Here is a 288,358-nt window from a genome sequence, read left to right as displayed (position 1 = left end):
AAAGCATACTCACTTTTAGATTATGCTTTTCCAGTTGACGAGAGTAATTATATGTGTGTTTGACTTTAAAGGAATAAGAACATTTGAGTATTTAAATGCAGTGTGGTAGGCAAAAACCTTTTCAAAAACTTGGGATTCATAGGGGAAGAATTAATAAAAGAATCTTTATGATGAGTATGCAGTCAGTTTTGCGTCATGAGGAGGGATGCGTTTCTTCCTTGCTCTTGTAAACCTTCCTTGAGTGATGTAAATAATATCTAGCCCACATGAGAACCTTTTAAAAATTGTTACTAAGTTCTAAAAGTAATGTATGCTTGTAAAAATTAGAAATATATCTGATGAAAAAAATATATCTCCTCTCCCTTACCACCATCTCGTTCCTCATCTTAGAGTAGGCCACCATTAATGATTTGATCAAGAGATTTTTAAAGGAGACTGGAAGGGAAACACTGTAGTTATATATTATACACTAAAATCCAATCCATTGGACCTTCTTTATTGATGAGTTTACCTTCTGGTTTCAAAGCTACTCGGAATTAACCTGGAAGCACAGGCTTGTCACCAGAAGCTGTTTCAGTTGGTCTTCTAGCCCCACTGGCAGGGATGGCAGAGGCAGGAATAAAGGTGCCTGTGGTGGGGCAGGAAGACCTCATTTAGCTACCCAAAGTGTTTGGAACTTCTCGTTTAAGGGATGACTTTTAGCAAAGAAACACTGAAAATGTAAGCCAGAACTCTTCCATGCACACATAGGAGGGGCCATGCCAGACAGCCTTATATGTACTTTATAATTTCTGTAGCACCAACCAAGTGATGTCGCACTGGCTTCTTACCAGCCTGTAAAGTTCATGGATGGGTCCGGTGAACACCTGCGAAGTGATGAGTTGTTACAGGCTGCAGGTGCACTTAAGTCTTTAAGGCACCACTCAGCTCTAAGAATTTCAACTGGGAGTATTTAGACATTTAGGTATTTAGTGTATTTTACCACCATCCTAATATATCTTTCAGGGGAAGATGGATTTTGACCAAAACTTTTATTTTGCTTACTCTGCAGCAAGCGGTGTTCCTAAGCATTTATTAACTTAATCTTCACAACAGCTCTTAGTTAAATACTCATATTACACCATTTTATAGATGAGGAAACTGAGACAAAGAGAAATTAAAGTGACTGGCCCATGTCACACAGCCAGGGTGAATCCAGACAGTTTGGTTCTGCCACCATTTTCTCAGAAATGCTAAATTTGTGTTATCATGATACCTTGTTCTGAAATGCTGAGCACCTGTCTTCTCTCTTTGTAACTAGTGTAAAAGTTTGCCAAACTCTTGCCAAGAGTCCTGTGTTCTGATCCTAAGACATACATCCAGATAAAGTAATCCTCTTTCTGCCATATGCTGTTTACTTTCCAATTCAGGTTTCAAATCCACTTCATCTGTTTTTTTGTCTGAATACAGGCCTCTGAAACATTTCCCTGTTGTTAAATGCAAAGTAGTTGCCCCAGTGCTTCTGTTTCTTTCACACTGTCTCTTTCTTCCTTCCAGAGTCAATGCATGTGTGGATGTAGTGCTGTCAGGGGTGAAGCTCTTGCAGGCACTTGGCCTGAATCCTGGGAATGGGAAAGATCACACTGAGCTGCGTTCGAGGAATGATCTAAAAGAAGCCTTCATTCACTTCATGGGGAAGGGAGCAGCTGCTGAACGCTTCTTCAGTGATAAGGAAACTTTCCATAACATCGCCCAGATTGCATCAGAGTTCCCAGGAGCCCAGGTCTGTTTGCCAGTGGTGGTGGGGAAAGACACCTTGTTTGTATGGTTTCTAAAAGCAACCAAGCAGCTTTTTTCTCCAGTTTGCCCTAAGAGGGTAATTGTTAGGAATCCAATTCTACAATGTTTTTCTCTTTTTTAAAACTGTATCTGACCTTCTTTCACTCTGCTGTTTCTAGTCAGTTCAATTCAGCCAACGTTTATGAAGCATATTTCCTAAAATTTTGGTTCTGGGTTATCCATTAAATTGCTCTTTTTTCGTGTTATTCAAGTTTAAGGTAGAAAAGATATCTACTCCAAGCTTGTTAGGGTATTGCTTGGCTGATAACTTGCAGTAATCTTAATATGGCTGAGTCCTTCCTCAGCAAAACAAGGCCAAACCCACAGAGAAAGAGTTCTAGCCTTTGCCTGGGAACGAGGCAGCTGGGTCCTTACCTCTGCTCTGCTGGTCCAGAGCAAGTTTTCTCATCCTCAGTACTATTGACGTTTAGGGCTAGAGAATTTTTCCTTGTGGGGGTTGTCCTGCACATTGTAAGATGTTTAGCAGCATATCTGGCCTCCACCCAGTAGATGACAGTTTCACTCCTCTTCTTCCCCAGTTGTGACAGTTAAAAATGTCTCCTGACATGGTCATATGTTTCCAGGGTCAGGGAGAGGAGGGATGCAGAATCACCCTGGTTGAGAACCACTGGTCTAGTTCGGTGGCTCTTGGACCTGAGTGTGCATCAGAATCACTTGGAGGGATATTGAAACACAGGTTCCTGGGCCGCACTTCCAGAGTTCTGATTCAGTGCCTGTGGGGTGGACCCAAGAATTTACCCTTCCAGCTAGTTTCCTAGTTATGTTGATGCTGTTGTTCTGAACACCTTGTTCTGGGAACCATTGTTCTACAGGGTAGAGCCTCTCAGAGATAGAACTTAGAGCTCCCCAAGCCCACCTGGTGATCATAAACAAAGCCCTGGGGCCTGCATGGTCCGGACACTTCCTCAAGGCTCACACACCTGCTGCTACACCTGCCCTCACACCTCTTACCAGCCAGTTTTGGTTGTTTGTTTAAGCATCTCTCCACCCCACCACATCTAACCCCCAAATTTTCTTACCTAAAATCTTCCTTTGGCCCATCACCCCAGTCTGGGTGTACTTCTCACAGGGGGAGCTCTTAATGCCATTTTTGATTGGTACCTTTCATAGACCATTCTTTGTGACCACTTATTTTTATAACTATTAAGATTTTAAAGTTTTTTTTCCCTTTGAAGCCACCCATTTGAACATTAGAAATGGGCATGAGCATTACCCAGCTGAGTTTCTAAAGGAAACAGCAAGCTATTAAAACTTCAGTTACAGTCATTTTGACAGCTGAGTTTGGTAGTGAGAGTCTGATCTTTTTTTTTTCCTTTCTGTCTGCGCAGCGCAGCCTGGGGGATCTCAGTGTTCCCCAACCAAATCCTAACCACTGGACCACCGGGGAACTCCTGAGATTCTTATCTTTTATGAAAGAATCTTGATAGTTCTAAAAAGATGGCAAGTCTACTGCTTAAAAGTCTTTAAGATTGTAGTATTTAAACCACCAATTTGCTTTCTATTCTAGTTTCTTCTGCCTTTTGTTTCATAATGCAAACATTTTTTTCTACAGAAATTTTATCTAGCTTTTACATCATCTAAATTATTTCTTAACATTGTAAAACCTAAAGTGTGTTATTTGTCTTCCACTAGTGTGACACTTCATTTGGTGCCTTGTCAAACTCCCTTAAACTATAAGGCAGATTGACTGATAAACAGCAGTTGATGATAACTATTATATGAAAACTCTAAAATCCACTTCATGGAATCTTAATGTTTCACCCAAGATTTTTAGTAAATTCTTCTAGCCACCATAGTAAATAAAAAATAAGGTTAACATGTTAAAAGGCCAAATTTCAGCCTGTATATCACAGTTTTAAATTTATCTATAGTAAGCCATTACTGTCCCACCCGAAACCAGTGATCGGTCAACACAAACCTTGTTTGGGCTGAAAGTGAGGTCTAGCATCCAGAGATGAGTTACTTACTCTGTGCCTCTGCATGGGACCGGGAACTAGGAAGGTGAGGTGCTAGCGTTCCTCCCAGGCAAGGCTGTTGATGAGGTTTCTCAACTAGAGCATCCGCCGTATTTCCTACTTGTCAGGTTTCCAAAACACATGAATCCGTCCTTAGCACAATGGAATACTAGCCTTGAACTATTTGCTCTTCTGCTGTAGGTCCTCAGCTGAGAGATGTGGTGTTTAGGAGAAAACATTGTCCTCTATTGGAGTCTGTTACCTTTAGAATTTACTCCCAGGAAAGCTCTTATGTTTCCTGATGCATCAGTGTGTTCTTCCTTTCTCAAAATCTAGCAACAAACATTTACTGAGCACTTATTGTAAGAAGACAGTCCTTGCCCTGAAAGAGCTAGACACGTCCCCAGATGACATTAGCCCAAGTGGACAAGGGCTGTAATGGAGGTTTGTTCTGAGTATAGGGGTGGCGAGTAGCAAGGGATCTGTAATCCTGTCTGGGAGGGGGGTTGTGGAGGTGGAGGTGGCCATGGGAAAAGGGAGACAGAAGGCATTGCAGAAGAGGTGATGCTGCAGCTGATACTTGAAAAGTGATCAGGGTCTTACCAACGAATGAGAATGGGGAGGCATCCTAGTCAAAGAAAGCAGCATGTGCCAAAGGCACAGAGACAGGGAGGAAGGCAGACTTGGAGAGCTGCAGGCATGGTACGGAAGAGAGGGCAGGAGATGGAAGTAGAAAGGAAAGCAGGGGACAGATAAGGAAAGGCCTGTGTGCCTCACTTAAGAGTTGGATTTTAAAACTGATTCGGATGCACCCCAATGTTTATAGCAGCATTATTTACAATGGCCAAGATAAGGAAGCAACCTTAGTGTCCATCAGTAGATGAACAGATGAAGATGTAGTGTGTGTGTGAGTGTGAGAGAGAGAGATGGAATATTACTCAGCCATAAAAAAGAATGCAGTTTTGCCATTTGCAGAAACATGAATGGACTTGGAGGGTATTATGCTAAATGAAATAAAGTCAGACAGAGAAAGACAAATACTGTATGATATCACTTATATGTGGAATCAAAAAATACAGCAAACTAGTGAATATAACAAAAAAGAAACAGACTCACAGATAAAGACAACAAACTAGTGGTTACCAGTGGGGAGAGGGAAATGGGGAAGGGGCAGTAAAGGGGTAAGGGATTAATAGGTGCAAACTATTAGGTATAAAATAAGCTGCAAGGATATATTGCACAGCATGGGGAATATAGAAAATATTTTATAGTAACTGTAAATGGGGTATAACTTCCAAAAATTGTGAACCACTCTATTGTACACTTGTAATTTAAGTAATATTATATATCAACTATGCTTTGATAAAAAAAATTGAGTTGGATTTTAGTTCACTGTAGTATTTATTGATTGATTTTCAGAAGGAGACTGTCGTAGTCATATACTCATTTTAGAAGGGTTACAGTGCTGAAGATGAGGTCTATCCATGCTTGTCATATTTCCTTTTGTTTCCTTATCTGTTCCGGTTGCCTGGAAGCTCAAGGCCAAATTTGATCTACAGTTAAGGCAATTATACTAATTTCCAAGTGTAGCAATATGTTTTTTCCACCTTTCCTTATATCTCATTGTCTATTAACCTATGCGGTTAATGTTTTTATTAACCTCATCTGTATGTACTTATGAAGTCACCACAAATTTTTTTGGGAAAAAAATGGACTGTAACTTAATTCAATAAATCAAAACATTATTAAGCTTGAGTAACATAGTTAATGCTAAAATACTGTCTAATAACCTTGAACTGTCTTATAGCACTATGTAGGAGGAAATGCAGCTTTAATTGGACAGAAATTTGCAGCCAACTCAGATTTAAAGGTAAGTCAAATTCCCAGATTAAAACCTGTGTCCTTCACTAGTGTTTAAGTAATTTTAGGAGTAAGAATGAGTATCTTTCTGTTCCTTGATTCAACTTGTGCCAGACCCTGAGGCTCTTGTTAGGAATATATTAGTGGAAGGAGAGGAGTGGTAGCTAATGCTTTCTGAGTGCTTACTGTGTGCCTGACGTTGTTTCTAGTGTTTGATGTGGATTACCTCATTTAATCCCTGCAACAACCTGTAAGGCTAGTTGGTACTCGTGCTGGTACTGCTGTTGTCTTGCTTTCCACATGAAGCTTGAGGCATAGGGAAGTTCGTAGCTAATAAGAAATAGAACAAGGACTTCCCTGGTGGCACAGTGGTTAAGAATCTGCCTGCCAGTGCAGGGGACCTGGGTTCAATTCCTGGTCCGGGAAGATCCCACATGGCACGGAACAGCGAAGCCCGTGCGCCACAACTACTGAGCCCATGCACCACAACTAGTGAAGCCCACACTCCTAGAGCCTGTGCTCTGCAACAAGAGAAGCCACCACCGTGAGAAGCCCGCGCACCGCAAAGAAGAGTAGCCCCCGCTCGCCACAACTGGAGAAAGCCCGTGCGCAGCAACAAAGACCCAACGCAGCCAAAAATAAATTAATTAATTTATTTTTTAAAAAAAGAAAGAGAGCTTCCCTGGCGGCGCAGTGGTTGAGAGTCCGCCTGCCGATGCAGAGGACATGGGTTCGTGCCCCAGTCCGGGAGGATCCCACATTCCGCGGAGCGGCTGGGCCTGTGAGCCATGGCCGCTGGGCCTGCGCGTCCGGAGCCTGTGCTCCGCAACGGGAGAGGCCACAATAGTGAGAGACCCGTGTACCGTAAAAAAAAAAAAAAAAAAAAAAACGAAAGAAAGAAAAGAAATAGAACAGTTTTAACCTAGGACCCCAGAGTCCATGTTCTTGAGTACCTTATCATGTAATGGTTAAGAGCACGTGGGCTCTGGAGTCAGTGCCTGAGGCTGGGAATTGTACAGTGATGAGAGAAGACTTAATTGGCTGTTCTGTGAGCCTGGATCCAGAGTGTTGAAAAATGAACGCCACTAGATAGGGACATGTCTTCAAGTCTTAAGCCATTTGGTTTAAGTAGAATTAAAAATTACTGCTATGTTCAAAGTAACATCTGAGTAAGAAGCTCTTTTGCTACAAGTGGAATAGGTCTGAGGGGGAAAGACAGCAAGGAGGTTATTGCTGCTCTCTTGCTATAAAATGATTGAGGTTTGGATATGGTAGCCAGAAGAGGAGAAGCCTATCTAAAGCCTACTAAAATGGAATCACTTGGTGCTAGACCGTACATGGGGACAAAGAAGATAGGTTTAACAAAGATGATTCTAGAGTAAGTGAACTTGAGAAGTGCAGAATAGATGTGGCTACTGACGGCAGAGAAAGGAAACCATAAACAGTTCTCAGGGGCACAGAATCAGAAGCCCAGAGATGGACCCAAAAATTCAGATAAATGTTCAACAGTTTGAGGGGGAAAAATTCATATGGAGCCACACTGTACACCGAGGGATGGATGTGCTTAGATGTGGAGAGCATATTAAAGTGTGAACGTTCACATTTTAATAAGAATTAAAGTTTCATAAAATATTAGGGTGTGGGAAATTTTTTTTAAAATAGTCATTATCTTTATAGATAGTAATTAACTCCCAAACAGAGAATATTAGAAATTACAGGGCTGACCTTCAGAAGTATTACCAGCTAATGGATGGAAGAGAAGGAAAGATCAGTCATAAACTAATTAGAGAGAACCCAGGCCCTTCCCATCAGAATCCTGGGCATTTGAATGGGTCCATAAAAGGCCACTCTCTTGACCCTGAGAAGTAATTCTGGCCCTGGAAGTCCTGGGTTACATTGACCTTTCAATATTGCCCTCGTCTGGGACCAGTATTTGCTGTTGGTCTCTGGAGAAGCTGGGCCTGAGACCAGTCTGACTGGAAAGCATTCTGATTTTTAAAAAAAGAAAAAAAAATGTCTGGCCTTGGTAGAAGATTGAGGAAAGAAAAGGGATATCTGTTACTCAGTCCTCACAACAATCTGATGAAGTTAAGGTATTATCACCGTTTTAAAGACAGGAGGTCCAGAGAGGTTAAGTAATGTAAGAGATTAAGTATTGTGCATAGGGTCACCTAGCTAGTAAATGATGGAGCCAGGATTCAAACACTAGGCTCTGCCATGACCTCACCACCTTATACTGCTCTCTCAGAGAGATTCAGTTTCACTTGATGCAATGCTTCTCGACATGGACCAAGTGATCATCTGAGAACCAACGCAGATTAAGGATTAGGTATTTTCCAAAGGCAATAATAATTGTTAACACTTTCATAGTTCTTACTGTATGCCAGGCACTGTCTTAAGTGCTTTACATTATATTAACTCATTTGATCCTCACAGTGCCCCATAAGGGAAGTCTATTATTATCCCCATTTTGTAGATAGAAAAAATGAGGCATGGAGAAGTTAAAACTGTTCAAGGTCACATACCTAGGAAGGAGTAGAGCTGGGATTTGAACCCAAGTACTCTAGCTCCAGCGTCCATGCTCTTTACAACCAAGCTATGTTGTCTCAGAAATAGACCCTGGTGAATATAGTAAAGGTAAATTCAGTGGAATGGTGAAATAGAAGCCAGATTGCAGAAGAGAGCAGTGTCTTTATGGAATATATTTTGGAATTTAGCCAAGAATTAGAAGTAGATGTTGGATCTTGTCAAATGCTGCTGTGGTTTTTGTTTTTTAACTTTGGTATATGGTTATTACATTGATTTTCAAATGTTAGACCAACCATGTATCCCCAGAATAAACCTCACTTGCTTCTGATGTATTACCCTTTTTATATATCGTTGGATTCAATTTACTAAAATTTTGTTTAAAATTTTTATATCAATTTCCCTGGGGGATATTGGTCTGTATTTTTCTTTTCTTGTATATCTGTCTGGTTTTAGTATCAGAGTAATACTGACCTTATAGAATGAATCGGGAAGTATTTCAATTTTTTTAAAAAAGTGTTTGTGTAGAATTGGTATCACATCCTCCTTACATGTTTGTAGAGTTCACCAGCAAAGCCGTCTAGGCCTGAAGTTTTTGATACGGGAAGGTTTTTAACAATTTCGATTTAATAGATAAAGAGAAATTCCGATTTTTTATTTCTTGAGTGAGCTTTGGTAGTTTAATCTTTCAAGAAATTTTGTCCGTTTCATCTAAGTTGTTGACTTTATTGGCATAAAGTTAGTCATAATGCTCCCTTATTCCTTTAAGGTCTGTAGAATCTGTAGTGATGTTCTCTCTCTCTTTCCTGATACTGGTAATTTATGTCTTTTTCTTTTTTTCTTTTCCTTGATACGTTTGGCTATAGGTTTGTCAATTTTGATCTTTTCAATAAACAATGAACTTTCAATTCTACTGATTTTTTTTTTTTCTGTATTTTTCTCTTTTCTATTTCATTGGTTTCTGTTTGCTTTGAATTTAACTTTCTGGTTTATTAAGGTAGTAGCTGAGGTCACGGATTTGAGACCTTTGTTTTCTGGTACAGGGTGTTTAGTGCTATAAACTTCCCCTTAAGTACTATTTTAGCTGTATCCCACAGATTTTGATACTTTGTTTTTATTTTCATTCAGTTCAAATGCTTTCTGATTTCCCTTTGATTTCTTGAGATGAGGTATTTAATGGCCCATCTATGTACTACTTAGAAGTGTGTTATTTAGTTTCTAAATATTGGGAGGGTTTCCAGATATCTTTCTGTTATTGATTTCTATTTTAATTCCATTGTGATCAGAGAATATGCTTCTCTGATTCCTATTAAATTTATTGAGACTTTTTTATGACCCAGAATATAGTCTTATCTTGGTGAAGTTCAGTGTACACTTGAAAAGTACATATTTTTCTGTTTTGGAGTGGAGTGTTCTATATATAAATGTCAGTTAGGCCAAGTTGGTTGATAATGTTGTTCAAGTCTTCTATGTTCTTAATGATTTTCAGTCCACTTGATTTATCTAATACTATTGAGAGAGGGGTATTGACATCTTCAGCTATACTTATGGACTTGTCTATTTCCCTTGCAGTTCTATAACTTTTTGCTTCATGTATTTTTAAGCTGTTATTAGATGTATAACTCCTTAGAATTGTTACCTCCCTCCATGAATTGACCCTTTTATCATTACCAGGGATAAAGAAAATAATTTCATAATATTCTTTGCTGTGTAATGTATTTTGATTAAAATAGCCATTCCAGCTTTGAATCGTGTTATGATATATCTTTTTCCATCCTTCTGCTTTTAACCTATTTGTGTCTTTATATTTAAAATGTGTTTCTTGTAGGCAATATATAGTTGGGGCTTGCTTTTTAATACACTTTGACATTCTCTGTCTTTTATTTGGGGAGTTTAGACCATTTACATTTAATATGATTATTGCTATATCAGATAGGTTTAAATCTGACACCTTGCTACTTGTTTTCTTTAGTGGTTGCTTTAGGGTTTATAATGTACATTTTTAGCTTATCACAGTCTGCTTTCAAGTGATATTATTAAACCACCAGATAGAATGTAAGAACTTTAAAATAGTATACTTCCATTTCTCCCCTCCAGTCTTTATACTATTATTGGCATATACTTTACTTCTAGATAGGCTATAAATCTCATACTATGCTGTTAATATTTTTCTTCAAACAGTTAATTATCTTTTAAAGACATTTAAATAGTAAGAAAAAGATCTTATATACTTATCCAGAGTTACCATTCCTGGCGTTCTTCATTCCTTTGTTTAGATCAATATTTCCATCTGGTATCATTTTCCTTCTGCCTAAAGGATTTCCTATTTCCTGTAGTGCAGATCTGCTGGTGATTAATTCTTTCAGATTTTGTATATCTGGAAACTCTTTTAGGCTGAATTGCAGCAGGATCTGTAGGGCTTACTCAGTTTTTTTCTGTTTCTTAGGGATCACTGTCCTTTGTTGCCCAGTGCCCAAATGTTTTGAAAACCATTATTTCATAAATTTTATGTTTTGTTGTTGTTTCAGGCAGGAGGGTAAATCTGGCCCTTGTTATCTCATCTTGGAAGCTGAAGTTCTAGCCAAGAATTAGAGAAAAGAAATAAAATTATAGGGGCAAGACTTTTTAGAATTGGCAAATAGCGAGCATGTGTCGAGAGGGAAGTGTATTTTCACCCAGAAGCTGGGATTTCTTAGATGCATGAAAATGCCTCTGTACAAACAAGTAGTTAATTAGCAAGTAAAAATGCTTTTGGAAGCTTCTGGATGGGACATATCAAATCTGAAATGGTTACAATCATCTTTGAGGACTTTCCTTCGAATCCTGATCCAGGCCCTCATGGTTCAGGGGCTTTGAGTCTGTTAACCTGGTCATGAGTGGGGCCAGAGCCGGCATGGCAGAAACAGCAGCAGGTGTGAAATGGCTTCTAGAAGGAAAAGCCAGGAAGAGGCCCAGGTTGGAGTTGAAGAAAAGGTTTTTAAAAAGTTGCAGAGCACCTCCCCCCATACTTTCAGAATCGAGGTGCTCTTTAATTCTTCTATTTGGAAGGCTGTCTTGTTCACAAAGCAGCTAAGTATAGTAGGGAGCCTGATCCCACAAATTAGGTCCCCTGGTTGATTATTGTGGTCCTTTTCTATACTGTGTAAATTCAAACAGTTGTTTTCATCTGGCAGTTTTGAGCAGACAGCATCCTGTATCTGTTTGCCTACACAGGATGTGAGTCAGTTAAGAAAAGAGAGAAAGTGAGGTACAGTGTGTCTTAGTCTGCTCAGGCTGCCCTGATGACAAAATGCCATAGACCGGGTTGCTTAAACAACAGAAATTTATTTTCTCACAGTTCTGGAGGCTGGAAAACCCAAGATCACAGTTCCAGCAGGGTTTGGTTTCTGATGAGAGCTCTCTTTCTGGCTTGCAGACAGCCACCTACTTGTGTGTCCTCACATGGCCTTTCTTTAACAGGTGTGGTGAATAGAGATCTCTCTCTCTCTCTCTCTCCCTTTTCTTATAAGGCCACCAATCCTGTTGAATTAGGAACCCACCCATATGACCTCATTTACTTCCTGAAAACCCTATCCAGATATCATCACATTGGCCATTAGACTTCGACATGGGAATTGGGGTGGGGGTGGGGAGGCCACAAACATTCAGTCCCTAACAGGGTGCATGGGATTCAGCAGCAGCCTAGGTACCTGTGTAACGTGTGTGACGTGGGTCTTTTATCAGCCTCTCATTTCTGGGTACATTGTGTCTATACCCCCCAGGCCCTGGTAGTAGCCCCTCTAGTCTGTACCTCCAAACCAAAAGCTTTCAAAATTGGATTTGGAATCCAGCGTTTTGTTGAAATGAATAGAAGTGCTGGATGTACCTTAATGAACAGATTCCGTGGGACAAGGGGCAGATCTCCTGATAGATTTCGTATTGCTTGTCTCCAGGTTCTTCTTTGTGGTCCGGTTGGTCCAAAGCTGCATGAACTTCTTGATGACAATGTATTTGTTCCACCAGAGTCACTGCAGGAAGTGGATGAGTTCCACCTCATTTTAGAGTATCAGGCAGGTAAGAGGAAATGAGTAAGTAATGGTGTAAACCTGGCTAGAGGGCTGTGTGTTTGTCAGATGGGGGTATCACTGTGCTAGAAATTCATCTTTGTAAATTGGCAGGATCCTGTTCTTCCCTTACCAAAAGCTTCCTGGCCCCTGGTTCTGCTGAGTTGGTACTGACCATTGTCTCAAGGGAGAGTGATGTAGAGTATTACAGCACTGAAGAAAATTCCCAGGTCTGCAAATGTAATTGATCTGAACCCAAGAGACATCAGGCTGTAGGAAAGCAAGCATCTTGAATAAAAATGAAAATGTGTTAAACGCATATATATAAAGTTTTTCTTTATTACTAAGAAGAAAGAAGGGCAGGTAGAATCTGCTGAGCTCTGTGCTGGGTTCTGTCCTAGGCCTTTCTGGCCAGCTGTTCCAAGCTGCTTAGGGTAATACCAGGCCTCTGGCAAAGTTCCTTTGAAGCATTTTATTTTCCCTTGGGTGTGTAAGTGGAAGTGTTTTGTATACAACAACACCTATTATTTCCCATTACATAATGTTCCAATGTTTATAACTCCAAATCCACCCCATCCCACCCTACCTCCCCCCAGTAGATTTTATGTGTTATACAGACTACAGATCTGATTTCTGAGAGAATCCTAAATACCTGAACGTATTCTAATTTTGTTTATTTGATCCCGTGTATTTTCCCTGCTCAGAACTCAGACTCTTGAATTTCTGATTCAACACATTATTAATTCACGTTAAAGATTCAAGCATCTAAACAGACTAATTGGTACCTTAAAGCAGTACTTGCTTAATATGCATCAGTGAACTGCTTCCGAGTCAGACGATTAAGAGAACCTCACCTACTAGAGTAATTGACTTTAATATAAGATACAAAATATAGTGTATCTTAAAAATTATGCCTTCCGCCAAGTACAAAAAAAAATAATTGTTTCTGGTTCTCTTTGGGGTGCTTACTAGAATGAAGGAGTTAGGAAGGGCAGGGTCAGAAAATTAAAGACGAGATGTTGGAGTGGGCAGTTCCCATTTGCACAGTTTTTGAGTTTCTCTCAGTGGGAAATCAGAATGATGGCTCTTACTGCCTGAAGGTAGTGGTATGGAGTGAGCTGCTCAAATGAAAGGCGTGAGCAAGTCTGTTGACTGGAAGGATCTAGAAGAGCTGAAGATATGCCTTTGAGGCGCTGCTGCTGCTGCCAGTTCCAGATTCATCTCACATCCGCTCTGTTGGCACTCACGTCATGAACTTGGGACCTTTCTGGTCCCTGTGCCTGTCATTTTCCCTGGTGACTACAGAGTAGAGAGACTAGTTTCTTCACCAAGACTTTGCTGTTGTATTTGACAGCTGTGCCTTGTATGTGGTTCAGAAGACAGCACAGCTTATCTTGAAAGGAGATTGTCTCCATCCTTGGGTTTACAAGCTTCCCATTTCAGTTTTTCTTTTCTATGCCTTATTTCTTAGTACAAAGCAGTGGCCTTCCACTCAACTTTATGTAAAGTTACATTTTCATTGGCCCCTGGAGGAAACCTAGTCTAGCAGCCCTCAGGTCAGCTCTCTTAACAGAAATCCATCCCCTGCTTCTCTCTAAATGAATAAATTCCCAGAGGGGATTTGTCAACTTCTTTTTCCTTCTCTCCTACCAGACCTTTCCAGAGAAGCTTATTTTCAGGCTTTGGGCTGGGGATCCAGTGAGTCACTGCATAGGTTTTGCTGACTTACTGACTGAAGGGCAAGATCATAAGTTGAGAGGAGGGATCACTTAAGGGAATAAATTCAAAGCTTAGTGAGAAAAGAGGGGCGTTGAATATTATTACGGGCTCACCCTGTCTGCGTTTCAATCATTTTGCTTTTCGGGCCACTCCATCAGTCAGTCCTGCGTCCTGTGGAAACTGCCAGTGAACAGCTCTCCACATCCCTCCTTGTCTTTGCCTTGCGGAAGCCTGTTTGTTTTTGCCTGTCTCACTTTTTCCCTGAGCAGATTAATTTGTTTTGAATGCCATGTGGCTCTTCTCTCCTAGGTTACGTTAGATAGTGCTTATTCACAGTTTCACTCTGAGTGGCAGTTCCAGGTCTCTACTCGTGGAGAACACTCATGTTGTGTGTTTTTCCCATTGTACAGTGTCTTGTTAGTTGGGGAAGTATTCGTTTAGGATTCATACCCGCATCTTTTGTGTCATGGACATTGGAGTCATGGTTCTGTTCTCTTCCTCGTGTGTTCTTTTGCTGATTCAGTCATGTGGCTATATGCTGGGTGCAATATGAAGCAGTAGAAATATGATAGAAGAAGACACAGGCCCTACCCTCAGTCCACATTTCCCTACAGGAGGTGGAGTCTTGAATAAATGATTGCACAGTTATGTGCCAAGTCCTATAATAAGGCCCAGTGGTGGCCCAGGGAAGGAGGTACTGTAATCGAGTCTGCTTGGAGGTGGCAGAGTTCGGAAAGGCTTCCTAGGGGAGGCCGTCCCTGCGTTGGGTCTTCAGAAATGAAGCAGAGTTGGAATGCTGCTGTCAACCGTGTGGATCACCATTGGGTATTTTCTTTAGACAAATAATAAGGCATGGGCCAGGAGTTAAGAAAGGAACGTGGTGTTTTAACAAGTATAACCATTGCATCAGGTTTTAGGAAATAGGTGATGTTTTCTTTCCTGTTATACAAATGACCCACATATGAAATGTTTTCAGAGGAATGGATTCGGTAAAAGTGAACTCAGAGCAAAGGAAGGATAGGTTTTCCCCGCCTTGATACCCGCTCTAGAGTAAGCCCCTCCCCTCCCCCCATGCACACTCTGCAGGGAGGCGGGGCTGCTGCTGTTGGCAGAGGAAGCAGGAAGCAGGGCCCTGACCCTGGGGGGGCACATCAGCCGGCAGCGTGAGGAGACCCTCTGCTGGGGTGGCTGCCGTGGGGAAAAACTTTCTGAAGGAATAGCCAGTAAATGATAAAACCAATGAAAGACTAGGCTTCAGCACATGGGCTTTGATTTTGTAAATGGGACCGGTCCTTTGCGTGGAGGGAGAGCTGTGTAACCCTAGGTCATAAATCCTTGCCCCCCAGTCTCGGGCGGCGCGCCAGGCTGGGGATGACTGCTCCTCCTGGTGCTCGGGGGACATGGCCTCCAAGGCACTGCCTCAGGCTGATTTTTGAGATTTTCAGGACTTCAAGGAGAGGAATGTGGGATGCGCGTGGGATGGCACCGAGTGAACTTGGAGAGGCCTCTCTGCCCCCCACTGCCCCCCCTCCCCTAGGACTCGGGCACTGGCGCCCTCCCCTCAAGTGCTTGGCAGCTGGGGGCTCTCAGCTGGTAGTTCCCCGCCTGACTGCACATCCGGGTCTCCAGGGGTGGGGCCCTGCCCCCTGCACATTAAAAACTAGGTTCCGCTGGAGATGCTTCCTCCTGGCCGCGGTGCTGAGAGGCACCCCTGTAGCTGCACACAGATTCCCAGCTCCTACCCCGCCCAAGACCCCACCGGGGAGGGTCTGGCCTCCCTCTGCTTGAATCAGATTAGGGAACGCTGAGTGGGCACTCTGTGCAGGGGACTGTGACTGGGCTGTGGGAATCAGAGACATACAGTGTTGAGGGGGGATGGGGCACAAACCTGCGAAAAGTGAAGTAATGATACAAGTTTGAATACTAGTTAACATAGTAGAAGAGAGGACTCAAAGCAAAGTGATGAATCACCAAACCACGTAAAGGAGAATCTCTGGATCCTCAAAGCAGTGAGAGTACACCTCAGGCTGGAGCAGTTGGCAACCCTTTCAGGAGGTAGTAACACTTGAACTTAGTCTTTTATTCATTATTCATTATTCCAAAGCAGCTCGCTCATGGGAGGCTAGAGCAGCCAGATACTCTTAGCTTCTGGATCCAGTGCCCAGGAACCACCAGTGGGCGGCAGGGAGGAGGAGGTACAGTCATTCCAGCCTCCTTAGGTCCCAGCTAAATGACAGGTGCTGGGGCGTTACTGTGAGGTGGAAGGTGCTTTGGGAAAGGCAGCATGTCCTACGTTCGGAGACCCGCATGGTGCCCACTGTGCACCAGTGTTTGGAAGTTGTGCTCTGCGACTGGGAGGGACACGGGCATCCTGTGTTTGGACAGGAGAGCTTCCCTGGGACTCGAGGGGAGCTACTTGTCAGCTCCTTGACAAAGGCACACAGCACCCGTGCTGTGTTTCTGTGTTTTTGTGGGGCTGGGGTTGGGGGTTTGGGTTTGTTTCTTTCTGACCACCATCTTCCTGGCTGTGGCACCATGCTTCCCTTAGGCCATGGCAGCCGGGGTCCACTCAGCCAGAGGCCAGCCTGCCCAGAGCCAAGGCTCCAGTGAGGCCCCCGCCAGCCCCCGCACAGCTAGGAGACTTAAAGCCTCTTCCTTTTCTTCCCATTGTGTTGACTGGGCTTTTCTAGGGGAGGAGTGGGGCCAGTTAAAAGCTCCCCATGCCAACCGATTCATCTTCTCCCACGACCTCTCCAACGGGGCCATGAATATGCTGGAGGTGTTTGTGTCTAGCCTGGAGGAGTTTCAGCCAGACCTGGTGGTCCTCTCTGGATTGCACATGATGGAGGGACAAAGCAAGGAGTTCCAGAGGAAGAGACTCTTGGAGGTAATAGCACTGTTATGGGATTTCACAGATCGCAGCTAGCGTTTTCCTTCAGATCTCTGCCTCTCTCAGCCCCTGCAGCTTGCGCTGCCTTGCCCTGGGTCCTGGCCTCCCGGGACGTGTCGTGGCAGCCGAGAAGCCTGTCTGCCACTCCAGCGAGGCTCCTCATGGGGTTCTCTCAGGCGCGGGCAGCATTGAGTAGGACAGATCAGAACATCGTCTTGCCTGAGCCTCTGCTTCCTGTGCTAAGCTGAACGTGGCTGCAGACTGCAGTGTCTGTAGTTTGTGTCCTTCGTGTTTTCTGTATCATCTCATTCACATCAGCTGTGCTGCAGATTCACACAGCAGTTGAAGCTGACTGCTCAGTTTAGGTCCCCAGGAAGAGGCTGGCTGCGTGAACGTTTAGGGGCGGTTCCTTGTGCTCTCTGAGTCCTTAACCCCAGTGCCTCTCTGCAGAGCCTGGTTTTCCCTGTTGGGAAAAGCCTCCCTTGTCCACAGTGTCTGTGGCCGCCCACGTGGCCGGAAGCTTTCATGAGGATGCACTGCCTCTCGGGACCTGTTCCTTCCCTCTTGCCTGACTTCCTTCTGTTTCTGATGGCAGTGCTCTCCTCTCGTCTCTGCAGGTCATGACCGCCATTTCTGACATCCCCACGGGTATTCCAGTTCACCTGGAGCTGGCCAGCATGACCAACAGGGAGCTCATGAGCAGCATTGTGCATCAGGTAACCCACGGGCAGCACAGGGGGTCACTGAGGTGTGGGTGTTGTCTCACTCAGACCTGGGTCCGTGAGATCCAAGTCCAGGAGCCAGGACTGTGCTGGAACAGGATCTCCTACTAGATTAGGAATATGGCGGTGTTACTGATGGGCTCTTGGGGCATGTTTCTCCTTCTGGAATGGGGAAGTTAGAAGTGAATGCCTTTTGCAGCAGAACTCAAAGGAGAAAACTGAAAGCCCAACTTGGGTGCTTTCAGTTGAACTTCAAGAAGTTCAGAGAAAGGAAGTTTGGGGGGGCGCTTCACTCCCTCACCGTCAGGCCCTGAGGTGTTCAGCCTTTCAGCAGTAGCAATGATCAGATAAATCCAAGAGTGCGGTGCTTAAGAGCACAGACTTTGGAAACCGGGTTGGAATGCCAGCTTTGCCACTCGCTAGCTTTGTGAACTTAGGCAGGTTAGTTAACCTTTCATTTATTGTTATTTAACCTCTTTAATGGGTAATATATTCATGTGGTTCAAAACTCAAAAAATATTAAAATATATTCATGAAGTCTCGCTTCCTCCTGCCCCCTGTATCCACTGTTAGTAACCTCTTTACTAGTTTCACCTGCTCCCTCCAGAGTTATTGTGTACGTATATAAGTAAATATGGGAATATAGCCTTATTTTTTCATCCTTTTTACCCCCAAAGATAGCATAGCATACTGCATACACTGTTGTACACTTTGCTTTTTTTTCACTGGATGCGTTTTGGAGCTCTCCTCTTTGTCATCACTTGGTTAGAAGAAGCGTGTGGTACATCCAGTGTCTTTAACTCCAACCAAAGCTGGGCATTTGGCTGTCTGCCCTTTGCTGTCCCATACAGCGCTTCAGCAAGTAGCTTTGTACATGAATTTATTTTACCCATGAGCAGGTACATGTGTATGATAAGTTCTCAGAAGTAGAATTGCTAGATTGGGGCACAAAAAGCATTTGTAAGTTTGATATTGCAGAATTCTCGTCCATGAGCACCGTACCAGTTTACTTCCACTAGAATTCTCTACAAGTGCTTGTTTCCTCATATCCTTGCCACTGGAATGTGATTAAGAACATGCTTTCTTACCAATCTGACAGGTAAAAAGTGGTATTTCAGAATAATTTTTTTTAATAGACTACTTTTAGGGCAGTGTTAGGTTCACAGCACAGGTGAGCAGAATGTAGAGCCCATGTAGCCCCTGCCCTCCACACCCAGAGCCTCCCCCATCACCATCCCCTGCCCCAGAGTGGGGCGTTTGCAACAGTCAGTGAGCCTACATTCACATGTCAACATCACGCAAAGTCCATCGTTTACATTAGGGTTCACTCCTGGTGTTATTCAGTATCTTTTTTTTTTTTTTCTTTTTTACTTTTTGGCCACAACTTGCGGCATGTGGGGTCTTAGGTTCCCTGACCAGGGATCGAACCTGCACCCCCTGCAGTGGAAACGCGGAGTCTTAACCGCTGGACTGCCAGGGAAGTCCCATTCGGTATAATTTTTATTCTCATATTTCTCTTTTTGAGGTTATTTTTTCACTTCTTTAAAAAGCCATTTTTATTTCATTTTCTGTGTAACTGTCTACTTAACCTTTCTAAGCCTCGGTCCCCTTATCTGTAAGATGGAGGCAATCCTGCCTTCCCTCAGAGCATTACAGTAAGAAGTGAATGAAATAGAGCCAGTAGCTCAATGTGTAACAGAACATGCAGTAAACGGAAGTGGTGTTACATTAGCAAAGGGACAGGCCCTTGATTTTTTTTTTTTTTTTTTTTTTTTGCCACACCGTGCCAGCTTGCAGGATCTTAGTTCCCCAACCAGGGATTGAACCCACGCCCTCGGCAGTGAAAGTGCGGGGTCCTAAACACTGGACCGCCAGGGGATTCCCAGGCCCTTGATTTTTAAAAAAATATATGCGCGTGCAGACACACCCCTGCATACCCACAGGGCTCATCTCTCTTGCACAAACATTCACCTTATTCAGGTCCCTGGCTCTAAGGAAGGAAGTGCTAAGTAAGAAAGATAGCAAGGTGGACATGGTGGTACCCCTCAAGATAGAAAACCATGGCTCTTGTTTGGTGCCCTTTCACACACAGTGTTATTACTAAATTCAGTCTTCCTAACCCACACCTGCCTAGAAAGCTTAGATCAGACGTGAAGCCACTCTCCTTGCTTCTTGGTGTTGTGTGCGAGGAACCCTTACAACCCTGCCTGTGGGCTTCTCCACTGTACTGGTGTGACACCTGCTGACATTCAGGAACTGAGAGTCAGGCCCCGTCGGTGGTGAGAGCCTCTGCTGTGTGTGCAGAGGCAGAAACTGGGCACCGTGGAAAGCAGTACAGAGCGTACCCCTCTGCCTTTGTATTCCAGCATATAAACAGAAGACTGGCTCTAATACAGAGTTACTGCAACTTTCCAGTTGACTGCAAGTGATGATGAGCGTGGAGATAGAGGTGTAATAGCCAAAATAGGGACCTTGATCTGTCACTTCCCCCCGCAGACTTCAGGAGCAGGGAGTCTTGTGGTAAAGAAGAAAGATGCCGGCCCTACCTGCCTTCCCTGACATTAGTCGTCGGCTGTGTCCTAGGATACTTAAGAGCTAGATGTCCATCAGAAAAAGACCCGCATTTTGTTTTTGTTAGCAGGTCTTTTCTGCCGTGACTTCCCTTGGGCTGAATGAACAGGAGCTGTTATTTCTCAGCCAGTCGGCATCTGGACCTCACTCTTCCCTCTCTTCCTGGACCGGTGTTCCTGATGTGGGCATGGTCAGCGACATCCTCTTTTGGATCTTGAAGGAACATGGGAAGAGTGAAAGCAGAGCCTCAGACCTCACCAGGATCCACTTCCACACGCTGGCCTACCACATCCTGGCAACTGTGGACGGACACTGGGCCAACCAGCTGGCGGCCGTGGCTGCAGGAGCTCGCGTGGCCGGGACACAGGCCTGCGCGACAGAAACCATAGACACCCGCCGAGTGTCTCTGAAGGCGCCCCGTGAGTTCATGACCTCCCGTTCGGCGGATGGCTCCAGGGTCATGTTAAACCCAAACGAGCCAGTGGTCGAATGGCACAGGGAGGGAGTGTCCTTCCACTTCACACCAGTGTTGGTGTGTAAAGATCCTGTTCGAACTGTGGGCCTCGGAGATGCCATTTCAGCCGAAGGACTCTTCTATTCAGAAGTACACCCTCACTAGTAGGAAGATTGTTGTGGGTCATTTTTCTGAAGGAGGAAAACTAGCCAACCTAAGAATGACAGGAATTAAGTGGTTTGGGAAACAGGATTGAGAGTGTCAAAACCGTTTCTAGATCTAGTTGGAAGACAGCCAAAGAAACAACAGCAGATTAAACTGTACCAGATACATTCCAGCCAGTTGACGATTACACAGAAACATTTCAGGTTTTAATCAAAATTCAGCTATTTACTAACAAGACTGGATTTTTCTTCTTGTTTTTTGTTGTTTTTTTTTTTATGTTGTGTGTTACAGGGGTGAAAACTTGATTCCCAGATCCCCTCTTCAAGTGTTTTAGGCCTGACTTCTTTACCCTCGAGAGCATGTCGGTTTGGAGAAAGCACTCCTCCTTGCCAACCTCGGGAGTGCGTGCTCCCTCACCCGCTCCCCTGTCTCTGGTAAAGTGCAGTGTGAGTTCTCGCGTTCTCTCAGCTCAGCGCTCATGGCAGGATCATGATATCCATTCAGTGTTCTAATGAAAAAATTTAATGAGCACACCTTCTCAGTCTTCTGCTCTCAAACTTAGGACAGAGCCACAAGTAAGGACAAAACAGGCCCTCCTGTGCGTCAGAGACACAGCAGAGGCTGGGAGCCTTGTGGTTCCCTTGAGGGAGCCGGTCACTCTGCAGCTGAGGAGGCTGCCTGGCCTGCAGGGTGGGGCTGTGAGCTGAAGGGCTGTGCCTTCCTGCCCTGGCTCCTTAACTGTAGGCTGGCTGGTCAGAGGCTCCTGTGCCTGGGCCCAACCTCATCGCCCAGCTCTGGACGTGCTTTCTGCAGTAGAAGACTGATCTATGTTCTTTCTGATCCTTGAAGGCATCTTACAACTGGAATATGCTTCTGGGTGTGTAACAGATCATGTGTGTTTTACATTGACACATCACATCCATTAAAGAGTTTGACCTCATAAGGGTCCCAGGATCATGAATAAGTTTGTCATGTTATGTATTTATTTTTTATAAATCAAGGAGACTTCAGCGTGCTTTTAAATATTAAAAACAATTTACGTTTCAGGAATGTGAAGTCTGTCTGTGATTGATTTCATTTCTACCACGACTCTGGAGCCATAAATCATTTTGATCTTGACTTGTGACTTACATATTCCTCTGCTCTTGAGGTGTTTGATTATCTTGTCTTCCCCATCACTAGGTTAGGCAGCCCCTCACACTGAGTCTGAGCTGTAGGTCTGTCTTCTTGTTTAAAGTGACAGAAGAGGGACTTCCCTGGCAGGCCAGTGGTTAAGACTCCATGCTTCCAATGCAGGGGCACAGGTTTGATCCCTGGTCTGGGAACTAAGGTCCCACATGCTGTGCGGTGCAGCCAAGAAAATTAAAATTAAAAAAATAAAGTGACAGAAGATACTAGTATCAAGTACTCGAGCCAGTATGACCCAGCAGTTGGAAAGAGTGTGGTGAGCCTTCTCATTACGTTCAAAGAGCAGTATAGACACGTGTCAGCTGGTGGCAGGCCAGCTTAGGTCACAGGTAATCATTCACGCTGGGCTCACAGCAGCAGCTTCTGGAATCTCAAAGCTACCTCAAGTTCTCCATTTATGACCTTCCCCCCTGCCTTGCATGAGAAGGAAAGGCTTGATTACTCCTTCAAAGACAAGCCTAGGGAATTATGCAGCTTGAAATTCAAAGCAAGTAGCTTATTAAGAAAATCTCTGGCTGCTACCTCATCAGTCTGCCTTGAAGCTCAATTAAACATAATTAAACCACTTCCTAGTCTATTTTTAGAAAAGCTTAAGTGAGAAGAGATTTCTATTTTCCCAAGAAGAGTTAGAATAACTCATCACTTACGTTCTAAACCTAAGCAGCAGTGTTCTCCATGTGACCTTTTTCTTACAGGCAGCCCCTGTCCTTAGCATATTCTCAACATTTCTCCAGTTTTCACTGGTGATGTCGAGGAAGGCGTTCAGGAGACGTGGGCAGCATGTACCTCAGAGCAGTGTTTTTCAAAAGGTGGGTTTTGAACGATTAATCATTACTAAATCAACTTGGTGTTTATAGAAAGTATCAAAATGCATCATACATTATGGGGATAATTATTTTAAGTATTATTTTGTAAAACTTTCTGTATTCCTGAATGTGTGTGTGTAGATATGAATATACATGCATCCCTCTGTGAACACCCCACCTTGTTGAGAAGTAGGCTAAGCTTTGGAAGTAAGATTAACTGGGCTGTATCACCCAGGACAGACAGGTGGAGGCAGAAGTGAGTTGGAAAGGCAGGAGAAACAAGAGGTGGAGCTTCAGGCCCCTTTGGTTTGAATTATATTTTACAGAGAGCTCCATGTATGATTTTATATGAAGAAGAAAAGCTTGAAAATCCCCTATACTGGAAAGGGTGCCCGGTGAAAAATGATCCTTCCTAAAAATGTTCTAACACTCTTGCATTCCCTTGAAATTGATTTAACACCCAGGGAAAAGCTGCAGCACACAAAACACTGTCAGGAGATAAGAATTCAGCCAAAAATCAGTAATATTTATTGCGCAGATTTAGTTTGCATTTTATTCTCTTACTCTGTCAAGTTTGAGTGGGGCAGAGGTAATTATTTCATCAGCAGAAGAAATTCAAATTCTGTGCAGAGTTTGAGGTGGTGAGTATTGTATGACATTGGACAAGGTACCTTTCCTGAGCCTCATTTTTCCTCATCTGTAAAACTGGGCTAATAATGGTCCTTACCTTCGTAGGGTTCTTAATTAAAGAGGAATGCGGAGCAAAGTATTAGCACAGTATGTGGCAATGTATATAAAAGTTTAATAACTGTCAGTTACTAAACTGAACAGGCAATTTTCTGGGTGTCTTTAGGACTACTGAAAATCATTGAAAAGTTACCACAATGATAATTTAACATTTTGTTTTTTGCTCTTTCTTTAGGTAAAGATTTTCAAACAGTGAAACTACAAATTTTAAGTCCATTTGGTAAGTTTTGAGAAAAGTATATACCTATCTAACCCAAGTGCCTATCCAGATACAGAATGCTTCCATCATCTCAGATAGGTCCCTCAGGCTACTTCCAAGTTATACTCAGCCTCACCCTCAACCCCAGCCCCCTGAAGCACCCACTATAATCTTTTTCACCATAAATTAGTTTTGCCTGTTCTGGAACTTCATAGAAATGGAATCATACAGTATTTAGTCCTTTTGTATAAAGCTCTTTCCTTCAGTTTTTTTTTTTAATGTCTCCTCACTGATTTTTTTTTAAATTTTTGTTGAAATATAGTTATTTACAATGTTGTGTTCGTTTCAGGTATACAGCAGAGTGATACATTCTCTTCCATTATAGGTTATTACAGAATACTCAGTAGAGTTCCCTGTGCTATACAGTAGGTCCTTGTTGATTATCTATTTTATATTTAGTAGTGTGTATATTTTAATTCCAAACTCCTAATTTATCTCCCCCCCTTCCCCTTTGGTAACCGTAAGTTTGTTTTCTATGTCTGTGAGTCTTTCTGTTTTGTAAATAAGTTTATTTGTATCAGTTTTTTAGATTCCCCATATAAGCAGTATCATATATTTGTCTTTGTCTGGCTTGCTTCACTTAGTATGGTAATCTCTAGGTCCATCCATGTTGCTGCAAATGGCATTATTTCATTCTTTTTAATGGCTGAGTAATATTCCATTGTGCATATGTACCACATCTTCATTATCCATTCACCTGTCAATGGACATTTAGGTTGCTTCCATATCTTGGCTATTGTAAATCATGCTGCAATGAATGAACACTGAGGTGCATGTACCTTTTCGAATTATGGTTTTCTCTGGATATATGCCCAGGAGTGGGATTGCAGGATCATATGGTAGCTCTACTTTTAGTTTTTTAAGGAACCTCCATACTGTTCTCCATAGTGGCTGTATCAATTTACTTTCCCACCAGTAGTGCAAGAGGGTTCCCTTTTCTCCACACCCTCTTCAGCATTTGTTATTTGTAGACTTTTTGATGTTGGCCATTCTGACTGTTGTGAGGTGATACCTCATTGTAGTTTTGATTTGAATTTCTCTAATTAGCGATGTTGAGCATCTTTTCACATGCCTTTTGGCCATCTGTATGTCTTGTTTGGAAAAATGTCTTTTGATCTTCTGCCCATTTTTTGATTGGGTTGTTTGGGGGGTTTTTTTGATATTGAGCTGTTATGAGATGTTTGTGTATTTTGGAAATTAACCCCTTTTCAGTTGCATCGTTTGCAAATACTTTCTCCCATTCTGTAGTTTTGTCTTTTCGTTTTGTTTATGGTTTCCTTTGCTGTGTGGAAGCTTTTAAGTTTAATTAGGTCCCATTTGTTTATTTTTGTTTTTATTTCCATTACTCTAGGAGACAGATCCAAAAAGATATTGCTGCAATTTATGTCGAAGAGTGCTCTGCTTATGTTTTCCTCTAGGAGTTTTATAGTATCCAGTCTTACATTTAGGTCTTTAATCCATTTTGAGTTTATTTTTGTTGTGTTAGAGAATGTTCTAATTTCACTCTTTCACATGTAGCTGTCCAGTTTTCCCAGCACCACTTATCGAAGAGACTTTCTTTTCTCCATTGTATATTCTTGCCTCCTTTGTGGTAGATTAATTGATCATAAGTGCATGGGTTTATTTCTGGGCCTTCTATCCTGGTCCATTGATCTATATTTATGTTTTTGTGCCAGTACCATACTGTTTTAATTACTGTAGCTGTAAAAACCCTTTTCGTTCAGCACAATGCTTTTGAGATTATGTTGTTGCATGCAGTTTGTTGCCTTTTGTGGCTAAATAGTATTCCACTGTGAATATGGTGTTTCCGTTTGGGGCTTTTATGAATAATGTTATCGACAAGTCTGTGTGGGCATTTTCCTTCCTCTTGGGTAATACATGGGAGTAGAATTGCTGGGAAGAATGTGTATCATGAGATAAGTGACAGACCCTTCTCCAAAGCGGATGGCCCATTTTACACTCCCACCAATGATGCATGACAGTTCTGGTTGCTTCTTGTTCTTGCCAGTATTTAGAGTTGTCAGTGTTTAATTTTAGCCATTTTGATGTGTACACAGTGGTATTTCATTGTGGTTTTATTTTGCGTTTCCTTGATGATGGACAATGAGCATGTTGTCACATGCTTACTGGCCTTTCATGTATCTTTGTGAGGTGTCCAAATTTTTTGCCCATTTTTTTTTTCATTTGGTTTGTGTATGTTGTTGTTTGGGTTATTAGTTTTTATATTATTGAGTTGTAGGAGTTTTTTATATTTTCTGGATATAAGTCCTTTGTCAGATGTATCTTGTGAATATATTCTCAATCTGTAGATTGAACCTTCATTTTCTTCATGGCATAATGGGAAGTTCTTGATCCTGTTTTTTAAAAATTTTTGTAAGACTGGATTTAGTAGAATTCACTGGTGAAATCATCTGAGCCAAGAGTTTGCTTAGGGTAGCATTTGATTTATAGATTCAATTCCTTTGATCGGACCTATGAGGCCTTTACATTTCATCTTGTTTCAGTTTGGGTATGTTGCATTTTTCAAAGATTTTGTGTATTACATCCAAGTTGTTTTATTATCATAAAATTTTTCATAACATTCCTTTATCTTTTCCATGTTGTAAAGGACCTGTAATGCTATCCCCTCTTTCATTCCTGATATGGGTAATTTGTCTCCTCTTTTTTCCCTTCATCAGTTTAGCTAGGGATTTGTCCATTTTTGTGCGTGTGTTTTTTCATAGAACTTTCAGCTTCTTAGATTTTTCTTTAGTATTTTCTGTACTTTGGGTTTATTTTGCTTTTTTTTAGCTTAAGGTAGAAACCTTTATCAGTGATTTTCTACCTTTCATTTGTTCTAATAGAAGCATTTATAGCCCTAAGTTTCCTTGTAAGCACAGCTCTTAACCGAACCCTACAAATTGTTTTCATTATTCAGTTCAAAATATTTTCTAATTTCTCTTTTGATTTCTTCCTTATTACAAGTATGTGTGTTTAATTTCCAAATATGTAGGTTTTCTAGATATCATTATTAATTTCTAATACAATTTCATTGTGTATAGAGAACATATTCTGGAAATTTCAATCTGTTGACTTTTGAGACTTATTTTATGGCCCAGTATTTGGTCTGTCTTGCTAAATGTATTATGTGCACTTGCAAAGAATGTATTTTCTACAGTTACTGCTTGTAGTGTTCTATAAATGTCAACAGGAATTGACAAGCTGGCCAATATGTCCTTTTACACTTTTTGTCTAATTAATTCTATCAATTGCTGAAAGAAAAAGTGCTAACATATCCAACTATGATCGTGGATTAAATTCTATCAATTTTTACTTGATGTACTGTGAAGTAATGTTAGTTGCGTACATATTTATGGTTTTCTACTGAATTGACTTTATCATTATGAAATGCCCCCCTTTATTTCTGGTCACACCCCTTGTTTTGAAGCCTACTTTATCTAACATTAATATAGTACTAGGCTTTTTTATCCTTTCTGTGTTCTGTTTGTTTGTTTGGCGGTACGCGGGCCTCTCACTGCTGTGGCCTCTCCCGTTGCGGAGCACAGGCTCTGGACGCGCAGGCTCAGCGGCCATGGCTCACGGGCCCAGCCGCTCCACGGCATGTGGGCTCCTCCCGGACTGGGGCACGAACGCCTGTCCCCTGCATCGGCAGGTGGACTCTCAACCACCACGCCACCAGGTAAGCCCCTCTGTGCTTTTCAACTGACATGTTTAGTCCACTTACATTTTTAAGTCTAATTACATTTTAATGTAGTTATTGACATGACTGGATTTACATTTAACATTTTGCTATTTATTTTCTCCTTGTTCCATCTGTTTTTTTACCCCCCTCTCTACTGTCTTTTTATTGGGTTGGCCAAAAAGTTCCTTTGGTTTTTAAGTAAAAAGATGCATTTTTCATTTTCACCAAGAACTTTATTGAACAACGTAGTCACTGTTTTCTTCCACTACCTTCTGCCATTTTTCAGGCAACTTCATAATTCCATCTTCCCAAAACTTTTTATCTTTTTGAGTAAAGAACTGTTCCAGGTGCCTTTTACAGTCTTCCAGCTAAGGGCTACTAGAGCTGTCTTACAGAAAAAAAAAAAAAAACTTTTTGGCCAACCCAATAGCTGTGCTTCTTTGCATCTTTTTAATGGTTACTCTAGGGATTATAATATACAGCCTTAACTTTTCACAAACTATTTAGGATTAGTTTTGTACCATATCATGTGAAATATAAAAACCTTTCAACCATAAGTTTCCATATACCCCCTTGTCCTTTAGTTATAATGTTATAATTTTTACTTGGAACAGTTATGTGTATTTTTTTTTAATTAAACCAAGATAGTATTTTACATTTACCCACTGGTTTATATTTGTTGTCTGTGGGAGGATTGGTCCATTGTGAGCTACTCTCTATTATCAGACAATAGGGGTTTTTCCTTAAGAACAAAATGATCATTGTAATCATACACTCCAAAATTTTACTTCGTTTTGTACTAATATTATTCAGTAAGAAGAACACTTTTCCCGTTGCTAGTTCATACTTCCGCTTTCTTGCCTCTAATATGAGCCATCTAAAGCCATGTCTGTATCTGTAACTGTGTACTTGGTCTCATTTTTCTAATTGTCATGTAATTTTCCTGTGATGACATGAGCAACTCCCATACTAGGAATTAGAATAGCTCCTTTCTCAACAGAGTGAATGAGAGACTGCAAATCCACAAGCCCCAAAGACTGGGCAGGTACAAGGTTCTTTTAAAAAGTTTTTTTTTGTGATACCTCATTTTTATACCTGAATAACTTTCCCCAAAGGGATGATACATAATCCTTATTCTGAAAAGCATCTATAGATATAATGTATTGATAACATCTGGTCAGTGATATCATTGATTGTCAAATAAAAATTCCTCAGTTAAGCAGTGCTTCCTTTTTTTAAATCCTTGGTGCTGACACCAGACCAGCCCTTTACTTCTTTTCATCCTGACATGGTCTGGCTCTACACTCTGACCTCTCAAGAACAAGATATAGGGACTTGTTCTGGATGCTCTTGGGCAAGTGCATACTCAGTAGCCTGGGCCTCAATTTAAAGAGCTCGTTTCATCATTTTTTTTTTCTTTTAGACTATCAATCAGAGCTGGATTATTAATCAAAGATTTGTGTTTGCTTCAGTGGCTGATATACCACACAGCCCAAGGATCAACTGAGCTAAGACAAGGCTTTGTCATGACAGGACTGCTGCACGGAGGTCTGTCTCAGACTTTCCTTCCACAAAGGAAGGGGTCCGCCAGCCAAGAGAAACTCCTTTCCAACACAGATGCATCACATGCCCTGCTGGCTCTTGGAACTACATACATAGAGCCGAAGCCTTGCTCTCAATTCTTCGGGAACCTGTCTGGGCCATCTTCTCGCTCGTTTCTGGCTGACGGGGCAGCAGGGGCTGCGCAGGCCTCAGCCTCCTTGTGATCATCGTAACACGTTCTGCGTTCCAGCTCATGATGCCCAGGGAACGTGCTGGCCTCCGTGCTGCCTGTCACGGGACCTATCCTAATCTGGAACATCCTCGCCCAAGAAACGCCAACTCTCGGCTCATCCTACACCTATTTTTCTCTTATTTGTGCTGATGCTTCAGTTGGTTGCGCTTCCACAGTGGGCTCTGGCTCCAGAGGAAGAGATGGTGGCTTTGTGAGCTGGGATGTTCCTCCGACACCTAGTAACAAAACAAACAGCTTGAATTCTCAGTTCCATGGTTCCAGAAGAAATCAATATTTTCACTGTCAAGTTTCAAGAAAAAAACCCCATATTTTCTGAGACTAGTGGGACTGTGGCGTATCTGGGCAGTTGTGAAGGAAGAACATAACTGAAGAAATAAAGCAACAGTCAAGTGTGCCTTCAGTGACCTTATAAAAGAAATGTTTAATTACCTGCACCATGCTGACTTATAATAAGGCAGTGAGAATTAAAGTGAGACTACATAACGAAAGGTGCTGCAATGTATTTCTAAAGCTGAATATTGTAAAGACCCAGTGTACCGACATCCAGCTAAGCCTGCCAGTAGCTGTTAACTTTTACACAAATTGCCTTAAGGAAACAAGTGACAGTTCGGCCACCCTTGGGCTTTTTCCCCCTTCTAGGCAGCACTACGTTGGATGTGTCCTGAGTCTGAAAAGCACAAGCCTCATTCCAAGGCTGTAATCTCTTTGCAGGCACATGTGGCTTGTACCCACAGGTCTTCATATAGCTGTGTGTAGCTTCCTACCTGAGGGGAGCTTCCTATACGCGGCTGCTGAAGACATTGCCTGTCCTAGAGCTTGATTAGAACCCAGAGGCTGCTGGAAACTGGCGGCTTTACTGGTTGAAGTGGTCCGCTGCTTTGATTTGGGATCTTTAACTGGTTTAGTCCAGACCAGTGCCTCCCCGACCTGGAGAGCAGCTCCCAACTTCTGGGCCGTCTCCACCATCTTGTGCCCAAGTGGGAAGGAAAAAAAAAAAGAGTCACAGGGCTGACCGGCAGAGACAAGCCTCATCCCAGGTCTTCAGCAGGCAGGTGGGGATTAGCTGAAATAGTGTCTGCTGTACTAGCATTTGAGGGAGGAAACACTTACTGCAAAGAAATCATTCTCAAACAGCAGAGACCACATTGCCCTGAGTGGATGGCAAGGGAGTTCTTTAAAGGCTCTCAAACCCAACAATTCAAGTTTGGTGCATTGTTGGACTAAATTCCTGCCTTTCCTATGTGAGGAGAATGGGAGGAAGCTACAAAGAGACATAATACAACTCATTTGAGCTGAGGTCTATCAATAATAGATATAACTCAGTAAGCCTGAATTTCCTCTTATTATTTTCGTCCAGGAAAGTTTCTTCTCAAGCTGTTCTTAATTGAAGAATTCATGCCACTAGGAATGTCTAAGCCAAAACAGGCATGAGCCTATATAACACCTTATATTTGGGTTATTTAGCCTTGATTCAAAAGTCTCGTGACAGCTTGCTTATGACTCCTAGGAGCTAAGGCTTACCTCCGGGTCAAATTCCAGGGAGCTGCTGTCCTTGAGTAGGTTGACTTTCTTCTCCATCTCCTGGTACTGGGCCAGGGCGCCCCTCTCCTCTCCCTGGTTGTACAGCAGCACAGCATAGTTCAGGTTTACCAAAGGATTACACCTGTGCAAACAGACAGCGATTCTTATGGAGCTGGGGCTTCGCAACACATGGTCACTTAGAGATCCTTCTCACTGCACAAAAATAAAACTGGCTAAGTACAGACAGCTCCACTCCACAGCAAGGTGGGGCACACACGTGTTGTGTGGACCTTTGGAGAAGAATCAGGGAATTAACTTCCCAACCAGCAAAGCAGGTACGGGGACCAAGTCTGACATCTCAGCCCTCAAAGGAGACGAAAAACAGGTCCCTACCCTGCTGCCTAACAGAGGCCAGTGGAATAAATCCCAGGAGAGTCAAGTTTATCTTAAATTAAACTGAGCCCAGAGTCCCATGTGACATTCCAGCGAGCCCACAGCTATCAACAGCCCAAGCCCACTGGCAGCTCTCTCTTTCTCTGGCCTCCTGACTACTAAGGGCTGGAAACGTTTTCTCAGAACTGAGTCAGCGTCGGGTCCTGCCGAGCCACTCTGTGCTCAGAGCCACGTCCTGCAGCACAGAGGCCCGCTGCGCACAGAGGCCCGGGGAGCGAGCAGCTGGGCTGGCTCGGCAACGCCGGGGCCGTGGCGCCACCTCGCGGCTCTGCGGCGCCCAGCCCTCCCAGCGGCGTTCCCGACAGGGCGGCTTACTTATCCAGGCGGACTGCTTCTGTGTAGGCTCTCCTGGCATTCTCTGTGTCTTCCAGGTTGGTCAGAGCCACTGCAACGAAGAAAGTGAGTGCAGTGGCTGAAGAGCCCAGCGGAGAAAACACTGGCAATGTTTCAAGACGGCAGTTCATTCAGCCGCCAAACCTAACTAACTCCTGCTGTGCCCGCCCAGCTCCTGGCACCACCGTCTGCACAGCCACTCAGCTTGGATTCCAGGTATCATCTTGTTCAACGGTCCCCTCTCCACAGTTAGTCAGCGGCTGGGTTCCATGAATTCCATTTTTTACAGCTGCTTTGGTGACACTGCCCTGGTTTAGTCGTGTCAGGCCTTCCGTTTTGTTCCCCAAGGGCACTGTCCCGCTTGCCACAGTGCAGGCTGCCAGGTATCTCGCTGACTGAGACAAATCTGACCGCATCACTGGCCTACTCAGGAATACTCACATGCTCACTGCTCTCCAGCACCCATAACCGTACCTTTAAACTTTTGTTTAGCAACAGATCACTCTCCCTTTTTAAATCAGTACTTTCTGAAAGCCTGACCTATAACCCAAACAACAGCAGAGCTGCTCTGGAAGCCCTGCCCACTCCACCTCCCCAGCTGTTCATCTACTTCTACCAGACACAAGAGGAGATCCACGAACACAGCTGGGAAAAACAGAGCCTCTGGGATCAAGTGTACAGTCCCTGTGCTGTACTCAATGGTCCTCCATACGCTGATGCCAGACTACCTCTCCTGACTCATCTCCCACCACGTTCTACAACACTATTGCCCATAATGGCCTGGTACCTCTTGCAGTTTCATGGCTGCATGTCTTTACGCAGGGACTTCTCAGCCATCCTGTACTACTGAATTCCAGCTTATCTTTTCACAACTCAGTGTGAAGATCATCTCTACTTGCGAAGTTAGAATTGCTGCTTATGCCATACAGTACAGCTATTTGTTTACATTCCTGTATCCCATTATGACTGGGCTATCTTTGTATTCAGACAGCCCCCAAGTAACCACCACTCAATTTGTTTTTGCAACCTTTCTCTTATAAATCAGAACCTCACAGTAATGACCAAAACAAACAAACAAACAAAAAAAACCCCAAAAAGACACCTGAAGACTACTGTCAATGAGAACATGGAAACTGCTTTTAGGTATACATTTCTTAACTTTAGTATACGGAGAAGTATCCTCCGGAAAGAATATTTAGTATAAGGAGAAGTATCCCCCAGAAAGAATATTTAGTCAGTACTTTTATACTGTAGAGCAACAACAGTAATAGACTAATTATATAATGACAACAAAACCAGTAGTTAACATTCATTGTGTCTAATCATGTAATCCTTTCATCAACCCTATGAGATACAGCTAGTAAGTAGTAGAGGCAGGACCCTACCTAAAGCCCAAGATCTTAACACCTGCTGATAACTGGAGCTTGGCTGGATTCAATATATGAACTGTCATGGGAAAACCACTGTTAAAAGATGAACTAGAGACGAACCTGATTGAACCTGCTGGTCTCTGAGTGAAATTCCCCTAAGTGAGAAGCAACAAGGTGCTTTGTCATCTTTTTCTTTCATATTTCTTCAAACTCCAGGACAGTAATCCAGATTCCTATGGGATCTGCAAGGGAATGGCTTCTATGGGACATTTAACCACTGGCCTCCTGTGATTCTAATTCATTTTTCCCTGAGTACAGACTGCGAAAGGGGTTCTTCACACAAATGTCTCTTACCAGCCAAGAGCATGTAGAGCTCCCCCATCTTTGGCTGGAAGTTGATGGCTGCACTGAGAAAATGGAAGGCTGATGCATACTGCTGCATAGTCAAGTGGACGAGGCCCAGATTATACAGAATCTTCCAATCGAAGGGTGCCAAGTAGTTGGCTCGTTTCAGGCAGCTGATAGCCTGGAGGAGAGAGCAGGCACTCGGTGAGAGGCTGGGGCAAGCTGGCAGAACCAGTAATGAACACAAACCAAGAAAATGAGGAGACACTCACTGCCACGTATTTCTTCTTGCCAAAGAAACACATTCCAATGTTATTCCAGAGTGGAGGACTTTCTGGAACAGCACAAGCTACAATTCTGTATTTGGTGAGGGCAACATCAAAGTCCCCATGGGTCTGCATCATGCTGCCTGCTGCCAAGATGGCCTGAAAACATGGGATATGGAAAGTTGGTAATTCAGTCATTCCCAAAAGGCTGTTGCAGTGAAGTAGCCTTCCTGAGTGTAGATACTCAGCAGGCCCATCAGCACTGGTGGGACTGAAAAGCTTCCTCCAGGGACCTATATACTATATCCAAGCTATTGGAACAGACGCTCATGAAGAACACTCCCGCACCCCACGTTGGCTCTCTTCGGCATAATACAGAAAAGTCACTGACTTTACCCAGCTTATTTCTTTCCTACTGGTGGCCAGGGAAGTCACTATTTCAGAGTATCAGGGCCCTGTAAGTAAAAAGCACCTTTAACCTGTTCCCTACAGCCCCTACTTGGTACACCAAGTGCTCTAGACAACTCAGGTGCACCTGTCTTTGGCCACGAAGGTACAGCTCCTTCTGCCACAGGGCAGAGGGTGAGTCAGCCTTAGGCTTCACTGATGAAGCTTTTCATGTCTCTAAGGAAAAGGGTTAAGGTGGGGTGCTACGTCAGGCTACTACAACTTCCAAGATAGGACTGAGTCTGTACTGTTAACCGCCGGTTTTGCTGCATCTCCCTCAGTGATGCACATCCACATGATGATCTCCTCCTCCCCAAAGTCGTATCAGGAATCAAGTCATTTCAGCAGATTTATTTCTGACAGTAGTTATAGAGGCTCTGCCAACTTCCTAAGTAACATATAAAACTTTACCAGCACTACAGTTTTGCTTTCTGCATAAGTTAACAGGCCCAATATAACAAATGTGCTCTTTTAGAAGATAAGAAGCAGAGCACTGACACTTTACAGTATTTTCAAATGAGAGCCACATTTATTTATAACTTTTCTAAGGAAAAAGTACTTTCTCAGATATACAGAACGCTTTCTAGGGCCAGATCACCTCTAAGAGTGGTGGGACCATCTGTGTGAAGGCTCTGGGGTTTGACAGCCTGCAGTACCTTGTAGTTGGTGGGGTCGTAAGTCAGTGCATTTCCAAGATGTTCAAATGCCTTCTGGTAAATGCCAAGCTTGGGAAAAAGCAAAAGCCAGAGAATTATTACACTGGGGGGACGGTAGTTAAGGAGACTGGCCAAGCACACCCTCATCGGACACACCCTGACTTTTCCGGGTTCTTCGGACAGAAAAAGAGCTACAGATACCGGATTCTTAAAAGAGGAAATTAAGATCCCCACGTTTGTTTTCCCTCCTGTTTTGTTGATTTGTCCCCTGATAAGGTCAGAGTAGCTGTTTGCCAGGAACAGCCTCTGCCACACTAGCGCTGTTCCACCCAAGGCCTCTTGGCAGGAAATGGGCTGGTTCGCCGCATCTCCCCTGGGGCCAGCCTCCCAAGCCAGAGCCCGGGAAGGCCCAGGGTTAAGCTCCTTTGAAAGAAAACTGAAACAAACGAAAAGGCCACCACAAAGGCAGGGCTGGAGGCAGGATCAGCTAAGAGGGGAACCTGGGGCTTCGATGGGGTGTGTGGGGCAGGGAGAAGCCCTGACGGATCCCTGGGTCCCAGGGCCTCAGGCAGACACAGAACAGCGATGGGGCCAAGAGAATCCCACCCACACTCGGGAATGTGGAGGGGAGAGGAGACTTTTTATTCTAGACCATGCTTTGCCTTCTCTCTTTTCTAGAGGACGTGGCTGGGAAGAAGGAACAACAGGAATGGCCTCTGCCCCAAAGCCCTAGCGGTACCACAGCTTCTCCTCCCACCACAAAATGCCAGCCCCTCTGACCCCAGTTATTTCTCGTATGTGTTCCTGCCTTGGTTGGATAAGAACTGTAATTGCACTAGGCTCAAACAGATTTATTTGCTTCTGATTTGAATGCTGAAAATTAATTCCTTCAGCAGACAAAGAATATCAAATGCAGAGAGTAAAGTTCATGTCCTTCTTATGACCTTTAGTAAGTTGTGTTAAAGTAAAAATGCAGGAAAACCACAACACACACAAACCCAAAAACACTTCCAACGTCAATGCATGGATGAGCAAAGAATTCCTCTTACCTGGAGGTAGAGTAATCCTAAAGTTGTGAGAAGTTCTGTATTTTCTGGTGAGAACCTGCAACACAGAGATGCTCAGAGGGAAACAAGATGTGTATGAGAGACACTAAGATACACACATAGTAACTCACCCTTGTGCACTACCTGAGACACCACTGTGCCTCCCACTCCCCATAGGAACTCTCAGAGGGATTTGGGAATTTCCTTCCAAAGTAGGTCACCTCAACCCTAGCTACAGGGAGGATTGCTCAGCAAGAAAGAATGGGACTTGGGGGCTTCCTTGGTGGCGCAGTGGTTGAGAGTCCACCTGCCGATGCAGAGGACACGGGTTCGTGTCCTGGTCCGGGAAGATCCCACATGCCGCGGAGCGGCTGGGCCCGTGAGCCATGGCCGCTGAGCCTGCGCGTCCAGAGCCTGTGCTCCGCAACGGGAGAGGCCACAACAGTGAGAGGCCCGCGTACCGCAAAAAAAAGAAAAAAAAAAAAAGAATGGGACTTGGAACCCAGACTCCTTTCGCAGGAACTTTTCTTAGGGCCAAAGTCCTTAGAAAGAACCTATGGACTATTTTGTGCCACTGTCTTGATTACACTGATAGAATTCAAGAATAATGCCCTGTAAACCAAGTCAGTCTAGAACACACACAGTTTCAGCCCTTTCCCTCTTGTGAGATTTTTTTTTCCTGTTCTCACTGCGCTCAATGCCAGCCAGCATAATTTCCTGCGTAAGTTAGGACCCCAAGGCCCCTAACGCTCTGCTCTCCACATTAAACAAAAAGCCATACTAAACAGCCAAAGTAAAGAAGGAAGGACACATACCCGCTCTAGGAAAGAATTAGCTGTTGGCTTTGTGGAGTAAACACCGGCTTAAGTAAAAGATTATCTGCCTTTCCAATCCCTCAATGACATTTGTCTTTGTCACAAAACGAAAGCAACACTGAGCTCACATGATCTGACTACAGGATCACCAGACAGCTTCAACAGTGAAAATGACAGAAGGTGAAGAACAGTGTCTCCTGTTTCTAAGAATGAGGTAGGGTGCTGGTTACCTATGGGGAGACCAGAACCACAGGGGCCAAAGCCCCAGCCTGGGGAGGCCTGAGCTGGCCAGACAGAGCTTACTCAGTTCAACTGAGTATTCACCCTTCACTTTCTGCCATAAATACCCATCCTAATCACTTCCTCCCCCAAAGCAAGTAAGTAACTTCCATGATTCTGGTGGGTGTCCATCCCCCCACCAAAACATGACTACTGTCTCCAAAGCTGCGGGTCATAAACAATGGTTTCTATAATCTCAGTGAGGCTCCAAATGCTCAGCTGACCTGTTTTCTCCTTTGAGAATTTCAGTGACTTAAGTCCTTGACCAGCCACTAGAAGAATGTGTGAGCTAATGTAATTTATGTGAGCTAATAAGCTCAAAGAGCCAACTTACAGAATGCAGGGGTCAGGGATTAAAGCTTCCACCCAGCACCAAAGAGACTTTAACATACGCTACATGGCTTCCTTCCTACTTGTCCATATAAACTTAGCCTTTTGATGACAGAAGTCTCTTTTGTAGCTTAAACCAAAGGATTTTTATGTCTTTTCAGATATAAAACATGGTTGAAGAAAATTCCAAAAGCAGTGTTGTGACTAATATAACCAGAAAGTTACTATCATGGTAGAAGACAAAGGTAATTAACAAATTAACAGAAATCTACGTTTAGTTCAAAGTCTAATTATCAGGAGTAACAGACTTTGTGGCCTTAAACCACAGATGAGGCATTCTATTAACTGACCTAACAAATGAGACACTACAGCATTTTGCTACAGCTCTCCCACTTAAACACAAGACCCCAGACAGAAAAGACAAGATAGCATGTGTCCCTAGAAAAGAAACGCAGAACACCACACTGGGAAAGCCAGTCAGTTACATTTTCAAGGGGGGTTTGGCTGACCCTGATGATATTTTTCAAAAGCATGATATTGGTCTCAAGCTAATAAGGCCAGATCTTTATTACTCAATCAGGAGATTTCTCTCCCTAATATCCTGAAACACAAGATCTTTTATAAAGTTTAAAACCACAATGGCAGACTGCCAGCTGACTCCAAAATCTGCTCTCTCCTTCCTCCTAAGCACATCTGCCCACCTCCCTTGCAGCTAGATGTGGCCACCTCACTAATTTCGAACCACAGAATGTCAGCAGGAATGATGTGTGCGACTTCCTATTTATTCAGTACTTAGCTTCCTATACCACCTCCCCCAACCACAGCCTGGAGCACAGATGCTACAGTAAGTTAGCTGCAACCATGCAGGTGAAGGCAACAACCTAAGGAATGATGAGGAAGGAACATGGAAGGAACCTGGATCCCAGATTGATCTTGTGGAGCAAAGCTGCCCAGCTAGGCTAGACCAGCCACACTGATGGGTGAGAAAGAAACATGTCTGTCTTCCTTATTTAAACAATCGGGAGCTCTAAACCTTAGCTTAACAGTAACTCTGGCTCCTACAGCTCACAATGTGTAACAGTCACACGTGTTCTCTCTTAGACTTGGGAGTTCATGTCTGCTCCCATTTTTGTTTTAGTTTCTCGCTGCTCTAAAGGAACAGACACACTTACTCCACTGCTTTCTTGTAGATTTCGATGGCCTTGTCCAAGTCTCCCTCCAGCAAATGGATCTTGCCCAGCATTATGTAAGTCAGATCATGCCTGTTAAGATGTAGGGCATTGTGCAACTGGTCTTGTGCCTAACAAGATTGACAGAGTAAAGAGAACCAGATCACTACCGTGAAAGGACAATGACCTTGTATGGCTAATGTAAAGACAGAGCTCCTGCTATACTAATGTAGGAATATCGCCTTTCAGCAAATGCCCCACTACCCAAAAAACTAAAACATACCCAAACCGTGCTTGCTCATAGGACGGCTGGCAACATGGAGTGTCTGCCTCTAGAGCCACCTGGGAGGCTTGTACAGATGATTAAACTTTTTGAGTGTTTTCTGCTTTTTGATATTCACACCCATGACTCATATTTCGTAAGTCAAAAGGGATATCATGGTCTGCCCCAAACTCGACCCCAGCTGCACCGCTGACCAAATGCACACCCTTCCCCAGGGTGGACCTCATTTTCCTCACCAATATTTTGATGAATGAATGAATCCTCATTTATTCATTCAACATGTATTCATCGAGTGCCTGTTGCTCTAGGTACTAGTATACCAGAGCTAACGCAAGAGCTTATGTCCTCGTAGATGATGAAAAGGGCTTCGTTTAGTCCTTCACTGATTCAACAAGTATTTCTATAAATGCCAGGTACTGTATTTGCTTAGCCTGTAGGCTGTATAGTAAAATCTAAATATAATGCTTCTCCTCCATACAGGTCTGACCAAAAACCAATTCCACCTCTCCCTGGGCTCAGAATAATCCTGTGAATAGATATGTACTTTCTCAGTTCAACTGAGTATTCACCCTTCACTTTCTGCCATAAATACCCATCCTAATCACTTCCTTGTAGATGCTTGAAATATCTTCTGAAGAGAGAAAGCTCCTAACCAAATATGTAACAATGAAGATCTAGATCTGCCCAGAAAACCTAAGGGACCCACTAAATATGTATATTTTATTTACACAGATATAGGTATTACTTATTTTTATGTATCTCACAGGAGCAAAAGTTATTCTCATACCTCAACTGCTGAGGTACAGGTTTTTTTCATACCCCTGAGGGATTGATTAGGTTACATCAGTTTACAAATTGATATATATTAAACACTGTCAAATGGGTATCAACTAATTCAGATTCTCAGTCCTGTCAGCACTGGAGAAAGGAGAATAAAACTTCATAATCACTATGTGGGAGCTTTATGAAGGAAACTCTACCCAACCCCACTATCATTAACTTTTAGAGTTCTCTATAATTTCGTCTATCCCTCAATTAAGATATATACATTTTTTCCCTTATCTGAGTACCAGGGTAAGCGCAAATGTTTTATCTGATGTAAGAGCCTTAGGCACTGTAGCCTAATCACAATGAAATATAAAAATGAAACATAAAAATCTCACACGGAAAATAACCTTAAAAACAAACTCTCAGAAATCAAATCTATTTAAGATTAAAAATTCATTTCCGGGCTTCCCTGGTGGCACAGTGGTTGAGAGTCCGCCTGCCGATGCAGGGGACGCGGGTTTGTGCCAGTCCGGGAAGATCCCACATGCCGCGGAGCGGCTGGGCCCGTGAGCCATGGCCGCTTAGCCTGCGCATCCGGAGCCTGTGCTCCGCAACGGGAGAGGCCACAACAGTGAGAGGCCCGCGTACCGCAAAAAAAAATAAAAATAAAAATTCATTTCCAATGACCTTGAAAACTAAAATCAGTTGCCACTGGAGCATAAGATAGCTCACAAGGTCATAATTACACTTTTAAGACTTACAGGTCCACTTTTTGATATCTAAGTTTTATCGAACATTTGTGTTTCCATTCTAGAAAATTAAACTAGGGGGTGGAAAATAAGAAGAGAGGAAGAAAGCAATTAGATTGCCATTCCCTAATAATATTTCTAGAATTTGTCACTTTCTTGTTAAAAGCAGAAAGAAAGAAAAGAAACAGATGACTAGTGACAAATGAGAATAAAAATGGGGATAAATGTATACGGCAGTTTCAATTTTTACTTCTAAAAATCTCGGCAAGCAGTAGGAATAATACAAAATGAGCAATGGCACCTCTGTAACAAGTGTACCCTCAGTGAAATCCCCAGCCAACCGCTCAGCCACCACCACCATTTCTATAAATTACCTTGTCCAGCTGTTTCAGGTAAATGTAGCAAACTCCTAGGTTATGACAGATCTCCTACACACAAAAGAAAGGAAAACAACTTACTAAGTTCCACAGTAACTATTAGAGTGAAACAACAGGTGTCTAGAGATTATTACTGCTTGGCAAAATTTAAACTTTAAAACATGCACTATGGTTAATTTTTTACTTGAATCTTAAACAGATTATAAGAGATAAAAGCAGAATAAACCAGTGATCTTCCTGGGTCTATTTAGTACCTTGGAGTGCATGCCCAGCCCATTCCTACACCTTTTTTCCTCTAAGGGCTGCTCACTGAACAAACCCTTTGTCCCCTCTTCTCAGAAGAGACTACCACAGCCCCTTCTCCAACCCTAAGGAGGTGTGTGTGTGTGTCAGTCAGAGTCCTTTTCCTAGGAATCTAGGAATTCACTAGGTGGTATGGACTTGGGGACTGACCGCGCCATCTGGAGGTCACTAGGATGGAATACACAGATGTAATTGGAGCCGATCTTCAGAAGACTACAGCACAGGTCAGCAAACTCTGGCCCACTGGCCAAATCCATCCTCCGCCTTTTTCTGCAAATCAAGTTGTACTGGAACACAGCCACGACCGCTTGTTATGTATCGTCTACAGTTCTTTCACGCTAGAACTTCGGAGTCAAGTAGTTGCAACAAAGACTGTATAAATCCACAAAGCTTAAAATATTTACTACCCTGCCCTTTACAAAAAAAATTTGCCAACCTCTGATCTACAGAAAGAAAATAAATCAAGCAGAAATGCAGAGAAGCTACCTTGGTTGCTGACATCTTTCCAGTTCTAGTTCACTGCAAGACCAATCTGTATTTCCTGACCTTGTGTTCTGTAAAATCTCTCGAACTCCCTTATATTAAACCTCCCTTTATTTAAGGCAGCTTTAGAGAAAGGAAAATGCAAGGGTGAGAAAACTGCTCCTGGGAAACAGTAAGGACCATCTTGTTAGTAGTGGGGAGGTGGAGAAGCATGTTCAGACCCAGAAGTGTCCCTCTCGGAAGAAACATGAACCTTATAGGGCTCAGAGACAACAACTGGTTTAATGTTTTCCAAGTTCCCTAACATAACAACAACAAAATAGCAATCAGTGATTCTATGCCAGATGTTTTCCATATACATTACTTTAATTTTCCCAGCAAATCTGCAACATAAGTATAACAATTCTGATTTCAGAGGTAAGAAAATGGAAGCTCAGAGAAGTTAAGTAGTTTGCCTAACTTAGGACAAAAAGTATCAGCACTGGGATTTCTTTTTCTTAGTTCTAAATCTTAAAGAATTTCAACCATATATAAATGTAGACAGAATCACCCTGTACTCATCATCCTGCTCCAACAATCATCCAATCCATACCCCCCCATCTCTCCCACTACTTTTGTAAGCAAATACCAGATAGTATCACATTTTATCCACAAATATTTCAGTATGTATTTCTAAAGGATAAGATCTCTTTTTTTTTAAGCTACCCACAATACCATTATCATACTTGAAAAAAAATTAGTAACTGCTGATACTGAATCATGTTCAAATTTCTGATGAATGTGTCACATTACAAAAAAATTTTTTTTTCTTCAATCACAATCCAGGGACTTCCCTGGTGGTCCAGTGGGTAAGACTCGGCACTCCCAATGCAGGGGGCCAAGGTTCGATCGCTGGTCAGGGAACTCGATCCCACATGCATGCTGCAACTAAGAGTCCGCATGCTGCAACGAAGATCCCGTGTGCCGCAACTAAGACCCGGCTCAGCATGCATGCATACATACATAAATAAATTTATTTTTAAAAAATCATAATCCAAATAATTTCCACACATTGCAAAGCACTGGGATTTGAACTCAGGCCTGTCTCTAAAACTTGTATACCAGACTTCCCTGGTGGTCCAGTGGTTAAGAATCCGCCTGCCAATGCAGGGGACAGGGGTTCGATTCCTGGTCCGGAAAGATCCCACATGCCGCAGGGCAGCTAAGCCTGTGCACCACAACCACTGAGCCCGTGTTCTAGAGCCCACAAGCCACAACTACTGAGCCCATGTGCCACAACTACTGAAGCCCACGTGCTCTGGGGCCCGCATGCTGCAATTACTGAGCCCACATGCTGCAATTACTGAAACCTGCGCACCTAGAGCCCATGCTCCACAAAAGAAGCCACTGCAATGAGAAGCCCACACACTGCAACAAAGAGTAGCCCCCGCTTGCCAAAACTAGAGAAAGCCCACAAGCAGCAACGAAGACCCAGCTCAGCCAAAAAAAATTTTTTTTAAATAAAACTTGTATACCTTCCACTTCATCACCCTATAAGAATATACACAGGGAGCTGGAGAGGAGAAATGTAGCCCTACTTGTCCTTTAAATGTACTGGAAGGTAACTAACCCGTAACCTTTTTAAATCATTTCTCATAGATATTATTTGAGAAAGCAGTAGCAATATGCCTTAAACAAACTGACAACCAAGAAAATTTTTGAAATTTGAAAAGGAAACTAGAACAAATCAGAGTTAAATCCTGTCTTTCACGGGGTGAGAAGATGCAGCAGACATCCTGCAAGGGCAATTGGTACAGTAGAAAGAGCACAGGCTGAAAGTGAGGAATCCTACATTCTAGGCCTGAATTCTGGCTCTGGTTCTGCCACTACCTCACTGTGTGCTCTTCAGCAAGTCACTCCATCTCCCAAAGCCTCAGCTTCCTCATCTATCAATATGGGAAATTCTCCCTACTTAACAGCTGTTCCACAAGTCAAATGAGATCATGGCAGGAGGAATTATTATTCCCCTGCTGCGGCCAGACTGTGGAATACCCTCATGAGTCGAAGGAAGTAGGGCTACAAGGTTTACTACAGGCCACAGGCACTCATGAAGCATGTAGGGCAGAGAGTGGCTGTTTGGGGAATGACCACCTCTACTGGCACCAGTGGACTGGTTATCCCAGGTGAGTCAGTAATACCAAATGAGCTCTTTCAACCAACTGGACAAACTGAAAGACATTCTCCATTCCCCCTGTCCTGTCCATGAGATCTCCTGTCTCACTTCCTCTCTGTCTCCATCTATGGGCTCATTTTCTCTTCAGCTCAGCCCTTCAAACTGTTTTTTCCAGGATTCCATCCTCAGCTCACTGCAGAGTGAGCTCATTCAATTTCATTGTTTTAATTATCACCTTTAAGTTATTGACTCCAAAATGTGTATCTCTAGCTCAGAACACTTGAGTTTCAGATTTCTATATCTGCCATGTATTGGATACATCTCGATTTAGATATCCTACCAGAAGGTACAATTCATCATGTCCACAATCTTCTAAAAGACAGGACTTAACTCTGATTTGTTATCATCACCCTCTCCCAAAACTTGCTCCTCTTCCTTCCTGTATTTCCTATTCTAGTTGATTGTCCCATAAACCACCAATCCATCTTTGCATCTGCAGCCTAGTGCCTGGCACACAGACGTTCTTTTGTTGAAAGAAGGACGAAGTGAATCAAACGGCAACTCAATTTTCCTTTATCTGTAGCTTTACTTTGGCCTTTGGCTATAAAGTACTCAATGGCACAAAGACTTAAACATCTCAGTCTTTAGACCTGCAGAAGAAAAGTGACTGACAAAAATAATAGTGCTGTGAGACTTCCCTGGTGGCACAGTGGTTAAGACTCCACACTCCCAGTGCAGGGGGCTGGGGTTTGATCCCTGGTCAGGGAACTAGATCCCACGTGCATGCTGCAACTAAGAGTTCGCATGCCACAACTAAGGAGGCCACGTGCTGCAACTAAGGAGCTGGCAAGCTGCAACTAAGGAGCCCACCTGCCGCAACTAAGACCCAGTGCAACCAAATGAATATTTTTTAAAAATAATAATAATGATAGTGCCATAAGAACTGCAGGGAAAACCCATGCTAGCTCTATTAATCAATCTAATCCTTCACTCTTAGATATGTCTTTCTAAGAATCATCAGATATTTTGAAAAAACCAATAGCATGAAAGAGAAGAACCAAAACAGAGGAAGTAAAAGATAACTGTGGAAAGCAGAACAGAACTTCAAAGGGTCAGAGACACGGAGAGGCTGCTGCAAGAAAAGACAAAGTTCTTAGAAATTAAAAATGTAATTACTGAAATAAAAATTATTGAACAGGTAGGCTAAATAACAGAATGTGAATATAGCTAAAAACAGACGTGATGATCTGGAAGGTAAGACTGAGGAAATGTCTCTGAATGTACAGCAAAGACAAGGAGGTAGAAAATATGAGAAGCAAGTTAGGAGACAAGTAGAACAGGTACAGAACACGTCTGATAAGAGTAGAAAACACTGTGGCAAATGCTGCTAGTTATTTACCTAACATTCACTCTCTCTGTTTACCTTAACCAACAGAACCCTAATTTTGTTTACAGTGACAATACATTTCCCAACCTTCCTTACAAAAGGCGTAGTTGGTGTGATGTAAGTGAAAGTCTGTTGGGGATTTCTGGGAAAATTATACTTCCTTGATGAAGGTTATTCCTTTTCTCTTTGTTGCTTCCTCTTTCTCCCTACCTAGAATGATGTGATGTTAGAGCTGCAGCAGTCATCTTATAACCATGAAGAAAAAGCCTCAGCATTGATATCGTTGGACCACCAAATCAATGTTGGCAACTACTTACCTGGATTTCTTGTTTCATAAGAAAAAAATAAACTCCTAATTTATAAAACCAATGTTTAATAAAATGTTTTGTTGCAGTTACACACAATCCCTAACTAATACAAAGAGACAATAGAGAGGAAAAAATAACCAAAGAACTACTCAAAAAAAAAAAAAAAAACCTTGCTGACCCAAAGAAAGGCAAGGGTCTTCAAAGTGAAAGAGCCAACTGAATATCCACAGATCAGGGGGATAAAAGAGAAAAGAAACACATCTACACAACTATTACTGACATTTCAGAACTCCAATGATAGAAAATCCTCAAAGCTTCTACAGGAAAGTGGGGTTATCAGCAAGAATCAGACTGGTAACAGACTGCTCATCAACAACACTGACAGCCAGAAAACTAGGCAGCAGTGTCTGCTGAGTTACGAGGAAACATGATTCTTGATCTTATACCCAGCCACATCATCGATCAAGTGTGAGGATAAGATACAATTCTGGCATGTAAGAATTCAGTAATAATAACAAAAGATAGCCATATGATAAATGGAGCCATTAGCATGTCACTAATAACAAAGTTCCCTACTTACCCAATCTTTCTGGTTAAGTTTAGCTGCTTCATTATACACTTCAGTGGCAGCTTTATGTTTTCCCAGAAGAAATCTGGGGGAAAAAACACATTTTCTGTGATTATTAACGCAAAGCTTTTACGAGACTATAACCCCACCAGTCCCACATCTGACTCGTGCTCCAGCCAGCAGAGAATTCGGGACGCCTCTTCCCTGTAAGCTGGCTGTGCTGGTTTAGCCAGTGAGGCTGCCGCACACCAACAGCAGAAGCTCTCTTGGTAGGAACAGAGTTGGTTCCAAGGCCCTGGGCCCATTCTACACCAATTTTAGTGAAAGTCTTCTGTAATTTATTTTCTACAATGTACTACAAATGTAGACCAAAAAAGAAACAAGCCAAACTAATGACCATGTTAAACAAAAACTACCACAATTTTTCATCATGATCTATTAGGGACAGGCCCTTCTCTCCCAAACTAAGTCTCTTTCCTTGATACTGGATCATCATTCTGGAGACACGGGAAAATCAGCCTCTATGCAAAGACAGTGCAGGTTATGAATGACAACGTAGGTAAGAAAGTGAGAGTGGGAACTCCACAGAACACTTTACTACTCTGGAGTAGTAAAGCTATTAGTACTTAACAGCTTGTAAAGACAACTGGAGGTTGCCTGCATCCAGGAACCTTCAGGGCATTCACTCAACAAACACTTACTAAAAACCTACTGTGTATCTAGTATTATGCTAAGTGTTGGAACGGCAGATGAGAAAAATTCCATGGGCTGCCAATACATTAGGGTACTTGAGGCACAAAATGTTCCTATTTATATGAGAAACATTATCGGTGTTCCCCCATCAAACTAGAATATACAGTGTTTGAAATACTCAGTTCCTTTATACTAGTTATCTCATTTTCTCAAATTTCAAAATTAATCCACACTCTTCAAAGTGAATCTATTATACCCATTAAGCAACCCTCCCTCTATGTATCCGGCTGCCAGAAGCAGCTCCAGCCTGAGAATGCACTTTACATTGTTCTCTGTCAGTGCCCTAGGGCCTCCAGGCTGCCAATACTCACAAAGATCTGGCCACCTGCTTGAGGTTATCAGCAGACTGAGGGCTGAGAACAGCACACGTCTGAAAGAGTTCTAGGGATTCTTGGATATTTCCTTCCAGGCGAAATATCAATGCTGCCAAGAAAGAGAAAACACAGAAAATAAAATCATGTTCTAGGAAGAATGGAGCCTGACATCTGAAAAATTGGAGGAGAGGGAGGTAGGAAATCATATCAAAGAAATCCTTTGGATAATTGTGTCTAATACAATCAGATCTGACTTCAGATGGATTGAAACAAGCAGCAAAGTTGCTGATGAGCTAAAACCTTTTTTTTAAAATTAATTAATTTATTTATTTTTGGCTGTGTTGGGTCTTCGTTTCTGTGCGAGCGCTTTCTCTAGTTGTGGCAGGCGGGGGCCACTCTTCATCGCAGTGCGCAGGCCTCTCACTATCGCGGCCTCTCTTGTTGCGGAGCACAGGCTCCAGACGTGCAGGCTCAGTAGTTGCGGCTCACGGGCCTAGTTGCTCCGCGGCATGTGGGATCCTCCCAGACCAGGACTCGAACCCGTGTCCCCTGCATTGGCAGGCGGATTCTCAACCACTGCACCACCAGGGAAGCCCTAAAACCTTTTTTTTAAGGTATCTGGAATCTACCTATTCCTCCACTCCCAGCTTCCACCACGCAGATAATCGGGTGCCTTGTAAATTATCCCACAAACTCTTCACTATAAGAACATTCTTATAGCTCCTTATCAGATGCTCTATTTATCATGATAATTCCAACATCCACCTGATAGTTTTCAGAGAGTACACCCAAATGGGGCAAATGCAATCAATAACTCAAGTCCAACAAGGAGATGCTGGCAAAGAATGCAGTAATATTTCAGACTTGGTTTTCAGTATAGCAACCAATCAGAATAATCATTTTTCAGAAGAATTTACATGCTTAACTACTACCAGGCACTATAAGTCTGGAACTTGTGATATTGGGAATAAAAGAGCATTATTTGGGCTTCCCTGGTGGTGCAGTAGTTAAGAATCTACCTGCCAATGCAGGGACACGGGTTCGAGCCTTGGCCCGGGAAGATCCCACATGCCGCCGCAGAGCAATTATGCCCGTGTGCCACAACTATTGAGCCTGCACTCAAGAGCCTGCAAGCCACAACTACTGAGCCCACGCGCCACAACTACTGAAGCCCACGCGCCTTAGAGCCCGTGCTCTGCAACAAGAGAAGCCACCGCAATGAGAAGCCCGCGCACCACAACGAAGAGTAGCCCCTGCTCGCCACAACTAGAGAAAGCCCACACACAGCAACAATGACCCAACATGGTCAAAAATAAAAACAAATAAATAATTTATTTTTTAAAAAAGAGCATTATTTGCCATGATGTCCTAGATATGTCAATATCTTACCAATTATGTCAGAAAATTATATATTAATCTGAAGACTACAAATACAATGAGTGGCAAACAAAACTATTCATTTACATCAAAGAGTCAAAAAGATAGTTCCTCGGAAAACTAAGGATGCTACTTTGGGCACTACAGAGTAAAATTCCAGTCAGTGGTTCCTATATTTGATTTCTGATGAATTTCATTTATTCTCTGTTTTCTCCTGTATACCTCTAGGCTTCTTCCCTTCATCCTGACTCACCTTACAAAAAAAATCCTCAAGCTTTTCCTTATCTCTTTTAGCTTGACTACAAGGAACCCTTCCAAAAGCCTCTTCTGGACCTGAAACTGCTGCATGAGGCAGGGACCCTAACAACTGTTCTGAAAAACACTAGCCGGAAACTAGAATAGGGGTGAAGGACAGTAGCAAGTTTTTTTAAGAGAACTAGTCATTTCTGAGGTCAAATCCAGCACAATAATCATGTTCTGATTTCAAAAAACAGTAATATTGAATAAGAGATTTGTAGAACATTTACTTGAATTTAAGTATTTTGTAAGCTGTTTGCTCTTTCTCCAGAACCTAGGCAGAGTGTGCATTTCTCTGGCAAGAAGAGAAGAAATATATGTCTTACCTTGGACATAGATAGCATATTCACATAACCCCTGAGTCTCCTGAAGCTGTTCTTTGATAACATCCTGAAAAAGAAAGAAACAATACTTCTGAGTAGTGGTTAAGTGTCTTCAAGTGTTTTTAAGAAAAGGTAAACATGGACAAGGAGTACATGTAAGAAATCTACAATACTAATGATGACTAATAAAGTAGTTCATTCGGATTTTTTAAATTTATTTGACCCCTAGAACAGGCGTCAGCAAAGTACAGCCCACAGGCCAAATCCGACTCACGTAGCCTATTTCTGTACAGGTCTCAAGCTAAGAGTGTTTTTTTAATTTTTAAAGGGTTATTAAAAAATAAGAGAAGATGAAGTATATGAGACAGAGATTATCTGTGGCCTGCAAAGCCTAAAATATTTACCATCTGGCCCCTTACAGAAAAAGTTCACCAACTCCTACCTACACTCTAACTAGGCAGGCTAAGAAAACTATGAAAAGATTTCCATGCACCATTACAGATGCTAGGAGCTCTCTGATGAGCAAAGTACAGGCTCTACCTTTGTCCTATGATGGGCTAAGACCAGGGCCCTATACAGCTCAGAGGGCAATCACCTGATTCTAACCTGGAGCAATCAGGGAAGGCTTTCCAGGGTAAACAGTTTCAAATCCTGTGTTAGCAAGGGATGGAGGAAAAGCTGAGGTGGCCCAGAGAGTCAGAGAGAGAAGGGCTTCAAATGCCATGCTAAAAAAGGTCGAGAGCAATGGGAAAATCGTGATAAATTTTAAGTGGGAAGTAACCAGATTCTATTTGCTCCATTTTAGGAACATTGTGGAAATAGATGGAAAGGAGGCAAGATTAGAGGCAATGTTGGCATAAGAACTCTTGTGGTTAATTTAAATAAAAATGACAGGGATTAACTAAGGTGTGGGGTGGGGGGAAGTGGACAGTGTCTTGAGATAGTAAGAGAAGGATCTCCAGAACTTGATGATTATCTATATTAGGGAAAGTGGGTCAGAGGATTCTGACACAGACAGCTGGGTGAATGATGGTACCTATCCCCGAGACAGGGAACAGGAGAAGGAATAGGTTTGGAAAGAAGAAGATAAATTCAGCTACAGAAAAGATGAATTTGAAATGCCTGGGAAGCATTCAGTACGCATCTCTAAGATCAGGAAGAAGTGTGTGGAATGAGCAGAGAAAGGAGTCAAGGACAGAACCTAGAAATAGCCCCAACTCTTAAGAAAAAAGCAAAAGAAGAGAAGCCAAAAAAAAGGAAACAGAGAAAGTGGTCAATAAAGGAAAAGGGAAATAAGAAAAGGATAATATCACAGATGAAAAACAAATCTTTCAAGATCCATACTGGAACATTGCTAGTTCTTTACATTGTCATAGGTACAAATGTCACAGGTATAAAAACTACAACCTTAAAAGCATTACAAAGCTCCGAATGCCAAAAACCGAGAATACCAGGGATATATTTTGCACGATGATACTATTCTCTGCCAGCAAGTATGTAATGTACATAGTAAGTTACCAAAGATACAGTTTAGAGAAAATACAAATGGTTTTAAAATATATAAAGGACCAAGCTCACCATAGTAAGAGAATTATAAAACTCAATGAAATACCATTTTTTCACCTATCCAGAGATCAAACAGTTAAACACTATGCCATATTGAACATCTGCTCTCCACCATGAGACCAACAAGTCCCAGAGAGTGGCTGCTCCTTCAGCCTGATCTTGAAATGAGAAGACACATGGAGCACACTTTAACCTGACCCACAGCCTGTGGTCAAACCCAGCCAACCTACAGCCAATCTGAAGGCCCATGGGTAGTAATAAGTATCTGTTGTTAGAGACCACTGACATTTTGAGGTTGTTTCTTAAGCAGCATTATCATAGCAAAAGCTAACCAATACACAAAATGCAGAGAAATGAGATTTCATACATTTTTAGTGAGAGCTAAACTGTCACACAAACTCTGAGTGACAGACACAGTTAGTTGCCTAACCAAAGCCTGCCTCTCACGTTTTCTATCATTGGCCTCTCACCTTGCATGCTTCATAATCCTTCCGGATATAGTGGAGATGTATCAACCAGTTCTGCTTCTCCAAAATAGGAAACTCTGGAGCTGGGTAGCATATTTTGACAAAACAAACAACACAGTCATTGTTAGGTTTTCTCCTTGAGCACTGTCCTCAACTAACCACAGGCATACTGTAATATCACGTTAAATTCTTCATGCTGCTGATCATAAGAATACAGTGCATCAAAAATGTGTGGATTATTAAATTAAGAGATACTTGTCCTACTATTACACATTGAATATATACTTCTGTTCAGTTTTGGTCATTTATAATGTCAGTTTCTCAACTGATAACTTGCCTGAAGAGAAAAACAGAATCATTCTGTCCCTCTTTTCCTCTCTCTCTCCTTGGTTTTAGAACGTGAATAATATGACTTTCCAAAGGATATTTCAGGAGTGTTACTAACAAAATATACATACCATAGTTAATATCACATCTGATAGATCATAGGACCAAAAATAGCTAAACACAGTCTTAGCAATAGCTCAAATGTGAAACATTATACTGTTGCCCAGGAATGAGAAGTCAACAAGGAGAAAAATATTTGAGCCACTGAAAACAACTCATGATACAGAAACCCTGAGTTACTATCCCTTTGAATTCAATTAAAATACAGGTAAAAATTCATTAAGAAATTATTTTTCTATGGTAAAAAGGAGGCCAAGTATTCACACCAACCTCAGAACAGTGGTGACCTCAAGGAAGGAAGAGGGAAGAGTAGAATTAGGAAGCAATAAAAAGGAGATTTCAACTGTTAAATGCTTTATTTATCAAAAAAGTTAAAAGCTCTAAAGTATACATGGCCAAGTGTATTTATTTATTAAATCTGGCCTGTAAGTACACAGGTGTTTATATTTTTTATGCATTTTAATACATGCTTGAGGTAATCCCTGTTTTGTTTTGTTCTGTTTTAATGATCATTTTCTTTTTGTTGTTTTTTGTTGGCCACACCACGCAACATGCTGGATCTTAGTCCCCGACCAGAGATGGAACCCGCACCCCCTGCAGTGGCAGCGCAGAGTCTTAACCACTGGACCACCAGGGTACTTCCCTGATTTTTTAAAATGTAAAAGAAAGGGTATAGCAGGGGAAGAAAGGGAAATGATTTGTAATCATTTGTAATCGCTCTGTTCCAGAACCTTAGGCGATATATCGATGGAAAACCCAAGACTTATATGTCCATAGTATGACGGGAAGGAAAAAAAGCTTACTGTGACCCAGAATTAACACTGCAGGAACACAAAAATTAAGAATGCTGCTTACTCTTTCCCAAGAATAGGGAACAGCAACAGAATCTGTGAAGTGAAATTATGACAGAAAGTATGGATATGATTTTATATACCGGAAGAAAGGAAAAAAAGATAAAATGTTAAGCAACTAACTCTTCATCTTCTGATTACCCACATTCTCTGACTGAGACCACCCTTCTTCTAGTCAGCAAGGGCCTATGTGAGATTCTTCAATGACTTTTGTCTCCTTCCTTCTCTTCTCCCAAGCCCCAACAATCATCAGATATTAGCCGTTCATGTTTTGCCTAACTAACCACTTCCAGAATTAAATTTCCTACTAAAGACCACACAAATCACCAAGCTTAAAGATGGATGTGAGGGACTTCCCCCGGTGGTCCAGTGGGTAAGACTCCACGCTCCCAATGCAGGGGGCCCGGGTTCGATCCCTGGTCAGGGAACTAGATCCTGCATGCATGCCTCAACTAAGAGTCCACATGCCGCAACTAAAGATCGCACATACTGCAACTAAAAGATCCCGCATGCTGCAAAGATTCCACGTGTCGCAACTAAAACCCGGCACAGCCAAAATTAAATAACTATTTTTTAAAAAAACAACAACAAGACGGATGTGAGTGGGTGTGCATGTAATCTTGGATCAAGTCTCAATTGTATGGCCTACCTCAATGTTACCTACCCTCTAAAGCAGCAGTCCCCAACCTTTTTGGCACCAGGGACCAGTTTCATGGAAGACAATTTTTCCAGAGACCGGGGGGATGGGGTGGGAGATCGTTTTGGGATGATTCAAGCGCATTACATTTACTGTGCACTTTATTTCTATTATTACTACACTGTAATACATAATGAAATAATCATACAACTTGCCATAATGCAGCATCAGTGGGAGCCCTGAGCTTGTTGTTTTCACTTGCCACTCACTGATAGGGTTTTGATATGAGTCTGCAAGCAACTGATTTATTATGGTCTCTGTGCAATCAAACCTCTCTGCTCATGATAATCTGTATTTGCAGCCACTAGCGTCACCGTCTCAGCTCCACCTCAGATCATCACCAGGCATTAGATTCTCATAAGGAGCGCGCAGCCTAGATCCCTCACATGCGCAGTTCACAGTGCGGTTCCCACTTCTATGAGAATCTAATGCTGCTGCTGATCTGACAGGAGGCGGAGCTCAGGTGGTAATGCAAGTGATGGGGAGTGGCTGTAAATACAGATGAAGTTTCGCTCGCCCGCCCACGGCTAACCACAGGCTGCGAGGCCCAGTTCCTAATGGGCCACGGACCATTACCGGTCCATGGCCCAAGGGTTGGGGACCCCTGCTGTAAAGGGAAGGAGACAACTGAATCCTTTGAGTTTACAATATCACTTAGTATCATTGCTTCCACAACCTAAAAGAAAATTTATAAAATGCAAATTTGAGTCTTGTCTATTACAATCTTATAATAAAAGATGAGGCATTTTTTGTGTTCCATGGGTGAAGAATGGAGGAAAAAAATGTTCAATTTGTAAGGTATCTCAAGGGCCCAGAGGCTCCTGAAATGGAGTACTAGGGATGAGAAGAAGGGAAAGCACCACCAAATTCAAGTGCCTAACAGCCATTTCACACTCCTGACGATACAGTTTGTCTAAAAGCTAAAAGAACTTTAGGTTCATCAAAGACTATAAATCATTTCAGTGCCCCATAACTGTCCTATAAACTGTGTAGTCTTGGGAAATTTAGTTTCCTCATCTATAAAATAGAGACTCATTCATTCATTCAATAAATATTCACTGAATACCAACCACATGCCAGGCACTGGGGATACAACAACAAACAAAACTGGTTATAAGCTTTCAGGGAGCTTATAATCAGGGCAGGGGTGGGGGGTGCGGGTTCCGAGAGTGCTGGCAGAAGGAATAGATGATAATAAAATCTCCATTATTAGTGATATTCTTCTCACATTTAAATAGGAGAGTCAGGGGATAAAATACCCCACAGAGATGTGAAGATTGAATGACAATACATATAAAGAGGTTCAAGTACTGTCTGGTACACGCTAACCCCTAAAGAAGTGTTAACTGTTGTTGCTGTTATTTTTATCATCATTATTATTAGTCATTTTCCAAAATGAGGAAGTTCTGGATACCACATAAATCCCTATGAACTCTGAATTTACACTTAGAATTTTACCTGTAAATGTGTGAGTTGAATTTCTTGTATTCCAAATCATTGCTCACTCCAATTCCCCCCTACAAACAGGGATACTGGTTCTTATATGCTTTCACAAGTATGAGAATTACCTATCTGAAAGGTCCTCTAAAATAGATAGGCATGTAAGTGCAAAGTAGAGCCTTCTCTATTTTACAGCAGAGCAAGGTGGTCATCTCCCATGTTACACTTTAGTAGGAGTCCGTATTACCATGGACGTCAGGTGGCCAGCTGATGAGATGAAGACAAGGTAAAGCCTTTCAGTCATCACCAAGGCAGTGGGGGCAGAAGGCTGGCAACCTGGCAACAATATTCCCTTGCCCTTCTCTTCTCCTGCCCCCATTCCACTCTTTTGTGACACCTCTTTCTTTCCTCCTCGATAAGGATGCACAAGACCTATCTTAAACAATTCTATAACTGAACAAACATGACATCACAAGAATTCTTCTTCCTTGTAATTTGCCCTAGGTGTGAAATTCTCATAGAAATAACCAAAACTCAAAACTTTACATAAAACTGATTAATGGTAGTGAAAAGCATCCTGGATATCTTAATGTTGAGCGGAAAATTATTGTGCTTTGAATTTTTAGTTGAAAAATTTTCTAAAATGACTAAGGCTTTTTGTAAGTACATTGTAAATGAACTCTTCTTTGGTAAAGGATCTCTTCCAGGACCAGAAGACAGGCAGCACATCAAATTTTTATATGTAGAAGTCCAATCTTGATTCAGTACCAGACTTCTATGGGACTTAGAGCAAGTTATTTAAGTCTCTGGGCCTCCATTTTCACGCCTATAATTTTCACTGGAAAATCTGAAAGTGATCATTCAATAAAATGTTAATTTCCTCATGTTATAATAGGAATTATAACACTTTTCTACCTCAATATATTATTTGAGACATCAAAAGATATAACAAATCTTGAAAAGAATGTAAATGGAAGACATTTTTATTAGTATTGATTTGAGCTCTGTATCAGACAGGGTCTATCTAACAAGGAAACCCAGAAACCACTTGATGTAGAACAGAAGGACTTCAATGCAGTGAACAGTTGAGGAAAGAAATGAGAGGCCCAAAAGGGAACAGTGATGCAAATCAGAGGTTAGCATGAGAACAAGTCACTACCACCTCTAGGCTGAAGGAAAAAGGGAAGGAATGTATTGCTACCAGTTTCCAAGGCTGAAGTTACCCGGAGGAAGCTGAAAACAGAATGGCCTGACTGGCAGAAGCAACAAAAGAGACGCTTCCAGAAACCACCCCACTCCTCCAACTTTCCAAAGCAGAGAGAAAGAGGGGAAAGCCCTGGCTTCTCCTACTTCCTACCCTCCAATCTCTTGCCAGTTCCTCTCACTTGCTAACCCAGCCAGAAACTGCTGACACCAGAGCCTGGGAAGGAATGAAGCCCACAAGGGTCAGCTGCTCACAATACTCAGCGGAGAAGGGAAGGGTGAGGAATGGATCTGAGGGCAAACAGGCCCAGGATCAGCAGAAATACCAACTCTGCTCAGGAACATAGATGGTGATGGAGGAGGAGGAGGAAACTGGACTGAATCAGTAGTCATCCAAGGATTCACGTTAGAAGATAACTTTTTAAAAAAATATTAAACTGCTACCTATCCAACTTGTTTGCTTCTCATGAGCTTAAAATGGGATGAGGAAGGAAGGAAAAGGTCATATAAAAGATCAATTATGGTTTTACTACATACCCTAGATCATTTTATTTTACTTTCTCAAATCAAAACTTAATTATATTTTATCCTTCTTAGGGGTGCATGGGTGTGTGTATCCCCCATGTGTATTTATATATGATATTTTTATATATTTATATGATTTACTTATATCTACAGTTATATAATATTGATATGTAATTTATATATATATGTATTTGATATATATCTATATCAAAGTGTATTCTCCCCTATTATAACACTGAATGTTCCCATGAGGCTAGTGAGTCATGCAATTCAGGGACTATTCCAACATTACAGATGAGGAAACTAAGACTCCAGAGGTTAAGTGATTTGCCCATACTCAACAACTAATTAATGAAAGAGGCAGGACTATAGCCCAGGTCCCCAAAGTTACTCGTTAAACTATACCAAGTTTCTGCCCCAATTGTAAATGACTTTCTAATTTTAAAATATAAGTGTCTGGGCTATCAACTAGCCATAACTTAGCAACACAAAATTAATAATGATTTTAAAGTTTTTCTATTATTAAAAAAAAGCAGGGTTTCCCTGGTGGCTCAGTGGTTAAGAATCCGCTTGCCAATGCAGGGGACACGGGTTCGAGCCCTGGTCCGGGAAGATCCCACATGCCACAGAGAAACTAAGCCCGTGCACCACAACTACTGAGTCTGCGCTCTAGAGCCCACAAGCCACAACTACTGAAGCCCGTGCGCCTAGAGCCCATGCTCCGCAAAAAGAGAAGCCACCGCAATGAGAAGCCCGTGCACCACAACGAAGAGTAGTCCCTGCCCACCGCAACTAGAGAAAGTCCACGGGCAGCAACCAACACCCAATGCAGCCAAAAATAAATAAATAAAATAAATTTATGAAAAAAAAAGCAAAACAGGACTTTTAACGTATTAAGGTAGCAAGACTTTCAAATTTTTGAAAAAATTGGTTGGGTTTTTTTTTTTTTTAAATATATACTTATGGTAAGACAAAACTGAAAGGACACATAGAGTATTAAAGACTCTCTCCATTCCTCCTCCTCACTAGAGGTGAATAGTTAGTATTTTCTAAGGAATTTCTATGCCTATATAAGCATATGGGCAAATGTACACATGTACATGTACACAAAGGGGATTATATTAAACATATTTGGAAACTGTTTGCTTATATCTACTGAACCTAAGTAGATCCTTTCCAGTGACCCAGCAATCCTGCTCCTAGGTGCATGTGTACCCAAAAAACATATATTGATACTTCATGGTGGCATATATTGATACCTCATGGTGGCATTATGTATACCATCTCACAAAGTATCCCAAATGTTTATTCAGAGTAAAATGAACAAACTGGAGTATCACCCCACAATGTATTGATAATACTAGATTATAATGAAAAAAAACAGCCACTACTACATGCAACAATACAGATGAATACCACAAAGATAATTTTGAGCAAAGAAGCCAGATATTGAAAAGTACATACTGAATGATTCCATCCATTTATATTAAGTTGAAAAGCAGGCAAAACTGATCTACATGGTAGACGTTAGATACAAGTAACCACCTTTGAGAGGAGCGGTTAATGACTGGTAGGGGGCATAATGGAGGCCTCTGGGATGCTGATGATGTTCTATAACTTAATCAGGATCATTAGTACCTGAATATGTTCAGTTCGTAAAACTTTACTGAGCTGTACAATTATAATTTATGCACTTTTCCGTATGTATGGCATATGTCAATAAAAAAGTGTCAAGAATCAAACTAAACACCTCCTCAACCAAAAAAATTAATTTCTGCAGGACTTCCCCAGTGGCACAGTGGTTAAGGATCTGCCTGCCAAAGCAGGGGAGACGGGTTAGAGCCCTGGTCCGGGAAGATCCCACATGCCACGGAGAAACTAAGCCCGTGTGCCACAACTACTGAGCCTGCGCTCTAGAGCCCACGTGCCACAACTACTGAAGCCCATGTGCCTAGAGCCCATGCTCCACAACAAGAGAAGCCACAGCAATGAGAAGCCTGTGCACCGCAATGAAGAGTAGCCCAAACTCGCCGCAACGAAGACCCAACACAGCCAAAAATAAATAAATAAATTTATTTTTTAAAAAAATTTAATTTCTGCAATACCAATGCAGAAGAGATGGGGGGGACATACAACTCAGTCTGCAGGTAAGGGTCAAGACTTCCTAGGCAAGACACAAAATGCATTAACCATAAAGGAAAAAAATTAATAAATCAGGCTTCTAGGGCTTCCCGGGTGGCGCAGTGGTTGAGAGTCCGCCTGCCGATGCAGGGGACACGGGTTCGTGCCCCGGTCCGGGAGGATCCCACATGCTGCGGAGTGCCTGGGCCCGTGAGCCATGGCCGCTGGGCCTGCGCGTCCGGAGCCTGTGCTCCGCAACGGGAGAGGCCACAACAGTGAGAGGCCCGAGTACCGCAAAAAAAAAAAAAAAAAAAAAAAAAAAAAAATCAGGCTTCTACCAAAATTAAAACTTCTGGGGACTTCCCTGGTGGCACAGTGGTTGAGAGTCCGCCTGACAATGTGGGGGATGCAGGTTCAAACCCTGGTCCAGGGGGATCCCACGTGCCACGGAGCGACTGAGCCCGTGCGCCACAATTGCTGAGCCTGTGCTCTGCAGCCCGCGAGCCACAACTACTGAGCCCATGTGCCACAACTACTGAAGCCCACGCTCCTGGAGCCCGTGCTCTGCAACAGGAGAGGCCATCACCGTGAGAGGCCCACGCACCACAACGAGGAGTGGCCCCTGCTCCCGGCAACTGGAGAAAGTCCGCGTGGAGCAACAAAGACTCAACGCAGCCAATAATAAATAAATAAATAATTAAAACTTCTTATCATCAAAAGATACATTAAGGAAGTGAAAAGGTAAGACACAGGTTGAGGGGTGGAGACAAAATTCACAATACATATAATAGGCAAAGGGCTTGGACCCCAAATATATTAAAGAATTCTTACAAATCAATAATCAGAAAACAAACAATCCAATTTAAAAATAAGCGAAAGACTTAAACGTTTCCTTCACAAAAGAAATGAGTGACCAATAAGTACATGAAAAGGTGTCCAACATCACTAGTCATCAGGATAATGCAAATTAAAGTCACAATAAGATACAACATACCCACCATCACGTCGAATACGAAAAAGATGGACAGTATCAAATGCTGGTTTGAATTTACAGCAAGCAGAACTCTCATAATTGCTGGTGGGAGAGTAAAATAGTACAACCACTTTGGAAAACAGTTTGCAATCTCTTATAAAGTTAAAACATACACTTTACATATGACCCAGCAATTCCACTCCCTAGGTACTTACCTTACACAAAAATGGAAACACATGCCCCACACCCACAAAATGATGTATAAGTGTTCATAGAAGCTTTTACATAACTGTCGAAAACTGGAAACAACACAAATGTTCATCAACAGGAAAATGGATAAACAAATTGTGGTACAGTCTTACAACAGAATACTAGACAGCACTTTCAAAAAATAAAAGAACTACTGATATATATATATATATCAGCATGGATGAATCTCATAAACATTATGCTGAGTAAAAGATGCCAAAAGCTAAATAGTACATACTGTATGACTGCACGGCAGGAAGTTCAAGCACAGACAAAATTAACTTTCAGGGACAGAAATCAGAACAATGGTTCCCTCTAGGACAGAACTGAAGGAAACTTTCTGGGTGATAAAAATGGTTAACTCGACCTGAGTGATGATTACATATAAGTACATATAGTTATCAAAATTCAAAAGTTGGGCACTTAAGGTTTGTAGATCTTACTAGCATTGGGAAAAAAATAAAAGTTAAATTTAATTTTTTATTTAAATTAAAAGTTAACACTGTTCCTCAAAAAAAAAAAAAAAATCAAACAGAATTACCACATGAACCAGCAATTCCACTTCTGAGCGTATACCCAAAGGAGCTGAAAGCAGAGAGCCTCTTTCTACAGTTGCTGCTAAGATGCTTCCAAGGAAGCTGAGGCCACACTGGGGTGGGGCCCTGAATAGCCCCGAGCCCGGCAGCCGCCAGCTGGGCACTTTCACCTTCATCTACTTGGCCTCATTCTGCACTACAATAGGTGACAGTCACAGAGGATAGATCAATGTTCTCATTAAAGAGGCCAATGTAAATGCTGAAACCTTCTGGCAAGGTTTGTTTGCAAAGGCTCTGACCATCACCAACCTGGGAAGCCTCATCTGCAATGTAGGGGCTGGTGGACCTGCCCCAGCAGGAGGTCCCACCACCTCCACCACTGCTCTCCAGCTAAGAAAAAAGTGGAAGGCAAAGAAAGAAGAACATGAGGAGTCCAATGACAACATGAGCTTTTTGACTAAATCTCTTTTGTAACTTATTCAATAAAAAGCTGAAGTCCTATTAAAAAAAAAAAAGAAAGCAGGTACTCAAACAGGTATTTATACACCAACGTTCACAGCAGTGATGACAAGAGCCAAAAGGCTGAAACAACCGATATGTCCATCAACAGACGAATGGGTACACAAAATATGTACTGCATATACATACAACGGAATATTATTCAGCCTTAAAAAGGAATGAAATTCTGTCTAACATGCTATAACACAGATAAACCTTGAAATTATTATGCTAAGTGAAATAAGTCAGACACAAAAGGATAAATACTGTATGATTCTGCATATATGAAATATCCAGAAGAGGCAAATTGATAGAGACAGAAAGCAGAATAGAGGTTACCAGAAGCTAGAGGGGAGGGGAAATGGGGAGTTATTATTTAATGGGCACAGAATTTGTTTGGGGTGCAGGAAAAGTTTTGTAGATAGATAGTGGTGATGGTTGCACAACATGGTGAACGTAATTAATGCCACTGAATTGTACTTTTAAATGGTTTAAGAAGTAAATTTTATGTATATTTTGCCACAATTTAAAAAAGAATCTTCTATTAAAAAATACTCTGGGGACTTTCCTGGCGGCGCAGGTTAAGAATCTGCCTGCTAGGGCTTCCCTGGTGGCGCAGTGGTTGAGAGTCCGCCTGCCGATGCAAGGGACACGGGATCGTGCCCCGGACCGGGAAGATCCCACATGCCGCGGAGCGGCTGGGCCCGTGAGCCATGGCCGCTGAGCCTGTGCTCCGCAACGGGAGAGGCCACAACAGTGAGAGGCCCGCGTACCACAAAAAAAAAAAAAAAAAAAAAAATCTGCCTGCCAATGCAGGGGACACAGGTTCAAGCCCTGGTCCAGGAAAATCCCACATGCCGCAGAGAAACTAAGCCTGTGCACCACAACTACTGAGCCTGCGCTCTAGAGCCCATGAGCCACAACTACTGAGCCCGCGTGCCACAACTACTGAAGCCCACACGCCTAGAGCCCGTGCTCCGCAACAAGAGAAGCCACCACAATGAGAAGCCCATGCACTGCAACAAAGAGTAGTCCCCGCTCTCTGCCACTAGAGAAAGCCCGCGCACAGCAATGAAGACCCAACAGAGCCAAAAATAAATAAATTTTAAAAAATACTCTGAAAACAAACCACAAGCTGAGATTAAGTTTATCACATAGTAAATACTGTCTCAGGTTGTAGATAAAACTCATTCTGGGCTATATAGTCACCCCAAAATGGATAAGGTCTTCAATGAAGACTCCTTTAAAGAAGGAAATATGCCCATGAAGTAAATCAATTGACTCACCTCAATTATGGATAAGGTCCTCAATTGAAAGCCAGAAGAAAGTTATCTGAGGTCATATCATGAGGAAAAATGAAGAGGACTTAAGTAGCCCCATGTAAGATATTATTTTCTCAGAAGCATCAAGTAATTCTGATAAACAATTCCAAAAAAGTTGCTTGTTCTTGAAAAAGTCCTAATATATTTGGACAAAAATCCCAAATAGAAAGTTGTTTATCCCTTCCACAGCTGGCACTCACTACCCTCAAGACTAGAGTCAAGCGAGGATATGGACCTCTCAAGCTGAGGAGGGAAGGGGGCAGGATGGGCGACAACATCCAAATCTAGACTCAGAACTTCTCAGTCAAAATGCCACGACTGCTGCTTGTTCAAATAAAGTCTCTGCCTGCTAATCCAACTTCTGTGTGAATTCCTCACATTAAACTTACCAACTTCCTACCTTCTACTTTGAAGTATACTATTTAACCACAGCAGTGGTTCTCAATCAGGAACAATTTTGTACCCCCAGGGAACACCTGGCAATATCTGGAGACAGTTTTGGTTGTCACAACTGGGTGTGCTACTAACATCTACTAGGTAGAAGTGAAGGATGCCGTTAACATCCTACAATATACAGGACAGCTCCCACAACAGTTACCTTGCCCAAAATGTCAATAGTGCCAAGGTTCAGAAAATCTGAACTACAAATTAAAAAGACATCTAAGGATTTTTTTAAATTTTATTGAAGTATGGTTGATTTACAATGTTGTGTTAACTTCTGCTGTACAGCAAAGTGACTAATTTATACATATATATATTTTTTTAATATTCTTTTCCATTATGATTTATCACAGGATACTGAATACAGTTCCCTGTGTCATACAGTAAGACCTTGTTGTTTATCCATCCTATATACAATAGTTTGCATCTGCTAGTTCCAAACTCCCAATACTTCCCTCCCCCACCTCCTCCCCCTTGGCAACCACAAGTCTGTTCTCTATGTCTGTGAGTCTGTTTCATAGATTGTTCATTTGTGTCATATTTTAGATTCCACATATAAGTGATATCATATGGTATTTGTCTTTCTCTTACTTCACTTAGTATGATAATCTCTAGGTCCATCCATGTTGCTACAAATGGCTTTATTTCATTCTTTTAATGGCTGAGTAATATTCCATCGTGTATTATACATATACGACATCTTCTTTATCCAGTCATCTGTTGATGGACATTTAGGTTCTTTCCATGTCTTGGCTATTGTAAATAGTGCTGCTATGAACATAGGGGTGCATGTATCTTTTTGAATCAGAGTTTTGTCTGAGTATATGTCCAGAAGTGGGATTGCTGGATTATATGGCAACTCTATTTTTAGTTTTTTGAGGAACCTCCACACTGTTTTCCATAGTGGCTGCACCAATTTACATTCCCACCAACAGTATAAGAGGGTTCCCTTTTCTCCACACCCTCTCCAGGATTTACTATTTGTAGACTTTTTAATGATGGCAATTCTGACCAGTGTAAGGTGGTACCTCATTGTAGTTTTGATTTGCATTTCTCCAATAATTAGCAATGATGAATGTCTTTGCATGTACCTATTGGCCATCCGTGAGACATCTAAGGATTTCACAGTGAAATGGGGAAGCTTTTTGTTCAAAATACTACTTTGATTTTCACTTTGTCAAAGTTCATTAACCCTTAAGGCTGATTTTTTTCCTGTTTACTTTACATTTCCCTATATTTTCCAAATTTCTATAAGCTTATATTGATTTTCTCATCAGAAAATCATAAACTTATATTTAAAAATAAAGACCATTATCCTTTCCTTTACTGTCATCTTTTTCCCTAAAGACAATTTTCCTTCAGGCTGGCTGTATCTTGGGTTTTTTCTGTTCACATTTTATTCATTATTGTTCTGTAACTGGAGCAGGAATGACCAGTTTACTGCACCATGAGTTTACTGCACCATCTTAATTGGAAGCCCGATTTAACATCAGAATTCAAGAGACATTACTGAGTAATATTAAACAAAGTTTTATACAAAACAAACTCTTTTCTGTTACCCTATTCTTCAGAGTCAACCAATTCACATACCTGTACAATATAAGAGGCAAAGGGAAGTAAAAGAGAAGTAATCAGTAGCAGTACTACAAGCAGAGTCAGAATAACCACAAAGAAATAAAACAGAGATGGAGCATATGATGATGGAAACAAGCGAGCTAGAATGGCTGCTGATTCCTGAAACAACACTGTGGGGGAGGGAGGACTGTCTGACAGTTTCCTGTGCATTCTCATTTGCACCTGTATCCTTACAATATTTACATCACTTACTTATCTGACTGCCTGTGCTCTGCAAACAGTAATGATTATCCTTGACTCCTCAAAATCCACTCCTTATCAGCTGATTAAATCAAACTGATTACTGGTAATCCTATATCCCTTGTCCAATGACTGGCAGCCCCTATCAATTTAGCCCAATAAAAAAGTATTCTTAGGAGGTTCTGGGAAAAGTCTTTCTTATTTTCAAAAGAGAACCATGAGAAGCCAGACCATACAGCTGGCACTGGAAAAATGGAGCCTGAATGCCACTGGCAGCTATAATTCAGGAAAAGGCAGGCACCGGGCAACAGAGTGGAAAGGCAAAAAGAACTTAGGCCCTCATATATATCACTGAATTGCTTGACCAGCCCCGGAGCCCACTCTAATTCTGGACTTCATCTTACATAAACCAATACATTTCCTTATTGTTTAAGGCACTTTGAGTTGGACTTTCTGTTATTTAGTGTTGAAAGCAACTCAGCTAAAACAAAGTCTGAAAAAGATGAACACATCCTTCATACAATACTGTACTCCATATTTCTTACTTTTATTGTAAACATAATAAAAAATAATATAGAGAGAAATGCTGTGGGTACTACATATTAAGGATAAGAACATAAATAGCCAGTTTGGAGAGTAACTTGGTAGAATTATTAAAGTTTAAAATGTGCATTTTCCCCCCCACAATTCACAATGACTCACGTACAAGAATGTCCATTACAGCAAATAGTGGTGAAAAATTAGAAACAACTTACGTGCTACCAAAAAGAGAAGAAACTGCAATGTATCCATACTATGGAATATTATATTTAAAAATAATGAAGTGATCTTTACCTAGACATGGAAAGTCCTCCAAGATACACCAATCTAGCAAAATATATGTTACTGTAACAGGAAAAAACAAATCTGACTCCATATTGGATCTGTTTCTTTCACTTTAACCTTTGTATTCTATTGCTTTTGCTTCAAGTTAAGAATGTTCCCTATAGCCTGAAATATAGAGGACAGCCCATTCTCAAGGCTCTGACCTTTAAGGGTATGACACTTTTCCATTCATATAGAAGATAAAAAGTTGCAGAACAGAGCATAACATTTGTCTTGTTTATAGGAACATCTGACCTATGAGGACAGCTGCAAGAACAAAGGATTCCTACACCAAGAAGTCTGCAACAACCAAGCACAGCCCCTTCCCTTTTAGTATAAATGAAGCCTGAATTCTGACTTGGGTAAGACAGTTCTCTATGACATTAGTCCACCATCTTCCTTGCCCCAACACCTTATCTCCTGATTTACTAGCCTGACATGCAGCCAGCAGAATGACTTTGGACTTGGTAACATTACCATTTATATGAAACACTCATGCAACAGTAAGCTATATATTTCTATTGCTATATACATACACACATACACACATAATAAAAATCTGAAAGACGCACACTGAATGGTAATAGTGATTACCTATAGACTGGATGGCGATTTAAGGAGTATTTTAGCTTTCTTTCTTTCTTTTTTTTGTGAATATTCATTTATTTATTTAGTTGCCCCAGGTCTTAGTTGCAGCAGATGGGCTCCTTAGTTGCAGCATGCATGTGGGATCTAGTTCCCTGGCCAGGGATTGAACCTTGGCCCCTGCATTGGGAGCTCAGAGTCTTAACCACTGCGCCACAGGGAAGGATACTTTTATTAGAATAGATTCTTAGGACAAGAAGTACTAGGTTAAACTATGAACTTTTAAAGTTCTTGAAACTTATGGACAAGCACTTACTTAGAAGTATTGTGTCAATTCATACCTACATATTTCTATGCCTACAAGGGTGCGTAACATGATAATTTAAAAATAATAAATAACTTATCACTCCAGTTCCACATGCTACTTACAACAGTGAGGGAAAAAGAGGATGATGCTTAGTTAAAACTTTCATTCCGAAATTAAATCAAGGACTTCTCTGGCGGTCCAGTGGTTAAGACTCCGTGCTTCCAATGCAGGGGGCACGGGTTCTATCCCTGGTCAGGAACTAAGATCTTGCACGCCACATGGAGCGGCCAAAAAATAAAATTAAATCAAGACTAGACTCTCAATTCCTTTATATCTGCCTTCTTTTTCAGACTGAGAGAGAAAAAAATGTTGAAAAAGTGTTGGCTTTTTTTTCACCAAATGGTACTGAATAAGGTTCTTTGAGTCAATTTTTTAAAGGAAATACTGAAATAATTGAAGTATGTATTTCTTAAAGAAAAAGAAAGACATAACTCAATCACTATTAAAACAGGCCTAGCCTCAACATAAAGACAAACAACCCCATTTAAAATGGGTAAAGGATTTCAATAGACATTTCTCCGAAGATATACAAATGGTCAATACGCACATGAAAAGAAATGCCAACATCCTTAGTCAGGAAAATGGAAATCACATGCACAAGGAGAGACCACTTCACACCTACTAGATTAGCTATTTTATTAAAAAAAAAAAAAAAAAAGCAGCAGCCGCAGAAAATAACAGTGTTGGCAAAGATGTGGAGAAATTAGAGCCCTCAAACATTGCTAGTGGAAATGTAAAATAGTTTGGATGCTATAGAGAACAGTTTGGTATTTAACCCAGCAATTCCATTCTCAGGTATATACCCAAGAGAAATGGGATTCAAAAAGAAATTTGTACACCAATATTCACTGCAGCATTATTCACAATAGCAAAAAGTTGGAAACAACCCAAGTGTCCACTAACAGATGAATGGATAAACAAAATGTGGCATATACATCCAATGGAATACTATGCAGCCTTAAAAAGGAATGAAGTTCTGACACATGCTACAACCTGGATGAACCTTTAGAACATTATGCTAAGTGTACTAAGCCAAACACAAAATGACAAATATTGTATGATTCTGCTTATATGAAATATCTAGAATAGGCAATTCATAGAGAAAGTAGAATAGGTGTAGGGGATTAAAAGGTACAAACTATTAGGTATAAAATAAGCTACAAGGATATATTGTACAACACAGGGAATACAGCCAATATTTTACAGTAACTATAAATGGAGTATAACCTTTAAAAATTGTGAATCACTATACTGTACACCTGTGACTTACATAATATTATACATCAACTATATACGTCAATTTAAAAAATAAAAGTAGAAGTTACAGGGATGGGTTGGGGGGAGAGGGAAAATGGAGCTACTGCTTAATGGGTAGTTTCTGTTTGGAGTGATGAAAGAGTTTTGGAAATGGATAGTGGTGCTGGTTGCAAAACACTGTAAATGTACTTAATGCCACTGGATTGTGCACTTAAAAACGGTTAAAATAATTAACACATTATAAATCAACAATATTTCAATTAAAACATGGTTAAAATAGCAAATTGTATACTATATATATTTTCCTACATTTTAAAAAAACAATAATGAGGGAATTCCCTGACGGTCCAGTGGGTAGAACTCAGTGCGTTCACTGTGGTGGCCCGGGTTCAATCCCCGGTCGGGGAACTAAGAACCCACAACCCACATGGCGCAGCAAGAAAAAAGTAAATTTAATTAAATTAAAAAAGAAAAACAATAATGTAACATACAAAAACCCACTGAAGTGTACACTTTAAATGGGTGAAAAGTATGGTTTTAAAAAAGAGGCCTATGTGAGTGAAAATAAACAATTTGTTATATGCTTGTAGATTTTATTGGAAAGTCGATCTCCCATAGGAGTTCCTTTTAAAAAAAATTTTTTTTTATTTTAAATGATTTCAGATTCAGAAAAAAGCTGAAAAAACAGTACAAAGAATTCCTGCAAACAGTCATTAGGGATCATTTTAGGTGATGAAAATGTTCTAAAAGTGGGTTGTGATGGTCACCACACAACTACATAACTCTACTAAAAACTCATCGAACTGTTCACTTAAAATTGGAGAATGCTATATTGTATAAATTAAACCTCAATAAAACTGCCTAAGAAAACAAACAAATAACCACTTTACCCCAAAAAACTTTATTTCTTTTTTTTTCTTTTTTTTTTTTTTTTTTGCAGTACGGGGGCCTCTCACTGTTGTGGTCTCTCCCCTTGCGGACGGAGCACAGGCTCCGAATGCACAGGCTCAGCAGCCATGCATGGCTCATGGGCCTAGCCGCTCTGCAACATGCGGGGTCCTCCCGGACCGGGGCACGAACCCGTGTCCCATGCATCGGCAGGCGGACTCTGAACCACTGCGCCACCAGGGAAGCCCAAAAAACTTTCTTTCTTAAAAAAAGAATATCCTTCTTATATAACCGTAGTAAAATTATCAAAATTAACATTGATACGATACTATTATCTACCATACCAACCTTATTCATATTTTAACAAACATCCTAATAATTTCCTTTGTAGCAAAACTCTTTAATTTTTAAATATTTTAAAAGATGTTTCTCTGCTCTAGTTAGGACCAGGTGCCACATTCAGCTATCGGCTCTCTTTAGTCTTCTTTACTCTCTTTCATGACCTCGACAGCTTTTTTTTTTTTTGAATTTTATTTTTTTATACAGAGGGTTCTTATTAGTCACCCATTTTATACACATCAGTGTATACATGTCAATCCCAACCTCCCAATTCATGACACCACCACCACCACCACCCCGCCGCTTTTCCGGCTTGGTGTCCATACATTTGTTCTCTACATCTGTGTCTCAATTTCTGCCCTGCAAACCGGTTCATCTGTACCATCTGTCTAAGTTCCACATATACGCATTAATATACGATATTTGTTTTTCTCTTTCTGACTTACGTCACTCTGTATGACAGTCTCTAGATCCATCCACGTCTCAACAAATAACCCAATTTCGTTCCTTTATATGGCTGAGAAATATTCCACTGCATATATGTACCACATCTTCTTTATCCATTTGTCTGTCCATGGGCATTTAGCTTGCTTCCATGACCTGGCTATTGTAAATAGTGCTGCAATGAACATTGGGGTGCATGTGTCTTTTTGAATTATGGTTTTCTCTGGGTATATGCCCAGTAGTGGGATTGCTGGATCATATGGTAATTTTATTTTTAGTTTTTTAAGGAACCTCCATACTGTTCTCCATAGTGGCTGTATCAATTTACATTCTCACCAACAGTGCAAGAGGGTTCCCTTTTCATCACACCCTCTCCAGCATTTGTTGTTTGTAGATTTTCTGATGATGCCCATTCTAACTCGTGTGAGGTGATACCTCATTATAGTTTTGATTTGCATTTCTCTAATAATTAGTAATGTTGAGCAGCTTCTCACGTGTTTCTCGGCCATATGTATGTCTTCTTTGGAGAAATGTCTATTTAGGTCTTCGGCCCATTTTTAGATTGGGTTGTTTTTTTAATATTGAGCTGCATGAACTGTTTATATATTTTGGAGATTAATCCTTTGTCCGTTGCTTCATTTGCAAATATTTTCTTCCATTCTGAGGGTTGTCTTTTCATCTTGTTTGTAGTTTCCTTTGCTTTGCAAAAGCTTTAAGTTTCAATAGGTACCATTTGTTTATTTTTGTTTTTATTTCCATTACTCTAGGAGGTGGATCAAAAAAGATCTTGCTGTGAATTATGTCAAAGAGTGTCCTTCCTATGTTTTCTTCTAAGAGTTTTAGAGTGTCCAGTCGTACATTTAGGTCTCTAATCCATTTTGAGTTTATTCTGTGTATGCTATTAGGGAGTGTTCTAATTTCATTCTTTTACATGTAGCTGTCCAGTTTTCCCAGCACCATTTATTGAAGAGACTCTCTTTCCTCCATTGTATATCCTTGCCTCCTTTGTCATAGATTAGTTGACCATAGGTGCGTGGGTTTACCTCTGGGTTTTCTATCTTGTTCCAATAATCCTATGTTTCTGTTTTTGTGCCAGTACCGTATCATCTTGATTACTGTAGCTTTCTAGTATAGTCTGAAGTCAGGGACTCTGATACCTCCAGCTCCGTTTTTTTCCCTCAAGACTGTTTTGGCTATTCGGGGTCTTTTGTGCCTCCATACAAATTTTAAGTTTTTTGTTCTAGTTCCATAAAAAATGCCATTAGTAATCTGATAGGGATTGCATTGAACCTGTAGATTGCTTTGGGTAGTATACTCATTTTCACAATATTGATTCTCCCAATCCAAGAACATGGTATATCTCTCCATCTGTTGGCATCATCTTTAATTTCTTTCATCAGTGTCTTACAGTTTTCTGCATACAGGTCTTTTGTCTCCCTAGGTAGGTGTTTTTCTTTTTTTTTTTTTTTTTGCTGTTGTTGTTGTTGTTGTTTTGCGGTACGCGGGCCTATCACTGTTGTGGCCTCTCCCGTTGCAGAGCACAGACTCTGGATGCGCAGGCTCAGCGGCCATGGCTCACGGGCCCAGCCACTCCGTGGCATGTGGGATTTTCCCGGACCAGAGCATGAACCCGTGTCCCCTGCATTGGCAGGCAGACTCTCAACCACTGCGCCACCAGGGAAGCCCCCTAGGTAGGTTTATTCCTAGGTATTTTATTCTTTTTGTTGCAATGGTAAATTGCAGTGTTTCCTTAATTTCTCTTTCAGATTTTTCATCATTAGCGTATAGGAATGCAAGAGATTTCTGTGCATTAATTTTGTATCCTGCAACTTTACCAGATTCACTGATGAGCTCTACTAGTTTTCTGGTGGCATCTTTAGGATTCTCTATGTATAGTATCATGTCATCTGCAAACAGTAACAGTTTTACTTCTTCTTTTCCAATTTGTATTCCTTTTATTTCTTTTTCTTCTCTGACTGCTGTGGCTAAAACTTCCAAAACTATGTGGAATAATAGTGGTGAGAGTGGACATCCTTGTCTTGTTCCTGATCTTAGAGGAAATGCTTTCAGTTTTTCACCATTGAGAATGATGTTTGCTGTGGGTGTGTCATATATGGCCTTTATTATGTTGAGGTAGGTTGCCTCTCTGCCCACTTTCTGAAAAGTTTTCATCATAAATGGGTGTTGAATTTTGTCAAAACTTTTTCTGCATCTATTGAGATGATCATATGGTTTTTATTCTTCAATCTGTTAATATGGTGTATCACATTGATTGAATTGCCTATACTGAAGAAACCTTGCATCCCTGGGATAAATCCCACTTGACCATGGTGTATGATCCTTTTAATGTGTTGTTGGATTCTGTTTGCTAGTATTTTGTTGAGGATTTCTACATCTATATTCATCAGTGATATTGGTCTGTAATTTTCTGTTTTTGTAGTATCTTTGTCTGGTTTTGGTATCAGGGTGATGGTAGCCTCACAGAATGAGTTTGGGAGTGTTCCTTCCTCCAGAATTTTTTGGAAGAGTTTGAGAAGGATGGGTGTCAGCGCTTCTCTAAATGTTTGATAGAATTCACCTGTGACGCCATCTGGTCCTGGACTTTTCTTTGTTGGAAGATTTTTAATCAGTTTCAATTTCAGTACTTGTGATTTGTCTGTTCGTATTTTCTATTTCTTCCGGGTTCAGTCTTGGAAGGTTACACCTTTCTAAGAATTTGTCCATTTCTTCCAGGTTGTCCATTTTATTGGCATAGAGTTGCTTGTAGTAGTCTCTTGGGATGCTTTGTATTTCTGTGGTGTCTGTTGTAACTTCTCCCTTTTCATTTCTAATTTTATTGATTTGAGTCCTCTCCCTCTTTTTCTTGATGAGTCTGGCTAGTGGTTTATCAATTTTGTTTATCTTCTCCAAGAACCAGCTTTTAGTTTTATTGATCCTTGCTCTTGTTTTCTTTGTTTGTATTTCATTTATCTCTACTCTGATCTTTATGATTTCTTTCCTTCTGCTAAGTTTGAGTTTTGTTTGTTCTCCTTTCTCTACTTCCTTTAGGTGTAAGGTTAGATTGTTTATTTGAGATTTTTCTTGTTTTTTGAGGTAGGCGTGTATAGCAATAAACTTCCCTGTTAGAACTACTTTTGCTGCATCCCATAGGTTTTGGATTATCGTGTTTTCATTGTAACTTGTCTCTAGGTATTTTCTGATTTCCTCTTTGATTTCTTCAGTGAACTCTTGGTTATTTAGTAACATATTGTTTAGCCTCCATGTGTTTGTGTTTTTAATGTTTTTTTCCCTGTAATTCATTTCTAATTTCATAGCGTTATGGTCAGAAAAGATGCTTAATGTGATTTCAATTTTCTTAAATTTACTGAGGCTTGATTTGTGACCCAAGATGTGATCTACCGTGGAGAATGTTCCATGCTCACTTGAGAAGAAAGAGTAATCTGCTGTTTTTGGATGGAATGTCCTATAAATATCAATTAAATCTATCTGGTCTATTGTGTCATTTAAAGCTTCTGTTTCCTTATTTATTTTCATTTTGGATGATCTGTCCATTGGTGTAAGTGAGGTGTTAAAGTCCCCCACTATTATTGTGTTACTGTCAATTTCCTCTTTTAGAGCTGTTAGCAGTTGCCTTATGTATTGAGGTGCTCCTGTGTTGGTTGCATACATATTTATAATTGTTATATCTTCTTCTTGGATTGATCCCTTGATCATTATATAGTGTCCTTCCTTGTGTCTTGCAACATTCTTTATTTTAAAGTCTATTTTATCTGATATGAGTATTGCTACTCCAGCTTTCTTTTGATTTCCATTTGCGTGGATTATCTTTTTCCATCCCCTCACTTTCAGTCTGTATGTGTCCCTAGGTCTGAAGTGGGTCTCTTGTAGACAGCATATATGTGGGTCTTGTTTTTGTATCCATTCAGCCAGCCTGTGTCTTTTGGTTGGAGCATTTAATCCATTCACGTTTAAGGTAATTATCGATATGTGTGTTTCTATGACCATTTTCTTAATCGTTTTGGGTTTGTTTTTGTAGGTCCTTTTCTTCTCTTGTGCTTCCCACTAAGAGAAGTCCCTTTAGCATTTGTTGTAGAGCTGCTCTGGTGGTGCTGAATTCTCTTAGCTTTTGCTTGTCTGTAAAGCTTTTGATTTCTCCATCGAATCTGAATGAGAACCTTGCAGGGTAGAGTAATCTTGGTTATAGGTTCTTCCCTTTCATCACTTTAAATATATCATGCCACTCCCTTCTGGCTTGTAGAGTTTCTGATGAGAAATCAGCTGTTAACCTTATGGGAGTTCCCTTGTATGTTATTTGTCGTTTTTCCCTTGCTGCTTTCAATAATTTTTCTTTGTCTTTAATTTTTGCCAATTTGATTACTACATGTCTCGGCGTGTTTCTCCTTGGGTTTATCCTGTATGGGACTCCGCGCTTCCTGGACTTGGGTTACTATTTCCTTTCCCATGTGAGGGAAGTTTTCTACTATAATCTCTTCAAATATTTTCTCGGGTCCTTTCTCAATCTCTTCTCCTTCTGGGACCCCTATAATGCGAATGTTGTTGCGTTTAATGTTGTCCCAGAGGTCTCTTAGGCTGTTTTCATTTCTTTTCATTCTTTCTTCTTTATTCTGTTCCGCAGCAGTGAATTCCACCATTCTGTCTTCCAGGTCACTTATCCGTTCTTCTGCCTCAGTTATTCTCCTATTGATTCCTTCTAGTGTAGCTTTCATTTCAGTTATTGTATTGTTCATCTCTGTTTGTCTGTTCTTTAATTCTTCTAGGTCTTTGTTAAACATTTCTTGCATCTTCTCAATCTTTGTCTGAATTCTTTTTCCAAGGTCCTGGATCTTCTTCACTATCATTATTCTGAAATCTTTATCTGGAAGGTTGCCTATCTCCACTTCATTTAGTTGTTTTTCTGGGGTTTTATCTTGTTCCTTCATCTGGTACACAGACCTCTGCCTTTCATCTTGTCTTTCTGTGAATGTGGTTTTTGTTCCACAGGCTGCAGGATTGTGGTTCTTCTTGCTTCTGCTGTCTGCCCTCTCTCAACAGCTTTTTTGAAGATGCAGGCTAATTATTTTGTAGACTGTCCCTCAGTTTGGGTTTGTCTATTATTTCCTAATGATTAGATTGAAGGTATTATTTTTGGCAGGAATACCACACAAGTTATTTAGGAGGCACAATATATCAATTTGTCCTATTATTGTGACCTTTTACGTTTTATCACTTGGTTAGGGTGGTATTTGGTAGGTTTTTCCATTATAAAGTTACTAGACTATAATCAAAATGTATCTTATGGAAAGATACTTAGAGACTCATGTAAATAGCATGTTTGAGGGGTTTTTTTAAAATATTTATTTAGTTATTTGGCTGCACCAGGTCTTAGTTGCAGCACTTAGGATCTTCATTGTGGCGTGTGGGATCTTCAGTTGCAGCATGTGGGACCTTCAGTTGCAGTATGCAGGCTCTTTTACTTGCAGTATATGGGCTCTTAGTTATGGCATGCAGAACCTTGTTCCGTGACCAAGGATCGAACCCAGGCCCCCTGCATTGGGAGCGCGGCATCTTAACCACTGGACCACCAGGGAAGTCCTGTAAATATCCTGTTTTTCATCAAACTTTTACCCACTAGTTTTAGCATCCACTGAGGAGTCTTGCATGAATCAGTTATTACTATGATGGTTGCCAAATGGTAATTTTCTAACTCTATCATTCCTTCTACATTTATTACTTATCACTCTATTTTATAAGGGAGAGTTTTTCCTTTTGCTTCATTTATTATTTACTAGTATATTTATATCAGTATGGACTGGTGTATTCTTATTTTATTCAGTGTGTTATAATCCATTGCTATGATTATTTGAGGTTTCAGTCACTTCAGAACTGGCCACTGGCCAGTGAAAGCCCTTCAAACCCACTCCTGCATCTTTCCAACAAATACCCATCACTAGGTAAACTATTGCTCACTTTCTGGCACAAGATGTCCCAGGTTCATTCCCAGCCTTAGCCATGGAATTAGGCATTTCTCCAAGGAACCCATCCGTGTTCCTTTTACTGCAGAATAACGTCTAGAAAATAAGGTCTGGGCACTAACTGTACTCACTGCTACTACTAGGGTGTCATTGCTGCTACCCCTTGTCAATGGACAGAATTAAGAAAAATATATATTTTATATCTACATATCTATATTAAAAACCATGTATTCAAACACTGATAACTGCCATTTCCAATCCAGTATATCAGGGTTTGATCTCATCTCACTCCTTTCTGTATTATGTAATTCCCTTCTCCAACGTAAGAAAATTTGACTCCAATAAACTACCCTATATGTGCTTCTTCTTATATTTTATTTTTAAGGTTTTTGTTTGCCCAATCTTTGTTGATATGAATATATGATTTCAAAAGTCAGAACTACACAGAAAGACATACTCGAAGAAGTGTTACATCCTCCAACCTTTCCACTGCATTTCCATGCAAGGCTTTGTAAACAGCCAATCCCATTTGTTTCTGAGATAGCCTTCTGGTGCTTCTTTTTATAAAAATAAGCTCATACATATTTTTAATTTCATTTTCTTTTTTACAAGAATGTAGCATATGGCAAATACTCTTTTGTATTTTGCTTTTTTTTTGTATTTTGCTTTTTTATAACATACAATTTATCTTGAAAACCACTTGGAAATATCTTGTATCAAATCATAAAAATCTTCCTTAAGTTGTATAGTATTCTATTATGTGGATATACTACAGTTTATTCAAGAACTCTGTTATGTATGGACGTTTAAGATGTTTCCAACATTTTACAATCACATATAATACTGCAGTGAATAATACTGTGAATAAATATTTGTTTATTGTCAGAGATGTATCTTCAAGGTGAAGTCCTAGAAATGTAATTATGGAGTTTTATTGGATATTGCCAAATTCTCTTCCACAACAGCTGTAACAATTTATATTCCCACCAAAAATATAAGACAGTGCTTGTTTCCTGCAGCCTCACAAATTGAATATGTACTCATATTTCTTAATTTTAGCCATCCTGATAGGCTATAAATGGTATGTTACTATAGATTTATATCCTGTGTGTATGTGTAAATATTTTATGTTACCATAGATTTATATAATGTGTATGTGTAAATTCTGATTATGCTTTATCCATTTTTCTATTGCATGTTTTTTTCTGTTTTGTGGTACGTGCGCCTCTCACTGTTGTGGCCTCTCCCGTTGCAGAGCACAGGCTCCAGACGCGCAGGCTCAGCGGTCATGGCTCACGGGCCCAGCCACTCCATGGCATGCGGGATCCTCCCAGACCGGGGCACGAACCCTTGTCCCCTGCATCAGCAGGTGGACTCTCAACCACTGCGCCACCAGGGCAGCCCCTACTGCATGTTGTGGTCTCCTTCCCACCCACCCTATCCCTAAGTTACAAGAGTTCTTTATATGTTAGTGATTTTAGCCATTTACCTGTGATATATGTTGCAAATATGTTCACCTAGAATGTTATTTCTCTTTTGTCTTTCCTTATTGTGCCTTTTGCCATACATAAAAAATTCACTGTGAAGTCATATTTATCAACTTTTACTGCCTCTGGTAATTTTACCTCTGGTAAAATACTCTGGTAAAAGTATTTCTTTTAATACTTGCATGGTTATGAATTTTCCTTTTAGATTAGATCTCTGATCCATTTGGAGTTTATTCTAGTGTATGTCTAATTTTTTATTTATCAAAATGGCTATCGAGTTGTCCCAGCACCATTTATTAAAAAGTACATCTTTAACTCCAGTAATTTGAGAAGCCATATACTTTATCATATATTAAACTGCCAAATGTATTTGAGTCTCTTTCTGGACTTTTCCTGTTCTATCACACTGGTTTCTCTTCTATTCATGTACCAGTACTATACTGTTTTAATTATAGAGGCTTTACAGTATCTTTAATATCAGTTAGGTAAAACTGTGAACTTTATGCCAATAAATTTGACAACTTAGATAGAACAGAAAAACTCCTTGAAGAACATAAACTACCAAAGCATAATCAAGAAGAAATAGGTAACCTATTCAGCCCTATATCTATTAAGAGACTTAATACAAAGAAAACTCCAGGACCAGCTGGCTTCATGAGGGCATTGCAATAAATATTTAAGGAGAAAATTAGTCAATTCTCCACAGACTTTTCCATGAAATTAAAGAGCAGAGACTATGTCCCAAATCATTTATAAGGTGGTCAGCATTACCCTACACCAAAATCAAACAAAAATATTATATGAAAAGAAAACTATATGCCAATATACTTCAGGAACATTGACGTAAAAGTTCCTAACAAAATTTTAGAAAATCAAATCCAAAAATAAATAATAAGAAAACTATATCATATCTGAATTGGCTTTATCACAAGAATGCAAGGCTGGTTCAGTATTAAAAAACTGATCAAGGGACTTCCCTGGCGGTCCAGTGGTTAGGACTCCACTCTTCCAATGCAGTGGGTGCGGGTTCGATCCCTGGTTGGGGAATTAAGATCCCACATGTTGCACTGCGTGGCCAAAAAATAAAATAAAAAATAATTTTTTTTTTAAATTAAAAAGAACTGATCAAAGGGGAATTCCCTAGCAGCCCTGTGGTTAGGGCTCCACACTTCCACTGCAGGGGGAACAAGTTTGATCCCGGTTGGAGAACTAAGATCCCTGCTGCATGCTGCGCAGCATGGACAAAACAAAATAAAACAAAACAAAACAAACTGATCAAAGCAATTCACTATATCAATGACAAGAGAAACTACATGATGATTAATGGATAAATAAGATGTGGCATATATATACAATGGAATACTACTTAGCCATAGAAAAGACAAAATCTTGCCATTTAAGACAACATGGGGACTTCCCTGGTGGTCCAGTGGTAAAGACTCCGCCTTATAACACGGGGGACTCGGGTTCAATCCCTGGTCAGGGAACTGGGGTGCCACATGCCACAAGGCAGCTGGGCCCACGCGCCACAAATACTGAGCTCGCACACCTCAACAAGAGCCTGCATGCTGCAGAATACAGAGCCCACGCGCTCTGGAACCCGCATGCCACAACTACAGAGCCCATGCACCCTGGAGCCTGCATGCCACAACTAGAGAAGAGAAAAACCTGCATGGCACAACTAGAGGGAAGCCCGCGCACCACAAGGAAGAGCCCACATTCCTCAGCGAAAGATCCCACACGCCTCAATGAAAATCCCATGTGCCACAACTAAGACCCAATGCAGCCAAAAATAAATTAAATAAATAATAAATTAATCTTAAATAAAAGAAGACAACATGGATGGATATACTAAGTGAAATCAGTCAGACGAAGAAAGACAAATCCTGCATGATTTCACTCATATGTGTAATATAAAAAACAAAACAAAAACAAAATAAATGAACAAACTAAGCCAAACAAAAACAAACACATAGATACAGAGAACAAAGTCATGGCTACCAGAAAGGAAGGAAGGGGGGCATCAGAGGAAGAAATGGGTAAACAGGATCAACTGTATGATGAGGGATAAAAAATAAATTTTTGGTGGTAAGCACGCTGTAGTGTATACAGAAGTAGAAATATAATGTTGCACACATGAAACGTATATAATGTTATAAACCAATGTTACCTTGATAAAAAATAAACTAAAAATATAAAGTGAAAAGTTGGAAAAATAGAGGAGGGGTTAAATATAAGTTATCATACAATGGAATTCAACTGTTAAAAAGTGAGGTAGAGATGATACACTTGCAATGGGTGATTTTTCAATTAAGCTGTTTAAAAAGTGAAAAATTAATTAATCAGGTAGTGTTACAAAAAATAAAGAAAAACCATATGATCATCTCAGTTTATGAAGAAAAAGCATTTGATAAAATTTCACAACCATTCATGGTAAAAAGCTCTCAACAAAGTATGAACAGAGGAAATTTCTCAAGAAACTGAAAAAAGAAGAGCAAATTAAATGCAAGAGATATTAGATAAGAGCCAAAATCAATGAAATTGAAACAAAAAAAAGCAATAGAGGGGGCTTCCCTGGTGGCGCAGTGGTTGAGAGTTCGCCTGCCGATGCAGGGGACGTGGGGTTCGTGCCCCAGTCCGGGAAGATCCCACATGCCGTGGAGCGGCTGGGCCCGTGAGCCATGGCCGCTGAGCCTGCACGTCCGAAGCCTGTGCTCTGCAACAGGAGAGGCCACAACAGTGATAGGTCCGCGTACCACAAAAAAAAAAAAAAAAAAAAAAAAAAAGCAATAGAGAAAAAACAATAAAATCAAAGGCTGGTTCTCGGAAAAGATCAATAAAATGTATAAACCTCTAACCAGACTGATCAAGAAAAAAGAGAATTACTAAATTCAGGAACAACAGAGGGAACATCACTATACATCCTAGACATTAAAAGGAAAATAAAGGAGTATTATGAATTTTATGCCAATAAATTTAATAACTGAGATGAAATGGACAAATGTCTTTGAAAGAGAAACATTATCAAAGCAGTCTCTAAAGAAATATATAACCTGAATAGTCCCACATCTATTAAAGAAATTTAGTTTATACTTAAAAACCTTCCAACAACAGCAAAAAAATCCAGACCCAGACAAGCTTCACTGTCACATTCTAACAAACATTTAAGAAAAGAAATAACACCAATTCTATACAAAATTTTCCAGAAACTAGACAAGGGAATAGTTCCCAACTCGTTTTAAGGCCAGCATAGCCCTGATACCAAAAACATACAAAAGCATCACAAAAAAAGAAAACTATAGACCAACATCCCTCATAAACACAGATGCAAAAATCCTTAACAAAACATTAGCAAACCGAATCCAGAAATATATAAAAAGTTTAATACACCATGACCATGTGGAGCTTATCCCAGAAATGCAAGGCTGGCACAACATTCCAAAACTCAATCAATGTGATTCGATAGATAAAATCTTGGGTCATGGAAGACTGAAATCTAGGGCAGGATAAGAACGGGTTATACCCTTGACATTTTACATGCCTGTGTCACCACCTTGCACAATTCCAAAGGCATCATTTATATTGAAGTCTTTGTGTTCTACACAAATCATACCCCTGGCACTGTGCAATATAGTGGTATTGCAAATGTGTAAAATGGTTGCCCGAAAGGCAATGCAACCTTGAGTTGGACTAACAGAAATGAAAGATCCAGATGAACAGATTTTATCTTCCAGACATTACACTTGGCCCTGTTCACACAATACCTGGAATATTCTACCTAGTCCTGAACTCCAATACTTCCAAGAGGGCCAACGACTTTCACTACAGAACCAAAGTAATAATGGCAAAAGAGTTCTAAACATTTTATATGAAAGGAGTTGAAGAAACTGGAAATGTTTAACCTTCAGAAGGAAGGACCTATGGAGTATACAATATAATTATATGCCTTTATTTTCTATGCCCTGAAGACTGTCAATTCCCTGAGGGCAGAATCCATGCCCTATTTATCTGTGTATTGCAAATACCTATCACTGGTCCTGGAACCCACTAAGTACTCACATGTATGAGGAGTTCAAAAACAGGAAAAACTAAACTTTAATACTAGAAGTCAGTAGTTGCTCTGCAGTGGGGAAGGGAGAAAGAAATGATTGTAAAGGGCATTACGGCACTGTTACATTTTATAGCATCTTGTCAAATGTGCCCCTTCTCCCCAGAGCTGTAAAGTTTTTATCTCATTAGTCTGAATTGGGCATGGGCCAGTTTTTGATTGGTGTATACTAATTACAACTCTCCTGGACTGGGAGTCAACTGAACCACAGGGTTTGACCCTGGAGGAATTATGGAAAGAACACTGGAGAGATGATTACAATACCCACAAGCCCCACCACCGGACTAGCCAAATCACTCTGGTGATGAAATGAAATGACAGATACCACAGCAAGATGAATCTCATGTTCAGAAATGGTGTTTAAATTATTAATGATGATGTTAGACATCGGCAGAATTCATCCAAATTTCACAAATAATCTAAATTGTACATGTACTGCTCTTTACAGTGTTTTCCTAAAAAACTCTTTGAAAGTATATTCCTGAAAGTTAATATTTTCCAACAACTTGTATTATAATTTCAAAGTGTAACTGAAATGCCCCAAATAAACACTTTATTGACAAAATCAACTTTAAAACTCTTAGCATACAACAGGAAAACACATGCTGCCAAAGGGCATATAGCCTGGTGCTCAGGTATGCAAACAAAAGCAACACACAGGACCCTGGGCAAGTCACTCCCCTTCCATGGTTTCCTCATCTAGCAAATAATAAACAAATGAATAAATAATAAAACAGATGGTCTCTCCTGCTAAACAAAAAGTTCAGGTATTTTCCAATGCCTGGCAAGTAGCTAGGACATCCAGTCCTTTAGACATGGAAGAACATCCAGTATAGTCACTGACAACTTGATGCAAACCCTCCTAAGACTTCATAGGTTAACAAACGAAGAAATCCTATTCCTCGATATAAAATATATATATCTCTATTGGATTTTATTTTATTTAAAAAAAGTTTTTTTGGCTGCACCGCACAGCATCAGTTCCCTGATCAGGAATCGAACCCGGGCCCCCGGCAGTGAAAACACTGAGTCCTAACCACTGGACTGCCAGGGAATTATCGCTGTATCATATTTTTAAAGGCAGTTCTTTACAATATAGGTCCTCACCTAGTTAGGCTTCCCAGACTCAGTTTTTATAAAACCTCACACTTATTTAACATATGTATATATGAGATTGAGGCCCGATATGTACTATAGGAACTTTAGAGTGGTTTTTCCACAAGTAGAAAATTAGTACACATTTATGTAATAATAAAACCCCATTTAAACATATTTACAGGTAGGGACTTCCCTGGTGGCACAGTGGATAAGACTTCACGCTCCCAATGCAGGGGCCCTGGTTCCATCCCCGGTCATGGAACTAGATCCCACATACATGCCGCGACTAAGAGTTCACATGCCACAACTAAGGAGCCCGCCTGCCGCAACTAAGACTCAGCATAATGAAATAAATAAACATATTTATAGGTAAAATCAATCCCATAATATCTAACAACTTCACAAAATAAAAATAGATATGGGAGAACATTCAGACTACTGCTTTTCCCAACAATCATATTTGTAAAAGCTCTAGTGGATACAGGATAGAAGAATCAATAAGACAGAGAAATTGTGCAAATATACACACAAAATGAAATTATATACAGACCTTTTTTCAGCCGGGGTTTTAGAGATTCAGCAGATGCAGGAAACTGAGTTCTCTGAAATGAAAGAAGTCTGTTAAAACACCACCATAAATCTTGCTAGCTTAAAGAAGCATTAAAATAACAATCATCAATAGCTCTCCAATCATGCAAATAATCCCTGCATACATGTACAAAGAATTATTTTGAATATGGTTTAAAAAACAAATGTCAGATCATACTTGTGCTGTCCAAACTATTAATAATGTATAATTCATATTTATAATATATAATTACTTACAGTATATACTTACTTTAATTATAATGCATGATATAATATATACAAATTAATGTCCAACATATTAGTATTATACTTAATGCTATACTTCTTAGCAGCCAACCAAAAAAGTGATAATTTTGATAAGAGGAAGCTTATGAGGTCATCTACACAGAGATGCTCTAGCACTCAGTTCTAGGAGGGAGGATTTTAAAAGGGTCATTATTTAATATTATAGATACTATACTGTACTATAACTTCACAGAAAATCTTCAAATGAATTTGTCTTTTATTTACCTCCCATGTTATATATGATAAGGTATGATATAAGCAAAAATAATGGCTGAACATTTCCAGAAGTATACGAGACACACTAATCTTTAGATTCTGGATGCTCAACCAATTCTAAGCAAGTTAACTGAAAATAAATCCACACTTTAGATACATCATAGGGACATTCACAGGGACAATAATAAGTTCTTAAAAATAACCAAAGAAAAATAATATCACCAGATTACCTGCAACGAAAGGACAGTTAGATTGACAGCTGACTTCTCAACAATTAAAAATGGAAGATAATATCATATGACATTATAAGAATAACTATCCCCAAGAGTAAAGTACTAAGTAAAACGAATATTAACCTAGACATGAGATCACCAAACTATGGCTCACAGGTCAGATACAGCCTATGTTTATGTGGTCCACAAGCTAAGAATAATTTTTATATTTTTCATGGTTAAGAAAAATTTTAACAATATTTTATAACACATGAAAATTATATAAAATTCAAACTTCAGTGTCTACAACCAAAATTTTATCACAACAGTCACACTCACGTGTTTACATGTTGCCTATAGTTGCTTCCGCTCTACAACTGCAGAGTTGATTTACTTGTGACAGACAATATATGGCCCATGAAGCTCAAACTATTTACTATTGGCCCCTTAAAAAACAGTTTGTCAACCCCCATTCTGAACTCTTACACGAATCAAAACTAACGTTCACGAACAATAGCAAATTTTAAGAGGCTTTCAGACAAATAAAATTTGACTTTTTAGAATCCCTAAATAAACTTTTAATGGACATATTTACATTAGGAGAAAGGAAAACAACCCCAGAAGGAAGGAGTGGAACAAGCAAAGGAATTGGTAAAATATGGACATATATTATAAGCATCTACTTACTGAATAAAACAAAGTATAATTTGTGGTGCTGAACTGAGAAACACAAAAACTAAAAAACTGAATGGCATGAATTGGCAGAAAGCAAAGGGTAACAAAACATTCGATGATCCCTGTATTATTCAGGTTTACGTTTGAACTTTAAGTTAAATATCTATTATTTTTAAGAATCTGGATACTCACTTAAGGAAGATTAAAGTAAGAAAAGAAGAAAAAAATGAAATTCTCTAGTTAAAAGGCAGATTATCAGAATGGATTTTTTTAAAATCTAGATATATGCTATCTGTATGCAGATATCAGAATGCAGAGAAAGCTCTGACCCTCTGAAGATGCTGGGCTGGCAGGTTCATGCTGCTGATTAGCAGGTGTGTTAACAAGCTTTCTAGAACCTATCTGGGGTGAGAAAGAGGGATGTGGGGAAAAAAAGACTTCTAATGTTAAGAATAGCTAAGGAACTTCCCTGGTGGCACAGTGGTTAAGAATCCACCTGTCAATGCAGGGGACACAGGTTCGATCCCTGGTCCGGGAAAAGCCCACATGCCACGGAGGAACTAAGCCTGTGAGCCACAACTACTGAGCCTGCACTCTAGAACCCTCGAGTCACAACTACTGAAGCCCGCATGCCTAGAGCCCGTACTCTGCAACAAGAGAAGCCACCGCAATAAGAAGCCCACACACCACAACGAAGAGTAGCCCCCGCTCTCCATGGCTAGAAAAAGCCTGTGTGCAGCAACACAGACCCAATGCAGCCAAAAATAAATAAATAAATGAATAAATGTATTAACAAGAAAAATCTGGGTACTCATTTAAGGAAGATTAAAGTAAGAAACGAAGGAGAAAAAAATGAAATTCTCTGGTTAAAAGATTATAAAAATGGATTTTTTTAAATCTAGATATATGCTATCTGTATAAACACCTAAAACATAAGGTCAAAGGAAAACAAAGTAAAAGGATGAGAACAGATACAGCAGGAAAACAGAAGCAAAAAGAAAAAGTAGCAGTATTAGCACTGAGACAAAATAGACTTCAAGAAAAAAACCTTCATCAGGAAAATGAAAACAAATTAAAATAGACTGAATATTAAAATGGAAAGAGCAAATTTTAAAAACTAAAAAATACACTATACACAGAGAATCCTAAAGATGCTACCAGAAAACTACTAGAGCTAATCAATGAATTTGGTAAAGTAGCAAGATACAAAATTAATGCACAGAAATCTCTTGCACTCCCACACACTAATGATGAAAAATCTGAAAGAGAAATTAAGGAAACACTCCCATTTACCACTGCAACAAAAAGAATAAAATACCTAGGAATAAACCTACCTAAGGAGACAAAAGACCTGTATGCAGATAACTATAAGACACTGATGAAAGAAATTAAAGATAATACCAACAGATAGAGATATACCATGTTCTTGGATTGGAAGAATCAACATTGTGAAAATGACTAAACTACCCAAAGCAATCTACAGATTCAATGCAATCCTTAACAAACTACCAATGGCATTTTTCACAGAACTAGAACAAAAAATTTCACAATTTGGGGCTTCCCTGGTGGCGCAGTGGTTGAGAGTCCACCTGCTGATGCAGGGGACATGGGTTCGTGCCCCAGTCTGGGAAGATCCCACATGCCGCGGAGCGCCTGGGCCTGTGAGCCATGGCCGCTGAGCCTGCGCATCTGGAGCCGGGAGAGGCCACAACAGTGAGAGGCCCACGTACCGCATAAAAAAAAAATTCACAATTTGTATAGAAACACAAAAGACCCCGAATAGCCAAAGCAATCTTGAGAAAGAAAAACGGAGCTGGAGGAATCAGACTCCTGGGCTTCAGACTATACTACAAAGCTACAGTAATCAAGACTGTATGGTACTAGCACAAAAACAGAAATATAGATCAATGGAACAGGACAGAAAGCCCAGAGATAAACCCACGTACGTATGGTCACCTTATTTTTGATAAAGGAGGCAAGAATATAAAATGGAGAAAAGACAGTCTCTTCAATAAGTGGTGCTGAGAAACTGGACAACTACATGTAAAAGAATGAAATTAGAACACTCCCTAACACCATACACAAAAATAAACTCAAAATGGATTAAAGACCTAAATATAAGGCCAGACACTATAAAACTCTTAAAGGAAAACATAGGCAGAACACTCTATGACATAAATCACACAAAGATACTTTTTGACTCACCTCCTAGAGAAATGGAAATAAAAACAAACATAAACAAATGGGACCTAATGAAACTTAAAAGCTTTTGCACAGCAAAGGAAACCTTAAGCAAGACGAAAAAACAACCCTCAGAATGGGAGAAAATATTTGCAAACGAAGCAACTGACAAAGGATTAATCTCTAAAATATACAAGCAGCTCATGCACATCAATATCAAAAAAACAAACAACCCAATCCAAAAATGCACAGAAGACCTAAACAGACATTTCTCCAAAGAAGATATACAGATTGCCACATGAAAGGATGCTCAACACATGAAAGGATGCTCAACATCACTAATCATTAGAGAAATGCAAATCAAAACCACAATGAGGAATCACTTCACACCAGTCAGAATGGCCATCATCAAAAAATCTACAAACAATAAATGCTGGAGAGGGTGTGGAGAAAAGGGAACACTCTTGCACTGTTGGTGGGAATGTAAACTGATACAGCCACTATGGAGAACAGTATGAAGGTTCCTTAAAAAACTAAAAACAGAACTACCATACGACCCAGCAATCCCACTACTGGGCATATACCCTAAGAAAACCATAATTCAAAAAGAGACACGTACCACAATGTTCATTGCAGCACTATTTACAATCGCCAGGACATGGAAGCAACCTAAGTGTGCATCGACAGATGAATGGATAAAGAAGATGTGGCACATATATACAATGGAATATTACTCAGCCATAAAAAGAAACGAAATTGAGTTATTTGTAGTAAGGTGGATGGACTTAGAGTCTGTCATACAGAGTGAAGTAAGTCAGAAAGAGAAAAACAAATACCATATACTAACACATATATATGGAATCTAAAAAAGAAAAAAAAATGTTTCTGAAGAACGTAGGGTCAGGACAGGAATAAAGACACAGATGTATAGAATGGACCTGAGAACACAGGGAGGGGGAAGGGTAAGCTGGGACGAAGCGAGAGAGTGGCATGGACATATATACACTACCAAATGTAAAATAGCTAATGGGAAGCAGCCACATAGCACAGGGAGATCAGCTCGGTGCTTTGTGACCACCTAGAGGGGTGGGGTAGGGAGGGTGGGAGGGAGACGCAACAGGGAGGAGATATGGGGATATATGTATATGTATAGCTGATTCACTTTGTTGTAAAGCAGAAACTAACACACCATTGTAAAGCAATTATACTTCAATAAAGATGTTAAAAAAATACATAAGGTAGGGAAGGATTACTTCCAACAAGATATAAAAGCACAAACCAATTAAGAAAAGATCTAAACATTCAACTACATTAAAATTAATAACTTCTGGGGACTTCCCTGGCAGTCCAGTGGTTAGGACTTGGTGCTTTCACTGCCAGTGTCCCTGGGTTCAACCCCTGGTTGGGGAACTAAGACCCCATAAGCTGCGCAGCTCAGCCAAAAAATAATAATAATAATAATAATAATAATAATAACTTCTGTTCCAAAGAAGAAATAAAGACAGAAGACTAAGAGAAGATATTTGCAATACAAAGCAAAACCAAAAAATGACAAAGAATTAACAGCCCACAACTATAAATAACTATAAATCAATAAGAAAAACAAATAATGAGGTAGAAAAATAAGCAAAACATAAGAACCAGGCATTGCACAGAAAAGGAAATGGAAACAACCAGTGATGCTCTGCCTAATTACTAATCAGGGAAAGGTAAATTACTATCACATTAAGACCTCATTTCATATCCACCATGTTGACAAAATTTAAAGCTATATCAAGGAGCAACAGGAGCTGGTGGTAGAAGCATAAATCGTTACAATCACCGCAGAACCTCCCGTAAGTTATAAAGTTGAAGATGTACGTAGCCCAGAAACCAGCAATCCACTTCGAGGAATACCCTGGGGAAATTCTTAGATCAGGAGACATATATGAGTGTTCATAGCCAGGTCTGAGATACTCTTACTCCTTAAATTTTGCACCCTAAGCGCTTCAGTTGCCTTACCCTAGTCCTGGCCCTGTTCTTAGCAGCATTCTTTTTTTTAAATTAAAAACCAGAAGGAAAAAAAAAGTTGAACTTACAGAAACAGAGAGTAGAAAAGTGCTTGCCACGGTTAAGGATGAATGTGGTCTAAGGATCTAATGTATAACATGGTGACTACAGTTGATAACATTGTACTGTATAATTGAAATTTAAGAATATAGAATTTAACTGTTCTCACACACAAAATAGTTATACATGAGAGGTGATGAGTGTATTTAATTAACTCAGTGGTGGGAATCCTTTCACTGTGTGTGTGTTTATAAAATCCTCATGTTGTACACTAACTTTATTTGTCAATTATACCTCACTAAAGCTGGAAAAAAATCAGAAATAACCCAAATCTCTATCTAATAGAATGGACATATTGTAGCATTTCCCTATAATGAGATACTTCACAGCATTAAAAAATGAAAAAACTAAACATTAATTTTTTTTAAATCAATATATTGTTTAAGGATATTAAGTATGATAAAAGCTATAAAGAAAACCAAAAGAGGGACTTCCCTGGTGGCCCAGTGGGTAAGACTCTGCACTTACAATGCAGGGTGCCCAGGTTCGATCCCTGGTTGGGGAACTAGATCCCACATACATGCTGCAACTAAGAAGTACGCATGCCACAATGAAGATCCCGCATGCCACAACTAAGACCCGGTGCAGCCAAAAAATAATAATAAATAAATAAATGAATAAAATTTTTTTTTGCGGTATGCGGGCCTCTCACTGCTGTGGCCTCTCCCGTTGCGGAGCACAGGCTCCGGATGCGCAGGCTCAGCAGCCATGGCTCACGGGCCCAGCCGCTCCGCGGCATGTGGGATCCTCCCAGACCGGGGCAAGAACCCGCGTCCCCTGCATCGGCAGGCAGACTCTCAACCACTGTACCACCAGGGAAGCCCTGAATAAAAAATTTTTTAAAAAGAAAACCAAAAGAATAATTAACATAAAATTGAGGAAAGAGATCATTTTTGACGGAGGAGGAAAATGAGGTAGGGGAGACATTTAGGTTTCAAAGGTTTTTTTGTTTTGTGTTTTTTATGTATTTATTTATTTTTGGCTGCATTGGGTCTTCATTGCTGTGTGCGGGCTTTCTCTAGTTGCGGTGAGTGGGGACTACTCTTTGTTGCGGTGCCCGGGCTTCTCACTGCAGTGGCTTCTCTGGTTGTGAAGCACGTGCTCTAGGCACGCGGGCTTCAGTAGTTGTGGCTTGTGGGCTCTAGAGTGCAGGCTCAGTAGTTGTGGCGCACGGGCTTAGTTGCTCTGCGGCATGTGGGATCTTCCTGGACCAGGGCTCAAACCCATGTCCCCTGCATTGGCAGGTGGATTCTTAACCACTGTGCCACCAGGTAAGCCCCAAAGTTATTTTTAATGACTCATTTCTTAACATGTGAGGTAGGAACACAAGTTTTCATTATAGAGTTGATGCTTGAACAACAGGGGTTTGAACCTTGAAGGTCCACTTATATACGGATTTTATTCAATAGTAAATACTACAGTGCTACATATTCCAAGGTTGGTTGAATCCACAGATGCAAGGGAACTGGGGATAGGGAGGGCCACTGTAAGTTTTACTTAGATTTTCAACTGTGCAGAGGATCAGTGCCCTTAATCCCCATGTTGTTCCTAGGTCAACAGCATTGTTCTTTAAAACTTACAAATAACCTTTTATTCATTCTTTTAGAAGTATGATATATTTCATAACAACCAAAAAATCCTCAAAATAAAAGAGAATACATAATTTGTTCTTTTAGCTATTTTATTACCTTGATTTAACATATACAGAAATCTTAATAATAAAAGAAATAACCCATTTTTAAATGGGCAAAAGATCTGTAGAGACACTTCAAAGAGATATAGATGCATAAGCACATTAAAAAATATTGAATATCATTATTCATTAGGGAGATACAAATTAAAATCACAATAACCACTACTACACATCCACTAGAATGGCTAAAATCAAAAAGACTGACAATACCAAGTGATGACAAGGGTGTGGAAAAACTGAATCCCTCATACACTGCTCATGGGAATGTAAAACGGTAGAGTACAGCCACTTTAGAAAACAGTTTAGCAGGGTTTTTTTTAAAACATAAATTTACCATACAACCCAGCAATTACTCTCCTAGAGAAATGAAAACATATGCATGCAAAGATTTGCATGCCAGTAACAATAGTGACATTATTCAAATAACCAAAAACAGGAAACAATTCAAATGTCCATCAATTTGTGGATAAACAAAATGTGTATGTTCATATAGTGGAATTCCATATAGTGGAATTCTGCTTAGAAATAAAAAGTTACAAACTACTGCTAAATACAACAATATGAATGAACCTTAAAACACATACTAAGTGATTCCATTACATGAAACTGTAGAAAAGGCAAAACTATGCAGACAGAAAGCAGATCAGCCATGGGCTGGGGTTAGGATTAGAGATTGGCTGCAAGTGGTTACAAGGGAACTTTCTGGACTGACAGATGTAACTGGATCATGGTGACAATTGTTCAACTATATAAATTTACTAAAGCTGACCAAACTGCATACTTAAAATAGGTAAATTTTATGGTATGTGTATTATACCTCAACAAAGCTGTTTTTTTCTAATATTTATTTATTTATTTGGCTGCACCAGGTCTTAGTTGTGGCATGTGGGATTTTCGTTGCTGCATGCGGGATCTTCAGTTGCAGCAAGTAGAATCTTTTAGCCACGGCATGCGGGATCTAGTTCCCTTATCAGGGATCCAACCTGGGCCCCCTGCATTGCAAGCGCAGAGTCTTAGCCACTGGACCACCAAGGAAGTCCCTCAGCTATTTTTATAATGCAAAAGAACGCTTTTTTTTTTTTTAATCTAACTGGGATTTTTTTTTTTTTACTTTGGGGAAAAGTAAGAATCTTAAAGGGTCAAAAAGCATTTTCATGAGTCAGCAATGCTTTCTTCTGCACAAAAGTAGAATTAAAATAAATTATAATTTTTTGATGAGTCTCTTTCTCAAAAGATCTTCCAGGACATTCTGAGATACAAAGGATTCTATTAGCCCACTCAATCTCATTCATAACTGGATATATATAGAATAAGTTCTTTACTTTTTTTGGTTCTTTCATTTTTAAGTATTCTGTGATGATTTCTTCATCTAACAAATATCCATGTAGCACTTGATATGTGCTAGGCACTATATCTGAGCCAAATCAACTAGTGCAGTAGTAATTTTTGCTTTCTGTTCTGAAAGGTTTAATCTTTTAATTTACAGGAAGATTGATGGGTATTTATACAAACACACCAAAAACTAGTAATTAGGGAGTTATAAAAATGTTTATAAGTATAAAGCATAGAAACCAGAGTTATTTGCTTGTTTTTTTTAATATCTCTAAACTATTTATTATATATTCTTAAATAAAACATAAATATCAGTCCCTAGTTTTCCTAAGGAATAGGTAATAATCCTCAGTAGTTTGGTAGCATATTAGAATTTCTGTGTGTCCCACCTTGAACTAGTTTTACTCCATTTTGTTGGGATGTCTCCGTCTCAAGGTCTTTGCTGCAGAATTCTTAGATTTTTACTTATGAATTTGTTCAAAATTCTCTGAGTTTTAAGTCTTTTAGTCTTCTCTCATCCACATCTATGTATATCCATATATATAGATCTACATGTTTTTCCTTTGTGTCACAAACAGATAACAAAATATACCCTTGTTAAAAACAAGACAACAGGCCCAACATGGAATCATATTTGCTAAGCCTCATGTCACCAAACGGAGACTTAATTACAGTTTCAGCTATCCCAGAAATGGAATTTTAAACCAGTCAATCAGGAGTCATCTGATCAGCCCTAGTTACATAAAATGACTGATAAACCTCTGCTAACCCCTAAAGGAAAGTGACCTTGCAATAACCAAGGCACTTTTTGTCTGTAACTTCCTTGTTCCTGCTCCTTGTTGCCTATAAAAGTATTCTATTTTGTACAGCTCCTCAGAGCTCCTTTCTATCTGCTAGACTGGATGCTGACTGATTCGTGAATCACTGAATAAAGCCAAGTTGAACTTTCTTTTTTTAACACCCCACTCCACAACTAGCTTTTATTTAAATGTAAACCATGGAAATCTCTCCACATCAACGTATATAGTTCTAACATTCTTTTTAATGGCTGCATACTATTCCTCAGTGTGGGCATATCAGAAGTCATCCATTACCCTACTAATGGGCATTCACTTTGTTTCCAGCTTTTTGCCATTATAAACAGTACTGCAATGAGTACCTTGGACTGGGTGCTATGTTTTGCTTTTATTTCAATGGGATACAAGTCTAGGAGTGGCACTGCGAAGTCCTTTTAATTCTATTACAAGATGCCATATCACTTCCAAAAAGAATAAAATTCAAATTTCCATGCAGTGGTAACCTGAAAGATGAGTTACTATAAATATAACACTGCTAGCATTAAACTTGATAATAATGGAAATGATTTGTTAACTTGCAGCTAAAGTGCTAAAGTCATATCAAAAAAAAAGCCGGACTTCGCTGGTGGCACGGTTATTAAGAACCCGCCTGTTAGGCTTCCCTGGTGGCACAGTGGTTAAGAATCCGCCTGCCAATGCAGGGTATACGGGTTCGAGCCCTGGTCCGGAAAGATCCGACATGCCGCAGAGCAACTAAGCCCTTGCGCCACAACTACTGAGCCTGCGCTCTAGAGCTCGCGAGCCACAACTATTGAGCCTGCGTGCCACAACTACTGAAGCCCGCACGCCTAGAGCCCATGCTCCGCAACAAGAAGCCACTGCAATGACAAGCCCGTGCAACAAAACGAAGAGTAGCCCCGCTCACCGCAACCAGAGAAAGCCTGCGTGCGGCAACAAAGACCCAACACAGCCAAAAATAAATAAAGAAATTTATTAAAAAAAAAAAAAAGAATCCACCTGCCAATGCAGGGGACACGGGTTCGATCCCTGGTCCAGGAAGATCCCACATGCCGCGGAGCAACTAAGACCGTGCGCCACAACTACTGAGCCTGTGCTCTAGAGCCCATGAGCCACAACTACCGAAGCCCACGGGCTCAGAGCACGAGCTCCGCAACAAGAGAAGCCACCGCAATGAGAAGCCCAAACACCGCAAGGATGTGTAGACCCTGCTCACCGCAACTAGAGAAAGCCTGCATGCAGCAACGAAGACCCAACGCAGCCAAAAATAAATTTAAAAAAAGAACAAAAACGTCATCCTCTTTAATACACTACCAGGAATTCAAAAGTATAGAACAATTCTGCCATCACGTTCCTATTCCGTTCATGAACACCTACCTATACCTGCAGTGAGGACTAGAGGATAAGCTATATTTGCAACAATGTCATGTTACCCTTATACCTTACATTTAAGACTATGTAGCTGAAGTATTTTCTTTAGTATGTTTTCAATGTCTAAACTCTAGAAACATTAATCATGCTTTTAATTTTTTTTTAATTCGTAGCTTAACAAAAATCTTTGCTTTGGGCCTCCTCCTAGTCTGTATTCAGAGTTTTCTAATTACACTATAATAATTTGATTTCGCTGCAAATGAAGAGAGACTAGAAAAAACAAACAGGCCCCCTGACAAGGTAATACTGGCCTTGCTCCCTAGCAGCCAAAACTAAGTTATAAAACAGTCTGTTAAAGGCTATTTTGTCTCCTAAGTTTTCCAGGGGGGTTTTCAAAGGGCAATAAATCCCGAATAAATAACTAAAGTCATTCTAATAAACGCGCAGAACATGCTCCGAAATTCAATATTAAAACAAAGTAGACAAGGTTTCACACTTGGAAATTTATAGAAATTAGATCCAATTATGAATTTACGCCTCAAAAATAACTACTACTGGGTCATCCCGAATTCACCTGAGTTACTCTGTATTAGCAGTTCTGTGGAGTTTAAATCAACAACTAACTCAGGCCAGGTGAATTCCTAAACTTGCGAAAACATGCTCTCGCCCCATCCGCCGAAGGTACTGACGCTGAAAGCTTCCAGGATTTGTCTCATTCAATGCCTAATCCAGGGGATTAACAGAAACTGACTCTGCACGGGTGGTAGTGCTTTCTTTCCAAACCTCATGAGACAGAAAACATGGAGCTAGGAAAAGAGCCATTTCCGATGAAAATCTCTTAGAGCACCCCAAGAGATACCCCAGTCCTAGCACAGGCCCAGAGCTGCAAAGAACTCAGCAGGGCCCCAGACGGAGCAGTTCCCGGGAGTCGAACCGTGTTGCCCCGGCCACCCCGAGGCGCTCCAACCCCGGCCACGCATTTCCCCAGCGGCAGCTGCGTGGGACACAGGCCGACCGCCAGCCCCCCTCTCCGCTCCGCCCGGCCCTGCCCAACCCCGCTTGGCAGCCGGGACACCAAGCAGAACCCCAACGTTCACCATCGCGAGTCTCTGCTCAGCCATCTTTGCTCCGCCCGCCGCTGCGAGGCCGGAAGTCGGCGGTTTCCCAAAAAACCAGGCAAACGGAAGTCGTAGGATTGGGGAAGTGGGGAGGGGCCTGAGTAGGGAAAGAAGTAGATCGCCGAGCGGAAAGCTTTGCCTGGGAGGCGGAGGGTCTTCTGGAAGCGGGGAAAGGGTTGGGTGCTTTCCTGCGGTCCACTTGGCTCTAAAGGAGCCGGTGAGGGAATGCGCAGCCAGTCGTCCCCTTTATCCCGGCCAGCCCCTACCGCCCTACACCACTGTGTGGACGCTGCTTGAGAAACCCCTAACAGCGCTGGGTGGAGTGGCCAGCCACAACTGGGACGGCGGCGCGCCCTCCCGTCGCCTGGCCCTGCTCTGCTTTGATGCCACCCAGCATTTATTTCCAGCGTCTTCCCGGGAGTCCCGGCCCCCAAACCCAAACCCTACGGCGGAGAACCTCATTCTCGCCTTACATAAAAATTCCTTGTTTCTCGGCTGTCTTTATCCAACTAAGGTATTACCCGCCTCATCGGCCTCCCACTTATGTTTACGCTAGAGTTTGCAAATCCGCTGCTGGTGGGCTGCATTTGAAGGCAGTCTTGTTTTGACTGGAAATACTTAAAAACCAGGAGATCTCGCAAGAAAGCCAGAAATCCGGCCTCGGAATAAATAAAGATCCGACAATGGGCCTGCATTCCTGCCTGGCGGTAAAATAGATCTGAAAACAGCTGCTACTGTAGTTAGGCATTTGTTGGCCTTTTTGCCACAGTCCTCTCTTCCCAGCACACTTCAGCCGTTTTTACGTTACCTTTCTAGCCCCTGCTGTGGTGAATTAAATGCTCAGTTTTTCCACTGGGTGATCGTGGAAATACGTGGGCTTTCAAGTCAAACATGAGTTCCGTATGTGACTACTGCATGACGTAAGCCAGTCATTTCTTTGAGCTTCATTCATTCCAGTACCAGGAGCTATGCGGCGAGCGAAATACGCGGGATCCCTGACCTTCGAGTGTAGCGAGGAAGTCACACATTAAATAACGTAAGCAAAGTTTATGAAGAAACAGTTCACTAAAGAAGAAATACAAATGCCTCTTGAACATACGAAAATATAACTTTGCAAGGAAGAGAAAACATGCAAATTAAAGTTTCCAAGAGGTATTTTCCACCTCTTACATTGTCAGAGAACAAAAATTTTCATTGAGTTGTGAGTAAACATGCATTATTCATCTGTGGCTAGAGGGAATGTGAACTGGTACAACCTCCATTGACAGCAGTTTGGAAATTACTACCCAAATTTAAAATGCACATAACCTTTAACTTCTTTATTTTAATTCTAGGAATATATTCTATAGGTATAAATGTGGAAAATGACTTTAAATACAAAGTTATTCAATGCAGCATTGTTCGTAATAACCAAAGCCTGAAAACAACCTAAATGCCCAATAATTAAGGTTAAAGAAATAATAAGCCCATACTGTATGGTACATGAAAAAGAAACCATTTACATAGCGATATAGAAGAATTGCCAAGATATATTAACAAGTAAAAACAAAGTGCAGAAAAATGTACATAGGATCTGTGTTAATAAGAGAAGGCAAAAATAAAGATGAAAATTATGTACATAATTGCTTATATACTCAAAATCTCTGAAAGGATATTCAAAATGCTAAAAGTAGTTACTTGTAAGGAAGAAAACTGGGTAGCAGAGGGACGGGGAAGGGAAGAAACTCTATACCCTGTTACAATTTGAATTTTGTATGAAATGGATGTATTACCTATTCCAATAACAGAGAAAATTAAAAGAACAACATAACTATATAATTAGAATTGTGATAAATGCTGAGGAAAAATACAGACTAGTAAAAGCAAATAATAACAGGGAGATCCAATCTAGACTTGTTTGGACAGGGAAGTTTCCCTGGGTAAGATATGTTTAAAATGAGACCTAAAGGATAAGGCATTAGCTTGGGGAAGCGGGATGAGGAAGTGGGCAGGCTGGGGAAAAATTCTAAGGCAAAGGAAAAGCTTGTGCAAAGGCCCTGAGGATGGAAGAAGCTTGGCCAGTTTGCAGCACAGAAAGACCAGCATGGCTGGAAAGAGGAAGGGGAAAAGAGTTGGTTGCAATAGGTGGAGAGGTAGGAGAGACTAGTGGTGCAGATCCACAGAGGCCATGCGAGGGATTTTATTCTAAGGACATTGGAAAGGCACTAGAGAGTTTTGGGCAAGGAGTGACATAGTCAAAATTAACATTTAATTCATGTTAAATGGATTAATGTGTTCATGTTAGCTAATGAGTGGAGAATGAATTGAGTGGGGGACAAGAATTGATAACCTAGGAGTGACTAAAAGGATACTGCAGATGAAATGATAAAACAGTTCACTTGGACTAGTGATGGGAAAAGGAGAAAAAGTGAATGGATTCTCACGAATTTTAGGAGGTAAAACAAATTTCCTAAGGTGTAGAATTGGATATGGGAGAATGAAGGAAAGGGATATAGATGTCACAGAAAGATTACTACGTTTCTAACTTTAAAAGCAACTGAGTGAATAGTATAGTCAGTTACTGAGATGGGGAGCCTTAGGGAAGATGATGTCGGTAGAAAGCTCATGATCATACTTCCTAATATATAAAATCTCCCTGAAAGGGGTCCTGTGAGAACTAAATGACATTTTTTGTGCCTATGTAATTAAATAAGTAGAAGCCATTATTATATGCTTAAAAATCTCTCCTTTGACCCCAGATCTTAGAAAAAAGAGCACTTTCTGTGCAAGGGTCTTTTTCATGAGAAAGCACGTTGGTTTCTCAGATGTCAACAACCGAACTTAATGTGCTAATTAGGTAGGTAATTAGAAAAAAATCTCAAAAAACATAACATCTTCACCGGAAGATCCCAGAATCACACAGATAATATTTCTTGTATAAGTTTCTTGTATAAGACTTCTTGTATAAGTCTTCATTCCCCTTAGAAAACCTCCTTGGATGTAATCTTGTTTATCAGGATCATTCAAGTCATATAGCTGGGTAAGACATTCCAAAGAAAATGGTATTTATCTTTTTTACCCCATGGTGGGGGCTGAGGAGGCAAGAGAGCAATCTGACATCCGTAACTTTTTAACATCCCCAATATATGTATAAAGAAGGAATTACAGTTGAGTTTCTACATCTTAAATATTTTAATATGTCACTCCTACTCTGGTAGGGTCTATAGCCAGCTTTGTTCTGACGCCACCTGCCAGGCAACTCTCCAGCACCTCATGAGTCTTTTGCAGTATCCAGTCTTCCCCAAACCCATACCACCAACTGCTGAGAGCCCAGCCAACACCTTGAGAAACACTGTGAATTAATATGAAGCTCCAGGGGCCTTCGTGAAGCATTTTAAATATGCCCATTCCTGATACTACAGATACTCAACCACAAATGTGGGCAAAGGCATATATACTGCAATGTTTGTGAGAAAAAAAAAAAAAAAAACTGGTAACAACCCAAATGTCCATCACCAGGGACTGTTCAAATAAACCACAGTACATCCATACGGAGACATATTATGCAGTCTGTAAAGGACTTCAAGATGGTGAAATAGTTAAATGAGAAAAACAAAGTATAGAAGATATAGTATGGTTCTATTTGTATTAAAAAAATAAGGGGGGAAGATATGCACACTTTTTGTATACAGAATTTTGAGAAACAGTCAAGAAACTGGTAATGATGTTTGTCTCTGTAGAGGGAGTAGAGAGGACTTGGGAACCTATAATGGGAAGGTAATTCGCTTTTCATTGTTCACCACTCTAAAATTTAACATTTTATTATCCATGTATATATAATTTTAAAAATTATTTTTAAAATATGTAAATGAAACTTTTTTTAAACTCCCATTCCTAGAATTCACTTCTCATTTGGATGTAGAAAACCACAGGAGAATACATCTCCCACCCTAGCAAACAAAGGCTAGATTAGCTAGAAAATCAAAAATATTTTTAACTCATTAGAAAGCTAAGGACATAAAGAAACCCTAAGTGAACTAACCTCCAGAAAATGCTAAGTCCTTCATAGGAGAGAAGAGATACATGGCTGCTCCACCATAGGGGAATAAAGAGAAGCCAGTGGAAAATTAACAAAAATGTCGGTCTCATTGAGGCTGGCATGACATTAGAATCTAGAGGACCCAAATCCACAGAGAAAACCTGCACCCACCCACCAATCTTACCTCTTGGATCTTAAAAAGTACAGGAAGGTAGTAACCAAAAGTGGGAAGAGGGTGAGTATAATAGAAAAGTTGAGACAGATTACTCCTTCCCTTGAGGTAAGTGGAGACTTTCCACTAACTAACATTTTAAGGTTATCTTTGCAAGATAACCTTAAAATGAGGAGGCAAAGCAGGAATGCTGAGAAATCCACCACATATACTCTTGAAGGCTGAGAGTGAGGCAGCTGACACCTTAGCTACGAAGCAAAGTCAGGGTGAACTGAATCAAACTAAGGCTGTAATAGTGCCCAGATCTAGGTCAAATATACATCAGATTGACTGAGCCATTACTCAAATGGCTGAAAGAAAAATGGGCATGCCCCAATTTGAAGTTAATACTTACTTCTCCTGTTTTTTATACAAAACGTCCAGCATACAATCAAATATACAAGACATGTGCAAAAGCAAGAAAATAAGATCCATGGTAACAGAGGAAAGGTTCAAGAGAAGCAGAATGAGAAATGACCCAGATGTTGAATTAACAGTGGGATCTTTAAAATAACTCTGGCTGAAAGTAAAATGCTTAAAAATCTAGTGGAGGCTAAAATATTACAATCAATAGATAGGGTTTTTGAAATAACTATGATGAAAATGCTTTAAAAACTCTAGTGGAAAATGTGGACAACATACATAAAAAAATGGAAAATTTAAGCAGAAACATGATAACTATACAAACATAATGAAATGCTAGAAATAAAAAATACAGTATCAGAATGATTTCATCAAATAGGTTTAAGAGAAAAGCATCAGGGTACTTGACAGCTAAATGGAAAGTATTCAAACTAAAAACAAAAAGAGAAAAGAATGGGGGGAAATCATCTGAGATCCGTAGGATAATATCAAATCATCTAATATAGGTGTAATTGGAGTCTCAGAAGGAGAGGCAAGGTGGGAGAGTATGGAACAGAAGAAATATTTGAAGACATAAAAGCCAAGAAATACCCAATATTAATGAAAGACAGCAACACAGATACAGGAGGTTCAGTAAACTCCATACAAAGAAAAACATACCTAGACATATCATAGTCGATCTGCTGAAAACCAAAGATAAAGAGCAGATGTAACCATGGGGGAGAATCACATTATGGACAGGGAGACACATAAAAATGATGATTTCTTACCAGAAACAAATGAGACCTAAGGACAAATAAATGACTTTAAAATACTAAAAGAAGAGATAAAAGGTCAACATAGAATTTAATATTCAACTAAAATACCCCTGAAAAATAAAGATATTCTCTGACAGAGAAAAGCTAAGAGAACTCATCTTCAGAAAAACTGCAATAGAACAAATGTTAAAAAGAAAGTTCTTTAGATTAAAGGGAATTTATAACACATGGAACCCTAGACTTGCTGGAAAACATGCACAGAAATAATAATGAAGTATTGTGGAAAATGAAGTATTCTGTGGGAAACAGAATAGAGAATCTAGAAATAACTACAGACACATATGGTCAGTTGATTTTCAACCAAGATGCCAAGTCGATCTAATGGGTGAAGGAAAATCTTTTTAAACAAATGTTGCTGGAACAACTGGGTATCTATGTTGAAATAAACCTCGTCTGTACAAATAATTAACTGGAGATGGATCATAAACTTAAATGTAAAACTCCAAACCATAGATTTAAAACCTAAAACCAGTGAGATGGATCACAGATAGCCATAAAACCCCAAACCATAAAACTTCTAGAAGAAAATACATTCTTTGTGAGCTTGGGGGTCATAAAATCATAAAAGAAAAACTTGATATGGTGGACTTTATCAAAATAAAAATTTCTGTTCATCAAAAGATCCCAGTAAGTGAACAAACCATAGTCTACAAAAAAAAAAAAAAATCACAGCACATATACCCATCAAAGGACTGTATCCAGAATTCACAGAAAAACCAAAATAAAAAGACAATTCAATTTTAAAATGGGAAAAGACATGAAAGACATTTCATGAAAGATATAAAAATGTAAAACAAGCATATGAAAAGTGCTCAACATCACTAATCATCAGGGAAATGCAATGTAAATGAAAATCATAGTTATTTCATACCCACTAAAATGGCTAATATAAAAAACACTGATAATATGAAGCAACTGAAACTCCCATACATCACTGATAAGAGTAAAAGATGATAAATCACTTCAGAAAACAGGAAGGCAGTTTCTTAAAAAGTTATCATATGACTCAGCAATTTTCTACTCTTAGGTATTTATCCAAGAGAAAAAACATGTACCCACAAAACAAAAAAATATAACAAGAATATATATATATAATATCCTTATTCATAATTGCCCCAAATGAAACAACCTAAAAGTCCATCAGTAGGAGAATGGATAAACAAATTGTAGTGCATTTATAGAATGAAATACTACTTAGCAATAAAGAATAATTTATCAATACATACAACAATATGGATGAGTCTTTAAAGCATTATAAATGAAAGAAGCCAGATGTAAGAGTACATATTATATGATTCAGTTATATAAAGTCCAAAAGCAGGCAAAATAAATCTTCAGTGAGAAAAATCGGCAAATGATCATTGGAGTAGGGAGGGGGGCAGGGATGATTTGAAAGATGCACAAGGGAACTTTCTGGGTTAATGGTAACTATATCTTCCTTTGGGTGGTTATCTCACAGAGGTATACAATCGCTGAAACATCAATCTGAACACAACATGTGTGCATTTTATAATAACACTGATTTCTATATATCAACTTAAAATAAAGGTGAGTTGAGGATACCTACTCCAGGAGCATCTGTCCCCGACCCTTTACTGACCTATCTGATTTGTTCTCCTCAGTACGATCTTTGGGCTCTAATCTGTTCAGGGCTAGGCCTTGATTATAGAATTTATCTTAAAAGGCACACAACCCAGTGCCCCTAAGAAGTAGCATTTAGAATCTGTGAAGCAATTCTGTAGAACCAAAAGTTCATTTCCATTGATTAGTGAGCAACCATTTGACCATTTTAAGGCACTGACTTATACTAATGTGATTTTAACATGAATTGATGGTATTAATACTTAACTTACCCTATTGCAAGGTAGTCAAAACAATGGAGTAAAAATTAATTCTTCAAAGGCATGTAGAAAACTATTATTCTTCATAAAAACCATTCTCTGGTATTTGCTGCCATGACATTTACAATGCTCTAAACCAGTCACAGGATTTTGGATACAAATTTATTTCCTATCCAAAGCAGGTGGACACTCAGATCATGCTTCCTCCTTTGTTAGAAAACATTATAGTATTTGCCCAGGTTATGTAGAAATGAACCACAAGTCAGGGTCATACGGTAGGAATTTATTAACAAACCAACAACTTTGTTCATACCAGGAAGACCAGCAATTAGGTTATAAATGACTTGAGAGCAGGTGCAAGAACTTACAATTCTAGAGCATTCTATCAGAATGTCTACTGCCTAAGTAGACCCGTAAGAGATGCTCCATGAATTCCGGTTATCATTTTACACGGCACTCCCTTTGAGAAAATGATGTGACCTGCAGAGGTGGGAGTACACACAGGGAGTCCCCCTGTGAGAGGAAGGTGGGAAATTCAATAAGTAGTGATGTTTTTGGATAGGGTCCCTCAGAAAACTCAGGACAGTGTGTTTGCTCACTCCTTAGGAATCCCAACTTGGCCAACTGATTCCAGAGAACCAGATCCTCACTGCAAAAGCCCTGATTCACAATTCTAAGAAATCATCATTTAACATACACTGAAGTGGTTCCTAGGGCACTGCTTTGTTGTTAGCCACATAGAAACCAGTTTTAACCATCAGAAGGAAATCTAAAATCTAGAGAAGCAAGTTTTCATCCTAGACAGCTTTCTGGAGAATTACCTATGTACAATAGAGAATTCATTTCTATCATCACCTTCCAAATTCTCACTCTGAAAGAAACCTGAATACTCCGTGGCAAAAAACAGGCAGCTTGAAAATTAAAAACCAAACTTTTATACAGGTGGAGTAGTGAGGAGGGATATACAGGTGCTAAATAAAACACCGAATCAGGAAATGTTATTTTGTGCACAGGAAGCCACATCATCAGCTCAATATCAGCAAGATTGCCTTCTGGAAAGGGTTTGGAAATATGAGACTTGCTTTTTTAAGCTCTCATTAAAATGCCAGGGTGGTTCTGAAATGTGAGGGAGAAGAAAAAGGCATACTTTGGGTCCTTCTTAGTAGAGTATCTGAGGTTAACAACAAAAAGACATGTTTTGAACAGAGAGGAGCCAAAAATAAGAATTAGTCATTGAGTCTCCTGAGGTTGGAAGTCCCCTAACTAGTCTATGTAATTTTAGCAGATACTTTTGGCAAGGTTGTTTGAGAAGCAGCTACAGTAGTGAAAAGAATTTAGTGTAGTGGTCCAAATGTGCCTGCAGATCTGCCATTAACTGGCTGGGTGACCCTGGGCAACCTACTGAATCTCTATGTAGAATCAGGATTAAATGCTTCAGACAAACAGACCCCTTTGTTCACTGCTGTACCTCCAGTGCCTAGAACAGTGCCCAACACCATGGGTGCTGACAGAAGGAACTTAGGCTTGAATCTTCATTTTGCCACTTACAAAAGGATGACCTCAAAGAAATAACCCACCTTCTTTGCGCTTTTATTTTCTTATTTATAAAATGGAGATGGCAACTATCTCATATGATTTGCAATTTTAAAAAGATGGCCATGAAGCATTTAGTAAACACTAAATAAGTTAGCCATAATTATGTATTATATACAAACTCTTTACATTTACTTAAAAAAGAACACTTTCGGTGCTTCCCTGGTGGCGCAGTCGTTGAGAGTCCGCCTGCCGATGCAGGGGACACGGGTTCGTGCCCCGATCCGGGAAGATCCCACATGCCGCGAAGCGGCTGGGCCCGTGAGCCATTGCTGCTGAGCCTGCGCGTCTGGAGCCTGTGCTCCGCAGCGGGAGAGGCCACAACAGTGAGAGGCCCGCGTACCGCAAAAAAAGAAAACTTTCAGGGCATTTTGGTATTGTCAAGGACACCTGTGATGTACAGCCAGTGAGCCATGATCTCCAAAATTTGCCTCCCAATCCACAGGGGTAACCCCCCAAAGCCACATTTGTACCAATGATCTTGTTCCATGGCTCTGTCTGGTTGTCTACATGTGTCTGGGACAGTTAACATGTAACACCTAGAGCTATGGGTGTGGCTGATAGGAAAAGCAGAAGACTTTAGAATGATGTGGATGTACAGACTGCAGACAATGCCAGTTTAGGAGTCCAAAATGGCTTTCTAGTTCCTGGATCTGATCTCATTCTGCCTTTGGGAGTCTATGAGACAGCTCTGTATCCTTATTTTTTGCCTAAGTTAGTACTAGTAAGCTTATTATTTATAACTAGGATTTGTCTTCCCATTAATTTTCTTTGACCCTCACAATATTCCTATAAAAGACAATATAACATGATAGAATGAACACATGAAATTAGACAAGCACAATGCTGCCATAAACTGTTAAGTTCGAGTTAATAGTCTATACACCTTTCTTCTCATTTATAAAATAGGATAGCAATGCCTACTTTGTTTTAGGGCTGCTTAGAAGATACAAATAACATAAGTAAGGCATCTGGCAAGAAGCACTCAATAAATTATAGCTCCTATTAGTATCCCCATTTTACAAAGGGAAAATTATGGCTGAGAAATACTGATATTCTTTCTACTACGCCAACTACACTGGGAATAAAAATAGGAAAATCCACTGTCTTTTAACATACAAGTTCATCAAAAGAATGAAAGTGACAGCAAGAAACTTGTGACTTTCAAGTGCTCTGAATTTAAGTGATTAAATGGAATTGTGCATTGACTTGAAACAGATAGCTTAACCACTCAACAACTTGCTCAGACTCTACACTAATTTACTTCCAGATAGGGCTCTCTCCCTTGATAAGAAAATATACTGCCAGTTGACGTGAATATTCTACTGAGCTTATCGGTTCTACAGTTCTTTTAGTTTTGTGAATTTTATTTTCTCCAAGGTGGACCACTTAGCAAAACACCAACAAAAAAACAAATTGGGCGCTTTACACTATATCCGAGGAGGCACCATTCCACAAAACCCATTCAGCTAGGGCCTACAGTGTGGCCCTTTCCTGAGCTTGTAAATTCACCCCACGTCCTATTGTCCCTTATGACTAGAGTGCTCAACTACATTCCTCTTTGAAACTATGTAGGTATCTAGATCAATGGTCTCAACCTTGCCTACAGGTCTCAGACTGCAACTGCACAATCATCAGGGTTGGGGATGGGGATAGGACTTTAAAAATTATTGTTCAGTACACAACCCAAAGCAATTAAATCACAATTTCTATGGGGTGGGACTCAAGCATAGTGTTTTTTGGTTTGTACTTTTGAAGTTTCTCAGTGATTTCAATGTGTAAAATGGACATTAAATTGGAACACAAGTTGGAAAATGACAAGGCCCATGTGCAGTTCTTTGAGCCACATTTAAGAATATTTTAATGACCATTTCAAAATTGAGAGAATCCACGTAAAGTGTATTTCACAGGCTCCTCTGAGAGTCCACTTGGCCCAGGGTAGTCTATTAAAATATTTACCTAGTTCTTGTAGACATCTGAGTTTGAGACTCTTGGTATTACTTGAAACCCCTGGATTACTGTGGTAGTAAAGTTGTGCTTTTGGCATTGTTAGAGCTGCTAGCTATCAATGTGTGACTGACTTATATACCAATTGGCTCCTACTCTGAAAATGGCCCTAAACAAGCATATCTATAGTTTAATCGTAGTCTGAAAACTGCTTTTCAAAAGAATCTCGTATTATTTTCCCCAGCCTAAATGCTATTGCTTAGAGAAACATCAACCACAGTTGCCTCCGCTCCTGCAGCAGGCACTATTTGATTACTTCCAGTTGAGCATTTGACTCAGCTATTTCATCTTGGGTAATTAAGTGGAGAAACAAATTCCTTAAAATAAACCAGAAATACACCAACTTTATCCCCAAAGAAATCTGAAAAAAATATGAGGGGTTCACACTTTTTCCTGTTTCTGAAGGAGCCAAGATTTCCCCCTAACGCTCACTACTTATCTTCTGAAAGTCCCATAGATCATCCAGTTCCAAGAAGAAATGCTGAGAAACAAATGGAAATGAGCTATTCTGGGCATTTTCAGTTACAAAACAACTTCTGTAACAAGTTCCAATAGACTATCCAAACTTCTTCACATTGGAAATTCATTTGAAATAACTAGACCTACAACTGCAAATTTCTTGGCCCGTTTATCAAATCAAATGACGCTGAACTGTTTACTGTCAACTATCACACAGTCTTCTCATGATGCCTGTCCTAATCACCAAGATGGGAAGAGCTATTCTTCTATCCATGGCTGATCTGATGAGGCAAAACAAAGAGCCACATTAGTTGCAAAGTCTGCAATAGCAAATTGAAGATCAGAGCTAGCACACAGCATTCCTCTAACAGTAGCAGTGACAGGCATTTATAGTCTTTGATGTGGTTTAAAAGTACAACACCATAGATAAGAACCACCTTTCTTGGTATCGAATGCTAGGTCATTCTGAGACCAGATTAAGAAAATATGATACAAAGAGGCAGTATGATGTTCATCAGATAGAAGAAAGCTTGAGTCCCAGACAGGAGAAATTGTGAAATCTTGGGCAAGTTACTTAACCTTGTTGAGCCTTACCTTCTTTTATAAAACAGAGTAATTTCTACCCCACTTGCTTTAGACAACGATACAAGTTAAAGTGCTTTGAAGATACAAGTGATAAATGAACTCTCATAATTACAGATCCAAATAAGACCAAATTAAATTGTCCTAAAATCTGGACTTGGCTAGAATATCAATAACAAAGATCTCAACTTTGGGACCTTCTTTAAGACAACTCTCCCTCCATTCCTATGGGAGATATCAGCTTCTAAAAGTGAGCTAAGTGGAAGTAATGTGAAGCAGTTTTAAGCATGAGAATGACTTTTTAAATATTTTATCTTTATAAATTGACAAACATCTACTGAGCATTTAATATCACTGTTACAACATGAATAGCAATCTAAATTCAATGTTCAAGACACAGAAATTGGAAGTCTTCCAGAAAATGCTCTGAAGGCTTCATTAACCAAGATAATTGTTGGGGATAGTCTCATTCACAGTTCCCTGAAAAGAAACTGAACCAAACCTTGACATTTCATGTTAAGTAGGAACAGTGAATAAGGCACATAATACAGGTGACTGTTAGGCCACCGTCTTTTTTTTTTAACTATAAAAATAAACATAAGTAACTAATGGAATAACAAAATAAAAGTTTATTTTATTAGAATTAGGAATGTTCTTTCCCTCTGGGCAACCTGAACAGTCCAGTTACAATGAAAATCTAAGAACAGTTATTTCCACAGCACAGGGTGCTCTATGCACAAAATTACAGGGTTAGGAGCATTTAATCAATTTACCGATCTGATTGTCTCACCAACCCGCCCCCTCCCATCCCCCAAGTGCTCTATACTGGGATTTGTAGCTAAAAGATTTTGTTACATCAAGTCCTTTTCTCTCTTATACTAAATTTCAGTTCCTAATCATGGTTGATCCACATTGTACACTGCAGATTCAACCATTTCAAATCAAGTCAGTCAGTCTTGGATCTGTTATATTTGTGTGTATGTATACACCTGTGTATTTAATGTATTTATTTAAACACACATAAAACATATACAATCTGGGTCGCAGCAGATTACACAGAATTTAGAGTCTGATGATATTATATACTACTCAATTTTACCACTGTGGTTTGTATCCTGCGCTTTGGATCGACATTTTATTGTAAATAATTTAAAGTCCATCTACTGCTCAATGAATTGTTCAGATGAAGCATGCACTTTTCAGAAAACCTCAAGAAGACAGGGAGACCCTGGTGCTGACCATGAATAGAGCCCTCTGACAGAAAGACTTAGGTAGGTGAAACAGGGAAGCTGTCATACAATATGGCTTGCCTATCCCAGCTGGGGTCACTGAAGTTACTAACAATGAAAGCAATTAACTCAGGGAATTCTGTCAAATATGGAGACAGCTGTTAAAAGCTTGGAAGTGGAAAATGCCAATTCATCTTGATCCATACAAATTAGGGAATGCACCCACAATTGCTATACCCTCAGGTAATATGCCAACACTGAAACTAGAAAGCAGCTCTAAAAAGCGCTGTTCCTCCATGGGTGGGGGCTGATATTATGAAGTGCACACATTGTTTTTGGATACCTGTTGTAAGGGAAGCATGTAAAAAGGATTTATGACACTCAAACTTACATACTGCAGTTAACTGGTAAGGTTTTTTAAAAACACCACACATACACAAAACATTTTAATGGAACCACATATATCTAGATAGCAACTCTGGCTGCTTTTCAAAGTTACCAGGGAAAGGAACTTATTCAAGCTTTCTTTAAAAAAAAAATCCTTAGTTTTGATAAATGTCTTTTAAGATTGATGCAGTCATTGAAAATAAAGTCAAATGGTTGACAGGGAAAGGGGAGGAGAAGAGAATACGGAAGAAGCAGACACTGAGTTCAGATTTGCACCTAAAGTGGCAAGAGAAGGGAGGATAAAAGGTACAGGTAAAGTTGATCCTAAAGCAACAAGTGGTTTAAGGAAGCAGCATAATATATTCAGCAAACATTCACTGATTTTTGATGGGAAAAGAATAGTTGCAAGTACATCTCATGTAACAACCTTTTCTAAAAGGAAAAGTAGGGTTGATTTAGCAAAGCCTAACTTAGGCAAAAGGCCAGAGGAAAGTGAACCTACTTCCCAATGATGTAATAAGATGTACAATGCAAGAGCAGACAAAGCTGCCTCACAAACGGTAAACACTCCCTAGGCGCAAGACATTTAGAGGAAGACAAAGAGGTCCTTCAGCCACAAGTGGTATTTAGTATTAAGACCTCAATCTAGTTGCCTAGTTCACTCTGTACTCCTGTATAAAACTGACAGATTTAGGGATGCTAATCTGTTGAAAAATACCACAGCAAGAATGGCCTAAACAGATACATAGTTAATAAAACCACCACCACCCTTTACTTTTAACATAGCTCTTAGTAGAAATTTCATAAAAATGGACATCACAGCTAAAACACGTTATTAATTCTCCTATTTGCTGACAATAGAAAAGAAGCAAACAGTGGTTTCTATTTAAATGCACTAGATGGGAATATCAAGTTCTAGGGTGTTTGCCTTCAAACTGAACCCACAGCAACACACATAAGCAATTTCAGTATCTGCCATTTTTAATTCACAATCTGAAACTAAGTGAATGGCTATTTATTTATATTTAAAGGAAAAACATTCTATCTGACACCCTAACGTAAAGAAGGGGTGAGAGAAGAGCCATAACTAAAATCTTAAAAGGCTCAAAGCAGCAATTAAGGGGAAAATTTTTTGAAATGTTTCCTCTGGATGTGACAGGAAGCCTTCAGCTATATGACACGGGCACACAAAGGCTTACGTAGATGCATGAGGCCGTGGAGAGGGATGAGGTTAGGGACTGGGTGATTCTTGAATTGCAGCAGCAAAGCTCCCTGTTGCAGCCCTTATCAGGCCATGGCATTTAGTCAGAACTTGACTTCTCTATACCCAACCAGGAGCTGGGAATTCAGGGCATGAGGCCCATGGCTAGCAACAAACATATCAAACCAGAGAGGGCAAAGTAATCTCAGGAAAGGGAAATCAAAGAGCTCTAGATAGGTCTTCCAGAGGTGCTAAACCAACACACCTTTTAGTCCAACCCTCAACCCTGGAAAGATAAAGCAAACTGAAAGAAAATGCACAGCAAAAGACATAATCTTGAAGATTTTTAAAGAATAAATATTTTTTGTAATTAAACATTATGCAAACACGTGCCACGCTTGCTTTGTCCATGCATATGCGCTATATACAATTTTGAAAAATACTGTGTTGTCCTCTTGTTTTAAAAGTCATATACAAAGTTTTTTTGTTTTTTTTTGTTTGTTTGTTTAACCCCTCTTTCTGCCTACCCTCTTCCCTGCCCCAAGAATTTTCTTTACAAGGAACTAATCATTCACTCATGACCTTGGGGTATGAGAAAGAGACAGTCTGCGTGTTTGGGTGTATCTGTATGTGCAGGGGAGGAAGGGGAAGAGGTCCTTTACCAAAGTACAACAAAATGGCTGGTTTGGACATGAAAAGCAGTGTCAAAGAGCTATTTTAAATTTTAACTGTACTACACTCAGGAAAAAGAAAATGAAAAAAAGGAGTCAGCTTTGAGAACGAAGCTACGTTACAAGTTAAAGTTGGAGGGCTTTTAGTGTGTCTGTCACACTTTTGTTGGCGGCCTAGAATACTGTTGTACAATGGTTTATCTACCTTTTTTTATTACAATATAATTTACTTAAACTTTCCATTAACAAAACAGAATTCTGGTACTATAGACCAGCGGTGTCAGAATAGGCTTAGTGCCTCCTTGTTTGTATTTGTTTTGTTTTGTTTGTTTTAATTGCATGAGCACTCTAGACGATAAAGTTTTCAGAGTTCATTTTATGCAGGGCCATTCTCAGTCCTCAATGTACTCCCACAGATCTTTTTCATAGCCTTCATGCACATGCTGTAACAAAACCCTTCGTCGACTCTCACAGTATCTGTAATCAAAGAGAAAAAAAAAAAAAAAACCCATTGTCAGCCTCCAATAATAAAAAAAAAGAGAGGCATTTACTTATTTTTTAAGGTCCCCTACAGTTTATTCAGACTTAGAACCAAGCACCTGCTTTTTGTTGTTGTTGTGCTGTTTTTTTTTTTTTTTTTTTTTTTTGGCTGTTCTGCATGTCTTGTGGGATTTAGTTCCTTGACCAGGGATTGAACCCGGGCCCTCAGCAGTGAGAGCTGGGAGTCCTAACTACTGGACCGCCAGGGAATTCCCCCAAGCACCTGTTTTTGTTTTTAAGAGGCACATTTTCAGGTCTAGATGTAAAGACATGACTATTTCTCATTTTAAAAAGGTATTTTTTGAAGTTCCCAGTTTTGGGAAATTAATTCTAGAGCAATAAAATAAAGGCCTTAGAAATCATCTGACTCAATCTTGTCATTCTACAGGTAAGTAAACAGTTTTAGGAAGAAGTAGTTTCAGGGGTTATTTATTCACATCTGCAAAACCTTAAAGAACTAGTGGCAGCTATTGCTGGCTAAGGGAAGTGAAAATGTTACTTAGGACTAAATCTGCAAGTCCTCCAAATTCCCAGAGATTTCTACTACTATTAAAAAGATATTAGTATTTGCCAGAAAACAACTGTGGGAGAAAGAGCTCCATGTTGAGAAAGCAAACATTCTGCATCTTTTACTTAAGTGGTAACATATCTTAAAGTATCACCTATCTCTAGGACAAAGTAAATTTCTCCTTAGAAAAACTCTTTAAAAAGTCTGGGTAGCTCACTTGTCAAAAGCCATGATCCACAAGATCCCTAGGCTAGGGCCAGCATCCTAATCTCACCCCTCATCCTAATAGCCACTTGCCCTTTTGGGGCTCCTTCTTCCTGTCAGGGCAGCAACTACATAGATAAAACTGCATGGAAGAAGCAGAATCAGCCAGTGGGATAAACGGCTGATTTCCTCCCTACGCCTGACTAGCACTATCTGGAATCTGTTGCCCAAAGGACAGAAGCAATCTGTGAGAAACATGGCAGCTGCTCAGTTATTGAATATGCTAAACCCAAGTTTCACCATCATCTAACTTCTCCACTAAGGCATACCAGACCACCGGTGGCCGACATTTTTGTTCAACAACTACTGGAGAAAACCTTACCTGTACTTATCTTGTACTTTCTGCTTTATATCCTGTAGAGAGTCTTGGGAAATATCTCGTTCAAGGTAGCCCGAGAGCACCTCTGTGGCATTCTCTAGATCTGCTTGGTTATTCTGTAAGAGGAAGAAGAATATATAGTAAATTTTGCCTTCAAAAGAAAGCTAAAAGATAAACCATCTTAGCTGCTTCCTTGATAGACTGTGGCTCAACACCAATTTTGTAATTTTCACAGGTGGTTTAACTGCACCTGTAAAGCCCTTCATCACTTTCACCCCTAACAACCTGTTTTTTCTTGTCCAAGACAATTTTTTAAACATTAAAAAACTAAAGATTTATCCATTACCTCTGGAAGAATATTAAGGACAATCTGAAAGGACATAAGAAAAAGTTTTTGGAATCTTCCAGTTCTGAAAACTGCTATTGGCTAAAGCTTGAGGAAAAATAAGAAACCCATTATTCTTTATATCTAGCTAGATATCTACTTCTTATAAGAGAACACTGTATGGAAGATTAAAATTTTGTTATCCTTTACTACTATGGCTAGTTCTATATATTTACCCATATAAATTCCCATCTACTAGTCACTGTTATTACCCAGCCATCTATCAACATCAATGTTGCATGCATCAATTTTAAATGAGAATCTCTACTTGAAAAACCTCTACTGCTAAAAGTCCCCCTTTTAGTCATTACTTCTCCACAAAAGGCAAGCACCATATTAACTTCTAATACCATGTATTAGTTTTGCCTGAATAAAGACTTTTGAAAGAATTTATGACGTGCCAGGTGTTACATAAGCATTAAACATGGATTGTCTCACTTAAACCTCTTAACATTTATAGAAAAATTATCCCCATGCTAAAATAGAGATATAGACGAGGTTAAGTAATTTGCTTCTAGTCAACAGAGCTAAAAAGTGATGAAGTCAAGATTCAAATTCAGGGTTAATTCCAGAGCCTGCACACGAAATCACTAGCTGGCTAAACCACATCACTTTGAACGTAGTTTACAGCAAGAAATCTAAATTTCTTGTATCTTCCTAATAAACACGAAACTTCTCTTTTTTAATTTTTTAAATTTTTATTTATCTTTGGCTGCGTTGGGTCTTCGTTGCTGAGCGCAGGCCTCTCTCCAGTTGCGGCGAGCAGGGGCCACTCCTCGCCACGGTGCGCAGGCTCCTCATTGCAGTGGCCTCCCTGGTTGCGAAGCATGGGCTCTAGGCACGCGGGCTTCAGTAGTTGTGGCACGCGGCCTCTAGAGCGCAGGCTCAGTAGTTGTGGCGCACTGGCCCAGTTGCTCTGCGGCATGTGTGATCCTCCCAGACCAGGGATCAAACCCGTGTCCCCTGCACTGTCAGGCAGATTCCTATCCACTGCGCCACCAGGGAAGCCCTTAACACTAAAGTTTTAATCCACATTTTTGGGCAGAGAGTAAGCTTTAAAACTCTATATATCTTATCTATGAAAGGCAAGTAGTCCTATGACACACAGGTGGTTTTTTCCCCCACTCAGTAACTATTCCTACCTCAAAGATAATGGACTGGTTATTCTTTTTGAGGTAGAAAGCGAAGACATAAGTGTACATGAGTGTGGCACGACACTGGCAGAGGACATCAACTGCTTTCTTCAGGAACTGCACCTCAATCCAGGACATGTTGTGCTGTTGCATCTCTTCCATTTTCTGCTTCACCTGAGCATATAGTTTGTGCTCAAAGCGTAGACTCTGCATGTGGTTCATATAGCGATTACAGTAGAACAGGTACCTCTGAAGGGCTGCCCTAGATCGCTGTCCCATTAAGAAAAATTAAGGTCACATAATTATAACAAATGTATTATACATACACAAAAGCTGATATCATATTTACTGATGAAACGGTATAGGAATTTAGGCTAAAATCGGGAACAAAGAGACATCTACTGCTACCTTTGTTATTTAATATTTTTTGAATGTCCTATAGCTGTACTTTCCAATACAGCAGCCACTAGTCACAGGTGGCTATTAAAGTAAAAAATTCAGTTCCTCAGTGTTCAACAGCCATATCGCAGTCAGTGCCTACCACGTTAGATAGTGGTAATAAAGAACATTTCCATCATTACAGAATGTTCTACTGGATAGCTCTGTTCTGTGGTATGTAATAAGGTACATCAATATTTTAAAGTAGAAAACAAAAGAGAGGCAACCAGACATCATATAAGACCTAATATAATGCAACAGAAGCTATACAGTACCACCAGTTAAGTGTTCTGTGTTCTTTCCACACCCCTCCCCAAATAGAGTCTGAATTAAATTATCTAGAATTAACCACCAGTTTCAGGAAATTCAGGGATAGAAGAACCTATTAAATAAAACCAGGAAGTTGCAATCAGCAAATCCAGAATGTGTTAAATTCTACAAGAAAAATAACTTAGTTTCCTCAACAAACAAATGGCAAGGGAAGAAAAACAAACCCCAAAAAACCCAAAAAACTGAAAGGACCTATAGATTAGAGGATCACATCCAACTTGTGCACCTGTATGGATCCTGATTTAAACCAACTATAAAAGAAAGTTTATGAGATAAATGGGGACCATTTGAACACTGGATAGTTGATGATATTAACAAAGTACTGCTTTAAGTATATAATATAGTATAATTATAAAATAATACAATAAATATATATACAAACATAATTATGGTACTACAGTTTTATGAAGAGTCTTTTAAAGTACATGAAGTATTACAAAAATATAAATATATATATATATAAAATATCAGGTCTAAATTTGTTTTATATTATTTATCATACTGCAAAAAGAATTCACATAGGTCTCTCCCATTATACTGTAAATCTCTAGAGGAGATACAGTTTTAAAAAAGTAATCTTGGGGGAATTCCCTGGCCGTCCAGTGGTTAGGACTCTGCTCTCACTGCCAAGGGCCCAGTTTCAATCCCTGGTGGAACTAAGATCCCACAAGCCTCGAGGCCCAGCTGGCCAAAAAAAAAAAAAAAAAAAAAGGAGTCTTGTTATCTCTAGCACCTAATATGCAGAAAATGATAAATGCTTGTTAAATGCAACCACCATGGAAGGGTTTCTTACCACACATACATATTTCTTTTCTTTTACTATCACCTCCTCTTCCTCTCCTCATGCCTTAAAGCCTACTAACAGCACAGATACTACTAGGCCCTATGCTTGGTCTCTTGCTTAGAAATACTATCTCTGAACCACATAACTAGCCAATCACATGATCCAGTATCATGCAACATTGAAACATCTCAAAAAACCTACACAAGCCATATTATTTCAGCAGTCAGGTAGGTATTTAAATCAATGCTTACACGATGGAAAATTATTCCAATTATATCTAAAATTATAATATGTAGAAAATAAACTGCTTGGCATTTTATCTCCCCCCAAAGCACTAATATTTTTAAGCCTGTCAAATTCCCAAGATGAAATGGAAAACCTAAATCACATATTAAAATGTATGTTACAGGACTTAACGTGATCAGCATTTGATTTAATGTGACCAACAATTCTCAAACAGCTTGCATCACTAAAATACCTTTAAAATCAACATGAAAAAAAAAAAGAAATAAAATCAACATGAAAGAAAACCCACACCAACACTGCAAATAAGACCCATTTTTAATCAAATGCCAGAATCTGGATTGAGAAATGTAATCAGTATCCTGAAAACACTTTGGAAAAACAAACAAAACAACAACCTGACTGCTTAGAACAGGGGTAGGCAAACTCTGGCCTGTGAGTGAAATCCAGCTGCTGCCTATTTTTTGTAAACTAAGTTAACTTGGAATACTGCCATGCCCACTCTTTTAAGTCTATGGTTGAGTCAGCATTTCAAGAGCAGGGACAGAATTGAGTAATTGTAACAGACTATATAGTCTGCAAAGCTGAAAATATTTACTATCTGGCAACTCACAGGTCTAGTAGATAAGAAAATTCAGGGAATTCCCTGGTCAGGGAACTAAGATCCCACAAGCCTTGAGGCCCAGCTGGCCAAAAAAAAAAAAAAAGAAAGTAATCTTGTTATCTCTAGCACCTAATATGAAAAGAAAGAAAGTCTAGTAGATAAGAAAATTCAGGGAACTCCCTGGTGGTCCAGTGATAAGGACTCTCACTGCCAGGGGCCTGGGTTCGATCCCTGGTTAGGAAACTAAGATCCTGCAAGCTGCACAGTGCAGCCAAAAAAATAAATAAAAATTAAAAAAAGAAAGAGAAGAAAATTCAAATGTCCACCCCTGTCATAACTGTGGCATAGTATATTAAGTCAACAACTTTCTACAACACAGGTAACATCCTTCCAAGGCACTCAAAGTACCATCTATGTTCTTTCTGTATTGTGTGCCAACCTTCTAGTACTTTTTAAGAACTACAACTCCCAGAAAACACTAGGCCTGAGTATGGAAGTAGGGGAAGTGAGGAAAGAATATGCTAGATGTGTGCAATGGTGTGCTCCATTCTGGGAGGTATGGTTCCCACTTAAATAAACAAACAAATACAGGCACTCATATGAAATTTTTCCCTGTACACCCAAAGGATCAGAAGATTCTAGTTTAGTCCAAAAGAAATGAGCTAGAAAAATAATGCATTCTAGCATCTACATCTACACATTAGCAGGGCTTAGAAGCTATGCTCAATAATCCACCCTCCCTGTGGACCTCAGAAAGGGATTCTACCAGTACCCAAATGCAGACCAGGTAAGGCCAAGGATAACCCATATACTTTTTGTTGTCAGCAAATATCATATTCTGGCTAGATCTAACTAGACTACTCTTCATTCAGGATAAGTAAAAGCTAAAAGTCTAACATGGTTATTAGGAAAAATGTAATGCAGCATAACAGAAAAAGAACAGTTCTCTATGGACTCAAAAAATATTATCAAAATTAGAAGAAAATTTTAGGAAAATTTATGGTCTCTTCAGCATTTAAAACAACTGTGACTGCTTAAAACAGAAGCAGAAAGCCATGAGGGCTAAGATTTAAAAACAAACAAACAAACCCAAAACAGAAGGAGATGCAATGACAAACTGAGCTAGATAAAAATGCAGCAGTAGAATTGATTCCAAATGGGAGGTAGGAAAAGCATGACTGTCATTGTAGAGTTTTGTATATAAAGATTACATGGGGTGATGTTTCTCCAACTGGAGTCTAAGGATGCTAGACAAAACTGGAGTAGGGGTGCCAAATGATCTGGTTTAAACAGACCATGGAATGTTTAAGTATTAAAAATCTGATAATAACCTAAAGAAAACACAAACACTCCGGGCCATATGAATGAACTTATGAGAATCAACATTTTCAGGTCTTACATTTGTGAAATGGCTAAAACTGGCATCAAACAGGATTACTTAAACTGCACCAGAGTTGAGAATAATAAGTGATAAAAGAATATATTAATGATAAATTCTGATCAAATCAAATTTTGATGCACTGTAGGGGTAAATGTGCAATAGGTGAGATATAGAAAACTGGTGGGAGAACAAATTATCACATGGCACTTAGTAGTATGGGTAACCCTAAATTTTAAAAACCTGGTCTGACAACAGTAATTTAATTTCAGCAAATAACTTATCTGTCAAATTAGTTTTAACTTGAGTTCCACTGGTTTTGTGGTCTTCTTGATTTGGTTGTATAGTTGCTTAAGAGTTTAAAGCTAGTTTTATGTTTAAACATATTTAAGTCGTATTATAATAAATAAAATTTAAATCAACATTGGAATTTGTGGGGTTTTTTTTTCCTCCTTTAAAAGGATCACAAATATTTTGAATGTCTGTAATATGACTGCCTAGGTTATATAAATATATTCCTTTGTATTTATGGTAATTTAAATTATAATAAATTTAAAAGAAGCATTTAAAAAGTGAAACAATAACAAACAGGTTTTGTTTTGGATTGCATCCTGGCAAGACGAGCCATTTAAAAAGATTTTTGGGGGACAACTGGGGAATTCCAACACAGAATCGATGAATGTAAGGAATGATTAAATTCCAGGATTCTACAATTATGACAGAATTATCAGGCTGAAAGGAACTAAAAGTGTTACCGAATCTAATCCACACCTAGGGTTTGAATCCCTTCTACTACAATAGTGGGTTATTTCCCTATCCAGTAAGAGGGAAATCCCTACCTCCTGAGACAGTTCATTCCAGATCAGCTCACCTAAAATCATTAGAGCTTCTTGATGAACAATGAGATAATTAATTAATTAAAAGAAGTAAGACTGCATATAAATTGCAGCAGTGCCATTTAACAAATATTGTTCTTTAGTCTCCTTGCTGGGAAGGGAAAGTCTTGATACTGAAGACTACTGAAACCTGAAAGTGTGCTAGATTAATTTTAAAAGTGCAAACAAACTTATAAATAGGAATACTCCTGATAGGTATTTTGCATAAGATCCCCTCTCTACAGGTACACAGATACCCAGTATTTACTGGAGTGTCATTTCAACAAATCTTTCAGAACTGAACACTCCAGCTAAATCATTCCCTCATCAACATAAAATGCATATTCCTGTTCAACTGTTTGAAAATAAATGTACTTACCTCCTGAGCATCTCTTGCTGCCTTTGCATCATCCTCATTATAGCGGTTACAGTTGTACCTTAAAGTAAGTGAAGAGGATTCCATAAAGCCATAAATCAATGAAAAGGGAACAAATCACAGAATTTTAGCCTAGATTTAGAGATTACTTAGAACCAATACTCTCCTTTACACAGATAAACTGAGGCGCAAAAAAACAAACACACACCCCTAGTGTTTGAATCCTTTCCATAACAGTGTGTCAGTTCTCTACTAGTAACAGGCAGTTCTCCACCTCCTGAGGCAGTCCATTCAAATCAGCTTACCGACAATCATTAGAAAACACTGTTATTCTAGAACTTCCACTTACCAACTGTAGTTTGAACTTCTAATTCAATTTTTGAAGAAAGAGATCACCTCATCTCCTAGGCTGTCTGTTATTTAGCCAAATATTCCCAGTTTTTCCAGAATTACTCACCTTATTTTCACTTGTATACACCAAAGAAAACCAACTGCTGACAGACTGCTATGTAACAGGTACTGTGTGCTATGTGCTTTATATGCTATTACAGTTTACAAGAATCACTGAATCTTCCTAGAGAGGTCAGCTCAGAGTGGAGATGTATAAAACTGGCACTTCCCTTGTTCCTCTGTTTTCTTTTATGGGAACCTACATTACAGGAGCAGCTGATGTTTACTGAGTGTTAACTACATACCATCCAACTTACTAAGGACTTCAACTGTACTATCACGTTTAATCCCCTCAAGCACCTTATGAAATATTATCCTCACTGAGCAGATGAAGAGAAGATAAGCAACATATTTAAGGTCACAAAAATAGAGCTTCAGAGATGGAAACTAAACTTATGCCCATCTGGCAACTGAGGCCCATGCTCTTAACTAGTGAGTTCATGTCTTCAGAGTCTTTTAACAGTGATCGTCTTAGAAGAATTTTGAATTTAATGTAAATCTTGTTAAACTGGATTCATTATTCCAGCTTGCCAAGTCCTTCAGGATTATAATGGTTTATATAGTCAATATCCCTCTTTGATGTTACCCCAAAATGTATACAAGATTCTTATACTAGTTTAAGAAAATCATTAGTACAACTGACCAGAAAAGCAGTATATAAAAGCAGTTGATGTGAATAAAAAAATGAGGACAAAGCCTTTCAGCAAACCTTTAAAGCATTCCACTAGAAGGCACAAACCTATTATCTGTACTCCAAGAAATGGTCATTCAATTAATCCCAAACCTCCCTGTCTGTATTCACAGCCTAGGCCACAAACCTCTCAGTCCACAATGAAATACCTTGCTGAAATCTACCAAACATTCCCTAATCCATCAACCTAATAATACCATTTGATTCTGGAATTTCACATAAGAGAAAAACTAAGTTATACGGTTCATATGCAGCTTGTGGAATCAGAAATTTTGGAAATTTGGGATTACATTCTGTCTGCTCTCAATCTCTGGTACCTTTCCATTTTCCGTAAGTACTCAGAAATAACCAACAATGGCTCACTGATCTCATCTTGAAGTTTTTAAAGTAACCCAGATCACAAATCATCTGAGTCAGGAGACTTATTAATTTTCCCCCAGCCTGGGTTATAATCCTCTTTTACCAATAATTACTCTACTCAAGTTAGCCCAAAGACTGCCTCTTCTTGCCCTCTACTGGTCAACTATTAACACCTCTTCTTTCTATCTGTTACATCCTTTTATACTTTCCTTTTGATATTTTTAGATACTTTTAAGCCTCAAGTCATTCTGGGCTTTAATCTGCCAACATTAAGAATTTTAAGGCCAAGAAAGCAAGCAGGGCCCATCTATACTTCTAACTCAGATGACTGATAGTGCTACTTGGAATGCTTTTTTGAAGATTTCTGAGGCACTTTCAGATTTAAACAAGAAAGCACAGCATGATATACCTGCAATGTTAAAGACACAGGCAACATTTCTGACACCCCTGGTCCAGGCCATTCTTCATTCTTCTGTATCCATCATTTGTTTTGTACCCTTTCCATTTTTCAATACAGCTCATTGAAAATTTGAGTTGTGATCAGAGATTTCCTTACACACACACAGAGTCTCTTTAATATCTCTTTCCTATTCCCTCTCCCCTTCACTAGGCTTGTTTAAACAAATTTGAGTGAATTTAGTTTCCAGGAACACTCTAATCCTCCAGTTTGACCTCCTAAAACCTAGAATACCTATACCCCAAATACCTTTCCTTGGCTCTGACAGTGGTAAAATCACTTTCTTTACTTCTATCTAAGCAATTAGTTTTTACCTGGTTCAGAATTAATTTCAGACAAATAATCCCTCTTACTATTCCTCTAATTAATGAATCTAAAAGGGAAGACTTGCCACTGTCTTAAGTTCAGATCCTCCTCATCTTGTCTTGAACTTGCAATTTCTTCCCCTCCCACCCGCGCTCTACAAAGCAGTCACAATGTCCAGATAACGTATGTAAGTAAAACACATAATACAGAACCTTCTCATCTGAACTACGATCTAATCTTGTCACTCCCAGTTAAAATCCTTCTGATAATGTCCAAACTACTTTAGGTCCCAGCCTACTTTCTCTTTTCCTGTTCCCCACAATTTGAGCGGCCACACACTCAACAACAATAGGAGACAGGCAAGTAATACAAATGAATGAAACAGGCAATTTGCATACTATAACACCCAAAAATATTTCCACTTTTACCAGGGGGATGTGCTAGCTCCCATTTTTCTCATTTTGAGAAAAATGCATCAAGGCATCCTCAATCTAACTTGCATTTTTCCCAAATTGATAAGAAACGTACTTGGAACAAAGGTATATATTGCTACCAAATGTGACTAGTGCCATCATGATATATGAAAATGCCAATAAGCTCCGGTCTTGGGAAAACAAACTGCAAAGTAAAGGCTCCATCTAAAGGGCTACTAATCGATTCCAGGTGATTTCTGCCAAACAGAAATGCAGGCCTGTTCCTATGTTTCAAAGAGAGGCTAACAATCTGGATTGCATTGGGCAATTTTTCCAAGTTTTAAAGTTGGAACAAATTTTTTGTCTAATGGCGGTGCAAGGTAACTAAAACACAACTGTGGAAGGGGTTTTGCCAAGTCTCTTAGTTTTCAACTATTATCTAGAAAGACATATTAGACAATGCAACTCTTTTCTGGATAAGTCATGTACTTTCACATCATTCTACCATTGTTCATGCGGCTCTTTTTGCCCTGTTATTCCTACCACTTTTTAAACAAATGAATCCTTAGTCCTCCTTGAAGTTCAACTCAACTGTTATATGATCTGTGAGATAAGCCTTATTAATCTCTCTCTCTGGATATCTTGCATATACTTTTAACACTGATCACACACTGTATTCATTTATCTAAATGGTGATTTTCATGAGGTAGAAACCTTATTCATAATATGTGGCAGATATATCACATACTTATGTGAACATGTTCTTCCCTTCATTTCCCCAACCTACCAGGCAGATCCATGTGGTTCCCAAGGGCCAAGACACACCCAGCAAAACTCTGCTTTACAGTTCTGGTTACGACAGACCATGTGATTACAACCGCCATCCTTCTCAATTGTGACATGGCATTTGGGACATTCCTATGAAGAGAAACTATAAAGTTGGTGTCAATGCTACACTGAGGAGAAGCCAGTTTTAGATTTGGTTTATTTTAAATACCACATTTATTGTGATTAATACATGTAAAGCACTCAGTGTCAAACACTTAATAAGTACCATTGAAAATGAGTTATTATTACTGGCTATTAACAACTTAAGGATTTGTTTTAGTGGGTTTGGGAGACAAAAACATTTTAAGTACTTTTAACCAAACACATACTAATAATAGTTTTATGGGAGGTTAAACATTTTCTCCATGTGAATATAATATATCCTTCCAGTGTCATCTAGAAATAATCATTGAGTACTTCCTGTATCCCACACACTGTACTCAGTGTTTTATATGCATTAACTCACAATCTTTATAGTGGCCCTACTCCTATTTCCATCTGTCAGATGAATAAACTAAGAAAATTTTAAAGAAACTAGTCCAAGGTCACACAGGTAGCAAATGGTAGAGTCAGGATACAAACCCAAGCAATTTGGCCTCAGGAATCAGGCAAGCAAGACTGGTAAATTCTTTTTGTGGCTACTGAATTTCCCAACTTTCTTGTGGTCCATTTACAATTGTGCTACAGAGATCACTTTTCTTTTTTCCAAGACTGTATCATTTTCTCGGTTGGTAATGAGCCAAAGTTATTACCCTGCAGGCACTTTTTTTTTCTCTTGAAAAATCTAGAAAATTAAACTTACTCATTATTTTTAATAAAACTATAAGATGTAAAGCTTGGATTTTGTTGTACATTTTTGTATCTGACATCTGTTACTCCCATAACGGGGCGAGAGTATCACCCATTATATTGCTTGCAATTCAGCTACTGTGAACAGACTATACTACCCATAAACTATAGTAATTCAATAGGTCAGTACAGCAATATTTAATTATACATTTTCAATCAAATTTTTGAAGTCACTCACATAAAAACATACTACATTTTCCCAAAGGAGCAAATTCCAGGCCTAATATATCTGTTTCATTCTATATTTCTTAGCTATAATTAACTAATAAGTATTAATTTCTTAATATAACAACAATTTGCAAATCCTTTAAAAAAGCTAATAAAAAAAATAAGCTTCTGAAATGCCTCAGGAGAAAAACTCCTCAGTTTCATCTCAAAACTGCCAAGTAGATAAATCTGTTATTACAAATTGCCATTCTTGCTTAATATTCTACCTTCTAAACAAACTCAAAACATATTCAAGCCTATACTCCCTATTTTAAACATCTTGGGGATTTAGAGTATTTGGGGATTTTTCTAGATGCCGAAAGAGGGCTACAGTTTAATCAATCTACTTAGGGAAAATATAACTGCCCTATTCTAAATACTAGTTTGAAAGCAGATTCTGGGATTTTAATGAACATTTCTGGTGGGGAAATCTTCAATTTTTGAAAAAGAATGCTTGGCTACCAGGAAAGTTTTTAAAAAACAACAAAAGCAACCACTTCCTGACATTATAGTTAGGTTTTTTTGAGTGCCATAAGGTATGTTTATCATGATGGTTTTAGAGAGTACAGAAATATCAACTTCAAAACTACATTCCTCAAAAATGTGGGCATTTGTTTTATGCCACAGGACTCACTGTTTTACTGCTAATGCTTTCTGGGAGATAGAAATGTATACATATATTTTAATCTTTTGGGGTAGAGCAGGGTACTAATGGTATAAAATCATGTGCTGGCCTTCATCATTTAAGCACTCATTCTTATCAGTATCCTGAGATTGAGTGATGGAAGAGCGCAAAGCTGTAACTAACTCTGGTCAAGCAACTCAATTGTCTTTAAAACATCATCTTCATATATGAAAGACAATAATAAAAATGAATAGCCCATGAATAGCCCTATTATCCATGACCCAAGTCACTTCCTATACGAATAGGATGTAAGATTGAACGTTTACACAATTTTCTACTAAGAAATTAGCTGGGGGGCTTCCCTGGTGGCGCAGTGGTTGAGAGTCCGCCTGCCGATGCAGGGGACACGGGTTCGTGCCCCGGTCCGGGAAGATCCCACATGCCGCGGAGCGGCTGGGCCCGAGAGCCATGGCCGCTGAGCCTGCGCGTCCGGAGCCTGTGCTCCGCAACGGGAGAGGCCACAACAGTGAGAGGCCCGAGTACCACAAAAAAAAAAAAAAAGAAATTAGCTGGGTACACAGTTCGGATTCAAATGCTTACTTAATACTTAGTGATAGAAAAGAAGGGTGCTCAAGATTATCTGCATTTGTAAGACATTAATCTAGGGTTAAAGAAGTGGTTCATGGCATAAAGATACTGAATTCTGAAACTAGTATCATGACCAATGTTATTCAAAAAATAAAAACCAAAAAATCAAGGATACTCATATTACCCCAAAGCTTCTACTTCTCAGGATTCAAGTCTCTTAATAAATCATATTTTGGAAGTTTAACATGTTAAACTTGTTAAGCCCAATTCAGTTACATAATAAGAAGTTACTCGGTTATTCTGACTGAACACTGCCCTAAAGAATGACTCCTTAGAAGTTAAACCCTGGGGATTTTAAAAGGCAGAAATATAGCCTAGTTAAAAAAAAAAAAAAAAGCTGGGTGGAAAAAAACTCTATAATACATTTGTATACTAAAAGGCAGCCAAGAACAGTATGAAAAGATATTATCAAACCCCAGGGTAGAAAAATTATCAACTACTGCTTTTCTGATAGAAGAAAACTTCTACAGCAGAGTACCGTGCATATTGCACTATAGTAATCAATAAAATAAACTCAAACAGTAAAACAAAGGCAAATTATTAATAGGCAATAATTCTGAAAATAAAAAGTAAACCTTAATCAAGAAAAAGGTAAAACAAGGCCCTTTATTAGGTAAACTTACTACTTTTGCTAATGCTGATACACCTATCCTTATCCGTTTCAATACCAAGAGTTTACTGAAGGAAAATACCAACCTTTGTGTTGGCTGCAATCCAATTAGAGGTTTCACTGTCATCATCACACTTTTTAATCCACTTCTTCAACCACTGTTTGAAAACAGGAACCGTTTTCAGTACAACAGAAGACTCAAGGATAGCAAATTACATCAACGCTTAAATACAGTCAAGCTTAAATGTAAAAACCAAAGGATAAGACTATCACTGGGTTTACTACCTTTTAAACCAAGAAATCCTGTGATTCTCATATCCAGTCCAGGTACATAAAAAATCAACCAAAGGAGAACTTTCTCTGGCTGAAGCTAAGTGGGGAACCTAGAACTCAAGGAGAGGCACAGCTGCAAGGTGTGTCATTCCCCTTAGCTAATTACAAAGCCTTCCAAGGGAGGTGCCTTAACCCTCATTATCTTGATAATAATCAGGAGATGACTTTATTCCTAAGGAATGTTCCCTGAATACTTGCAAACATCACCTGAAATAAAAAGGGCAAAATACTATCTTCCATTTACTAATGAATAAATAACAAACTTGTGGGCTGTGGCTTTCAGTCATTAAGTCTTAGAAGTACTCTACTACCTTATTTAAAAATGAAAATGCCAGGCAAACTCACCTTACATTTAACAGGGTCATGCCAATTTTCTCCACAGTTAAAGCTGTTAAGTGACACAAGAGTTAAAAGAATTAAGTCCTACCTACTGTAAGTAAAGTAAACAAACAAACAACTTCATGCTTTACAGTTCCTCAATACTTTCACCAGTTTCTAGTGACCGCAAAATACAAGGACAGGAACCATGCCTATTTTGTTCTACAGTAAATTATTTAGCATTTAGTACTGGGACCAACACATATTTGGGTGTCTGTGTGTGAAATGAGCAATGACTTGTAAGCATGAAGATATTCTATGATGACAATTTCACAACAGATGACTATTTAAATAGCTACCAAACTGTAAAGACAAAAAAATCAGTATAGTTAGATTTGTATTTTTCTGATAGTTTTTAATATGTATAATTCCTTGCTGCAACCACTATCTAACTGAAACCAAAATGAAATCATGTTCAATAATTTGAACTTAAATTTCAACCAACGCTTACCATAGGTATATATTAAATATTTTATTTAACACTCCAAATGAAGAGTTAAAGAATGACTTTGTAGGGTAATTCTATACTTCAGTACTAATGCACAGTAAGCAATATGTGGGAAGCAAACAAGTCATATCTCTGTATGATCCAAAAAAATGAATCTCAGCCAGTAGAGATAAATTGTACCAAACAAGGTATAAAGCAAAAGACTATGTCTACATATTCTCTAAGACTATATTAACTGCTAATCCCTTTCTGTTTTCTAGGCACAAGGTATATACATTTGTTTAAAAAGTATAAATTAAGAATAAACACAAATGCTTGTGAAAAAGTAACCATGGTATGGCTGATTAATTAGCTAATCAAGTAATTTGGGAATACTAAAAATCCCTTGCAAATAAGAAGAATAAAGTGCTACATCAGTTTAAATGAAGTCAGGATAATGGTTACTTCTGGAGATGAACGTGGGGAATGGAATGGAGAAGGGAACATCAAAAAGCTTCAAATGGGGCTTCCCTGGTGGCGCAGTGGTTGAGAGTCTGCCTGCCAATGCAGGGGACACGGGTTCGTGCCCGGTCCAGGAAGATCCCACATGCCACAGAGCGGCTGGGCCCGTGAGCCATGGCCGCTGAGCCTGCGCGTCCGGAGCCTGTGCTCCGCAACGGGAGAGGCCACAACAGTGAGAGGCCCGCGTAACGCAAAAAAAAAAAGAAGCTTCAAATGTACCTGTCAGGCTTTATTTCTAGACAAAAACAAACAAAATACTGATTCTGATTAAGCTGGGTTGTAACTATGTAAGTACTCGTTATTCTCTATACTTAAGTCTGTATTTGAAATATTTCATACTAAAAGTATATTTGAAACTAGGTAAGGAATCAGACTCTACCCTCTGTCTACAGGGTAAACTCTGAAACAATAATGCATATTTAATCTTTACCAAAATAGCATGTATTTTACATAAATTTAATCTCTATGAGTTTACCTACTCTTTTTGGAAATATTTAGTATTAATGATGTATATGTCTAATTCTATAGATGTTTGGAGAAAAAAGAATAATGATACGGAATATCAATAAAATGTTTATTTGTTAGTTACAGAGCCCCCTGGCTTGACTGGCTTCTCATTCCTAAAAGATCCATAAGGGAATGGAAGATCATCTTCACTCTCTAATACGTGATATTGGAAATTCCCTGCTAAACTGAACCTAAAATTCAAAGGCTAAAGAGTATGCTATAGCACTCCCAGGAATCCAGGTTACCAAGAAAGCTGTGGCCAGGGGCCCCATAGAAGAACTCTTAGTTAAAGAAAGCACATCTATCAACTAAGTTTTATCTTTCCAAATTTTCTGCATATTTTTAGGAATAAGATTAAACTTGTCAGAATAAAGGAAATTAAAAACAAAATAAGGGCTTCCCTGGTGGCGCAGTGGTTGAGAGTCCGCCTGCCGATGCAGGGGACACGGGTTCGTGACCCGGTCTGGGAAGATCCCACATGCCGCGGAGTGGCTGGGCCCGTGAGCCATGGCCGCTAAGCCTGCACGTCTGGAGCCTGTGCTCCGCAACGGGGGAGGCCACAACAGTGAGAGGCCCGCGTACAGCAAAAATAAATAAAAAATAAAAACAAAACAAAACACCTAACTGTGTATTTTATTTCCTAAGAGAGAACCTGAAAACAGATCACGAGCTATAAGGGAACCAAACATAATTTGACAAAATAAGCAATCAGAAATGAGAACTTTTAAAATTTACAATAAATAATGTAATAATATAATATATAAAATATAAATATAATATATATAAATATAAAACAGATAAAGTTGAAAAAAAAAGAAATGAGAAGAACTGAGTTTTTGTCCCAGATCTTTAAATTTGCTGCCATATACGTTCCACTGGAGCACACAAGAGAATGTGATTACAGCCGCATTTTTTTTTTCCCATAAGAAAATAAATACAAAAGTTAGAGCAACAAAGAGGAAAAACTATCTTAAGATGTGACTTTTTAATCGAATTTTTATTTAAAAGAAATACAAACTATTTAAAGTCAACATCACCCACCTACCTCAGATAAAGAATATTTTCTACTATTTTTTTTCTTTTTCTTTTTTTAAAATTGGGGTACAGTTGCTTTTTTTCTACTATTTTACTAACAAAAATAAATAGAAAAGCTATGTGCAGTACTCCAATTTAAGAAATCACTTGCTTACCAAAACTGGCGCCCACATTTGCAGCGAACAGGTTTAGCATCAGGATATTGGACTTTAACAACATGGTGGCAATCTGGGGCAGGACACCACTTTAACAGTCGATTGCACTGAAATACAAGTTGGAACATAAAAAATGACAGCAAATTAAATCATGATGCAAGATTTTCCAGTACGCCATGCAATTATTTATACTACTTCCTCACTATCACAAAGTGGGGATGGTGTCACCGACACAAAAATACCAGCCACCAATACTTAGTCTCCTACAGCAATGCTTTTGGACGTACTGTTCTTCTAAGATTATACATCCCTTGAAGACCTGGTATTATAAAATATATAACCTATCTCTTATTCTATCTTCAAAATCCCACTGAGAACTTTAAAATAAATGATCACCATTATGTGATCATTAACAAGCATCAATTTGTCTATGGTTCTATTTCAGGGCAATTTTAAAAGATACAAGATACGCTTCTACTTAGGGAAGGCGTTTACATGCTATAGAATAGTATGAAACAAGCTGAGGAATACACGTGGAGTTTCTCTCTTTGACCATAGAAAGCTCTTCTAAGAACAAAAGCCAGTGCCTAAACCCCAGCAAAGATTCCATTTTAATTCATCAAAAGAAATATAACTTTTGAAGTATTTTTATTATGAGACAAAACATGGCTCAAGGAACAGTCCATCAGAACTCAAGTTTATTGACCATTTCAAAAAATATACTATTCCTAAAAAATGCTATTTTCTAGAAGATATGACCTTCAGTTTAATCTCTAATAAAAATTAAAATTACATTCTAGAATTTGAAATACCAAGTTACACTGGTGCTCTTGTACAGGGGCTGGCAAACTTCTTTCACACAGAGCCAGAAAGTAGAGATATTTGGCTCCGTGGGCCATATGGCCTCTTTAGCAACGACTCAACTCTGCCACTGCAGCTCAAAAGCAGTCACAGAATAAAACTCCATGTTCAAATAAATCTTTATTTACAAAAACAGGCAGGCCATAGTTTGCCAACTTCTGTTAAGACATATTTGATAAAAACAAACAAAAAAACACTACATAATTCTTTTTAAACGAAGTTTACTGGTAATGGAAGGTAAAACAAGCAGAGATATATAGCAGGGTTAGAGGGCCCAACATGATTAAACATGACATCACTAATAATCAGCTAAAATTCTCTGCTAGGGAAAAAGGAAGACTATAAAATAATTTTATTTTCAAAGCTCAAGATCGATGAAAAGACATCTACTTATTGGTTTATCACATTCCTTTGAGAATAAAGGTATTTTGGTATGCTTCATAAATGAAGACAAAAACTGAAGTTACTGTAAAGGTGTTTCTTACATAAGACAAACTGATATTTCTATTAATAAACAGAATTCCTTTTACTTAAAGAAGGAAAACTTATGCGATCACTTACCTCTACAAAGCTATTTGTTATTAAATGCTGATACTTTAATTTAACTTTTGAATCTGTGATCAGGCGCCTGAAAGCGAGAATAAAAGTTTATTAGGAAGTTTTCAGCTAAGAATATTTTCCACATTTATAAAATAAAATTTCAATGCTCTGTGCTATAAAAACTGCCTTAAATTGAAAATACTAAAATACATAAACTGTCAACAAATGGAACTGTAGGAATCAAAACAATAATTTCAAAGTTTCTATAGTTTTATTTTGGTAGACATTTCCCCATTTCTTATACTCTAAATATTCTGTTTTTACCCAGTTTGTATTGTAGTCTAATGACTTACCAATATTGTCAAATTTAGGCCCCTTTCAGAGTTTTCTGACTCTGATATCTTGCCTTAAGACAGTAATTCTCAGCCACCTTTTCTAAGATCCCCTCCCAAAAATCTGTGTATGAAATAAGGGATGTTGGTAGGAATGTTCAGAAATTGATCCAGGTTTGCTAGATACAATTTTGATAGCCTCCTTCTTCTGAAATCTTTTGGTAATTTATCAGAAATGCTTATTGACTGCAACCTGGCTTCCTTTATCCACCTAGAACACCTTAATTCACAAGAATTTCTTGAACTCACAGGAACCCATGAAAGTGAAGAACCCTGAAGCTTAAGTTTCATTAATTTTAATGGTAAATACTCCTGTGAGTATTATAAGAAAATGGTGTTAAAGCAGAAAAAGAGTAACTCACAAACCCAGCAAGAACGATATCAAAAATGCACAGTCCAGAGAGAGACCTTCAGGATGGTGGAGGAGTAAGACATAGACATCACCTTCCTCCCCACAAATACATCAGTAATACATCTACATGTGGAACAACTCCTAGAGAACACCTACTGAATGCTGGCAGAAGACCTCAGACTTCCCAAAAGGCAAGAAACTCCCCACATACCTGGGTAGGGGAAAAGAAAAAGAAAAAACAGAGACAAAAGAATTGGGACATGACCTGCACCTCTGGGAGGGAGGTGTGAAGGAGGAAAAGTTTCCACACACTAGGAAGCCCCTTCACTGGCAGAGACGGGGGAGTGCGGGGGGGGTGGCAGGGGGGAAGCCTCAAAGCCACAGAGGAGAGCACAGCAACAGAGGTGCAGAGGGCAAGGCGGAGAGATTCCCGCACAGAGGATCAGTGCCAACCAGCACTCACCAGTCCAAGAGGCTTGTCTGCTCACCCACCAGGGCGGGTGGGGGCTGGGAGCTGAGGCTCGGGCTTCGGAGGTCAGACCCCAAGGAGAGGAATGGGGTTGGCTGCGTGATCACAGCCTGAAGGGGGCTAGTGCGCCAGAGGGCCGGGAGGGAGTCCGGGAAAAACTCTGGAACTGCCTAAGAGGCAAGAGACCATTGTTTCGGGGTGCGTAAGGAGAGGGGATTCAGAGCACCGCCTAGACGAGCTCAGAGACGGGTGCGAGCCTAGGCTCACAGAGCGGACACGAGAGACGGGCATAAAACGCTAAGGCTGCTGCTACAGCTACCAAGAAGCCACAGGTCACTATCCACACCTCCCCTCCCACGAGCACGCCGCCACGGCCAGGGTCGCGTGATCCAGGAACAACTTCCCCGGCAGAACAGCAGAACGGCAAAACGCACGGCACGCCTCAGGCTGGTGCAACATCACGCTGGCCTCTGCCGCGCATCCCTACCCCTCCCTGCCTCTGGCCTGAGTGAGCCAGAGCCTCCTCATCAGCTGCTACTTTAACCCCATCCTGTCTGGGCCAAGAACAGACACCCTCAGGCGACCTACGCGCAGAGGCGGAGCCAAACCCAAAGCTGAACCCCAGGAGCTGTGCAAACAAAGAAGAGAACGGGAAATCTCTCCCAGCAGCCTCAGGAGCAGAGGATTAAATCCCCGCAATCAACTTGATGTACCCTGCATCTCTGGAATACCTGAATAGACAACGAATCATCCCAAATTGAGGTGGTAGAATTTGGGAGCAACTGTAGACTTGGGGTTTGCTTTCTACATCTAATTTGTTTTTGGTTTTATAATTATCTTAGTTTAGTGTTTAGAGTTTATTATCATTGCTAGATTTGTTTACTCATTTGGTTGCTCTCTTCCTTTTTTTAAAATAAATAAATATATATATATTTACTTTTTCTCTTTTTGTGAGTGTGTATGTGTATGCTTCTTTGTGTGATTTTGTCTGTATGGCTTTGCTTTTACCATTTGTCCTAGGGCTCTGTCTGTCCGTTTTCATGTTGTTGTTTTTTTAAGTATACTTTTTAGCGCTGCTTATCACTGGTGGATTTGTTTTTTGGTTTGGTTGCTGTCTTTTTTTATTATTATTCTTTCTTTAAACTACTTTTTAATTTTTAATAATTTATCTTTTATTTTAATAACTTTAATTTATTCTATTTTTTTCTTTCTTAATTTTCTTCTCCCTTTTCTTCTGAGCCGGGTGCCTAACAGGGTCTTGGTGCTCCGGCAGGTGTCAGGCCTCTACCTCTGAGGTGGGAGAGCCAAGTTCAGGACATTGGTCCACCAGAGGCCTCCCGGCTCCACATAATATCAAACGGCGAAAGCTCTCCCAGAGATCTCCATCTCAACGCTAAGACCCAGCTGCACTCAACAACCGGCAAGCTACAGTGCTGGACACCCTATGCCAAACAACTAGCAAGACAGGAACACAACCCCACGCATTAGCACAGGGACTGTCTAAAATCATAATAAGGTCATAGACACCCCAAAACACGCCACTGGACGCGGTCATGCCCACCAGAAAGGTAAAATCCAGCCTCATCCACCAGAACACAGGCACCAGTCCTCTCCACCAGAAAGCCTGCACAACCCACTGAATCAACCTTAGCCACTGGGGGAAGACACCAAAAAAAAAAACGGGAACTACGAACATGCAGCCTGCGAAACGGAGATCCCAAACACAGTAAGTTAAGCAAAATGAGAAGACAGAGAAACACACAGCAGATGAAGGAGCAAGGTAAAAACCCACCAGACCAAACAAATGAACAGGAAACAGGCAGTCTAGCTGAAAAAGAATTCAGAGTAATGACAATAAAGATCATACAAAATCTTGGAAAGAGAATGGGGAAAATACAAGAAATGTTTAACAAGGACCTAGGAGAACTAAAGAGCAAACAAACAATGATGAACAACACAATACATTAAATTAAAAATTCTCTAGAAGGAATCAACAGCAGAATAACTGAGGCAGAAGAACAGGTAAGTGACCTGGAAGATAAAATGGTGGAAATAACTACTGCAGAGCAGAATAAAGAAGAACGAAAAGAACTGATGACAGTCTCAGAGACCTCTGGGACAACATTAAACGCACCAACATTCGATTTATAGGGTTCCCAGAAGAAGAAGAGAAAAAGAAAGGGACTGAGAAAATATTTGAAGAGGTGATACTTCAAATACTTCCCTAATATGGGAAAAGAAATAGTCAATCAAGTCCAGGAAGCGCAGAGTCCCGTACAGGATAAATCCAAAGAGAAACACGCCAAGACACATATGAATCAAACTATCAAAAATTAAATACAAAGAAAAAATATTAAAAGCAGCAAGGGAAAAACAATTAATAACATACAAGGGAATCCCCATAAGATTAACAGCTAATCTTCCAGCAGAAACTCTGCAAGCCAGAAGAGAGTGGTAGGACATATTTAAAGTGATGAAAGGGAAAAACCTACAACCAAGATTACTCTACCCAGCAAATATCTCATTCAGATTCGACGGAAAAATTAAAAGCTTTACAGACAAGCTAAAGATAAGAGAATTCAGCACCACTAAAGCAGCTTTACAACAAATGCTAAAGGAACTTCCCTAGGCAGGAAACACAAGAGAAGGAAAAGACCTATAATAACAAACCCAAAACAATTAAGAAACTGGTAATAGGAACATACATATCGATAACTACCTTGAATGTAAATGGATTAAATGCTCCAACCAAAAGACATAGACTGGCTGAATGGATACAAAAACAAGACCCGTATATATGCTGTTTACAAGAGACCCACTTCAGACCTAGGGATATATACAGACTGAAAGGGAGGGGATGGAAAAGGATATTCCATGCAAATGGAAATCAAAAGAAAGCTGGAGTAGCAATTCTCATATCAGACAAAACAGACCTTAAAATAAAGACTATTACAAGAGACAAAGAAGGACACTACATAATGATCAAGGGATGGATCCAAGAAGAAGATATAACAATTGTAAATATTTATGCACCCAACATAGGAGCACCTCAATACATAAGGCAAATACTAACAGCCATAAAAGGGGAAACTGACAGTAACACAATCATAGTAGGGGACTTTAACATCCCACTTTCACCAATGACAGATAATCTAAAATGAAAACAAATAGGGAGACACAAGCTTTAAATGATACATTATACAAGATGGACTTAATTGACATTTATAGGACATTCCAACCAAAAACAACAGAATACACTTTCTTCTCAAGTGCTCATGGAACATTCTCCAGGACAGATTATATCTTGGGTCACAAATCATGCCTTGGTAAATTTAAGAAAATTGAAATCGTATCAAGTATCTTTTCCAACCACAACGCTATAAGACTAGATATCAATTACAGGAAAAAATTTGTAAAAAAAATACAAACACATGGCAGCTAAACAATACACTACTAAATAACCAAGAGATCACTGAAGAAATCAAAGAGGAAATCAAAAAATACCTACAAACAAATGACAATGAAAACACAATGACCCAAAACCTATGGGATGCAGCAAAAGCAGTTCTAAGAGGGAAGTTTATAGCAATACAATCCTACCTCAAGAAACAAGAAAAATCTCAAATAAACAACCTACCCTTACCCCTAAAGCAATTAGAGAAAGAAGAACAGAAACACTCCAAAGTTAGCAGAAGGAAAGAAATAATAAAGAAGGAAAGAAATCATATTCACCAGAAATAAATGAAAAAGCAATTAAGGAAACAATAGCAAAGATCAATAAAAATAAAGCTGGTTCCTTGGGAAGATAAAATTGATAAACCATTAGCCAGACCCATCAAGAAAAAAAAGGGAGAACACTCAAAGCAATAGAATTAGAAATGAAAAAGGAGAGGTAACAACTGACACTGCAGAAATATGAGAGATTACTACAAGCAACTATATTCCAACAACCTGGAAGAAATGGACAAATTCTTAGAAAACCACAACCTTCTGAGACTGAAACAGGAAGGAATAGAAAATATAAGCAGACCAATCACAAGCACTGAAATTGAGACTGTGATTAAAAATCTTCCAACAAACAAAAGCCCAGGACCAGATGGCTCCACAGGCGAATTATATCAAACATTTAGAAAAGAGCTAACAACTATCCTTCTCAAACTCTTCCAAAATATAGCAGAGGGAGGAACACTCCCAAACTCATTCTACGAGGCCACCATCACCCCGATACCAAAACCAAAGATGTCACAAAGAAAGAAAACTATAGACCAATATGACTGACGAAGATACATGCAAAAATTCTCAACAAAATACTAGCAAACAGAATCCAACAGCACATTAAAGGGATCATACACCATGATCAAGTGAGGTTTATCCCAAGAATGCAAGGATTCTTCAGTATACACATATCACTCAACACGATAAACCATATTAACAAGCTGAAGGAGAAAAACCATATGATCTCAATAGATGCAGAAAAAGCTTTCAACAAAATGCAACACCCATTTATGATAAAAACTCTCCAGAAAGTAGGCACAGAGGGAACTTACCTCAACATAATAAAGGCCATATATGACAAACCCACAGCCAACATCATTCTCAATGGTGAAAAACTGAAAGCATTTCCTCTAAGATCAGAAACAAGACAAGGCTGCCCACTCTCACCACTATTATTCAACACAGTTTTGGAAGTTTTAGCCACAGCAATGAGAGAAGAAAAAGAAATAAAAGGAATCCAAATCGGAAAAGAAGTAAAGCTGTCACTGTCTGCAGATGACACGATACTACAGAGAATCCTAAAGATGCTACCAGAAAACTACTAGAGCTAATCAATGAATTTGGCAAAGTAGCAGGATACAAAATTAATGCACAGAAATCTCTTGCATTCCTATACATCATTTTTCCTAATGATGAAAAAACTCAATGAGAAATTAAGGAAACCCTCCCATTTACCACTGCAACAAAAAGAATAAAATACCTAGGAATAAACCTACCTAAGGAGACAAAAGACCTGTACGCAGAAAACTGTAGACACTGATGAAAGAAATTAAAGATGATACAAACAGATGGAGAGATATACCATGCTCTTGGATTGGAACAATCAACATTGTGAAAATGACTATACTACCCAAAGCAAGCTACAGATTCAATGCAATCCCTATCAAACTACCACTGGCATTTTTCACAGAACTAGAACAAAAAATTTCACAATTTGTATGGAAACACAAAAGACCCCGAATAGCCAAAGCAATCTTGACAGAGAAAAGCAGAGCTGGAGGAATCAGGCTCCCAGACTTCAAACTATACTACAAAGCTACAGTAATCAAGACAGTATGGTATCGGCAGAAAAAGAGAAATATAGATCAATGGAACAGAACAGTAAGCCCAGAGATAAACCCATGCACATATGGTCACCTTATTTTTGCTACAGGAGGCAAGAATATACAATGGAGAAAAGACAGCCTCTTCAGTAAGTGGTGCTGGAAAAACTGGACAGCTACATGTAAAAGAATGAAATTAGAACACTCTCGAACACTATACACAAAAATAAACTCAAAATGGATTAAAGTCCTAAGTGTAAGGCCAGAGACTATAAAACTCTTAGAGGAAAACATAGGCAGAACACTCTATGACATAAATCACAGCAAGATCCTTTTTGACCCATCTCCTAGAGAAATGGAAATAAAAACAAAAATAAACAAATGGGACCTAATGAAACTTAAAAGCTTTTGCACAGCAAAGGAAACCATAAACAAGATGAAAAGACATCCCTCAGAGTGGGAGAAAATATTTGCAAACAAAGCAACTAACGAAGGATTTACCTCCAAAATATACAAGCAGCTCAGGCAGCTCAATACCAAAAAAACAAACAACACAATCCAAAAATGGGTGGAAGACCTAAATTGACATGTCTCCAAAGAAGATATACACATTGCCAACAAACACATGAAAGGATGCTCAACATCACTAATCATTAGAGAAATGCAAATCAAAACCACAATGAGGTATCACCTCACACCAGTCAGAATGGCCATCATCAAAAAATCTACAAACAATAAATGCTGGAGAGGGTGTGGAGAAAAGGGAACCCTCTTGCACTGCTGGTGGGAATGTAAATTGATGCAGCCACTATGGAAAACAGTATGGAGGTTCCTTAAAAAACTAAAAATAGAACTACCATTCGATCCAGCAATCCCACTACTGGGCATATACCCTGAGAAAACCATAATTCAAAAAGAGTCATGTACCACAATGTTCACTGCAGCTCTATTTACAATAGCCATGACATGGAAGCAACCTATGTGTCCATCAACAGATGAATGGATAAAGAAGATGTGGCACATATATACAATGGAATATTACTCAGCCATAAAAGGAAACAAAATTCAGTTATTTGTAGTGAGGTGATGGACCTAGAGTCTGTCATACAGAGTGAAGTAAGTCAGAAAGAGAAAAACAAATACTGTATGTTAACACATATATATGGAATCTAAGAAAGAAAAGGTTCTGAAAAACCTAGGGGCAGAACAGGACTAAAGATGCAGATGTAGAGAATGGACTTGAGGACACGGGGAAGGGGAAGGGTAAGCTGGGACAAAGTGAGAGAGTGGCATGGATATATATACACTACCAAACGTAAAATAGATAGCTAGTGGGAAGCAGCCACATAGTACAAAGAGATCAGCTTGGTGCTTTGTGACCATCTAGACGGGTGGGATAGAGACGCAAGAGGGAGGAGATATGGGGATATATGCACATGTATAGCTGATTCACTTTGTTGTAAGGCAGAAACCAACACACCATTGTAAAGCAATTATACTCCAATAAAGATGTGAAAAAAAATGCATAGTCCAATCTCATTAAAATCTCTTAAATGAACAGGAAAGTTCTGTACAATTTGGCTTCATCTATTTCTTGAGTTTCTTATCCCACTCACTTCTCTTCTTCCATAAGACCCCACCCTGGGACTTCCCTGGTGGTCCAGTGGTTAAGATTCTGAGCTTCCACTGCAGGGACCACAGATTCTACCCCTGGTTGGTAAACTAAGATCCTGCATGTGGCGCAGTGTGGCCAAAAAGAAAGAAAAAAAAGACCCCACCTGTCCTGAGCTACTTTCAGTGTACTCCCCTCATATCTGTATTCTTTCAAAAGAGTATACACCACACTTCCTCAGAGGCTTTTGCTTGGGGCCACCTCCCTTGGAAAGGAAACAAAAGAGTATCATAGTGGGGCTCTGAGGTGGGACAACCTAGGTTAGAATACTGGCTTCACAACGTACTTACTATGAACTGAGGGTAAGTTCTTTGACTTTTCCATTTTTCAGTTTACTAATCTGTAAGATGGAGAGAAGAAATAGAGCTGGCCGACTAGAATAGTGCCTGGCAAATAGTAAGCACTCAATAAATGTAAGATGAAGTTGCTATTATTATTATATTTTATTTCACTCAGCTAAGATATATTGTTACTCATGGAGGCCTTTTCTGACAATTCACCATATCAGTCTAGACACAGACCACCTTTACCTTAGTTCCTATGGCACATGATACACCTCTCCTTTATAGGATGTGTCATAATTTTCATTAGACAGCTATCTGTATAATCATTTGTTTAATATCTGCCTTCTTGTTTCCCTATCCCCAACCAAACAATAACCTCCATGAAAAGATCTCTTATGTTCAGTACAGTGCCTGGTCTGTGGTAAGTGTTTAATAAGGATTTTTAAAATGAGTAAACCTCCACATCTTGCAGATGTTGAAAATGAGGTATAAAAATGATTAGTGCACTTGGCAGTTCCTCAAAAACTTAAACACAGAATTACCATATGACCCAGCAATTTCACTCCAAGGAATCGAAAACATGTGTTCAATAAAAGTCTTGCGTACAAATGTTCAAATAACACAAACGTTTCCACAAAAAGTATAAATAACTCAAATGTCCAAGAACTGAGGAATGGAGAAATATGGAATATCTATATAATGGAATATTATTTAGCCATAAAAAGGAACGGCATCCTTATACATGCTACCACATGGATGAACCTTGAAAACATTATGTTAAGTGACAGAAGCCAAACACAAAAGATCACATACTGTATGACTCCATTTTAATGAAATGTCCAGAATAAGCAAATCCATACAGACAGAAAACTGATGAGTGGTTGTCAGGGTCTAGGGGGAGGAGGGAGTGAGGAATGACTGTTTAGTGGTTATGGGATTTCTTTTGGTACACTGAATTGTGTACTTTAAACTAGTCAAAATGGTGACTATTGCTATATGAAATTCACATCAATTAAAAAATAATTAAGAAACAGACTCAAAGTCAGAATCCCTGATTTCCAAATACATCTTACTCCTTCTATTACCCATAATGCTTCTCTGATGTGACAAACCCTAATGATTTCTTATAGATGATTCTAGCCTAAGCATAACTGGTGAGAATAAAGGTCAGCCATAGCTATTAGGCCAAAATGACTAAGCCTTAAGTTGGTGATAGGGAAGAAAAAGAAAGTGATCTCCCATCTTTGAGAATAAGCATTCTCAAGAAGGCAAGTGTCAACCTGGCCATTAATAAGCTAATTATCTTCACAAGGTCCTGCTGCCATCACTTATGTTGAAAATAGCTATTATGACAATTCTCACCGTAGAAGGCAGCTCTTTATCAAGGTAAAAAAAAAAAGACTTTTACTGAATGCCATCTATATATACATTCTGAGCACAGGGTCAAAAGCATTTAAACGCCCTTGAGTTTTGGGATAATTCTATGCTTTTACAAATGAGATAACTAGAGAGCTGTGCTTTGAAACCAGGTAACTTTAAACACAGGATTTTTTTTTTTTTTAGTATGCCCAGTACTTTAGTATACTTACACTAAACATATAATACTTAGATGTCTTATACTTATATAGCACCCTGAATAAGTCAACAATATTATGCTTCAATTTAGGACTAATGATGAAATATTTTTCTTTAAAAAGGGTTTTTTCTCCCCCTGACAAACCAATTATAGGTAAGTATAAAGAATGAAATAAAAATCACCTTTAACCCTACTGCTCAGGAGGAATAACCACTCAAGATTTTTATGAATCTAGACTCTTTCCTCTTCTTTTCTGTAAATGTATGATATATAATTTTAAATAGAAAATTTACTACATATTATTTTATATCTTAGTTTTTTAAAACTAACATTATAGGCATTTTCCAATGTATTAAAATAATTCATAAATCTTTTTAAAAGCTGCTATTACGTTCCATCTTCCCCTACTGGTGGGCTTTTTGGGTTGTAGGATTATGACAATGTGATGATTAACAACTTTATAAAAAAACTCTGCTCAAATTTCTGGTCATTAAAAAGAAATGTAACATATACTATGAGCTGAATTCATGTAATCACAATCAAAGGTCAAAATGATCTTAAAATCATCTCTGGCTCATCTCCTTCTTTTATCAGAGTTTGACTCTAACTCTACCTTGAAAACACATCCAAAATCCAACCATTTCTCACTACCTCCTCGGCTACAGTCTTGGATCAAACCAACATCATTTCTCTTCTGGACTGTTTTAATAGTCTCGCCATCTCCTTGCTCCCACTTAGTCTCTTTTTAATATGAGCAGTCAGAGCAATTCTCTATGACCAAGTCATTCCTCTGCTCAAAATCCTCTCATGACTCTATCTTAGAATAAAAGCCAAAAACCTTAATGGTCTATTAGGCCTGACACAATCAGCTTCACGCAGCCCTCCAACACCCTTCTCTGCTTCCCTTCAATCTGGAACTTCACATTTATAGTTCAAAAACATTATTAAAAGTTTAATAATTATCAGTAATTTAATCCCTATCTATATACACTTTACCTTATTAATTACCAAAGCTTGACAAATTATTTCATTTTGCATTTCAATGAGACGAGGAAATTATTTTCAGTGTGAACTTGAGTTCTGATCCCTTAAGCATATATTTTAAAACGGACAGTATTCTATACATTTGTGATTAATTTCCTACTTAGAATACTGAAGTAGTGCTTTTCTGTTTCATCGTAGAGAAATGATGGGGGGGGGAGCATTAATTTACTCCACCATGAGACATACAACTTTAAAGTCACATGTTTTCAAAGCATTCTCCATAAACTCTCTGTAGACTGCCTTAAAAATAAATACAACCTTGGGGGTAAGCAAAGATTTTGTAAGTAGCAATAATCATAAATGAGGGAAAATAAGGAATTAGATGCCATTAAAATAAAAACTTCTGTTCACCAAACATCATTCAGAGAGAATAAAGGTAAGCCACACATTGGGGAAAATAGTTGTAATACATATATCTAACAAAAGACTCATATGAGAATATTTTAAGAATTCTTAGAAAGTAATTAACAAATAGACAAAATAACAAAATTTTAATAATGAGAAAGTGACTTGAATGGGCGCTTCGTAAAAAGGGATATCCAAGGAAAGGTGTCTGACATCATTACCCATCAAGGAAATACAAATTAAAACCACCATGAGATATCCCTATATACCCACCAAAATGGCTAAAATTAGAAAAGACCAGTGATACAAGTGTGAACAAGGACTAGAGCAGTCACACATAACTAGGAGAAGTGGAGGTACAACTACTCTGGAAAAGTAGATACTCTGGCAGTACCTATTGTAAGGCTAAAAATCTCACTCTTCAGTATATACCCAAAAGAAATCAGTGCATATCTACCCAGACACTTCTGGAATATTCTTTGTAGTTTTTTCACAGTAGTCAAAACCAAACAAACAAACCAAAAAAACTCCAAGTATCTATTATCAGGAGAATGAAATACTACATAGCAAAAACAAAACAAACCTAAAAACATACATATATACTTAACAACATGCACATACCTCAAAGAAACACATTACATTAACTGAAGCCGATACACACTCAGAAAAAGAACATGCTACATAATTCTATTTAAATGAGGTTCAAAAACAGGTAAAATTAACTGGTGGTGACAGAAGTCAGAATAGGTAGTGGGGGTGAGATGGATACTGTCTGGGAAGGGTCACAAGGATGAATATTCTGGGTACTGGAAAAATTCTGTACCTTGATCTGGGTGGTTAATAAAACATATTTCTAAAGTAAATGTACTTTACACACTTTATTGAATTTATTTTAGAACTTAATTCAAAAAGTAAAAACAAAAACCAATGCACAGCAAATTGAACTGATTATAATTAAATAAAAATGATGTATTTCCACTGTAAAAGACGAGATGCTCTACTATACTGTGATTAATACACATATCAAAGTTTAGTTTGTCTCTTGCCTCAGATGGTACAAATCATCTAAGGGTCTACACAGCTTCACAAGCCTATGTGATAGAATGTAAAAAATAATCGTCTGACTTGGATGCTTGGAATATTCATTCTTCTTGGAGCAGCACAGACTTACAGGACTACATTTACTTTGCTCTGGATCCATTCAATTACTTGGTTTTATGTAATATTTACAATTATAATATTATAAAAGCACTGGCTTACCATTTCGTGACTAAACCTACTGACAAAACATAAAAGAAACTGTTCCAGAATAGATTTAAGTATAAAGTTGACAATATAAAGTAATTATGTATCTAACAGAAATTAGGGGGTAGAAGAGATTAAAGGTGAATGACAGCACAGAGGCAGCAATTTCCTCACCTTACATAGTAAGTAGTTAAGATTTACTGCTTAAAGTTGATGGAACAGGAAATAACTATCGAAGAATAGCTTTTAAGTTATATTATCTAATTTAAGACAATCTATTTTTAAAAGAACATTTCTGCCCTTTTCAGACAAGTGAGGAATTAGCCAATAGAGGTATGGCTCATCAATACCAAGATCCTAAGATACATTTTTAAAAAATCTTTTTTTATAATTGAAGTATACTTGACTTACAATGTTGTGTTAATTTCTGCTGTAGAGCAAAGTGATTCAGTTATATATATATATATATATATATATATACACACACACACACACACACACATTATTTTTTATATTCTTTCCATTACAGTTTATCACAGGATATTGAATATAGTTCCCTGCGTTATATAGTAGGACCTTGTTGTTTATCCATTCTATACGTAATAGTTTGCATCTGTTAACCCCAGACTCCCAAGCCATCCCTCCCCCATGCCCCCTCCCCTTGGCAACCACAAGTCTGTTCTCTAAGTCTGTTTCTCTTTGGTAGATAAATTAATTTGTGTCATATTTTAGATTCCACATATAAGTCATATCATATGGTATTTGTCTTTCTCTTTCTGACTTACTTCACTTAGTATGATAATCTCTAGGTCCATCCATGTTGCTTGAAATGGCATTATTTCATTCTTTTTTATGGCTGAGTAGTATTCCACTGTATATATGTACAACATCTTCTTTATCCATTCATCTGTTGACGGACATTGAGGTTGTTTCCATGTCTTGGCTATTGTAAATAGTGCGCTATGAACACAGGGGTTCATGTATCTTTTTGAATTACAGTTCTGTCTGGACATATGCCCAGGAGTGGGGTTGTTGAATCATATGGTAACTCTATTTTTAGTTCATTTTTTAAAATCTTATGTATCACTTAAAGCTTTAAAAAAAAATCATCTGGAATAATTTTGCTAGAACTGAGTGGCAATGAGTGTCTGTCATCATCTCTGCTTATCTGTTTCTAAAAACCCCCATATATGAAAATAAACCATTCCATTTTTTAGACACACCCTGCAGGATGTTGAATCAGAACATCACAATTCCAGATATGTGTTAATGATAACAATGATTAGTCAAGGTGTGACTAAATACATTACTTGCAGGTCTTTAAAGATTAAACAGATACAAGTTTACCTTTATCATCCCTAAGATTACTAGAGAAGCTATACACAGAAAAAGAAATTTAGGCCCCAAACAACTACATAAAAAAACTAACCTACTGTGAGTTCACTGGTGGCTTAGTGGTTAGGATTATAGGCTGTCCCTACCGTGGCATGGGTCCAATCCCTGGTCAGGGAACTAAGATCCCACAAGCTGCACGGTGCAGCCAAAAAAAAAAAAAAAAAAAAAAACCACAAACCACTAACCAACTACTAGTATGAACAGAAAGAGACAAAGATTTATTCAGTCTCAAGTGATAAATAATTTAGATAAATAGTTTAAATTAATCTCATGAAAGCATCAAAGAAGGGGAGCCCCACTTAGCCAAATAGCCCTAATGGTATCATAGCACAAATCAATCACTGGAGTTAGCAATGATAACATACGCTTATGAAAGCAGGGAGAATAATATATTTCCAGTTACTTATTCAAGGACACGGGCCTATTACACACCCATTGCGAAGGAGTAAAAAGGTGAATCCAATGAATCACTAATCTTAAGAAGTGAGTCTAAGAAGCACTGAAAGATCAGTGAATAATTTCTGTGTAGTATTTTACCAAGGTTAAAGTCACACATCCTGAATGGAAATAAGAAAAGAATTCAGTCAACATAAATAGGGTACCTGGGGTCAACTTACAGCCTAAGAAAGAATACAGACAAGGATACAGGCAATTACAAAAGTGCAGGGTAAGGGAAATATGGAGGAGCTAAGGAACACATAGGATGTCTATCCAAACCAAAATTAAAATGAGTTATACTGAGGTGTTAAGAATGACTAAGATGATGAGTAGATTAAGAGAACTGAAGAGTAAAACAGAAAGCGAGTACTGCTTGTAAGAAACAAAGTCAAGAGACAGTAGGAAAAAAAAGTAAAAAAAATCCTACCAAACCAAATGCAAATAAAATGCACAGTACTTTCAAGAAACCAAGCTCTACGTGGCTAGAATAATGTGAGAAAAGGTGAGGTAAAAGATGAAGTTGCATAGGTAAGCAATATAGGACAACGAAAGCCATTTGTGAAGAAGAACTGGAAGGTGGTAACACTGGGTATAAGGGAACCACTTAGGAGCCAGTTGCAGATTCCCAGCTAAGACAAGATGATGGCGTGAATCAGGTTAATGGCAGTAGAAACAGAGAGAAATGGATGGATTTAAAGGTAATTAGGATGTGGAATTTACAGAATTTCGTGCAAGGATGACTGAAAAATGCAGGAGAAAAGTGAATCAGAGATATCACCAAGGTTTCTCATTCAGGCAAATCTTTAACACCAAGTGATGCCATTATATGATACTGAGAAGCAAAAAGAATGATTCTGGTGGTGGTAAAAGTAGTAGGAGGGCTGGACAAGATAAAGCCAGAGTAATGTACAAATGAAGATGCCTGATAGGCACTAGGATATATGGGTCCCAAGATCAAAAAAGTGTTAATCTGGAGATATAAATTTGAGAATTTCCAGGGCTTCCCTGGTGGCACAGTGGTTAAGAATCTGCCTGCCAATGCAGGGGACACAGGTTCGAGCCCTGGTCCGGGAAGATTCCACATGCGATGGAGCAACTGAGCCCATGTGCCACAACTACGGAGCCTGTGCTCTACAGCCTGCGAGTCACAACTACAGAGTCTGTGTGCCACAACTACTGAAGCCCACGCCCAGAGCCTGTGCTCTGCACGCAAGAGAAGCCACTGCAATGAGAAGCCTGCACGCCACAACAAAAAGTAGCCCCTGCTCCCGCAACTAGAGAAAGCCCGTGCACAGCAACGAAGACCCAATGCAGCCAAAAGAAATAAAATTTTTTTTTTAAAATTGGGAATTTCCAATGTATGCCTAGGGAGAGTGTATAAAGTGCATAGAGTGAGAATAGTGGGACAGACAGACCCCAAGGAGCACTCTTTTAGGAAAAGGCAAATAAACGTGATTTTGTAAAGTAAGAGTAGAACTAGAGTAGGCCTAGGGTGGTGGCCTTAGGAGTACATGGCTAAGGTGAAGGGGATTTTCCTGGAAACGAGTAGATCACAGAAATGAAAGGCTATGGCAAGAGTTTTCAAACATAAGTATGCATCAGAACCATACTAAGACAGCTTGTCATTCATAATGCTGGGCCCTGTCCCCAGAGTTTCTGATTCAGTAAGTCTGGAGCTGGGCCTGAAAATATGCATTCTCTTAACAAGCTCCTAGGTGATGTTGATGCTGCTGGTCGGGGGACCACACTTGTAGAACTACAGGGCTAGGGTGTAGAATGAACTACACGTATGGGCACTGAAATCACACTGGATGACAGCAAGCCTTGGGAGAAAGAAAAGATTGTGCTTGAGGTGACAGCACTACAAATAATTAAATGGGACAGACCAAGATGTCAAGCAGAGAAAAGCACAAAGGACCATGATACAGCTGGACAACAAGACTCAAAGGATTTATGGATTTTAAACTGAAGAAGCGAAATGGTCTGAAAACAGCATTTGGGACCAAGGGGAACAATGACTTTACCTCTTGACCATAAAATACACAGGGGAAAACACGCTAGCTTCAAATTGAGAGGGCTAAAGGGTAATATGTCTTCAGGAAGAATCAGGTTTCAGTTTCAAGTTCCAAATGAGTTTAATTCAAATTAAAACAAGAAACCATTTTTAAAATCTCTCAAGTTGGAAATTTTTAAAAAACTGATAATCCATCACTGGGAAGGATTCAGTTCCTTTCATACTAAGAAAAAAAAGCATATTTCAGTTATGGATCTTAAGATTTTTTTTTAAAATAAATTTATTTATTTATTTATTTTGGTTATGTTGGGTCTTCATTGCTGCACACAGGCTTTCTCTAGATGCAGCAAGTGGGGGCTACTCTTCATTGCGGTGTGCAAGCTTCTCATTGCGGTGGCTTCTCTTGTTCTGGAGCACAGGCTCTAGGCGCGAGGGCTTCAGTAGCTCTGGCACACAAGCTCCGTAGTTGTGGCTCACAGGCTCTAGAGGGCAGGCTCAGTAGCTGTGGCACAAGAGCTTAGCTGCTCTGCGGCATGTGGTATCTTGCAGGACAAGGGCTCGAACCCACGTCCCCTGCATTGGCAGGCAGAGTCTTAACCAGTGCGCCACCAGAGAAGTCCAGATCTTAAGATTAAACATGAAAAACTGCACTTTCTCTCATTTAATTAACCTTTTAAATTCTAAAAGAAAGAAATTATTTATTTAAAAGAAAGAATATGGAAGATATAGCATACAACTATTTAAGGTAAAATGTGGACATGCACCAGCATGCACATCCAAAGAGCTCAAGAAACCCCAAAGAGGATAAGCACAAGGAGAACCACATCTAGATATATCATAGTCAAAACTGTTTTAAGCCAAAGACACAGCAAATCTTGAAAGTAGCAAACAGGGGACAAAAATATAATTAATAGCTAACTTATCAGAAACAATGGAGGCAAGAAGGCAGTACAATGACATATTCAAAGTGATGAAACTATTAAACAAAAAGCCAAAGAGCATATACATTTGTAGAAATCACCAAACTGCGTTACAAAAAGGTTCCAACAGTATACTCCCCATTGTACTATATGCTCACTCATATTAGATATTACCAAATTCTTTCTTATCAGTCCTAATAACCTTCTATGATGAAACTCATCATAAACTGTCAAACTCTTTCCATCCTCATCTCTAGTAATCTGCTACTCTGTGCTCTAGCTACTACAGAATACATAACAGAGAAGTTCATGGACTATTTAAAAAATATTGTCATCCCTTCTTTAATATTACCCTCCACTCCCTCAACCCAAAATTTTACTCTTTGATATTACTCCCTAAGTAAAGCTTCCCTAAATTCTTCAGGTAGAGTAATTTGCTTCTTTGTAAATGTACTTTATATATACATTTATACATAAAACTTAAACTATGCATTTTATTTATTTATTATTATGAACCTCTTAGAGAAAGGAAATGTATCGTAATTTTTTTGTTGTTCTCCTGTGTATATGTGCTAATGAGTAGGTTCCCAGTAAATGCTTGTGGAATGAATGAAAAGATACAGTGACCTATGCTGATGAAATGTACTGATGAAAGAATACAAAGAATTAAAGTATCAGGGGACAAGATAAAGAAGGCTGCAAGAATGGTGGTACTTTAAGATGATACATGTTTATGTTTGTTAGCTTAAAACAATAATGGAAATAAGATTTACTGAAAGATAGAAACAGTATTAACACAAGCTGACAACAACAGTAAATATATTTTAGTAAACCAAAGTAGGTTGGGATTAACAAAGTGGAATCAGTGGCTTTATAAACTGTACTGGTTAAACCAATTTATGGCTTCATTAGATTAAGAAATTTGCTCACTAAAGCACATGGCTGCCTTTACTTTTATTACCTTCAAATCCCAGTGCTTAAACACAGACATACCTTTATATAGGCAATTATCCAGGACTAACTATACAATTTGACTGTGGATCATTTAGGCCCTCATATGTTTATCTTCCTAGACTGAAATCAATTAGGTAGCCTGAGGTCATGAAAACAGCACTGACTCAGGAATTAAACAACCTGGGATTTTACCCCATGTATAGGAGCTAACTATGCTTGTTTCTTCAAGTTTCTTTCTCTACTTCAAAAGGGAACATTTCACAAGGCCAGTAGATAGCCAACAGCCTCCAGCTGCAGGGTCTTCGAGATCTGTAGCAGTGTTCCAGCTGAGGCCACATTCCCCCTGGTTAGCTCCCAGTGACAGACTGAGCATGACAATGGTACCAGGGCCTGGCCATTTCTGCTTACGGAGGTATTCCTCTGTGGGAAACCTATGCACTGGAGTTCCCCACAGGGTTAACAGAGACTCTCACAGCTGCAACATAGTCTGAGTCTCTTCCTATTGAATCCTCCTTCCTTCTTTCTCTCATTTAACAAGTGTCAGAACTGTATCATGGTCTGTCTAGTGCTCCTCCTCCTCTTTATCCTACATAGATGCTATCCCACAATAAATCGCCTTCCCTTTTAACTTTGTCTTGGCATCTGCTTCCCAGAAGACATCAACTGACACACTGACATATCCTATTCTCCAACCACAAGGTTTACTGAAATCTAGCTATCATGTACTGCCAACTTTACCAGAATACTGCCTGGGCATTTAACCAGGTTACAAACAGGCTTGTGTACTACAAAGGAATATAGATTAGAAAGTCTCTTCAAACACTAAAAATTTTACCTCCTCTATGGTGTTGAGCGAAAATTAATTTGGTTTAACCAACTAATCAATATTCAACATGCAGAATCTATCAAAAGTACTTACATAACTGTGTTGTCATCCACTAAGATATCACAACCATGAGCAGGACACGAAATAGTCTGAAAAAGATCAAAATTTAAACTATGTCTTCATTCAACAAATATTTACTGAATGTTTACCATTGCCAGGAACTTTGCTAGGTTCTGAGGATACCTTAACATTTATAGGACCTTAATCACTCCCTTTCTATTAAAGAAAACGTGTGTGTGTATGTGTATCACCATAAAGTAAGTAAAACTGCTAACCCAAACAACTGGTTTTTCAATATAAAATTTGACTGGCAAAAGCAAGAGATATGACAAAAATTCTCAACAAGTTTAGCCTGATAAATACAAATGTTAATGCCTGCTGAGAAAATACTACCTGGACTGGATCTTTAACTGGAATGCCTCATTGTAAATAGAAAAAAGTCTCAATTATCTTTTAGTTGTTTTAATCTAGAAAAAAAGTCCACATGCAATTCACAACCCAGAATGCTTCACCTGTTTATATTTGTGTAAGGGTCTAAACACTATAAGAAATTCAAGAAAAACTCAGAAACAAATTAGCATTTTTACCTGTCCCATGCCTTCTTCCATTATTTTGGTAGTTAAATATTCGCTCCAGCACTGCATACAAAACTTATGTCCACATTCAAGGCCAGTGAAATACTGCAACAAAAATAATACATGGACTTTGAAAATACATTATCAGGAGAATCACTATATATAGTGACTCAATAAGGCTCTACTAGGTCACATTTCTCGCAGTGGCCAAAACGTCCAATTTGACATGACTAGATGGGTTCCTAAAATGAACTTCTAGGTGGTGAAATCTATACATGCAAATTCATTGAACACAAAACACCTAATTAATGAGAAATGCATCTGCAGTAGATATTTATAATTTTTAGGAAAGGCACAAAACAAGTTTGTACCAATAAGCATATGAAAAGATGCTCAATATCCTTAGTCATCAGGGAAATGTAAATCAAAGCCACAGTGAGACATCACTTCACACCCACTAGGACAGCTATAATCAAAAAGACATAATAAAAGCATTGACAAGCATGTAGAGAAATCAGAACTTTCATACACTGCTGGTGGGAATGTAAAATGCTACAGGAACTTTGGAAAACACTGGCATTTTCTCAAAAAATTAAACAGAGGGCTTCCCTGGTGGCGCAGTGGTTGAGGGTCCGCCTGCCGATGAAGGGGACACGGGTTCGTGCCCCGGTCCGGGAAGATCCCACATGCCACGGAGCAGCTAGGCCCGTGAGCCACGGCCGCTGAGCCTGCGCGTCCGGAGCCTGTGCTCCGCAACAGGAGAGGCCACAACAGTGAGGCCCACGTACCGCAAAAAAAAATTAAAAATTAAATATACCATATGATCCAGTAACTCCACTCCTAGGTATATACCCAACAGAAATGAAAACATACATCCCACATAAAAACTTGTACACAAATGTTCACAGCAGCATTATCAACAATAACCCAAAAGTGGAAACAACTCGAATGTCCATCAACTGACAAAATGTGAAATATCAATAATAACAGAACATAATTCAGCCATAAAAGGGAGCAAAGTATTGATACATACTATAATGTGGACGAACCTTGAAAACATGCTAAGTGAAATAAGCCAATCACAAAAGAGCACATACTGTTTGATTCCACTTATATGAAATGTCCATAACATGTAAATTCATAGAGAAAGAAAGTAGATTTGTGGTTGCTCAGGGCTGGGAAGCTTAGGAAGGAATGAGAAGTGACTGTAAAAGGAACAGGTCTTTGGGGGGTTACTAAAATGTTCCAAAATTAATTGTGGTAATGGCTGAACAACTCTGTGACTGAAGACCACTTTAAATAGGCAAGTTGTATGGTATGTGAATTCATCTTAATAAAGCTGTTATTTTATTTTTTATTTTTATTTTTTGGCCATGCCACGTGGCTTGTGGGATTCTTAGTTCCCCAACCAGGGACTGAACCCGGCCCACGGCAGTGAAAGCACCAAGTCCTAACCACTGGACCGCCAGAGAGCTCCCAAAGCTGTTATTTTTCAAATGTGACACAAATACAGCACTTAATGGAGCTGCATGGAACATGGCTAACCTAGAAAATAAAATGCTATGGAAACCAAAATGTTTGCTCAGAATAATAGTAACATTTGAATAATAGTAACATTTTGGTCTAATCTTATACTACTTATATGATTTGAAATACTATCTGTTTGACGGCTGGTTAAATGAAGGCTACTACTATCTTCTATAATGGGATATTAAAAGCAGGTACTTTAAATAATATTAAGAGAGTCTAGAGGACTGTATTTTCAAAAGACAAATAATGGTTATCATACTTTATTTTTTTTTAATTTTTTTAATTCTTTTTTTTTTTTTTTTAAGATTTTCTTTCTTTTTTTTTTGGCTGCATTGGGTCTTCGCTGCTGTGCGCGGGCTTTCTCTAGTTGCAGTGAGCAGGGGCTACTCTTCACTGCAGTATGCGGGCTTCTCCTTGTGGTGCCTTCTCTTGTTGCAGAGCACAGGCTTCAGTAGTTAAAGAACACAGGCTCAGTAGTTGTGGCTCATGGGCTCTAGAGCGCAGGCTCAGTACCTGTGGTACACGCTTAGTTGCTCCGCAGCATGTGGGATCTTCCCGGACCAGGGCTTAAACCTGTGTCCCCTGCATTGGCAGGCGTATTCTTAACCACTGCACCACCAGAGAAGTCCAATGGTTATCATATTTTAGTTAAGAATATTTTACAATATTTACTACCAATTTTTTTTTTTTTTTTTTTTTTTTGCAGTATACGGGCTTCTTACTGTTGTGGCCTCTCCCATTGCGGAGCACAGGCTCCAGACGCACAGGCTCAGCGGCCATGGCTCACAGGCCCAGCCGCTCCGCGGCATGTGGGATCCTCCCAGACCAGGACACGAACCCGCATCCCCTGCATCGGCAGGCAGACTCTCAACCACTGCGCCACCAGGGAAGCCCTACCAAATTATTTTTAAATGAGTAAGTAATACAGGCTGATGTTAAAGACAATTATTTAACAATATGAGTTTATGTTGGAAAAATAAGTCTCCCTCATCCCCATCCTTCTCTACCTTGTCCTCTACCTCTCTACCCAGAAGTAATCACTATTTCCAATATCTTACATATTATATTCTTCCAGAGATGTTCTAATGTACACAGGTACACACACAGTAAAAGTACCACAAATTTTCTTCTGCATCTTGGTTTTCTTCATTATTATTATTACCTTTGTGATTGTGAATGTGTATCAGAAAAAATTTGTACAAGTGAAATAGTAACAGTATAAATTTAGAATTTGATTATTACAAAGCTTTGTTCATAGGGGCTGTTGCAATTTATACTATAGAAGAGAACCTTGGTGGGAATATGACCTTGGTGACCCTTGCTGACCCACGTCAAAACTTTGGTGACCCATGTCAAAACCTTGGTGACCCATGTCAAAACAGTGTATTATCCAACTCCTTGATCTCTGCCAATCTAACAGGTGAAAATGAAGTAACTACCATTAGTTTTCATTTTAATTTCTTTTTATGAGTGAAGTTTAAACATATGAAAAAAGATTTAAGGCTATATATTTCTTTTTCTGTGAAATTTCTTCTCCTATTTTGCCCATTTTTCCTCTGAGCTTTTTCTCTAAATCATTTACTGGGGTATTTTACTTATGTAGAAAATTGGCTGTTTATAAGTGTGGAAAATATTTTCTCCCGGTTTCAATGTTTACATTTTGCTGCTATGCAGAAGCTCTGTATCCATATGAGGCAAAATGTATTAGTTTTAGAATCTATGGCTTCTAAATTAATTTAGATATAAGCAGTTAGGTAAGAATCGAAGTTTCCAGATGGCTACCAAGTTGTTCCATCAACCATTTATTAAATAATCCACCTTATCTGAAATGCCTCCTCTATTGTATACTAAATTCTCATGTATACTTGACTCTCCTGTTCCACCGCACTGCCTATTCCTTTTTTTTCGGTTGCCCCGGGTCCTAGTTGCGGCTCGCAAGCTCCTTAGCTGTGGCATGCAAACTCTTAGCTGGGACATGCATATGGAATCTAGTTCCGTGACCAGGGATCGAACCCAGGCCCCCTGCACTGGGAGTGCAAAGCCCTATCAACTGTGCCACCAGGGAAATCACTGCACTGCCTATTCCTGAATTTGGTAGGACTAGTTCCCTCCCTACCGCCATCAATCTATTCTTTTTCTTTATTTCATTATTATTCCTCTTTCCAAATACTTGGCATTCATTTATCTCCCCTTTTCTTCATACAGATCTTCCATATTTCTTGCCAAGTTTATTCCCAGCTCTTTTATTCATTCTGTGGCTCTTATAGTGGCATTTTAAATTCTATAACATTTTCTAATTAGCTGTTATTTGAAATATGCTTACAAAATTTCTGATGTTGCTTATGATATAGATGAAAATAGTCAGGATACAATATTACAGCATATCAACTATATAAAAAATACCTGGAAAGTAGCCAGGGAAGAAAATGTTTCAGAGCCCTGAGACTGGCTTTACAGAACAAATCACATAAAATATCAAGGTTAAAATATGGTTCTAGGGCTTCCCTGGTGGCGCAGTGGTTGAGAGTCTGCCTGCCGATGCAGGGGACACGGGTTTGTGCCCCGGTCCAGGAAGATCCCACATGCCGTGGAACGGCTGGGCCCGTGAGCCATGGCCACTGAGCCTGCATGTCCGGAACCTGTGCTCCGCAACGGGAGAGGCCACAGCAGTGAGAGGCCCGCGTACTGAAAAAAAAATAAATAAATAAAAATAAAAATATATGGTTCTATTCAGGAACTTCCCCGGTGGTCCAGTGGTAAAGAATTCGCCTTACAATGCAGGGGACGCGGGTTCAATCCCTTGTCGGGGAACTAAGCACACGTGCCACAACTACTGAGCTTGCGAGCCTCAACTAGAGAGCCTGCGTACCGCAAACTACAGAGCCCATGTGCTCTGGAACCCGCGCGCCACAACTACATAGTCCACACACCCTGGAGCCTGCACACCACAACTAGAGAAGAGAAAACCTGCACACCAAAACTAGAGAGAAGTCCGCGCTCTGCAACGAAAGATCCCGCATGCCGCAACTAAGACCCAACACAGCTAAAAATAAATTTAAAATAAACAATAAATAAATCTTAAAAAAATATATATGGGGACTTCCCTGGTAGCACAGTGGTTAAGAATCCACCTGCCAATGCAAGGGACATGGGTTCGATCCCTGGTCCAGGAAGATCCCACATGCCACGGAGCAACTAAGCCCATGTGCCACAACTACTGAGCCCGCATGCTGCAACTACTGAAGCCCGCATGCCTAGAGCCCACGCCGCACAAAAAGAGAAGCCACTGCAATGAGAAGCCCACACACCACAATGAAGCACAGCCCCCACTCACTGCAACTAGAGAAAGCCTGCATGCAACGAAGACCCAAAGGAGCCAAAAAAATAATAAATTAATTTTTAAAAATATGGTGCTATTCAGAGATTGACAGTGATTCTAACTCATTCACAAAATGAGTGAAGATAAATATTTGGGAAATCAATATTCTCATCCATTAAAAAAAAGATCTGGGGGCTTCCCTGGTGGCGCAGTGGTTGAGAGTCCGCCTGCCGATGCAGGGGACACAGGTTTGTGCCCCGGTCTGGGAAGATCCCACACGCCGCGGAGCGGCTAGGCCTGTGAGCCATGGCCGCTGAGCCTGTGCGTCTGGAGCCTGTGCTCCGCAACGGGAGAGGCCACAACAGTGAGAGGCCCACGTACCGCAAAAAAAAAAAGAAAAAAAAAAGATCCGGGAAATCAATAAAAAGAATCTATTCTCATTACTCCCCAGTAGTGAAGGAGACCTTGCACTAACCTGTTGCCAGATTACTAAAGGAGAGTGATTTTTGAAACTATAATGAGAAGGGGCATTCTGTGAAGGACAAATACAGTAGAGTCATGTATCAGCAATTCTAAAATGTTTTACTGGTGACTTAAAAACACACACACAGGGCTTCCCTGGTAGCGCAGTGGTTAAGAATCCACCTGCCAAAGCAGGACATGGGTTCAAGCCCTGGTAGTGGAAGACCCCACATGCCGCAGAGCAACTAAGCCCGTGCACCATAACCACTGAGCCTGCACTCTAGAGCCTGTGAGCCACAACTACTGAAGCCCATGCACCTAGAGCCCGTGCTCCACAACAGGAGAAGCCACCAAAATGAGAAGCTGCGCACCGCAACAAAGAGTAGCCCCCACTCGCCACAACCAGAGAAAAGTCCGTGTGCAGCAACGAAGACCCAACGCAGCCAAAAATAAATAAAAAAAAAAGAAAATGGCCTTAAAAAAAAGAACACATACACATCCTCATGTGCTTTATTCGTTTTTCAAAGACTGAGAGATTAAAGGTCACAATGGTTAGTAAGTGATCACTTTAAGTAACACCTTTACTTCTGGGACTTCTACACCAGGGCTCATTATAAGATAAGATAAAAAGACAAAAAGAAAGCTTTTTTTCCCCTCCCTTTCCAATAACTTTTCTTTGTTTTTTTTGATGTGGACCATTTTTTAAAGTCTTTACTGAATTTGTTACAATATTGCTTCTGTTTTATGTTTTGGCTTTTTCTTGCTGGGAGGCATGTGGGATCTTAGCTCCCCGACCAGGGCTCGAACCGGCACCCCCTGCATTGGAAGGCAAAGTCTTAACCACTAGACCACCAGGAAGTCCCCCAATAAGTTTTCTAATTAAATAGATAACAAGACTAAATAAGATAAATTACAAAAATAAATCACACACGCATGCCCAAAGATAAAGCAAAAACTAACCTGTAGTATAAAGACATATTCATTGTGCTCAAGAGTTTTGTCATCAGGCTTCCCTGGTGGCACAGTGGTTAAGAATCCGCCTGCCAATGCAGGGGACATGGGTTCGAACCCTGGTCCGGGAAGATCCCACATGCCCCGGAGCAACTAAGCCCATGCGCCACAACTACTGAGCCTGCGCTCTAGAGCCTGCAAGCCACAACTATTGAGCCCGTGAGCCACAACTACTGAAGCTCACACACTTAGAGCCTGTACTCTGAAACAAGAAAAGCCACCACAATGAGAAGCCCGCACAGTAGCCCCTGCTCGCTACAACTAGAGAAAGCCCGTGTGCAGCAACGAAGACCCAACACAGCCAAAAATAAAATAAATTAACTTTTTTAAAAAAAAGAGTTTTATCATCATGGATATATCAGGGTATCATCCTGTGTTAGTTCCCTTTCCTTCCTCCTCCTCTGATATATTTGTTCCCTTACTACCTTGTGTTTACCTACTTGGCTCCCTGGGTCTTTCCCTGATTCAGGGGATCAGATTATCTATTCGTTAAACTTACCCCTGTTTATATCATAAATATATCTGACCACAAATACACTAAAAATATATAAAATATTATCTACAACAGAAATTAATGGTGCTGAAGAAAAAGAACTGAAAAAATACATACTCTTAAAAGTTTCATTTATCTCCACCATTTACAGATAGCAACTAATGTCGAAGAAAAGAACATTAAGAATTATCTTTCTTCTATCAGAAGTTGCCCATATAATCTCTAAACTTAAAGTCATTTTGTTCATAAAAACTGAGCAAATAATCAGGGCACCAGTTCCCTCATCTGTAAAATGGAATGAGTTAAAAAGGAAGATAGAGCACAAAGATTCAGAAGTGCCCCAGGAATGAGGAAGCTGAGGGTGGACAATCATCACAATCTTCAACTTTGCTTTTATCTATTTAACATACCTTATTCTTAGAAAATACAAATTATTTATCTCATAAAAATAATATGGTAGCCCAAGCTATATTTCCTAGTAGAGCTAAATCTTACGCTTTGATTCAAAAGAACATTATTATAAAGTGAGTAACTGTTGCCAGGACCAGGAACCCCCTGAACTGGCCACAACACAAGGGGGCAGAGGGATGGGGGAGGAATCTCTGAACTTAAAGAGTGTTCCAAAATCTCAGGAAATTGTTTTTAAAGAAGAGACCACCCAAAATAGTTAACTCCAAAGTACTATAAACTAAGCTATCAGAAGCATTTACTTAAAATCTGTTTTCATGTGGTACTGTAATAAAGCAAAGTTGCTTTCTAGGGGAAAGGTATCAAAGATACACAATAATAAAAGGCTAGTATCAGTGTTTGAAGAGAGTAGTGGAAACTGAAACATGGGAGTTATTTAAGTAATGTAAGTAAAGAAATCATCCATCCAATTAATAAAGCATGAATGAAGAATCTCAGGTGACATTTACTTGCAAAACTGAAGAGGTTAAAATTATCCTTCTTCATTAGCCTAAAAACTGTGAGAAGAAAAGTCCTAGTTTCACCATGATTACTTTTTCCTAACACGGTTTCCTTAACACTTTAACTTACTTTCCAACCCATGCTGCTGTTTGCTTTTCCTGTCATTTACATAGCCAAACTTCCTTTAAAAAAGTAATCTGTTTATATTTATTGCTTCCCCTTCCTTTACTACTTTCAAGTCAATAATTCTTCGGCCCATGCAGTTTGGTTTCCCATCTTACCACAATACTTAAAATACTGATAACTTTCCAGGATCATCAGTCAACTTCTTGTTGTTAATTCCAAACTCACCTTTCAATTCTTTTCTCTGAAGCTAGCACTGTTTACCATTCTTGGAACTGCATTCTCTTCCTTTGGCTTCTGTATTTCCTAGTTTACCTAACTACCACACCTTCAGAGGTTAGTTCAAATGTCAGTGTCTGTGGGAAGTTCTCCCTGATCCAAAACTGGGTTAGGTGTCTCTTCAACATGTTCCCACAGTATCATGCACTATCAAAGCACTTACCATTTTTTCTGACTATGTCATTTTACTTATCTGCCCAGCTAACCTGTAAATTATCTAAGGCAGGCATTATGCCTTTATTCTCCGTTGTTTCTAACGCTTAGAATTGTGCCTGGTGTGTTGAATGATTGAATGAATAAATAGTGGTTTCTCCATTATCAGTTCAAGTGCAAGCACAATTTACACTGCGAATATCTACTCATGATTTTCAATTCTAATTTGTTCAGACTGCCAATACCAAGGGCACTGAGGAAGTTACAGGGGTTATTTGCAAGCAGCTAGCTTCAGTACTCGAATTACATTTAAGATTTAAACTAAGGAGGAGCTGCTATAATAGAGTGCCAAGGGAAATGCCAAGGAATAACGAAACCTTGTATAAGCTGGGACAAATTATTTGGGTCTCAGTATTACCTCACAGAAACATTTATAAACTGTAAACACTACACAAATGTCAACTATTAAAGAAAGATGATAAAATGGTCAAAACATGAAATTAATGTATTTTTAATAGGAGTGCTGATTGTTCTTTTTAAATACTTAAGTTAGGATTGTGATTTAAGGAGAGGGAAATGAATAAATAGTAGTTTCAGGCTGATAGAGGTTTGAAAGAATATCTTATTAAATTTATTTGAAAGATTAAAAACACTGAGACCCAGCAAGATTAGATGATTTACTACCCAAAGCCAAAAAGCTAGTGTCAGAGCTGTGATCAAAACTTGAGAATTTGGAAATTCAATTAAGCATTTTACCTACTAAATTATTTTAACTCTGATTTTCCATTGCTCTAAGAGGATATAATTAACTTTCTTTTAAAACTTCTTTTCTAAGCACTTGTATGTGTAAACAAATTAATTTCCTTCAAATGGGAACCTTTAGAGCTACACATGTTAAACTCTAAGATTAACAATGAAAAACCTTCAATATGTAAAAATATATAACATAGGTGACAATGACCTGGTATACACTAATTACTAGAAAAAGCTGCTTTACTATTAGAGAATATGAACAAGGTAGTTATAATTGTTGTATAATTAAATTATTCTTAGATATCCTGAAACATCTTAAGAGGTGAATTCCAAGTAACTAAACCCCTTTTTTTGGCCACAAATGTAATTTTCCTATGGTTACTAATAACGTGCCTTCATAGGAAGACTATGTTTATCTAAGCCTAAAATTTCTTCACTAGATACCCCAAAGTTAATCATCTAAATTCAATAGGTTTTTAAGAGCGATACTTGTACTAAAGAATCTCCATTAGAATGGATCTGTGTGAAAATCCTGAAAACCCTGAAAGCTCCCTAGTGAAATAGCATTAAAGACATTTTATAAGTGTTTTGGATATTTATTCTAAAAACTTAGTTTTAAATCTATTTTAATTTGGATGGAAAATAATTCTGTTTGCTGCCTACCTATTACACAATTCTCTCACTGTGGTAATATAAAATGGAAAAGATTTTAAGTGTGTAATGACAACTTGGACAAGTTGCTGCTTTAAAAAGTAAATGGGGGCCTCCCCTGGTGGCGCAGTGGTTAAGAATCCTGTCAATGCAGGGGACATGGGTTCGAGTTCTGGTTCGGGAAGATCCCACATGCCGCGGAGCAACTAAGCCCGTGCGCCACAACTACTGAACCCAAGTGCCTAGAGCCCGTGCTCCGCAACAAGAGAAGCCACCACAATGAGAAGCCCGTGCACTGCAACAAAGAGTAGCCCCGCTCACTGCAACTAGAGAAGGCCCACAAGCAGCGGCAACGAAGACCCAACGCAGACACACACACACACACACACACACACACACACACACACACACACACAGCAAATGGGGAAGGACTGAGAGAGAACAAGCTCTTACTCTTTCTTTTCCTTTCTTTATCCTTAATATATTGATAGGTTACTGCTTTGCTACAATCCCAGACTCCCAGATCTTCCTTTATTTAAATAATGAAAAGTTGATTTACCCTCTGAAATACAGAGTCAGTGCTAGCCTTAAACTACCAGATACTCACCGAGTTAGGGTAGTTCAAGTAGCAGATCTGACAAGGCATATCCTGTGCTGATGACCTTGTATTCATCTGGCGTGTTCGAGACTTTTTACTTGGATTAATTACATGACACTCAGCAAAGAGCTTCTCCAGGTTTCCATCAAAGTACCTGCATTATTTAAACAGAAAGGATGAGAGCCCAGCAATAGCACACTGTTAGAGCTCTCCAAAAACCTGATTTTCTATAGGGAAAGTCAATGAAGTAAATTAAACCAAGACCATAACCTTTCTTGCTCAGAAGAAATAAGCTGTATGGCTACAAACTGTAGCATACAGAAGCATATGTGTATGAAAGCAGATTGAACTTTTGTTGCTATTTTGACACTGTTTAGTTTGTTTCTATCATGAGAGGTTAAGCTATTAGTAATATTAACAACACGACAATTAAAACCTAAGGATGAAAGTTGTACTATCTCTTAAGTGGGACCTTATGAAGAGTAATGGTATTTCAGAAGGCTAGGCTATATTTTATACCAATGAATTCATTTTATTAATAATTTTAGTTATACCAGTTTAAATATATTAGCAAGTAAACCACCTATAAAGCATACCTGATCCCACAAATCATTTAAAAAATGAAACTATTACATGTGTCTCATTCTACAAAAGACTTGCTTTCTAAATATTCTTTTAAAAGTTTTTAATAGGAAAAGGGAAGAAGGAGGAAACAAAAAATGTATCTTTAAAAGTTTTTGTATCAAATAATCTATACATTAGCTTTTTCATAAAATATGTATCTAAATATATAGAAGTAGTTCACCATCTAATATGTCAACAGCATGGTATGGCAAGTACTAGCTACAGAGTTTCAACTGAACTGTAAATTTCTTGACAGAAGACAGTGGTAAATAGCACAATATCTACCATTAATCCAGTTAAGACATGGTCTTTGGCCTCCTGAAATATCTTAATATTCTAAATGGAAAAGCAATAGATAGAAAAACTTTCAATTTGTGAATCAATATAACCAGCAAAAATATTAACATGGAATCTGATCAATTTACTTTTTAGCTTGTTAATCTAGGTTTAAATAACTACAATGTTCTTTATATATAAACAGGAGGTTCTCAAGTTAAAAATAATCGATACTCAAGAGATTCTCAATATTTTTAGTGGAAGTCTTGTTCAGGCTTTGTTCAAACCATTTGCTACATCTCTGGAAAATCACTCATGAGAACAAACCACATCACTCTCCTAAGACTGATAAATATCTTTTTATAAATACTTTGACTACAGTTATGTGTCAATGAACTGGTCAAGCTATCAATCAAAATGTCAACATATTATAGAAGGGGAACTCATATGAAGTTGTCCCTGATCAAAATATAAAGAGCAGATAAATCAAATGCTCTCCTACAAAGGTTATCTCTGAAAAAAACCTAAGATGTAAGTTTTATCTGAAAAACAGAAAATGTATGAAGCTAACACTTAGTATGAATAGCTAAACCAACTAAACCCCTTGCTTTTATAAAAAATATATTCATGCTCACAAAAAAAGACAAACTCTTGGCATCTAAAACTTAACTACACAAAATTAGCAACTCCTAATACTTTGGTGAACAGACTAGACAGCATTCTATGCAAATACAGACAAACAGACATGTGCATATTTCATGTAATCTCATATTCCAGGCTCATTACCTGCTTTCTTCACTGAACAATATGTAACATCTTTGTCATGATCATGGGTGTGTCTACAATATTTTTCATTGTTGCATAATATTTCCCAGCAGGTATATACTATAATTTACTTAACCAACCTTATACTGAAAGACATTTAGAGATGTTCCACATATAACAATCCTAGATTAAAATCTTGTCCCATTTGATGGGGGGAAAATAATTAGACATAACTTGCATTTCTTTATTAGTGAAGCTGAACTTCACTAATTTTTCTGTGAAGATTTTGCTATTATTTTATGAGTTCAGTATGTAAACAGGAAGAGTAACCCTTTGTTTTATGGATTGCTTTCTTCCCACAGCTTCTAACTTGCCTTTGAATCCTGCTTAATGGTGTTTAATTCCCACTTTTAATTTTTATGTAGGCAAATTTACGATGCGACACTGTTGTGATTTATGGATTTCATATGAAGTTTTTAAAAAGATCTCTATACCCAAAGACTATAAAAATTCATTCATGATTTAGGTCATTCCTTTAAACTGTTTCCATTAAAACTGTTGATCCACATGGAAATTATTTTTGTGTAGTAAGAGCGAAAGCAGGGATTCCATTTTATTTTAAGCCAAATGTCTAACCATTTACTTAGGTCTCAGCTTAAACTGCACTTCCTCAAACAAATCTTCTTCGACAGCTCCTCCCCCTCCAATTAGGTAAGGTTCCCTTGTATTACATCCTCACAGTACTTTGTACTCCAGTGCAACATATCACATTACTAACTCTGTAATCGCCATTTTATGTTTTTCCTGCTAGAATGTAAACCCCATGAGGACTATTTTATTACTGAGGTAGTCCTAGTACCTAGAAGAATCTTACTATAAGCGTTCAATTTCTTTTTAAAGAAAAGAGTGACTTCTTAATGATACCTGATAATAAATCTGAATTCCTTTATTTAGGAATATTTCTTAAAGATAGCAATATATTAGAGTTTATAGTTTTTGGTCCATTATAGAAGGCAAATAGCTTTCAAATACAGCCCAGGTAAACAGAATGGGGAGTTGAAGAATCCACTCATATTGCTGATCACAGCAGGCAGGCCTAGAAATTTTTTTCATTTAAGTTCCATTTTACAGAAATGTAACATTTTAAAATTTGTTCTTTATTTTTATTTATTACTTGCTTTGTCCACCAATGACTCTGCTATGGTTTTCTGAAAGATACTGAAGTCTAATTTATTTTTACTAAACATAACTTAAAATGGGTACTTAAACCTATTTCGCCAACTTTCAATAACACATTGATTGTCCTTGTATTATATGACCCTACACTTAACCCTATAGTTTTGTTTGGAACTTCCTGAAGCTTTTCCCAGTTGATTATCATTTTACATAATTTTTTCACTTATTACACTGTTTTGACATTATATAGCTTTTCTTTCAAGAATAGTAAAAACTGCTTTTTGTTTCCTAAGCTTGATAGCCCTAACTAATTACTTAGACATAATTAAAATGTTTAATTGTATTCAAATGCTCACTTTGGCCAAAATCCTACCCACCCTACCCCCAATATTCTCTATACTGACAGCCTCCATTTTCTTCTGGTACCCGTTGTTATTGAAGTCTGTGATCAAAATAATTCTCATTTTATAATTCAAATCATTTTTCAACTGACAGGTAGACAAGGTTTCTTCATTCTTTAAGTTTAGTTCTGTACGGTTTATCTTAGCATTTAACTTTCTCTTTTGAAATGCCATTCAGGTAGTAATTACTTCAAGAGCTTTTAGTTATTAAGACCTGCTTGATATGTACCCAGCCTTTGCTAATTTTCCTCCTTGTCTACCATCTACTTATTCCTTCTTTGTCCTTTTCTTCTCTTGCGTATCTCCATTTTCCATAGTATCTGCTCTATTTCTTGCTGTTGCCAATGTGGTTTTATCTTCTGCAAGATTACTGCTTGTCCCTTTATCTTTTTTCTTAGTTCTGTCCGCTTCCTTTTCGTCTTGTTCTGTTGTTTCATCAATTTATCTTTGATCCCTTATCTCATAGAGTCTATGTTTACTTTAATCTTCTTAAAAGAACAAAGAAGGTTTTTTCAGCCTGCTAATTATGATAGTTTTCTTAAGGACTACTACTATGCTCAAGAATACAGGTGGATTCTTAACTCCCCACAGTTTGTATACCTGGTCACTATATATTTGAAAGTTCCTTCAGTTTGCTGGCTCTTACATATACCCTTGCCTGTGAAAAACAGACCAAAATGAAGAGAGACTAATTCAATGTGAAGCACTGAAGTTCAGGTACCTTGTTTAATGAGTTAACACACATATTTCTCTCTGCTTCACTGACTTTGGTCAACAGCTGCAAAGATTATGCTAGGACACTGCTGCCCTCCTTCCCTGCAAAATTTGCCCATCCTTTTGAGAAAATCATACTGATGAAAAGAAAAACAGAATAGCAGTGTGGTTTTTCCTTCAGTCCAGTCTTTCCTTGGTGGGGCAAGGGCATGATTAGAGTATCCCCACCCCATCTCTCACATGGCTTAGATTAAAGATTTTTAGAATGGCTGGGAATTCCCTGGAGGTCCAGTGGTTAGGACTCTGTGCTCTCACTGCCAGGCCCCTGGGTTCGATCCCTGATCGGGGGAACTAAGATCCTGCAAGACCCACCACCAAAAAGATTGTTAGAAGGGCGATTTGAGAGGTTCTTCAGTAGAGATTATAAATCCTCTTCTCTAAGGTTCTTTCTGTTCATTCAGTATGTTTATATAAATATAGTTAAGCAAACTGGCACTTAATCAGCCAACCTTCCAGAAAATCTAGATCTTAATTTTTCATTTTCCTTGACTATTAGACAGAAATATACCACATAACAAGAATTAAATTTCAAGGCAGGAGGAGTTACAGCTTAAAAACTATGTCTGGTTATGGAAAGGAGAGACATGGCAGGTGGGGTATATCACTGGCTAAAGTTTCTTCTTGAATTCTGAATGACTAGCATCACTGTTTGCCATGTCAATATTTAATTTTGTCATTATGAGTTTATTTTAAAAGCCACTAGGGCTTCATACTTCATAAAAAGATCACTGTTGATGTTGTACTTATTTTCACAACAAAATCGGAAAAGCAAAACTGTTAAGCTAATTTAAAGTTATATACTGGGCTTTTCTACTGCTTATTTTTGGGTTACCAGAGTTCAATTCTCCTTATAGGTCTTTAATGCTCCCATATATTTTTATACATCACTTATCTACTACTATAAGCCTGAGAGAGAGCTAAAACACACAAACATATATATGAAAATTTATAAAAATAATTCCATATATATATATCTCCACAAATAAACATGTATAGAAGTAAATGAACTTTTATTTCTAAATAACCAAATAATTTTTGTTTCACGTTCTCATATGGCATTTTATGGGTACCAGACTTCAATTTTAAAAGGCAACAAAACAGTTACAATTATTCTATACTTTATGTTCTGACAAAGCACTAAAAAAGATCTGTGACATCAACATCTCTTCTAGGAACTGCCATTTCAACCATCCTTTGCCCCATTAACCTGCTTCTAAACGGTGTAATTCTTTCCACTTTTAGAAAAGGTATATTTAAGGAAAAATATCAAAGGCGCAAAGGAAAAGATTTTCATTTATATCTTAAGGATGAATAAAAACTGCCATATTTATAAAAAGCAAAAATAATAATGAATGAAAACGTGTCTTAAACCAGCAAAACGGAAAAAGAGAGGAGACACACCAGGAGATAAGGCTTTCTCCAGTCTTTACATATAAACATTATTTTCAGAGCTTATTCCTCATCTTCCATAGAAAGAAGCCAGTAGATCTAATACTGTATGGTAGTATATGCAAGTCATTAAGAATTACTGAAGAGTTCTTTTTCTTTTGGGGAATGAGATTAGAACTGATGATTTGAGCACTATTTTTCATTTACAACCCCCTTAAACCTTAAAATAAAACTTAAAGCCTTTCGGCAAATAGAAAAAAAAAAAAAAAAAAAAACTTAAAGCCTTTCAATAACTTTAATCATGTTACTTAGATAAAAATTTAAATTTAAAAAGGGCTCCTGAAGTAGAAGGTAAACGTTAAGCATATTAAAAGATTTACCACATTCTTTGTGGTTTTTAAAGGTATTCTTTCAAAAGGACTAAAATTAGAATGTAAGGTTAACTAGCAAATACATGAACCTCTACTAAGTAAAGTTCAGAATCCCAGAGAACTAGTTAACTAAGGATTTAGGGATAGAAAATCTTTTTTTCTAAGGAAGACTTTTGGTCCTCATAAGAAAAAAGATCTAATGAGGACATACACAAGTCGATAAAAACTTGCTTTCAAAGTTTTGGGTTTTTTTATGCTAGTCTAAAAGATAAATTTAGCTCATATTTTAATATTATTATACATGGTTTATAGCTAAGTAAATGCACTGATTATGTATTTTTAAGAAAGAAATACTTTTTGAGATTCTGATAGATTTTTTTCCCCTATAGGGGAAAATGCAACCTAAAACAAAACAAAACCAAAAACCCAGCAGGACACTAAAAAAAATCTCCTGAGCTTGCTTACTACTAAACAAAAGACCACTTGACAAAAAAGTTACTAAATACTGATAATATTACTTTCAAGTTGCAGTACAAAAATCTTATTGTATAATTTTTAAGAACCTTTCTGCGTTCTTCCATACTTTATCCTTTTGGTTCTAAGCCTTGATGAAGGCAAGTGTATTAAGAAAACTAACCACAGCGAAACAGATCTAAGATAACTCCATCCAGGCTTGAATTAGCAAAATCATAACAGAAACACAATAACTATGCCATCTTCCAAAAAGGCTCCCATTCCCATTTATTACAGAAAAATTTAAATACACAAAAGCCAAAAGAAAAATAACTTGAACTCCCACATACCCACCATCCAGCTTTATTTATTATTAATATTTTGCTAATTAAAAGACTTTTGGGAAGAATAAGACTTCATTCTCATATGAACTTTCAAGGCAGATCTGATACTACGCCGGACATTGTAAGAAGAAGCTAATAACTAACTATTCCCTTCATAACAGAGAAGAGAGAACTCTACACTAGAGGCCTCAGAAGACACAGATGCTCATTTCACTGGGTATTCCAGCCACACTTAAATACGCTCGTGTCATCTTCACTGGTAGTTGTCCATGTTCTTTGGCTTGATTATGATTATTCCAATTTACCAAGTTCTTCTAACCTGAAACCCCTGGCACTTCAACAACTGTACAGTACCCAAAACATTCTAACTTATTTACACATGCTCATTCTCCTCCCCTGAGGATCCAAAGCTTTTATTAATTTCTCAAAAGAGACCATGGCCCCCAAAACGACAAGAACCAATACTATTTTTTAAAACTATGTTCTACTCTGGGCTTCCCTGGTGGTGCAGTGGTTGATGAGAGTCCGCCTGCCAATGCAGGAGACACGGGTTCATGCCCCGGTCCAGGAGGATCCCACAGGCCGCAGAGCGGCTGGGCCCGTGAGCCATGGCTGCTGAGCCTGCGCATCCGGAACCTGTGCTCCGCAACGGGAGAGGCCGCGGCAGTGATAGGCCCGCGTACCGCAAAAAAAACACAAAAAACTATATTTTCCTTCAAAGAAAACAAAGACAGTGGTTTCTGTGCCCTCTGTCCAGATATGTGCATGCAAGGGAAGTCTAAACCCTCTGCTCTGCTCAGCTCAATGGTCTTTTCCTCCTGTTACACATGAACAGCACAACTCAGTAAATAAAATGAAATAAACTACTTGTGATTTATGCAATAATGGGTCTGATTCCAATTAAAGACAAAAATGATTTCTTTGAGTACAAAAAGAAATACCCTTTTATTATTCTGATAATGGTGTTTCAATATATTTAACGGAAGCCCACAGGTTGTCAATGTTAAGAGCCTATAAACCAAAGTATGTTTAAAAACCTCGCTAGGCTAAAACCAAGAATAAGCTATCAAAATATGAGACAGTATATAATTAAGATCATTTTTACATAGTTCCCTCGCAGATTAACCAAACTATATGTGGGAACTGTGCTAGTTAGCGGCAACGTTAATTGCTTTGACTAACGGAAAGAGACCTACAGCTATTTGCAGTATGTCATTCTAAGTATGCAAGAGGTAGGAGGAGAATGCTTAGGGACGTATAGAAAATAGTACCTAACTTCAGGAAGTCAAAATGACTTAACAGTAAATGTGATAAGAATTCAGGGAATAAGGAGATCCAGGGGGCATCATACAACCCAGGACAAGAACTAGAAAACTGCTAGTACTTCAGAAACCCTCCAAACATCCCTTTCTCAGTAACAAGCTCCTTTTTCCCCCAGAGATAATCATTACCCCATTTTTCTTTATAGTTTTACCACCTAAATATGCACCCTTAAAGAATATAACTTATTTTTGCCTGTTTTTGAATTTCATATAAACAGAACCATATAGGGGATAAGTATTCTGTCAAATTTGTTTTCCTTTCACTCAATATAACAGTTTTTAAGATTCATCTATGTAGTCACTCGTAGCTCTAGTTCATTTATATTTAATTGCTGAAGTTATATAAATATACCACAATTGTGTATCTATCTATAGACATTTGGGTTGTTTGTAGTTTGGAGCTGGTATGGATAACGCTGCTATGAACATCCTTATATACAACTTTCAGTTTAGACATGCATATTTCTTTCTGTTAGGTACATATATCTGTGAGTGGAATTACTGGGTCAAAGATATGCATGTAAATGCTAAGAGAAAAAAATAAAAATTTTACATTTCTTTCTAAAATCATTTATTTTAACAACTTATCTGTAGACTCCTTTGGATTTTCAATGTAAACAATTCATATCATCTGTGAATATTAACTATTTAGCATCTGCCTTACAACCATTATACTTTATTATTATTATTTTCGGTATACTACTGGCTAGGATCTCCTTCAGTATGAATTGAATGTTGAACATAAGTGAAGATAACAGACACCCATGTCTTGAACTCCATCTAAAAGAAATATTTTCAACATCTCAGCATGAACTATGATATCTCCTACAGATGTTTTTACAGATTTATTAGATTAAGAAAGTTCCCTTTAATGCCCAGTTTGCTAATGGTTTCTTTTTAAAATCATGAATGATTACTAATTTTTAGCAACTGCTCCTCTGCATCTACTGAAATATTATTCTCATTAATTTGTTAACTGACCAACCATATTTAATTGTTTCAGGTTAAACCAACCTAGCATTCCCGGGATAAATCTCAGCTGGCCATGCTGGAATATTATCTTTTTTATGTATTGCTGAATTCAATTTGCAAATACTTTGGGTTTTTGTTTCCTTTTGTTTGCACTATTTACATGATAAAACCTGTAATTTTTCTTTGGGTTTTTGTATCAAGATTGTGATAGACTTAAGAAGGTAAAGGATCCTCTTTTTCTGTTTTCTAATATAAAGTTATAAGGTTAGAGCTACTGTCTCATTAAATGTTGGTAGAAATTTCTAGTATATCCATCTGGACTTGGACTTTATAGAAAATTTCACTTTATAGTTATAGCCCCATATGGGGTTTTTATTTCTTATGTAAATTTTTATGAATTGCAAATTTCTAAGAACTTATCCATTTCATGTAAAATTTCAAATTTCAACACAGTTATTCACAATATCTTATGAGGCTGGGGTTTTGTGGGTTTTTTAAAATATCTGCAGGATCCAAAGTGACATTCCTTTTCATTACTGATATTATTTGTGTTTTCTTTTCTTGGCTAATCTCATCTTTTGGCTTCTTAGTCCCCTTTACTGTATGTTTCTTTTCCATTTTATTAAAGTCTGCTCTGTTATTTCTTCTTCTATTTTCTCTTAATTTATTTTGTTGCTCTTTTTCTATCTTGACACATCTAGCTCATTAACTTGAGGCTTAAGATGAATGCTTAGCTCATTACTATCCTGATACATGCAATTAACACTCATTTATACACTTTTTAGCAGAAATTAGGCTGCATTCCACAATTTTTCCCCTTAACATTCAAATAGTTGCTTAAATAGCAATTATGAATATTTGAGACTTTAATCAACACTGATAGAATTTTAAATATTGGCTTAAAAAAATATAAAGGCTAGGTACAACATAAAGCCATCTATATTAATTAAAAGGTAGCACTGTTTCTAAATACATTTTCCATGATTACACTATTCTAGCTTAGCACTTATTTTCTTTCACCTACTGAGGTATCATCCTACCATCACTTCCACTTTTGCTATTGAGAAGTCAGCTGTTCTCTAGAAGAATGTAAGTATAATATACACTTTCTATATCTATTTTTCCCTCTATATACATTACATATACACACACTTTCACACTTTTTAAAAGTAATCTTTCTTGCATCTTTATTGCTTTTATGGTTTTCTCTTTATTTTTATAGTTTCACTATGATGTTTTAAAATGTGGATTTTTTACCATATTTCATAAAATCTAAAATACTTTGGGGGGCTTCCCTGGTGGTGCAGTGGTTGGGAATCTGCCTGCCAATGCAGGGGACACGGGTTCGAGCTCTGGGCCAGGAGGATCCCACATGCCGTGCAGCAACTAAGCCCGTGTGCCGCAGCTACTGAGCCTGCGCTCTAGAGCCCACGAGCCACAACAACTGAAGCCCGCGTGTCTGGAGCCCGTGCTCCACAACGAGAGAGGCCACCGCAATTAGAGGCCCGCATGCCGCCATGAGGAGTAGACCCCGCTCAGGGCAACTAGAGAAAGCCCACGAGCAGCAACAAAGACCCCGTGCAGCCAAAATTAACTAATTAATTTTAAAAAATAAAATAATATGCTTTGGTACCAAAATTTCATGATCTTATCAGAAAGTGAAATGGGAAAATTTTCACGTAAGTCACATTTTCAATCTTGCTGGACTGTAAGGTGCCGTCAATTGAAAGATGCATTCAGATTTCAGACAGATTTCTAAGATGTGAAAAACTACATCTTAGAATCAATGAAACAGTATTTTATTATGCACAGGAACTGTCAAGCTTCTTAGGGCAATTTTGTCTCTTACCAATCTGGAAAATTAGCCATTTTACCTTCGAATATCATCTCTGCCCCATTTTCTCCTCTTTTTCTAAACTCAATGGAGACCTTCTTGTTCTATCTTCTATTTTCTTAACTTCTCTTGTGTATTTTCCATCTTTTAGTGTGTGTGCTTAATTCTGAAGTGTTCTGATCTTCTAGTACACTAAACCTCTCTTTAGCTTTGTCCAACCTGCTGTTAAACTAATCCACTGAGTTAATTTTGCTTATTTTGTCTAATAAGTTGTTTTTTCAAATCTGTACAACAGCTCATACTTTCTAGTTCCCTTATGATAGCATACCCATTTTAGTCTATGTCTGACTAATTCTAACATCTGGAGTCCCAAATTAGTATGTTTTCATTACAAAAATAATTTGAGGAAGTAGTCTGAGGCCTTACTATTCTTTCCCTCGAAAAGATTTACACTTGCTTCTGTGCCTGGGTACATTAACAGCCTGGGACCATCTTAATCTAAGTTCAAGGCTTAAGGTTTTCTGGGCCACCCAGATGACCTGAATATATCTTCAGTCTTCAGAGGAGCTGGTTTACCTAATCCCCACTCTTGGTGGGCCGAGAACTCCAACTTTTTTCCCACTAACCAAAGGCCAACAAAAATCACAGCTCAGTCTCTTGGCCACCTCTTCTGGATCAGCACATACTTCTAGGACAAAGCGGACTGCGGTGCTTGGCTCATTTGTCTAGATTTCCACATTTTCTTGGACCTTAACACTGTAATTCCTATTTTTCTAATTCTTTGATGTTCTTTTTTTTAATTTATGTATTCATTTATTTATTTTCGGCTGCTTTGGGTCTTTGTTGCTGTGCGTGGGCTTTCTACTAGTTGTGGTGAGTGGGGGCTACTCTTCGTTGCGGTGCACGGGCTTCTCACTGCGGTGGCTTCTCTTGTTGCGGAGCACAGGCTCTAGGCATGCGGGCTTCAGTAGTTGTGGCACATGGGCTCAGTAGTTGTGGCTCGTGGGCTCTAGAGCACTGGTTCAGTAGTTGTAGTGCAAGGGCTGAGTTGCTCCGCGGCATGTGGGATCTTCCCAGACCAGGGCTCGAACCCATGTCCCCTGCACTGGCAGGCAGATTCTTAACCACTGCGCCACCAGGGAAGTCCATTCTTTGATGTTCTTGATTTTTTAAAAGATGTTTCAATATTTCATCTAGCTTGTATTATTGTATTTAGTGGATGGAATAGTCCAAATTACCAGAAGTTTCTCAGTCTCCTGTATTTTCTGTCTCAGTTAAAACCCCTTCACATCTCTTACATCAACACCCTGCTTTCAATTAACTGTCACCAACCTAAGTCAAGCCAACATTTTCCTTTTATCTGTATTATTGAAATAGTCTTCCAATTTGCCTTCCTGCCTCCAATCAGCTCATACTGCTACTGTAAGATTTTTTTCTACAATAATGCTCTTGTATTACATTTCTGCATAAAACAACTCACTCAATAGGAAAGAAGTCCAAATTTATTTGCTAAGCATTCAAGGTCCTTCCTACTAAACACATCCAATCATTTCCCCTCTATTCTTCATGTACTCTAACCACTCTAAATCTCATTACCATTCAATATATGTTCCTTGAACTCCCTCCACATCAACTTATTTTCTGAACCTGAAATGCCCAGATTTCCACATTGCCCTTCCACCCACCGCCCTTCCAGGTCCAATCAAATGCCATCTCATCAATAAATTCTTTCTCACCTAAGTCAGAAATAGCCTTTTATGGAGCCAAAAGGGAAAAGCTCCACGTGCCTCTTTGTCTGCGTGGGCCAGAGAGTTCTGCATGCAGACTAGCAGGCCAAGATCTGAGCCACAGCAGCATTTTTATTTCAGATTTTAATAACCTTTTGTATGTGTTGAAAACCAAACCTTTTTAACAAGTTTTTTAAGCTTGTCATAAAAAACAGGCGTCTTTTACAGTGAAAAACACACAGGGGAAAAAATCATCTATTTTGATGCACCCTTTGATAATGATAAAACGCCTCACACATCACTCTCTATAGTGCACAAAATGAATGAGTTCTGGGCTAAGTAGAAAAAAAGGTCATGTTGTTTTTGTTTTCTTTTAGAATCATTACCTTCTACCATCTTTTAACCATCTGATCTCTATAGTAGAAACACTATCATAATTAACAGTTAAGTGTGAAACTTGTCTTATTTTAATGTAAAGATATGCTTCCTGGGCTTCCCTGGTGGCGCAGTGGTTGAGAGTCCGCCTGCCGATGCAGGGGACGCGGGTTCGTGCCCCGGTCCAGGAGGACCTCACGTGCCGCAGAGCGGCTGGGCCCGTGGGCCATGGCCGCTGGGCCTGCGCATCCGGAACCTGTGCTCCGCTGCGGGAGAGGCCACAGCAGTGAGGGGCCCGCACACCGGGAAAAAAAAAAAAAAAAAAAGATATGTTTCCTTTTTCCTACAGGCAGTCTCTCTCCTTCCTCACAATCCTACTGTGCAGGTACTATTGTTGCTCTTGTCAATATTTTCAGAAATGTTATTTTTTTTTAAGTGAAATTCTAGCCCACACTTTGATGTCATGTGTTCCCTCTTATCTTTCAAATTTCAAGGTTCCCCTTGACCCTCTCCCTTACCCCAGGAAGCCTTGGAGACCTTACCCTGGCTCTCTGGACTTTGCATACTTTAAATAATATAACTACCCTTAATTACCTGAAAAAAAAAAAGCTTCATAATTTTCATACCTTATTACTTATTTTAATGGGTTGTTAATTTCAGTCCTGTAGTTTCATTTTGTTTAGATAGGGCTAGGCAAGAAAAAAAATAAAGACAACCATATTCAGCAGTGGGAAAAAAAAGAGAAACAAATAACCTTTTATGTATTCTCATAAAACTTTGTATCTAAGTACCTTGGGGATAGAAACTACGTATGATACATTGTTGCGTGTACCTCTTCATCACTAAACTTCTGCTCAATGTCTTACACATAACTAATAGGCAAAAACATTCTTGAAATTTATAAAGCAGCAAGATGGCAGGGAGACTAGGGACAACAGAATGGATTTAAAAAATAAAAGGAAATAAGTTCACATCAGGTAACTAAAGGAAAAAACTGCTCCAAGTTCATACAGCTAGTAGGTGGTAGAGCAAAGATCCATGTTCTTAACCACTATAGTATAATAAGACAGTACATTTGCTGCTTTCCACACACTGCTCCCCAATAATACCTGAGTTGTTTAAAGAGGAAAGACCTCACTATACAGTAGAATAGTAATGAATGCTATCACAAAAGCCAGGCATCTGACAAACCAAATTTACTTTCACATTCCAGCAGTTAACTGTGAAATGGTATACTATTATTAATGTGCTTAAGGAAAGCTCCATACTATCATAATAACATACAAGGGCTAACTCTAGTACCTAATCACTAAATGGGTGTTAATGCTTCAGAATGAAAAGTGAAAAGCTATTTGTAACATAGTCTGGAAAAGACTGATATCAGTTTTTAAGATTCTTTGATCATACCAGTCCATTTAAAGTAGTGAGTCATCAGACACCTGTATTTCCCCTCACCTCAGACAGGCCAGTTAACTCATTAACACTCACCTTATATACTGTCAACTAAAATGAGTCTTAAAATACCTGTAAGAGAAGAAATCTCAGCTGCAGGAAAGAAGATAACTGACTTTTTACTTGTTACCAACTTTAAAGGAGCTTAATTTGGCAAAGGGTGGCTGTGGTGGGGGTGTTTTGGCTCTAACTCCTGCCAAACGAAAATCTGATTTACATGCACGTAATAAGTTAAATAAAAGTTCTATTGTAGAAAACAAAACCTAGAACGGGCTGAATTTAATTAAAATATTTACTAAACACTAACTATATATATTAGGAGTTGTGTTAGGTGCTAGGAATGAAAGACTAGTGAGGTATTTTCTACACAAGGAACTCTTAACAGAAGTGGTGAAATATTAAACCAAATACATATTAAAGCACAAAGAAAAGAGTAATTAACTGTCTTCAGAAATAAGAAAAGTCATCTTAGATGTAAACCTTAAGCAGGGCTTTGAAGAACAATCAGGACACAGGACAATAAGAAAGGCATGCTAGGAAAGGGCCCATGACAGTATAATTCCAAAGGTGCTCCCTAGAGCTGTGGAGCTAACAGCCTACATTGACACACACAGAAACCCTGTGGTCAGATAAAGGAAACATTTCCAAAGTTGAGGCAACACAAAAATGAATTTGGTGACCACTTTAAAAGTTCTGTACTACTAATGTGTAGTATAAGAAATAAAGAGGGGACTTCCCTGGTGCCGCAGTGGTTAGGAATCCGCCTGCCAATGCAGGGGACCCGGGTTCGAGCCCTGGTCCAGGAAGATCCCACATGCCGTGGAGCAACTAAGCCTGCATGCCTCAACTACTGAAGCCCACATGCCTAGAGCCCGTGCTCCACAACAAGAGAAGCTACCGCAATGAGAAGCCCGCGCACCGCAACGAAGAGTAGCCCTCGCTCTCCACAACTAGAGAAAAGCCCATGCGCAGCAACGAAGACGTAGCCAAAAATAAATTAATTTAAATAAATAAAGAGGAAAGGCAGACAGAAGCTGGAATTGTCATAAAAAGAAAGAGAAGGACAACTCACTTTCTCAGTCTCTCCTGCTGGGAGGATAAACACCTGGCAGGAGCATGGTGATCTTTAGTTTATGTATAGTACTGAAGAAGGGTCAATGAGAAATTCATTCTACCGAAGAGGTAAGGAGATATCCAGCTTTCAAAGGCTGCAATAGCAGAAGTACTAGTCATGGTGTCACATGCCCAATATTTGATGCTACAAGCTGTGATGCCTGTGCCCAATGGCAACAGCAACAGCTCTTCCATTAGAATAGTTTGACTCTGATTTCTGGCATTGTCTTGGACTCACATACTTCGTGGCTGATTCTCAATAGGTAATGTCTTTTCCACTTAGCCTCTTAAAGTTTGTTTACAACTAAAAATCCTGACTGATAACACCAGGAGACGGTTCAAGATATGACAAATGAAATAATGGAAGGAACATCCCACAAAAATTATGATAGAATCAAAGCCCAGATGGAAAGGTTGGCCTTAAAGAAGGAGGACAGATTTGTTATTGCTGCATTTCTGATTCTCCGATTTTCTCTGTTTTGCTTCACCTGTAGAAGCATGGGAAGAAACCCAGTGAATAGAGAAAATTCTATTTAATTTGTAAAACAGAAATGAAATAAACCTATAGAGTTGAAAAGCAGAAGGCTGGATAAGAAAGAAAACAGCAAAGATCTGGAAAACGGCTACTAGAGGCAAGAGACCAAAAAGTTAAAATGGCCCCTCCCCACCTGCACCAAAACATATTTTTAAAAAGAATAAATCACTCGGTTTTAGGATCAGGACAGATCTGTTTAAACTGTAGACTAGAAGGCTGGGGGGCAAGTAAGAAGAATTATTGGCAAGAATCTATTTATACTTTTATTGCCCTCACTGGACCATGAATTCCTCCCTCCAGGGCTGGGACTATGGCTCACTAATGAATAAAATAAAAGAAACATTTGTATGCCTAGTATATGGAAATAAGAAAGAAGAGCAGAGCGGACTAAATTTACAATTACACTTCACAATTTTGACTAAGAATCATCTTTAAGTATGTCAAATGAATCGAAATAACACTTGAATACATTCTGTGTTACCCACTGGGAAGCAAGATCTTTTTTTAATGTTATGTAACAAAATTTATTGGACATATTGTCTAACTTTGTAATTCCTGGGATCCTAAATAATTACAAGATCATCATACCTTCATTTTTATACTCACGAATTGGGAGGCGCACAGTGTCACCGAGGCTAAACCTCCTTACATTCCATGCTTCTTTTCATTTTCCAAGGGTATTAATGGGGTGAGGGGAGAGGGAGGAATGGAAAGGGGCCTAGGCATTGGCACTTAAAAAAATTCTCAGGTGATTCTAATGTACAGCCACTTTAATAGTTTATCAATTGATTCTCTTGTGTCTCCTAGGTATTGATTATATTGTCTACATAGAATTTCTCTTCCTTTTTTAAAAAGAAAGTGTTTTCATTAAAAATGAGTGCTTGCTTTCTTAAACAGTTATTTTATTATAAAGTTCTTCTGCGATTATTGAGGAAAATTCACAGAATACAAAAAAGCATAATCTTTTAAAAACTCCATAATCCTCCTATCCCCAAAACAATCTTCATGCCACTTATTTAATTTTCCATGTTTTACTTTATTTATCAGAACTTCCAATACATTTATTTAAACGGTGGTGACAGCCAGTAACTAACGTTTCAAAATTAAATATAATTTTGCTGTAGATTATTAGTTGATACCCTTTATTAAGCTAAGAAATTACCTTTTTAGTTTGCAAAAAATTTTTTCTAACACAGGGGTAAATGCACAATATTATTAAATACATTGCTGGCATTCATTATAATTACCTTTTGGTTTCTCTTCATTACCCTGTTAAAAGTAGTAAATGTTATAGACAAGTCTTTTCTCCAATGGTGACCCATTCTTGCATTCCTAGGAGAAATCCTACTAGACCATTAATTTTTTCAATTCAATTATTTTATCCATGAATTCAAAAGGTATGTTCATAATGAAGATGGTTTTCTTATGCTGTCTTTGTCAAATTTTGTAACCAGGGTTATTCTGATTTGGCTAACATGAATTAATGATGTCCTATCTTTTTCTATGTTCTGAAATAGTTTTTCAGAACATAGAAAAACTAGCAGTTCCTTAAAGGTTTATTAAGACAGAACTTGCCCATAAAATCATCTAGTGCTTTTGGGGGAAGGAGAGGGATCTTTTAGTATATTTATTACATTTTTCCACAGTTGTTTTCGTATTTTTTTGCGGGGGGGAGCGGTAATTTCCATTTCTAAGCTTTCAAACTTAATGGTAAAAGTGGTATACACAGTATTAATTTAAAATTTTGAAATATTTTTCCTAACCATAATTATGCATTATTGCCAATATTGTTTATTTGTGACTTTTCCTCCTACCGAATCACATTTGCCAATGGTTTATTTACCTCCCTTTTTTCAAAATAGACTTTACATTTATTTATTCATTCATTCATCCATTCGTTCATTTATTTATGGCTGCGTTGGGTCTTCGTTGCTACACATGGGCTTTCTCTAGTTGCAGCGAGCGGGGGCTACTCTTCGTTGCGGTGCGCAGACTTCTCATTGTGGTGGCTTCTCTTGTTGTGGAGAACGGGCTCTAGGTGTGTGGGCTTCAGTAGTTGTGGCACACGGGATCTAGAGTGCAGGCTCAGTAGTTGCGGCGCACGGGCTTAGCTGCTCCTAGGCATGTGAGATCTTCCTGGACTAGGGCTCAAACCCGTGTCCCCTGCATTGGCAGGCGGATTCTTAACCACTGCGCCACCAGGGAAGTCCTACTTTTTTAATGGCAGTTTCAAGCTCAAACCAAAACTAAGCAGAAATTACAGAGGTTTCCCATATACCCCACCGCCACACACACACACAACACAACCTCCTCCACCATCAACACCTCACATAAGAGTGGTACATTTGATGCAATCAATGAACCTACACTGACACATCATTATCACCCAAGTCCATAGTTTATTTACATTAGGGGTCAGTTTTGGGGGTGTACATTCTATGGGTTTAGACAAATGTATAGTGACATATACCCATCATAACAGTTTCATACAGAACACTTTCACCGCCCTAAAAATCCCTTTTGATCCACATACTCATCCTTCCCTCCCTCTAACCATGATCTTTTCATTATTTCCATAATTTTGCCTTTTCCAGAATGCCATATAGTTGGAATCATACAGTATGCAACCTTTTTAGATTGGCTGCTTCCACTTAGTAATATGCATTTAAGGTTCTTCCATGTCTTTTCATGGTTTGATAGCTCATTTGTTTTTAGCAATGAATTACATTCCATTGTCTGGATGTGCCACAGTTTATTCACCCATTCACCTACTGAAGGACATCTTGACTGTTTCCAAGTTTTAGCAATTATGACTAAAGATGCTATGAATATCCATGTGCAGGTCTTGGTGGGCTTAAGCTTTCAACTCATTTGGGTAAATACTAAAATGCGTGACTGGACTGTATGGTAAGAAACTGCCAAATTGGAAGCAAAGTGGCTGCACCATTTTGCAGTCCCACCAGCAATGAGTGAGAGTTCCTGTTGCTCCACATCCTCATCAGTATTTGGTGGTGTGTTTTGAAATTTTTTTTTCTCCCTTGGCCACACTGCGCAGCATGTAGGATCTTAGTTCCCCAACCGGGGATCACACCCATGGCCCCTGCAGTGGAAGCTCGGAGTCTTAACCACTGGACTGCCAATGAAGTCCCTGTGTTTTGGATTTTGGCTATTCTAATAGGTGTGAAGTGGTAATTTTAACTAGCAGTTTCATTTTAATTAGCAGTGCCCTAATGATGATGTATGATGTTAAATATATCTTCATACGCTTATTTGACATCTGTGTATCTTCTTTTTTGGTGTGTGTGTTTTTTTGTTTTTTTTTTTTTTTGCGGTACGCGGGCCTCTCACTGCTGTGGCCTCTCCCATAGCGGAGCACAGGCTCCGGACGCGCAGGCTCAGCGGCCATGGCTCACGGGCCCAGCCGCTCCGCGACATGTGGGATCTTCCCAGACCGGGGCACGAACCCGCGTCCCCTGCATCGGCAGGCAGACTCTCAACCACTGCGCCACCAGGGAAGCCCTGCTGTGTATCTTCTTTAGTGAGGTATCTATTAAGATTTTTGCTCATTTTAAAATTGGTTCTTTTTCTTACTGTTGAGTTCCAAGAATTCTTTGTATATATTGGCTAACAGATATCTTTTGCAAATATTTTCTCCCTGTCTGTGGCTTGTTTTCTCATTCTCTTGATATTTCCCTTTTTAAAAATCCATTTCAAAGAGCCATCTTTCTGCTTTATTTATTTTTGTTCTCTAATTCATTAATGTTGCTTTCATTTTAAATACCTATTCTACTCTCTTTGGGTTTATTTTTCTAACTTCCTGTTTCAAAGCCTCACTTTGTTTTCTACCTATTTATCTTTTTTCTTATATATACTAAGACTGTAAATCTCCCTGTATCTCTTCAGCTACATCCCACATTTGTCCTCTCATTATTTAGTTCTAATTATTTTAACAATTTCATTTTGGGATTCTAAGAGTTTTTTGCAAGAGTGAAAATAGAACACATATTAATTTTTCTTAGAATTTATTATAGCCCAGAATGTGATCAATTTGAAAATAATATACTCTGAACGGTACACCAAATACCAATTCATATTTTAAATCCTCTCTATGTTTATTTATTGATAAACAGTCTAGAAGAAAACTCTAGTGTAACAGTTATATGTCGAGACAGCATCCACAAAACGAATAAAATGAATATGTTGGATATGGTTGAAATAAACAATTCAAGATGGCTAAATAGCAGAATGGAGGCAGAAAGAAAAGCAAGTTAGTGAATTAAAGGTAAACCTGAGGAACTTTCACAGACCAAAGTAGAAAGACAAGTACAGAAGAAGCATTTTGAAAAAAGGTGAAAAAAATCCAGAAGTTTCAACATGTAACCAACAGGAATTCTAGAAAGCACCAAGAGAATGGAGAAAAGATAATATTAAAGAAATAACAGATAAGAATTTCCCAAACCAAAAACATGAGTCCTCATACTTAAAGTGCCCAACTAGCTATGTTTTCAAAACCTACTCCAAAATTTCAGAATATTAAGGATTTCTCTTACAGCACTCAAAAACTGATCACATATGAAACCTGACTTAAATGACTAAAGGATGTATTATTCTAGAAGGAAAAAAAGTACATCTGGAGAAAACAGTAGGGTGCAAGAAACAAATTAGCCAAAAAAAAACAGAAGTTAAATACATTGATAGTAAAAATGCTTAACATGAAATGAAAAATTCAAATATTATCAACTTATCCAACTGAGAGGTAAAGAACGGAGGATAGAGAAGAAAAGTATGCTACAGTTTTTGTCTTATGCAGGGCATGGATATAAACAGTGTGACTAAATATTGTTATAAACTTTGCATATACATATACATATAACTATGCATATACAAATTGTAAGGGTGACCCCTAGAAAAGCTAAAATAAAATATATAACTTTGAAATTATAACGGGGGGAAAAAGGGAAAGAAAACTTGATCAAACCAAGAAAGTAGCCAAGAAACTAACCAAACAGAAAACACGGTAAATATAAAGCACAAATTAAGGTAAATCAGTAGTGAAATATAAACATATTAGTAATTATGAAATAAAGTGTAGCAGTGCTACTATCAGACAACATAGGATATAGTAATGTGAAACTCATTAAATGACACAAAAAGATATTGCATAATGATTTAAAAACACTATTTAAAAATTTACAAGTACCCAATAACATATCTCCAGAAGATTTTAAAACAGAAACTGAAATTACAAGGAGAAACTGAAAAGTTCATACACATTAGAAGTTCCCAGAAGCTGCCTAATTTTCAATTCATACTCATCACACTTAAGTTCTACAATATTTAATTGAAAAATGCTTTCAGCAGTGTCAACAGTGTTGTAGGACAAACTTGAGAATGTCTTTGGAGAGATATATTAATAAGAAACAAACTGTAAATAAGTCTAGTTCAGTAGAAGAGTATCAGATGTAAACAATGAAAACTACTTTTTTCCTAAACTTTCTTGTGTCACAAAGTAAGTGTGAAAATAAATATGAGCAAAATTAAGAAATACCACTGACTTCAAAAAAGGCGGTCAGCTCCACGGGAAAAAGAAAAAAAAGAAAAATCACACTAGTCAAGGATTTTATTCTTCATGAACCTTGGGAAAGCTGTATAGTATGTGTTTAAGAACATAAGCTTTGGAGTCCAACAAACCTGAGTTTGAGTGCTAACTCCTTGCGTTACAAAACTGAGATAAACACATCAAGCTCTTAATTTCCATATCAATTAAGTGGGGATAATTTGTAGCTCCATAAAGCTACCACCTGGATAAAATTAAATAATGCCTGGCACAGAGGACTCAATAATTAAGAATTATTGTTGTTACTATTAAATTGTAGCTGGGGTGCAAGATGTGAGAAACTGGGTAATATTCTTGGTATTATTTAATATCTGTTTTGCAGAGTGTTTTTGATTTTAAAAATCAAATGGGAAATATTTTCCATTTACTTCTCATAATATTTGGGTTCTCAGTTCATAACAAAAACTAGTTGTAATTTTAAAATTAAAATTGCTAATTTTAGACTGAGAGAATAAGGCTGATAGAATAAAGGCTCTCACCCTACCACAAAGTGCCCCAAATTTCCAATTTAAGGAAGAGAAAAAGATAAAGAATGGCACTATTATTATCATTCTCCAGTCCCAGTAATTTCTTCCCTTTTGGAACCAGAAACATTTCCAGAGAGAAAATACCCAATGGAATTTAATCCTGCACAGAAACCAGAGAACAAACCAGTCAGTCCAAACAGCTGTTTTGGTGGCAAGGATACCCTGAGCAACTTCTTTGTTTTTACTGAAGAAATGTCATTATTACACCTAAGGTAGATTTAAAGGTTTATGGGCATGAAGGTTTTAAGTAATTAAAGGAAGATCTTATTCGTGTGCTCCACGAATATATCAAGCCCTTTACGTATTTTTAGTTCTCAGTACTCAAGAGGATACATTTTAGAAGACACAGAAGCAGAGCCCCCACACCTCACCTCCAAAATAAAAGGAGAAATATTAAGCCTGAGCTCCCTTAACACTAAGTTTATTGCAAAACTTACAGATGGGGAATACATTAAAGCAAATACCACTTGTACACTGGTTTGTTCACATACTTACTTGTGTCTCATAAATTCAGTTCAACAGGCTCTCTGTGTTACTTCTAAGTATAAAGCTGACAATATAGTTCCTTACCTTTCCATTAGCTTCTCTTTATCCCAATTGAAGTGGCTAAGGAGTATTCTTGTGATAGTTGCTGGATTCTAAAGAAGGGGGAAAAAAAGTCATTTTAAGGTAATAGCACTTCACTGACATTTAGTGAATTTTTAGGTTGAATTTAAAGTTCTACAACATCCCACCCAAATTTCCTTTCCTAAGATATTTCTTTATTCCCCTAAGAAAATACAAACTGTTTATGGAGGACACCAAGGGGGGAAAGGTGTGTGTGGGGGGATGAATTGGGAGATTGGGATTGACACATATACACTAATATGTATAAAACAGATAACTAATAAGACCTGCTGTACAAAAAATAAATAAAATTAAATTTTAAAAAAAGGAAAATACAAAGTTTTAATTATAAGATCAAGACTATTTAAAAATAGTTTGTCACACTAATATGTCAGGTTTCTATGGGATTCTAAAGTAGAATTCAAAATAAGCCAAGAAAAAATGAAATGAAAAACTACTGTATAATTAAGCGCTAATTAAAGTGAACCTTTTTGCAATTAGATTTAACAGACTGCCGCATCGGCACACTGTAAATCAATAAAATTTCTAAAATTTTACGTAATGAATAGTTCAAATGAATCCAAACCATTTTTAATTCAGAAGGTCCTTCAGACATATTTAATGAAAACAACAAAATATCTGTACTATGAAATAATTTATAGAATATAATCTTCAGCTGCTATTTCGTTTCTAGAAGGAAAGGCTACCACCATGAAATAAGCCCAAAGTTGACTGCCTTATCATTCAATGATGTCACAAATACTTCCATTTCCCTTGAAACTAGTGAGCAGAGTTTTAACTCAAAAGGCAATGGGCCAATAAAGATGTTAAAAAAAATAAAAATAAAAGATCCAAGAAAAAAAAAAAAAGGCAATGGGATGGGGAGGCCCTCGGCTGGGGACTTCCCTGGTGGCGCAGTGGTTAAGAATCCGCCTGCCAATGCAGGGAACATGGGTTCGAGCCCTGGTCCTGGAAGATCCCACGTACCAAGGAGCAACTAAACCCGTGCGCCACAACTACTGAGCCTACACTCTAGAGCCCGCGAGCCACAACTACTGAGCCCACGTGCCACAACTACAGAAGTTTGCGCACCTAGAGCCTGTGCTCCGCAACAAGAGAAGCCACCGCAATGAGAAGCCTGCGTACCACAACGAAGAGTAGCCCCCGCTCGCCGCAAGTAGAGAAAACCCACGCACAGCAACGAAGACCCAATGCAGCCAAAAATAAATAATTAAAAAAAAAAAAAAAGGCAACAGGGACTAAGAGATGGATGAAATCCAACTCATTCAAAGATACTAGAGCTAGTTACAATGTCAGAAGTGAAAGTCAAACCTGAGTCTGCTTATTTGTACTTCATGTATGACTTTATTACATCAAATAACATTATAAAAAAGGCCTCCGTATATAAACTACTTTTATTTCACCATAGTTAGACAACAGTATTAGTTAACTACTGATTTAGTTAAAAAGTAATCCTGTATAAAAATGTCATGAAAGAAATCCCTATCAATTATTCTCAATAATACCATTTTTCACAGAAAAAGTCACATACATCCACTTCCCCTTTGGCAAAAAAGTCGAAGATGCAGACACTGTAAGTCCCAACCCTCCACTCCAGGCACATTTTGCTAATCCATCCAGGTATTCCTTACTTCTTGAACCCAGACTCCCTTAAGAATCCTCCTTTAACACTTGAGAAAGACACTCCCAATCTAGAAGAATTAATATGTGAAAAGGAACCTATTAGCTGATCCTAAGTTGTAATATTTGTACAGAATATAGACATTGTCAAGTGTCCAGAAATATGATACAACAGGTTTTTACAATAGGATTTGCCTACAATTGAAATAGTTATTCATTTAGTCATATGTAAAATAAGGGCAATAATCCTATTAATTGGGAAAATTAAGTCTAGTCGTATCCACTGGGATTTTGCAAATATAACTTTGCGGCATCCAATGCATGATATAATCTCTGCCACTAGACAGCACACTTGGGGGAAAATGTTTCAGGAATTGTTAATTCTCAACTTGCAAAGAGAAAAAAGGGAGAGGAGGGGAAATGCCCTCTTTGACTTAATATTGCTAAATACCTTTTCTGTGTCTGAGTTCAAAAATCGGTCTCGGGACTTCCCTGGTGGTGCAGTGATTAAGACTCTGTGCTGCCAATGCAGGAGGCGTGGGTTCAATCCCTGTTTGGGGAACTAAGATCCCACATGCCGAATGGCAGCAGCCAAAAGATTAAAAATTAATTAATTAAAACTGGTCTGATCCAGAGGTTTCCAAACCTGTTATTCGTCCTTCAAAAATTACTATGGAATCTTCTGTTTAAAACAGATTCCTAAAAAAAAAAAAAAAAAAAAAAAAAAACCAGATTCCTAGGTTCCACCCCCAAAAGTGCTCATCACCAAAGGGATTCAGAACATTAGACTACTCATCCCTCAGGATGAAGAAAACATGACAATTTTTCTGATTTTAGCTGTTTAAAATTTTCGCTGTAGGTGTAATGTGTTTAATAATGTATTGGAGGTACAGGCTCAAAAGTTTTTCCCAATAGGACATTACTGGAAAATCTGGCTAAACCACATGATGATGCCGGAATATCTACATTCTGCCAGGGCTCTACACTATAGGTCAGAGGCTGTTTCACAATACTAAATAAATATATTTGGGTCACTATCTTAATGCAGCTGGCTCAAGTCATTTACGTGCATTGCACATAAATGGAAAGGTGATGGGGGAATGACATTTATTGTGCATCTACTGTATTCCAGACCCTGTACAAGGTATTTTAAACATCTCTTTTAACTCTCAAAGCATTCTGTAAGGTAAATATACTTACCTCCCATTTTAAATATGAGAAAACTATGACTAGGCTCCAAAAGGTTACAAAAACTACCCAATATCATGCAGCTAATTTAGTGGAACAGTTGTGGGGACTTCCCTGGTGGTCCAGTGGGTAAGACTCCGCTCTCCCAATGCAGGGGGCCTGGGTTTGAGTCCCTGGTCAGGGAACTAGATCCCACATGCATGCTGCAACTACGAGTTCACATGCCGCAACTAAATATCACACATGAGGCCAACGAAGATCCCGCATGCCACAACTAAAACCCACTGCAGCCAAAATAAATTAAATAAATAAATATTTTAAAGCTGATATTTTAAGTGGAATAGTTGTGAATTCTCACCTAGGACAATCTGGATCTAATATTCCTTCGTTTATTCTATATAGGACAATCCAAAGGAATATTAAAGAGTTCATTTAACTACTAGTCATATGTCTAAATATCCTTTATATCCTCCACCAAAGGATAATTCAGGGCAGGATGAAGAGAGGATGACAGAAAGCTAAGAGGCACAAGTGAGCTTTCTGAGAGACTGAAAAATGTTCTACTTCTTGAATGTGATGGCTGGTTATATGAGGGAATACATTTATCAAAACTCAAACTATACACTTAAAAATGGGTACCTTTAGTCATACCAATAATGTTTATTTTTATTTAAAAACAGAACAATCTGTCTTCTGGTCCTGACCAAGATGGAGTAATAAACACAACTCTCTCCCACAATTACAACTAAAAACTCTGGACAAAATACAAAATACAACTAACAGAGTACTCTGAACATTAAATAACAGCAGGCAGATTGGGGAGAGCAGTGAAAAACAACAAATAAGATGATGGTGAGTATCGGTTTGTTTTTTCTCCTTTATTTCCTGGCTTTGACACAAGGGTAGGCCAAATAGGCATACTGTATAGTAGGCACAATCAGCAAAAGCTGAAACAAGTGCGTCTTCTTGGCCAGAGGACTAAGGCAAAAGGCTCCTGGAGGTGGAGAGAATACTTTTTTCCTTTTTCCCTTGTTTCTTTCTCCCAGCCCTGCCCTGAGGCCAGTCCCAGCCATGAAACTACACTACTGCAGACCACAGAAAACCACAAGAGAAAACAGACTGCTCTGAACACAGGAACCAGGAAGACGAACCCCGGTGTGAAAAAAAAAAAAGTGTGGGAGAATCCCTATTATTTTCTTTTCTTTTTTCTCTTGCCACTTCACCTCAAGGTATGACAGGCAGGAAACTAAAACTGAGAGAACTCCGTGCATCTGGCTAGAGGAATGAAGGAAAGGGCCACTGGGAGATAAGAGTGTAGAGGAAATCACTGAAAGGAGAGATGGAGAAGTAGATTCCTAATTCTGTGTATGAACCAAGTCCTGGGCTCACATGTAAGCTATACATGTGTGGAACACAGCCAAAGAATAGGAGAGGCTTCCAGAACCAAAACCAGAACTATGATATAAACCACTGCCCAAATCCTAGATCAACCTAAGTGGGAATGGGAGGGGCAAACTCAATAGAGCAAAGACTTTGAAAACTGAACAGATAATGGAACCAAATCTGTACATAAAGTGAGAAAGAACTTTCAGGTAGAACCTAACTGGGTTGACTTATTTACGAAAACAAAAGATCCTCACCACTCTCTAAAGGATTTTAAGAGGACGCAGAATCTCACACAACATTCCAAACATCCAGGACAGAATCCGAAATTACCAAAGCAAGAACAACAAAAATCTGATCAATTATCAACAGAGAAGACAATTATTTGATTCTGACCCCAAGATGACCCAGATATTAGAATTATCAGACAAAGACTTTTAAAGCAGCTGTTAAAAACATGATACATTGGGTAAGGGTGAACACCTTAAAATGAATGAAAGAAATTCTTAGGAAAGAAGCTCAAATTATAAAAAAGAACCAAATGGAAAATTTTAGAACTAAAAAACCCTAAGATCACTCGATGGGCTCAACAGCAGAAAGGAGATGACAGTAGTCAGTGAACTTAAAGATATGTCAATAACAACTCTGTGTGTGTGTGTGTGTGTGTGTGTGTGTGTGTGTAAAAGAAGTCTCAGGGCCCTGTGGGATAATATCAAAAGCTATCAGCCTAGACTTCTATACTCAAAGTATAGTTCAGGAATAAAGACAAGGATACTCTCAGACAAAAGAAAACCAAGAGAACTCATTGCCAGCAGACCTGCTCTAAAGGAAATGCTAAAAGAAGTTCTTCAGACAGAAAGCAAATGGTACCAGAGGGTAACCTGGAATTTCAAGAAACAAGGAAGAGCAACAGAAATGGTAAATGAGTAAATATCATAGACTATTCTTCTCTTCTTATGTTTCTGAAATATATACAAAACTGTTGAAACCAAAAATTATAACATGTCATGGTAAGGTGAAGGGTTAGATGTAACACATATGACAACGACAGTATAAAGGGACTGATAGAAAGGTCATCTATATAGCTATAAGGTTTCTATGTTTCACTTGGAGTGGTAAAGTATCAACTTTAAGTAGACTGTGAAGAGTGAAATATTTATATTATAATCCTTAGAGCAACCACTGAAAAAAAAAGAGAGATGGCTAAAAACACCAATAGAGATTGATCATTTTGTGTGATACTAGCTTTTGGTTTAAAGTATATGTATGTATTAAAAGTCCAATGAAATATCCACCTATTTTCATTTAATTAAGACCTTAAAAATCAGAAATAGATGTTGACCTTTATCAAATGCTGTTACAATATCAAAGGAAATGATCACATTGTTGATCTTTTTTAAACCTATTAATGAGATAAATTATGTTAACATAATTTCTAATAATAAGCCATTCTTGGAGGGAAAAAAAAACACCAATAGATACATGAAGTGGAATATTTTCAAAATCCAATCCAAAAGAAAGCAGAAAAGGAGGACCAAAGAGAAAAATAATTTAAAAGACCAAAATTCAACCACATCAATAATTACATTAAATGTAAAAAGTGAAGGGAAAAAACCCACTTAAAAGACAGATAACTATACAAAATTATTACGCTGTATACCTGAAACTGATGTCATATGTCAATTATACCTTAATTTTTAAAAAAGAAATCTTTATGCTGCTAAATAAGAGACAGAGAGCTTAGTTTTTTTTTTAAGGCAAAACTATATGTTGTTTATAACAACCCATTTTCCAATATAATGACACATAGAGACTAAAAGTAAAAGGATGAAAAAAGACGTATCATGCAAAACACTAATCAAACAAAAGCTGCAGTGGCTATATTTCTCAAAGTAAACTTCAAAACAAGAAAATTTACCAGTGATAAAAAAAAAACCCTCACAATGGAAAGGTCAAGTTACTAAGAAAACATGCACTTAACAACAAAGCCTCATAATAAATAAAGCAAAAACTGTTTAAAATGAAAGAAAAACAGACAAATCCACAATTATACTTGGAGATTTCAATGCTCCTCTCTCAGTAATCCATTTAACAAGTAGACAGACTATTCGGAAAATAAACCATCTTCTATCAAATAACCTAAGGGCCAACAAGGAAGTCTTGAAGAAAATTAGAAAACCACCTGAACTGAAGAAAATGAAAATACAACACATCAAAATTTGTGAAATGTAACTAACACTGTTTAGGAGGAAATTTATTGTACTAAATGCTTACATAAGAAATGCAGAAAGATAAATGCTTTTTTTAAAAAAAAAAGCAAACTATATCTAAAGCAAGCAGAAGAAATAATACAAAGAGAAGTCAATAAAACTGAAGATAGAAAACCAAGAGAAAATAAATGAAACCAAAGCTAGTACTAAAGATCAACAGAACTCTAGCAAAGACTAACCAAGAGAAAAGAGACCCAAATGACCAGGAATTCACAACGCAGATAAAACAGACCAATTTTCTTAAAAGTCACTAACTACTAAAATTCACTGAAGAAGAAATGGATAATATGAACATTCCTATATCTATTAAACAAACTGAATGAGTATTTAAAATCTCTGCACAAAGAAAACTCAAGACCCAAATAGTTTCACTGGTAAATTCTACTAACCGTTTAATACAGCGGTCCCCAACTTTTTGGGCACTAGGGACCAGTTTTGTGGAAGACAATTTATGGATGGTTCAGGTGGTAATGCTTACCTGCCACTCACCTCCTGCTGTGAGACCTGGTTCCTAACAGGCCGCGGACCCGTATCGGACCTGGGGGTTGGGGACCCCTGGTTTAAGGAACCCAAAAATATCAATTCTACACAATCTCTTACAGAAAACAGGAGGAAACACTTCCCAATTCCTATTATAAGACCAGCATCACCCTGGTATCAAAATCAGACAAAAAACATTATAAGAAACTACTACATGAGCAAAGATGTAAAACTCCCCAACAAAATATTAGGAAATCAAATCTAGCAATATATCAAAAGAAGGATAATTACACCACAACAAAGTGGGGTTTATCCCAGTATTGCAAAGCTACTTAAACATTCAAAAAAAATCAGTAAATATAATCATATTAACAGCCTAAATAAAAACTACAAGATCATAACAGTAGGATGCAAAAAAAGCATCTGACAAAATTTGACATCTGGTACTCATAAAAACTCTCAGCAAATTAGGAACAGAAGGGAATTTCCTTAATTTGGTAATCTATTAGAAAAATTACAGCTAAATTACAGAAAATCTATTAGAAAAACTACAGCTAATAGAAAATCTATTAGAAAAATTATAGAAAAATTACAACTGTCGTGTTAAAAATGACATGATCTATGCAGAAAATTCCATGGACCTACAAAAAAGTTCCTAGAATAAATGAGTTCAGCAAGTTCCAGAATATAAGACCAATATATTTTATTTTATTGGAATATAGTTGATTTACCATGTTGTGTTAGTTGCAGGTGTACAGCAAAGTGAAGCAGTTATACATATAAATATATCCACTCTTTTTTAGATTCTTATCCCATATAGGTCATTACAGAGTACCGAGTAGAGTTCCCTGTGCTATACAGTAGGTCCTTATCAGTTATCTACAGACCAATATTTTTTTAAAAAACAGGTGTATTACAAAAATAAACAAATGGGACCTAATGAAACTTAAAAGCTTTTGCACAGCAAAGGAAACCATAAACAAGACCAAAAGACAACCCTCAGAATGGGAGAAAATATTTGCAAATGAAGCAACTGACAAAGGATTAATCTCCAAAATTTACAAGCAGCTCATGCAGCTCAATAACAAAAAAACAAACAACCCAATCCAAAAATGGGCAGAAGACCTAAACAGACATTTCTCCAAAGATGATATACAGACTGCCAACAAACACATGAAAGAATGCTCAACATCATTAATCATTAGAGAAATGCAAATCAAAACTACAATGAGATATCATCTCACACCAGTCAGAATGGCCATCATCAAAAAATATAGAAACAATAAATGCTGGAGAGGGTGTGGACAAAAGGGAACACTCTTGCACTGCTGGTGGGAATGTGAATTGGTTCAGCCACTATGGAGAACAGTATGGAGGTTCTTTAAAAAACTGCAAATAGAATTACCATATGACCCAGCAATCCCACTACTGGGCATATACCCTGAGAAAACCAAAATTCAAAAAGAGTCATGTACCAAAATGTTCATTACAGCTCTATTTACAATAGCCCGGAGATGGAAACAACCTAAGTGCCCATCATTGGATGAATGGATAATGAAGATGTGGCACATATATACAATGGAATATTACTCAGCCTTAAAAAGAAATGAAATTGAGCTATTTGTAATGAGATGGATAGACCTAGAGTCTGTCATACAGAGTGAAGTAAGTCAGAAAGAAAAAGACAAATACCGTATGCTAACACATATATATGGAATTTAAGAAAAAAAAATGTCATGAAGAACCTAGGGGTAAGACAGGAATAAAGACGCAGACCTACTGGAGAACGGACTTGAGGATATGGGGAGGGGAAAGGGTGAGCTGTGACAAAGCGAGAGAGAGTCATGGACATATACACACTAACAAACGTAGTAAGGTAGATAGCTAGTGGGAAGCAGCCGCATGGCACAGGGATATTGGCTCGGTGCTTTGTGACAGCCTGGAGGGGTGGGATAGGGAGGGTGGCAGGGAGGGAGGGAGACGCAAGAGGGAAGACACATGGGAACATATGTATATGTATAACTGATTCACTTTGTTATAAAGCAGAAACTAACACATCATTGTAAAGCAATTATACCCCAATAAAGATGTTAAAAAAAAAAAGCTGTATTTTTTTTTACATACTAGCAACAAATAAATGGAAATCGAAAAAAATTTTAAGTTCCATTTACAACAGCACCAAAATGTGAAGTATTTAGGTATAAATTTAACAAACTATGTGAAAGTACACATATGCTGAAAACTGCAAAACACTAGTGAAGGAAATTTTAAAAGACCTAAATAACTGGAGATACGCCATCTTCATGGGTTGGGAGACTCAATGTAGTTAAAATATTAATTCTTCCCAAACTGATCTATAAGATTCAACTCAATACCAATCAAAACCCCAGTGGGATTTTGGGGTAGATACCAACAAGCTATTTCCAAAACTTACGGGTTAGCAAGAAAACTAAAATAGCCAAAATAATTTTGAAAGGAACACCACCTGACTTCAAAACATACTACAAAGGTATAGTACTGGCAAAAGAATAAATACACAGGTCAAAGGAATAGCAGAGAAGCCAGAAATAGATTCATACTAGTATGGCAAAATGATTTTTACAACAGTGCTAATACAATTCAATGGGGGGAAAAATCTTTTCAGCAAACAATACTAGAAGAATTAAGACATCTATCCATCTACATCCATACAGATATATTTTAAATCAACTCTGACCTATACCTCAAACTTCATACAAAGTTCATAATGGATCAGACGTAAATGTAAAACATATGAGTATAAAACTTCTGGGAGAAAAATCTTTGTGACCTTGAGTTAGGCAAATAGTTCTTAGATACCAGAAGTACAATCTATAAGAAAAACAGATAAACTGGAATTCATCAAAATTAAAAAGACATTTAAGAGAAGGGAAAGACATGCCACAGATGAGAGAAAACATTTGCAAATCACACATCTGACAATGAATTTGTACCTAGAATACATATTTCAAAAATCACTTGAAGCCTAACAACAAAACAAAAACCCAATTCTAAAAATAAGCAAAGCTCTCTTCTAGTTATCGCGGCGCAAGACACCCTCTACGAGACGGTGCGGGAAGTCCTGCACGGGAACCAGCGCAAGCACCAGAAGTTTTTGGAGACGGTGGAGCTTCAGATCAGCCTGAAGAACTATGACCCTCAGAAGAACAAGTGCTTCTCAGGCACCCTCAGGCTCAAGTCCACTCCCCGCCCCAAGTTTTCTGTATGTGTTCTGGGGGACCAGTGGCATCGTGATGAGGCCAAGGCTGTGGATATCCCCCACATGGACATCGAGGCCCTGAAGAAACTTAAGAATAAGAAACTGGTCAAGAAGCTGGCCAAGAAGTATGATGCCTTTTTGGCTTCAGAGTCTCTGATCAAGCACATCTCACAAATCCTGGGCCCAGGCCTGAATAAGGCTGGCAAGTTCCCTTCCTTGCTAACCCACAATGAGAACATGGTGGCCAAAGTTGATGAAGTGAAGTCCACGATCAAGTTCCAGATGAAGAAGGTGCTGTGTCTGGCAGTGGCTGTTGGCCACGTGAAAAATGACAGATGATGAGCTTGTGTACAAAATCCACTTAGCCGTCAACTTCCTGGTGTTGTTGCTCAAGAAAAACCGGCAGATCGTCCGGGCTCTGTACATTAAGAGCACCATGGGCAAGCCCCAGCGCCTGCACTAAGGCACAGCTTAATAAACCATACTCCCATATTTATTTTTATTATTAAAAAAAAAATAGGGGCTTCCCTGGTGGCGCAGTGGTTGAGAGTCCGCCTGCCGATACGGGGGTGACGGGTTCGTGCCCCGGTCCAGGAGGATCCCACATGCCGTGGAGCGGCTGGGCCTGTGGGCCGTGGCCGCTGAGCCTGCACGTCTGGAGCCTGTGCTCCGCAGCGGGAGAGGCCACAGCGGTGAGAGGCCCGCGTGCCGCAAAAATAAATAAATAAATTAATTAATTTAATTAAATAAATAAAATAAAAACAGGCAAAAAATCCGAACAGACATTTCACCAAAGAAAATCCATACAGAGACATGAAGAAGCACATGAAAGGACGCTCAACATCATTAGTCATTTGGGACACACAAACTGAAGCCACAATGTTATCACCACATGCCAATTAGAATGTTGGGGTGGGGGGAGAAATCTGACAATCCCAAGTGCTGCAGTGTGTGTGGTGCATCTGGAACTCTCATACACTGCTGGTGGGAATGCAAAATAATACAGCCAACAAAAAAATTTCTTACAAAGATAAACATATACTTAGCACAACCCCAAAATCTCACTATTAGGAACTTACCCAAGTGAAACAAAAACTTATGGTCACCCAAAAACCTGTATGAGGATATTTATAACAGCTTTATTTGCACCTGGCAAAAACTGGGAACAATCTAAATGTTCTGCAACTAGGGAATGGATAAACAAATCGTGGTACATCCACTGGATGGAATACTACTCAGTAATAAAGAACTACTGATATACACAACAACATGTATGAATCTCAAATGCAAATTCTAAGTGAAAGAAGCTAGACTCAAAAGGCTATATATTGCGTGATTCCATTCATATGACAAGGTAGAAAAGGCAAAACTATAGGGATGGTGTACAAATCCCCTGGTTGCCAGGGATTAATGGGGGAGGGGTTGACCAAATGGGGTAGAAGACAGGAGTTTTTTTAGAGGGTGATGATGGAACTGTTCTGTAAGTTCACTGTGGTGGCAGTTACATTCTCTAGGCATTTGTCAAAACTCATGAAATTGTACACCCAAAAGTATAAATTCAGTGTATGCAAACTGAAATATAAAGGTAAAATGTAAATTATAAAAGTAATCTAACCTGCACTGGATCCTCTATAATGGAATTCTGACTGTTAAAAGTACAATGATACCTTATAGCCCATCAATTACTGGGTATTTATCTGGAAAAACAAACCAAAAAAACCCCACAAAAATGCTAATTCAAAAAGATACATGCACCTCAATATTAACTGCAGCATTATCTGCAATTGCCAAGATATGGAAGCAACCTAAGTGTCCATCAACAGATGAACGGATAAAGAAGACGTGGTAATATATATGCAATGGAAATTTTGCCATTAGCACCACATGGATGTACTTGGAGGGCATTATGCTAAGTGAAATAAGTCAAAGACAAATACTGTGTGATATCACTTATATGTGGAACCTAAAAAAATACAACAAACTAGTGAATATAACAAAACAGCAGCAGACTCACAGATACAGAGAACAAAATAGTGGTTACCGGTGGGGTCGGGGCAACATAGGGCCAGGAGGTACAAACTACTGGGACAGGCTACAAGGATGTATTGTACAACATAGGGAATATAGCCAATCTTTTGTAATAACTGTAAATGGGGTGTAACCTTTAAAAACTGTATAAAAGGGCTTCCCTGGTAGCACAGTGGTTAAGAATCCACCTGCCAATGCAGGGGACACGGGTTTGAGCCCTGGTTCGGGAAGATCCCACATGCCACGGAGCAACTAAGCCCACGCACTGCAACTACTGAGCCTGCGCTCTAGAGCCCGTGAGCCACAACTACTGAAGTCCGCATGCCTAGAGCCCGTGCTCTGCAACAAGAGAAACCAATGCAATGAGAAGCCTGGGCACAACAACAAAGAGTAGCCCCCACTCACCGCAACTAGAGAAACACCCGCGCACAGCAACAAAGACCCAACGCAGCCAAAAATAAATAAATAAAATAAATAAATTTTAAAAATAAATAAATAATAAACATTGTATTTTTAAAAAGTGCGGCGTCAAAAGGGCAATCCTAAACAGAAGAACACAGATGTGAAATTAGTGCCAGGCACTTTATATACATTATTATTTCATTTAATCCTCACATTAATACTTTATGTAAGGTAAGCTTATATACATTTTACAGATGAGGGTAGAGAGGTTAAGTGACCTGACCCAAGATAAAACAAGTTTTAACAGGATCTGAATATTAGATGACATTTATAAAAATTTATACTTATGGCACCCTTAAAGATTCTTATTTAATTGCTTTAGGTTGGGGACTGGTCAAAGGAGAGAAACCCACCCACGTATGCTACCAAAATTCATAATTAAAATTCACTAATCCATTATTCTAGTGGAAAGTCAACTCAAGCTCTTGGATGAAATAAACAACTCTTCATCGTATCCTTACTGGTCTTCCTCTTTTTTTTTAAGGATATAAACAAACCAAACAAAATCAGTTAATGAGAGAAATCACTATAATTAGAAAATTAATACTACTGGCAGTGATACAATTAACTTTCAGGACAATAAGGCAATCTAAAATGTCACATCATCTCTAGTTATAAACTCTGAAACAATGGTTTCCCCATTCTGGCTACATATTAGAATCTCCTGTGGAACTTTAAAATACCAATACATGGGGCTTCCCTGGTGGCTCAGTGGTTGAGTCTGCCTGCCAATGCAGTGGACACGGGTTCGAGCCCTGGTCTGGGAAGATCCCACATGCCACGGAGCAACTAGGCCCGTGAGCCACAACTACTGAGCCTGCGCATCTGGAGCCTGTGCTCCGCAACAAGAGAGGCCGCAATAGTGAGAGGCCCGCACACCACGATGAAGAGTGGCCCCCGCCTGCCAAAACTAGAAAAAGCCCTCGCACAGAAACGAAGACCCAACACAGCAAAAAATAAAATATATATATATATTGGGCTTCCCTGGTGGGGCAGTGGTTGAGAGTCCGCCTGCCGATGCAGGGGACACGGGTTCGTGCCCCGATCCTGGAAGATCCCACATGCCGCGGAGTGGCTGGGCCCGTGAGCCATGGCCGCTGAGCCTGCGCGTCCGGAGCCTGTGCTCCGCCGCGGGAGGGGCCACAGCAGTGAGAGGTCTGCGTACCGCAAAAACAAACAAACAAACAACAACAACAAATATATATATATATAAAAATTAATTTAAAAAGAAAAAAATACCAATACATGGACTTCATCTCCAGCAATTCTGATTGAATTGTCTGGAATGGGGCATGGATACATGTATTTTTCACCCGAACTTTTAACCTCAAGTTCCCCAGATGATAGTAATATGCAGCCAGAATTAGGAACTAATGCTCTAAACAGTTTCCCACTATGGGGGCTCTAAAAAAGTAAAGTGTATATGTAGAACTCTCATATGAATATAGTAGTGTAATATTTTAGTAATTTGAAGAAAATTACATTTTAGGGTTATAGCAGCAGCGTTTCCTTTGAAAATATCTCCAAAGTTCCATTTTTGCATTTTTAAAAAGTGGCTCTGAATATGCCAACTGTCCCAGCTGAAACTTTATGCACTGTCATCCTCTATCGTTTGATCAAATGATTCTCAACTTTGGTAGCACATTAGAATCACCTGAGCTTTTAAAAAACTGATGTGTGGGCCTCCCTGGTGGCGCACTGGTTGCGAGTCCGCCTGCCGATGCTAGCGGACACGGGTTCCTGACCCGGTCCGGGAAGATCCCACATGCCACGGAGCGGCTAGGTCCGTGAGCCTGTGCTCCGCAACGGGAGATGCCACGACAGTGAGAGGCCCACGTACCGCAAAAAAAAAAAAAAAAAATGATGTGCAGGTCACATCCCAGGCCAAATACATCAGAAGTGAGATGGGGGAGGAGAGGTGGAGGAGGGGACTGGGTACGAAAGGGAAGAACCTGGGCATTACCATATGCATTCCAATATGCAACTGAGGTGGAGAACCACAGTTCTAGACGTATGTATGTACGCAGACAGGCCCAAATTCAAAAGAGTATGACAGTCTCTCCTGGTAGATCAACCAAGCTGCTGAATGACATTCCTAGGATTAGTACTGTGGGGAGGCAACTATTTTTTGAAAAATCTCAGCAGACAAGCTTCTTATTTTAAGGGAAAGCTAAATATTAGATGAATGGATTTTATAATATTAAAGAGTAGCCTAAGATGAACCAGCAAAAAAAAAAACATTTTTAACCCAATTAACATACACAGACTTCCAAAGCCTAGATTTTATTTATCTCAGAATTTGATCTGAAATAGAATTAAATAGATTCCATCTCAAAACTCAGTTTGACAATTTTCCTACACAAGAATGGGCTCATTCCAATGCAGGGGATGCAGGTTTGATCTCTGGTCGAGGAACTAAGATCCCACATACTGCAGGGCAACTAAGCCTGCATGCCACAACTACTGAGCCCATGCGCCTCAACTAGAAAGCCCGCATGCTGCAACTAGAGAGAGAACCCTCACGCCACAACTAAAGAGGAGCCCACGCGCCGCAACTAAGACCCGACGTGGCCAAAAAAATAATAATAATAAATTTTTTAATAAATTATAAAAACATAAAATAAAATTTTTTTAAAAAAGTTTTTAAAAGAATGGGCTCATGCTTCTACATTATGTTTCTATCTAGCTTAATCTGAGCTTCTTAAGAGAGCTGCTGGTGATCCAAATTTTATAGACTATTAATGTGCCTTTTTAAAGCAATATTAGAAACCCAAAAGCCATAAAGTACAAAAACTTCTGTATAGAATTGTTTGCAACACCTACAATAAAAGGTAAATAAGCAAACATACACGTCCACAAAAGACAAATAATCCAACAAAAATGGGCAGTTTATGAGTTCAGCCAAAGAATACAATTGGCTGAAAAACAAGAAAATATCCAACCTCCATAATACAACGACTGTTTTTAATGTACCACAATGGCTAAGATCTTAAAAACGGATAATATCCGGAAACAAAGGTGTGGGGAACTAGCCCACAACATGTTAGTGAGATGGCAACTCTCTTAAAACCTTTGTGAGAATAGTTTAGCAGAACTGATCAAAACTTAAAATGCACTTGACCTAGGACCTAGAAATTCCACTTTTAGGAACACAGCCAAAAGAAATCTACAAGTGTAAAAGGGTAAGAATAAGAAATTTCACATGCACATTATTTGGAAAAGCAAAGACAACCTACATTTTCCCAAGAGGAAACTGCCTATAAATTATGCTGTAACCATACTTAAAATATTATGCAGCAATTTAAAAAACAAAAAGAAAATAGATCTGTGTGCACTGGAATGGAAGTGAAAAGAGCAAGTTACTGAACGATGTACAATAATCCATTTTTGTGTTTAAAAAAAGAAAAGTAAATTTGTATGACATATTGAATGTGCACTTTAAAAGGTTTAGAAAGCTGTCCTTGAGAATTATATCCCCAGGGACTGGTTTGGGAATAGGGTAAAACTTTTTTTCTATTTTATAATCATATGAATAGACATTTAAAATGTTACTTTTACAATAATTAACAGTAGTATAGGCCTTGCTACTTCAAAATGTGTATCTCAATCTCAATCACCCTAATTTCAAAGGGTTAGTTAGGAATGCAGAATCCTAGATCCCAATCCACATCTACTGAATGTTCATTTCAACCAGCCCCTCAAAAGTTCCTGAGGTGACATGTACGCACATTAAAGTCTGAGAAGCACTGGTACGGACTATAGGAAGCAACATCTGAGCTGGTCACACTAACTGTAAAAAGTTTCATTTCCAAACTCTCAGATTTAATTAAATCTTGATTTCCTTCTAAGAAATGATCATGTATAATTCAGGTATAATTCGCCTTCCCTTTAAAGGTATATAAGAATGCTGAGAGCTTTATACTAAGAATCACTAAAAGGCTGCAATATAATTAACAATGACATACAATAAATCCTTTAGGTATCCAAAGTTCATACAGTACTACATACAAAATGGAAGAGTAGTATCTTGTCACCAAAAGATGCTCTTGACTTTGATCAATCAGGATTAGGTGCCAGGAATAGAAACCACTAGATATTCTGAGCAAAGGGGGAGTTAGTAAGAGAGCAATTGGGTGCTTAATAGTTTTAACGACTGGAGGAATGGGGCTGTAAGGCTACATCTGTCTATAAGAATGACACCAGAACACTACACAACTGAATCACAAGGGACTCTCTCCACTAAGCCACCAATGGAACCACTAAATTCAAGAACAGCAGATAACTGTGATCCAAAGGAATCAGAAAGTCACGACTGCCACTGCCACAACTGCCACTATATAACCATGAAGAAAGGTGATGTACACAAAAGTCTAGCTTCTGCCTTTTCTACAAATGCCTCTTGATAACACAGAAAGTGAAGAATGAACAATGCAATGATGCATTTCCGCTACTGCAGGAAAATCTCACACTTTCACAACCCAGAAAAAGGGGGGGGGGGGAATGGGGACAGAAAAGGGAAGAAAGAGCTTCCCTGGTGGTGCAGTGGTTGAGAGTCCGCCTGCTGATGCAGGGAACACGGGTTCGTGCCCGGGTCCGGGAAGATCCCACATGCCGCGGAGCAGCTGGGCCCGTGAGCCATGGCCGTTGAGCCTGCGTGTCCAGAGCCTGTGCTCCGCAACGGGAGAGGCCACAACAGTGAGAGGCCCGCGTACCGGGGGGGGGGGGGGGGGGGGGGGGGGGGGAGAAAAAAAAGGGAGGGGGGGAAGAAAGACGAACCCCCTTCACACCTCACATACGTATCTAATTGCCAGCAACTATTTCACATCTAAAACCCTAAACGCAAAATAGTCTGAGAAATAAAGTTTTTGGCTTTCTAGCCCAACAATACAGAGAGGTAATTAGGAGGATTGAGGAAGACCATCTCACAGAATTCTCAGATGGCTTAAAAGCTATATTCACAAAAAGAATTTACAACTAAACAACACTAATCCTCAGAGTTTCCAGTTTTGAATATTTACTTCTAAGCTACCATCAGCAGAAGGAAGGTAAAAGAAAAAAAGGGGGAAATGTTGAGTGTAATGAAGATGCTTCCTGGATATTATTTAGCAAGAAGTTCACACTTTACTCACTAACCTCGGGGATTATTTAAAATAAAATTTAATACCAACAAGTTTTGACCAACTATTTGTAATTCTGTAGATCCATGATACTTAACTTGAAATTTTGCTGATATATGCATTTGAACTACAAATTTAATCCTGATGTACCAAAAGTTGTTAATGAATGCACCTAGCCAACTACCCATCAATAACATTTCAAATTTGGCTTTGTTCTTCTTCACCTTGCCCTTCAAATGCCTTGTAGGTGTTATATGAAGGAAATCACTTCCTTCTATATCATCTCAAATTTGAAAGGTCCAAGATCTCACCTCTACAGAATGTCAAGAGTTTAATCAGAATAAGAGAAATAAAATGTTTCTGTAAATGGAAGAAAGGTTACTAAACTGTGTATAATTATTTAATTTTCTGCAAAAATTCAACTGCAAACCAAAGGAGTTGGGCGATGGAACAGATATATTTACATAAACAGTAGAAGCAGTATGTAAAACTTCTATTTTACAACAGAAAAACAAACTCATGTAAATAGCAGTATATACTTTAGCATTTAGTTGAACAAGAGCCAAGTCACCTCCAACAATCATAACTCTAGTTTTAAACCTTCACCATTACGTGAGGCCTCATTCAGGCAAAATCTGGGGGGAGTCTCAGTCTCCTAACTGGCTATTCCTTGAGTGGAAGGAAAAAATCCTATAGATAAAAAGGGTAAGAACTAAAAGGTAGGGCAAAGAATCAGGTAACTCCAATTCCAAACTATCTTGGCATAACGGAGCTAATCTAAACCACAAATAAAGATTCTATATAAACCACCTTATGTTATTTTACTATTTTTGTGATAGTTCAGAATTGTGAGAAATAATTAAGGTTATTTAGCAACCTTGAGTTATCTACTCACATTCTCACCTCTGGATTCCAATGGTCAAGCCCAAAGTATTAGCAATCCACATGGCTATTGTGGCACATACTGAAAATGTTCCACCACACAACCAAAACATCTGAGTGGCTTTCATGTACTGTCACTTCACCTTAACACTACCACCAGCCATCTCCAAACTATCTAAAGATGGCATACAAAAATTAGTTCTGTAAAGTGAACTGAATATTGTTAAGAAGTCTTGTATGTAGTTACTTCTTCTTCTGGAGGCACTTAGAAAAAGAGATACCTATACATTCCCAACTGCTACTTTTTTTTTTTTTAAACAGTATTTGACCTAGTACTTTTAACTGTATCTTTTAACTAATATCCTTCCTTTCCCAACATGGCAACTCAAAATACCTATTGATAACTGGTAGGATTCTGATTAGCAACTGACTGACTACTTTTTACTTATTCATACTCTATACATGTATATGTGGTACACAAAATTTTGTACGATATAAACATAAGTGAGATTATTTGAAAATCATAGTGCTTTAGAGAACAAATGTATGGACTCCAAGGGGGGAAGCGGGGGTGGGATGAATTGGGAGATTGGGATTGACATATATACACTATTGATACTATGTATAAAATAGATAACTAATGAGAACCTACTGTATAGCTCAGGGAACTCTACTTAGTGCTCTGTGGTGACCTAAATGGGAAGGAAATCGAAAAAAGAGGGGATAAATGTATACGTATAGCTGATTCACTCTGCTGCACAGTAGAAACTAGAACAACATTGTAAGGTAACTATACTCCAATAAAAATTATTTTAAAATAATAAAAATTAAAAAAAGAAAATCAGGGACTTCCCTGGTGGCGCAGTGGTTAAGAGTCCGCCTGCCAATGCAGGGGACATTGAACACAGGTTCGAGCCCTGGTCTGGGAAGATCCCACATGCCGCGGAGCAACTAAGCCCGTGCACCACAGCTACTGAGCCTGCGCTCTAGAGTCCATGAGCCACAACTACTGAGCCCACGAGCCACAACTCCTGAAGCCCACGTGCCCGTGCTCCAGAACGGGAGAAGCCATCGCAAAGAGAAGCCCGTGCACAGCAGCGAAGAGTAGCCCCCGCTCACCGCAACTGGAGGGGGCCCACGCGCAGCAACAAAGACCCAACGCAGCCAAAAATAAATAAATAAATTTATTTTTTAAAAAAAAAAGGAAAATCATAGTGCTTATATTTTAAAAGTGTGAAAGTTTTACTTAATTTATATCTTACAAATGCTTTTCTAAGAAAAACTACTTGAAAATAAAGTGATTGTAATGTCTTTAAAGATCAAAAAGTAGTCATAAATCCAAATGATCTTGAAATAGACAAAAATATACTCCTGTATCATTTAAAGAAAGTTTTATAACCAAGCTGTAACAGGCCACATACGTCCCCAGTACATTCTCTTGCCAATTATTCTCAAAATTCACAGCTCAATGGTTAAGAATAATGAACAAGGCACATGTGGCACATACAACTGGAATCTTTCTTCATGAAGGCTTGGACTAAGAACACTTTTACATATATTTGCAGAAGGGATTTTAAAGAATGAAGGTATCACTAAATGTGGACCTTTAAGGATGGGATTGCACCGAATCACTGTTAAATTGTTAAAAATTTAGTGGATGTACAGTTTTAGAAGCTAATGGTAACCTCAAGGTTTAACAACCATCTTTGCCACATCCCAGTTGCTAATCATTTCCAATCCTTTGAGGAAACCATTTTAAATTCTTTTAGCTGTTTCTTCTGGTATTTATTTTTATTCTAAATAATATCCTTATGCTCAGATAGTTACTATCTTTCCATTTTAGATATTATCTATCATCTTCCTTGTGAAAGTTGAAGATTTAGCACTCCTACATACACCCACTCCCAAATCATCCTTACATTATTTTATCATAGTTTTTATTCAAGCCACTATCCATTGTTTTTAACAATCAACTAATAGGAACTCCAAGAGGGGAGGGAAGGGAATTACCAAAGCAGTATTAAAAGTTTATTTCCCAAAGCTTTAAAAGGACACAAGTCTTCCAGTTGAAAGGGTCCAATACGATCAGAAGATTCACATTTATACATCTCTTCAGAACACAAAGGATAAAGAGAAAAGGCTGAAACTTTTTTAAAAAGTTATCAAGAAATGGGAAGCAGACTGGTCATTTATTAGCAACAGTGAATGCAGAAGGCAGTATCTATCATATGCATTCCAGTCCAGAAGTTTCCTGGCTAGTCAATCTAGCAACCAAGATTAAAGGCAAACTGAAGACATTATCAGAGTCACAATGAGCAATATCCTACAAAAAGTTATGTGGGAGTTAAATTAAGAATGTAGTCCAGCAAAATGAGACTAAATCAAGAAAAAAGACATAAATCTAAGAAACAGGGGCAGAAGTGTAATGTAAAAGTTCGTGATTGATGGCTATACAAGAGGCCTAGTGGGAAGGGCATCCTGATTAGAAGAACAAAATGGAGGACTCCAGGAGAAATGTAAATACAATCCAAGCGTAAATTGGACTACTTGGACTGTCACCAAATGATATCACCATAAAAACAAACATTACTCAATGGTGTCACTTTAAAAATCAAGCTATGAGCGAACTAAGACTTCGTTATGATCACAAGGCAAAGGAACTTTGATAACATAAAAGTATAGGTAGCATAAACTGCGATCCTCAAAGATGCGAAAAGGAGGAGGAAAGAGATAATGCCAAAGGGTGATGGAAAGAAAAAGGTGCATTAATTAAAATTATAAATGTAATCATTTGAAGACATAATAGGTCTTTACTTTTTTATCTGCTACCATATGCAAGTATTACTCTCTTTTTTTAAAATCACAAATTACAGATTGGAGAAAAGAGCTACAACAACTATCATATATTAAGAACTAACTAAGTGGCTTCCCTGGTGGCGCAGTGCATAAGAATCCGCCTGCCAATGCAGGGGACATGGATTCGAGCCCTGGTCTGGGAAGATCCCACGTGCCACAGAGCAACTAAGCCCATGCGCGGCAACTACTGAGCCTGTGCTCTAGAGCCCGTGAGCCACAACTACTGAGCCCATGCGCCTAGAGCCTATGGTCTGCAACAAGAGAAGCCACCACAATGAGAAGCCCATGCACCACAACGAAGAGTAGCCCCCACTCGCCGCAACTAGAGAAAGCCCGTGTGCAGCAACGAAGACCCAATGCAACCAAAAATTAAAAATAAATAAATAAAATTTTAAAAAAAGTTTAAGAGCTAAGAATAGGCACAAAGGATATGAAAAGGCAATTCAGAGAAATGTTCAATTAAAACAACCAAGTAATATTTTCCTTATCAGACTAATGAAAATTTTAGGATTCTTAATAGTGTCAGAAAGAGTATAGAGAAAATGATAGTTCACACACTGTTGGTATAAACTCCGTAACCATTTTTGAAAACATTCAGTCGTATTTATAAAAACCGTAAAGGTCTATACCCAAAGGCCAGCAAGCTCACATCCAAGGTTAGGTTGGGTCAAGAAAGGAAAAGGAAAAGAAAGGAAAGGAAGGAGGCACACAATAGAGGATGAACAAAACGTCCAATAAAGTCATATTAGAAAATACTGTACAATCGTTAATTCCATAGTATAACATTGAAGGAAAAAATAGCAACTTTCAGAATAAAGTGAGATTGGAAAAGAAGTGGGAAAGAGTACAAATACAGCTATTTTTCTTCTAAAATAAAACATTTCAATTGTAAAGTTTATTGACATAAGCATAAGAAAGCACCACTTTTTAAAAAAATCAAATCTTAGCATGATTTAAATAGTTTCCATCTTTACCCTCTTACTAAGAATTCCTTTTCATAAAGACAGAGATTAACCAGATTTTTGTAAAGATATCACCAACATGCATTTTAAGAAGGTGAAAACTAAAAAGCAGAAGTTACTTTTGAAACGTCAACAGTGGCAGTCAGGATTAGAACATACCTAGGTCTCTAAAATTCAGAACTATTTTGCTTTATACTGAGTTGGACTGCTAGATCTGACCATTTTGAAGAAACTATAGATTCATGACTAATATTCATTTTAATATGCCATGCGATAAGATAAAAAATAATTTGTGATTTATTTAGACCATGAAATTTACCTAAAATACTTTTGAAAGAAGGTGCTAAATATGAAAGTTTAAAAAAGTTAACCAAAAAGGTTTCTAAGACCAAAATAACAGCGGGGGGCCGGGAGGAGGGCATCTTAAAATACACCAAAACATCTTGTCTTAAACACTATTGAGCCAGGGCTTCCCTGGTGGCGCAGTGGTTGAGAGTCCGCCTGCCAATGCAGGGGACACGGGTTCGTGGCCCGGTCCGGTAAGATCCCACATGCCGCAGAGCAGCTGGGCCCGTGAGCCATGGCCGCTGGGCCTGTGCGGCCGGAGCCTGTGCTCCGCAACGGGAGAGGCCACAACAGTGAGAGGCCCGCGTACCGCAAAAAATAAAAACAGAACAAAACACTATTGAGCCAAAATATCGGTACTATGGTTTACCATGGAACTTCACTTCAAAATACATTTCCACATTCAAGCAACAGTAGACTAGATCTCTTCAATATAGTATATAGAGTTTATTAAAGTAACTATTATCATCAGTTTTTTTGGGCCAGAATTTAGGCTATAAGTATCTAAGATTTTAGGTTTTACAGTCATTTTGAAAACCCAGCATTTTGAAACCAAATACCAACTTTTATCTGCCTTTTCATTTGGGAAGCCTTGAGAAGCACTGTTTTAACCTATTAGAAAAACAAAACCTCTTTCATTTAGAAGCACAACAGCAAAGAAAATGATGCAAATATCTGTATCATTCAGCTATCCCTATAAAATCTCACTTTACAGCCAATACTAGAGTAATAAATAAGCAATCCAACATTTTACCATACTATATATAAAGCTTTCATTTCTTTTTCTTCATATGTTTGCATTGTACTGCCTAAGTTCTTAAAACCTGCCTGTGATTTAGGTCTTAGGATTCAGTTCTCTCATTCTAACCCAGTATTTACCAAAAAAAAAAAAAAAAAAGCCAGGAATTGCTATTACAACTTCTATCATTTGGCAAGTAAATGGATCCAAATATCTAAGTAAATGCTACGAATATTTAAATAAAAATCCTTAAGTTTCCTTATATAAGTTAAAGAACGACCTGGAAGATTTAGATTATTTCCATCAAAACAGAATCAGATATATAACATTAATATATAAATATACACACATGGCCAGATCAATCTATCTTTCCTGCTTCTTCTCCCAGTTTTATAAATGTGATCCTTATGCAGCCAAAAATAAATAAAATAAATAATAAATCTTTTTTAAAAATAATAAATGTGATCCTCTGTCATCATAGTTTCTGAAATCAACCAGGTCCATGAATCAAGCAAATATCATAAATATCCTCCATTTAATCACTTCTTCTATTATTCAGCATTTTTTTAAAAGATAGTGGCAAATACCAATTTACTTTGTTGCCTGAGTGCCAAGTAAGCTTCTGGTTTAAACAATAAAACTGTGCCCTTTATAAATAGATATGTCAAATTTGTCATGTCAGAAGAAGCTTTCCATAAAGATTCACAGGATAAACAGTATGCCCTTAAATAATTAGGTATTCGCTGCCAATACGTGCTCACACATATGTGTTTAATGATCCTTTAATAACTTGTCTTTGGAATGATTCTGTCCTACCTTTGCTGCTGCAGCCCTCCTGTCCTTTGCATCACTGAATTCATACTTCTGGAAGTACCCAATATGCACTGTAACAGACAGATGGACAGATCAATGGGCCACAGCGACAAAGGCCAGAGAGACAGACTTGACAAAAATTAAAATCAAGGTATATAAAGGGGAGGGAGGAACCAGAAAACATATCTACCTATATTCTATAGTAAAATACCTGAACTTCGGATCTGCAACCCTCTCATCCACATACCAAATAAATTATTCTTGATTTCCATTTTATTCTTCTCTCAACTAGAAATAGTACCACTGCCATAGGCAAAATAATCAGTATTTTTAATACCATCAGCAGTTAAAAGATACAGCAGGCATTTCTGTAACCATGCCACACGATTTCTTCAAATAGAGGTTGCTCTTTAATACACAAGAAACTATCACATCCAAAGACGACTTTCTATGACAAAATTAAAATGGCAACTATTACACACAGAAAATTTCTATTGCAGTGTCAAGGCCTATGTGATTATAGTATACTACTGGGAATCACTGAATGAAAGTCACATTTCAGCATTTTATCATTCTGTATTTTCCTGTTTTTCTATGTAAAAATGTTTGCTCACACCACATCTAGATTAATCTGGGGGCTTAAAAGAATGTATTAGTGCCATTAGTGCTTAAAAGAATGTATTAGTGTCATTTAGGCCAATTTCCAAGATAGAGTAAAACATCTATACACAAAACTACCAACAGTATCTTTAAAAGCCATGTAGAGTCCTCCTGCTAGCTCAAATCCATTCAAATGAGTATTCACACTTCAAGAGGCTTCCAAAAGTTATTTTTTGAAAAGTACCTTTATATCTCAAAATGCTGGCTTGGCTTAAGCTTCATCAAAAACTTACATCTATGTACGTCATTTTAATTTAATCAAATATTTTATTTTGCATGCATCTAAAATAATACAGAGCCAAGCTACATGTTTAAGAAACACTGAGGGAAAATGTTTCCCCTTCTACTTCCAGGGGATCTAACCATTTACATATTTCTTATTGTAACCCCTCAAAAACATGAGTGGGTAATGTGTAATGATAATCAAATGTAATGCATAATCTCTGACTAAATTCTAGACTAGAAGAAGAAAAGCTATGAAAGACAACTGGGAAAATGTGAATGTGATATGTATATTAGATTTTTTTTCTATGACAACTTTATTCAGATACAATTCATATACCATAAAACTCACTTTCAAAATGTGTGATTCAGTGGTTTTGATTATATTCAGAGTGGTGACACATAGTTGTGTTAACCATTAATTTTAGAACATTTCATCACCCCAGAAAGAAACCCCATACCCATTTGCAGTCCCTCCCCATTCTCCCCTTTCCCCACCCAGTCTCTATTTTTTGTCTCTATGGATTTGCCTATTCTGGACATGTCCTATAAATAGCATCATACAGTATGAGGTCTATTGTGACTGGTTAATTCTGTCATTTAGTTTTACTTATCTAGGAAGGCCAACAAGCTGATAGCTTGCCATGGACATCAAATAGGTCTGTTTTACTGGGGGAATGGAGAGGAACTATTAATTCAGAAGGTTAGTTAAAGGAAGGCTGCTTAAAGCTTCAGCTACATTATAACATGAGGAAAGACAATTTATTAAAGTTAAATAACTGATACAAAGTCACAGAGCGGATAAAAGGCAAAGTTGGAACTAAACTTAGTTCTATATGATGCCAAAGACTTAACCACTGAACTATTTTATCTCCTAATAAAATAATCCACCAATTCTCACTGATGCTACCCTCCTAATACCTTGAATACCTCTCCCACCTCTCCATTCCTGCCTTGCTAACCTCATCATATATTTCTTGCTCAGATTATTGTAATACATTTCTCACTACTCTCCCTGCTTCCTAATATCATCCTGTTCTCATTTACTCCCTATACTGCCAACAAAGTGGTTCTTCTCAACACTAATCCTATATTAAAAGTTTACAGTTGTTTCAACTGGCCCCATCTCATTTGGCACTATGCTAAAATAAAGCCTTTCACAAACTGCCTACCTGTCTAGCCCCAGCTCCTACCACACTACTTTCCAATAATTTTAGCAATCTTTTCAATTCCTTATTGTTCATTCAACAACCTAGACCGTTAATAGCTTCTGGCTTTGTACATTCCATTAATCTTCCTCCTCTGTCTGGAATGCCATCTCCAACCCCATCTGCCTAGTGAGTTACTATTCATTTTTCAAAACCTAGCTTCAGACCACTTCCACCAAGATCTGTCAGTCCTTCCCAGAAAACAGCACTAACATTCCTTCTCTGACCTTGTAAATTTACTGTTGTACATATCACTGTATTATAATTTACTTAGACAAGCCTCCTTAAAGAGTTGTCCAGTATCTGTATGCCCACAGCACAGTGTAGCCACTAAAAAAATACTAGGTAAAAAAATCAAACAAATACTCAACTTATATACTGTTCTCTAATTAAACTGAAGCATTATTTTTAGGATCCCATTAACCTCAGAAATTCGTAAAATAATCACGATATTTAGGGTCTTAAATGGAGGATAAAAATCAGGTTAGGGGAACTGTGGAGGTTCTACTTCTAAGAGAAAAGTATTAAGAATAAAGATAGTAATAGTAGTGATAACCTCTGAGGGAGGGAAGCAGGTAGTTAAGATATTAAGGTGGGAGATTTTCTACTTTTTTATCTTTTGTACTTTTTGAATTTTGAGCCAAGAAAATATATGCATAGTCAAACAAAAGTTTTTTAATCCTAAAAAAAAAAAGTATCAAGTCTTAGAATACTAAAGCTGTTTCAATTTTTTTTTAATCAGAGGTTATGGAGGAGAGTTCAGTCATTTTGGCCCCAGCATGCAACGTATTTCTGTATTTTGTTTTGGTTACACAGAATGAAAACCCTGATTCACAAAGATATGAAATTTGCATGGCCATTTCAGAATATTCTTCACTTAAACTGATCCAGAAGCTTAAAAAAAGGCAGTAGAAAACAGTTTATTCAGAGTTGACTTGTTAACACTGTCTAGCAACTGCCTTTATTTTTATAAATGCTGAGTCAGAGGAAATACGCAGAACTCAAAACCCCAAAACTATTAATAGTAGAAACACATCAGGATGAGTTATCTATCCACTTGTTACTGCAAAACCTGCCAATGTCTGCAATGAGGGTATGAACAAACATCTGCATCTGCCTGAATCCAAAATACCAGTTCATAATAATCTTCACTCAACAATCCATAAGAAGTGAAGCAGAAGCTTTATTCTGGATTCTGCACACACAAAAAATGTTAGCCTGGATATAGTTTTAACACATTGGTAATCTCCAATATGATAAATAGTTCTTTAAAACTTATAGAAAGGCTATCATGAGGAAGGGTTAGAAGCAGGTAGGTTCAAGTAAAAAGCTACAGAGAGGCAGATATTAACACCTGGAAAAACTCAAAATCAGAGCTGTTCAAACATGAAATGCGCTCCCTTCTAGAGTGGCTGTGGGAGTTTAAGTCACTGCGGAGGTTCAAGAATAGGCTTAAGCTACTCTTAACCCTAAAAGGGATCACTTAACAGGGAGGTGGTATACTTGGTAAGTTGTTGGCCAGCATAACCTTTAAAGATCCTTTTCATCCTTGTTAGTCTTACTCTATGTGAATCAAAAATTGTGTTGACTTCGACATGAAACAAATATCAGGCAAGTTTACTGTCATCCTTCATTCTTTAGCTATTGTTTACGTATTATGCTTGCATTCCTAAGGGTGCCTAGAGGATTTTTGTGAATTTTAAAGTCCTATTTTCACCCTTTTGGCTTTACAGTTGCATGGAATGCAACATTATAAATCAAGCTTCAGGTACTCATATATTTCAAGGACCCAGTGTTAACTACATTGATGCAATGTGAATTGAGATGATTATAGAAAACAGACAAAATGTTTAGGGCCAATGAAACGGAATTATTAGATTTAAAAAGTCAGTTAGACTGGTAAGTAATATATATACTCTCTTTTCAAAGGAATATTACTTCCATATTAAATGAGTTTAAATAGTAAGTTATCAGTAATACACTCCTCTAAGAACGTCACAAAAGAAATATTTTCTCATTATGGAACAAAATAAGTCAAGTCAGCTTATCTCCCTTTAAATATATAAAGCATTTGTTATCCAGCGCATCCATAACAATTTCACAATGCTATTCTCCCAGAATCTCTTGGTGCTTCTGTCAGGAGAATGCTGACTTTGTGGACCACTAGTCTCAGTTCGTAATTTCATACATAAATCACAAATAAATTTTACATTATATATACATTCTATAACATCCATCAAATATGTAGAATTAACGTTAAAACTTTGTTTTTAAGTGCTTAATTTGGAATAGAAAACAGTAAATGTTATAAACAGCAATTTTGGCTTGAAATTTTCTTGAAGGTGGTATATATGTAGGCTGGAAAGTTTAAATGGGGCTTGTAAATAGTAGGCTTCTGCCTCTATATCACTCTGGTTTATTATTTATTTGGATTCATAAGCAACAGCACTGAAGTCACAAAACAGAGCCCATTGACTCACTCTGTACAAGTCAGTCTCCTGGCGCATCCAAAGCTGGAGACAGAAAGGTAGAACAGGTCTAGAGAGACAAACAGAAAATACGCAGCACACAAGACAATAACATTCATATATGTTTTATTTATATTTAATGATATAAAATACTGAGTTCTGACCCTAGCCATGAAAGCCTAGGCAAGTTACTCAATTCCTCTAAGTCTCCATTTCCTTATCTATAAAATAGTAAAAATACCATCTACTTCAGAGAAGAGTTGTGATGACTAACATCCCCTTAAATAACTGGTTAAGAACAAAAAATGGAAAATGTATCAGAGAAAGAGAGAAGAGTTAATTCAGTGAAGTCAACAGAAGAGGAATGTGAACAATTCACAAATTAAAAACATAGGGATAGTAACAACTTATTTTTATCAATAATAAAATCAATAAGAAAACTCATTCATATTCAATTTTGACTCTTCAAATCAATGTTTATCAGCTATGGTCCAAGACCTGTGCTGGCCAATGAGAATACCGAAATTAATACACTGATCCTACCTTCAAGGATTTTCAGAGTCTATTTAGCAAGAGAATAATAGAGATTATTTTTTAAATAGGAGTCTATACAAAATCCTGAGACCCACTCAAAGGGAAAGATTCAAAGAAGAAATGATGCTTAAGGTGAGTCATAAAGTATTAATGAGTTTATCGGGGGAAAGCATTTGAAACAAAGGAAAAAGCCTTACAAAGGCACAAAAAAAAATTTCACAGGGACTATCACTATTTTGCTATGTCAAGATGAGTGTGAAGAAATGACAGATAAGGTAGCCAAAGGTCAAATTATGAAAAGTCTGATCTATCATGCTTAGAATCTTTTCTCCTAATCTGCATCCTCTGGTAAACTAGTTACTGGAACCTCCTAGGCTCAGAATCCCTAGGCTTAGTAGGTTCCTCATAAACACCATTTCCTGTCCCATTCCTACTGCTTATCATGATTGGTAAAGATTTGGTATACTTTCTCAGGCCATAAACTTAGACCAAGTATGAACATTTCTGACACTGTCATAAACTAAACAGGATGACCACTCAGGAAAAAAAAGGAGACATTCAGCATTTCCTGAAAAATCTGTGGCGACCACACTACACTCACAAGGCCCCATTTTCCATCAATATCACCCTTTTCACATTCTTTCAATTTTTCTGATTTTGCTAATGAGACCCTTCCAATAACTTCTAATAGCTTCTAACAAGACTCTACTTATCCACACAAAGGACTACTTTCCTTCTTTCCTAAACACCAACTAGTCTCTTCTTTGCAAGGCAGGGCTTTCCTTAACCAAGCAGCAAAGAGGGGTCAAACCACAACAAACGTGAAACATGTCAGGGTTGACCTGATGTAAAAATAACACCTCAAAGACAAACTGGTAGGTGTGGGATTTCTGGGTAATGGCAGTACACTAAGATACTCAACTATGAAAACCAGGCATGGGCAAGTCAAGAAACAGGATATAATTGAGATCAGGCTACATGTGGATAAAAGTGGGCATGATAGGTCCTGAGTTATTGACTTTACAATCAAGGATTTATTTACATGTCTGCCCTTCCTAGACTAGGAACCCTAGACAGGAAGGAATGTTCTCCACTCATCTTTGTACATCTTGAAAGCAGTTCTTCAGCACAAACCAAGCCTTCAGATAAATGCATCCTCTGCTGACAGGATGACTACAACCTCATCAGAGACCCTGACCCAGAATTACCCAGCTAAACCACTCAAGACTATAATACAGTAAATGTTTGCTGTTTTAAACCACTAAGTGTTAGGGTAATTTTTTATGTAGCAATAGATAACTAATACAAGAGACTCATTTAAAATCAGTCAATTAGCTAAAATGAAAGATTCTTTTAGGACTGTAAAGCTTTCAGTATACAAATACAAAGAAAACCTAAGTACGAGAATTTGGCTCAGTCAAAAGGTCCAACTAAAATCTGAAAAAGTTTGGTACAGCAGAAAAAACTTCTATTTTAAAAGTCAAAAAGCCCCAGTTTCAGGACTTTCCTAGTGGCGCAGTGGTTAAGAATCCGCCTGCCGATGCAGGGGACAAGGGTTTGATCCCTGGCCTGGGAAGATGCCACATGCCACAGAGCAACTAAGCCCGTGCGCCACAACTACTGAGCCTGCAAGCCACAACTACTGAGCCCACGTGCCTAGAGCCTGTGCTCTGCAACAAGAGAAGCCACCGCAATGAGAAGCCCGCGCACCGCAGTGAAGAGTAGCCCGCCGCAACGAGAAAGCCCCTGCACAGCAACGAAGACACAATGCAGCCAAAAATAAATAAATTAAAAAAAAAAAAGACCCAGTTCCAATGACCTCCACCAGTCTCTAACAGAGAAACTCCTGAGCTTCCCTGATAAACCCATTTCTCAGCTTCCCTAACTTCAATTTACTTACCGATATAATGGAGATAATGCTATTTTCTTGGGATTTTGTAACGAATACACATGAAGACACCCTAGCATGTTTTATAAATATCAGCTATCATTACCACTTTTGTCTATGGTTTGTGAGTCTCCCCTTACATAAAAATGAGTAAATTTGATCTTTTTTTCCCCCATTCTGTTATTTTCCCAAATCTAAGATATTCCTTACTGCAATCTTTAAAATGTCATACTTTCTAGCTGGAATTCTAGTTCAAGGAATGCAGGCAGCCTGTAGAAGAGAAAAAGGCAAGGGAACAGATTCTCCTCTAGAGCCTCGAGAAGGAACACAGCCTGCCAACTCCTTGATTTTAGCCCAGTGAGACTCACTTTGAACTTGACTTTCTCAACTGTAAAATAATGAATTTCTGTTGTTTTAAGTCACTAACTTTGTGTTAATTTATTACAACAACAAAAGGAAACCTAACACTGAGACTTGAAGGGATGTCTCAATGAATGGAGGAACACTTGGTCTTCCACCCAGGGCATTTACTGAATCCTGGGATTGCACAGGGCCGAGACTAAAAATCTAAAACCTCTGAAAGGCAGAGGGGCAATGATTAAAGTTTGGGACCCACTAGGGGAGGGACTGCTGAGGAAAACACCAGGTTCTTAGTTGAAGACTCTAAAAGGCCAATGGCAGATAAGAGATAAACTGAAACTGAACAGGGCTAGAACTCAGCCTTATTGAATTAAGGCAACCATTCATCACTCTCACTGTCAAGCAGAAGGAAAAATAAAAATCCTCTCTGGACGAATCCATCATCATTCAGAATCTCTAAATAGTTTATATACAGTGTTCAGCATGCAATCAAAATGTCAACTGACAGGAACACCTGACTGAAAACTGGGAGGAAAATAAAGATAATATGAAAAGACTAACATAATTCAGATATTGGAGTTAGCTGACAAAACTTTTAGGAATAAATTCTTAATATGCTGGAGAAAATAGAACAAAAGATGGAAAAGAGATGAAAAAGAAGAAATCACCAGAAAATTAGCATCTATAAAAAAAGAATCAAATGGAAACTCTAGAATATAGTATCTGAAATTAATAATTAATTGAGGGGTGTTTAATAGTAAATCAGACAAAGGAGAAGACAGATTTAGAGACCCAGATGATAAATCAATGGAAATCATCCAAACTGAAACACAGAGAAAAAAGGATGTAAGATGCACAAAAGAGCATTGGACACATACAGAAAATAACAAAACCTCTAATGTATGTGTAACTGGACTCTCAGAAGGAAAGGGGATAAAGGCAGAACTGAGAATTTCCAAAACTCTTAAGACATCACAGATTCAAAAGGATCTGAAAACACAAAGCAAGATAAACACAAAGAAAACCACAACTAGACACAAAGTAAAAAATATTACAAACATCCAGATTCAAGATTCCTTTAGCTTCCTCCTACTGCAAACAATGGAAGCCAGGAAACAATAGAATCTTTAAAGTGCTGAAAGAAAACTACTACCAACCTAAAATTACAAACATAGCAAAATATTCTTCAAGGACGGGGGTGAGATAAAAATATTTACACAAAAAATGTTTACTAAGAGCCTACTATGTGTCAGGTACTGTTCTGGGCACTGCGACTACAGCAATGAATAAAACAAAGTCACTGCTCTCATACAGCTTTCATTGAAATATAAGAAGTCAGAATATAAACAGATTAACAAATGGAATATGTCAGGTGGTATCTCTGAGAGCTCCTCCTTGAAATATTAAGCATCTCATTCTATTTCCAAACATCTTTCCCAAACTAGTAATACCTCATGATTCACATTTCTAATATTTCTGTTAATATCCCCCACAGCATCTAACATAGCTTATATATAAATGTTTCTGAATTATCAGTAGTAATTCCTAATCAGCAGTAATTCCTAACTTGTCATATATAACCCATTGCTAATTTACAGTAAACTCATATAACGTGGTTAGTCATATCTCCTGTTTGCACGCCAATACTATGCTTCCTTAGTGATTCAGAAATATTTCAGAATATCAGAGCAGTGATTCTCAACCTGTTTGGTCTCAGAACCCCTCTTCATCTTAAAAATTACTGAAGGTGCCAAAGAGTTTTGCTTATGCGAATTATAACTATCAATATTTATGATGTTAGATCTCAAAACAGAATTTTTATAATATGTATTAATTCATCAAAAAGTAACAGTAATAAACCCCATTATATGTTAATACAAAAATCATTTTTATGAAAATATGTTCTAAAACAAAAAAGTGGAAAAAATGCACTATTTTAAAGTCTCTTTAATATCTGGCTAAACAGAAAACAGATTCTCATATCTGCTTCTGTATTCAATCCTTAAGTATGTTGTTTTGTTTAAAGAATAAAGAAAATGTAGCCTCTCAAAGATATGTAGTTGGAAAAAGCAGAACTTTTATAGCCTTTTCAGATAAGTACGGATATTCCTTTTGATATTACACCAAAACTCAAAAAGTGGTCATTTCTTAAATGCTAGTTGTAAAATAGAATCTGAAACCATATCAGAGAACTTTTCTTATTCTTGCTATATTAAAATCCAATCTTGAACTCTGAATGGATCATTTACCAATGCATGATTGTGAAATATCACAATTGGTATCACTGGAAAATTGGTCATTTGGAAAATACTGGTTCATTATGTTAAGCAGATCTTCTAAATGCTGACATATTATACAGTATTTCATCAGGAAGCTCTCAGCCTCACAATGGCAGATGTAAGTTTTCCAAAATTCTAATTTTCACTTAAAAACTAAATATTTTATCATTGGCAACAAATACTGTAAGCAGTTTTTCTTAAAATAACAGGTGTATTTCATTCATTTTGAAGAAACATTTACAAACATTTGTCTGAATAACCAGTTTGCCAGCCATTTTTTCAAGTAAAAACAGGCAGCTTGTTCAGCTCACAAATCAAATGCACAAATGTTTTTCAAGACAACCTCTGTACTTTAGTATGCAGAAGTGCTTTAGGCATACCACCAATTTTGCCATATAAGCTATTAAGAAAATGTGTGTACTTAAGGGATAAGATATAACACTAATAATTTTTACTGCTTCACCCAGGACAATAAGTGAAACCGACAATTTTACTGAGTGTATGGCAGTGAAAAAGAAAATGACTACTGGTATAGTTGGTGCCACTGATTTGACCTGTGCTAAGGTTCCCGTGGTTTTACCCACCCACTGCTTCTGCACCATCAGTACAAATCCCAGCACATTATAAAAGGCAAGTAATGTCTTAAAAAGTTTTCCTCTTATGGGCCATACTTTGAGAACTACTGTATTAGAAGGACTCAGGTGTTTTAACATAACTCTCAGTCCAAATAAAGTGCCAGGGAACTACATGCAAATAATAAAGTTTAATCTGAAACAGGTGCTATATATTCAGAGGCCTTAAAAAGCTTGCCCTCCCGGAATTTAAACACTTTTTTCTTGCCATCTTCTTACACTATTACTGTGGTGTTATCTAGAAATCATAAAATAATTTATTAGTGCCAGAAGAAAATCGTGTCTGGCTCCCTTTGGTTTACAGATAAGGAAACCAAAGAAGCAAGCATTTGCTAAAAGGACAAACTGCAGTATGTATTCACTGAGTTTCTACTATGTCACAGACTGTTAGTGTGACATATGCTATGGATGAAAACTCAGCTCTCACCCTCAAAACCCTCATAGCTAGCTAGTGACTTAGGTATTGGGATAGCTATATTACAGCCTCATGTAGGCCACACCAAACATCCTTACAAGGTGCTATGCAAACACAGGTAAGAAAGCAGTGATGGTAGAGAAGAGGGACCTGGTAAGAGATACGTCATATCTGAGCAGAGTATGAGTAGGACTATATCAGGCAGTTAAAAAGAGAAAGAGCATCACAAGAAGAGGGACCAGCATGAGCAAAAACAGTAAAACATAAATGTGTATTACATATTAAGAAATTATAAGTAGTGCAGTTGGGGTTGTGGGAGAATCGGGAACAACAGAAGAGTGAAAAAATTAGCTGAAATCAAGATGGGGAAGCCATGAACACCGTATTAAAGAATCTAGACCAGATGTATAATAGGAAATGTGTGTGGCAGCAGGGAGGACAATGAAGTCTCTCTTTTTTTTAAGCAGGAAAGTGACTAGTATATTTGTATTTGGTAGTAATGACAGACAGACTGGAAGCCCAGGGACAAAAAGGCAAAATAAAAAGAGGCCCTAGGGAGTTTCCTGGTAGTCCAGTAGTTAGGACTCCTGGATTTCAATGCCTTGGCCCAGGGGGTTCAATCCCTGGTTGGGGAACTAAGATCCCACAAGCCGCATGGGGAGACAGAAAAAAAAAAGGCCTTAGATTAGGCTTAGTTAGTAAAAAGGAGAGGAATAACATAAATTTCAGAGATAACTTGATCAGGGCTAATTAGATATGGGAAATGCAGGGCAAAAGAAGAATCAATGATGACTTTCAAATTCCAAGAATGGTTAACTAGCAAGTCAATCAAAGGAAGAACAGCCTTAAGGAGAGAAGGCAATAAATTTGGGTTTCAAATGGGTTTCAGAGAAATATCTGTCCAAAATGTCACAAGTTTCAATGTGTCCATATTAGAGGTTTTTACTTATAAACACTTGCTAAGAGAATCAGAAAATACTTCAGTCTCTAGCTTATACTTAACCCCTAAAAAATGTACAACCGTGATTGAGAAAGGATATATATTACCAAGTAATTGAAATCATTTAATATTTGAATTAGAAGTATGACAGTTTCAAAGGAGATAGCAAAGCAAGCCTGGGGAGAAGTGTCTGAGATTATACCTATTCTTAGCATTGTCTAAACAAATGTCTTAGTAATAAGGAAATGTTACCTAATACTTCATTATCTGCTGTAGTTTTTGCCAAAATGTATTAAGTGTCAGGTCACTGTGACACTTCTTCTAAATGGAACATAGGAAAAAGGAAAAATGCTATTCAGCAAGTTTACATTACAGGAAAAAAAACTACACGAAAAAACTCCCAATGCAGTATTTGGCCTTAATACTAGCATTCTCATTTTTAAAAATGAAAAAAAGTAGGGCTCTGAAAGTTAATCTGCCAGAGCAGCTGCTAGCTCAATAAGACCTTTTAAAACTGCCTCTAAGATACCAAACTACCCATTAATTTAATTCAAATACCAACTGGGTATCTACTATGCACCAAGATACATCAAGAAATATTATTCAAGATCAAGCCAGATGACTACCTATCACTGGGTGAATAAAAATTTAGGAAGAAGCTAAAATTTAGGAAGAAACTTAAATTACACGATTGTAGAAATCTACTGATTCTATAAAATGTGCCATTCTTTTGGAATTGAAGATCTAACACTGGCCCGCATTTTAATTAGCTTGGGCAGTTTCGATTTGCTTTGTTTTAAATACAGTAGGCTTTTTTAAACACTGAAAATAAAATAAGGCAAGGACTGCCACTACTATCTCCATGGACTCCAAAGGATCCAGTCATCCCAGGTTAGAAGCAGCCTCGGATTACAGATTATTCTCTCACCTAGTAAGTGATCATCAAATGTCAGCCTAACTACTCATTCTTCCATTTATCCCATCATTTAATGGGAATAATTAAGCTATTTGTAAAGGTACATAGTAACACAGTGTGTCAAGATAGTCAAGATCTTAGCAAAGGGGACTTCCCGGGTGGTGCAGTGGTTAAGAATCCACCTGCCAATGCAGGGGACACGGGTTCAAGCCCTAGTCCGGGAAGATCCCACATGTCGCAGAGCAACTAAGCCCGTGCGCCACAATTACTGAGCCGGCGCGCTCCAGAACCTGCGGGCCACAACAACTGAATCTGCGTGCCACAACTACTGAATACCTCACACCTAGAGCCCATGCTTCGCAACAAGAGAAGCCACCACAATGAGAAGCCCGCACACCGCAAGGAAGAGTAGCCCCCGCTCGCCGCCAACTAGAGAAAGCCCAAGCGCAGCAACAAAGACCCAACGCAGCCTAAATAAATAAATAAATTTATTTATTTATTTAGAAAGAAAGATCTTAACAAAGTTATGGGCCTGTGATTCTATACCTATGAAAAGTGTCTAATGGAAAAACAGAGAAGTAGGCAACCTACATATTCAAAGATATTGGTTCACTGTCATAAAAGGAACAAAGAAAAGGGGATTGACTAACTTCAAGAAGAAAAGTTTTTCCTTCATGCTTCCAAACAATAATTGTTAAGAAAACAACAATAAAAACCTTCATCCAAAGGGCCACCCTAGGAACAACAGGTCCAAGTTAAAATGGAAACAGATTCTAATTCCATTTTTTTTCCCTAAATCAAGAGTTAAACTTAGAATGAGCTACATCACAAAATATCTGTCATTTACTCATAGTTAAGCAGACCGGAATGTTAAAGAGAGAGGATTATTAGAGACACTGGAAAACAACAGGGGCTTTCAACCCTAGTTGTACATTAAAATAAACCAGGGAAAACTTCTGTTTAATGACAATGCCTGGTGCAAACTCCCAGAGGCCCATTTGCTTAGTCTTGGGTTATGAGTGCCAGCATTTTTTTAAATCCTCAAGTAAAGAAATCTGAATAAAATGAGTAGACTGCATCGATGTCAATATACTGATTATATTATACTACAGATCTGCAAGATGTTACCACTGTAGAAAAATCAGTAAAATGGGTATACGGCATCTCTCTGCATTATTTCTTGCACCTGCATGTGACTCTACAATTATCTCAAAATTTAAAATGTGATGAAAATTCCCAGGTGATTCCACTATGTAGCTAAAGTTAAAAACAAACAAACAAACGACTGGAGAATCTCAGATTCCTGCCAAATCTAAGAAGCTGCAAATTATTCTTTCAATCTCAGCCATTGAAAGGTAATTAGGAATGTTTATCATTTAAAGATATAATATTTTGCAAAGCCAAACACAAATAATTTATGGTTATTCAAAACTAAAAAATCCAAATTAATGTAATACCCTCCCATTTGTATATAAATTGATTGGATAAACATTATACAGTAGTTCTCATTCACCTCTTGACTGAGCCAGATTATATATATCATGGTAGGTAGCCTGTAAAATGGCCCCCAGGATCCACCTCCTCGTCTTCCTACTTCCGTGTAATCCCTTCCTCTTGAGTGTGAGCTGGACTTACTCACTCAAAACAAGTAGAATATGGCGAAGGGATGGGATGTCACTTCTGAGATGAAGTTATAAAAGACTGTGGCTTCCATCTTGGGGGCTCTCTATCACACACACCCCTCCCGGCACCCGCCCCACGGGAAAGAAGCTACTGTGTTGTAGGCCACTTTCTGAAGAAGCCCACATGTCAGGAACTGGCCAAAAAACAGCCAGTGAAAAATCTGAGGCCTGCCCAACAGCCACACGAGTGAACCTCGAAGGGGATCTTCCCCTAGTCAAATCTTGATAACTGCAATCTGGCTGATATGTTGGTTGCAGCCTTATAAGGGACCCTGAGACGAGGCACCCAACTAAGGTGAAGCCAGAATCGTGGTCCACAGAAAATGTGAGATAATAAATGTTTGTTGTTTTTAAGCCACTAAGTTTTGGTAGAAATATAGGGCTAAAGATAACTAATACATACAGCTGCCACAGGTCAAATCCAGAAGAAAGTAATCTAACCTGGTGACTTCTGCCTACCTTTGTTCATAGTATCAAACCTCCCAGCTTCTACAACAGTATCACCCATAACTAACAAACTCTGTTTTACCTGAGCTGACTTCACCATCACCGGGACACACTTTCCTCATTCTTACTTCAATTTCTTAGAAGGGCTTCCTATCCGTCTGTTCTATCCATCCAAATCCTAGACATCTTCCAGATAACACCCATAGATCTCTCTTCCATGAACACCTATTACTATCCATTTAGCACTGACCTAATAGCTTTGAGTGTCTAAATTCAAAGACCATGAACTCCTTGAGAATAAGTCTCATATTTTCTTCAACATGTTATACAGTATTGAGCAGTTGCATTTACAGTATCCAAGACCTTACATCTCTTCCAATGTATCAACTAAAGAAGCTCTCTCAACTATTTTTGTTTAAAAAACAAAAACAAAAACCCAGGGGGTGAGGAAGGGTGGAAGAAAACCCAAGTGTTCCGACCTAGAATGTGAAATGTCACTAGTTTGGCTTGCATGTTTGCAATAACTGAGTAAAGACTACCCTAATCTGAAGGATTACAGTAATGATAACAAATCCCCTCCATGATTAGCCTAGTAAGTGTTGTGCAGGCTCTTGAAATTTTCCTTTTATTAGTTTCTTAAACAATCTGCCTTCCCTCATTAACCCACTCTTTAGTAATTTATCACTAGTCATTACAATGGAGAAACACTGCTGTTAAATTTCAACTAGACCAGTGGTTCTCAAACTTTAGCTTGCATCAGCATCACCTGGAATGCTTGTTAAAAGAGACTGCCAGGGTTTCCCTGGTGGCGCAGTGGTTGAGAGTCCGCCTGCCGATGCAGGGGACACGGGTTCGTGCCCCAGTCCGGGAAGATCCCACATGCCGCGGAGCGCATGGGCCCGTGAGCCATGGCCACTGAGCCTGCGCGTCTGGAGCCTGTGCTCCGCAGTGGGAGAGGCCACAACAGCGAGAGGCCTGCCTACTGCGAGGGAAATAAAAAAAAAAAGAGAGACTCTGCCAGAGCCCACCCCCTCAGTTTCTGATTCATAGGACTAATGCCGTAAGAGATTCAAAAAGAATTAATGTAATTTAAAGCCTATAGCTCAAGGAGATCAGCTGGGAAAAGATAGAAGTTCAAGAGGAATAAACCACACCAAACACCTTAATAGCTTCAAAATACACAAACACACACACACACACACACACACACACACACACTACTTCCCCTCTCCCCCACCCTAAAAGTTAACCAATTTAAATTCATCTTGATACAACCACTTGAATTCAATTTCTTGGAAACAATGAGCACCTCCAACTCACTGAGGTTTTTAAAGGATGTTAGAAAAACAAAGCATTAATGTAAAAAAGACCAATCCATTATTAGTTCATCATTCCTGTTTTAACTTCCCAGATCCAAAAATCAGGCAAAGGAAAACAAAAACTGAAGGTTCTGAGATGTAAATTAACTTGCCAGTCAGGAAAAGCAGTGGCTAGAACTGACTCCTGTACCACTACACAATACACTGGACTATACTGTCTCTAATTTATGCATGAAACCTCACCTTAGAAGCTCTTTAATTAAATATTTTAATTAAATAAATGGGTGAAATAATAAAGATTTCAAATCAACAGCCAACAGAAAATTTCCCTCATAAAGATTACATATTTCTGTTGTCTTTAAAACAGGTTATTTAGAATAATAAATAATAGGAAGATGCCCACCCACTTCTCTTTATGCCTCCTCTCTGACCACTCACATCCAACAGTCCCACGCGCCTCTTCCTCAGCACACCCTTTAAACGTGGTATTCCTAAGGGTTACTTGACCTTCTCACTCTACTCATTCTCCCTGAGTGAGTCAAAATCATGACACTGGATGAACTATGACTATTCCAGTGGTTCGGAACTATCACTAGAGTGGCTAAAAATATAGAGATGCTTAGGCTCCAATTCAGACCTGACTAATGGATAACAATCTTTGGGAATGGAGCCCAAGGACCTCTATGTTCCCCCACCTCCATATGCTTCTGAGGCAAGAACCACGTCCTCTAGAGTGACCAGCACAGACACAAGGTACAACCAACATCTTCTAAAGATTGCTGTGGAAACACAAAACAGCAAGTTTAAACATCCCTCAACTGCAGAGTTCTGTAGTGTTAGTTTAATAAATTACTTAGACATTTAGGCAATTACGTTAGATAACCACTGTATTATTATTAACCACTTTAATATGAACAATACTAGTTAAGTAAATGTAGCTAGGTAAATTAGGGGCTTTAAGCACTTCTCTATCATTACTATACGTTAAAGAACATCCCTGATCTTTTCTTAAAAGTTCAAAAGGTAAGCTAAGTACCCACAAAGAGTTTTAATAAAACAAGAACAAATTAGACAACTATAACAAGAGTTACAGAAAGCCAGAAAACCAAGAGCTTTCTAAAAGAAAAAGTGTTAACTTACTTGATTGAAGACTATAACTAACCCACAGGTATCTACATATAACAGTATTAATCTGTTGTTGCCCAAAAAAGGAATCAAATTCCCCCAGGAAAGATTAAATTAACTTGGCATCCTTTTTTACATTCAATCTTTTTCTCCTGCACATTTATTTTCAAATCCACTAACATAACTGATTCAAAAGTAGCACTGGGAAGAAGGGGATTTAAATTTTCTAGAATTAACAGTAAGCTCCCTGATGTGAACTAAATAAAACAATGGTTTTTAAACTTACTTAAAACTTACTGTCATATTAAACCAACGTTAGTTTTAATTGAAAAACTTAAAGGCTCTATGAATATAAAAAGGACTTATAAATCAATAAAAGATAAACATCCCAAAAGGGGGTAAAGTGAGCAAAAGCAAAGGGCAATTTGTGAAAGAAATACCAGTGCCCAGTAAACACATTAAAAGTTCAACCTCATCAGTTTAAAAATAATAAAAAAGCAAATTTAAAAAATGATAACCTTTCTGAAAGCAATGTGGTAATATGTATCAAATGGTTGAAAATAAGCAAATTCTTTGACTCAGCAATTCAATTTATCCTAAGAAAATAAAACATTCAAAGATATATCTATAAGCATAGTCCCATGGGGTTTATAAAAAATGGAAACTGGACAATAAAAAGGAAGACCAATAATAACAGATTGATTAAATAAATCAGTTTAGATATGTAATTGTGTAAGCGCTTGAAAAATAATTACTTATTGACAGGAGAAAATTGACACTCCTGTTTTTGTAACCTGCTTTTTTCTACTGAAAACATGAAGAGAACACAAAGTTTGACTGTGTTATTATTTTTTAAAAAATATGTACAATGTATCCACAGGTCTGGAACAATTACTACAGTTCAAATTCTGATGTATCTCTCCCAGTGGCAAGCAAAATAATTCTTTTGTCTTTTTTTGCTCCTTACAGCATCAGTTTTTTCTTACAAGGTAATGTGTTACCTGTGTAACTTTTTAAGTTTAAATCTATTAACATAAATAACCTATAACATAACCAAAGCCTAGTTTAGTGTACCATTTGCCTAGTATATACCATTTGGAGAAAAAACGGTCTGGGATAAATCCTATCCTTTGATTTACTGATGTTTCTAAATATGAACTTTTAACAAAGGAAAGATACTTATTTCAGCAATCCTACTTAAGAGCATGCTTAACATGAAGTAAACTAGGAAAAAAAGTTGTATCAAAAATCCAGCATGAAAACATGATTAAAGTAGGACACCTAAAAAAATCCCTAGTATTTTGTAGGTCTCCTTGGTTCAGTTCATCCACTTTCATTCCTTTTCCCCTAAACTAACAAAGAAAAAATGATGTCACATGCATTAGCTACATCTCTGTTCCAGAAGCAACATAAAGAACTTGTAAGGTTTGGCCTCAGTGATTAAGGACACACCTAAGAGCTGAAAAAGCTGGATGAGATTTACCTACATGAAACAGACTATAAGTTAAAAAGTTAAATAATAAATATCCATTAATTTTTAAAGCTAATTAAAATGCCAATAAGCTAGGTACAAAGTTTGAAAACATCAGATTTTATACAGGTTTACTATATACTTTATATCATAAATAAATGAAAAGAGAATTCAGGGTTTCACTGTAAATTCAGTTTCCTCAAAAAAAGAAAATTTCTCAATTTAGCGACCTAAGAACTCAACTGTCATATTTTTAGGATCAGAAAGAGCAGTAAAACTTATCTTTCTTCTACAACCCTTCAATTTCCTCCTCAAACTACATCGTCTATAGAAAATTTGAGATTTCCACTCTTTAGTAATAGCACTAGATTTTCAGATTTTTTTTTTACTATTATTCAAACCACTCTCTTCAAATAGGCCTAAATAGATGGTTCCACTTCCAAAAGAAAGTGTCGCTTACTAAACAGTACTGTAAAAATCTATTAATCATTTAAACTCAACAAGTAGGCAGTGACATACTGCTAATTTGCCAGTGAATATTGGCCAACCAATTTTAAGGGGGAAAAAAATGACATACCAGAAGGCAACAGTAACCTGCTGCTCACATATACAGTTTCATTCCATGTAACTAGTGTTTTCTAAGAGTTGCACTGAATCAAGACTCCATTTTTATTCTTCAGTCATACCCCTGACCCCTCATAATTGTTTTCTCCAAATAAATGTAAACTTTTGATTTCCTAAAGCTCAAAAACGCAAAATCTGACCCACGAGAAGATTAAATGAGATGTGGTTATCAACTTAAACCGAGCCCAACTTACTGACCACGAAATACAAATTATCAGAGAAAAGGAGCCCAGAAGCAAAAAGTCTCCACTTGCTAACTCACAGCAGAGTCCTGTCCAATATTACACAATAACACTGAGTTTTGCTGTGGTTTTAGCTGCAAGGCTGGGTGTGCAAGCTGCAGCAACTATTCCAACAGCTTCAAGTATGCTACAACTGAAAAAAGTAGTAGTCAGGACCCAAAAGAACAGCAACGACTTAAAAAGAGGCAAGCAGAAGCCTCACCATCAGAAAAGAAGGCCCATCAGCACCTCTTCCGAGAAATAGTTCCCTTCCCCCACCTTTAAGTAGGCACTTAAGACTGCCAAGCAGATCCATTTCTTTATTAACTGGTGCCCACTTGGGGCAACCGTACACCAAGCAGCTCTCAGGCCTACTCTAACCCCTTCCAAAAGTTCTCAAGTGAGGCTGAAGGCCGGGGAAACCGTCTTAAGGGCCCAGTTCTTCCAGCTCTCCTCCACCCCACCTACGCCCCGCCCCTATAGGCGCTCCTAGGGCCAGAGGAAGGACACCCGGCCCAGGGACGGGCAGGAATTGCCCGTAAGAGAAGTCTTAGGCGGCCGGAGGCCTCCGCCATAGCAGGACCTGGAAAGCACCGCCCCCAGCGCACCTCCCCACACCCGGCGAATGTCTGCTCTATCCCCAGCAGAGACAGCGGAGAAGACAGGGCCGGGAGGCACCGGGCTGGGCTGCGCACCAGGCCCAGGCCTGCCCCTCGGGGCCGCGCGGACCACCCGAATCTGCTCCCGGGTCCGTCCCGGTCCAGCCCACGCCGGGGCCACCCTCACCTGGATGACCTCGTTGACCTCCCGGATACATTCCACCATGTGTTGCAGAATCTGCTCGGCCGTGAGCACCTCGTAGCGATAATCCTCCTCCTGCTCGTGCCCCGGCCCGCCGCCGCCGCCGCCACCACCGCCACCACCGCCCGGCCCCAGAGCGCTGCCGCCGCCGCCGCCCGTCTCCCCGCACAGCAGTCCGTCCCGCTCCCCGCCGACGCCCAGCCCGGGCTCCACCAGCTCCACCTCGCCCAGATCCAGGTTATCATCGTCCGGCTCGTCGTCGTCCTCGTCCTCCTCCTCCTCGGCGCCGCTGTCCTCCTCACTGCACTCTTCGTCCTCGTCGAACTCGTAGTTGTAGCCCTCGTCCGAGTCCATGGCGCGACGCGCGGGGGCCCGGCGGACGCTGGCCCCTGAGGCGGGGAGAGGGCGGGGACGCCGAGGCCCCGGCTCTCGCTCCGGCTCCGGCTGATGTCCGGACGCAGGCCTGGCTCCGGCCCCGCGGGCCGCGGCTCCTCCCCGGGCGCGGCGGTAGGCGGCTGGCGGCGGCGGGGAGGGCGCGGAGGAGGGAGGGAGGGAGCGAGGGGGCCGCTTGCCGCCCGCCTCAGTCAGACGCGGCTCCGCTCTGGCCTCCGAAGGAAAACAGTCCCCAGCGCTACCTCCACGGCCGCTGCTACTGCTACTGAGCCAACAAAGGGGCGTGCGTCACCGCGCCGCGCTGCGTCGTCGCGTCACGGCTCTTGACGTAATCGCGCCCCGCCCCGCCGCCCCTGCGTAGAGTGCGGGGAGACCCCACGGCCTGGGCTGGCCCAGGGAGCGCGGCGCGCTGCGGCGCGGCGGGAATTGCCGGCTGGGTCCCAGCTGCGGTCGCTCTTTGGGCCGACGCCAGCGGACGGTGTACTGGAGGAGTCAGTGGCCTCCTGGTCACCGAGGGGGACGGCTTGGGGGGAGCACCTGGACCACCCAGGTGGTGGTTTTTGACGCAGGCCATGGGGATCCAGCCCCTCGCGCAATCCGTGGGGGAAGGTTGCCTTCCCACCGGGCCGGGGAGACCCTTCCCGCCCGCCCTGGAGTAATTTCAGGAAAACCTCGGCTGTTCAGCTGATATTCCTGTTGCCTGGGCTACTCAGTGAATTCTGTTTTATGCAGATCGTCTAAACTGTGTAGCAGGTGAACCTCGTTTTGAGTAATTCATTTGATTCTGTACAGACGTGCTGTGATTTTTAAGTCGCCTATAGTGACGTCATTTTAAAGAAGCGTTTCCTGAACTCAGCTTATCAAGCACCTATTCAAGGCCCTAAACAATGTTACAGTCATGGCTTGCCTTAAATGAGCACCGTGTAAGGGGTTTACATATATATTTCTCATCTTCACGGAGCCACAGTACCCATTTTATACCTGAGACTCAAAGGGAAAGAGACTTGACCAAGACCACAGAACACTTGCTCTATTTTAGCGCTTAGGTGACCTTAAATATCAATCATAAAAATACTTTATTATATGTATGTATAATATGTATTATATACTGCATTGTATATAAAATGCATTGTAAGACAACACAATACCGACAATAGTAGAAATATCTACAGACACCAAATAAAGCAGAGATAGTGCTTGTCTCTTATCTGGAAATGTGCTGTGTGAGCTGAGTGTTGATGGATGGCTAGGAGTTTTAACAGAGAAGGTAGGGAAGATGGTCTAGCCTGAGAAAAGAACAAAAGCAATGGCACAGTAGGTGTAAAGTAGTTTAGTTTGGGGAGCTTAAAGTGTAAGCAGGGTAAATGGCAAAATATTAAGCAAGTTAGTGACCAGGACAGTAAGAGTATTTTATGACATTCTAACAGTAGGCTTAAATCTTTGTAAGTGGGACGGGAGAACCAGAGAAATGTTCTGAAGGAAGAAGTGGCATGAGAAAACTCCCTCTTGGGATAACCTGAAGGACTGGCCAGACTGGAAATTTGTTAAAGTCTGAATACCTAACTTACTTATAAACCTTACCGTTCAACCTACAGGTTCCTTTTGGAAACTGATTCTGAAAAGTGAAAAATTCCTTTATAATGTGCATAAGCCTCTACTAATTTGTCCGTTTTGTAAATTTTTTAATAATCAGATCTCCTGAAACAATCTTAGGATTTGCAAATTAAAACTTTTAACATCAATGCTGGTAGGTCTTGGTCCTTTGATTCTATTTAGCGATTCTAGGTTGTTGCCACACCTGGGGCAAGTTAAGGACACTAGTAACCCTTCTCATCCCCACTATCATATACCTACAGAAAAAATCAGCAATGCTTGTCAACACCCTAAACTCCTTTGCCCCATCTTTCTTTTCATCTACCCCTATCTTGAGTGAACCTTACCATTCACATCCTGCCCTTTGGTACTGGAGCAGCTGACCACTATTGCAGAAATTTTCATAATCACATGCATTCTGTTATTAAATTCCAATCACCTACCACACCTGAACCCTCAACACCACCCAACAATCCTGTTAAATTTTTCTAAATTGTTCTCCCACTCTAGGCAACTTTCAAACCTTTGCCAGTTTTGTCAAATCCCCAATCCTGCCCTTCCAAATCCTCTCAAAGTACGTGACTTTACATCACAGAGACATTTGACATCATAAGGACCAATGTGACTGAAGCATACTGAGCAAAAAGAGAGTGTTAGGGGATAAAGTCGGAGAGGGCAGATCAAGGCAGAGAGCCAGCAGGACCTTGTAGGGCATCTTAAGAAGTTTACATTATTACAATGGGAAGCATTAAAGGATTTTAAGCAGAAGAATGCAACCATATGATCTGTGAGTTGTTTCATTTTTTTAATAACTATGGGTGCTTTGTGGAGAATGGACTATGAAAGCAGAGACCAATTATGAGGCTGTCTCAGTAGTCCAGGTGAATTATGATAATGGCTTGGGCCAGGGTTGTGACAGTGGGGATGATGAGAACTGGTCAGTTTCATGTATAATTTGAAAGTAGAGCCAACAGATTTGCTGATGGCTTGCCTGTGGGGTTGATGGAGGAATCAAGGATACCTCTTAAATTGGGGGCTTGAGCAACTGGGTGAATGGTGGTGCTGTTTACTGAAATATGTTAAATTTGATATGCTTGTTAGACATCGAGGTAGAGATGTTGAGAGGGCAGTTCCATAGGCTAATATACAAGACTGAAGGTCAAGAGAAGTTAGGGCTAGATATAGAATTTCACCAGTGTTTATGTCAACAATGTTGAGAAGCAGCATAGGCTAAAATTTAAGAGCTTAGGCTCTGGAGGAAACAGAGCAGAATTTACCTCTGCCCCTCCAGTTGTTATCTATAACTTAGAACAAATTACTGAACTTCACTTTGGAGGATTATAATTCCTATTCTCATAGGATTATTTGTGAGGAGCAAATGGAATAATATATTTAAAGCACTTGACACAGTGCCTGGCACATAGTTATATGTTCACAAAATTAAAACTTTTAAAAAGTGTCATAAGTCACCTTACATCTTGCAGGAAAAGAACAATAACCAATTGGATTTATAACCTTTTAATTGATTTTATTTTGATTATACATGTATGTACATGGCCTATGTCATCCTGTTTTCCAGGGAAGAAAATTGTCCTGCTTTTTTCTTAGAAAGCTCTTCCATAATCTGATGACTCCTTTTTTGGTCATTATCATAGTGCTTCTGAGTTTTGGGGTCTCCTATTCATGGGTAAACAATCATAATGAAATTTTCAGCAACACTTATTCCATTGATATTTTTTTAAACTATCTTAGAATCAGGTTAGTTTATAGTGCTATTAAAGAAAACCAGTATAACAAGTCCTCTCTGGTCCCAAATTGGCTAAGGGATGACCCACATACAATGTTTTTTTAAGTGACTTGATCTTAAAGGTACTACCTGTGTTACTGCCTTCTCAGCTATGGTGATTACTGGGTTGAAGTACAATAGTCTGTAAACAACAACAGGACAAGTTCCTTGAAAAAGAACAGGCAAGTTAATATTTCCTTGGTGCCAAAAGAATAATTGTTTTGTAATTAGGTACTCCCATTTTCCCCATGTCCTAATAAGGTCAAAAATATTAGTACATATTTATTAGCTATCTACTCATGGAGCAAAACTCCATAAATATTTATATGCTCACCAAATAGTTATGAACTAAATTCCAACAGGGAAAATGTGCAAGTGCTTTTCAGATAAATAGAAATTAAAATAGCACTGGAATTTTTCTAAGGGCAGATAATAGTGCTGTAAGCTATGAAAAAACCTCTAGTAACGGCAGGGCACTAGGGTGACCAACTGTCCCAGTCGGCATAAAATGGGGATTTCCTGGGATGTGGAATTTTCAGTGCTAAAACTGGGAAATCTCAGACAAACTGGGATGTGGTCACCTCCCCAAAAGTTCGTGTATGATTTAATTAAAACACCATTTCCAAACCTAAATGGAAATTGCTTTTTGTCATTTTGCTTACAAAGTTTTTTTAATGCAGCATTTTTGGGGTTTTTTTTTTTTTAATGCTTTAGTTGTTCCTGTGTTTTACCAGGTAAGAGGTAAGAAAATGAAATTTTAATTTTAATATAAATTTAATTTAAAATTTTAGCAAATGTGCAGAGAGATTCTAATAAGCTAATTGAATACTTTGCATTTCTTTAAAAACATCTGTGTACTTCATATTTTGTTACAAATAACAATTAAGTCTTATACCATTGTTGAGAGGTAGATCTTATACCAGTTCTATGTGGTAAATAATAATAAGGCTTAGAGAAACTGAGGTTATATGTCTCATTAGAAGTCTGGTAGAAATAGTAATACAGTAACCAAAAATAGAACCTGAGAATCCTGACTGCAGCCCCCTGTCTAAAGTACACTTTCTACCTTATCTTTCTTCTAGAATACAGAATTATAGACTTTATTATTGAACCGGAGATTTTAAACAAGTAATTATCTACAATGTGTGGTAAGATAATGCTGGATCTAGAAGTACAGTACATACACGCCCTCATACAATTAGACAAATGTACAAAACCATAGTGTCTGTGTTCCCCATAATTGCAAGGCACATTTATTTGGCCTAATAGTGTGCTTATATTACAGAAAAAAAATAGCAAATGATCACCCACCCCCAAGAAGTGAGCATATGTTTGTCCTAATGACAATCATGAGGCATGCTGCACTTCCACGAGCAGGGATGGAACTCATGCCCCCTGCAGTGGAAGCGCAGAGTCTTAACCATTGGACCACCAGGGAAGTCCAAAAAAGTACTTTTATAACAAAGTTTGCAAGAGAAATGCTTCTCTGGTTTACCGTATCTCTATTGTGTTGCCCTGTGGATGTATTTGAATGAATGGATGAATGAACGGGCAAAAAGTGAGCAAATATATTATTGAGTGTCTACTATATGCTAGAGTAGGTGCATACACTTTTTAAATTTACTCCCTATGATCTCATGAAGTTGGGATTCTTTTTTTTTTAACTGTAGTATAGTTGATTTACAATGTTATGCCAGTCTCTGCTGTGCAGGAAAGTGACTCAATTTTACACATATATACATTATTTTTTAAATATTCTTTTCCATCATGGTTTATCCCAAGAGATTGCATATAGTTCCCTGTACTATACAGTAGGACCTTGTTGTTTACCCATTCTAAATGTAATAGTTTGAATCTAGAAGTTGGGATTCTTTTTTTTGAATTTTATTTTATTTTTTTATATACAGCAGGTTCTTATTAGTTATCAATTTGATACATATTAGTGTATATATGTCAATCTCAATCGCCCAATTCATCACACCACCACCTCAATCCCCTGCTGTTTTCCCCCTTGGTGTCCATATGTTTGTTCTCTACGTCTGTGTCTCAATTTCTGCCCTGCAAACCGGTTCATCTGTACCATTTTTCTAGGTTCCATATATATACATTAATATATGATATTTGTTTTTCTCTTTCTGACTTACTTCACTCTGTATGACAGTCTCTAAATCCATCCACGTGTCTACAAATGACCGAATTTCATTCCTTTTTATTGCTGAGTAATATTCCACTGTATATATGTACCACATCTTCTTTATCCATTCGTCTGTCAATGGACACTTAGGTTGCTCCCATGACCTGGCTATTGTAAATAGTGCTGCAATGAATATTGGGGTGCATGTGTCTTTTTGAATTAAGGTTTTCTCTGGGTATATGCTCAGTAGTGGGATTGCTGGGTCATATGGTAATTCTATTTTTAGTTTTTTAAGGAACCTCCATACTGTTCTCCATAGTGGCTGTATCAATTTACATTCCCACCAACAGTGCAAGACGGTTCCCTTTTCTCTACACCCTCTCCAGCATTTGTTGTTTGTAGATATTCTGATGATGCCCATTCTAACTGGTGTGAGGTGATAGATACCTCATTGTAGTTTTGATTTGCATTTCTCTAATAATTAGTGATGTTCAGCAGCTTTTCATGTGCTTTTTGGCCATCTGTATGTCTTCTTTGGAGAAATGTCTATTTAGGTCTTCTGCCCACTTTTGGATTGGGTTGTTTGGTTTTTTAATATTGAGCTGCATGAGCTGTTTATATATTTTGGAGATTAATCCTTTGTCCATTGATTTGTTTGCAAATATTTTCTCCCATTCTGAGGGTTGTCTTTTCGTCTTGTTTATAGTTTCCTTTGCTTTGCAAAAGCTTTTAAGTTTCATTAGGTCCCACTTGTTTATTTTTGTTTTTATTTCCATTACTCTAGGAGGTGGATCAAAAGAGATCTTGCTGTGATTTATGTCAAAGAGTGTTCTTCCTGTGTTTTCATTTAAGAGTTTTATAGTGTCTGGTCTTACATTTAGGTCTCTAATTCATTTTGAGTTTATTTTTGTGCATGGTGTTAGGGAGTGTTCTAATTTCATTCTTTTACATGTAGCTGTCCAGTTTTCCCAGCACCACTTATTGAAGAGACTGTCTTTTCTCCATTGTATATCCTTGCCTCCTTTGTCACAGAGTAGTCAACCATAGGTGCGTGGGTTTATCTCTGGGCTTCCTATTCTGTTCCATTGATCTATGTTTCTGTTTTCATGCCAGTACCATATTGTCTTGATTACTGTAGCTTTGTAGTATAGTCTGAAGTCTGGGAGTCTGATTGCTCCAGCTCCGTTTTCTTCCCTCAAGACTGCTTTGGCTATTCGGGGTCTTTTGTGTCTCCATACAAATTTTAAGATTTTTTTTGTTCTAGTTCTGTAAAAAATGCCATTGGTAATTTGATAGGGATTGCATTGAATCTGTAGATTGCTTTGGGTAGAATAGTCATTTTCATAATATGGATTCTTCCAATCCAAGAACATGGTATATCTCTCCATTTGTTTGTGTCATCTTTGATTTCTTTCATCAGTGTCTTATAGTTTTCTGAGTACAGGTCTTTTACCTCCTTAGGTAGGTTTATTCCTAGGTATTTTATTCTTTTTGTTGCAATGGGATTGTTGAATGGGATTGTTTCCTTAATTCTGATCTTTCATTGTTAGTGTATAGGAATGCAAGAGATTTCTGTGCATTAATTTTGTATCCTACAACTTTACCAGATTCATTGATGAGCTCTACTAGTTTTCTGGTGGCATCTTTAGGATTCTCTATGTATAGTATCATGTCATCTGCAAACAGTGACAGTTTTACTTCTTCTTTTCCAATTAGTATTCCCTTTATTTCTTTTTCTTCTCTGATTACCGTGGCTAGGACTTCCAAAACTATGTTGAATAATAGTGGCAAGAGTGGACATCCTTGTCTTGTTCCTGATCTTAGAGGAAATGCTTTCAGTTTTTCACCATTGAGAATGATGTTCGCTGTGGGTTTGTCGTATATGGCCTTCATTATGTTGAGGTAGGTTCCCTCTATGCCCACTTTCTGGAGAGTTTTTATCATAAATGGGTGTTGAATTTTGTCAAAAGCTTTCTCTGCATCTATTGAGATGATCAGATGGTTTTTATTCTTCAATTAGTTAATATGGTGTATCACATTGATTGATTTGCATATACTGAAGAATCTTTGCATCCCTGGGATAAATCCCACTTGATCATGGTGTATGGTCCTTTTAATTTGTTGTTGGATTCTGTCTGCTAGTATTTTGTTGAGGATTTTTACATCTATATTCATCAGTGATATGGTCTGTAATTTTCTTTTTTTGTGGTATCTTTGCCTGGTTTTGGTATCAGGGTGATGGTGGCCCCATCGAATGAGTTTCGGAGAGTTCCTTCCTCTGCAGTTTTTTGGAAGACTTTGAGAAGGATGGGTGTTAGCTCTTCTCTAAATGTTTGATAGAATTCACCTGTGAGGCCATCTGGCCCTGGACTTTTGTTGGAAAATTTTTAATCACAGTTTCAATTTCATTACTTGTGATTCGTCTGTTCATATTTTCTATTTCTTCCTGGTTCAGTCTTGGAAGGTTATAACCTTTCTAAGAATTTGTCTGTTTCTTCCAGGTTGTCCATTTTATTGGCATAGAGTTGCTTGTAGTAGTCTCTTATGATGCTTTGTATTTCTGCAGTGTCCATTGTTTAGAAGTTGGGATGCTTAATTTTATGGGTGAGGAAAAATACGAAAAGTAATTTGCCAAAATTCACCACAGGTGACAGAGCTTTGATTCAAGTCCAAGTTTTCAGAGTCCAAGCCCACTGTTTTTTCCATACAATTCTCAGTAATTGTAATAAGAGCTTATTCCTTTTCTAAAATGTGTTTTTGTATTTGTTATAATGGAATAATTGCTATCAAGCCTACTGTTGTCCAGATTGGCAGCATAAACATTGACTGTATGCAATGTTTGTTCCTCCTGGAAACAAGTAATAAAAATAGAATAGTGAATAAACAAGTGTGTTATCTTCAATCCAAGTAGTCCCGCTTTAATCTTGCAGATACAACCTTATTGTTTTTAATGAAAACTTAAAATACATGTCACAATTTTTTTTTTGTCAACCCATGAATAGTTACTTATTAGTGACTACCCAGTGCAAAGCACCTTTCTACACATTCTGGAGAGATTTAAATAAGAAGAACCCTGCCATCTAAGAAATAATTATTTAAGGGAAAGAGATTTAAATTTAAAGGAAAGGTTATAAAAATGGTAACTGTGACAAACCAAGAAGAATGACACAGATGGTACGTGCTAAGGAGTTTACAAGAGACACAAGTCACTAAACTGAGGTGTTCTAAGAAAGCATTATATGCTGGAGTTTCTCATACCTCCGTGCTTTTGCATCTGCTATTCCCTCTGCCTGACATCCTTCCCAATCATTCTTTACCCCCAGTTAATACATACACTTCAAGACTACTGTTTTCCAAGCCATTGCACACTCATCACTTGATGCCTAGAACATGAGTTGTCTATGTATCTCCCATTACCAACACACTTCCAAGCTTTTGATAATGTTGGAATGAATTAATATAAACCTAAAGCTATAAACCAATAGACACTGTCTTCTTACCTCAGTGTTGATTGAATCTTGCTGACATTATATCAACATTAGTGTTCTTACCTGTTAATTCTTCTAGGTCACCATGAAAACTTGAAGGTTGTGTGGAAGAGGAGGAGGGGACCTTATGTGCATGTTCCCCACCACACCCCTTATCTAGGGTTTCTCTAGTGCAAATGCCCAGCTCACCTCTCACATCCTCAGTGGTCCCCCAGCTTTGAATAGTTCATGGCCAGAGAGGATTGATGTTGGAATTCAACACATTGGACACAACTGATACAATGCAGCCTGTTTATGAATTAGTGAAAGACTGTAGCAAGGAACAAAATGGAAAAGCCTTAAGGGCCTGAAGATTGCAGTAACCAAGGGAACACAGAAACAGCAGCATCTGACAGGTCCACCTAGCCCCAAAGCATTCAGAAATGAAAAGGTTTTTCTTTTTTCTTCTGTTTTTGTTTCTCTCTTATTTTTTTCCATTTGTTTTGTTTGAGACAATACCATGATTTAAAAAGCATAGTCACCTCTTCCAGTTCCAGGAACCAGATGCCACTCTTTATAGTTATTTTGTAATGTGGCAAGAACCGGTTTTTCAATTCTGTCTTCTAACTATACCCTCATAGTTAGAAGTAATAATGTAATAGTAATAATGGAGGGCTTGTGATATATGACTTCTTGTACAGTCCAGAATTCTTTATAAGCTGCTTCACATTTTGCTTTCATGAAAAGATAATTTAGCCTGTTGGATGAATGTTTTGACGTACTCAAATTCCAAAGCACTGAACAGAGATCCCATTTTAAAGAGTTTGAAAGGTCAATAAAAATAACTATAATCATTACATTGTCTCTAAATATTATTAAAATGGTATAGTTATAAGTTATTGATTAGTATATTTTTACATAAAGCAAAGCGAGGTATATGCAGACACATTTTCTGTGAATGATAACAAACTGCATATATGAGCTATGAGTCTTTTTTTTCTTCTAGTGATTAGATGTGGGAGGTTGCAGGTAGAGAGGGTCAAACAGAGGGATGTTTTGAAAAAGTGAATATTACTAAGCTAACTGTGAGAGGCACTATTGTGTGGCACTCAGCCCCATAGGCTCCAGAGCTAGAAGCCCCACTAATTAAGTATACGACCTAAGGCAAGTTACTTAACCTCTTAAGAGAGTCTGTCTTCCCATCTTAAAAAAAAAAAAAAGAAAAAAAGAAAAATAGCATTTTCCTCAGTGGATTGTAAGGATTACCTGACTTAATGGAACGGACTCGTTACATTAACATTATTGGACACAGGATATGTACAATGTTTTGTTTTAGACCTGAGAATATACACAGATAATTAGTCAATTTTAAAGCAGTTGCCCTTTGAAGGTACAAAGCATTATTCATTTGTCAAATTGTTGAAAAATGTTGCTGTGCTCTTCTTATATGCCTGTATTTTTTTTAATTTTTAAAAAAAAATTATTTATTTTTGGCTGCGTTGGGCCTTCGTTGCTGCCCACAGGCTTTCTCTAGTTGTGGTGAGCGGGGGCTACTCTTTGTTGTGGTGCGCAGGCTTCTCATTGCAGTGGCTTCTCTTGCTGTGGAGCATAGGCTCTAGGCACGCAGGTTCAGTAGTTGTGGCACACAGGCTCAGTAGTTGTGGTTCGCGGGCTCTAGAATACAGGCTCAGTAGTTGTGGCACACAGGCTTAGTTGCTCCGCGGCAGTGGGATCTTCCTGGACCAGGGATTGAACCCGTGTCCCCTGCATTGGCAGGCAGATTCTTAACCACCGTGCCACCAGGGAAGTCCCATAAAGAGTACTTTTTTTTTCACACACACACCCCCAAGAACCAGTTTTTGCCCCCTTGGAGGCAATATTGCCCATGTTGAGAACATATGCACTTAGCTAAGGCTATTGCTTTCAAAGTCTAAGATTGACAGTCAAATTCTAGTTTCAGAATTTTGATAAATATCTACCAAAGAATAAATATAATATAAAAATTAAATTTCCTGAGTTAAAAATAAAACCCACAGAATTAGATTAAAAAATAAAATAATTGTGTATATTCTTGTGTGTGTACTGTGTGGCTCAGCTCAGGGTTGCCACGTTACGTAACTCCAGGGGAGTGTATTCACAATACAGTCTGTGTGATGGGAAGGGAAGGAGAAAATGGAAAACAACTTGAAACTACAACCATAATGGGGTTGAAAGAGAAACTCAAGTTTATAAATTATTTCAACTTCATCCCACTCTAATCATCGTCAATGTTTCCTGACATTCCTATCCTGTACAGAATTAAGTTTGTTATTTGAAAAATGTAATTAATACTCTAAGAATGCTTAAATCACTCGTATTAATTTATATAAAGGCCAGAAATGTATACCAACCACAAAATTCATAGGGTATACACATTCATTTTAGTCCTCAGTCTAGAACTAAGAACATGAATGCTATGCTGATTTTTACTTCACATAGACATTCTTTACAAATCAGTGTATCAAAGCTAAATTACCCATTCCAGGGTAAGACTGAATTCTCCTGGCCTATATGCCAACGAACTGAGGGAAGTCTCCAACCCACAGCCTGTAGGGAATTGAATCCTTAATTAAGAACTGAAAGCTTTGGTTCAAAAGCTGAGGAGGAGTTAAATCCTGCCAACAATCACCAGAGCAAAGCTTGGAGGTGAATCTTTCTGCAGTGAAGCATTCAGGTGAGACTGCAGCCCTGTTTCAAGGCCAACACCTTGTTTAATCCTTGTAAGAGATCCTGAGACCAAGGACCCAGCTAAGCCCCGCCCAGATTTTGACCCACAGATACTCTGAGATAATAAATGTTTGTTGTTGTTGTTTTAAATTGAACTTTCCTTCATTCCAGCGAAAATATCTACCTTTCCATGATCAGCTGTTCAATAGGTGCCAGAATAATTGGTTAGCCTACCTACTATACACTACCTTAGAATTTAGCACTTTTTCATAGCATTCATCAAACTCGTATAATATCTTTCTTCTCTCTGAGTTTGTAAATTACATAGTTGGTCAGAGACTATTCTTGTCATGTTTATTACTACAAACTACATATATAACAAAGTTTTCAATACTTAGAAGGCATACAACAAATAAAGTAAAGATCTAACTTGTTTCCTCATTCATTCTTTCTAATCTTTCAAATTAGATCTTTACCCTATGTCATATATCAAAATTAAATCCAGATAAATATTTAAGTATAAGGAAAGAACATTATTAGTAGAAGAAATATTGGTGACTATTTAATCATCTGAGAGTGAGAAAAGCCTTAGAAGGGTAGTACCAACAACAATATCTATAACACAAAAGATTAATAGTTTTGACTACATAATTTGAAGCTTCCTTCTGTAAAAGCAACATCATAAATAAAAAACAAAGATATACTGGGAAAAATATTTGACATACATAACAGAGAATTATTTATCTTTTTAAAAATTTATTTATTTATTATTATATTTTTTTAGGCTGCACTGGGTCTTAGTTGCGGCACGTGGGATCTTTAGTTGCGGCATGTAGACTCTGAGTTGCGGCATGCATGCGGGATCTAGTTTCCCAACCAGGGATTGAACCCAGGCCCCCTGCATTGGGAGCATGGAGTCTTACCCACTGGACCAGAGGTCCACAACCTTTTTGGCACCAGGGACCGGTTTTGTGGAAGACAATTTTTCCACGAATGGGGGCGGGGGGTGAGGGGGACGGTTCAGGTGGTAATGCAAGCTATGGGGAGTGATGGGGAGCGATGGGGAGCAGTAGATGAAGCTTTGCTCACTCTCCCGCTGCTCACCTCCTGCTGTGCAGCCTGGTTCCCAACAGGCCACAGACCAGTAGGTCCACGGCCCCGGGGTTGGGGACCCCTGCACTGTACCAACAGGGAAGTCCCAGTGTTACTTATCTTTAATGTATACAAATCTCACATGAATTAATAAGAAACATTCATATATACACATACTAGTGTGTTTGAGGGATGGACTAAGACATAAGCTGAAATACAAATGTCCAATAAATGACCCCAAAAGGTTAACTTTATTAGTAATTGAAATGGAAATTAATACAAATATTTCATTTTCACCTGTCAGAATGGTAGAGATTTTATAAAATGCTAATACTGATTTGATGGGAGAGAAAGAGGAATAGAATGACACTTTGTAGGAGTACAGCTTTTCAAGAGGGCAATTTATAAGTATGAAAAATCTTAAAATGAGCATATAATTCTTCTAGCAACTTAACCTAAGGAAATTTGTACCCGAATCTGGCTGCAAAATGTTCAAGGAATGATTGGTTAAACAAATTATAATATAATATAATACAAAAATTGAAAACTATGCTATCATTTAAAACTATATGATAGGGACTTCCCTGGTGGCACAGTGGTTAAGAATCCGCCTGCCAATGCAGGGCACACGGGTTCGAGCCCTGGTCCGGGAAGATCCCACATGCCACGGAGCAACTAAGCCCGTGTGCCACAACTACTGAGCCTGCGCTCTAGAGCCCACAAGCCACAACTACTGAAGCCCACATGCCTACAGCCCATACTCCACAACAAGAGAAGCTACTGCAACTAAGCCCGTGCAGCAAAACGACACTCGCTGCAACTAGAGAAAAGCCCACACGCAGCAATGAAGACCCAACACAGCCAAATAAATAAATAAATTTATTTTTTAAAAAAACAAAAACAAAACAAAACTATATGATAGAAAACTATGAATTGATCTGGAAAGATGGTCATACTGTGCGGTTAAACAGGGAAGAAAAGGCAGCTGCAAAGCAGTGTTAAAGGATGGTCCTAGGTTGTGTATGTGCATTTGTATGAGCGAGTTAAGGGAATTTCTAAAACTTTATTAAGTTTCATTTATTAATCATAAGATCCACCCATTTTAAATGTACAATCAAATGATTTTAAATACATTTACAGAGTTGTGCAACCATCTCATTTCAGTTAAAGAGATTTTTCTTTTCTTATTTACCTATATTTTCTTATACTTCTACAATAGGTATGCTTAACTGGTAATTTTTTAAATTTAATTTCCCCTTTACTACTGACTTCTCCAAAACAAGAAGATGCAAAATGCCAAAATAACTATAATGGTAATTAAAAGGTTTTCCAAAGAACGAAAAAAAGTAGCAAGCAAATACACTTTAATTCTTATAGGATTGAAGACTCACAGAGATTGAAGAACCTGCTCTCAGTTTGTGTAAGTATGCCTATTTGCAAAAGGGCTTTACTCTTTTATCCCTGCCTGCTCTCTCTCTCTCTCTCTCCCCCACCCTACCCCGACCTTGGTGATCCTCAACATATTTCAGCTTAAAGGAATAAGAAGTTTTAGTTTTGGCTTCATTAAAATTCCTAATTCAACCTAAAAGTAAATGGAGTTAGGGTGATAAGTATAAGGATAAACGAATTCAAGAAATAAATAGGAACATGGAATCAGAAAAAAATGATAATGGAATAGATTGCTCTTTCAGAGATCACCATGTAATAAACAATTGTTACAGCTGTGGAAACTATATGGTATCTACCAAATAAACACTGATTTCCTGGGCAAAACTGCAATAATTTTCCGTGTTTAAATATCTTATGCCATCACTGAGAAATCAGATCTAAAAATGCCAGATAAATAGGGATGAGATGTGAAATTTTCTAAAGTTTTATTCATTTTGCTTTACAGAAATAGAACATATACCTGTATTTCATTGTTATTATGTAAGCCAGTGCTGGAATAAATATGAAAATATGGGAGAGGAGGGTGAAATTCCAAAGCCCATCATGTCAGAAAAAGAATCTTAAAATATGTTTTTCACACCATAGGACCACAGAATACTATGAAATGAGATACTAGTTATCTCTACTTCAATCTCTTTACTTTATGAATAAGAAAATTAGAAAGATTGTGATTTGCCCATGGTAATACTACTAACTAGTTAGTGGCAAAAAAAAGAAAAACTTAAGACTCTCACCTCTTTCTTCTTAATCTACTGCTTTTTACCTTTAATCTTTGCTCTTATGGGAGGCAATATAGTAGAAGCTCTGGAGTCAAAGTGTTTGTTTCAAATTCTGGGTTGCCACCTAACTAGCTCCGCTTTTTTTTTTTTTTTTACTATTTATTTATTTAGGCTGTGCCAGGTCTTAGTTGCGGCAGGTGGGATCTCTAGTTGCGGCATGGGGGCTTCTTTGCTGAGGTATGCGTGCGAGATCTAGCTCCCCGACCAGGGATCGATCCCGGGCCCCCTGCATTGGGAGCGCTGAGTCTTACCTACTGGACCACCGGGGAAGTCCCATAGCTATGTGATTTTACGTAAGTCAATTAATCTTTCTGGGTCTCATCTGTAAAATGGAGGCACTGGTAGAATTTACTTCTTGAAGTGTGGAAAGATTGAGATATTACATGTAAACTGCTTATTACATTGCCTGACACATAGTAAGTATTTAATAAACATTAGCTATTTATTATTCAGTGTAAATAGAGTTTTAAAATGAAAACATGCTAGTCAGGAGTGTGACTGAAGAATTGTAGAAGGAGGGGTCAAAGAAGCTGAATTTATCTGTGGAGGCTGGGAAGAGAGAAGAGGGCATGGGCTGGAGAGGGAAACAAACTAGGTATGAGTGAGTTAGAGCAAGATAACCAGAAGGAAATGGGATCATAGGAGAATTTTAAATAAATGATGGACCCAAATCTCTGTAGAGATCTGGGCTACGGTGGAATTGTGAGCCTTACAGACTTAGGAGGAATAGGCTTCAAAGACCATGTTCCCTGAGCCAAGGCAAGAGAGCCACCTTTACATACTTATCTGCCCAGGGCAACTGAGGAAAAGAGCTGAAATCAGAAGTGTGCATAGAAATAGCAAGGGATTAAGAAGATGTATCAGGCTTCTTTGGGGAAAACTAGGCAAAAGAGAGACTGACAGGTGCTGGGAAGGAATGGAGCCAGGACATCGGGCAGTAAGTGTATGGAACTGCGAAACACTCTAAGACAAATCTTCCTATAACAATTAGTTTTTTTGTTTGTTTTTTTTTTTTTTTCGGTACGCGGGCCCCTCACTCCTTTGGCCTCTCCCGCTGCGGAGCACAGGCTCCGGACGCGCAGGCCCAGCGGCCATGGCCCACGGGCCCAGCCGCTCCGCGGCACGTGGGATCTTCCCGGACCAGGGCACATACCCGCGTCCCGTGCATCAACAGGTGGACTCTCAACCACTGCGCCACCAGGGAAGCCCACAATTAGTTATTTTTAAAACCTCATTTTATACTCTTAAAAAGCTGGCCTAGCAGTGGTTGAGAGTCCGCCTGCCAATGCAGGGGACGCGGGTTTGTGCCCCGGTCTGGGAAGATCCCACATGCCGCGGAGTGGCTGGGCCCGTGGGCCATGGTCGCTGAGCTTGCGCGTCCGGAGCCTGTGCTCCGCAACCGGAGAGGCCACGACGGTGAGAGGCCCGCGTACCGGAAAAAAAAAAAAAAAAAAAAAAAATCTGGCCTAAGTATGGTGTGATCTGTAACATCCTACCAAACAGTTAAAGGCCAGAAGGTTTGGTCCTGGAGTCAGAGCCAAAACAATTTCAGGTGGTAGTTGCAGGCATCCTTGTTTACCATTGGTAAACAAAGAGGCTTTTCTCCAAGTATTTATGGCATTTTGTCACCACTTTTTCCAGAGAGATTTGTTCAACGTTACCATAACAATAATAGCACTCCTAAGAGTTCTATGGACCTCATCTAGATAGAACCTTTCTTCTACGATGGGGTCATGCATAATCTTCATATGCATAATTTCTCTTAAACAGCAGAGAGTATTGGGAATCAGAATATTTACAATATGCTCTTGGTTCCTCAGAATGTCCAGACAAGTAGCATTGACTGGGTGTAGAGCTGATAGGGACTTTAGAAGTCCCTCATTCTTCAGAAAGAGAAACGGAGGTTCAACAGAGTAAACTGACTTGCCCGTTACCAAAACGACCAATAGCAGAGCTGGCACTAGAACTGCAATTGCCTAATTTCTAGTGCAATGGCCTTTCCACTGTGATAGATTATTAACTTGTAAATTTAAGCCAGTCTTTAAAAAAAAATCTGACCCAGGGGTTCCTAAATACTTGCCCGGGAACTCGTGATAGATTGGCTATAAAAAATTATAAGTAGGGCTTCCCCAGTGGCGCAGTGGTTGGGAGTCCGCCTGCCTATGCAGGGGACGCGGGTTCGTGCCCAGGTCCGGGAAGATCCCACATGCCGCGGAGCGGCTGGGCGCGTGAGCCATGGCTGCTGATCCTGTGCGTCCGGAGCCTGTGCTCTGCGGCGGGAGGGGACACAGCAGTGAGAGAGGTCCGCGTACCGACAAAAAAAAAAAAAAAAAAAGAAAAAAAAGAAAAAAAAATATATATGTAGTGCTTCTTAGAGATGCATATCTTGGGCTCCATTTCCAGAGATTCTGATTCAGTATGGTCAGGTTATGGAATTTGTACTGGTTAAAAACTACACAGTTAATTCTCTTGATCATCCATGCCTAACAAGTATTCTCTGGTCCAGCCTTTGATCAGATGCACCAATCCCATCAATAACATTCATACAGCTTCTGCTTGAATACCTCCAGTATAAAGTCTATTGTATAAACAAGTCCTTGATAGCATGATACCTAAGCAGAGGAGAATGAAGACGGGTTTTAACTTCTGTTTTAAACTTCAGAAAACTCAACTCAGGTTTATGCAGAGAAACGGGAATTCTCCATATATGAACAATCAATTGGGCATAGATATCAGTTCACATAATTTGGGGCTATATTAATATAAATAGGGAAAGAGGCAGAAGATCTGCTGAGCTCAACAGTAGAACCCAGGATCCTGGGCTTAATGATACTTTTCCCTAAATTAACTCCGTGTCCAGAATCAGTTGAGCTCTTACCTCTTGACACTTATAATTAAGGTTTTACTATCAAATAAATGAGTGTATACACTATTTATTTTACACAGGCTAGCTGTGTAAAGAACAAGTAAAAACTTTATTATAAAAGCTATGATACTATTACAATTAATATAAAAATATAATTATATTATATAAACATAATTTATAATTTCAGAATTCCCCCCTTCTCCTTCCTAAGTAACCTTGATTTTTATTCAACTATCCCCTTCTCCCCCATGAATTCTATATGTATCTTTGGAGTTGACCTAATCCCTAGTCCTAGGAGCTTTATTTTGACTAGGGCAAATTTAGTAATCCCACCCCCACGTCTGTGTTAGCTATTTGCTCCAGAGCCAGGCTTAAGGCAGTGAGCACACAGTATTCTCATGGTGACTCTTATTGGTCTGGGGGTGAATCAAAACTGATCCCCACAAACTGAAGGGAAAGACTTAGGTTCCATAGTAAGTGAGTAGGTCCTTTCTCTCTCCACGTGTGAGTAAAGATTCGTATCACCACTACCGCTGCTGGCAGCCACCATGTGACCAAGAGGGAAGCCACTGGAGGGAAGCGATTTGAGTCACCCAACAGACCGAGGAGGGCAGAGCTGAAAGGGTAGCATAGACATCGGGCCGGCAGGTGGTTGCACCCTACCTGGAGACATTCTAACCAGTGGATTTTCTGTTTTGTGAGATCATAAAATTCCATATTGTTTGAGCCTGAGTGAGTTAGGCCTTATTACATGCGACTGAAAATACCCTAACTATCCATGCATAAAAAACGTTGTGAGGTTCAGCCTAACAAATACTTTGTTTTAAAATGTGACCAACTCCCAAGTGGGGAAAGTGGCAGGGTGGGGGGTGGGGGTGGTGTGATGAATTGGGAGATTGGGATGGACATATATACACTAATATGTATAAAATGGATAACTAATAAGAACCTGCTGTATAAAAAAATAAATAAAATTCACAAAATAAATAATTAATAAATAAATAAAATGTGACCAGCTCTAAACCCTCAAACTAAAGCAAAATTATATTTGATAATCTAATCAGTTAGTATATGATCTGGAGTCGCTGGGTCCCTGGCTTTATCACCAAGCCTTCACTCACATGGCTGTTGTCCTAACTACACAATCTGTGAACTCTTGTGTGGGTGGGCAAGTCTGAGAAAGGCTCTCTAACCCCATTCAGGAGCTAGGGCATGGTGTTTACATTAATACGCAAGAGTAAGTAATGGATCTGCATAGAAGATTTATTTATTTATTAAGCACATACTATGCAAAGACTGAAAGGTGAGGCCATTGAGATACAAGCGAAACTTGAGAACTGTAATGACAAGCAGGAGGGAAAAATGTTTTGAGAAGGAAAAAATAAACAGCCGTGCAAGTGTTGCTGAAAGCTCTCTTGGAATGTAAAGTGCATTTGAGTAGGCAAGATATTCACACACTATAAAACAAAGTTTCAAATGGCAAATGTCGTGTGAAGTCGAAGTCTGTGGGTCCTAGCGCCTTGCTTCTCAAATGGTGGTCCATGAACCAGTAACAAAAGTATCACCTAGCAGCTGTTAGAATTGCAGAACCTCAGATCACCCAGAATCTACTGAATCGGAGTTTTATATTTTAATAAACTGATGAAGCCTGGAATTTTAGGAATTTAACCTAGTGGTATGCAGTATGAATTGGAGAGAACAGAGTCTGAGATAAGGGGATAGGCTTGATTTTTTTTACCACTTCTATTTTTCAACCGAAGATTTTACTGTATATATAATTTGTTTTACATATACAATTTATTCTTCATCTTTAAAATGTATATATATAATTTATTATATATGGATAATTCTTTTTTACCTTAAAAACTCATTTATATATTTATATCTAATTGCTTTATAGATGTGTGTATATAAATGTTATATATATACTCATATAATTCTACATGTATAATAATTTACCATACAATTTTTCTCCACCTTAAAAAAATTTTTATCCTGGACAATATTCCCTCAATTCATAAACAGCTTCCTCATTCTCTTTAACAGCTCAATGGTATTCTACTGACTGAATAAACAGTTATTTATTCAGTCTCTCTGATAGATATTTGTTTACTGATTTATTTTTACCAATAAAAATATAGTGAATGACTGACTGCATATGAAATCACTGTCCTTATGTGTGAGTATATCTGCAGAATTAAATTCCTAGAAATTGAATTGCTGGGTCAAAAAAAAAAAAAAAGAAGTATATTTTAAACATTTTGATTCTTACTGCAAAATTGCCCTCCACAGAGGTAGTACCAGTTTACATGTGCTATCAAAATTTTTAGCATTTGCCTGACGGATGAAAAATGGTAGTGCAGTGTTAATGAGGTTGAACATATTTTAACATGTTCAGGAGCTATTTGGGTTTCATTTTCAGTGACCCATTTGTAATTATGTGGATTGTCTTTTTACTTTCTTTTCTTCAAATAATTTTTTTAAAATATTTATTTATTTATTTAGGCTGTGCCGGGTCTTAGTTGCGGCATGCAGGATCTTTAGTGGCAGCACGCGGTCTTCTTAGTTGCGGCATGCATGTGGGATCTAGTTCCCCGACCAGGGATCAAACCCGGGCCCCCTGCGGTGGGAGCACGGAGTCTTACCCACTGGACCACCAGGGAAGTCCCTCTTTTTACTTTCTTGATGGTACTGTTTGCAACATAAAAGTTGTTAATTTAGATGTAGTCCAATTTCTTTTTTCTTATGTCACTGTGCTTTTGGTGTCATATCTAAGAAACCATTGCCTAACTCAAAGTCTCAAAGATCTATTCTTATGTGTTCTGAGAGTTTTACTTCTTATATTTAGGTCTATGATACACTTTGAGGTTTTTTTTCATGATATAATATATATGGATTTACTTCTGGACTCTGGGTCCTATTCTATTGATCTATATGTCTTTTCTTCTGCCAGTACCGTCTTGATTACTGTAACTTCTTAGCAAGATTTGAAATTAGAAACAGTGAGTCCTCCTATCTTATTTGTCTTTTTCAAGTTGATTTTGGCTGTTCTAGGTACCGTATATTTCCATATGAATTTTAGAATCAACTTTACATTTCTGCAGAAAAAGCAAGCCAGTTTTTTGATAGGGATTACAAATCTGTAGATCAATTTGGCAAAGACTGCCATCTAAACAATATTAAGTCTTTCGATCCACAAACATGGGATGTCCTTGCATTTATTTAGATGTTCTTTAATTTCTTTAATGATGTTTTGTAGTTTTCAGCATACAAGTATTGCACTTCTTTTGTTAAATTTATATCTAAATATTTATTTTCTTTTTGATGCTATTGTAAATAGAAATTTTTTAAAATTTCACTTTCATAATGTTCATTGCTAGTGTATAGAAATACACTTGATTTTTGTATATTGATCTTGCATTCTGTAACCTTGATGAACTCAATTATTAGTCTGATGAATTATACATATGAATGCATACATATAATCACCAGCAAGATAACAATATAGTACATTTCCAGTGGCCCCATTATTACTGTACCTTTGCAAAATGTAACCAGCCATCTTACTTCTATCACCACTGACTCATTTGATTGTTTTTCAACTTCATATAATGGAATCATACCTAAGTAATCTTTTGTGTCTGTCTTCTATTGCTCAACATAGTGTCTGTGAGATTTATCCATTTTGTTGCATGTATCAGTGGTCCTTACTTTTTAACTGCTTTATAATGTTCCATCTGTATGAATATACTACAATATATTTATCCACTCTTCTCTTGGACACTTGGGTTGGACACTTGGGTTGTGTCTGGTTTTCGGCTATTATGAGCAGAACTGCTATAAACATTCTTGTACATGAATTTTAGTGAAAAGACACAGGCATTTCTGTTGAGAATAAATCGTAGGAATAGGATTACTCAGTCAGAGGACAGCACATACAGAAAAAATTACAAACCAATCTCCTTCATTATAGTTCAAGTTCTTTCTCAGGTATCTTCTTCTAGTCATGACTTGGCTTTTCACCTTCCTAATGGTATCTTTTGATGAACAGACATTCTTAATTTTATTTTATTTTTTTAATAAAGTTATTTTATTTATTTTATTTTTGGCTGCGTTGGGTCTTCGTTGCTGTGCGTGTGCTTTCTCTAGTTGTGATGAGCAGGGGCTACTCTTCATTGCAATGCACATGCTTCTCATTGCAGCTTCTCTTGTTGCAGAGCATGGGCTCTAGGCACACAGGCTTCAGTAGTTGTGACACGTGGGCTCAGTAGTTGTGGCTCGCAGGTTCTAGAGCACAGGCTCAGTAGTTGCAGTGCATGGGCTTAGTTGCTCCATGGCATGTGGGATCTTCCTGGACGAGGGCTTGAACCCATGTCCCCTGCATTGACAGGCAGATTCTATTTTTTTTTCCTACATCTTTATTGGAATATAATTGCTTTACAATGGTGTGTTAGTTTCTGCTTTATAACAAAGTGAATCAGTTATACATATACATATACATATGTTCCCATAGCTCTTCCCTCTTGCGTCTCCTTCCCTCCTACCCTCCCTATCCCACCCCTCTAGGTGGTCACAAAGCACTGAGCTGATCTCTCTGTGCTATGCGGCTGCTTCCCACTAGCTATCTATTTTACGTTTGGTAGTGTATATACGTCCATGCCGCTCTCTCGCTTTGTCACAGCTTACCCTTCCCCCTCCCCATATCCTCAAGTCCATTCTCTAGTAGGTCTGTGTCTTTATTCCTGTCTTACCCCTAGGTTCTTCATGACATTTTTTTTCTTAAATTCCATATATATGTGTTAGCATACGGTATTTGTCTTTCTCTTTCTGACTTACTTCACTCGGTATGACAGACTCTAGGTCCATCCACCTCATTACAAATAGCTCAATTTCATTTCTTTTTATGGCTGAGTAGTATTCCATTGTATATATGTGCCACATCTTCTTTATCCATTCCTCCGATGATGGATACTTAGGTTGTTTCCATCTCCAGGCTATTGTAAATAGAGCTGCAATGAACATTTTGGTACATGATTCTTTTTGAATTATGGTTTTCTCAGGGTATATCCCTAGTAGTGGGATTGCTGGGTCATATGGTAGTTCTATTTTTAGTTTTTTAAGGAACCTCCATACTGTTCTCCATAGTGGCTGTACCAATTCACATTCCCACCAGCAGTGCAAGAGTGTTCCCTTTTCTCCACACCCTCTCCAGCATTTATTGTTTCTATATTTTTTGATGATGGCCATTCTGACTGGTGTGAGATGATATCTCATTGTAGTTTTGATTTACATTTCTCTAATGATTAATGATGTTGAGCATACTTTCATGTGTTTGTTGGCAGTCTGTATACCTTCTTTGGAGAAATGTCTATTTAGGTCTTCTGGACAGGGAGATTCTTAATCACTGCACCAGCAGGGAAGCCCCGTTCTTTAATGAAATACAATGTATTTCTTTTTTTCTTTTGTGATTAGTGTTATTTTTATGTACATGTGTGCTCTGTTTAAGAAATCTTTGCTTATCCTGATCTCATGGAGTTATTCTCTTATAATTTCTTCTAGAAGCTTTACTGCATTTACTTCTATTCAGTTTTACCACATGTTTAGTTAGGTTCATGTATCCTCTACCACAGGCAATATACAGAACAGCTTAATCCACACAAGGATCCCATTTCTTGTCACTTAACAACCACAATCCCATTTCATCTTGCTCCTTTCCTCCATCCCTAATCCTTGGCAACCATTCATTTTTCCTCCATCTCTAAAATTTGGCACTTCAAAGATGGTATATAAACGGAATCACTGAGTAAATTTTCTTTGGGTTTTTTTTTCCATACTTCCCTTGAGACCCATCCAAATTGTTGTGTGTATCAATAGTTTATTCCTTTTCATTGCTGAGTAATATTCCATGGTATTTATATAGCAGATCTTAACCATTCACCCACTAAAAGACATTTAGATTGTTTCCAGGTTGGGGTTATTATGAATAAAGCTGCTAACATCATACTCAATGGTCAAAAGCTGAAAGCATTTCCTCTAAGATCAGGAACAAGACAAGGATGCCCATTCTCACCACTTTTATTCAACATAGGAAGTCCTAGTCCTAGCAATAAGATAAGAAAAAGGAAATTAAAAAAAAAAAGAAAACGAATCCAAATTGGAAAGGAAGAAGTAAAACTGTCATTGTTTGCAGATGACATGAAACTACCAAAAAACTATTAGAACTCATAAATGAATTCAGTAAAGTTTCAGGATACAAAACTAATATACGGAAATTTTGTTGAGTTTCTAAACACCAACAACAAACTATCAGAAAGAGAAATTAAGAAAACAATCCCATTTACAATTGCATCAAAAAGAATAAAATTCCTAGGAGTAAATCTAACCAAGGAAGTAAAAGACCTGTACTTGGAAATCTCTAAGACATTGATGAATGAAAACTATAAAACAAATGGAAAGACATTCTTTTTTGGAGCAATATCCATTTATGACAAGAAGCTAGAGTCCAAGGAGAAAAATGGCTGAGGAAGTTTTGTTTTTATTTGCTTTTTACTTTTTAAGAACAAGTTTATTTAAAGCTGCTGTGTTGCCAAAGTATTATTCCTTTTCCCAAAACCTTTAGAACAGTCAGGTTCACACAAATGACTTGTTGAGTGATTTTTTTTCTCCCAGATAAAGTCTATATCATCATTTTTGTCTTTTTCAGGAATGAGCTCATTCATGTTTTAGCAACTCTGAGCACCTTTCCTTCAAGCCCCTGGACTGAACTGGGTGTGCAGTGCCTCTTGTGTGCTATTAGAGCTTCAGAAACTTGTATTTTACCCTTTACTCTTATTGCCTTTTCCCCCCACTGCATAGTGAACTACCTGTTAATGTTTAATAAATCTTTGTTAAAATTTTTGCTGGTTGGATGATGCATGGGAAGATGGTTATGAATAGGAGAAAATGGAGGTTACAGGTTTCCAAACCAGTCAAATATCTAATGCTGCCATGATTTTAAGCAAAATTATAAGGAGATAAAGTTTGTGTTTATCAATCTTCCACATTTGTTTCCTTTTTTAAAATTATTTATTTATTTGGCTGAGTCAGGTCTTAGTTGTGGCATACAGGATCTTTACTGTGGCATGTGGGCTTCTCTTTAGTGTGGTTCATGGGTTCCAGAGCGCGCGGGCTCAGTAGTTGTGGCACGCAGGCTTAGTTGTCCTGCGGCATGTGGGATCTCAGTTCCCCAACCAGGAATCGAACCTGCATCCCCTGCATTGGAAGGTGGATTCTTAACCACTGGACCACCAGGGAAGTCCCCCACATTTGTTTCTACTATTTCAGTGTCCCTGCTCTCCAGGAGAAAATGCAGGTTACAGGTTTCATCTTGCCTGCAAGCTCTCAAAATTCTCCCTCCCATCTAGACCTTCCCTTGGCAGGTTTCCTTTTTTTTCCCTTGTCCCTCAACTATCAAATCATCTGCTTAGTAGTATTTGGCTATATAATCATCTAATCAATTTAAGTAACCTAAATTAAGGTACGACTAAAATATTAACTATCCCCATACAGAATCTGTACTTAAATACGGATATCTGTTAATTCATATTTACTGGGAGTAATATCTTTTAATGTGCCCTGCATTGTCTATCCTTTATTCCCAATCCTGGTCCCTTATCTAATGTTCCAGAAAGTAAAATATGTGGAATGGGGATGATATTATTTGTTGAGGCCACTTTTAAAGATGATAAAATTAAGGGCCATAGAATTTAGCTAGTAAGAGGTACAGGCAGGCAGAAATAGTAAAATATCGAACATTTAAGGAGTTAAGAGTGGGTTTTCATGGTGAACTACCAATATTACCAACCAAAAAACTAGCTTCTGGTTTTAAAGGCCACAACCCCTTGTGCAAAACCGTTTAAACCCTCACTGAAATTCCCTGAGTCTAGACGGCACACACTTTCAGAGAGTCTGTTCCTTTTGCCTTTACCTTTTTCCTTCCTTTCTAGTTCCTGCAAATAGTCGAAAACCATGGGAATCACCTACATGTTTTAAATGAGCTATCTGAATAAAAAATAAATGACTTGCCAAAAGTAGCCTTGGAGGTAGAGAACTGAATTTAATTACTCTGACTAGACTAAGTTACCTACTAAGGTAACCTGGGGTTGTATGGGCCAACAGGAATAATTTCTCTATTTTTCACCATATATGGCCAAAACAGTCAGCACTAGAAATTTCAGAGCCTTGCTGGTCAATGAAGGAGCTTAGGCCCAAGAAAGTTAAATGTTTGCCAAAAGTCAGCCTAGCTCATTAGGGGAGTAAGGCCACAAAATGAGAGTCTGAATTTCCAAACCCAGTGCTCTTTCCATTCTGCTGAAATGTTCCATTGTGTGGTCATGGGAATCTGGAAAGGCTTAGTGGATTGGGCACCCCACCTTTTGCAGCCTTTCCCAGTCACAGCACACAACACTACATGGAAACTTTTTTTTTTTTTTTTTTTTGCGGTATGCGGGCCTCTCACTGCTGTGGCCTCTCCCACCGTGGAGCACAGGCTCCGGACGCGCAGGCCCAGTGGCCATGGCCCACGGGCCCAGCCGCTCCGCGGCATGTGGGATCTTCCCGGACCGGGGCACGAACCCGTGTCCCCTGCATCGGCAGGCGGACTCTCAACCACTGCACCACCAGGGAAGCCCTGGAAACTTCTTTTAATTAGCTTTTCATCACTTTATTTGTGATTCATAGGTTATTGGTGTCTTTGACCTAAACCATACAAATGACTCTCTTTCATCTGTAATATCAACCTATTCAGCGAATGAGGCATAATTTAGGGGAGTGTTCAACAGTCATTATACTGTCATCTCAGAATTACCTCTGATACTCCTACTCCTCTTCATACAGACTCAACAAATGTCTTCAGCCCTGAAGGGAAATCTCTCTCATAGGCTTTTCTTTTTTTTTTCCTGCCCTCTACTACCTTGTATCTAAGACTAATCTTTTTGTCTTGTTATCGTCATTTATCTCAGCTGAATCTGTCTTTATCACCCCTGTCTTCAGTCATTTTCCTTTCATTAACGTCAGGTCTACCGCTTGACATATTCACAATACCTACTGTTTTCTCTGCTTCAGGCCTTGGCTCTGCTGTGTCTACTGGTTCTACCTCAGTAGCTGACCTTGCCTGAGTTATTAACTCATCCCGTATTACTGACTCACTTCCTATCTCTGACCCTGTCTCTCTCTCTCTGGCTCTGTCTCAGTCCCTGCCTCTGTCTGGGTCCTTGATTGTGCCGCTGAACTTAACTGTTTTTCTGTTACGTGTTTCTCACCCATGGAGAAACACCTACATTTGCCTCAGATAGACTCAATTCTACTGTGGCTATGTTTCCTATCCTTGTCCTTGTTATAGGGATCACAAGGAGATTTTGATCTGGAAGAGAAACCTGAGAACTTAAGTGACTGAGTCCAGAGAGGAGCCCTAGAGAAAAAGAAAAAGTCAGGGTCAGCACTGTGGATGAGTAATAGATAAAATCTTAAGTCACCAAACACTCCTGAAGAGTAACACTGGCTTAATTATAATGTAATTTGATTAATAATACATTTCTGAATATCCTGTTCATTATCTTTAGGGGCTTGGAATTCAAAACACTGGTCCCATCTTTTCTGTAGTCTAGTGTTTTCTTGGGGGTATGCAAGCCAATTTATTGAGGCACAGGAAGAAAATAATAATTTCTTTTTATATTTTTAGCAAATAATGTTTTAAATTCTATTTTTGAGTATATTTTACAATGTAATGACTATATTAGTAATGTAATACATGTACATATTTTATAAATAAATTTTATAAAGTGTCTTACTAATAGAGTGTGTGATGCAATGGTTTAGAGACCACTGTTGTAGTTAACAAAAATAAATATGTGGTTTAGAAAGATTATCGGAGAAGTATTACACAGGCAAAACTCCAATGTTATTGCTTTATTCTGGAGATCCATAAAGGTGGAAAGCTTATTTGATGTGATAAAAGGAGAGGAGAATTAAGGAACTGTCTTCTGGAAGAACAGAAGAACCATGAATAGCTCAGTTATACCTTTGCCTTCTTCTATTTCCTGAAACTTTCTCCTGTTTGTTCAGGGTCAGGTATCATTATAGAAAAAATGTTTTAGATAAATTGGAAGCACTTGCTTTAGAGTGCTCATTGACATGACAATGACACTTGCAGGACACTTCCAAATTATGAGATTCTAATATACTAAACAAACAACCAAAAGAAAGGGGAAAAGAGAGAGAAGGGCCAATCATCTAAAATTGCTTTTTCTGTGCCTTCACTACCTAACAGGAGCTTTAACTCACCAACTATCATGTAGAAGATACTGCCTCACCAATTGATGCGGTAGACTAGTAGGAAACGGGGCTCTGAGACTTTCCTACTGTACAGTTTCACTTGCATCAGGAATAAGATGAGGCAGAAGCATAGGCAGGTGCCTGGGATCAGAATGAAAGCAATTACTACCCACGATAGCCCTCATTCTGCCTCCACCCTCTTCCCAGTCTTTGCACTTCCTGTCACCCTCAGCTATCTCATGCCATGGAGCCCTATTACATGGCAGTGGTCGTGGGAAGACCATTTGGCAGAGGCCTTCTGCTTTGACTGGAATGAATTTGTCAAGGTGGAGCCTATGGATACGATGGACAGAACAGGTAGCTAGTAGCTACGTGGTAATTTTCTGGGTGCCAGAAGGGCCTCCAACCTATAATATCTCCCCATTAGTCCCTCAGATAACAACTCTTAGAGATGTTTCCATTGGATTAAGCATAATCTCTTCAAGGTCCCCTCTTTAAGAGGCAAGCCCTGTCAGGAGTGAAAGTTTATTGAACGCTTTCCTCCCTTTGGGAAGAGACAAGGGTCCTGTGACAGCAGTATTCATGTGAGGCCGGGAATGACTTGATAAAAGAAGGGGAAATGGCACCAGCAGGGGAAGAAATACAAGGACTCCAGGGACAAACATTTCCAACCTCATTATGTTGTACCTGAGATGAAACAGAAGATGGATATACCCAGATCTGTGTAGGTTTTGTCTCCTGGCCCTTTGGTGAGAGAGATGCTGAGCCACGTAATAATAATGAGGATGCTGAAGGCGACATGAGGAAGAAGGACCCGGAGTACTGGAGGTAGTCTGCCAGAGAAGCTTGGCTGCAGCAGAGGTGACCTGCCCTGAAAGAAGGCTGGACAGGGTCTTGGGAAGGGATGAAGGACAAAAGAAGATGGAATCAGGGCTTGTATCACATGCAATGCAATCAGAGCAAGGAGCCACCAAGTGGGTGGCTTCACAGGCACCAGTAAGGACCCTCTTTCCATCTCCTCATTGACATGGGGAATTCCTTTAACGAGGAAAGAAATAATTTACTCCACAACGAGGGAAAAGTTGAAATTGTAACCATGACCTTTAGATGTATGTTATGAAGTAACTTTCACATAACGGTGTAAAATGACTAATATTTCTTTTTCTGAGGGAAGTCGTGAGTGCGAAGGTCACTAGGCATTAGCTTCCAATCACAAAGGGGCTTTGGCTTCCAAGTCCCTGGGGGAGCCTAGATGAGACAAACTTGGGCACATGTACCCTGTTTGGAGGAGCTGTCCTTACACGCTTGCGAATCAGTGGGGGAAGGAAGGGGCAGGGTGGTGGGAAGGAGAAAGGAGAGCGCGGAGCTGTGGAGGATCTGAGTGGGTCCACCAAAGGAGGGGCCTGGGATCTGGAAAGCACTCACAGGGTGCCTTCGGTGTGTGGTTCCAGCAGAGATCATGGTGGCACACGGTCCAGAGCCCCGCCAAGAGCCTCTGCCTGTCCTTCAGCACCGTGAACCGCACCCAGTGTAAAGGGGACAAGCAGAGCAGCAGGACACAGCTGAAGCCCGAGAAGCAAGCACAGAGAAGGCGAATGGAGCTGCGGCTTTTCTGCAGGAGCCGGCGCTGGTAGGGTGGCGCGGAAGACAAGCGGTGCATGCGGGGGAGAATTGGCTGTGGTGGGGAAAGGAGGGGGACATCATGAAAGGACTCTCACCCCACGCGTCTCCATCTCCATTCACAGAAAAGTCAAGCCCCGAATCCTGTGCTCGGGGGAATTCCTCCTCCCTCCACACTTCAGGGTCTTTTTCTCCTCTGACTCCAGAGCCTCCCACGAAATAAAACATATTCCCTTTCACCTGTCCCCAGTTAAAAACAATGGAGTGATCTATGCCTCTGCCACCTCGACACTTTCCCCATGACACACAGACGCTGCTGTCTCCAAAAGGACCCCTACGACTACCTGGCCTACAAAAGGCTTCCTCGCCCTGTAGGTTGGGTAGCTCATTCTGCTGATATTGTAAACATTCGGGAAGGTCCTTTCATTTCCTTCTCTTCTCTCCATCCTAGCTTCTGGCTCGCTGCTTCTCAACTGCCATAGAACTAACCTCCTCTGCCCTAACACCCTTTCGTACCCCTCCCCCACCCCAGGGGACACAAACAACAGGAGTCAGAACACAAAGCATGGGTACAATGTCTCTGCCAGATCTGATCCAATTCCTTTCTCCCGCCCAGGTCTGTCGAACTTCAGACGCCTACAGCAACGTGCCTACTGAGCTCAGATTTCTCACAGACACACCAACACCCAAGAGGTCTTTAAAAAATATAGTCAAGCAGCTCATGCAGCTCAATATCAAAAAAAAAACCCAAACAACCCAATCCAAAAATGGTCGGAACACCAAAATAGACATTTCTCCAAAGAAAATATACAGATTGCCAACAAACACATGAAAAGATGCTCAACATCACTAATTATTAGAGAAATGCAAATCAAAACTACAATGAGGTATCACCTCACACCGGTCAGAATGGCCAGCATCAAAAAATCTACAAACAATAAATGTTGGAGAGGGTGTGGAGAAAAGGGAACCCTTTTGCCCAGTTGGTGGGAATGAAAATTGATACAGCCACTATGGAGAACAGTATGGAGTTTCCTTAAAAAACTAAAAATAGAACTACCATACAACCCGGATATCACACTACTGGGCATATACCCTGAGAAAAGCATAATTCAAAAAGAGAGTCATGTACCACAATTTTCATTGCAGCACTATTTACAATAGCCAGGACATGGAAGCAACCTAAATGCCCATCGACAGATGAATGGATAAAGAAGATGTGGCACATATATACAATGGAATATTAGCCATAAAAAGAAACGAAATTGAGTTATTTGTTGTGAGGTGGATGGACCTAGAGTCTGTCATACCGAGTGAAGTAAGTCAGAAAGAGAAAAACAAATACTGTATGCTAACACATATATGTGGAATCCAAAAAAAAAAGGTTCTGAAGAACCTAGGGGCAGGACAGGAATAAAGACACAGACATAGAGAATGGACTTGAGGTCATGGGGAGGGGGAAGGGTAAGCTGGGATGAAGTGAGAGAGTAGCATTGACGTATACACACTACCAAATGTAAAATAGATAGCTAGTGGGAAGCAGCTGCATAGCACAGGGAGATCATCCCGGTGCTTTGTGACCACCTAGAGGGGTGGGATAGGGAGGGTGGGAGGGAGGCTCAAGAGGGAGGGGATATATGTATACATATAGCTGATTCACTTTGTTACACAGCAAAAACTAATACAACACTGTAAAGCAATTATACTCCAATAAATATTTAAAAAGTAGAAACACTGTGAATAAAATTAAAACTGTGTTAGATTGGGAAAAAAAAAAAGAAAAAAGAAATGTAGTCATCCTCTTTCCATCCTGCACCCCCATCCCATACTATTTTCTTATCTCCTACCAGTCAATCACAATGTGTTCTTGCCAGTTCCACCCTTTAATGTTCTTAAGCCCACCTTGTATTTTCGTTTCCAATTCTTTAGAGCATCTGTCATCTCTGTCCTGGATTGCTGCAACAGCCTTGTACCTGGTCTCTCTGCTACCAGGTTTGCTCTCCTTCAGTTTATTCTCCACAGTTACCAAGATTGATGTCTCTAAAATGCAAATCTAATTGTCTCTCCTTTGCTTAAAATACTCTGATTGTTCCCCACTACTATGAAGTAAAATCATGTCAGCATGAGTCAGTAAAAACCAGCAAGATGGGGTTTCCACTCCCTATCCAGCGTCATTCAGTCATTCAATCTCTCCTCTGTGCCAGGTATTGCGTTAGGTACTGAGGGTGCAGTGACTTGTTGGAGATCTTCCATGTGCTCCTCCAGATCCACTTTCCATCCTTGCTCAAGGAGGCTGACAGATTTGGATGATTCAGTGGGTTTTCTTGCTATCCAAACCCCGATTAGGTTTGACCAATGGCGGGCATGGGCAGAAGATCAGAGGTGTAGAGATCAGTGTGTTTATTCCCTGGTTCTCTCCTTACCAGAGTACTGAGGGTGAGTACTTTACCCTCATCCATGTCCCTTTACCTAAGATAGAGCTCCTGATAGGCAGCCCTCTCCATAGAGCCACGCTTTTCTATTCTGGTCACTGTTCCTTTCATTTAAGTCATCAGGCTTAGGAGTGATAATGACTCTTCCCACTGATGGTTTCCCCAAACATTTTTCGATTCTAAGGGGACCTTGTAAATAGTCCCATAAATCTTCCACACTCACCAGTTTGAGCCAAGCCATCTGTTTCCCGCTGGACATGGTCCTTAATGTCATAGAGCAAAAGGCTAGTGACATCTAGGCTCATTCTCTCCCTCCTTCTCACCTTGTGCTCCAAACAATTTTATTCTTCATGCAGTTTCCTAACCCAACATGGTCCTTTTTTGCACATGGCACAAATGTTATCTACCTTGCATAGGGTACCTATCACACTTCCCACCCCATCTTTGTTAACTTTAGTCAAGAGTCATTCTAGTCTTACCTTTTGGGAGGAGCTTTCTCTGAAACCAACCCTCGATCCCAGAATTTGTGCTCCTACAGCACTACAGTACTTGCCCTTTCATGACCTTTATCACATAGTTTTGCAGTTTGTCTGTCTATATCTCCTTCTGGTCTGCAACTTCCTTCAGCAGCAAGAACACAGCCTCAACATCTACTACAGTGCTTGGAACATCATAACGATTAGGTGATGTTTCTTTTTTTAAAATTTTTATTATTTTTTGGCCGCACTGCAGGGCATGCAGGGTCTTCGTTCCCCTACCAGGGACTGAACCCATGGCCCCTGCAGTGGAAGCGTGGAGTCTTAACCACTGGACCACCAGGGAAGTCCCTAGGTGATGTTTCTTGATTGATTGAAAATTAAAAATATAAAAAGAGGAAGACAGGACTTCTGGTTTCCAGTCTGGCATGCAAGGAGCTTGGAAGTTGTCACTCCATTGTAACAACAAGGAAAAAAGCTAAACAAACTGAAAATCAACAGCTCTTCTAGATCACAAGGCAAACTGTGACCCCATAGAACTGGAGAGGCAGAAAGGCGAATACAGAGAATCAAAACTTTCTAGAGGATTTCCCTGGTGGCGCAGTGGTTAAGAATCCACCTGCCATTGGCAGGGGACACGGGTTCAAGCCCTGGTCCAGGAAGATCCCACATGCCGGGGAGCAACTAAGCCCGTGCACCACAACTACTGAGCCTGCACTCTAGAGCCCACGAGCCACAACTACAGAAGCCTCTGTGCCTAGAGCCCATGGTCCACAAAAAAGAGAAGCCACGGCAATGAGAAGCCCGAGCACTGCAACGAAGAGTAGCCCCCGCTCACCACAACTAGAGAAAGCCCACGTGCAGCAACGAAGACCCAACGCAGCCAAAAAAAAAAAAAAAACAACAACACCACTTACTAGAGCAGAAACCTCTACAGGAATTAGTACCAGCATAGGAAAATCTGCACCGTAAGGTTCAGTGTGAACAAGACTGAGAGATTAAAAACTATAGGTCCCTTACAAACTATTATGTATTGATATAAAATAAATAAGCTACAAGAATATATTTTACAGCACAAGGAATACAGTCAATATTTTATAATAACTATAACCTTTAAAAATTGTGAATCACCATGTTGTACATCAGAAATTTATATAATATTTTAAGTCAGCTATATGTCAATTTAAGAAAAAGAATATTTCCACATACTGGGAGGGTGGTGCACCCTGAACTCCCCAGGACAGAAACTCCTGTGCTCGCGACCGCGTCTTAGGGTATCTTTCCATCTAGCTGTTCATTCCTACCCTTTAATGTCCTTTGTAATAAATCGTTAACCGTAAGTAAAGAAAGAAAAAAAGTACAGTGGGACCCAGTCATAGAGAGGTACCCACACTTTAGTGAATTTTACCTCCAGCAGCTTGACCAGGTTCTTGCAATGAATATTAGAGAAAAGTCCCATACTTCTGGCCCGGGGGAGGGGAAAAGGAACCATTTAGAAATATACCAGAGCATTCTGTTCTTAACAAGGCCTTCTCTGAGGAGAAACTATTTGACCAGAGCCTAAACTGTTGGGGTTTTAACAGAGCTTAACCAACCTGGAGGAAAGGAAGTATCAAACTTCCAGCCTGCTCTAACCTGTGAGGGAAGGGAAATTCCCAACTCCAGCCCATTCAAGCCGTCCTATAGCACCTAAGAGAGAACTGAGAAGCACTTATGAAGCTCATAGTCCAGAGGCAGAGGTTCACTCAAAGCCTGAGACCTGGGACTTCCCTGGTGGCCCAGCAGTCAGGACTCTGCTTTCACTACTGAAGGTACGGGTTCAATCCCTGTTTGGGGAACTATTTCTGCCCCAGCCAAAAAAAGGGCTGAGACCTAATCACAGGACTGTAGAATGCTTCCCCTCCCCCAACACGTTATCACTACATTTCTAAAGGCTATTTACCACAGTTCCTTTTATCTAGTACATCCTGACCAGCTATCAAGAAAATATCACAAGTTGTACTAAAAGGTTGAAGAGACAGAGCAAGCACCAGAACTAGACTCAGATACGACAGGGATGTTAGAATTATCACACGATGATATTAAAACAATGATGATTAATATGCTAAGGGCTCCAATGAGTAAAGTAGACAGCACGCAAGAATAGATGGGCAATATAAGCAGAGAGATGGAAATTCTAAGAAAAAATTTAAAAAGAAATGCTAGAGATTAAAAATACAGTAATAGAAATAGAGAATGTCTTTGATGGGCTTATTAGTAGACAGGACATGGCTGAGGAAATAATCTCTGAACATGAGAATATATCAATAGACACCTCCGAAAAGAAATTCAAAGAGAAAAAAAGACTGAAAATATGGAACAGAATATCCAAGAACTATGGGACACCTACAAAGCTGTACCATACATGAAGTCAGAATGCCAGAAGGAGAAGAACGAGAAAGGAACAGAAGAAATATTTGAAGTAATACGACTGAGAATTTCCCCCAAATTGATGTCAGACACCAAACCACAGATCCAGGAATCTCAGAGAATATCAAAAGCAGGATAAATGCCAAAAAACAAAACAAACAAGCAACAAACAAACAAAAAACACTACACCTAGGCGTATCATATTTGTTTATTTATTTATTTATTTTTGGCTTCGTCGGGTCTTAATTGCAGCACTCGGGATCTTTTCCTTGTGGCGCGTGGGCTTACTTGCCCTGGGGCATGTGGGATTTTAGTTCCTCGACCAGGGATTGAACCAGCATTCCCTGCATTGGAAGGCAGATTCTTAACCACTGGACCACCAGGGAAGTCCCTAGGCATATGATATTTTGGGGTTTTTTTTCTTTCTTTTTAAAATTTATTTTTTATTGGAGTAAAATTTCTTCACAATGTTGTGTTAGTTTCTTTTGTACAATGAAGTGAATCAGCTATATGTATACCTATATCTCCTCCCTCTTGGACCTCCCTCCCACCTCCACCCACCCCCCATCACACCCATCTAGGTTGTCATAGAGCACTGAGCTGAGCTTCCTGTGTTTATAGCATGTTCCTGATAGCTATCTATTTTACACACGGTAGTGTATATATGTCAATCCTAATCTCCCAATTTGTCCCACTCTCCCCTCCCCGCCCTCCATCCACATGTCTGTTCTCTATGTCTACATCTCTATTCCTGCCCTGAAAATAGGTTCATCTGTACCATTTTTCTAGATTCCACTTATATGTGTTAATATACGATATTTGTTTTTCTCTTTCTGGCTTACTTCACTCTGCATGACAGACTCTAGGTCCATCCACATCTCTACAGGCATATGATATTTAAACAGAAAAAAATCAAAGATAAAGAATCTTGGACTTCACTGCTGGTCAAGTGGTTAAGACTCCACGCTTCCAATGCAAGGGGCATGGGTTTGATTCCTGGTCGGGGAACTAAGATACCACACGCGGCGCAGCATGGCCAAAAAATAAAATAAATTAAATTAAATATTTGTTTTAAAAAGATAAAGAGGGCTTCCCTGGTGGCGCAGTGGTTGAGAGTCTGCCTGCCGATGCAGGGGACACGGGTTCGTGCCCCGGTCCGGGAAAATCCTGCATGCCGCGGAGCGGCTGGGCCCGTGAGCCATGGCCACTGAGCCTGCGCTCCGCAATGGGAGAGGCCACAGCAGTGAGAGGCCCGCGTACCGCAAAAAAAAAAAAAAAAAAAAAAAAAAAAAGAAAAGATAAAGAATCCTGAAAGAAGCTGGGATGGGGGAAGACACCTTACCAATAAAGGAGCAAAGAAAAGAATTACATCTGACTTCTCAAAAACCATACAAGCAAGAAGACAGTGGAGTGAAATATTTAAAGTGTTGAGAGAGAAAAGACCCTAAGCTAGAATTCTGTAGCCTATGAAATTACCTTCAAAAGTGAAGGAGAGGGACTTCCCCGGTGGTACAGTGGTTAAGAATCCGCCTGCCAATGCAGGGGACACGAGCTCAAACCCTGGTCCGGGAAGATCCCACATGCCATGAAGCAAATAAGCCCATGCGCCACAACTACTGAGCCTGTGTTCTAGAGCCCACAAGCCACAACTACTGAGCCTGAGTGCCGCATCTACTGAAGCCCACGTGCCTAGAGCCCGTGCTCCACAACAAAGACAAGCCACCGCAATAAGAAGCCCACGCACCGCAACAAAGAAGAGCCCCCACTCGTCACAACTAGAGGAAGCCCTCGTGCAGCAACGAAGACCCAACGCAGCCAAAAATAAATTAAAAAAAACAAAAGTGAAGGAGAAATAAGGGCTTTCCCAAACTAAAATTGACAGAATTTGTTGTCAATAAACCTGCCTTGCAAGAAATTTTAAATGAAGTTCTTCAGAGAGAAGGAAAATGATACAGGTCAGAAACTTTAATCTATATAAAGAAAGGAAGAGCATAAGAAAAGGAATAAGTGAAGGTAAAATAAACACTTTCATTTTTCTTATTCTTAATTGACATAGCAGGTAACAGTTTGTTCAAAATAACATCAACAATGTATCACTTATATATGCTTATGTGTATATACACACATATGCTTATGTTTGAGTGAAATTAATGACAGCAATGATATAAGTAACAGTAGAGAGGAGTTAGGATTATTTTGTTATTATTAGGTACCTGCACTACCTGTGAGCAGTAGAGTGTTATTTGAAAGTGGAAGTTGGATTAGTTGTAAATGGATTTTGCAAACTCAAGGATAGCCACTATGGGCTTCCCTGGTGGCGCAGTGGTTGAGAGTCCGCCCGCTGATGCAGGGGACATGGGTTCGTGCCCTGGTCCGGGAAGATCCCACATGCCGCGGAGCGGCTAGGCCCGTGAGCCATGGCCACTGAGCCTGCACGTCCGGAGCCTGTGCTCCGCAGCGGGAGAGGCCGCAACAGTGAGAGGCCCACGTACTGCAAAAAAAAAAAAAAGGATAGCCACTAAAAAAAGTAATAAAAACAAGAAGTATAACTAATATGTTATGAAAAGACAGAAAATGGAATCATATAATATGCTCAATTAGGACCAAAAAAGACAAAAATAGAGTGGAAGACAAAGATAGGAACAATAAACAAGGGCGACAAATAGAAAATAGTAACAAACATTGTAGATATTAATCCAATCATATCAAAAATCAATTTAAACATCAATGGTCTAAATATACCAATTAGAAAACAGAGATTTTCAGAGTGAATAAAAAAGCAGCACCCAACTCTATGCTATCTAAAAGAAGCCCACTTTAAATAAAAAGACACACATAGATAAAAGGTAAAGGGATGAAGAAATATACCATGCTAACACTAATCAAATGAAAGCAGGAGTAGTTTTATTAAGTTCAGAAAGAGCAGGCTTTAGAGAAAGTAAAGTTATAAGGGATAAAGAAGGGTGTTACATAATGATGAAAGGGTCAATATTTTAAGACACAGCAATCTTAATGTGTATGCGCCTAACAAAAGAACATGAGGCAGATACTGATAAAACTGCAAGAAGAAATAGATTAATCCATTATCATAGTTGGAGACTACAACACTCTTCAGAAATGGACAGATCTAGCAGGCAGAACATGAGTGAGGACACCATCAATCAACTGGATATAACTGCCAACTCTAAACTACTTCATCCAACAGCAGGAGAATTTTTCTTAAGTTCATGTGGAACAATCACTAAGATGGACCACACTCTGGGCCATAAAACACACCTTAAAATTTTTTAAATATTAAAATTATACTATGTATGCTCCCAGATCATGATGGAATTAAACTAAAATTCAACATTAGAAAGATAGCTGGAAAATCCCCAAACACTTGGAGATTAAATAACACACTTCTAAACAACACATGGATCAAAGAAGGAACTTCAAGAGAAATTTTTTTAAGAGAAATTTTAAAATAGTGTGAACTAAATGAAAATACAACTGGCCAAAATTTGTGGGGTGCAGTGAAAGCAGTGCTTAGAGGGAAATTTATAGTATTGAATGCATGTATTAGTAAAGAAAAAAGATCTAAAATCAATAACCTATGCTTCCACCTTAGGAAACTAGAAAAAGAAGGGCAAATTAAATGCAAAGGAAGCAGAAGGAAAAAATTAATAAAAATTAGAGTAGATATAAATGAAAAAAATTTATAAAAATTAGAGCAGATAATCAGTGAAATGAAATGAACATTTCTTTTTTTTTTTTTTTTTTGCGGTACGCGGGCCTCTCACTGTTGTGGCCTCTTCCGTTGCGGAGCACAGGCTCCAGACGCTCAGGCTCAGCGGCCATGGCTCACGAGCCCAGCCGCTCCGCGGCACGTGGGATCTTCCCGGACCAGGGCATGAACCCATGTCCCCTGCATTGGCAGGCAGACTCTCAACCACTGCGCCACCAGGGAAGCCCAAAATGAACATTTCTTTACATGTGGAATTCCTATTCGCAGGTACCAAAATAATTTTGCTGGCTTTTCTGTTTCTTTCGTTCCTTCTATGCTCATTCCATCTGGTAGTTTTGGGGTTTCCTTACTTTGGCCAAAGGACCCACTCCAGAGTCAGGTCTCATAAGATGGTATTTCAGATTTCCTGTTCTGTTCTGACCCAGTTAATGAACCAATGCACAGCTTGGTTGAGCAAGGTTGTACTTGTATCCTTTTACCTCTTTCAGTCTGTGGTTCCAAATAAGCTACAGCCCCAGTCTGTGCTTGGCAGTAGCTTTTGTTCAGCTTCTTTTCTTTGATTTTTTTAAAATTTTATTTGTTTTTTGGCTGTGTTGGGTCTTCATTGCTGCACGCGGGCTTTCTCTAGTTGCAGCGAGTGGGGGCTACTCTTTGTTGCAGTGCATGGCCTTCTCATTGCGGTGGCTTCTCTTGTTGTGGAGCACGGGCTCTAGGCAGGTGGACTTCAGTAGTTGTGGTGCGTGGGCTCAATAGTGTGGCTCGTGAGCTCTAGAGCGCAGGCTCAGTAGTTGTGGTGCATGGGCTTGGTTGCTCCACGGTATGTGGGATCTTCCTGGACCAGGGCTCAAAACCATGTCCCCTGCATTGGCAGGCAGATTCTTAACCACTGTGCCACCAGGGAAGCCCTCAGCTTCTTTTCTTAAGTCCCTAGTTTGAGCTAGAGCTGTGAATCTGGCTCTAGTCCATATCTTGAGAAGCATTTCTGATCCTTTTCACTCCACAGGACCTGTCTTCCTGTCTTCCTGTTCACCTCTGCTTACTTTTGGACTTAGAGCCCATTAAGTCTATGGCTTAACTCAATCATAGCTTTGTGGGTTTTGTTATTTTTCCAGTCTGTGAAAATGCTTGTCTTGATTTGACCTGGCTATACATATATATCCCCCCTCACCCCCGTATCCCTCTCCACTTCATCTATCATGTAATGTATCTGGAGCAGAAGGGATGTATCAAAGGGTCATTTAATGAGCTATCTTATTGGAAGTCTACTTAAGTTTTTTAAAGGAATTTTCTACAAGCAAAGAAAGAGAGAAGAAGAAAATAGAGCATTCAGTTTCTAAAGGAGCAGCAAAAGACTATGCTTAAAGATCATTCTCTGATAGTAAAGTAGAAACTTAGTTATAATTATTGCCTATTCTCCTGTAATAGCCAGGGTCTTGATCGTTACTCTCTGAATACCTAGCATCCTCCCTTCTCATTCACACCTGCTTCCTTCTTCTCACCCCACTTAAAACTTCCATTCCCTGAAGAGTCATCAGTACTCAGCTCCCTGTCAAGTTAGTCATATAATTATAGTATTCAAACTGAATTATAAATAATTCTTGTGAACTCAGTAAGTTCTTAATTTGTCAATATGTGGGGTATACTTAGCAGGTGAGTGGTGATGGGAGGAGGGGGAGTTGGACTTGACTACATGTCTATTCTTACAACAAACAAAGGCCCAGGAACAGCCTGAAGAGCCTCGGAAATGAGGTCCCTTGAAGTAACGAGACACCAGTCACTCTGCAATAACTAAGATCGCCAACATGGAGAGAAGGAGCCAACATGGAGAAAAGGGTTTTCTAAGGCAGGGTCAAAATGGGGTGTGTATATATACGTGCTTTTGTGTGTGTCTCTATGGGTGGGTGCACACATGCATGTGCTGCTAAACTCCTACCTTTAGGAATAAAAGCAGAAGTATTAACCTAACAGTCTTCTGGTCATCATCTGGAAATGTTTGGGAATGACTGACCAGGGACCAGGATTATAAGAACTGTTAAGTTTGTTTTCTACAGAGGTTACCAGTGACTCTCTAAATTAAAACAAAAGGATCCCAGGGCTTATCTTTTTTTAAAATTAATTAATTTAGCTTTAAAATTTTTGGCTGCGTTGGATCTTCTTTGCTGCACGCAGACTTTAGTTATGGTGAGCCAGGGCTACTCTTTGTTGCAGTGCGTGGGCTTCTCATTGCAGTGGCTTCTCTTGTTGCAGAGCACGGGCTCTAGGCGTGCGGGCTTCAGTAGTTGTGGCTCACAGGCTCAGCAGCTGTGGCTCGTGGGCTCTAGAGGGCAGGCTCAGTAGTTGTGGCGCACGGGCTTAGTTGCTCCGTGGCTTGTGGGATCTTCCTGGACCAGGGATCGGACCCGTGTGCCCTGCATTGGCAGGTGGATTCTTAACCACTGCGCCACCAGGGAAGTCCTGGGCTTATCTTTAAGGGCAGCAAGGGGTGAAACTGGACACTATAGTCCATTCCATTGCCAGGCTTGAGAAGAAGAAGAATGGACCTCAACAAAATAGTAGTGGCAGCTACTAAAGGAATAAAGGACAAGATGAAGGTCAGGGACCTTCTGCATGGAATCTGGTCTAAGTTTAAAAGGGATCTTTAGCCATCAAAAGATCCATGTGATTGCCTGAATTCCCCCACCCTTACTCAGTCTTAAACAGTATACAAAACATGGAAAAAATTTTAACTTTGTCCACGTATATACTTAGGCTGAAGAAAGTCCTTTAGCCTCATTTCGCTCAGTAAAACATAATCTAAGGAATCAAAAGAGTCATAGGCCTATCAAGAATCTGATTGAATGTATGGCCCTCTTCACAGAAAAGAGCATACACAAGTTTTGTATAGAATTTCAGAGAGTTTATGGATGCTTGGTTAACATAACCTCTAGCTTAGGGAGAAGCAGTTGGTTTACCTAATAGACTGTAAGGTTTTCAAATTACCAATCTTCATAAGAAGTGGGATGTCATGGATTCCCCAGAATCTACCCAGCACCTCTCACCTCCTTTGGGTGGTAGGTATTATCTCCATTGTTGTTCATTCCATTTCTGGTAATGATCGCCAATTAGATTCAACAATATTATTCAGATGCCTTCCATCCTGGGTATTCCCAAAGCCACACACGATAAAGAAAACTTCAAACAAAATTTGGTGACATTTTTCTACATTGACCATTCTGGTCTATGAAATCCCTGATGCCCAAAGAGAGCTCTGATCCACGCACTGCATCTATTGCTAGTTTCTTTCATTCATGACCCTAAACACTGATGTTTTCTTTTAGAAACTTTTTCTCTGGTGAGTTTTCATTATCTTCTTTATGACTACCATACATATTTTAGATGCAACATACACAAAGGACATTTCATCAGCTTTAATGCTCTCTCCTTCAGCAATATGGCCATGGTATTAGGAGAGTTTCCTCGAATCTGCACAATCATTCCCTACTCAGTTAGCTTCTCCTCCCCTGTTTTAAGACAGGAAGTAGTTGGGTTATCCTATCACCATCACAGTTCTGTACTTGATAGTTTTTTCTCTTTCTCACTTGTAGATTCTGTCTGAAACCCTGACTCAGCATCTTCAGCAGGCGGTACTGTAGTCACTGGACCAATCCCCAGCCTTGACTTGTCTATGGGAACTGCAGTGACATTTTGATCAAGGGGAGGAGATCTGGAAGTTATGTGGTTGAGGAAGGAGATAATCCCTAGGGGGAGAGAAGAATTCGAGGTGAGTTTCAAGAGACAGATGGCCTTTTGGCTTTTAAAATTCTAACTCATTCTTTAAATACTCAGCTCAAAATGCCTCTTTTCAGTGAAGCCAACCCTCCTTCCCCCAGCAGGCTTCCATTATCCTTCTGTGCTTCCATTTCATTATTGTACTTCTTACATGGTTGGAACAAAGCTAGAACCTCCTGGATGCAAATCATAGTTTCACTACTTTCTGTATTGTCTTAAGCAAGTTACTCAACCTGTCTGTGCCTCGGTTAGTGGTAGAACAGTTTACTAATTCTAACTTTTCAGACTCCAAAATCCATGCTTTTTGGCCACGTCACGCGGCATGCGGGATCTTAGTTCCCCAACCTGTGATCCAACCCGCACCCCCTTCAGTGGAAGCACAGAGTCTTAACCACTGGACCGCCAGGGAATTCCCAATCTGTGCTTTCTTTACCATACCACTCTGCTTCTAGATGTATAAGTGTTCTTAACAGGAACAGTTAGTGTTTCTATTTCTCTTAGATTCCACCTCCCTTCCAAGAAGCGATTTCCCCTTCTATCCTTCTAGCATAAAGCAGGGAGGGGACTGACTCACCAGCAAACATGTATAAGAAGTCACTCCCCCAATTAATATGATAGGTCCATAGGAGATCTGATTCCATGGCATCTCTAGAATGCCAGTGAACCTGTGCCAGAAATAGGATGAGGCAGAGGAGCAAGCAGGAGGCTAGGAGCAGAAGAAAATACGTCACATCCCTTAGTGTCTTCAATCTGCCTCGACAGCCACCCCCAACTCTTCGTCTACTTCCAGACACCATATTGTATAGAAAGGATCAAGAAGATAAGAATTCAAGGACTGACCAAGGTGGGAGAGAGAAGGAGCCTGGCATAAGTTAACTAATGGATGTTTTTTTGTTTTGTTTTGTTTTGTTTTGTTTTTTTGCAGTACGCGGGCCTCTCACTGTTGTGGCCTCTCCTGTTGCGGAGCACAGGCTCCGGACGCGCAGGCTCAGCGGCCATGGCTCACAGGCCCAGCTGCTCCGCGGCATGTGGGATCTTCGCGGCCCGGGGTACGAACCCGTGTCCCCTGCATCGGCAGGTGGACTCTCAACCACTGCACCACCAGGGAAGCCCACTAATGGATGTTTTATACAGTAAGACAAGGCAGGTGGCTGGCAACTTGATGTAATAATGAAGAAGAGAAAAGGGACAAGAAAAAGAGGATGAAAGCCCACACAGATCCCTCAACAATTTTACCATAGTATTACCCTGCCATCTAGGTCTGTACCTGAGATGAAGCTGAGCATGGATACCTTCAGATCCAAGTTAGGAGTCATTCTTCCTCTTCTAGGGAGGCAAGCTCTGAAGAGCCAGCCAAGGGCAACAAGTATGGTGAGGACAGAGATGAGGAAGAAGGCCCTGGAATATTGGAGGTAATCTGCCAAGGAGATGGAGAAAGGAAAGGCCTGGTTAGTCCAGTGGGGGACCTCTCCTTAAGAAAGCTAGACAGAGTCTTAGAGAAGGGAGTGAAGACGAAAGAGGATGAAGCTGAGCTTGCTATGTGGCATCCGGGGCACAAATAAGGATCTTCTTTCCCAGCTCTTCATTGATACTTGGAATTTTTCACTATGAAGGCAAAACCTTCACTGTAGAACTAAAGGTACTATACAAATAGTTCTGGGTACATTAACACATTAACTTAGATGTAAACTAGCTTATAAGAGGTGTGACTCTAACATCACAACACAAATTTAACCTTTTTCTTGCTCCTAATTCTAATTCTAAAAGTAATACATGTTCAATATAAGCATTGGAGAGACTAGAAAAGTACCAAGAAGCAGCAGGAATATCAGCCACAATCCCACTATCCAAAGACAACCGTTGTTAGCATTTTATTTGGCTTCTTTCTGGTATTTTTCTATCCTCTGTACACAGTGGATATGATACTGAATTTCGTGATTTTTAAGAGGACTATATGGTAAGATTTTCCCCAGATCACCTGCTGTAAACATCATATTTAATAGCTACAAGATAGTCTATCATATCAACACACTTTGCTTAATGATTTTATCGTTGTTGGAGTTTGTTTCTATTTGTTTTTTCTCTTTCAAATGTATCTGGCGTGTACAGTCCCTGTCAGCCTGTGACTATGAAATGAAGTCACAGTTACCTGAACTCCCATACTGTAATGATTTCAAGACCCAATTTACTGGACTGCAGGAATTTAACACCCCACAAATATCTCCTTTTTTTTCCTGAGAGTCTCTCAAGGTCCCGTCTCACATGTGTTTGAGGACAGGTCTGCTAAAGTTATTTTGCTCCAATGCCCTTAGCCTAGTGCCACAACACTCCTTCTCTCTCTTATCTCTTGGCTCCAGAGCTCTGCTCTCTTTGGCAGAAGAGGGAGCATGCCAGCCCATACTCATACTTTGATCCTTCCCTTGACTTCCCCAGCAATGTTTTACAGATTTAAGAACTAGAGTAACTTACAATTACACAGAGATGTATGTTTCTGAGATACCACGGATCCGCCACTATCTTCAATAGCCTTTACAGCAGGGGTCCCCAACCCCCGGGCACCTGTTAGGAACCGGGCCTCACAGCAGGTGGTGAGCAGCAGCCGAGCAAGCGAAGCTTCATCTGCCGCTGCCCATCGCTCACGTTACCGCCTGGACCATTCCCCGCCTCGAAAAATTGTCTTCCACGAAACCGGTCTCTGGTGTCAAAAAGGTTGGGGACCGCTGCTTTATAGGGTGCCTCCTGGTCTAGCTTATTTTCTGTGTCAGTGTAACAAGGGCCAGGTCATCCCTACCACTGAAAGTTCTCTACGCACTTCAATGTCTAAGAATCCAAGTCCATCTTCCAAGTAACCCAGAGAGAAGAGTACCAAGCTTATCCCAGTTGACAAACTGCCTCTTAAGTTTTATTTTGTTCTCTAGAACACATCACTGGCTAACACAATCGATAACAGTAATTTCCATTAAGGGAAACCACACTCCTACCCACAGAGGTCAGGTGCTATGTGGCCCCAACAAGTTAGCCACATTAAAACACGATAACCCAAGGGTAGCACGTTTTCTGAAAACTGGGTCATTCAGAATTAGCCAGTCAGAACCATCAGCCTAGACTGAGCTGCGTGAAGCCCAGTGTGATAGGCATCTTTTGCAGTATTGAGCCCCCAGTCCCCCATGGGCCTTAGCAGTCCCTGTCTAGAGCCCTGGATCCTTGCCTATAGATCCCTTGACTATAGCTAGTAGGGCCAGGGAAGGGTACCAATTTAACTCTGATCCTTGGATATCTGGATTTGGGACTGACTGATGCTAATTTCCTCTTTTGCTTGCTTGAACCAAGAAGATATAAAGCTAGCCTGGTATATCCCCTTTTTCAGGCACTTACATACTAATAAACAGGAAAAGCTGAGCTGTAGAGATAAAATAAAGCATAAACAAAGTTCAGTGACAAAGGAGCTCTGGAGAGACTGAGTGACTGTCTGGCTTGATTTTCTTTGCCTGAGATCACAGCCTTTTCTGAAATTCCCTGAGGTCCAGAAAACTTCCTGCCTTTGGGAGTCTATGAGATGCTTCTGAGTCATTATAAAGAAGTTCGCTCTTTAGCTTATGCTATTTCAAATGGGTTCTGATATTTAGAAAACAAAAGAGTACTAAGATATCCAGTCCAACTCCTGTCTAAGATATGTTACAGTCCAGTCTTTCTTCTCTCATGAGGGGAAGAATGGACCTTCACGTTCTTCTTACAATCTTCTCAGTCTTAGCTGCTCACCTCCTGAAAACCCCATAAACAAGATCACTCACAAGTCCACAGGAACAACTAAATATCTGCAGCATAGTACAGTCTAACGCCTCAAAGGAACCAAGTCTACCAGTCATAATGATATGCAAAAAATTATCTAACCAAACTAACTAAACATTTACCTTCAGAGTCTAAAACAGCTGCATTTGGCTAACTTCATAGTCTTTAAAAATTCATGTAACAAAACAATACAAAGGTCTGAAAGGTGAATTCAAGCCTCTACCTCCTGTAAGAGCAAATCCTATTTCAGCTTTTAAACAGCAATCTTTATAGCAGCTTACCCATTAATAAAAGGCCTTACTTGTATGTCTCAGTAAGAATAGAAAAGATCCTGGATGGAGACCCAGAACCCTGGAGAGGAAGCTTTGAAATCTTCTTAGTATTTAGATTCCCTTGTAACCAGCTGGTACATCAGAATAAATCATCCCTACACAGCCTGTGGGTGTTTATTGTGTGATGGTTCCTGGGGTCCTGGCTCTGGACCAAAGACCTATGCTTTCTTCCCCACCCTCTGCAAAAAACACAGTTCAAGTTACTCTCTGTGGCAACACATTCTTTTGCATTATGGTCTGATCTCACCTATGCTATGGGGGAAATTAGCAGAAAGGTCTGTTCCATGCTGTGACCTAGTAGTAAAAGTGAAGGATGGTGTCCTTTACTCCCATCCTTTCTTCGTCCCATTACCAATAGCTACGGCACAGAGGTTATCAGTTATCTAGAATCAGGGGAAGACAGAGGCAGAGGAACAATGGCCTGAAGTAAGTCCAGGACAGAGGAACATGAGCACACATGTACTTGAGCCCACTTGAGATAGCCCCAGTGAAAGTCTCAGAAATGACTGGGGGGGCTTCCCTGGTGGCACAGTGGTTAAGGATCCACCTGCCAATGCAGGGGACAGGGACACAGGTTCAAGCCCTGGTCCGGGAAGATCCCACATGCCACAGAGCAACTAAGCCCTTGTGCCACAGCTACTGAGCCTGCGTGCTCCAACTACTGAAGCCCGTGCGCCTAGAGGCCATGCTCTGCAACAAGACAAGCCACCACAGTGAGAAGCCTGCGCACCACAACAAACAGTAGGCCCCGCTCTCTGAAAATAGAGAAAGCCCCCGCGCAGGAATGAAGACCCAATGCCGCCAATAAATAAATTTATAAAAAAAAAAAAAGAAAAGAAATGACTGGGGACTCCAAGGGAGAGGGGGCTAAATTCTTGCAATCCAGTAGGTAAAAGTTTGAAGTTCTTGAACTTGGGCAATAATCTATTTGGGCAATAATAACATATTATTGTTACAGGCTGATGAGGCCTGGACATACTATTATATTTGGGGAGTTCCTTATGAGATCTGTATTGCAGACTGATAACTGACCCTAGAGTTAGGACTAGTTAACACTGGAAACAGGGTGGATACTTGACTTACAATTGTGTACTTAAGGACTCACTTAGTTGACATTCTCCAAATGATTAACAGTTGGCCTCATAGGTGAATTTAAGGCTCCAAGAAATAAACTGCTTTAAGTGACAACATTTCAAGATTCTGACTCATTAAAGACTTAAATAATAATCTCAACGCCTGAGGTTTAGCCTGGGTTACATAAATATAATTGCAGCTTAATTTTTAGGCCTATATCTCTCACTCCATTTCTCTAGAAATGGAATTAGTGAGTGTAAATCTCTGAATGCACATAATCATATTGCTTTGGTTGTTCCTATTTATGTGTCCTCAGTGTGTATGGGAGTGTGCAGCATTGTGTATTACCATTTACAAATCTCTTTTTTTTTTTTTTTTTGCGGTACGCGGGCCTCTCACTTGCCATGGCCCCTCCCGCCGCGGAGCACAGGCTCCGAACGCGCGGGCCCAGCGGCCACGGCCCACGGGCACAGCCGCTCCGCGGCACGCGGGATCCTCCCGGACCAGGGCACGAACCCGTGTCCCCTGCATCGGCAGGCGGACCCCCAACCACTGCGCCACCAGGGAAGGCCCCAAATCTCTTTTAATGTCATGGCTGAAAAATCCTATCTCATCGTTCATTTGATTTGCCATTCTTTAATGGCTGACTGAGGTTAAAGTCATTTTTCCCATGTTTATTAGATATCTGTAGTTTCTGTTTTGTGAATTGTTTATAAAAAATTTATTTATTGGGGTATTTGTCTTTTTTGTAATAATAATTTGTATATAATATATATATATATTAAGGCCATTAACCTTTTATCTTTCATATTTGTTGCAATCATTTTCTCTAGTTTTTATTTTCAGTTGAATATGCAGTTGAATTCTCTGCCTGCCTTTGAGTTTAGTTTCTTCCGAAGATCTCGCTTTACGATCCCGCTCCTTAGTTCCAAATACAAAGCGTGAGCCCAGGCCAAATAAGTGATGCTCCACTTCAGGGTTGGGCCTAGGTCCCCCCTCCCTCCAAATCTGGGACTCCTGTTTATCTAAGAAGTGAAATAAACACTTTACTCATGTATGTTTTCTTTCGCAATACCTGTTCTTTGTGTAAATGTTTCTCTTGCAGATGTTGGGGAAACTCTTTAGTGTAGTTTTAGCTTCCTGTAAGTCTTAGTTCTGGTTGAAAAACCTCATGCATATGGTATCTTCTAGCCCCAGACATTTATTTTTAAATATTATGTGTTGCAACTTCAGATTTACTTAAATTCACATAAAATTTGACAATTTATTCTCTAAATAGCTGGCATTTGTTATACTACATATCTGACATGCATTTAACTTCTCTTCTGTTGCTAGCATAAGAACAAACTGACCTTGAAAGTTAAATCTGATGGAGGTTGAGACACTTTGCTCTATCTCCCAGCTATGATCAATCACTTCTGTTTCTGCGAACCACATTAGAATAACAATCTCTTTGCATCACAGGAACAGATCATAAATGACAAACGAGTTCTTCCCAGAGGGTAAAGAGACTATCAACTCATAATTTGGGAGAGGAAACAACCTGGGGTAGGAGAGAGAAAGGGTACACCAAGGACACCAAAGAGAAGAACGGCCATGTTCACAGTCTGGCCGAGATCCCTCCTAGACTTGGAGAGGTGAGGGGCAAAAGATCTTGGAGGAAGAAAGATGAAGGGCCATTGTGGCAGAAAACTCTGGAACTGTGGGGCCTGTGGCATTCAATTTAGTGGCACTCACAGGGTGGCTTGGGTGTGTGGCTCCAGCACAGCTCATGGTTGCATGAGATCCAGAGTCCTGCGTAGAGCTCAAGGCCATCGTTGATCACCAGGAACTGCACCCAGTTCAGTGGGGACATGCAGATCAGCGTTAGGAGGCTAAAACCACAGAGGCTGCCACAGAACATTCGGATGTAGGTGTGTGTCTGATCCACGTGCTGCTGCAGCCTCTGGGGTGGCATCGAGGCACCCGGATGTTGGTTGGTGGGGAGGGTAGGCTACAAGGATGAGGGATGAGGGAGATATTGCCTACCCAAAAAGATAACCCTTGACCCCCAGGGTCTCCTGCTCTTTTCTGCCTCAAGTACCCCCACGTGGGTTCGATTGGTGGATAGCTTTCCCTACCCCTTCTATAAAAAACAAACATTTCTGGGTAATCTTTTCCCTATCTTTAGGACACTCTGTCTAGACCCGCCTTTAAACAAGTCCTCTTCTTCCCATCTGAACTACAATTGGGTACCTCCTCACCCTTTGGTATTTCCGGTACCCCTTGACTTTGGGAACCTTGGGACAGTAGAAGGTAAAGGTTAATTGCTCCTTCGTCTCCATCTTGGCAGCCAGTTCACGTTCTAACTGCCACGGAACTTGTCTCAGCATGTCCTCATACACACGGACAGAATCCAAAGGGGTTGGAAAGTGGGATCTATGGATCCCATTTCTGCTTCATACTCTGGGTCTGGTCAGACCAGGAAGAAATCATCACGTTCTAAGCATGTGCATGTATGTGTGATGCTCTTCACCCTCCTTCTCGGACTCCTCCTGACTCCTTTATTAAATAAATCCACAAATATTTTGTCACCAGTTGCTGTGTGTCAGTCAGGCTTTGTGATAGGTCCTGGGACATAAAGATAAATAAGACATAGTTCCCTAAAAGCAAATAAAAAAGGATAACTCTGATGTCTCCAGGACTCAATAGTTTGTGGTTATAATTTAAGATTATATGATCTTAATCTACTAAGATATATAAATACAAATATGTTTATGTATCTAGATATATCTCAGCAGCCCAGAATTCATGTTCTTGCCCCAGTTTTAAGTGGAAGACCCCAGGTGTGTCTCATAGTTGGAAGAACCAGTCTGTCAGCCATAGGCCTTCATTCGGCATCCACCTTTGTTTTCCTTTTTTGCTCTGGTTCCCCCTCTTCAATACCCTCTACCCATGAAGCCATTCAAGGGTACAGCCTCTGCCAAGGCCACTGCTGACACAGGGTCTGTAAAAATGCCAGTATTCCTACCCCAGGGGGCTACCAGCCAACGTGCGGAAAGCTACCCCTCAAGATAATGCAGCAGAGTTGGGTTCTGTGTGGAAGTGAAGAGGTTGATACAGAGAACAGAACGTTTAGCACTGTCAGAGGGAAATTAGGGAAGGTTTACTGGAAAAGACAATGTCTTAGCTGGATTTTAAAGGAATTTGACAAATAAACAAGTGGAAGGGAATGTGAAACAAAGAGAATAGTATGTCTCAAGGCAGAAAGCCATGAACACCATGAAGTTCTCAGGGCACAAGAAGCAGGGTGGTTCTACTGGGTGCAAAATCAAAGATGAGGATTGAGGGTTGTGTATAGAGGTACGGGCTAGATCACAAAGAGTCTTATGCCATGCTATGCAATTATATTGTGAAGTTTTAATTGCTGGGATACTCTAGCCCTACTGGCATGATTATAAGAAAGACTTTTGCAGTTGCATCAAACTGACTTGTACGGCATATCTGTTAGATACACGTGTATGGCTAGAGAGCTAACATAGGCTGTGAATAAACAGGCCTGTGTTTCCATCCTGGTTGAGCACTTACTTAGTTCCGACACTTACTGGCCAAGTTCCTTTGGGAAATTTCCTTAACCTCACTGAACTTCAGTTCCCTCATTTCTAAAACTGGGATAATAATCATTCCTGTCTCATAGAATTAATGTGAAGATGAAATGAGATAACACACATAACGCTCTTAGCACAGTGCCTTCATAACTGCACAATAAATATTATTATTGATGGATATTGATATTATTGATAAATATACTATCAATGGTGAGCAATTAATACGTGCTTGCTAAATACTATCTATTATTATTATGTTTTAACTGTCTTTCCAAGATTGCTCAAGCATGGCCTTGACACAGGCCACTGTGAGATAGATGAAATACTCGTGTTAATGGAAAGGATGCGTCACCCCTCACCCCTCTAGTAGCAGCACTAAACAAGCACATTACCAAAGGGATGATACTGATGTAAGGAGGTCATTTTGTGAACAGTGTCTGATTTGGCAAATGATGCAACCCTCTGGCTATTAAAGGAATAGGTCAGGCACCATTCAACTCCCAGGCCTATTTCAAGGCCTATTTCAGCACTACCAAAAAGGCAGATGTTCAGGCCAGCTTGGAACTTGCTGGGGCCTGGGATGCATATGACAAAACAAGCATTTATTCACATCTTATGGCTGTGTATATTGTGATTCACCTACTTTAAAAAGCAATTTGGGGTCCCCAGTCTGTGCCACCACCTCCGCTTCCAGGCCGGCGGTGCCCCAGGGGAAGCATGGCCGTGGACAGTGGACCGAGTGCTTTGAGCACAGAATGATACTGTGTGGAGATGCTGCAGAAACAATATCATGATGGCTATTTATGTTCCCTGCTGCTCCCTGCAGAATCCCAAAGCTCTGCTCTTGCATTGAGGGCCTTCGATGTGGAACTGGCTCAGGCTGATTAAAGACTCGGCCTCTGAGAAAACAATTGGACTGATGTGAATGCAGTTTTGAAAAAAAAACTGTGGACTAAATAAACTGTGATAATCCGCCCCATCAGTCTGTGGCTATTGAACTGCAGCAGGTCTGCACACCAGCAGAGCAGGGGCCCCAGACTGACTTCACAGAGCCCCAGGAAGATGGAAAGCCAGGGCCCCACATGAGGGACTGAGAAGAAAAAGTCGATGGGAAGCTGCTGTCAAAAGACATAATCTGACCAAAAAATGGCTTCTCAAAATCATTGATGAAGGAGAAAAAAGTTTGGATGACACTGCATATCATAACACACAGAAACTGTACAGTTATGCAGAAAACACACAGAGCTCTCTTCCTTATTTAAGACTAGAAGTACTGGGTATAAAGGATCTTGGTGCAGGTCATGCCACAAGTCACCCTGGAAAAGCACAAGGAATTGTCATATACGTAAGAGCAATGTCCTATCATAGTGGCCGAAAAACGGTGTTCCTTCCCTCAGATATTTGTGTGTTTGACAAATACAGCACATGGTGTTTCACAAGAGGGTTTTCTACAGAAGAACCAATGATAAAAATGTGAGAGACATAATATACGTCATTACTAGCCGGGCATATTTGTACTTAAAGCATGCTAGGTCCTTCCACAAAGTGAAAGTGAAAACTTCCTGCCTTTCTTCAGGATGCTTTGGAGGACTATTTAAAGAAAATTCAATAGGTGGATTTTGATATATTCTACCCATCTTGATAGCAGAAAAATACATTACTTCCATTATCTTTGAATACTCAGTCATAGAGAAAAAGATATTAAAATAATTTTATGGTACTGAAAAAAAAAAGCAATTTTGGTTAGAAAAAACGTAATATAACATCTTTGTGATCTTGAAGTAGACCAAGAAGTTTTCTTTTTTTAAACAGGACACCAGGGACTTCCCTGGCAGTCCAGTGGTAAAGAATCTGCCTTCCAATGCAGGGGACGCGGGTTAGATCCCTGGTCGGGGAACTAAGATCCCCCATGCTGCAGGGCAACTAAGCCTGCGCGCCACAACTACTGAGCCCCGATGCCTCAACGAGAGCGCTCACGTGCTGCAAACTACAGAGCCCACGTGCTCTGGAGCCTGTGCACCACAACCAGAGAGAGAAAACCTGCATGCCACAACTAGAGAGAAGCCCATGCACTGCAACTAAGAGTCCACATGCCACAACTAAGACCCAACACAGCCAAGAAAGGAAGGAAGGAAGGAAGGAAGGAAGAAAGGCTAGCTATCAAAGCCTTATTTAAACAGGACATGAAAAAGCATTAACCACAAAGGAAAATTTTGATAAATTGAATTATGCTGAACTTAAGAACTTCTGTTCACCGGAAGATACCATTGAGAGAGTAAAAAGACAATCCACAGAGTGGGGTAAGATGTTGCAACGTTTATATCTAACAAAGGGCTTGTAGCAAGAATATATTAAGAACTCTTACAAATCAATAGGAAAGAAAATAACCTACTAGGAGAATGAGCGAAGTCCTTAATGCTTTGCGAGACATCAAAATGGGCAATAAACATATAAAAAGGTGCTCAATTTCATTAGTCATCAGGGAAATGCAAATTAAAACCACAATGCAATATCACTACACTTCCATCAGAATGGCTCAAATGAAAAAGTATTGCTAAGTATGTGGAGCAACTGGAACTCTCATACGTTTCTTTTGGTAGTGTAAATTGGTAGAATCACATTGAAAAACTACTTGACAGTATCTGCTGGAGCTGAATAAACACATGCCCTTTTCAATGTGCGTAGGTACGCAAAAGAAAAGTGTCCTTATGTCCACCAAAAGACATGTATAGTGCTCCCAGCAACACTTTTTATAATAGCCCCAAACTGGGAACTACCCAGTTGCCCAGCAGCAGAAGAATGGAAAATTGTGGTACATTCATACAAGGAAATACTATACAGCAATATGAGTAATCTACAAGCACATGAAATATGGATAAATCTCATAAACGTAATGCTGAGCAAAAGAAGCCAGACACAAAAGAGTACATATGTATGATTCCACTCAAATGAAGCGCAAAACTGGCAAATCAGTGCTGTCAGAAGTCGGAAATATCCTTGGGAGGAAAATGACTAAGGACTAGGAGGGGACATGCAAGGGACTTTTGGGGTGTTGGAGATGTTCTATTTCTTGATCTGGGCACTGATTACCAGAGTTCTATATTTATGCTATACTTTAACAAAGAGTTAAAAAAATTAGATACATGTATCGAGAATCTTTTTTTAAGTCAAGAATGTTAAAAATGTATCTTTTGTCTTGGTAATTTCACCTCTAGGAATCTATAAAATCAATATTTTATTGTTATAGCTTATTTATATAACCTTATCTACTAGGAACTGTGCTAGGTGCTTTACATACATTAACTCACTTTTTTTAAAAAATAAATTTATTTATTTATTTATTTTGGTTGCGTTGGGTCTTCGTTGCATCTTCGTTGCTGCATACAGGCTCTCTCTAGTTGCAGTGAGTGGGGGCCACTCTTCGTTGCGGTGCGTGGGCTTCTCATTGCGGTGGCTTCTCTTGCTGCGGAGCATGGTCTCTAGTCGTAGTTGTGGCTCACAGGCTCTAGAGTGTAGGCTCAGTAGTTGTGGCACACGGGCTTAGTTGCTCCACAGCATGTGGGATCTTCCCGGACCAGGGCCCAAAACCATGTCCCCTGCATTGGCAGGCGGATTCTTAACCACTGCGCCACCAGGGAAGCCCTGATTAGACAGTTTTATTAAGGATAGTGGGCATGCTTATCTTACTCTTGACTTTAGTGGAATGATCTCTATTGCTTTTTGTTTCATATGTACATTCATTTTCATGTTAAAAAAGTTTCATTCTATTTCTATTTCATCAAGATTTCTAATTTAGAATAGCTGTATCAAATTCCTTCTGAACCTCTAGAATACGGTCTTTCTTTTTAACCTATTTAACATAAACATTGCCTTAATATGTTTCATATTGTTTAACTAGTTTTGCATTCCTGTAGTAAAATATGTTTGGACAGGATATATTAATCTTCTGATATACTTCTAGGAGTATTTGTTTTTATAGTTGGCCCAAGAAGTAATTAGAATTTTAAAAGTATATCGACATGTTTAGATTTGTTTCTGCCCCTTAATTTTGATACATTATGGTCAAAGAACATGTCCTATAAGAATTCAGAAAAGTAATGTTTACCTTTTTGCCAGTTTTTCTAAATGTCCTGTGGACATTTAATAACAACTTATGAGACACAAAATTTTAAATGTATTTCTGGGGGATATAAGATTCTAAACCTATTATAATTAAGTTATTAATGATATCATTCAAGATGTCCCTATTCTTATTTTCTCTGCACTTGATAAAATATTCTCAGAGAAATGTTAAATGTCTCACTATGATTATAATTTTTTCTTTTCCCTTATATTTCTTCTGGTTTTTGCTTTATATATATATATATATATATATTTGTTAGGTGTCTAATGGTTTATGATGTCTCTCTTCTTTGTGAATTGTACCTTTTATCATTAAAAATATTCTTCTTTGTTCCATTTAACTTCTGTGTGTCTTGGGTTTTTTCACATGTTAATCAATGCCTTCCTTGCTCTCTTTTTTGTTTGCATTTTTCTGGTACATCTCAGACCATTCTTTTAGTGTCATCATTTTGGTTTCCCTTAAAATGTCTCTTATCAACAACATTTAGACTGTTCTTTGCTCAATTTGAGAGTCTTCGTCTTTTAATGGGGGGATCTAACCTATTTACATATAGGGTGATAGTTTAGATAGATTGGGCTTATTTCTACCCTCTTATTCTTTGTATTTTTGGTTAATTATATATTCATGTTACTTCCTCCCGTACCTTTTATTTTTCCAGAATGATCCAGCTTCTTTTTCTGTAATGATGTGGAAGTCATGTATCCTGTTTCTATCTTGCTAGAGCTTATCTGTCAATTTTATTAGATACATCTAAAAAATTAATTTCAAGGCATCAACAGTAGCAATAAAAAGATAAATACTAATGTTGGAAGAGAGTAGTGAAATGGGCATTGTTACACATTATTGGTGGGAATGTAAACTCTTACCCCATGGTTCCAGGTGTTTATAGTGAGGGGGTGGGGAAAGGCTATCTCAGTCTCATCCAAGCTACCAAGGTCGATGAAATTTCCAAATGAAAAGCCAAGTATTCTTGGTGAGAAAGGATGAAAACAGATGTTGGCATGGCAACCAGTACCCTCTACAGTGGTCATTGTAGCATTGTTTACAACTGAGAAAACTTGGAAGCAACCTAAATGTGCATCATAGGGAACTGGTTACATTATGGAACATGCGCACTCTTCTTTTGTTCTTCTGGGGCGATCAAGAGAATCTTGATTTGGGAATTCCCTGGTGGTCCATTGGTTAGGATTAAGCTCTCTCACTGCCGGGGCCCCAGGTTCCCGGGTTTGATCACTGGTCAGGGAACTAAGAACCCGTATGCCTCACAGCGCGGCCAAAATTAATAGAATCTTGATTTGCACAGAGCTTTGGAAGATAGTGGGGTCTCCAGAGGCATAGATAGGAGAATAAGAAGACCCTGGGGCTAGAAAGTCATGGAAAATTTTGGGTCTTGTGCAATGAATGTCAAGTCATGAGGGAATAGATATTATAAGGAAGTTCAAGTAACTGACAAGCAAAGAGGAAAACTGACCAGAGGAGCAGATATTCAGAGAGGAACAGAAAAGTCATGAGTAGTCAGACCCTTGATTTCTGCTCTTTCTGAGGTCTGGTTTTCTGTTTTTTTTTGTTTTTTTTTTTTTGTGGTACGCGGGCCTCTCCCATTGCGGAGCGCAGGCTCAGCGGCCATGGCTCACAGGCCCAGCCGCTCTGCGGCATGTGGGATCTTCCCGGACCAGGGCACGAACCCGTGTCCCCTGCATCGGCAGGCGGACTCTCAACCACTGTGCCACCAGGGAAGCCCTGGTTTTCTGTTTTTTTGGGTTGTTACGTGTATCCCTTCAGTAGACCTCCTTTTCCCTGAAATAACATGAGTCCCTATTCCTTGCAAGCAAAAGGCATGTCATGGAGATAAAATCAACATATTGTGACAGTGTGAGGGCTTATGACAGACCTGCATTTAAAGATAAGAGGCAAGTCAAATTATCTGGTAAGCCCTTTATCCTAATCTACATCTCTGAGCTCAGCCTACTCTACTAGCTGCCATCCCTCCTCTGCGCTCCTTTTGTCCCTCACAAACTTCTCTCTCACCAAAGTCCTCTTTCCCCCTAATTTTTAACCTTCCTTCCTTTTTCCCTTGACTATTTCATATGATCTCAACTGTCATCTTTGAGCAGACGATGCCCAGAGCTCTCTTTTGAGCTCCCAGCCTGTATTTCCTTGGCTCTGCTGGACATTCCAACTCCGCTGTTCTTCCGCCTCCTCCAAAGCAGCATGTCTCAGAGCTCATTATCTTTTTTCCAAAACTGGCTCTTCCTTTTGTATTCAGTTAATGGCACCATGATTCCCTCAGGAAACCAGACTGGTACACCTTTTTCTCTCCTCTTTCCCTTGACCCCATCTCTACTTCACCCAGTTAGTTGCTGAGTTCTGTCATTTTGTATCTGAAACATTACTGCATTTGACCCATATCCCCCTTTCCCACTGTCACTCCTTTTGCTCAGATCTGTTTTGTTTTTTAAAATTTTTTGGCCATGCTGCGTGGCATGCAGGATCTTAGTTCCCTGACCAGGGATTGAACCTGAGCCCCCTGCATTGGAAGCACAGTCTTAACCACTGGACCACCAGGGAAGTCCCATCAGATCTATTGAAAGTTCCCTCAGGGCTTTAGTTTTTCTAATTATCTGACCATAGAAAACCACCTGTGTAAATATCCAGGCAATTTTTTTTTTTAAAGTCTATGTGTAGGCTAGGATTGGATAGATATAGGACAAGGCCAGTTATTGCAAGAAATGTATGTCTAGAGTTAGGGAAAGTTGTTAAGAATTAGGGAGGGACTTCCCCAGTGGCGCAGTGGTTAAGACTCCACGCTCTCAAAGTAGGGGGTCTGGATTCGATCCCTAGCCAGGGAACTAGATCCCACATGCATGCCGCAACTAACAGTTCGTATGCCACAACTAAGGAGTCCACAAGCTTCAACTAAGGAGCCCACCTGCCGCAACTAAGGAGCCCACGAGCCACAACTAAGGAGCCTGCCTGCTGCAACTAAGACCCGGTGCAAACAAAAAAGAATTAGGGAGTAAGCCTGAAAAGATAACTAGAATAGTTATACAACTAAATAGGAGAGAAGAGGGGATAAGGCTCGAAGAAAAGACAAACTGGACACAGAAATATTTTTAGTATCCCCAAGGAATGCTGTACATGTTTAGTAGTGTTAAATTGGGTAGCATTCTGTAATTCTGGAAAGAGCATGGGAGGAGCTGGAGGTAACAGGGTACAGCAGAGGTAGGGATGGCTCCATGTGAATTGCGATGGGTCTAAAGAGAGTCAGGGAGCATAGATAATTTGGACCATCTCCACTTCTGTAAACTCTGACAAATTAAACAAAGCTTAAGTCTCACTGGTCTGGCTAGCCGATGTGGAAGAGGAAAAATGAAGCCATCGATCTCAGGTGAATTGGGGTCTGCATTTCCTGAGCCCCATAGCATGTGAGAATGGTCAGGTTGTTTTAGAGAGCTCTGAGCCAACAGGCTCAGCCTCAACCTCAACCTCAGCCTCAGCCCCAATCTACCTGCACACGGCTTTCCCCATTTGATTCCTCCTATGTACGTTAACGGATTAATCTTAGCCAATTTCAGCTCTGGTCTTGTCACTCTTCAGCTAAAGAAATTTCACTAGCTTCCCACAGACTCAAGAGTAAAATCCCAATACAATCTTCAGACTAGCTTTCAAGGAAGTATGATAGATGTAAAAGCAATAGATTTTGGCATAGAAGACCTGGGTCCAAATACTGGTTCTGACAACTATCTATGGGGCCTTGGTCAAGTTATTTTAATTATCAGAGCCTGCTTCCTCATCTGTAAAATGTAGATGATACTCAATTTCACACAGTTGTTGTGAGAGATAAAGAAGATAACATGTATCTAGTACACAGTACCTTGATCAATAATTTCCTCCTTTCCTTACTTCATTACCCAGCTTCAACTTACTTTTTCTAAAATTATTTTTATCCGTATTTCTCTTTATGCACTATTGGTTCTAGTAAAACAGAATTGCTCACATCCCTGGTATCACTCCAGATTCTTCAGAGATCTCTGCCTAGGTTCGTTTGCCATTTCATTCTATTCATTCAAAAATATCCATTAAATGACTATGATGTGCCAGGTGCTGTTCCAGAACCTGGGGATCTTAAAGTGAACAAGTTAGATGAAGTTTTCTTTCTCGACTGCAGTCCTTCTCCATGGATTGCTCTTTCCCCTACACAATGAAATTCTGTCTTTCAAAATTTAATACAAATGCTTCCTCATTCATTCAACAAATACTTGCTGAACACTTACTATGTGCAGATTCTTGACTCAGGCAGTAAGGATACAACTGTGGAAAAGATGCCACTCATTCAGCATGTCGTCTGTGGAGAACATGGACAAGTAAAGAGGCTGCAATGAGGGTGCCATAAAGAAACATCCTAGAGGAGATGTCTAAGTGCTTCCCAGAGTTTCTCACATCAGAGCACACACAGGTGTTTGTTCTTGGCTGGAGATGACTGACCAGGATGTCTAGCTATCCCAGGCTCTGCCTGGCCACCCCAAGGATTGAGGGGAGGGGGTGGTCACTGTCTCAACACACTGGTACTCCATTCACAACATACTTGTTGGTCTGGTCTAGGCTAACACCTGAAGGATAAGTAGATGCTAAATAGGAGAAGAGATATTCCAGGCCTTTCACTTATTTAGTGAATCTACTAAATACTTATTATATAAATACTTTATTATATAAATACTTTCTACTTATTTAGTGAATCTACTATGTGCCAGACACTGTGCCCAGGGCTAGGAATACAACAGTGAACACAGAACCTGCCCTTAAGGAACTTTTACTTAAGGGATACAGACAAATGGACAGGCAATTACAATATTGAGGTAAGTGCTCTGATGGAGATAAGCTCAGAGGGCTATGGGATCTTACCCAGGTGTGAGAAGTCAGAGATTTACAGGGTGGTAAAATTTAACTTTAGACCTTCAAGTAAGTGGTGGGAGTGGGAGGTGGGAAAGGCATTCCAAGGAGAAGGGAATATGGTAGAAGTGAGATAATCACGGCACATTTTCCCCTTGCTATCCCCCCAAACCCTATGCTCAATATGCCATCTTCATCCACACCTCTATGCTTTGCCCATGCTCCCCTTCCCTGCCAACTCATGTTCTGGAAGCCAGCTCAAGCCACTTCCTCTTTGAAAGACTTCCCCAGGCAAAATTGGTCATTCCCTCCTCTCTCCTACACTGATGACTCTACTTTATGAACCAAAAATCTGGACACATTTTCTGACAAGTGAATTCTTTTCCTGATATGTAATTTTATTAGATGCTATAGATAACGGAAATTAAATCATGTTTTATTCATTTAACAAGTTGTCTTTAGTAAACAGAAAAACAGAGAAAACAACCAGATATTATATACTATATATTATCTGTGTCATTATTTTTGTTATTCATCTACTGTCAAAATTGATGGCAATGTTGTGTATATACGAATCTGAACAGTTTATAATGTTAAATAACTGTTCATTTTAATTTTTGCTACTATTTCTATGCTAGGCTCTGAACATTTACTTGTATTATGATGATTTTTTTTAACTTTTAATGGTTGTTCATTACTTTTCTGATTGTCTGACATACTGTCAGAGAGAGGATAACTGGAATAATATGTTTGGAATATTCCCTCAACAATAATCTCTAAGTATTTTCATTAGTAATTTGTTTTACAGTCTCCTTATTTGGGTCCAGTTCCTTCATTTTGTGACTCTTCTATGTAAATTACTTCTCTCCTGGTACTGTGCTCTGATAATATAGTGGTGAGCAAGGAAGACAGGGTCCCTGACTCAGGAAGTAACTGTGTTCTCACTGATCAGCCCTCAAGCCTCTCATGTATTAACCCCTCTGCTTCTGAGCAGATCCACTATTTTCTGGATCTACAGCTCTCTTCCTTTCCCACTGCTATAGTTCAAGGTCTTATTATCTTCCACCTCCAATTAAAAAAAAAAAAAAAAGCTCTGCCTAACTGGTTTCTTATCCATCCGACTATTCAACATGAGATTTCTAAAATGCAAATCTTTGGGCTGATTTTCAATTGCCCACAAAATTAAGTCCTGACTCTCGGACTTCTACGTAAACCCCTGCGGAACTTCTCTCTGGGTATAAGACCTGTCTTATCTCTGGGTATTGTCGAACTTGCACCCAAAGTTCAAGCAATGTCTTACTGCTTGCAGTAAGTACAGGACCTACCTGTTCGCGGAGTTTTGTCTGCGAGTAGAGGATCTGGGGGCGGTTACTAGGAGATTATCAACCATTAAAGGAAGAGCCTACACTAGAGGCTGGAAATGGGACGCCTCAAGCTTGCTGTGAAAGTACACATTTTTTCCCCAGTCGTAAGTAGATCCCATTTTTGTGATCTTATAATGCCCTCTCTAGCTGAGCCA

At 39.2% G+C, this 288,358-nt stretch overlaps 4 protein-coding genes and 2 pseudogenes across 10 annotated transcripts in view; 3 read left to right on the top strand and 3 right to left on the bottom strand.

Moving 5' to 3' along the window:
- The window catches only part of ADPGK (ADP dependent glucokinase), a 27,416-nt gene extending 5,537 nt beyond the window's left edge, over window positions 1–21,879 (top strand). For 2 of the 4 annotated variants that reach the window (XM_082837669.1, XM_082837671.1), the window contains exons 2-7: window positions 1,537–1,762; window positions 5,602–5,664; window positions 12,113–12,233; window positions 16,633–16,829; window positions 17,450–17,548; window positions 20,193–21,879. In XM_082837669.1, coding sequence (XP_082693795.1) covers window positions 1,537–1,762; window positions 5,602–5,664; window positions 12,113–12,233; window positions 16,633–16,829; window positions 17,450–17,548; window positions 20,193–20,744 — 1,258 coding nt within the window. In that variant the 3' untranslated portion in view covers window positions 20,745–21,879. Of the gene's footprint in view, window positions 1–1,330; window positions 1,368–1,536; window positions 1,763–5,601; window positions 5,665–12,112; window positions 12,234–16,632; window positions 16,830–17,449; window positions 17,549–20,192 lie in introns of those variants that run through there. The other 2 variants (XM_082837672.1, XM_082837670.1) reach the window with 2 other exon arrangements.
- A 5,426-nt stretch (window positions 21,880–27,305) lies between these two features.
- On the bottom strand, window positions 27,306–93,861 carry BBS4 (Bardet-Biedl syndrome 4). Of its 2 annotated transcripts, XM_082862836.1 has the most exons (16): window positions 93,828–93,861; window positions 81,804–81,855; window positions 50,730–50,809; window positions 48,697–48,760; window positions 46,694–46,805; window positions 45,642–45,714; window positions 40,426–40,479; window positions 38,255–38,382; window positions 35,662–35,716; window positions 34,613–34,681; window positions 33,516–33,668; window positions 33,253–33,424; window positions 31,511–31,580; window positions 30,743–30,884; window positions 29,986–30,187; window positions 27,306–29,436 (listed from the first exon to the last, which is right to left on the bottom strand). In XM_082862836.1, the coding sequence occupies exons 1-16, from the start codon at window positions 93,849–93,851 to the stop codon at window positions 29,327–29,329; spliced, it is 1,560 nt and encodes a 519-aa protein (XP_082718962.1). In that variant the 5' UTR covers window positions 93,852–93,861; the 3' UTR covers window positions 27,306–29,326. The 2 variants fall into 2 exon arrangements, with proteins under 2 accessions (XP_082718962.1, XP_082718963.1); XM_082862837.1 differs by lacking the exon at window positions 29,986–30,187.
- An 11,688-nt stretch (window positions 93,862–105,549) lies between these two features.
- On the bottom strand, window positions 105,550–226,731 carry ARIH1 (ariadne RBR E3 ubiquitin protein ligase 1). The gene is made up of 14 exons (XM_082862183.1): window positions 226,022–226,731; window positions 181,385–181,452; window positions 158,777–158,921; window positions 148,499–148,591; window positions 147,945–148,000; window positions 128,629–128,695; window positions 127,207–127,313; window positions 124,528–124,570; window positions 123,936–124,007; window positions 120,870–121,000; window positions 117,409–117,466; window positions 112,387–112,647; window positions 110,863–110,975; window positions 105,550–109,705 (listed from the first exon to the last, which is right to left on the bottom strand). Exons 1-14 carry the CDS (start codon window positions 226,388–226,390, stop codon window positions 109,621–109,623), a joined length of 1,668 nt encoding a protein of 555 aa, XP_082718309.1. The 5' UTR covers window positions 226,391–226,731; the 3' UTR covers window positions 105,550–109,620.
- LOC309957909 (large ribosomal subunit protein uL1-like) lies at window positions 191,636–192,184 on the top strand (annotated as a pseudogene). Its single transcript has one exon. The product of its transcript is annotated as a large ribosomal subunit protein uL1-like (transcript).
- A 42,085-nt stretch (window positions 226,732–268,816) lies between the features above and the next one.
- On the bottom strand, window positions 268,817–276,563 carry TMEM202 (transmembrane protein 202; the record flags this gene model as incomplete). Its single annotated transcript, XM_082850530.1, has 5 exons — window positions 268,817–269,013; window positions 269,619–269,750; window positions 270,312–270,461; window positions 275,977–276,232; window positions 276,483–276,563. The coding sequence occupies 5 exons, from the start codon at window positions 276,561–276,563 to the stop codon at window positions 268,817–268,819; spliced, it is 816 nt and encodes a 271-aa protein (XP_082706656.1).
- Window positions 276,564–278,543: 1,980 nt separating this feature from the next.
- Window positions 278,544–279,516, top strand: LOC309969009 (NADH dehydrogenase (ubiquinone) complex I, assembly factor 6-like; annotated as a pseudogene). The gene is made up of 2 exons: window positions 278,544–278,565; window positions 278,942–279,516. The product of its transcript is annotated as an NADH dehydrogenase (ubiquinone) complex I, assembly factor 6-like (transcript).
- Window positions 279,517–288,358: the final 8,842 nt, after the last annotated feature.

Source organism: Leucopleurus acutus, assembly GCF_964270905.1.
Source record: "Leucopleurus acutus genome assembly, chromosome: 1".
Taxonomy (NCBI): Eukaryota; Metazoa; Chordata; class Mammalia; order Artiodactyla; family Delphinidae; genus Leucopleurus; species Leucopleurus acutus.
The sequence above is the reverse complement of the archived record's forward strand: the minus strand, read 5'-3'. Positions and strand labels throughout refer to the sequence as shown.

Bases quoted from the DNA above. Each gene is read 5' to 3' on its own strand.
- BBS4 (XM_082862836.1), bottom strand. From the start codon at position 93,851: ATGGCTGAGCAGAGACTCGCGATG. The intron at 38,383-40,425 runs GTAATTTATAGA...CAATCTTGTTAG, and splicing joins ACCTGAAACAGCTGGACAAG to GCACAAGACCAGTTGCACAA. The intron at 30,188-30,742 runs GTAAGCCTTAGC...CTTGGGCACAAG, and splicing joins CCCTGGAATTTGACCCGGAG to ATGGTGGAGACGGCCCAGAA.
- ARIH1 (XM_082862183.1), bottom strand. From the start codon at position 226,390: ATGGACTCGGACGAGGGCTACAACTACGAGTTCGACGAGGACGAAGAG. The intron at 127,314-128,628 runs GTAAGTGATCGC...CTTGTATTTCAG, and splicing joins TAACAAATAGCTTTGTAGAG to TGCAATCGACTGTTAAAGTG. The intron at 109,706-110,862 runs GTAAGGTTTTCT...CTTTGATTACAG, and splicing joins AAAGTACAAGATAAGTACAG to ATACTGTGAGAGTCGACGAA.